The 288358-nt window shown below is 38.1% G+C and overlaps 4 protein-coding genes across 4 annotated transcripts; 2 read left to right on the top strand and 2 right to left on the bottom strand.

Annotated features, from left to right (window-relative positions):
- Window positions 1-5063: 5063 nt before the first annotated feature.
- RpL18 (ribosomal protein L18) lies at window positions 5064-60801 on the bottom strand. Its single transcript, XM_083136324.1, has 5 exons — window positions 60729-60801; window positions 60514-60600; window positions 51700-51900; window positions 17387-17510; window positions 5064-5274 (listed from the first exon to the last, which is right to left on the bottom strand). Exons 1-5 carry the CDS (start codon window positions 60729-60731, stop codon window positions 5129-5131), a joined length of 561 nt encoding a protein of 186 aa, XP_082992450.1. The 5' UTR covers window positions 60732-60801; the 3' UTR covers window positions 5064-5128.
- Window positions 60802-83268: 22467 nt separating this feature from the next.
- Window positions 83269-227931, top strand: LOC145999544 (sphingosine kinase 1-like). The gene is made up of 8 exons (XM_083136541.1): window positions 83269-83835; window positions 205844-206091; window positions 208102-208217; window positions 210638-210737; window positions 213096-213216; window positions 215092-215631; window positions 221656-221795; window positions 222639-227931. The coding sequence occupies exons 1-8, from the start codon at window positions 83322-83324 to the stop codon at window positions 222822-222824; spliced, it is 1965 nt and encodes a 654-aa protein (XP_082992667.1). The 5' UTR covers window positions 83269-83321; the 3' UTR covers window positions 222825-227931.
- Window positions 227932-233736: 5805 nt separating this feature from the next.
- On the bottom strand, window positions 233737-267705 carry LOC145999378 (ankyrin repeat domain-containing protein 54). The gene is made up of 7 exons (XM_083136323.1): window positions 267092-267705; window positions 264727-264850; window positions 261118-261240; window positions 251946-252096; window positions 251240-251355; window positions 250156-250280; window positions 233737-234409 (listed from the first exon to the last, which is right to left on the bottom strand). The coding sequence occupies exons 1-7, from the start codon at window positions 267362-267364 to the stop codon at window positions 234233-234235; spliced, it is 1089 nt and encodes a 362-aa protein (XP_082992449.1). The 5' UTR covers window positions 267365-267705; the 3' UTR covers window positions 233737-234232.
- An 836-nt stretch (window positions 267706-268541) lies between these two features.
- Alg1 (ALG1, chitobiosyldiphosphodolichol beta-mannosyltransferase) lies at window positions 268542-287179 on the top strand. Its single transcript, XM_083136322.1, has 6 exons — window positions 268542-268908; window positions 272862-273204; window positions 273821-274071; window positions 280346-280519; window positions 286120-286234; window positions 286771-287179. Exons 1-6 carry the CDS (start codon window positions 268698-268700, stop codon window positions 286979-286981), a joined length of 1305 nt encoding a protein of 434 aa, XP_082992448.1. The 5' UTR covers window positions 268542-268697; the 3' UTR covers window positions 286982-287179.
- Window positions 287180-288358: the final 1179 nt, after the last annotated feature.

The following is a 288358-nucleotide window of genomic DNA, read 5'->3' as shown; positions in this document are numbered from 1 at the left end:
TTAAATGGGAAGGGGGTGATATGATATATCAAATCAGGCTAGAATTTCACGAGAAATGCAATGGTGAAGGTTTTTTTGACGTATCTTTAACCAGTAAAACGTTATGACTGATTTCTTGTACCAATTTGCTCCTTTTCGAGGTGATGAAAAAATGCCCTTAAAATTTGTTTAGCGCATCGGTAACACATCGAGATCAAAGTGACGTCTAGGGAGAGAAGTTTGCATGCCATTGCACACGATTTTAATTGGATACATCCTTGAAGAGTTGCGCATTATGAATGGTTGTTGTGAACAATTACCAGTGTGACGCTTCCATTAAATGAAAAGTCCTTCATAAGGAAGTTCATAAACAGAATAGAATATTCGATGCTTTTTATCTGATAACTCATTTTCGACAGATCAAAGCTGAATGGTTAGTGCTGGTAAGTTAATGGTATGGCGTGTTGTGTGGAACACGATTGGTTAGTCAATTTTACATCAACGGAACCTTAAATGCTTAGGGCTAATTGGATTTGTTAAATAAACAGGTTTTTCATCCTTGCTTATGGAAGAAGGTACTTATTACAGAGTTTTTTCAATAGGGAGGAACACGAGAACACTATGGGAACGTTGTGAAGCAGTTTCTGTCCAAAGTTAGTTATCAGATGACAAAGTTCTGTTTATGAACTTTCTTATGAACATAAACATTAGCCTTGTCACTGTGAAGGACTTTTAATTCAATGGAAGCGTCACACTGTAAATTGTTCTCGACAACCATTCATAATGCGCAGCTCTTTGTGTATGTATCCGATTAAAATCGTGTGCAATGGCATGCGAACTTCTCTCCATAGACATCACTTTCATCTAGATGCATTACCGATGCGCTAAACAAATTTTAAGGCGTTTTTCTAACACCTCGTAAAAGGGGCAAATTGGTACAAGAATTCAGTCATAACGTTTTACTGGTTAAAGATACGTCGAAAAAACCTTCACCATCGCATTTCTCGTGAAATTCTAGCCTGATTTGATATATCATATCACCGCCTTCCCATTTAAAATTCTGAAGTTGAATTCAATATGGCGGACATCAAGATAGCCGCCGACAGCGCGGGTGGCGTCAATGTGGTTCCCCCTTGGCCTGGCAACGATTGGTCATCACCATTTCCACGTTGCGCGCTGCAGTGACCTTGTACCGAGGGTGTTAAGTGACTTTTTGAGCCACCCTGTATAACCTACAGAGAGGGAAATTTATGGATTGGACACCAGCATTTCTGGCAAATCCAGTTAAGATTTCTACACCATTCAAGACTGATGTTGCCATGTTACATATATACATGTGGTAAATCATATCATATATATATATATATATATATATATTGATATTATTGTGGAACTGTTCTAATCACATACAAAACAATGTAATTTTCTTGCAATAAAATAAATTTGATGACTGTGCAAATACATTTGTGTTTTAAGTGAACCAAATTCTTGAGACTTTTCCACATGTAATTCTGTAAATCCACATTACCTTCCTAGGTCAGTATTTTCCAACTTTTATTTACTTGAAAAGATTATCGATGTAGGACTTGCAAGGGGTCAGCTTCTGACCAACATGCAGGTACAGTGGGATACACAGTATTGTTCAGCAAACTGTCCACGAGTATTTTCATTAACTTTTCTCTTGTATCATGTTTGTTATTAAGGACTGGATTTTTGCATATGCTGGTACAGTCAACAACAAAGATAATGGTAGGCAAATCGTCCACCGCTATTTTCATTACTTCTTTATTCTACATCCTGTGTTCTTTTAAGGAAGGAAACTATGTTGGTTCAAAGCAGGCATTGTTCTTATTGACGTCATTATTACAATTCATTGTCATCACATTGTGTAATTCAGACCCAATGAAAATGGTGGTGGACAATTCCCCTACTGTTTCTTTCGCCATTGGGTGTACAAAAGCAGTCAGCAGCTTTTTTTTTTTTTTTTTTTTTTTTGTTCACTTCATAAAGCTCTCATTCCATAAATCTGAAGAAACATGGTGATGGACATTTTGCTAGGTAATACTCATCCCACTGTCCAATTTCAAGAATGATCCAAGACACCCCAAGTTTACCATATCTGGTAAATCCTGCAAATTTTCTGAATATTAGTGACAATGGTTCTACACTTGCATACAATGTTATAATTGAACATTATCCATTATTTAGTGCTTTTACAAGGGAAATTTCAAAAGAAAGGGTCAATGAATATAAAATAAATTAAATGTAGCAACACTGTATTAGTGGTTACAAACTCATACATCTCTACTTTACTTTTCACCAGTAATAATTGTTTTCCAAGCACTTTTGGTGCCATGGAACAAGGTTTTTTTTTATACATTCTGTATGTAAGTTTGCAATTTTCAGCACCTTACATTGTTCAAATCCTTGAGACACAAGCCCTTTTCTGAGGTGCAGGAAGTGTTAACTAGTGAGAAGCAACAAAAAGTTCCCATCCGAACCTCTGGAGAGTGAGGGCAACAATGAGTGGTCTAGCATTGTCATGGATAAGAACGGATCCCGAGTGCAGCATTTCACGTAGTTGGTTTTGTATGGCATGTCTAGTTTTGATAGTATCAGAGTAAGTTTGCGATAAGATTGTTTTCTCTGCCTCCATTAAATCCACCAAAGCACAGCTTCTTTATCCCAGGAAACAGTTGCCATAACTTTTCATGCAGATTGAGTTTGCTTGAAAGTTTTCGCCTTTTTTTGGGTGTGAACGCACACTGTTGCCATACTTTTCCTTCACTCATTACATCGGACACTACCCTTCACCTGATTCTCCGTAAATTGTAAATTTTGGCAGCATTATGGCCTTTGGCATTAAGAAATCTAATCACAAAACTTACTTCTCAACTGGCAGGATTGTGTAATGATGCAATCATTGTAACATGCTCTAACTCTTAGATAACCAATAGCTGACTGGTGAAAATATGATCACTGGGTCACCAATAGACTAGTTTATGTTACTGTAGAGGCACGATTCGATCATTGTTGTCAGTCATTTTTTATAAAAAATCTGCCCCTTTTTTGGGGAAGCGAATGGCAAAAAAATCCAATTTTCACCAGATGGAAGTGTAGCATTGAAATCTTGTGGTGTTTTTTTTTAGCAGCATTAGCTTCACCTTGGTCTCTATAACCTCTATATCTAAATTCACTGCAATCCAATGCTTCGGACTCCAGGTGCTTCTCAGTAGAGGAAATTTAATTATGGCCATCAGGTCCGTGTAGGATAAACACAATTGTGTATTTTAAATCATCCTGAAATTGGTGAAGAACAATGGTTGATGCACAGCAGGTCAAATGCACATACATTTGGATTTCTTTTTAAACTGTATGTCCCGTGACAGTTTTTCATACGAGGGATAGCTTCCCTACTCTGCCATCTGCAGAGTTTTATTCTGGCGAAAGAACATGCCATGAGCAGAAAGAGGTATCTTTACACTATTTATCCACATAGTCCCCAGCAACATTCAGGCACTTGTACCACTTTACAAGTTAAGAAAACCTGTTCTAAAAACAGTGTCCAGTTTACGGATGAAGTTGCTTATGGCAGTTTCCACTTCTGCTGTTGTGGTGAAACGCTTCCCTTCCAGTGCCTTCTTTAGAACAGGGGGGTAAAAAAGTGGTCAGGACTGTAAAACGGTTGGTTCAGGCACCACCACTAGATTGTGGCAAGATGTTTGACCGTTGCTGCTGCTATGTGGGGTCCCATTGTCGTCCAAGAGGAAGATGCCCGATATTATATATCAGAAGGTTACGAATTTCCCCACCGAAAGTACCATGCGTCCATTCATGGCGAACAGCAGCTTACGCTTCATCCTTTGTCCACGATTGCAACACACCTGTTCTCCATACAGGCCGTGTACACACCTCTCAACTCTTTCTGTCTTCAACACAGCAGTTCTCTGCCAAACTTTGCAAGGAAAATGTACGTTAGCCAACAAAAGAAGAATGATGCCCGTATAATCAACATATTACCAAACCAAAATCTCCATGCTTTCTGGAAATACATTATATGGGAAACTTCTCTTTTCAGTAGTAACAACCAAAATCCCATTAAGGGTATACCTATAGATACCATGTCCCGCATCATGGCTGTGTGGTTTAAGGCATCAGGATTTGGCTCATGCTACGGGCTGCATGCCCGTTTGAGTCTCCTGGAGGAAGCTAACGAGATTTCTACCAGTTGTCACTCACAAGCAAATTAGGGAGCTATGAATGAGTAGCGTAACCCAGTCATGGAAACCTACACACGGTAGCACAGGGTATTATCACCTCTCACCACCCATACACATGAACATATTAACAATATGAAGGGTCTGCGTGATTCAAATGTATCCAAAAATTTTAATTCAATTCAATTAAATGGTATGTAAACTATTTAAAATATTCAATTCAAGATGTGGAGTTTACATTTGCAATTTCACAGACTCTGAGACTCAAAATACATATACAAACAAGTCTCAAATGTTACGGAATATACTAATCTACGAAAAATTGTTAATTTTATATAAAAATCAATGCTAAACTGAAAACTTGCTTCAGCACATTTGTAAATGTATGAATTCATTTGGATTAATAAAAGTTGTAATTTTTCCAGTCTAAAGAGAAAAATTCACAGACTTTATGCATAATTCTCGGAGCCGTTGATTCAAGTTTTCCTGGAATTCAAGGAATTCCCAGTGAGTAGCCACCCTGCTCCAGATTGGATAATCGCCCGTCACTACTGAGGCATGTGGGAGTGATGCCAGCAGTCTGCAGGTAGACCCTGGCCCTCAAGGGCCGTTGCACCACAGATTATTATAGATATTGAAGTTATTTCCATTTTATAAATACTCAAAGCAAAGCCATTTTATGTGCTTTTTTTGTGCTAACACAACACGAAAGCCATTTTGGTCTATACAGAGGAAAATCATCTAATTCTACAAGGCAATTTCTTCACTGCTGAAACTTAACACAGTATAAAAACAAACAAAAAAAGTTGCATCAATCAATGTTCTTGCACAGGTAGAAATTAGAATGTATTAATTAAAACAAAGAAGCATGATAACCTCCAAGTGTTTTATTAATTTTCCATCTTACATACATTCTGTTCAACACAAAGACGTTAATTCTTATAGCCACATCCGCTTCTGCGACCTCTGGCACGTTCAAATTTACGTCCCTTAGACCTCACGTATGGTTTAGTGTGGCTGTGGGGAACACCTGGAGGTGGGCCGAAGTGCTTGCAGGCCTCGCGGTTATTTCTTGAACCTAGAAGAGATGGTAATACAAATAAGACCCAAAAACTTCTAATTTGCAAATATATACAAAACAGCTTAGAAGCAATGCTCTGCAAAAACAAAGTGCACATATACTCTTTATAAAAGTAACGTACAATTTCAGTCTCAAACACAGGGCACATTTAAGGTTCTGGGCCTACAAACTTAGGAGGGAATATGTATATAGTGAAGAAGTGACAAATCTGCTTTCAGTTGAATTTTGTAAAGGGTACCGATGCAATTAAGGAACACTTTTCTGTTCATACGAAGTTTACTGGTGTTAAGGAGTGGCTTATTCCTCTTCCTACAGACGCCACAGTATGTGCTTGGTAGACTTTATAGTGAAAAGCCTGGGGGGGGGGGGTCCAGCTCTAGTGGCAACAAGCAAACTCCTCCCTACAACCTGTCCTGTCAGTGGCTTATGAACTGCATCGTTAGGGTACTTAAAAACGAAATGTTAGAGAAAATGCAAGCTCACTGACACTCGCAAAGGGATTCAAATCTGGGACCCCTGGTGTAATAGCAGTCTGTGCTAACCACTCCACCATGGGGGCTAGCAATTAGGTGGAAGTGACAAGAACCTCTCACAAGGGAATACACATGACCATATCAGGATTCAAACCTGGGACTATTAGTAGCAAAATTGTCTGGCACTCAATGTGTTCTGCCAACTGAGCTACCAAAACATTGCAAATTTAAGGGTTTTTAACTAAATACATATTTCATATGCACGTGCACATTTGTAAGAAAATAAGTTGATGATGTGCATATTTATGTACCCACATCCAACACCGAGCATATATTGTATTTATTTTTCTTCTCGCTTCTCTTGGATCTTGCCTACACCCAAGCTAATTTCTCTTGCCTGAAAGATTCCACTCGTCGATTAGAAAACAGTGTTAACACAAGCATCAAAATAGAAGACATTAAAGAGTCTCTCGCCCAGGTAGAAGATCCTGTGTATGCAACAATGGTGCAAGTTTGTAAAATTCTGCATACAAATGGACGTGTGGATTATCTGGAACTTTATGTGTCCGACTTTGTTGCCCTAAAATACAGTCCTTGTATCTTGCAAAATGGAACGTGTGTTTTCTGAATAGAAGACTATTCTAGCTGAAAACAGGAGTTTCAAGTTCGAAAATTTGAGACATCATATTATCAAATGCAATCATCATCTTGATAATGTATTGTTTCATTTAACGCAAATAATGCATATTCATTGCCTGGCATGTAATCTTTCATAGTTTGTAATATACAGCATTTATAAATTAAATGTTTTAAAGTGCATATTTTACAATTTTTAGTGCATATTTCGAGTTTTTTAAGTGCATAACTTTCCAAGCCCTAGTCATCACATTAGTTTCCAGACCCAAAACATGGGATGTCATGGTGTTAGTTTAATAACAACGTTTGAAAATTTAGCCAATTTTCTACTCAAATTATGTAACTGATACAACCAATTTACTTTCAAATATAAAAATAAACTTTAAATTAATCCAAACAAAAGGGAAGAATAGCATAACTGAATCTGATAAAAGTTTCTCATCTCATGATTGCTACTCAATGTGGTGTTCTATGCAATAATAAAAAAAACTCCAAGGATAGTACAATAAAAAAAACTTTGTTTTTAAGTATATGTACATCTATCACTGACTATTCTCCCTAACGCTGCATTAACTCAGGTTGCATAGACTACTATCATGTTTTCAGAAGAGTTTGTCATCAGGTATCAGACCCGAAACATGGACATCATTAAACATAACTAGGGGGCAGATTTATATGCACTAAGAAAAGCCCAAAATATGCATGCAAATATGCACTAAAAATGCCAAAATATTAACTTAAAATATGCACTAAAAATTTTCAAAACAACCCATTTTAAGGTTCTGTACACCTTACATGGGAAATAAATGTATCAGTAAATCACTGAATGCAATTATAGAAATGAAAGTGTGATAAATTGTGCTATTTAGCATCACCAAAACATACTAATTTACAGAAGTTTTTAGTTTCATGTAACATAATGAATATGTTACATGCATTTCTTTGTCTGGAGGCTTGCTCTAAAAACTGCAATATTGAAATTATAATAATATACATATCTTGTTGGAAGCACTATGCTCTTTTCGTTGCATTAAACAATATCTTATTGTTTTACATTAGCATTTCAATATACTAGACGTTATTTATCAATGTTTTCAGGTAGCAGACTATTGCGATTGTCAGAAACTAAGTCTTTGCATATTGAAAATTTTCTTTCCATTTCACAAGATGCCACTGGACAGTATTTGTTAGTTTCATTTCTTGTGTTGATATCCTGATGTAAAATGGATTTTTCTGTATTCAGAATTTTCAAATGAATAAATTTCAGTTGTGAAATACCCAGGCAAATCCTCGACAGGTTCCCCCTGCAGGAACTGCAAACCTGGGTTTCTGGAAGCTATTGCTAACTCTTCCTCCAATTCAGTTTTCTCCTGGTAATATTTTCTTTTGAGTAATATCAAAAAGAGACTGTATGGTCAAAGTAAAAATCTACGAAATTTTACCATATTTTTACTACTAACGCAATCAAACATTGCACATGGTACGACTACAGACTTACAACAAGGATCTGGATGAACTAATGCGGTGAGTCAACACTCCGAATGTGAATCCATCACCTTAACCGTCAATTCAAATGAAGCAATGCTGGATTGCTCCATTTAACGTGCGGTTCTGGTGGCGATAGAATTTGCACAGACATAAATGTATTATAGGCATGTAATTAACTCTGGCAGCAAACCATCTGCACTATGAATCTGTGGTTCGCACCTACCATAACATGAGAGTCGAACAAACGCTATTTGTCGCTCGAGATTTAATAGAAAATAATGCACAACGATAGACCACAGAATAATAAAAGCATTTTTTAAAAAAAACAAATTGTGTTGCAGTTTATAAGAGAGATATAATTGTGACCATTTTACTTATCAAAACCAGGGACTGTACTCATACTATACGCTGATAAAAACACCATTAAATATATTAATAAGTACACACATCCCACGGACGCTATCTCAGTTTCTATAGGACGGTCATCTTTCTCCTAGTAAAATTAGCATTTCAAATCACTACTACTTTTGTGGAGAAAATCACCCAAAAATCATGTTTAATCTGAACCAGTATGTTGTTTGAATATTTAGCTGCCATCCATCGACAGACATAAATAATCACAAAAAGTTATTGTATTTTTATTGTATTTAATATCGTCATCTGACCATCATTCCCTTAGTTTCTACAATCTTCTTATTTTGTACTAAATAACAGAATGATCCTCCACTAGATTATACAGCAGCATTGTCCGAAAAAATTTTACCACTTTATAAAAATCACAGTGTCCAGACCTACGCAGCCAACAAATGTTTTCTGTTGCCAAAAATGAAAGTTCTGTTTGAGCATGGTAAATTTGCATCTTGGTAATTTTCCATTTAGTACATGTTTATAGCTGTTACTACTTAAATCAATTGAGAGCATATGAATTTTCCGTAAGGAAAAAACATGCAAATATGCAAAAATCCGCCCCCTAAACATGACATTACTTCTGCTCTCTTTCTCCTTGGTGGCAGTGCAGTCTAAGGTGCTGTGCTTTGGGCTCAGACTGTGGGACAGCATGGGTTCGATGTGCTGACCCCACTCACCCCCCCCCCCCCCCCATTACCAATTGAAGATCTCCACACCTCTAGGTACGAATATGGGACGGAGATCGGCCTAGGCCCTTCACGGGCTGATTTGCTACAGGTTATTTATAATTAGTTCTGCTCTCAGTACAATTTTCCATGAAAAAGTAACATTTCTCTGTCTTCACATGAAGGTTTAAAAAATGGGAACATTAGTATGGGAACATTATTTGTCACCAGCAAAGATTAGGGGGTAAATCCACTTGGACAACAAAACTGTTTAACTCTTTCGCTGCGGAATTCTCTGGCACACAATATCCCTTGGCTGCGTAATTAAATTTGAAAAAATATTTTTTTATAAACAAATAGTTTTCACAATTACATTGCGTTATATATGAGAGAGAACTTACAAAATTCATTCCTTGCACTCGAAAACCATTCTGTAGTCCCTGATGGTATGATATTTTGAAAAATTTTGAAATTTTGAAAAAATTTTTTTTAGAAAGAATAATTTTAAAAAATTACATTGCAAAATATGTTCTACAGAAATTACAAAAGTCATTCCTTGCACTGGCAAACCATTCTGTAGTCCCTGATGGTATGGTATTTCTCAAAACACAGGATGACGCAGAGTGGTGGAGCAGCGTGGAAATTCGTAAGTAGTATCAAGATACTGGGTGGTGAAAACTTCAGTTTGTTCTGCTGTGTGTTCAAATACTGAGCGGGGGAAATATTTGATAAAACAAGAAAATGGTGTGCTAAATACTGTATTGTCAACAAGTAACTTAGCACTTGCCTGTGTCGAACTTCCCGCACCTAGATCAATGCTGCTTTGCACTCTGCTCCATGATGAAGTACAAATTCTTCATCAGACACTACACAATCACTGTCACCAATTGAAGTCTCATAAAAACTGTCGCTATTATCGTCACAATTTAATTCACCTTCTGATTCAACAGTTGAGTAACATCATTATCAGACAAGTGTTGACGACTTGACGAAGCCATGTTGTTTACATTCGAACATGCCTTTGAAACTGACATGTCAGAGCACTCAACGCTCGTATTCTAAACGGAGGCGTAATTAGCGACATCATACGGATATAAACAAAACTACAAGTTCAAATAGTTCAAAATACTATCAACAGATGTCTGAAGGCTACTAAAAGCGACGTACTGTGGAAATGCGACATCCGCAGCGAGTGGAAGTATGAACTCGCAATAATGCGACTTCCGCGGAGCAAGGCACCTGGCGTGCTGTGCATAAATGCGACGACCGCAGCGAAAGAGTTAAGGGACTTAATATTCACAAAATCCACCTCTACATGCCTTCTCTAAACATTACTGAATATGATGAAATTGTCAAGTTTCATTGCAGGTGTACTTTTGCTTCTGACTGAAAGTTTAAAGTAAAATGGGTGTTCTTCCTGCACATTTCCAGATCCAAGGGTATTTATTCTAATTTCACGGTACCATGCTTTTCAGAATAGAATTTGTCATCATTCAGTCAGACGAAAGATGGTTATTTTAAGGTCATCATCAAGCATGGTTCCCTAATGACGGGAATATGGTTACTGGATTAATATGAACCAAATAAAAATCCTCATCCTTATTATAAACCACAACTAGATATTAACCAGTGTTTTTCAAACTTACCCCCAACTACGAAAAAAATTATAGTTCAAGAACTAATTACATGAAAAAGTTCAAGTATAATTCCCGGTTTTCAAAGCGAATTGTCCAAAAATTCAAGCCTACAAGAACATGTTTTCTCTATTTAAACTTGTGTATTACAACCACCACACATATACAAATATATTAACCTTTAAACAGCAGGTGTCACCTTACAGTGATCTTGTCTGCCGTTGTCACCTGGTGACAAGAATAATTAGGTAAAATTCCCATGCTATTTGTACCTTGATACTTTTATATTGTGTTGGAAACACTAACAGGTTTCCTGGGAAAAGCATTTATCATGGTTGGAGAACTCCCCCCCCCCCCCACCTTTTCAACATGCCCTGGTCACATGTTCCGAGTCCTTGTTAACTTTGTTTTTCGAGCTGTGCATGCAGACTTCAACATATTGGCTCATATTACATTTTGTGTGCCAGGTAGGAACATGAAACAACTTTTATTTCATTACGAAAGGTCCATACTATGAAAAGAAAGCTAAAGTTTGCATCCTTTTCCCATAGGAGTGCGGAAAGATGGGGCCAAGTCCAGACTTTTATTCTTTTTCATTAAAATTTGGGGGGCACGGCCCACCCCACCCCGTCTTTTCACTTTGGCATTCTGAATTGTACACAGTTGCATGCCCTGGTATCTTTGCTTCAAAACAAAACTTACCCGAAGCAGATTGGTCCAATAGTCTTAAGAGTTATAACGTTTTTCCGAAATACGGTAAGTGTAAAAAATTTAAATATCGCACGGAAAAGCCTCAGCGAATCAGGGATTACATTCGGCAAACCTACCTGGCAGTTTAAAGGTTAACAATATAAAGTATGTGTGCGATTCCAACGTATTCAAGAATTCTAGTTCAATTAAATTAAATGGTACAATATTTTTAAAATATTTAATTTAAGATGTGCGTTTACATTTGCCATTTCACATACTCTGACTCTAAATAGTCACAAATGTTATGGTTTATATTCTAATCTATGAAAAATTGTTAATTGTACATGAATTTACCTAATCATCTTCAAGATATCTTATATTCCATCTGTCAAATATTGTTCTGCAAAGGACACCAAAGAAATAAACGTGTTGAGAGAATTGTTCCTTCCTCGATAAAAATAAAAGATGAACTTTGAAAAACTTGCCTCAGGTAATTTAAAATATGGATAAATTCAATGGGATTTGGATTAATAGAAATTGCAATTTTTCACATGTACGGAGAAAAACTCTCGCAGAAATTCCCGGCAAGTAGGCACCCTGTAAGTACCATAGAAATGTTTTTTTTTTTTTTTTTTTGGAACGAGACTACTTTTAGCAGAGATGAAGTTCATACACTGTACCTTACAATAATGAAAGTTAAATTGCATTAAAAATAGGCTGAAACTTCTTGGGGGGAAAAATAACAATGTACACAGAAAGCAATGTTGCCAGTTTACGGGGCGAAAAACATTGAGATCATCAAATCTACCATCGGTCCTATGGATGCTGGGTGGACTAAATTTGCAGAGGACAAACAAAAGACTGCTCTCTGAGGACATGTATTGTCCGTCCTACAATCTGGGATTAATGTTAATTTTTGGGAAATCATTAAAATTTGATGTTTCCTGCTGGACCCCTAATTGTTGCACATTGTGAATTATGTTATTTTGTCTTCATTACTTCATATAGGAGTAAAATTATCTGCAAAAAGCAGTGGTTGAACAGCAATAGTACATTTATAAATTATATCCCATAATACTAAAGAGGGGGCAAATTGACACTTTTAAACTATCGAGTGATCCATTTGAGATGTCAGAAAAGTTAACGTTTATACACAAGAGGTTATTGTACATATCTCCGAGCAGCTTGTTGTAATATAAGCAGAAAGAATGCAAGTTTCGAATGAGTGGAGGTTTGCAGACTTCAGCCACATGGCGGCGCTAATGTGCATGGTAACAAAAGGTGGTGCTCACGGCACAACAGCATGTCGTATGGTATTCAAATTTTTTGACTATTACATGCATGCTACTGCCCCATGCAGCTGAAGTCAGTAAAACTCCACTCATTCGAACTTGCATCATTTGGGCTTATATTACAAGAAACTGCTCACAGATATGTATATTAACCTCTTTTGTATAAAGGTTTACTTTTCTGACATCTCAAACGGATCACCCGGTACATATGTTAATAGTAGTAGCAATGGATATATTGGTTTGTTATTAAAGTATGTCAACTGGCTTAATTTTGCACTAACTTACATTATATTTATATAAATTGAAACAAAAAGGCTGCAAAATATGTTTTCAGCATGGAGGGTCATCAGTATTCAGACACGGAAATATGGAACATCAATAACCTTTAGAAGCCAAAGGCCATTTTCACCCCCTTGATATTGAGCAAAATGCAGCATTTCAATTAAATGAGAGTAGATCGGAGGCTAATTAATTGCCCTAGAGAAATAAGTGATATACCGTTGTACGTGGAATGAACCAGAGATTCAGACGATATAAAATATATGCAAATTTGGCGTATATGTGGTGGGAGGAGGGGTGAACCCCCAAAATTCCAAAATTTCAGGAAAAATGGGGATTCTCCCCACCCCAGGGAAAAAGTACATGACAGTGTCGACAAGCACATGGAAATTATCACTGGCATGTAAGGGACACAAAAATATTTACATTATTATTGTATGACCAATGTAACGAGAGTTGTACCCCCAAAAGGAATGGTCAGCACGACACTGATTCAAGCTTCACAATGCAGAGGTACCTTCAAATGACTGTAGCTCAGAGGCTAATTGCCCTAGAGATGAATGATATACCGTTGTACGCGGAATGAATCACAGGTTCAGACGATATAAAATTTATGCACATTCGGCGTATATATGGAGGGGGGAGGGAGGATCCCCAAAAAATCTTTTTTTTAAAAAAAAATCAGTGCCTTTATTCAACGGTAAACTGCAGTTTATATTATTGGACACTGAAATTAATAAAATAAACATTTAAACCCATGTTTTCAGTAGACAGAGTCATCAGTATTCAGACCCGAAAGATGGAACATCATTAAACATGGTATTGGTTCAAAAAAATTGCTTGTATCCATAGATACGCAATTATTTTTAACCTTGGCAAAATAGCCAGTGAGGGCCAAGCTTGCTGCCTGCCTCCGCAGGGGAGGGGTCACCAGTTACAGGGTGACATGTGGTTTCATAATTCATTGCACAGAAACTAAGAAAACTGTTAGTTACTTTTGTGTCAAGAATGTGTGTCTCACCCAGGATACTGGGATAGCTCATCACCAGAATCAATTTCATGTGTTTTAACTGAACGAACCTTCATAACTCCAAGAACTTGAACTTGAAATATGTAATTCACAGCGCAAAATGGGATTTCACACACTTTTAAAGTTGTATTTTTTAATGTATGTATTCAATCAAAACAATCTTGCATGCTCTTTTCAGAAGTGAAAAAATAAAGTAGTACAATGTTTCAAACACTGACATGTTAACTAAGTTATTCCAAAAATACTTTTTCAAATTATCAAAGTAGCATAGCATAACATGAAAGTAAGAGAAGAGAACAATGTAAATGCATCCTGCAAACTGCACTTTCTCTTCTGCAAATTTAAGCATTAAAATTAAAACCACTAGCAGCACAGGAAAATGCTGTGAACCAAGTTTTCAGATTTTATATTTCTCATCATGGTTTTCAGCCGAAAGATGGTTTAAAAGCACATCATGAAACATGGTTCACAAATACTAAAACATGAAATATATATTTATTTATGAACATACTGACTGTTTCACCAAAGAGGAGGCAATGTATGAAACCATTTTTGAATGACTTGCCCATTCTTGTTAAGAGTGATTTTAAAATTATTTTAGACAATGCAATATATTGTTTTAACTCCTGCGCTGAACAAACTTCAAAGAAAACTCAGTACCACATAAAATACACAATTATATAAAAAAAACACAAGGACAACTTGTGAAGTTATTTACAATTCTTCTGAAACAGTATTTATTATTCTATTTCTCTAAACTGTAAGCCTTAAAACTAAAAACCTGATATATCCACCTACCACCTTCCTCTATTACTATCCCCCATTCTACTTTGCTCAAGGTCACACACATCCAAGACGAGAAATTGTGCCGGAGCTCGAAAATTGCAAACTGCTGTTTTTTGTATACAACACATTTTCAGGCTTTGCAGTCAATTTTTCAAATTTACGAACTTGAAAAGCTTGAAGCAGTGAATTTGTAGGAAAAAAATATTAAAAAATTTAAATCAAATCTCCCGTTTGTTCGTTCAATGGACTCGCATAAAGTTTGCGATTATTAAAATGCCCAGGGTTAAAACAAAATCTCATGCAGCCTGAGACCTCAATTGCAGGGGTAAAAAAAAAACCTGGGATCTCATGAAAAATATATTAATCTGGTCTCGATCACACCAGATAGTTTTCATACATTTTTTATTGAAAAAGTACAATTAGTTTCATTGTACAAAAATATTTAATGTAAAAAAAATCCACTTTAAAAATAATTACAAAAAATACTGGAAGGTAAAACTTGTCTTGACTGCTCTTTGTGAATAAAAATAGTTAACAAAATCTAGTTTTTTAATAGTTTGAGTTGGTTGATTTCAAATGTCCATTCATAAATTTCATCCTATTATTCATCCCCATTGTCACTATGAGAGAGAGCAAAGCAACGTCAGCATTAATTATTCCAGTTTCTCTCAACATCTCCTCAGCATACGTACCGAGACACTAAGTGAACTATGTTTTCAGAAATTACATTTCTCATCCCAGATTTTCAGCCGAAAGATGGTGAAAACACATCATTAAACATGAGTCACTAGTGCTACCCAATTTTTAAAAATCGTCAATTATTAAATACCACCACCACAGGGTGGCCACTCTAGGGCCATGATGAAATTCAAGCATAATCCCCCGTTTTCAAAGTGAACTTTCCAAAAATTCAAGGCTACAAGCAGATGTTTTCTCTATTTCAACCTTACACATTACTGCCTCTCACCACTCACACACAAATATATTAACAATGTAAAGGTTCTGTGTGATTCCAATGTATCCAAAAATTCAACTACATTTCAATTAAACAGCATATCTACATATTGAAAATATTAAATTTCAGGTGCAGATTTTGCATTTGGCATTTCACATACTCAGATGAGAAATACATCTGAAAACACAAGTCACAAATGTTATAGGATGTACTAATCTATGAAGAAATGCTTTTGTACAAGAATTTAAAACTCAAATTTACCTAATCAACTTCAAGATATTTTGCAATAATATTCCGTCTGTCATATAGATTGTTCTGAAAAGTAACTAAATAACTAAGTTAACGGACTGAGAGAATCCGGTTTTATTTTCCACGCATCTTTCTTTTTCTTCCTCAATAAAAATAAAATCTAAACTGTGAGAAACTTGCCTCAGGGCATTTATAAATATGTATAAATTCAATGAGATTTGGGTTAATAAAAGTTGCAACTTTTCATGTCTACGGAGAAAAATTCGCACAGAATTCATGCATAATTCCCAGTGAGTAGTCAACCTGTACCAATTCAATCACATTTTCATAACATCAGCTTCTCTAGGAGAAATACTTCAAATGTTACATTACACACAACAGCATTTTTAAAAGTAAGATTATATGTAGATGGTGCTTGGTAAATATGCATATTGCTCATTTATAAACATCAAAAATTATATAGTACTTACAGTAAGAAGCTTCTTAATGGTCAACGTTTCAAAAATTCACATGCTTTCTATTTCATGGTCTTAAGTGTCTAAAAGAGGTTGATTTCAAATTGTGAAGGCTTTAGCTGTACATTTATCAGTTTCAACATAGCATACGCTGGTTTGAAATGAATCTCATTTATCTATATATTTGTTTTCGTTTTATGCTTTATTACAGTACTGTAATTTGACAAGTAACAAGTGTTAAAATGACACTAATAAAAATTAACATTAACCCTACGTACTATGGACGTTGTAAATCACACCGCTACTATAGAGGGGTTTGACAGACCAACTTTTGATTTTGAACTGAACTAGTTGTTTTGCTATTTTCAATTATTATTGTTAAAATAAACAATGCAATGTAGGTTGTAGGGGTGCGAGAAATAAATTAAGAGAAAGACATGGTGGTCTGTACTAGTTAAGCATTAAATACATTCAATAAGAAGGGTTGTGTGTGTGTGTGTAAGAGAGATAGAATGTAGAAAGATATACACTGATCCCATTCTTATAGGAAATAACAGTGTCTAAAAATCTACAAATTTCGCTTCAGCCTTGCACCACTGTAATGAAATTCTGCAAACCTCCCCAAAAAGGTCCTTCATATACTTCCCTCCCTACAACAACTCAATAAATGTTGACGAACTATGAAGAAGAGTACACAAACCAGATTCATGGTCACATGTCTCTTGCAGATGTTGAAAACAAAAACTTTCTGATGTGGCCACAAACCATGAACATCTCAAGCATAACATTTGATACGTAGCTAGTATACCAGCCAATGTGACCACGAGATCACAGTGGAACCACACACAAAAAGAACATGTGCATACCTGGCCCTGAGCACCATAATCCCACATGGAAGGGAAGGCAGAGTGGAGCATGTTCTTTATGGCCAGAGTTGAACAGATGAAGGGGAGGGAGTGCGAAGGATTTTGGTAAAAGGTTCATTTGTTTGTGGTTGCTCTGTGGAATGCATTTGGTACACCCAAGCAGGAAATATACACACACTGTACGAACAAGAAATTGTTCCTACCTTGCACAAGAATGGTGTTTTTCCCTGTGGGAGCTCGGAACACCAACTGGTCCAAAGTCAGGATCTCCCCCCCAGCTCTCAATATCCTTTCACGAGCCCTCTTGGTCACACGCAGAGCGCACACCTGAAAATACATATCTTTTAGAACATTTCAGCCATAAACTAGAAAACGTGACACTGATTATTTCACAAATTAAGAAAAAAAATGATTGTAACCATTAAAAAAATTAATCCATATCAACTTGTTCAATGGATATTTCAGGTGACACCATACATTAAACATTACAAGATGAAGTCACCTTTGACAGCTCCATACACCAATTAGTTTACATGTGCCATTCACATACTCACACAAAATACATCTACGAGGGCTGCTGGAAAAGTTTCTGCAATCAATATGAAAAAAGACATGTGAAATTCTGCGAATGGCTTTATTCTTTTTCAAAGTATTCACCCTCAAGATCGATACACTTTTGCATATGCTCAAAACAATTTTCAAAGCATTATTTCCACTCTGAAGCTGATACCTAAGAAACCGCTGTTCGGAATGCATCAACAGCTGCTTCAGGCGACACAAATCGCTCACCACGCATTTTATTTTTTCATGTGTGGGAACAAAAAGAAGTCGTTAGGTGATAAATCAGGTGAGTACGAACAATGAATCATTAATCTGACATTTTTACTGGACAAAAAATTAACAGTTTGGTGTACTGAGTGGAAGCTGGCATTGTCGTGGAGAAGAATAATGCAACGATTGGGTTTGTTTTATGCAATTCATTGATGGCCTCTGGCAAACAAATTGTTGTATACCACTCGGCATTTATAGTACTTCGATCTTCTAAAGCTTTTGTTGCCACATGTCCAGTATAACAGAGAAACAAGCAATCATTTGCTTGGCAGCACTCCTCGAACAAACAACTTTTGTTGGTGTCTGCTCACTTTGTAGGGATGGGACCGATTAATCGGTACTCTATCGGTATTGGCTGATGTAGGCATATCGGTTTATCGGTAAAATTACTAATTATTTTACCAATCCGATATATCGATTATTATCTGATAATTTAGTGCAAAATTCTGCCATTTTGTTGTAATTTCTATGGATAGTATCCATGCCCTACTTTCTAAAGAGTAAATGACTAAAGATGCAACTTCTTTTGCACTGCAGTCACCTTGAAACACACATTTCTTAAAGAGGTCAGTGAACCTTTCAGGTTTTTCAAGGACCATTTCTTATTTTATATCGGATCGGTAGAATATCGGTTATTGGTATAGGTCAAAATTTCATATCGGCCCATCCCTATCACTTTGAAACACCCAAACAGTGGATTGCTGTTTAGTTTTGGGTTTGTATGAATAGATCCAAGTTTCGTCCCCTGTAACGATGTAGTACACCAAATTTGATTGCCTTGGTTGAATTTTTTGAGCATTTCTTTACACCAATTTACACGAGCCTGTTTTTGAGCTTCGGTCAAGCTGTGTGGGATCCAACAGCTTGAAAGTTTCCGTACGTTCAGATGAACATGCAAAATCGTATGTATTGCTTTCATGGCAATGTTCAAGAATGCCTGAATCTCACGGTATGTCACATGCCGATCTCTCTCAATCATTTCACTCGCAGCATCAACATACTGGCAACAACAGACATGGATGGACGACCTTCATGAAATTCTTCACTGAGAAAGGTGCAACCACGCTGGAATTCAGACAACAAATTGTACACAGTCCTATTGAATGGTGCTTCATCCCCCAAAAGCCAAATGAGGTCGCTCGATGCATTGTTCGGTATTAAACTACATTTGAAATCATAAAAAATCATTGCGCAAAAGTGTTAGAGAAATTTCTATTTCTCACACAAAACTACTACTTCAAACTGCTGTGCAAAATAAACTAATAGGCTTAAACAAATAATCAAAGATCATTTAAACATAACAAAAGGTCTATTCTTCAGATTTTTATAATAGCGGAACACTAGCGCTACTGTTGGTGGTAGTTTGCAGAAACTTTTCCAGCAGCCCTCATACAAGCACAAGTTGCAAATTTTACAGGATATACTAATCTATGAATAATCGCTAATTGTGTATCAAACTCACATTTACCTAATGAACTTCAAGATATCTTGCAATAATCTTCCGTCTGCAAGATAGATTGTACTGCAAAGTGCACTAACATAGTAAATGGATTGAGACAATTCTGTTTCATTTTTCATGCAACTGTTTTCCTTCCTCGATAAAAAAAATAAAGGCTAAACTGTGGAAAAAGTGACAGAGCATTTATAAATATGCATAAATTCAATTCAAATGAAAGTCGCAATTTTTCACGTCTATGGAGAAAAATTAACGTAGAATTCCTGGTTGAGTAGCCACCCTAATGTCAACCTCAATATAAGGGATGGGCAGATATGAAATTTTGGCCGATACAGATAAAGTACCAATATAAAATTTACCGATACCGATATAAAATTAGAAATAGTCCATGAAGAACCTGAAATGTTCATTGATCTCCTAAATAAATGTGTGTTTTGAGGTGACTGCACTGCAAAAGAAGTTGAATAATTAGACAATTACTTTGTTAAAAAGTAGGACATCGAGATTATCCATAAAAATTACACAAAATGGCAGAATTTTGCACTAAATTATGAGATATTTTTCGATATATCGGATCGGTAAAATAATCTGTAAATGTACCGATAAACTGATACACCGATATACCTATATCGTCCGATACCGATAGAGTATCGATTAATCGGTCTCATCCCTATAATATATACACTGGACTTCCATTGTTGCAGACTAACGAGGCCTGCCTGCCAGTATATTACTCTGTAGGAATTGCATTGCGTCGTCCGTCCATATGCGTTCTTGCTTGTCACTTCATCTTATCACTCATATTAATCTTCGTAATTAGCCAAAGTGGCAAAAAAGGAAGGTAAATAATCAATTAAATTAAACCTGATCCCAGGCAGAAATAATTCTGAAATATCCCACCAAAGGACCTTCAGAGTTTATATCTGTCCAACCGCGTCTCAGTGTCAGCTACCTGGAAGTCACCATGGTACTTCCGTGTGCGTACAACAAAATTTCTTTCTCAATTGCAGATTGCTTTATCAAAGCAACATGAGATTCAAGATATACAAAGTGAAACAATGATGACAAACCCCAAGCAGACAAATAAATCAAGTCTCTACATTGTTCAGTGCAAAGTGGAAGTTCTGTGGGAGAACAGCCACGAGCTGACCCTCTCGCTTTAATAAAGATAATTTGAATTTGAAAATATGTGGAAATAAAACTGGAGGTTCCACTGTCGTCCTGTGCTCTTATTTACACACACATTGCTCTCATGTAGAATAAATGTTACTTTATGAAAATTACAAACTATTTACCCAGTTTCATAACAAAGAACCATGCTTTCAGTATTGACTTTGTCATCCTTTCGCTCAGACGAAAGATGGTGATATAGAGGTCATCATAAAGCATGGTTCGAATGTCCAACTACACAATGGTTATTACAAGCACAAATGGAAAAGTTACACGAAAATCACAATACAACTACAAAATTATATTACTTTACAATTGGTCTCTTGATTATACAAAAAATATATCATGTATGTAAAGTGAAAAAAAAATTACGTACGTTGTTCCCATAATCAACACAATCCTGGAATATAATATTCAGGCCTCTGAATGTTTATTAAAATTTCTGAGCTTCCTCATGCTCATCCTATTAGTGCATATATGATAGCTCCTACTGACTATTAAGAAATTCGACAAAAATGTGTACAGAACAAGAAAACATTGTGTTATTTTATTCTAAAACAAGCATTACATACTTTGCCTGATTGGAGGTTCACACGTACAATTGGGCAAGGTTGTTGGCAATTGTTCAATAAAAAAAATAATCAAAATATACATCAAAAAGTCTGTTGTGGTATCAAACATTGGTTCCAGCAATGAAGCTTCTAAGCTAGATACCTGAATATCAGTACTACAAAACACCCTCCTTGGAAAAGTATTTTTTTGCTGCAATTACTGAAAAAAATTCTTTATTGTTGGAATGGTAATTAGTAGGGGCGTGAAGTTTTAGTATTATTTTCCTCTAAATTTCAATGTTATTTTTTATTGCAATTCAGTATTATTTTTCGCGGTTTAGGGCAAAATTCGGTGTTATTAATTTAAAAATCTGTGTTATTTTTACATGCATTTTTACTGTTTCCTTCAAGCTTAATATTTTCATATTGTTTTAGTTCTGGAAAATTTAGGCAAATTTTAGTTTTAATGACTAAGAGAATAAATTTATGACTTACTTTTGTAGGAAATGGCCAAATTCCTTCCATTTGGAAAACTATTTCAACTCGTCAGCCACTACATATGAGAAGTTTATTGAATGATATCGTCCAAATCTTTGAACCCAGTCATACATATCACATCTCCATAACAATGCTAAAAAAATCCTCTGTGACCTCAAAATACAGTCTTCTGTTCACACACATATACGCCCCCTAACATCCTCTCCTGCAACACAACAGATGCTTCTCCCTGAAAAATTTCACGTTCCTACGGAACTTCTCTCGTGGGAAGATACGCCATCGAATTCTCTTGAATCGAACTTTCACCAGCTAGACTAGAAATGCAGTTCTAATAGTGCTTAGGTAGTTCTTTTTCAATGGAGGAATGTTATTCCCCCAGTTCATATTGCATATTTCGCATTGTTTTTCGCATTGAAGTGGAAAATTTGGTATTATTCTGAAATATTGCCAAATTCCCGTTATTTTGCAATTTGAAACCAAAAAAACTTGTTTCCTTAACCTACCCAAATACATTTTAAACCCTTTATTTTGCTTTCCTCAACTTTTCGGTGTTATCGTTAAAACCAAAACTTCATGTCCCTACTTATTAGTCTACAAAATTTATACCAGTGCATGTAAGTTCATTCGGATCCAAAATAAGATAATACGAGGCGCATCCAGAAAGTAAGTTTCCCTATTTTTTTCCCGTGAAAGTAAACATAATGAGCCGTGTAAATTGCGCATGCGCAGCAGAGCTAAAACGTATCAATCATATGCCAGGCGGACAGATCCCACCCGGCACCAGTAGCGAGGCAGCAGTGATCCGAAGTGGATGATCATATTCCTTCTCCCGCCGCATGCGAGGTTCGGTTGGTGATAAAGTTCCTGAATGCACAAAGCATTGCGCCAATTGACATTCATCGTCAGCTCTGTGAGGTCTATGGGCCGAACATTATGAGTAAGCAGATGGTGCGTCGCTGGTGTCGGCAGTTTTCGGAAGGTCGTCAAAGTGTCCATGATGAAGAGCGCAGTGGGCGTCCGTCCCTCATCACCGATGATCTGGTTGAGCTGGTGCGGCAGCGCATCGTAGAGAACCGTCGCTTCACGATTACGGAGTTGAGTAGCCTTTTCCCGCAGATATCGCGATCCGTGTTGCATGAGATTGTCACGCAGCGCCTGCTGTTCAAAAAATTGTGTGCCAGGTGGGTGCCGAAAAACCTGACACCCGAACACAAAATGAAACGTTCAGGAGCAGCACTGACATTCCTGCAACGGTACCATGACGACGGCGATGATTTCCTCGACAGGATCGTCACTGGCGATGAGATGTGGATTTCGCACTTCACCCCGGAAACCAAGCAGCAGTCAATGCATTGGCGGCATAGTGGATCTCCGGTCAAGAAGAAATTCAAACAGACGCTGTCGGTACAGAAAGTGATGTGCACCGTGTTTTGGGACAGGAAGGGCATTTTGCTCATTGACTTCCTCCCCAGAGCTGAAACGGTGAACGCTGACCATTACTGTGAAACACTAAGGAAATTGCGACGTTCCATTCAAAACAAGAGGCGTGGCATGCTTCCTGCAGGTGTTGTGCTCCTCCATGACAATGCTCGTCCACATACAGCTCGGCGCACAGCAGCTGTTTTGACGGAATTTGACTGGGAGTTGTTTGATCATCCACCTTACAGTTCTGATCTGGCTCCCAGCGATTTTCACGTTTTCTTGCACCTCAAGAAATTCCTGTCCTCCGGTGAGCATTTTGGCAACGACGAAGAGCTGAAGACGTCTGTCACACGGTGGTTCCATTCACAGGCGGCAGAGTTCTACGACAGTGGGGTCCAAAAGTTGATACGACAAGTGTCTCAATTCTGGTGGTTGCTGTTGCTATGTTGAAAAATAGCTGAACCTTTGCTGTACCTGTTGCCAATAAATGGTTTCCTGAAACTGTGTTTGTTTTTTTTAAAAAAATAGGGAAACTTACTTTCTAGATGCGCCTCGTACTTTATGGAAGGCGTTCAACAAGTACCCCTGGAATCTCAAGATTTCCCACTTCACTAATCACAATACTAGACTCAAGAAAAAAGATCTACCTACATTATACCCAATATAAAAGGTAATTTCAAAATAAAATGAAAAAAATACAACTTGAATAAAATAATTGTGGTTTCAAGACTTTTCAGAACAAAAAAAAAAGTTCACACAAAAGTTGTAGAAAATTACCTAAGCACTACAATGATAGTAATAGTAATATGTAATCTTTATTGTAGCCTCTGTGTATGAGTATATTGAATCTTAGACACATTATCACAGTATTTGTAGACAATGGAGCCAAGTAAATTTCAGTTATTGGAAAAAATGCACCACTCTCATGGAATTTTATATTTTCCAACTTACAAAAACACAATAATATGCAGAATTATTTAAATTCAATTAGAACATACCATTAGCTGTGAACAATATAAAGAATATAAACCATGTTTTCAGTGTTGAACATCTCATCCTTACTTTCAGGTGGAGAAGGGTTAAAACAATCATCATTAGACATGGTTTTAAGGCATCAATTACAGCTACAATGAAACTTAATTCTAGGTTTCCCTACAAATTGGTCAATTGGTATCATGTAGAAATGATTCATTAATGTAAAGGGTTGGATATTCAATCCAATAATGCGGAAATTAGAAGAGTTCATTAGCTATGAAAAATGAATTTCAATCATGTTCTCAGTATTGAATATAGCATCCTCATTTTCAGATAGAAGGCTTAAGCCATCGTTAAACACAGTCCAGATACATGAATTATAGGTAGAGCCATATATTTTTGGTAAATAAGAAAGCAAAATATAGTTACAAAATCGGAGCAAATTTTGATTTCAAAAGTGGTGAATAAAATAAAATTTCAGTGTTATAGGCTTGAAAAATCAGATAAAAAGTGGTATATAAAATGACATTTTGGTTTCAAAATTGTGAATATAATCCTAAATTTGATTTAAAAACTTTACTTATTACACACAACAAACATATTCCTTCTAACAGTACATTTATGTAGTTACCAGACTTAAGTTTATTCCTGTATAAAGGAATCCATTTGTGCTTCTCAAATATTTACAGCAGAATGAATCAATTTTCCGTGAATTGCATAACACTCAGGATAAATCAAACATCAGAAAGTGTCGCGTCTAATAAACTCTACATTTAGTGGTTAAAAGTCTACTTGGCATTTTGAAGTTCATTTTGCAGTTTCGTGACAAAACAGGGTAGCAAAATACACCCCACACCTTTCAGAAACATCTAAAATTAACATTACAATGTGTTATTTCACATTTAGCATTTAGTGTTTTCATCAAAAGCAAAATATGCATGCCTTTAATTATGGGACAATGAAATCATGATTCTGCTTTTTCATGGAACCTCAATAATTCATACCATAGAAATTGTAAAACATGGTAACCATTCGTAATAGGTAGGTATAGCGAAACCTCGATTTTTAAGTTTTTGAGGGGACAAATCTGAAAAAACTGAAATACAGGAAAATGTAAAACCGAGGAAAATTTTGCAACAATTTGCTGTGTATAAAACCATCAAGACGTATGTATAATGTGGAAAATTAAAAATTCGGAACAAAATCAGGGTTCCACAGTATTTAACCTTTTGGTGCCCAAGGCCATTTTCAAATGTAACCCCCCCTTGATGCCCAAGCCGATTTTGAGCAAAATGCAGAGTTTCAATTAAAGGAGTAGATCGGAGGCTAATTGCCCTAGAGAGATGAGTGATATACCGTTGTATGCGGAATGAACCAGAGATTCAGACTATATAAAATTTGAGCAAATTCGGCGTATATGTGGTGGGGGGGAGGGGGCTAACTCTCAAAATTCCAAAATTTCGTGAAAAAAAAATTGGTTCCCCCACCCTCCCCTCAAGAAAAAAGGACACTGTCGACATGCACATGGAAATGATCGCTGACATGTAAGGAACACAAAAATATTTGCATTATAATCATATGACCAATGTAACTTGAGTTGTACCCCCAAAAGGAATGGTCGGCATGCCACTGATTCAAGCTTCAAAATGCGCACAGAAATTATCGGTAGCATGTAAGAAATAGAAAAATATTTTCATCATTGCTGTATGACCAATGTAACGCGAGTTGTACCCCTGAAACGAAAGGCTTGTACGCCACTGTCTCAAGCTTCGGAATTGAGCGAGTTACTTTGAATTGACTACAGCTCAGAAACTAAATGCCCTAGAGATATGAAAGATATACCATTGTACGCAGAATGAATCACAGAGTCAGACGATATATAAGTTATGCACATTCGGCGTACATATGGAGGGGGAAAGGGGGGAAATCCCATCAAAAATACTTTTCTTAAAAAAATGGTTTCCCCCCCCCAAAGAAGTCAAAATGCACAAAATGCAAAATTTATGCAAATTTGGCATATATATGGAGGGGGAAGGGAGAAAAATCCCAATTTTTTTTTTAAAAATTGTCACTTCACCCAAAAAATGTCCTCGCACTTGGGCACAAAACAACACCTACGCACAACATTCATGGACGAAAAGCTAGAACACAGTGACAAATGAGCGCCGATTCTTGCATCTGCTTGAAATTCTATTTTTAGACAATGCAGGGTAACCCATGTTGCAACTTGTGCTAAAAAAACAAAGGCTTCCTTCAGCGCGCTTCGAAATTCCATATTCACAATGCAGATTCAACAACCAGTCTTCCCCTCCACCCACCCCCTGCTTGCGCCCTCACGGAAAACTTTCATTTTGACATCGGATACTGATAAACAAGTTTCCTTCGAATGCAGTTAACAGGAGGGAGTGAAAAGCATTGCTTTAGAACAACAAAGCCGGTCTTCCTTTGTCGGCAAAAATTTGACCTTCAAAAGAGACTCAAAAGAGAAGTCCCCCTCCCCTTCATTTCATGAAGACAAAAAAAAATTTTAAAAAAACATTTGTTAAATACAGGTCTTAGGAACAATATATAAAAAAAATCGAAATTCTAGCCAAAAATAGAAAAGTTATAACGTAAAAACTACGACCTTGACACAGCGTCTCGATCGAGACTCTTTGTACCGGGGGGGTTACATTTGGGTATCCCGATTGAGATGCTTGGGTCCCAAAAGGTTAAACTAAAAATATTTTTAAAATAAATTTGCATAGAAAACTAATAGCTGGCTGACCCATAGATGGTTGGTGTCCTCACTCCCATGAGGTCTAAACATCACTAGGGAATGTTTCATATATTGAAATGGTTATTTGGTGAAATGAAAGTGGTACACTCACTCAAACACCTGGGAAACTCAGTGCAGGAAAAATCTAATTCCAGGGAAATAAACCAACCATAATTAATGCAAGAAAACTTCAAATCCATACAGGGATTCTACTTTAACCCTATTAACATTGCATTTCAACAAGCCAGTTTTCAGTAACATGAAAAAGAGTCATCAATATTCAGACCCGAAAGATGGTACATAACACATCATTAAACTGGCTCATTATGCACAAATCACTATACATAGCAACCTATTTTTAAAAATCTTTGGAATGTCAGGTAACCAATAAATTTAGGAGCATGTAGAAATTTAACCAGACAAAAAAAAAAACCTTATGGGATGTCTTAGTCAAGTCTCCTATGTTAATTTGACAGTATCTACTGCGTAGTGTTCTTTTTATACTTGCACCTACTCGCATATCAGGTGAACAATTTCATCTTTTCACTGGTGGGGATCAAAACTATGAAACATATGATTCCCATCACATCTACATGCATTAACCGAGATGTGAAATTTAGGTAAAGTTTGTGTCACTTTTAGCAAACTAAATATACAGTGTACTGTGAACCATGTTTTCAGTATTGGATATCTCATCCTTTTTTTCAGGTGGAGAAGGGTTAAAACAATCATCATTAGACATGGTTCTAATACATCACTTACAGCTACAATGAAATCTTAATTCTAGGTTTCCATAGAAATTGGTTAACTGATACCAGACTACTGTACCATTTAGAAATGATTCATTAATGTAAAGGCTAGGATATTACACCAATAATGAACTAATTCAATTAGAACAGTTCATTAGTTATAAAAAATGAATTCAAACCATGTTCTCAGTATTGAATATAGCATCTTCATTTTCAGAAAAGACAGACAAGTCATCATTAAACAAGATCCAAATACATGAATTATTATAGGACAATGAAATCTTAATTCTGCTTTTCCATGGAAACTCCATAACATATCGTAGAAATTGTAAAACTTGGTAAAAGTTCATTTACATAATATGTAGGTAAGCTATGTGGGAATACAGTAAAAACTCAATTTTTAAGGTTTTCAGGGAACAAAGCTGAAAAAAATTAAAATGAAGGAAAATGTTATAACATTTTGGTAGGTCTGTTGAGACCATCAAGATTGAATGTATAATGTGAGAAAATGTAAAATTCGTGTTCTACTGTATTCTCAACTAAAACATTAAAAAAACAAAAACAAGTTAACATGGAAAACTTTGGACCCATAGATGGTTGGTGTCCTCACTCCCATGAGGTCTAAACACACCAAGGAATGTTTCATTCATTCAAAGGGTTTAGTCACTCACTAAATAAACACCAGGGAAAATATAATTCCAGGAAATTATACTAACGTTTTTCCTTTAGGAAAATAAAGTTTGACCATAATGAAACAAAACTTACAAATCCATACAGGGATTCTACTGTAACCCTATTAACATTACATTTCAACAGAATGAAGCCAGTTTTCAGTAATATGAAAAAGTGTCATCAATATTCAGACCCGAAAGATGGTACATAACTCATCATTAAACTGGCTCATTATGCACAAATCACTTTACATAGCAAACATATTTTTCTAAATCTTTGGAATGCCTGGTAACCAACCAATTTAGTCCAGGGCATGTAGAATTTAAACCAGACAAAAAAACAATGTCTTAGTCAAGTCTTCCTGAACATTAACATGCAATGTTAATTGGGCTGTATCCACTGTAGAAATTATTTTTACTTAACACTTATTCTCATACATCATTTTGAGATTGGGACTACTCTCATCAGGTGAACAATTTTATTTTTTGCCTATGGTGGGGTTCAAAACTATAACACACGTGTGATTTCTTGAGTATATCCTTAAAATTCAAACTTAATCAGAAATCTTGAAAACTGTAACGTTATGTTGAATTTTATGTGTCACTAAGCTCTCTACTGTACCTCAATACACAAATCAAACAGTAACTAAGAAAAATTTCAAAAATTATATACAAAAATTATTGGAAATTTTATAAACACGATAGCCACTTTGACCAGATGCATGTACCATAAGAGTTCTGGGCAAAATTATTTCCTTCTTCAGGACTTTACAACTTTGCAACATGGCATACACAAAAGAATATCTAGCTCATCCCACTAATGTCAAATCAAATTAGAACATCAATTAGGTATGTAAATCACAAGAATGGAACATGTTTTCAGTACTGGATATCTCATCCTTATATTCAGGTGGAGAAGGGTTAAAATAATCAAAGAAAATATTTCTCCCCTAGCACCATATTGACTTGCAATAGAGAATTGTAACACTTAGAAAAAAAAATTTAAATGTGAAGAGTTTTATCGGATACGTAGAAATAATATTAAGTGAAAACCCAATATGGGTTGTTATTCTCATTCCCATCACATCTAGATGCATCAACACAGATGTCATTCCTTCACATGGTTAGGTAGTGAAATTTAGATAAAGCAAGTGTCAATTTTAGCGAATTAAAGAAAAGCAATTTAAACAGGTGAACCAAGTTTTCAGTATTGGATATCTCATCCTTAATTTCAGGTGGAGAAGGGTTAAAACGTTCATCATTAGACATCGTTCAAATGCATAATTCATAGTTACAATAATTATTTAATCATAGTTTTCCCTACAACCTGAATGAATCTGGCAACGTATATAAAAAGTATTCTCAAGCCTGTTAAACAAAACAGAGCATTCGAGTCTTCAAAAATATTAGGTGTAATATAATGCCCTAACACCTTACAGTTGGGAGGAGCGATCTCTGATCTCCCTCCCCGTAGATCCGCGCCTGACAGGAAACCTTTATTCTAGGATTTCCCTAGAATTTGACAAATTTGTACTAGAGAACTGCATTGTATACAAACAATTTATCAACGTATAGTATAACCACTCCACTGAAGTATTTTAGCACACTTACATACAGTGAAGTGTGAAAATCATCTAATCCTTTAAACCATGTTTTCAGTATTCAATATCTCATCCTTATGTTCAGGTGGAGAAGGGTTAAAATCATCATCATTACACATGGTTTAAATGCATCAAGTAGGGCTAAAATGAAATTTTATTCTAGGGTTTCCCCAAAACTAGACAAATCTCTACTTGAGAACACTACGGATTAAAACAATTTTGTAAACTTAATAGTAGTGTATTCACTCCAGTAATGAATTTTTGCAAACTTAATATGCAGTGAAGTGTGAAAAATGATCCCAACAGATAGAAATGTTTCCAGTATTAAGATACCTTATACTTATTTTCAGGTAGACGAGGATTAATGTAATCACCATTACACATGGTTCAAATGCCTCTAGCACAGTACAGCCATTCCGGGTAAAGAGGGAATTATACCAAAAAAAAATAATAATCAAAAATATGTTCTATTTGCATGCAATGAGTAGATAAAACTTCTCATTTAAGCATTCTGCCGAGATATTTTGAAAAATAATATATTTGATATGTTTTATTGTTACAAGAAATAGCTGCTTTTAGTTGGCAATACATGGCCAGTAGCATTCACTAAGTTGGCAGCTCCCTTATAGACATGCAGTTCAACTGTTAACTCCATTCTCAGGAAGTTTACTGCTGAGTTTATGTTTTGAGAGTCTACACACTGAATTTCAGAGACCAAGGTGAGTAAATTTATGAATTAAATGTAAAACAGTAATCAGATGTACATGGTGTAACATCCGTGACAAAAAAGAAGATAATTTTTAAAAATACAGAATTGAACTAAATTTGTTTTTGTCAAAAGTAGATAATGTTGACATTCTAGTAAAATACTTGCATCCTACCATCTTAAAGATATTATCTGAGTTTAAATAAGAATAAAATAGATGTCACGGATGTTACATTTCTATCACCACTGATACTTCTAGGTTTGGGTTGTCTAACTTTATGAACTATAGTCTATGTTACATAACCTATTACTGGTATAATTCAGAGAGATTTAAAATATATTATTGATGAGTAGAACTTGATTTTATTAAGTCATAGAGTAAAATGAAATTATTTTTCTTTGTTCCATCTAGAATTTATTTTTTATGTTATAATGAAATGTCCTTAAAATCAGTGGTAGCTAACAGAAACATAAAATAACCTATAATTTGGTCCAAGTTTATGTTTTCTCTTGTTGCAGATAATGCCACCTGCAAAGTCTGCTCCTAGAATGGCAAAAATGAGAGCTAAAATGAAATCTGAAAATCCAGAGAGATGGGCTGCATATTTGGAAAAGGATAGAGAAAGAAATAGGTTAAAAAGGCAAGAAGAAAAGGAAAATTGTGCAAAAGACAAAAACCTTTTGAATTTGAGGAGAGAAAAGACTAGGTTGAGGGTACAGGAGTGGAGGAGGAAAAAAGCGGAAGCGATGAAGACCAATACACCTCCAAACCCTTCAGCTTTGGGCTCATATTCTTCAATAGCAGTAAAATCACTACTTTGTACTGTTCAAAATGCTGAAGAATTCTTCAAAGTCACTGAAGCTCAATGTAAGTCAACTGAGGTTCTTTTTGTAACCAAGAGACAGAAGAAACTTCAGTATTTTTGAACAAACGATGGGAGTACGTGCGAACTGCACCAGGAATACAAGAAATACGTCAAATCAAGAAAATTGATCTGAATCATATTCTGATGACTGTGATGATGATGCATCTGTTGAAAACAACCTAAATGAACTTGGACATAACTCGAAAACCGAAGAATTAGACCTATGTGAACTCAATGTGAATATTGTACCTGAGTATACGTTGAAGTCTGCATCACTGGTCATGGAAAGACTCAGGTTAGCCATAACTATGTTGCAGTGTGTCAGACAAGTGTTTTGCGAAACAGTGGTGATTTACGTGTGATCATCTTAAAGCAGTATGGAAAAACTGGCAATTTATTCGTACCTAATAAAGAGGATGAAAAATAAATAAGCATTAAGCAGGTGGTCCGCATTCTATCTAATCCAACTATAACGGAAAATGGAAGTAGAGTTATCTATGATTTCAAAAGCAAAATCTGCTTGTAGGATTTTTATTTCTAAGAAAAGTCTTTAAAATCCTATTTGTGTTATAAAAATTACAAATTGGATAATGACCACACAAGACTTTTCTTCAATCCATGGTTTCTTCCAATAAATAAAATTATTTGCTCTGATTTCTAATTAGAGACTTAATTATGTGTGACTGCATAATTGTGTTAATTATACCATGTAATCTTATTAATTTAAGAAAGGTAGAACAGTACAAATCTTAACTGTCTGTCATATATTATGTCAGATGTAACATCCGTGACGAATTCCATGTAACATCCGTGACATGAATAAAGCAATTATAAAATCAATTCCTTTTTGTTTTTGTGAATTAATAGATCAGAACTAGAACCTGTAAAGCTTGCAGATCAACACAATGAGTATAAAATGAATTTTGTCTCAGGCAGTAACCTGGATTTTTAAATTTTAGATCACAGCTTGTAATGTGAGTTCACAAATTCTGTGACATCCGTGACTGAACATTTTTTTCAGTTTCCGGAATAGTAATACATTTTACTCAACATAGTTTTTTCTGTAGGGAGGTCATCACCATTTACTGTGTTTCATGTTTAAAAAAGTTCACAAAATACATTTAATTTTAATGTTAAGAGCTTTAAATTAGTAAAACTAACGTCCGTGACAACTGGAATGGCTGTATAACATTTTGCTATGTTGAGACCATCAAGATTGAATGTATAATGCCTTAACAATTCCATAGCACCTTATTGACTTGCAATGGAGAATTTGTTACACTTAGAAACAAATTTTAAATGTGAAGAGTTTATCAGATACGTAGAAATAATATTAAGTGAAAACCCAATATGGGTTGTTATTCTCATTCCCATCACATCTAGATGCATCAACACAGATGTCATTCCTTCACATGGTTAGGTAGTGAAATTTAGATAAAGCAAGTGTCAATTTTAGCGAATTAAAGAAAAGCAATTTAAACAGGTGAACCAAGTTTTCAGTATTGGATATCTCATCCTTAATTTCAGGTGGAGAAGGGTTAAAACGTTCATCATTAGACATCGTTCAAATGCATAATTCATAGTTACAATAATTATTTAATCATAGTTTTCCCTACAACCTGAATGAATCTGGCAACGTATATAAAAAGTATTCTCAAGCCTGTTAAACAAAACAGAGCATTCGAGTCTTCAAAAATATTAGGTGTAATATAATGCCCTAACACCTTACAGTTGGGAGGAGCGATCTCTGATCTCCCTCCCCGTAGATCCGCGCCTGACAGGAAACCTTTATTCTAGGATTTCCCTAGAATTTGACAAATTTGTACTAGAGAACTGCATTGTATACAAACAATTTATCAACGTATAGTATAACCACTCCACTGAAGTATTTTAGCACACTTACATACAGTGAAGTGTGAAAATCATCTAATCCTTTAAACCATGTTTTCAGTATTCAATATCTCATCCTTATGTTCAGGTGGAGAAGGGTTAAAATCATCATCATTACACATGGTTTAAATGCATCAAGTAGGGCTAAAATGAAATTTTATTCTAGGGTTTCCCCAAAACTAGACAAATCTCTACTAGAGAACACTACGGATTAAAACAATTTTGTAAACTTAATAGTAGTGTATTCACTCCAGTAATGAATTTTTGCAAACTTAATATGCAGTGAAGTGTGAAAAATGATCCCAACAGATAGAAATGTTTCCAGTATTAAGATACCTTATACTTATTTTCAGGTAGACGAGGATTAATGTAATCACCATTACACATGGTTCAAATGCCTCTAGCACAGTACAGCCATTCCGGGTAAAGAGGGAATTATACCAAAAAAAAATAATAATCAAAAATATGTTCTATTTGCATGCAATGAGTAGATAAAACTTCTCATTTAAGCATTCTGCCGAGATATTTTGAAAAATAATATATTTGATATGTTTTATTGTTACAAGAAATAGCTGCTTTTAGTTGGCAATACATGGCCAGTAGCATTCACTAAGTTGGCAGCTCCCTTATAGACATGCAGTTCAACTGTTAACTCCATTCTCAGGAAGTTTACTGCTGAGTTTATGTTTTGAGAGTCTACACACTGAATTTCAGAGACCAAGGTGAGTAAATTTATGAATTAAATGTAAAACAGTAATCAGATGTACATGGTGTAACATCCGTGACAAAAAAGAAGATAATTTTTAAAAATACAGAATTGAACTAAATTTGTTTTTGTCAAAAGTAGATAATGTTGACATTCTAGTAAAATACTTGCATCCTACCATCTTAAAGATATTATCTGAGTTTAAATAAGAATAAAATAGATGTCACGGATGTTACATTTCTATCACCACTGATACTTCTAGGTTTGGGTTGTCTAACTTTATGAACTATAGTCTATGTTACATAACCTATTACTGGTATAATTCAGAGAGATTTAAAATATATTATTGATGAGTAGAACTTGATTTTATTAAGTCATAGAGTAAAATGAAATTATTTTTCTTTGTTCCATCTAGAATTTATTTTTTATGTTATAATGAAATGTCCTTAAAATCAGTGGTAGCTAACAGAAACATAAAATAACCTATAATTTGGTCCAAGTTTATGTTTTCTCTTGTTGCAGATAATGCCACCTGCAAAGTCTGCTCCTAGAATGGCAAAAATGAGAGCTAAAATGAAATCTGAAAATCCAGAGAGATGGGCTGCATATTTGGAAAAGGATAGAGAAAGAAATAGGTTAAAAAGGCAAGAAGAAAAGGAAAATTGTGCAAAAGACAAAAACCTTTTGAATTTGAGGAGAGAAAAGACTAGGTTGAGGGTACAGGAGTGGAGGAGGAAAAAAGCGGAAGCGATGAAGACCAATACACCTCCAAACCCTTCAGCTTTGGGCTCATATTCTTCAATAGCAGTAAAATCACTACTTTGTACTGTTCAAAATGCTGAAGAATTCTTCAAAGTCACTGAAGCTCAATGTAAGTCAACTGAGGTTCTTTTTGTAACCAAGAGACAGAAGAAACTTCAGTATTTTTGAACAAACGATGGGAGTACGTGCGAACTGCACCAGGAATACAAGAAATACGTCAAATCAAGAAAATTGATCTGAATCATATTCTGATGACTGTGATGATGATGCATCTGTTGAAAACAACCTAAATGAACTTGGACATAACTCGAAAACCGAAGAATTAGACCTATGTGAACTCAATGTGAATATTGTACCTGAGTATACGTTGAAGTCTGCATCACTGGTCATGGAAAGACTCAGGTTAGCCATAACTATGTTGCAGTGTGTCAGACAAGTGTTTTGCGAAACAGTGGTGATTTACGTGTGATCATCTTAAAGCAGTATGGAAAAACTGGCAATTTATTCGTACCTAATAAAGAGGATGAAAAATAAATAAGCATTAAGCAGGTGGTCCGCATTCTATCTAATCCAACTATAACGGAAAATGGAAGTAGAGTTATCTATGATTTCAAAAGCAAAATCTGCTTGTAGGATTTTTATTTCTAAGAAAAGTCTTTAAAATCCTATTTGTGTTATAAAAATTACAAATTGGATAATGACCACACAAGACTTTTCTTCAATCCATGGTTTCTTCCAATAAATAAAATTATTTGCTCTGATTTCTAATTAGAGACTTAATTATGTGTGACTGCATAATTGTGTTAATTATACCATGTAATCTTATTAATTTAAGAAAGGTAGAACAGTACAAATCTTAACTGTCTGTCATATATTATGTCAGATGTAACATCCGTGACGAATTCCATGTAACATCCGTGACATGAATAAAGCAATTATAAAATCAATTCCTTTTTGTTTTTGTGAATTAATAGATCAGAACTAGAACCTGTAAAGCTTGCAGATCAACACAATGAGTATAAAATGAATTTTGTCTCAGGCAGTAACCTGGATTTTTAAATTTTAGATCACAGCTTGTAATGTGAGTTCACAAATTCTGTGACATCCGTGACTGAACATTTTTTTCAGTTTCCGGAATAGTAATACATTTTACTCAACATAGTTTTTTCTGTAGGGAGGTCATCACCATTTACTGTGTTTCATGTTTAAAAAAGTTCACAAAATACATTTAATTTTAATGTTAAGAGCTTTAAATTAGTAAAACTAACGTCCGTGACAACTGGAATGGCTGTATAACATTTTGCTATGTTGAGACCATCAAGATTGAATGTATAATGCCTTAACAATTCCATAGCACCTTATTGACTTGCAATGGAGAATTTGTTACACTTAGAAACAAATTTTAAATGTGAAGAGTTTATCAGATACGTAGAAATAATATTAAGTGAAAACCCAATATGGGTTGTTATTCTCATTCCCATCACATCTAGATGCATCAACACAGATGTCATTCCTTCACATGGTTAGGTAGTGAAATTTAGATAAAGCAAGTGTCAATTTTAGCGAATTAAAGAAAAGCAATTTAAACAGGTGAACCAAGTTTTCAGTATTGGATATCTCATCCTTAATTTCAGGTGGAGAAGGGTTAAAACGTTCATCATTAGACATCGTTCAAATGCATAATTCATAGTTACAATAATTATTTAATCATAGTTTTCCCTACAACCTGAATGAATCTGGCAACGTATATAAAAAGTATTCTCAAGCCTGTTAAACAAAACAGAGCATTCGAGTCTTCAAAAATATTAGGTGTAATATAATGCCCTAACACCTTACAGTTGGGAGGAGCGATCTCTGATCTCCCTCCCCGTAGATCCGCGCCTGACAGGAAACCTTTATTCTAGGATTTCCCTAGAATTTGACAAATTTGTACTAGAGAACTGCATTGTATACAAACAATTTATCAACGTATAGTATAACCACTCCACTGAAGTATTTTAGCACACTTACATACAGTGAAGTGTGAAAATCATCTAATCCTTTAAACCATGTTTTCAGTATTCAATATCTCATCCTTATGTTCAGGTGGAGAAGGGTTAAAATCATCATCATTACACATGGTTTAAATGCATCAAGTAGGGCTAAAATGAAATTTTATTCTAGGGTTTCCCCAAAACTAGACAAATCTCTACTAGAGAACACTACGGATTAAAACAATTTTGTAAACTTAATAGTAGTGTATTCACTCCAGTAATGAATTTTTGCAAACTTAATATGCAGTGAAGTGTGAAAAATGATCCCAACAGATAGAAATGTTTCCAGTATTAAGATACCTTATACTTATTTTCAGGTAGACGAGGATTAATGTAATCACCATTACACATGGTTCAAATGCCTCTAGCACAGTACAGCCATTCCGGGTAAAGAGGGAATTATACCAAAAAAAAATAATAATCAAAAATATGTTCTATTTGCATGCAATGAGTAGATAAAACTTCTCATTTAAGCATTCTGCCGAGATATTTTGAAAAATAATATATTTGATATGTTTTATTGTTACAAGAAATAGCTGCTTTTAGTTGGCAATACATGGCCAGTAGCATTCACTAAGTTGGCAGCTCCCTTATAGACATGCAGTTCAACTGTTAACTCCATTCTCAGGAAGTTTACTGCTGAGTTTATGTTTTGAGAGTCTACACACTGAATTTCAGAGACCAAGGTGAGTAAATTTATGAATTAAATGTAAAACAGTAATCAGATGTACATGGTGTAACATCCGTGACAAAAAAGAAGATAATTTTTAAAAATACAGAATTGAACTAAATTTGTTTTTGTCAAAAGTAGATAATGTTGACATTCTAGTAAAATACTTGCATCCTACCATCTTAAAGATATTATCTGAGTTTAAATAAGAATAAAATAGATGTCACGGATGTTACATTTCTATCACCACTGATACTTCTAGGTTTGGGTTGTCTAACTTTATGAACTATAGTCTATGTTACATAACCTATTACTGGTATAATTCAGAGAGATTTAAAATATATTATTGATGAGTAGAACTTGATTTTATTAAGTCATAGAGTAAAATGAAATTATTTTTCTTTGTTCCATCTAGAATTTATTTTTTATGTTATAATGAAATGTCCTTAAAATCAGTGGTAGCTAACAGAAACATAAAATAACCTATAATTTGGTCCAAGTTTATGTTTTCTCTTGTTGCAGATAATGCCACCTGCAAAGTCTGCTCCTAGAATGGCAAAAATGAGAGCTAAAATGAAATCTGAAAATCCAGAGAGATGGGCTGCATATTTGGAAAAGGATAGAGAAAGAAATAGGTTAAAAAGGCAAGAAGAAAAGGAAAATTGTGCAAAAGACAAAAACCTTTTGAATTTGAGGAGAGAAAAGACTAGGTTGAGGGTACAGGAGTGGAGGAGGAAAAAAGCGGAAGCGATGAAGACCAATACACCTCCAAACCCTTCAGCTTTGGGCTCATATTCTTCAATAGCAGTAAAATCACTACTTTGTACTGTTCAAAATGCTGAAGAATTCTTCAAAGTCACTGAAGCTCAATGTAAGTCAACTGAGGTTCTTTTTGTAACCAAGAGACAGAAGAAACTTCAGTATTTTTGAACAAACGATGGGAGTACGTGCGAACTGCACCAGGAATACAAGAAATACGTCAAATCAAGAAAATTGATCTGAATCATATTCTGATGACTGTGATGATGATGCATCTGTTGAAAACAACCTAAATGAACTTGGACATAACTCGAAAACCGAAGAATTAGACCTATGTGAACTCAATGTGAATATTGTACCTGAGTATACGTTGAAGTCTGCATCACTGGTCATGGAAAGACTCAGGTTAGCCATAACTATGTTGCAGTGTGTCAGACAAGTGTTTTGCGAAACAGTGGTGATTTACGTGTGATCATCTTAAAGCAGTATGGAAAAACTGGCAATTTATTCGTACCTAATAAAGAGGATGAAAAATAAATAAGCATTAAGCAGGTGGTCCGCATTCTATCTAATCCAACTATAACGGAAAATGGAAGTAGAGTTATCTATGATTTCAAAAGCAAAATCTGCTTGTAGGATTTTTATTTCTAAGAAAAGTCTTTAAAATCCTATTTGTGTTATAAAAATTACAAATTGGATAATGACCACACAAGACTTTTCTTCAATCCATGGTTTCTTCCAATAAATAAAATTATTTGCTCTGATTTCTAATTAGAGACTTAATTATGTGTGACTGCATAATTGTGTTAATTATACCATGTAATCTTATTAATTTAAGAAAGGTAGAACAGTACAAATCTTAACTGTCTGTCATATATTATGTCAGATGTAACATCCGTGACGAATTCCATGTAACATCCGTGACATGAATAAAGCAATTATAAAATCAATTCCTTTTTGTTTTTGTGAATTAATAGATCAGAACTAGAACCTGTAAAGCTTGCAGATCAACACAATGAGTATAAAATGAATTTTGTCTCAGGCAGTAACCTGGATTTTTAAATTTTAGATCACAGCTTGTAATGTGAGTTCACAAATTCTGTGACATCCGTGACTGAACATTTTTTTCAGTTTCCGGAATAGTAATACATTTTACTCAACATAGTTTTTTCTGTAGGGAGGTCATCACCATTTACTGTGTTTCATGTTTAAAAAAGTTCACAAAATACATTTAATTTTAATGTTAAGAGCTTTAAATTAGTAAAACTAACGTCCGTGACAACTGGAATGGCTGTATAACATTTTGCTATGTTGAGACCATCAAGATTGAATGTATAATGCCTTAACAATTCCATAGCACCTTATTGACTTGCAATGGAGAATTTGTTACACTTAGAAACAAATTTTAAATGTGAAGAGTTTATCAGATACGTAGAAATAATATTAAGTGAAAACCCAATATGGGTTGTTATTCTCATTCCCATCACATCTAGATGCATCAACACAGATGTCATTCCTTCACATGGTTAGGTAGTGAAATTTAGATAAAGCAAGTGTCAATTTTAGCGAATTAAAGAAAAGCAATTTAAACAGGTGAACCAAGTTTTCAGTATTGGATATCTCATCCTTAATTTCAGGTGGAGAAGGGTTAAAACGTTCATCATTAGACATCGTTCAAATGCATAATTCATAGTTACAATAATTATTTAATCATAGTTTTCCCTACAACCTGAATGAATCTGGCAACGTATATAAAAAGTATTCTCAAGCCTGTTAAACAAAACAGAGCATTCGAGTCTTCAAAAATATTAGGTGTAATATAATGCCCTAACACCTTACAGTTGGGAGGAGCGATCTCTGATCTCCCTCCCCGTAGATCCGCGCCTGACAGGAAACCTTTATTCTAGGATTTCCCTAGAATTTGACAAATTTGTACTAGAGAACTGCATTGTATACAAACAATTTATCAACGTATAGTATAACCACTCCACTGAAGTATTTTAGCACACTTACATACAGTGAAGTGTGAAAATCATCTAATCCTTTAAACCATGTTTTCAGTATTCAATATCTCATCCTTATGTTCAGGTGGAGAAGGGTTAAAATCATCATCATTACACATGGTTTAAATGCATCAAGTAGGGCTAAAATGAAATTTTATTCTAGGGTTTCCCCAAAACTAGACAAATCTCTACTAGAGAACACTACGGATTAAAACAATTTTGTAAACTTAATAGTAGTGTATTCACTCCAGTAATGAATTTTTGCAAACTTAATATGCAGTGAAGTGTGAAAAATGATCCCAACAGATAGAAATGTTTCCAGTATTAAGATACCTTATACTTATTTTCAGGTAGACGAGGATTAATGTAATCACCATTACACATGGTTCAAATGCCTCTAGCACAGTACAGCCATTCCGGGTAAAGAGGGAATTATACCAAAAAAAAATAATAATCAAAAATATGTTCTATTTGCATGCAATGAGTAGATAAAACTTCTCATTTAAGCATTCTGCCGAGATATTTTGAAAAATAATATATTTGATATGTTTTATTGTTACAAGAAATAGCTGCTTTTAGTTGGCAATACATGGCCAGTAGCATTCACTAAGTTGGCAGCTCCCTTATAGACATGCAGTTCAACTGTTAACTCCATTCTCAGGAAGTTTACTGCTGAGTTTATGTTTTGAGAGTCTACACACTGAATTTCAGAGACCAAGGTGAGTAAATTTATGAATTAAATGTAAAACAGTAATCAGATGTACATGGTGTAACATCCGTGACAAAAAAGAAGATAATTTTTAAAAATACAGAATTGAACTAAATTTGTTTTTGTCAAAAGTAGATAATGTTGACATTCTAGTAAAATACTTGCATCCTACCATCTTAAAGATATTATCTGAGTTTAAATAAGAATAAAATAGATGTCACGGATGTTACATTTCTATCACCACTGATACTTCTAGGTTTGGGTTGTCTAACTTTATGAACTATAGTCTATGTTACATAACCTATTACTGGTATAATTCAGAGAGATTTAAAATATATTATTGATGAGTAGAACTTGATTTTATTAAGTCATAGAGTAAAATGAAATTATTTTTCTTTGTTCCATCTAGAATTTATTTTTTATGTTATAATGAAATGTCCTTAAAATCAGTGGTAGCTAACAGAAACATAAAATAACCTATAATTTGGTCCAAGTTTATGTTTTCTCTTGTTGCAGATAATGCCACCTGCAAAGTCTGCTCCTAGAATGGCAAAAATGAGAGCTAAAATGAAATCTGAAAATCCAGAGAGATGGGCTGCATATTTGGAAAAGGATAGAGAAAGAAATAGGTTAAAAAGGCAAGAAGAAAAGGAAAATTGTGCAAAAGACAAAAACCTTTTGAATTTGAGGAGAGAAAAGACTAGGTTGAGGGTACAGGAGTGGAGGAGGAAAAAAGCGGAAGCGATGAAGACCAATACACCTCCAAACCCTTCAGCTTTGGGCTCATATTCTTCAATAGCAGTAAAATCACTACTTTGTACTGTTCAAAATGCTGAAGAATTCTTCAAAGTCACTGAAGCTCAATGTAAGTCAACTGAGGTTCTTTTTGTAACCAAGAGACAGAAGAAACTTCAGTATTTTTGAACAAACGATGGGAGTACGTGCGAACTGCACCAGGAATACAAGAAATACGTCAAATCAAGAAAATTGATCTGAATCATATTCTGATGACTGTGATGATGATGCATCTGTTGAAAACAACCTAAATGAACTTGGACATAACTCGAAAACCGAAGAATTAGACCTATGTGAACTCAATGTGAATATTGTACCTGAGTATACGTTGAAGTCTGCATCACTGGTCATGGAAAGACTCAGGTTAGCCATAACTATGTTGCAGTGTGTCAGACAAGTGTTTTGCGAAACAGTGGTGATTTACGTGTGATCATCTTAAAGCAGTATGGAAAAACTGGCAATTTATTCGTACCTAATAAAGAGGATGAAAAATAAATAAGCATTAAGCAGGTGGTCCGCATTCTATCTAATCCAACTATAACGGAAAATGGAAGTAGAGTTATCTATGATTTCAAAAGCAAAATCTGCTTGTAGGATTTTTATTTCTAAGAAAAGTCTTTAAAATCCTATTTGTGTTATAAAAATTACAAATTGGATAATGACCACACAAGACTTTTCTTCAATCCATGGTTTCTTCCAATAAATAAAATTATTTGCTCTGATTTCTAATTAGAGACTTAATTATGTGTGACTGCATAATTGTGTTAATTATACCATGTAATCTTATTAATTTAAGAAAGGTAGAACAGTACAAATCTTAACTGTCTGTCATATATTATGTCAGATGTAACATCCGTGACGAATTCCATGTAACATCCGTGACATGAATAAAGCAATTATAAAATCAATTCCTTTTTGTTTTTGTGAATTAATAGATCAGAACTAGAACCTGTAAAGCTTGCAGATCAACACAATGAGTATAAAATGAATTTTGTCTCAGGCAGTAACCTGGATTTTTAAATTTTAGATCACAGCTTGTAATGTGAGTTCACAAATTCTGTGACATCCGTGACTGAACATTTTTTTCAGTTTCCGGAATAGTAATACATTTTACTCAACATAGTTTTTTCTGTAGGGAGGTCATCACCATTTACTGTGTTTCATGTTTAAAAAAGTTCACAAAATACATTTAATTTTAATGTTAAGAGCTTTAAATTAGTAAAACTAACGTCCGTGACAACTGGAATGGCTGTATAACATTTTGCTATGTTGAGACCATCAAGATTGAATGTATAATGCCTTAACAATTCCATAGCACCTTATTGACTTGCAATGGAGAATTTGTTACACTTAGAAACAAATTTTAAATGTGAAGAGTTTATCAGATACGTAGAAATAATATTAAGTGAAAACCCAATATGGGTTGTTATTCTCATTCCCATCACATCTAGATGCATCAACACAGATGTCATTCCTTCACATGGTTAGGTAGTGAAATTTAGATAAAGCAAGTGTCAATTTTAGCGAATTAAAGAAAAGCAATTTAAACAGGTGAACCAAGTTTTCAGTATTGGATATCTCATCCTTAATTTCAGGTGGAGAAGGGTTAAAACGTTCATCATTAGACATCGTTCAAATGCATAATTCATAGTTACAATAATTATTTAATCATAGTTTTCCCTACAACCTGAATGAATCTGGCAACGTATATAAAAAGTATTCTCAAGCCTGTTAAACAAAACAGAGCATTCGAGTCTTCAAAAATATTAGGTGTAATATAATGCCCTAACACCTTACAGTTGGGAGGAGCGATCTCTGATCTCCCTCCCCGTAGATCCGCGCCTGACAGGAAACCTTTATTCTAGGATTTCCCTAGAATTTGACAAATTTGTACTAGAGAACTGCATTGTATACAAACAATTTATCAACGTATAGTATAACCACTCCACTGAAGTATTTTAGCACACTTACATACAGTGAAGTGTGAAAATCATCTAATCCTTTAAACCATGTTTTCAGTATTCAATATCTCATCCTTATGTTCAGGTGGAGAAGGGTTAAAATCATCATCATTACACATGGTTTAAATGCATCAAGTAGGGCTAAAATGAAATTTTATTCTAGGGTTTCCCCAAAACTAGACAAATCTCTACTAGAGAACACTACGGATTAAAACAATTTTGTAAACTTAATAGTAGTGTATTCACTCCAGTAATGAATTTTTGCAAACTTAATATGCAGTGAAGTGTGAAAAATGATCCCAACAGATAGAAATGTTTCCAGTATTAAGATACCTTATACTTATTTTCAGGTAGACGAGGATTAATGTAATCACCATTACACATGGTTCAAATGCCTCTAGCACAGTACAGCCATTCCGGGTAAAGAGGGAATTATACCAAAAAAAAATAATAATCAAAAATATGTTCTATTTGCATGCAATGAGTAGATAAAACTTCTCATTTAAGCATTCTGCCGAGATATTTTGAAAAATAATATATTTGATATGTTTTATTGTTACAAGAAATAGCTGCTTTTAGTTGGCAATACATGGCCAGTAGCATTCACTAAGTTGGCAGCTCCCTTATAGACATGCAGTTCAACTGTTAACTCCATTCTCAGGAAGTTTACTGCTGAGTTTATGTTTTGAGAGTCTACACACTGAATTTCAGAGACCAAGGTGAGTAAATTTATGAATTAAATGTAAAACAGTAATCAGATGTACATGGTGTAACATCCGTGACAAAAAAGAAGATAATTTTTAAAAATACAGAATTGAACTAAATTTGTTTTTGTCAAAAGTAGATAATGTTGACATTCTAGTAAAATACTTGCATCCTACCATCTTAAAGATATTATCTGAGTTTAAATAAGAATAAAATAGATGTCACGGATGTTACATTTCTATCACCACTGATACTTCTAGGTTTGGGTTGTCTAACTTTATGAACTATAGTCTATGTTACATAACCTATTACTGGTATAATTCAGAGAGATTTAAAATATATTATTGATGAGTAGAACTTGATTTTATTAAGTCATAGAGTAAAATGAAATTATTTTTCTTTGTTCCATCTAGAATTTATTTTTTATGTTATAATGAAATGTCCTTAAAATCAGTGGTAGCTAACAGAAACATAAAATAACCTATAATTTGGTCCAAGTTTATGTTTTCTCTTGTTGCAGATAATGCCACCTGCAAAGTCTGCTCCTAGAATGGCAAAAATGAGAGCTAAAATGAAATCTGAAAATCCAGAGAGATGGGCTGCATATTTGGAAAAGGATAGAGAAAGAAATAGGTTAAAAAGGCAAGAAGAAAAGGAAAATTGTGCAAAAGACAAAAACCTTTTGAATTTGAGGAGAGAAAAGACTAGGTTGAGGGTACAGGAGTGGAGGAGGAAAAAAGCGGAAGCGATGAAGACCAATACACCTCCAAACCCTTCAGCTTTGGGCTCATATTCTTCAATAGCAGTAAAATCACTACTTTGTACTGTTCAAAATGCTGAAGAATTCTTCAAAGTCACTGAAGCTCAATGTAAGTCAACTGAGGTTCTTTTTGTAACCAAGAGACAGAAGAAACTTCAGTATTTTTGAACAAACGATGGGAGTACGTGCGAACTGCACCAGGAATACAAGAAATACGTCAAATCAAGAAAATTGATCTGAATCATATTCTGATGACTGTGATGATGATGCATCTGTTGAAAACAACCTAAATGAACTTGGACATAACTCGAAAACCGAAGAATTAGACCTATGTGAACTCAATGTGAATATTGTACCTGAGTATACGTTGAAGTCTGCATCACTGGTCATGGAAAGACTCAGGTTAGCCATAACTATGTTGCAGTGTGTCAGACAAGTGTTTTGCGAAACAGTGGTGATTTACGTGTGATCATCTTAAAGCAGTATGGAAAAACTGGCAATTTATTCGTACCTAATAAAGAGGATGAAAAATAAATAAGCATTAAGCAGGTGGTCCGCATTCTATCTAATCCAACTATAACGGAAAATGGAAGTAGAGTTATCTATGATTTCAAAAGCAAAATCTGCTTGTAGGATTTTTATTTCTAAGAAAAGTCTTTAAAATCCTATTTGTGTTATAAAAATTACAAATTGGATAATGACCACACAAGACTTTTCTTCAATCCATGGTTTCTTCCAATAAATAAAATTATTTGCTCTGATTTCTAATTAGAGACTTAATTATGTGTGACTGCATAATTGTGTTAATTATACCATGTAATCTTATTAATTTAAGAAAGGTAGAACAGTACAAATCTTAACTGTCTGTCATATATTATGTCAGATGTAACATCCGTGACGAATTCCATGTAACATCCGTGACATGAATAAAGCAATTATAAAATCAATTCCTTTTTGTTTTTGTGAATTAATAGATCAGAACTAGAACCTGTAAAGCTTGCAGATCAACACAATGAGTATAAAATGAATTTTGTCTCAGGCAGTAACCTGGATTTTTAAATTTTAGATCACAGCTTGTAATGTGAGTTCACAAATTCTGTGACATCCGTGACTGAACATTTTTTTCAGTTTCCGGAATAGTAATACATTTTACTCAACATAGTTTTTTCTGTAGGGAGGTCATCACCATTTACTGTGTTTCATGTTTAAAAAAGTTCACAAAATACATTTAATTTTAATGTTAAGAGCTTTAAATTAGTAAAACTAACGTCCGTGACAACTGGAATGGCTGTATAACATTTTGCTATGTTGAGACCATCAAGATTGAATGTATAATGCCTTAACAATTCCATAGCACCTTATTGACTTGCAATGGAGAATTTGTTACACTTAGAAACAAATTTTAAATGTGAAGAGTTTATCAGATACGTAGAAATAATATTAAGTGAAAACCCAATATGGGTTGTTATTCTCATTCCCATCACATCTAGATGCATCAACACAGATGTCATTCCTTCACATGGTTAGGTAGTGAAATTTAGATAAAGCAAGTGTCAATTTTAGCAAACTAAAGAAAAGAAATCTAAACAGTTGAACCAAGTTTTCAGTATTGGATATCTCATCCTACCTTTCAGTTGGAGAAGGGTTAAAACGTTCATCATTCGACATGGTTCAAATGCATCATTCATAGTTACAATGGTTATTTAATCATAGATTTCCCTAGAATCTGAATGAAATTCTATCAACGTATATGTCAATCTTATCAAAATAAATATATACTGCACAGTTTAACCAGGCATTAAAAATAAACCATGTTTTCAGTATTGGATATCTCATCCTTATTTTCAGGTGAAGGGTAAAATTAATCATTAAACACTGTTCAAATGCATTAAGCACAGCTACAAGGAACGGTGGCAGATTTAGGAGTTACAGTTGGGAGGGGCAATTTTCAGTCACGTACCTCACCTCACCAAGAAACAATTCTAACCTGCACGCAATGTTTTACGTAAACAATATATGCTACTGTGAACAATGAGAAAGCTAATTTCCATATCCTAGAGATTACTGTTTTGCAAATATAGGGGTACAGGGCTCTGGAATAGATGGGATATTGCATGTTGTTATCATAATTCCTTCCATTGCTATGGTAAACTGAATGATCTGGAGAAAAGTCAATAAAAAAACCTATTATCAAAGGTTCTCAGGCTCTATCACCTTTGGAGAAATCCTGCATAGTGGTTCGGATCCAAACTTAAACTAAGTTCATTTCAGATTAACCTATCAAGCGCATAAAGTGAAATTATATAAAATATTAAAAAGTATTCTCAAGCCTGTTAAACAAAACACACAGCATTTGAGTCTTCAAAAATATTAGGCATAATATAATGCCCTAACACCTGACAGTTGGGAGGCGCTATCGACGATCGCCCTCCCCGTAGATCCGCACCTGACAGGAAACCTATATTCTACGATTTTCCTAGAATTTGACAAATTTGTGCTAGAGACTGTACTGTATACAAACAATTTATTAACATCAAGTATAATATATTCACTCCACTAACGTATTTTAGGAAACTTATATACAGTAAAGTGTGAAAATCATCTAATCATTTAAACCATGTCTTCAGTATTCAATATCTCATCCTTATCTTCAGGTGGAGAAGGGTTAAAATAATCATCACACATGGTTTAAATGCATCAAGTAGGGATAAAATGAAATTTTATTCTAGGGTTTCCCCAAAACTAGACAAATCTCTGCTAGAGAACTCGACTGTTTAGAATCAAATTTTGTAAACTTAAGGGCAGTAACTTCAAATGTAGTGTATCCACTCCATTAATGTATTTTAGCAAACTTAATATGTGAAAAATTATAAAAAATGTTTCCAGTATTAAGATACCTTATACTTATTTTCAGGTAGAGCATGATTAATGTAATCATCATTACACATGGTTCAAATGCCTCTAGCACAGTAACAAAATCATACTAATAGACTTCCCCAGAACCTGACAGCTAGATCATCTTCATATACAGTACAAATGCATGGATATAGATACAATGAGATTCCATTTTCCTCAAACCTTACAGACTTGGAACAGAAAATTGCAACACTAGGGAAGAACAAGATTGGATAAGTAGGAATAATTTTAACTGAACACCCCATGTAGGTTGTCGCTATAATTCCCATCAGATCTAAATGCATCAACACAGATGTCATTCATTCAAATGGTTACTTACTGAAATTTATGTAACGTATGTGTCAATTTTAGCAAACTAAATATAAATTGAACTAGAAAAACCCACCTAAACAGTCAACCATGTTTTCAGAATTTGAGATCTCATCCTTAGGGAGACAAATTTATGGTAAATAAAAACTGAGGAGAGCGGTAAATAAAATGTTAGATCAGCGGTATATACCTGCGGTGGAAAAAAAAAATTGGCACACACTTTTCATTATGACAGGAAACAACATACAAAAGAGCTATAAATTGATAAACTACTTCATGTTTATATACTGTACACATACACAAGTACTTAGCTGTCCAACCAAAAAGTAAACATCAACACAAAATCACTTCATTTCTAAAGTGATCTCAAGTGATTTATTCATTGTATGTATTTAAAGGATATCCCTGCTGTCCAACAAATAAAATAATCACTACTGCACATACACAAACACATGTTGAATATCACATGATGATAAACAAAATTCATTCACGACTGAACACAACTGAACTCATTGTTTCCCTTGATGTGGGGGAACAGACTAATCTTATCACTGCTACAGCTAGCAAGTTCAATGAAACTGGAAGTTGAGAAGACATTCGGGGAAGAAAGGAATGCAGCTTGACAGGGAGCCAAGTTTTCAAACTGAGATTATGTGCATGGGAAATCCAATTTGCAGCATCTTCCTGATGTGATCGAAGATAAAACGTTCTTCAGCTGCAAGTGGTAGGAAACTTTAGGCAAACGTTTTCTTACAAATCAACAGTTTGCGCACAACTTCGATTGCCGGATTTTGCATGTTTTCTACTTAATTTGATGATATTTCACGAAAAAGCATTCATTTCGTGGAAAAGCACACATTTCGCATTACTTCGCGAAGAAAACCCATTCATATTTCATCATTGGGGGTGTAGTTACGTGCAGAATGTTCAAAATTGCATCTTTTTTCACATTTCGTGAATCACGGAAATTCAATGTCCCTACTCATCCTTATCTTCAGGTGGAGAAGGGTTAAAATAATCATTAAACATGGTTCAAAATTAACCAATTACAGTTACAATGGAAATATAATCTTAGGTTTCCCTAGGGCCAGACTAACACTACAGAAATGTAACATTTAGAAACTATTTAGAAAAATACAGATTGGGCACGTGGTAATATTTTAAAATTCATAAAATGTACACACATCCTAGGTTTGCATTTCCATTCACACTAGGGACAGAAAATCTCAATAATTTAAGTCATTATTTAATGAAATTCTGGCTGGATACATGTCAATCTTCACAAACTAAATATCCAGTGCACAATAAAAGAAAGTCTACAAATAAACCATGTTCTCAGTATGCAATCTCATCCTTATGTTCAGGTGGAGAAGGGTTAAAACAATCATCATTAAACATGGTTCAAATGTGTCAAGTACAGCTACAATGAAATATTATTTAAGGTTTCCCTAGAACTTTACTAACTTATCAAACTAAATACTGTATATAGTGCATGGACTAAATGCATCTTCAGGGAATGTGACAGATTCTAGTTAACTTGGGTGGTTCAATCACTCACTGACTATACAGTGAAACTCAACAGTGAAAAACTTATAAAAGTTTGAAGTTTGACTATGTAACGCAAGAAAATTGTAAAACAGGGGTACTACTTTAACCTCATTAACATTGCATTTCAACAGAAAGAAGCCATGTTTTCAGTAAGAAAAGGGTCATCAATATTCAGCCCCGAAAGATGGTACGTAACATCACTAAACTGGCTCATTAACCATGCAAGAAATCACTTGCAAAATATTATTTTCTAAACTTTTAAGAACACCCAGTAAACTACAAATTTAATCTAGTATTCAGAATTTAACATGGACAAAGTCAGTAAAAAGTCAAACACTTATGGGATGTGTTAGTAGTCTCCCTGACAGGACAAATTTTAGAAATTTTCATGACTTTTTCTTAACCTTTATTTGTACGACCCCCTACATAGGTGAATTTGGAAAATATTTATAATGAAAAACCCATACTAAAAGGCGAGTTAAGATGAAAACTGTAACTATATTTAACAATAGAATTAGACTTGCTATATCTATTAATGCATTCTGGACTGCACCTGCGAGGCTCTGGCATCTCAACTCTCAACCATTATAACCTTATGTGGGACCGCCTATTTCTCCTCACACTGATGATGCTATGAAATTAGCGAAAATTTTGAATTTTTCTACTGTCCGGTGAGCGTTTCCTTTTACCTTTTTTGATTTTTACTTAGCCCTTTTGGCCCTCCTTGCTTTTATCCATTATATATACACACGCGCACACACACACACAGTATTTACGCCTGTATAATGCGCACCCTGGTTTTTTATGGGGAAAAGTGACAATTATATATCTTGTGTCGCAGAACATTACAAAGTGAAAAATCGTGGGAACCACTTTTATACGTGGTTTTGCTCATTCCTTCTTTACTTTTTCTGAAAAAAAAGTTCAAAATATATACTCTTTTCCGTGACTAACGTAACATTTATTCGAGGCACATTCAAGACTCTCAAACTAGCAGTTAGCAGCACAACATTAAGGCATTGACACAATACATATATATAATATTATTTGGCGTAATACATTTTAATTATATTTTATTTTTCCTTATCTTTTTTTTCATTCGAAATACCATAAAAATCAGAACGTACCTTAATTTTGTGATGAAATTACATCAACCGCATTTCATTAGTGTCACTATTTTGAATGTAATGCTGTTGCCATATTCACAAACTGCAGGATTTAGCTTTACAACGGTATATAACATGATAGGGTTCAGTAAACATGAAAAATCAATGCAAGTGTCACAAAATCATGGAATGACCCGCTACGGTTTCACGTTGGCTGTCTAAAAGCACAAAAACGAAGTAAATCAATCAATCTATAAGAAGCTGAGCATCACTGTATTCAAAACATCGCTACATCATTTGAGAAAGTCTGAAATGGAGGAGTTGGGATACAAAGAGTAAGAAATTGTTAGATTGTTGGGATGTACACAACGTTGATAAAAAAAAAAAAATTGCTAACTTACGCTGTACTGCAATTTTGAACTTTGAACCTTCAAAATTTTGTACATGCAAACTTAGAAAACTGCAATATTACAGCACAAGGTCAGTTGCCAGGTTGAAATTTTTAGTCGTCATGGCAACCTGGTGACCAGGAATTTTGGAGCCCTGGCTACACTCTCTCCCATGCTGTCGAGAAAGCCTCAGGAACTAGCAAGATGCTAATAATTATATCAGAAATTTTAGTGCACTTACTGTTAACTTCGGGATTTCTAGAAGTCTGTTGTCATCTGTTACGGTTCCCACTACTACTACAATGTGGCCATCTCGCCCCTTCATCAACCGGTTGATTTGTGAAAGAGAAGCAGCTGGTCGGTTGATCCTGGACATATACAACCTCTTCAAAATTACTTTGTTGAACTTTAGTTGTGATCTCCTGGCCAAGAATCTGTAAAGCTGAAAAACAAAGCAATGTGTTATGTCTAGAAAAAATTTGCACACAAACAAAAAAAAAAAGGGTAAAGTGCTCCCCTGTGCATAGTAGTGGGTGTGGGGGTAATGCCCAAAACTTTCTTGATCCGGTCGTGAGTGGGGTGATGTGATCAGCATCATGCCCCTCACCGCATTTACCCCCCCCCCCTGGGGTTTCCCCCAGGTACCCATGTTATTCAACGCACACAAACCACAAATACACAATTATCAGAACACAATATTACTGGAATAAAGTACAGTAGACTCGCGATTATCTGAGCTAATTGGGACCGAGATTACCTCGGATACGGAAAAACTGATAATACGGAGATAATGTGCAAATAGGTCACAAATGACAAAACAACACTTAAAACTGTATAGTAATTATTTATTACTAGTACAACATAAATGAGAAGATTACTTTTTCCACTTAGAATAGGCCTACACAGACTTAATCGGATACACCGACAATGTAACGAACACGTGCAGCACGGACGGTGACTTGACTCCATAAAAAAAGAAAAACAGGGGGTGTGAGTTATGAAGCACAATGTTTTCCAACCATTCCCTCGGTTAATCGGGACTCTTGTTAATCGCGACTCTACTGTATACAAGTGTATTGACATTACGCATGCAACAAGCATTACAGCTGGCTAGTTGACAGAGCATGAAGTCAACTCAACATCACTACCTAGGGTTCCACGTTAAGTCTTAAATAAGTACTTTTATGAGCATCCTATCATCAATTTCATACAATCATCATCGTTGCGGTTAGCCACCTGAAGTGGAAACAGTGATGTATAAATACAAATGCCACGATATGTGAAAAGATCATTGAGGTTCCATCCTCAGACCCTTCAAAACTAGAATGGCGGAAGGGGGTTTCTACCTTCACTGTTTAATAACTATCCTGTTTTTCTTATTTTTTCCTCGAAATTTCGTGACTTTACATAATTATGTCCTTTTTAAGATTGCATATTGAAATTACAAAATACTTCCTTCTGTGAAATTTCATGTTATACCACTAGAACAGCAGGAGGGGTCAAATTGACCCTGTAAAGTTTCATTTATGCATGCTGCAATATCAGCGTTAGGTCCTGTGTCATCCTGTCTTTAGCACGTTCCCAATTGTCACAGTTTACATGTTGTCATGTAGGTAGTGTTCTTCGACTGGGAAGAACGTCTCCGAACATGTCGTATCAAGTAGCAGTTTCTCGTGGTGAAATGTTGCGTATTCTTGGGAGTGTTCAGTTGATTTATTTTAAAATTTTTATTTGTGATTAAAAGGTATCACAAAACCACCTAAATACTTTGATTATAATACATAAAGCACAGAAAATAATATAAATTAAAAATATCATCACATTCTAAAATAATTAGAATTTTTAAATGCATTTCTTATGAGGGGTCAAAATGACCCCTTTCCGCTATTCTAGTGTTAAAGACATCATTCAGTTTCAATTCCATACGCTTGACGGTTATGACAAGGGGCACATTGCTAAAGTCAGAAGTTTAACATGATAACAAGCTCTGGCCACTTTACAAGCCGTGTCGTCAAGCTTGTTATGTTCCTTACGTGAAGTTTCATACAATCCATGAAGTTCGTTCTCGCACAGACAGGGAGGCAAGTTTGTTCAGTTAAAATCAACTGGTACTTGCAGACAATGCATGTGCATGACAACTTCAAATTGCACTAGTTCGGAAAATACAACTTAATCTAAACAGAGAGATATGAAGCACCATGCACAAGATGAGTGTGCCTCAACGGTTTTTCAAATGTGATTAAAATGAGTAACAATGGCCGCGGAAGACCTTATTTCTGCCAGAACATGCATTCCGCTGGATGCCATGTGGAAACTTTCTATAAACAAAATGCTTCACCTGTGCTTTTGCTTAGAGCATTCCTTAAGCCTATAAAATAACTGGCTTCACCAGGTACACGAGCCCAGTTATCTTACTTCAATATGTTTAAGACTCAAGGAACGCAAATAAGAATTACCTGCAGACCTAAAAGATCTCAATAATGAATGCCTAGCCAAAGGTAAATTCTCCAAGGCATAGAAACAAGTAAATTTATGAACTATCTGCACAAACAAGGACAATAAGCCGGTACTTACAAAATCACACAGGACAATATGTCTGCGGAACATAATGGGTATTTTGTTTTTATAAAATACTAAGAGAACTTAGAAATGTAACAGGACTTATGGGAAATCAATATGGATTCACCAAGGGAAAAAAGCACCGGGGATGCTACCAAACAGACTAATAGGTGACAAAAGAGGAACGGTACAAGCCACGTTAGTTTAGGGATTGAGATGATGTGGGTTCGAGTTACGAGATGAACGCCAAACACTTACGTCCATGTAGCCATGCACACTGAATCGGTTGATTTTGCTAAATTTGGTGGAAAACATGGGGACAACATGCGATAAAAATGTGAGAGAAACATTGCAGAAATGCGAGATTGTTAAAGAAAGTAAAATTTAAACAATGCTGGAAATCTGAAACTATCTACAACAATGGAAAAGCTCTCTCTCATTGATGAAAAACGACAGATGAAGGCAGACACTTCTTGTGATCAAAATGTGATAAAAGTATTACAGGCCAGCGAGTTATTTTCAAAGAAAATTAAATTTAGAAAAGACTAGATATCCTTTTCTTCAAAACGAGTTCAACAATGGACGATAGGTCCCATTTCTGCTCTGAAAGGAGAGATAAATTCACAATTTCTTTTATCAAAATGTGATAAAAGAATAGTTTCTTTTCAAATAAAATTAAATTTAGAAAGATAGGCTCGATATCCTTATTCAAAATGATTTCACAACGGAAGTAAGGTTCCAATTGTTCCCAGTAAATGGAATCTTGTTTCATTACAGAAGAATATTAAACGTGGATCAACTACACCACCACTAACATTCCCCATAATTCATTTACAGAAATTTAACCGACTCTCGTTCTCAATTTGTTCACAAGGTTTCGTACGGTATTTCTGTGTGAAACCACACCTGGGAATTCTGTTGAAAATAGTCTACAAACATCCCTTCAAGAATTTGTAATCAGATACAAATCGTACATAAAAATGTTTCTTTGTGTTGATTGAGTTGGTGTTTTAAGTCCACTTAAAGGCTAATCAGGACTGGACCTACAGCTTAAAGTGGTATCCGAACCAGTATGCACCTCCACCAGCAATCGAAGCCAGGATCACTTGATTACAAGGTGCCATCGAGGAGGCCCTACGTTTTCTTGTAATGTGTGCGTTTATTAAAACTATAGCAGAACACAAACAACACTTGTAACACGTACCCACTTTCAAAATACGACTGAACTGAGATTGCAACAACATTTTCAACATCCCCCATGACAATTAACGTGTTTATTTCGAATGTAATTGTAAATATAATTCTGAGAACTTTTCGAAGCTAGCGGCTTTCATAGCGGAGATATTGCATGGGATTTGATGCCTGGGCAGCCGTTAAGCATGCCAGCACCCAAGGCTGAACGGAGGACCCTGTACTTCAAATCATTCATTTCCCTAATAATAGAATACTGCTCTCCTGTCTGGTCCATTGCGTGTTCCACTCAACTTTCTAGAATCGATTCAGTTTTTCACTTCTTCCTAGCTGTAGTTCGATACAGGGTTCACTCATTATGCAATTTTTCATCTCCGCATCTTTTGTCTTTTCTAAACCTACAAACTGCTTATCAGCATGATGCAAAGTCCGCTGCAATACACTCCTTGAGGAATTCCACTTTCAAGTACCTATGTGCACAACACAAGATTATTTTATACAAGGAAACCTAGACTACAAATTCAAAAAAAGGATCCATCTTTTACAGAATTGCACACAATACAATGACCTCCCATCAAGAATCGATATATTTTCCTCAGAGTTTGTCTTTCAGTCTTCTATTAGAAGAAACGTTTGTAAATAATATCAAATAGTGACATCTTTTGCTTTTTTTTGTCAATTTGCTATTCTCTTTGTGTTATTTTGTTACTTTATTTTTAATATCTTTTTGTTTTTTATTATTATTATTATTATTGAGTTTTCATTGTTGACAATTTCAGTGTAAAATTGCCACCTGTGCTGTATCTGGAATTTTCTCAATAAATAAATTTAACTTTTTAGTGAATCACATCTTGTTTAACCTTTTGGTGCCCAAGCATCTCGAACGAGACACCCAAAAATAACCCTCAGGACACCAAGCGTCTCGATCGAGACGCTGTGTCAAGGTCGTAGTTTTTACGTTATAACTTTTCTATTTTTGGCTAGAATTTCGATTTTATTTTTTTATATTGTTCCTAACATGTATTTAACAGAAATGGTTTTTTGCATTTTTTTCTTGTCTTCATGAAAATGGGGGGAAAAGGGACTTCTCTTTTGAGTCTCTTTTCAAGGTCAATTTTTTGCCGACAAAGGAAGACCAGCTTTGTTGTTCTAAAGCAATGCTTTTCACTCCTTCTTGCTAAGTGCATTCGAAGGAAGCTTGTTTATCAGTATCCGATGTCAAAATGAAAGTTTTCAGTGAGGGCGCAAGCAGGGTTGGGAGGGGGAAGACTGGTTGTTGAATCTGCGTTGTGAGGATGGAATTTCGAAGCGCGCTGAAGGAAACCTTTGTTTTTTTAGCACAAGTGGCAACTGGGGTTACCCAGCATTGTCTAAAAATAGAATTTCAAGCAGCTGCAAGAATTGGCGCTCATTTGTCACGTTCTAGCTTTTCGTCCGTGAAAAATGTGCGTAGGCGTCGTTTTGTGTCCAAGTGCGAGAACATTTTTTGGGTGGTGACAATTTTTTAAAATAATTTTTGGGGGTTTTCTCCCTTCCCCCTCCATATATACACCAAATTTGCATAAATTTTGCATTTTTTTTTCGGGGCAGGGGAAAACACCATTTTTTTAAGAAAAGTATTTTTGAGGGGATTTCCCCCCTTTCCCCCTCCATAAGAAAGCTGAATGTGCATAAATTATATATATCTGTGATTCATTCTGCGTACAACGGTATATCTTGCATATCTCTAGGGCATTTAGTTTCTGAGCTATAGTAATTTCAAGGTACCGCTGCATTTTGAAGCTTGAATCAGTGGCATGCCGACCATTCCTTTTGGGGGTACAACTGTTACATTGGTCATATGATCATAATGCAAATATTTTTGTGTTCCTTACATGTCAGCGATCATTTCCATGTGCATGTCGACGCTGTCATGTACTTTTTTCTTGGGGGGAGGGTGGGGGAACCAAATTTTTTTTTCCGAAATTTTGGAATTTTGAGAGTTAGCCCCCTTCCCCAACCACCACATATACGGCGAATTTCCAAAAATTTCATATAGTCTGAATCTCTGGTTCATTCCGCGTACAACGGTATATCACTCATCTCTCTAGGGCAATAGAGGCTTACTTGTGAAAAAGGCCTTGGGCGGCAAAAGGTTAATCTGACGAAATTGTAGAGCGTGAAACCTACATCTCCATGAGGCAGCCATGTTGCTTCGTAACTTCCAGTTAGGCTAGTAACTGCAGGAAGTAGCAGTAAAGATAATTGCCACCACACTTCCTGTTACAAGCTAACTGTACATTGAAAGAACTTAATTTTTACAACGATCCAGTTATATGCTAACATGAACCTTAACCGTACATTGAAAAAGCGGGCCTAACAAAAATAAGTGATTGATTTGGTGTTTTAAGTCCACTTTATGCACAGTAAGGCTAGTTCGGACTAGACCTACAGTTTTAAAGTGGGATCCAAACCACCATGTGCCTCCACTAGGTATCAAACAAAGGACCCCCTAACAAAAATAAGTATATTTTAAGAATTTAGTCGAGCATGTACTTTATAACTAGGAACATAGTCCTTCCTTGGATTATTAACAATTCTTTATTAAACATTATTCTTTGAAAATAAAGTCTTTGTGGCATTATGTTTTAAATGTTTCTGTTCTTGTTTAAAACGTTAAAAACATGTTTCAAACAAAAAAAAAAAAAAAACCATTTGAAAGCAATTGAAGATACTTCCAGTATTGTAAATTCGCTCCCTACTTTTCCCCAATTGTTACCACACATGACAAAGTACTCATAATTCTATGAAAACAGTTCATTATATTTTAATCCAATCTCACATCTAGATGTGAAAATTGTCACAAGTAACGCCTCAATGTTCCATATTCGATCACCTACGAAGCTGGACACAACTGAAACGAATATACCACTTTATCTGAATTGAAGTGACAAGCTTTACACAAGCAGGTGTTTTCATATCATCGGAATTCATTAACCCACAGGTGAGCGCTGCCCTCACTTTAAATTTTAATGAAGTGCCATCTTAACAGTAATTAAAATATTGGGCTGTGGTGCTCTCTAGCTGACTAGTTTCATAAGCAAAATGATCACATTTTCATGAGATGACAAACGGCATAATTACACACACCATTGTTGTGGAAATAGTGTTGTCAGTGCGAGTACAGACCTTGCACGCGACCGATTAAGTTATATACTTTTTATTTGCATTTCTGCATTATTTAGTAAATAAGTTTATCCTGTTTCTAGTAAGTTTTTGTACCTGTATGTTCTTGTCGTGAATAGAAAATTCGAAAAGTGTAGCAGTGATTTTACATCATATTAGATTTCTGGAGATCAGATGGAAGTACCTCAGAGGAACATGTGCCTTTTGTTAACGGTGAGGCTTCTTGGCTCTGACCAGGGGGGTGAAACTCTAATGCCGCGAGCTGTGGTCTTCGTGACGTCAGCGATGTTAGCGACATCTATTGGCAGTGCACCCAAGTTATGCGCTTCTCAGTCGCGAAGTATTTCATAGTTCTACGCTAGATGTCACTCCATCGCCAACTAACAGTGAAACCAAACACAATATACATTTGCTGATCCTGGTTACATTGAACGTTTTTAGGACATCTACTTGAAACTTCTCGCAGGAATATCTCCAGAAGTAGTCTTGGATTTTAAGTTTGTTTTATGCACAGATAGGCTAGTTGGGACTGGCCCAGCAGGTTAAAATGGGATCACACCATTAAATGCTTGAAATGGACAACGATGTGCGGGGTATCTCCAAAGGTAGAAATATCTACGCAAAGCATCCCCATCTGTCCTATTTTATAATTTATTATTTGAAAATATAGGAGCATTCAACAACTGAACTCACGGCTCGAGCTAGGATTCCCTCATCTAAAAACTTCCATTTCGAACACACTCTCCAGTCTCCACCAGTGTGATATCGAACCCGACACACCTTGATTACATGGCAACGAAGTTACCATTACGCCATCCGGGATGCGACATGGTCTTATTCATCATGTGCATTATGTAATATAGTGTTGAACTTCTTTCCTTGAATAAGAAACTCGAAATTGGCCCTGAGTTCCCAAAGAATACTGTAGACATCTTAGAACTAATTATTTATTAATTAGTATTAATTATGAATTATATCTAATCCTTGGTATTTGCTGCTTGTAATATGAAGCTTATATTACACAGCGCTTCACATTGATATTTATTTCCACAAAACATTTTTTTCTGTCATCCAGTGCTCAGCTCATTTTCTGCGGGTAGAGTTAGCAACACTTATTCAACGTTCGCCAGCCCCCGCGAGCTCAGCTTTGAATTTGAAACGGCTGTCACCGCCAGTTGGACACTAGACGTGGATAGACAAGGGTCAAAGGTGCAGCGTGATGTATGGAGGATGCTTTGTTTTGGACTTGTTAGCAACGGCAGTGGGTGGATGCAGTTTAATGCGCTGTTATTGTAACATATAGCTGCAAAATTAGTTATTTCGCTCATGCTTTCATTGAAGAGTAGATGATATTAACAGTAGGATATTTAAAAGGTAAAAAGGAGAAACTTAGAAAAATATTTGAAATATATTTGTTGGTACAACCCCCTCCCCTCCCTCTCCTCTACACAGCCTGCCATCTAGCGTGCCCACAGAGAAGCAAATCGGCAACGTAGTTGGGTGCACTGCCAATAGGTGTAGCTAGTTTTGCCCGTGACGTATTAAGGCCACAGATTTTAACATTGAGTTAACAAGTCTCTCCTAGTAGTTTGTCTATGGCTCTGACTACGCTGTTTGAAAACAAATAAAACATTTTCAAACAAAAATGTAATTAATAAGAAGGATTATAATATAATAAGAACGATTATAATAAACAGATTATTACAAGTACAAATTTTTTTTTTAAAAAAGCAAGGTTGACAGATGGCGTGACTCAAGCGATCGCGGGTTAAACCAGTACAATTTTCAACTTCCGAAAATTTGTTGATCTTCCCAGACATAAAGAGCACGACTTAAGACTACCACGTGAATCATGTTTGATTGTTAAGTATGTGCAAATTCGCGCATATCCACTCATTACTTATCCGGTAATTATACAAAATACAAAGAACACATCGATGTAATCAACATCTGTTTTCTTTTAAATCCAAATATTACATGTGCTAACGTTCGCTTTCACTGAAAAAGTAGGAAAGAAGAAAATTATGAATTTACTGAACTTTGAAATATTAAGTTTCAGATATGTATACACCTACATTTCTGAAGCATACGTGTTACCCTGGAAAATATTATTAAAACAATATACCAAAAGTCGACATACCTTTACCAGGAGCCTCAGGTATATGTCCTGGGATTTTGGTTCCCTCCTGACGACCTTTCGGTCAAACCTATGATCAATGTCTATACCCTAGAAAAGGCAAAATAACTATATTAATGAACATGTATAACACACCGTGCAACAAATTTATATTATAAATGAAGTATTTACATGGATGAAAACCGATTATAAATCGCACGTTGAGGTTTCAAACTTACCATTTTTCAACGCCACATATCAATTAAACACAAGACACGAAGAAGAAAATGAAGAATCAGAGTTGCCAGTCACAATTAGGTGGGGCGTTCTCTTTAACTAGTACTTTTACCAGTTTTAGAACAAGGCAATTGATATTTCCATAACTACGAACAACGATACATAAATGGGCTATGTAAAATACCTCTGCGATATTTGTTTTGGTTTTAAAAAATACGCCTTCAAATGTCCGACACCATTCAAATGAAAACGTCCTCTGCAGTGGCGTAGCGCAGTTTTCTGTGATGTCAACGGTAGTTAAATTCTGAGGCATGTGTGATTGAGGCCTCCTTGACCAAAAAGTAGGTTTGTACGGGATCCTGAAAGGTCGGTACTGGGATCGGAAAAATAATACCCGTCCCAATCCGGACTTTTCGGGATCCCGAACAGTCGGAAAATTCCAAATGATCATGTATAAAAGCACTTAATTCTCGATGTTTTCTGCATTTTAGGTGTATGAAACTTCTCTGAAATTGAAGACTAAAATTGGTAAACGCTGTAAGTGCCACAATAATTCAAACACCGTTTTCCACGTTAAACTGTGAAATGTGCCATGCTTTATAATGTGGTAAACGTGAAATGTGGCTGGTAGGGCTCTAAGCAGGGTTGGCATGTTTAAAACAAAAGTGTTTAAAACACTTTGTTTTAAACGTTTAAAACACAGGGCTTTGTTTTTTTTACAATTGTTTTAAACGTTTAAAACAATGTGTTTTAAACATGTTTTTTTTAGAAGTGTTTAAAACACATTTTGGTACTTGATATTTCATAGTCTGTGTTAATTTTTTTGTTTGGCAACCCTGTATTTTCATTGAATCTGTGTCAATTAAACCGTGCTTTACGGGTTTCACTTATCGCACAACACTTGAGCAACCTTATGTTCTGACGTCGCAGGAGATCGCTATAAGGGAAATGTAGGACATGCTGTCCCAAAATGTAGGACACAAAATATTTTCAATAAATAATACATATGTCTATAGAACATGTTACAAAATAATTGAAAAATGACACTTCAGTTTTAAAAAATGAATTCTTAAAAGCAAATTTTCAAAACTTGCAATCATACTAAACAATGCACCTCTTACTACAAAATTTAAATAATACTTCTCAGAGGAGCCAATTTTTCTCAAAATTTCAGGTTTAGTCAAAATCATGGTCAAAATATATTTAGGTTAGAGTGGACAGTCAAACTCTTGAAATTATAGAGACCAGTACCAAACATTTTACAGACTTTATGAAAGAAAGCATTTCTCTTGTGAGTCTGTTGTGCTGATGGTAATGAAAGCACACTCTCAACATTTGCACTATGACCTGTAATGGCAAAAAAATATTCATCCAATTACCGTAATTTGAAATGGTTCCAAAAGTTTCATCTTGGATAGTTTTTAGTTCAATAACAGGGTGTCTACCAAAATAACACATCCAGAATTCTTGACATTTTCTGGACTTTTCTAGACTTTTCCCGTTTTTCTTAACATTTATTTATTCGACCCCTACTTAGGTAAAGTTGGAAATTCGTAATTAAGAAAATAAATATTTATTTAATGAAACCCCCTAGATGAAAACTGAAGCTGTAACTATTTAAGAAGAGAATTAGATCTGCTTTATCTATAAATGCATCCTGGACTGTTTTTGGCAGACTAGCGATGCTTTGGCATCTGGATTGATTGATCGAGTTGGTGTTTTAAGTCCACTTTGTGCACAGTAAGGCTAATCGGGACTGGACCTACAGTTTCAAGTGGGATCCGAACCATTATGATTCTCCACCGGGTATAATCTTATGTGGGGTTTGTGTCTGTTGTCCCTATATGTTTGTGACTGTCCCTTCATCCATCTTATCTTAACACCGTTCATCCTCATCTTCGCGATTAACCAAAGGGGTAGAAAAAGTGAAGTAAAATAAACTAAATCAGTCATTGTGATAAAATTCTTCACCACAAGAATAATTTATTGCCGTTTTATTGATTTCTTTACTTTTTCTTGACTTCCATTACTCTCTTGACTGGCAGGCACCCTGAATAACTTTGTTCTCTATACCCCTGCTTTACAATCAAAATATTGAATAAGAATGGGAAGCACCTTATTTCATCAGTATATACCCAAGGACAAGAAATTCCGCTTAGGCATTGAATAGTAACATCATCAGAAAGTGGTCCGAAAACTTTGTTCATTAATTGCTTCCATTTTATCGTTTGTTTTCTAGCAGGACAAACTTTTATTTTCTTTTTGGGCAATGACTGAATCAAAATAAATTTCACTAATGAGTTTGGAAGCGCAGTCCATAGACTTGTAACTTGCATGATTTTTTTTGTTATGTATTTCCCTAATTTAATTAATATTATATGATGCTCAAAATGTAGGACATTTATGATATTTTTCAAATTCCTCCCGGACACCGGACATAAGGCTACAATGTAGGACATGTCCGGGAAAAACCGGAAGTCTGGTAACCCTAGGTTAGGCAGGCTAGCTATGTATGCACAAGGTAGCAAAACTGTTGCGCGACAAGAAAGACCCGTGCTTTACTGTAGAATTCGAAACTTCTCAGTTCTTTGTTTCGTACCGTCCTATAAATTTGAGACTGGTGGAAGCTGGAAACTAATATCTGAATACACAATGCGTGATTTTGATCATGACGTGAATTTTTTTCTCTTGGGATACGATTCATTGGTTTGTATAACTGAATGAAGCGCAGATGCTTACTTTTGGTAACATAATTTTGTACTTGGAAAGATAAATTGATCTGGAGAATCTATTATCACTAGGGAACGGAACTTTATGTGCTAAAAAACTCAGAAATATTTATTTTTTATGTGTCATAAATGTTGAAAATATGTGATAAAAACAGAAAAATATGTGACAAAAATAAAAACATTTTGTAACAAAAACAAACTATAACATGTATTTTAAACACCTGAAATTAGTTTCTAAATGATTACCTCTTAGCGAGATATTTTTTGGAAGAGTTGCAGTGGATCACCATAGTTTTCTCCAAATTCTCCGTTGTAAATCTGTGACGATTATCTCTAAAAAGCATCTTATATTGTGAGAAAGATCGCTCCACGTCACAAGAAACAATTCTTGCATATTTGAAGCACGAAATGTCACTAACGCTGAAGTTTTACAAAGCTTCCACTTCCTCTACTTCACCTCCTTCCAAAACACATGCAATTTGGCACAATGTTTGAAAACCTTGGTTTTTCCCAAAAATTTCTGTACATTTAGATCCAGTGAGTTCTTTCAGTTTCGTTTCTACTATGCGGACTTCACCAATGGAAGCTGCCAAAGTGTTCGCGGACGATTCAAGCTTTCATATGGAATTAGAAAGAATGGACAGGTTTGTTGAGATGTATTTATTTATTTATTTATTTATTTCCTTCAACAGAGAAATTTTCTCCTTTTACAGAAGGTAGCCAATAAAAATACAAATAAAAATAGAAATACATAAACAAGAGAAACACATAATATAATACAGTGAGACATAAGACAGGTAGAACACATACGCAAATATAATGTAATATAAATTACTAAACTATATTATAGAATCATATAACACTCAATAACACTCAATTAGCAATTTAGAAGCGCTTCACCCAATATAATTTATGTTATAAACACTTGTCTTAATATTTTTTTGTACTCATTGATTGAGATACTAAAATCAAGATTGGATTGCAATATAGATATTTTGTTGTATGCAAAGGACATTCTAAATAATGGCGAATTCTTGAATCTTTCTGTTTTAGGAATATCATAAGACATCAATTGCCGCAGCCTTAAGCCACATTTCTTTCCATTGAAACATATCTTTTGGAGAAAAGTAGGGTTATCTATTATGCCAGTCATTGTTTTGTACAGAAATATTTGTTGTGTTATTTCCCTTCTATTAATAAGACTTTCATAATTAAACTCATTAAGTAGGTCATTGTATGATAAGTTATTATAGTATGATGGTACATTATACTTTTTGTAATACAAATATCTTAAAAATCGTTTTTGAATTCTTTCAATTACCAACTCCTGGAATTTATAATATGTAAACCAAACATTAGAACCATATTCAAGCTTACTTCTAACTAATGCATTATACAAGAGAGAAATACTGTCTACATTAGTTAGATTCCTCGTATTTCTTATAAGAAAACCTAATGATCTAAATGCATTGTTTACCATGTATGATACATGTTTGTTAAACATCATATTACGATCCATAATAATGCCTAGATCCTTAATAAAATTTACTCTTTCCAGCTCTTCTCCACACATAAAATAGGAGATTTTAGAGGTATTTATTTTACTTGATAACTCCATAGAAGAACACTTCTTGATATTAAAATTAAGGTCATTGTTTATACTCCACTCATACACCATATCTAAATCTCTCTGAAGTTTCCTAATGTCTCCATCATTATTAATTTGTTTATAAATCTTTATGTCATCAGCATACATGAGACATTTAGAATATTCAATTTGTAATGGTAGGTCATTTATAAACAATACAAAAAGTAGTGGACCAAGATTCGATCCTTGTGGTACACCTGACTTCACAATATATTCAAACGACTTCGATTGTCTATAGGTTACATATTGTTTTCGACCATTAAGATATGAGGCCATGAGAGCCAGAAAATCACTAGTCAACCCGAAACCTGAAAGTTTGCGTAATAAGATATTGTGATTAATTGAATCAAAAGCCTTAGCAAAATCAAGATAGATCGTATGTATAGGTAATCGATTTTGAAATGCTGCATGAACATCTTGAACAAAATTAATTAAATTTGTTGTTGTTGACCTTCCAGGAATGAAACCATGTTGATTTTCATTTATGTAACATTTACTGTGATTCCAGATTCTTGTGTACAATACTTGCTCTAATATCTTGGCGGGCGCACAGAGAATTACTACAGGTCTATAATTTTCTATTTTACAGTCGTCTCCTGATTTAAAAATTGGGCAAACTCGAGTTGTTTTCCAGATATTCGGAAAAGTTTGATATTTTAGAACTAAATTGTATATAAAACAGAGTGGCTTCTTTAGTATCTCTGCACATGCCTTTAATAAATAGGGTGGAATTTTATCAGGACCACTAGCTCTCTTAGGTTTCAATTTCTTTACAGCATCAAAATATTCTTTATCAGTAATTATATGATTTGATATAGAATATGATACATTCATTTTAACATCATCATGAATATCATATGAGCTTATACCTTTCGCATATACAGATTTGAAAAAAGACGCAAAACTATTTGCTACACTTTGACTTGTTTCCAATTTTCTATTTTCAAAAACCATAGTCTGTTTAGTACAGTTATATCTCCCTCTTTTATTTTGTATAAAGTTCCAGAAAGATCTTGTATTATTTTTAATATTTTCTTCGGTTTCTTTAACATACCTAGAATAAGCCCTTCGTACCATTGTTTTAACTATTTTTCTTGTTTCTTTATATAACATGTTATTTTCTTCAATGCATTTCATGGATTTCCCAGTGTCTTTCATACATTTCCTATAATACTCTTTTAATTTTAATGTTTCTATAATCTCTTTTGTAAACCAACAGGGATATTTATTGTTCCTGTAAAATTTTCTTTTTGGTATGGTTGAGTCAAATACAAAATTTATTCTATCATAAAATAAATTAATAGCTGTTTCCACATCCTTTAATTTATATAGAGAATTCCAATCTGTATCGCGCAGCATTTCATACAATTTTGGGAAATTAGCCTTACAAAAATTATAATCCAATACCACTTCATTTTTTGTATTATTTCCTCTTTTTCTTAGATTTAATTTCATAATTAGAGCTGGATGGTGTAGATCTTCTTTAACAAGGGGTAGATCCTCTTTATTTACTACCATAGTACTATCATCATTAGTTAGTACTAAGTCTAATGTTCTATTGTTAACATTTCGAACATCATTAATAGAGTGTAAGGAGTACAAATTCAAAAAAATTTCTAATGCTCTATAACAAGGCCCCCCTTTTTGAAGTTCGTATGAAGAATCAATTATTAATGGGAGATTGAAATCCCCAGCAATTATTACATTACTACCTTGCAATTCTTCGTTATTTTCAAAGAAATCGTAAAATGCTGTGTATTGATCAATACCACTGTTTGGTGTGAAATATACGGCAACTATATAATAAACTACATTTTTTAGATTTACTTTGACACATAAAGAATCAAAATTATCGTGCATAATAATATTCTTAGACATAATATTTTGCTTAATTGCTATAAGTACTCCACCACCTCTATTCCTATCTAATCTATCATGACGATAAATTCTATAATTATCAGTAAATAACTCATTGCTATATACACCTTTATGTAGCCAAGTTTCAGTAATAATAATTATATCATATTCATTTGCAATGTTATTTACATAGAATTGTTGTATCTTTGTGTTGAGCCCCCTTACATTTTGATAGTAAATTGTGACATTCTCAGAGTTCTCCATTACATTAACTTCTCCACGTCTTCAATTGTTTTCAGTAATATTATATTTTGATCATCTTGACTTTTCTTTAGTTTGATATTTCCTGAATAATCGACCCATAAATAAGCATAATTCTTAACATTTCTAATTTGTCTGGCCTGACTGAATATACGCTTTCTATAGGGAGTTAAAGATTGATTAATATATACCATGTCATTACTTGAGTAACCCAAGTGAGAAGTATTTAAATTTCTTTTTACTTTTCTCTTCTGAATAAACATATCTTTGTCATTACGACGAACAAATTTGACAATTATCCCACTTGACTTTTGATGTGGGAATTTTTTTAGCCTGTGACAAACATCTATCATGTCCTTTGTAATATTTAGATCTAAGGCTGTCCCTACATTTGCTACAACATCAAAGGTATTTTCATTTGGTTGTTCAGGAACACCTTGAATTTCTATGGTATTTCGCCGTCCATACTGGTCCAGTTCATCCAGATCCATCTTGGTTTCTTGAAGTTGTTTCCTTAATGTGATATTTTCTTGTGTTAATTGTTCAATTAATGTATGCCAATTCGACTTTTAAGGAGGGCTCCATCAACAGTTCTTGCAGAATTCTTCTTTGTCGTGATCATTTACAACAGATACAATTTTTCCAAAGTTCTGGGCATAACATCTGCATCGCGCAACTACAGGTGTAGGGGGAAGGGGAACCTCGGGACATTTTTGTTTAAAAATGTCTATTCTTCTAGGCGACTTAAAAACTTTCTTCCCATTTGAAACCAGTTTATCGACATTGGGATAAAGAGCTCTTATCTTTTCACATATTCTATGCAATGCATAAGCCACACATGTAACGTGCACCATTTTGGGGTAGCTAACGGCAAGACCACTGCATGTAAGCTGCAGCATCTGCCAAGAGAAGAACATTGTCAAATTTTATGCCTTCCGGCCACAATAGCTGCATTGCTTCATTAAAAAGCCTTGCTATCGTTACGTGTAGCCAGCCACAGCTACTTACAGCTATTTTCTCCCAATAGGATCATAGGCGAGGTGCCAGAAGTCTGCCAGCGAGAGTGTTCAAAGACAAAACAAACCTAGCACTCTCGATATGAAAGAGGTGCGGAGAATAAACATTTTTCCTTCCAGGATTTCGAGGTAGATGAAGTCAATGAGCGATTTTATGTATTTAAAATGAAAATTCGCAAAATATGTATTTACATACGTAAAACTGGAAAATATGTGTTTTTATGTAAAATAAAATTTGCTGTGTTGACATATAAGGCTATGATCAGAATTTTGGCAAAAATGAGGGTCTCTATCTTACCGCAGAAAAAACATTTATTTACCTAAAGTTCCTTTCCCTAATTATCACATTGCAGGTTGTTTTCTGCTATATAAACTGTTCAGGCAGAGAGAAATATTTCACTCTGATTTTTCCAGGACGAGGATAGTAATTCTATAATATTTAGTTTCTTGAAATTTAGATGAATATGAATCCTAACCTACTTCAGCAGTGGCGGAAAAAAGGGGGGCTATTACCCACAACTTTTGTCCCTGCAGTAGAGGTGTGCGGGATCTCGAAAAGTCGGGATCGGAAAAAAAAATGACTTCCCGATTTTTCGGGATCCCAAGCAGTCGGAGAAATGCGAATGGTCATTTTAAAAAGTCGTCAATTCTCGATGTTTTCTGGATTGTAAATGTCTGGAACTTATCGGAAATTGTTAGTATTTGTACCAGAAGTGCAAAAACAAGCACTTAAGATGGAAATTACGTGTAGAATTCGAGATTTCAAGAGCGTTGGGAAATTTCGAACATATCCCGTTCCGAGAATTTCCCGACTTTGTCGTGAAATTGAGAATTATCCCCGTCCCGAATGTCGGGATTTAAAGAATTTCCCACCCCGACCCAAAAAATTCTGCCCCGCAGTATGGTAAACCTTATCTCCAAAGGGAAATAAACTGTCCTTGCCGCCACTGTACTCATAAAAATGAGTATTTTATCTTTAACGACTTTAACTATAATTTACTGGGAAAAGGTTGACTTTCTTTTGTTTAAAACGTGTTTAAAACATGTTTTTTTAAACTCCTGTTTAAAACTATGTTTAAAACAAAAAAAACATGTTTTAAACAAAAAAACAGTTTGTTTTGTTCTTTTTAAAAAAAACACAAATTTTGCCAACCCTGGCTCTAAGTAGTTCAAAGGGCTTGTAAAGAGGTCACTAGTGTGAACGTTCTTACGGGCTGATGTGCGGAACGATGCGATGTAGAGTGCCACCAGGGACGTCGTTAGGGGGGGGCACGGGGGGGCACTGGCCCCCCGAAACGTTCACGTGGCCCCGGCAAACTGTTCTACATTTGCTGAAAATTTTACTTTCATGACAAATATTGCAAAATAGTTTTTCAGTATTTTTTTCTTTCAGTTAGAAACACTGTTCTTAATTTGAGTGGCACGAACCCAAAACCACATTTCTTTCTCGTTTTCCTGGTTCTAGCTATAGGGGATGTCACTGTAGGAACCTAGAACTTCGTTGTTTCTTGAAATTTTGAGGGAGCGGTCTTTCCACCCCTAGCAGTCGCAGGTCAACAACAGGCAGGGTTGGGCGTTTAGTGTTGCCGTTGCGTCCAAACAATGTTTTGAGCTTGGTAGATTGAAGAACGACCGCTTGTGCAGCGGTAAACCACATATATGCAAACAGTTACAACTGGTCTTGAATCAGAGCGCAATACACGCTAAATAAGTATGTACGAACGACGCATGGTTTATTGAAACTTTCATTTGTGGTTTAAACCTGAAACAACATAATTTGTTCAACACCAGGAAGGACAGCAACCTGGATTATGTTCTGTCCACCCTAAACGATATTAGTATCACGCCACGTAAGAACCTCCTGACCTCCGACCACGACAGTTTGGATGTTTCTATTCTCATCCCCCCACCCCCTAGAAGAGGTCATCGCCCCTCCATCCAGAACAAACGCTACCTGTGGAACCGAGCGCCGTGGGAGGAGATAAGACTTTCCCTCGACTTCTTCCCCTGGAGCATCTTGGAAGACGGGACGGGACGGTCGCCGAGGCAGCTGACCTATTTACAGGTGTCATTCAAGCAGCAGTGACGGACCACGTGCCTACAGGGAAAATATCTTCTCGTAGATTTCCGTGTTGGTTCGACTCCGAAGTGCGGGATGTACTGGCCAACAAGACACGAGCATGGCAACTTTGGAAGGGCTTCCCGAGTGAACACACGCACAATACCTTTGCTGCTCTGCGACGACACTCAAAGTATCTCCTTCGAAAAAAATATAAGGAACATATAGACAATATCACTGCAACAATCCCGGAAAACCCAAAAAACTTTTTTAATCTAATAAACTCAAGGAAAAATAACAGTAGGATTCCAGCTGAAATTACGCATGATAGTGAAAGTGCGATAGGGGACCGAAGGGCAGAACTCTTCAACGCTTATTTTCATGGTAACTTCTGCCCCCCGTCTTCCCATGCAGCGTTGCCAAATGTAAGACCAGTCTGTTCCTCCTCCCTAACAACGCTTGTCACTACACCTGATGAGGTGAAGGATCTATTGTCGTCTCTTTCAGTTCACCGTGCCCTAGGACCGGACGATATCAACACCATGTTCCTCAGGAAAACTGTGCAATCCCTGTGCTATCCCCTCTCCATTCTCTTGAACAGATGTTTTTCGGAAGGCATCTTTCCTCATGCTTGGAAACAAGCTAACATCACACCGATTCACAAAAGTGGTATCAAAAATTTTGTTTCATCTTACAGACCAATCTCCTTACTCTCTCCTCTGTCCATCATCTGTGAAAAAGTAATCAAAGACAGACTGTACAAATTTGTTTCTCCGTACTTAAGCTCTAAGCAACATGGTTTTCTTCCTGGTAGCTCCTGTCTTACAAACCTGTCTGTTTTACTCTCACATGCTATGAAATGCATTTCAAATAATTCACAATTAGATGTAATATACTTTGATCTGGCCAAAGCCTTTGATACTGTTAGTCATCGTCTTCTGATTCACAAATTATGCAATAGATTCAACATTCATGGCAAATTTCTCACCCTTCTCACAGATTACCTTAGCGATCGCCAACAACGTGTCGTTCTTCCTGGAACTGTTTCTAACTTTCTTCCTGTCCTCTCTGGAGTTCCACAGGGTAGTGTTCTAGGACCTCTCTTGTTCATATTATTCGTCGATGACCTTGCCGACCATCTCACAGCTCCCTCTAGCAATTACCTTCTTTTCGCAGATGACTGTAAAATTTTCAGGGAAATCTCCACTTCCGACGATACTCTTCTTCTTCAGAATGACATAGCAACATTTACTTCCTGGTGCCTGACATGGGATCTTACATTACATCCTGACAAGTGTTCTACTCTCACTATCTCTCTCAAGAAGAATCTGTTAAAGTCATCTTACTCCATCTCTGGCAATAACATCAAAGCAGTATCCTCTCATAAGGACCTAGGTATTGTTTTCGACCAAAAGCTCACATTTGAGGAACATATTTTATGCACCACAAAAAAGGCCATGCGTCTCTTAGGTTTACTCTACCGTTTCACTGAAATCAGTGACATCTCAGCCCTCACTTTGTACTTCAAATCATTCATCTCCCCAATAATAGAATACTGCTCTCCCGTCTGGTCCATGGCATGTCCCACTCACCTCTCCAGAATCGATTCAGTCTTTAACTTCTTCCTAGCTATAGTCCGTCACAGGGTTCCCTCATTACGCAATTTTTCATCTCCGCATCTCTTGTCTTTTCTAAACTTACAAACTGCTTATCAGCGACGTTTGCAGAATGATTTCAGTTACTTATACAAAATTGTGAATGGCAAAATCCGCTGCAACACACTCCTTGAGGAATTCCACTTTAGAGTACCTATGCGCACAACTCGCAATACAAGGTTATTTTATACAAAAAAACCTAGACTGGAAATTCAAAAAAGATCTCTCTTTAATAGACTTGCCACACAATACAATGATCTGCCCTCAAATATTGATATATTTTCCTCCGAGTTTGCCTTTCGGTCTTCTATCAGAAGAAATACTTGTAATTAATATCACATAGTGCCATCTCTTACTTATTTGTTTGTTCATTTGCTATTCATTTTTATGTTGTTTTGTTACTCTTAATTATTTCTTATTTATTTTTATTTATTTATTTTATTTTATTTTTTATCTTTATGCTTATTATAATTATTGCTTTCTCATTGTTGACAATTTCAGTGTAAAATGGCCACCTGTGCTGTATCTGAAATTTTCTCAAATAAATAAATAAATAAATAAATAATGGTGGCAGGATGCCTCATATCTCCGGGTAAGTAGTATTATTCGCACCAAATATCTATTCTACTATTGAAACAGTCTAAAACACGCAACGGGCCTCCCCCATGGCGCAGTGGTAGCGTCATCGCCTTGTAATCAAGGGGTCCCGGGTTCGATACCCGGTGGAGGCACAAGTGGTTCGGATCCCACTTTAAGCTGTAGGTCCAGTCCTGATTAGCCTTACTGTGCATAAAGTGGACTTAAAACACCAACTCAACTAAAACACGCAACGTGTTAAAAGTAATTATCTTCACAAACTGTACGATTTCTCGAGTCGCATATTTTTCTCGATATCGTGAAGACCGATTTTGAGAATCCTCCTTAACTAACGATACCTCCCCGATTGCGCAGTGATAGCGTTGTTGCCTTGTAATCGAGGGGTCCCGGGTTCGATACATGAGTGGAGGTACACAGAGGTCCGGATCTTACTTTAAGCTGTAGGTCCAGTCCCGATTTGCCTTACTGTGCATAAAGTGGACTTAAAATCACCAATTCAACTCCTTAACAAACTTTTTGAAGAATCGAAAATTTAAACAAGAACAAGTAAATACATTTTTTTGTAATTTTGAAGTAAATTATTATTATTATTATTATTATTTTGGGTATTTTTGGTTCATATGAATCTGCCTCACACAGTAAGCTTATTTTCTTGAGTCAAGTACAATAACAAACCCTTGCAATAAGTCACTGGAAACACATGTGAGGTTGCACATATATTTAAGCATCTATAAATATATAATAACCCGTGGTTCGACAGCCCTGGAAGAGGCTTGGTCTATCTCCCGACTGCCAGTCCCTCCCACAATCCTACCTAGAGGTGTGGAGATCTTTAACCAGTAACGGGGTGACGTGGGGTCAGCACGTCGAACCCCCAACCGTTACAGGGGATATCCGTAAAGAATAATTATATTCTTGTGGTAAGGAGTCGTTGTCATTTAACAAACTTTATTGATTTATTCCATCAGCATTATTTAAAATGTAGTGCCATACTGAACTTACCAACTTAACAAAGGCACATTGATTGCTAAATGAGGCATTTTCCTTGTGTTGCAGAGCAGGTTCAGTTTTTGGAGTATTGCAATATTTTACACAGTCCGTTCGAAGAATTTTGAGAATATTGATGTTTTGTCAAAGGGACCACCCCCGAATAAATATCTGTGGATGTTTTACAGGTTTCATCGTATTTAAGAAGGTAATTTTTCCGGTGCAACTTTCCTCCGTACAACATTTCTTTTGCCACTCAAGCTGAAGAGCCGATTCATAGGTGCAACCAAGGTCCGTTGACATGTGTTTGCCGCTTGGGGAAAGTGGGCTTCGACGGACCTTGGGTGCAACGACCTTGGCAGAAAGAAACTCTGATTGGCACCATGTTGACAAAGGACTGAAGAAGTCCCGCAACCGACACTTTGGTTGAACACAAACGGATGCATTGGTAGGAAACGCAGTGATTTTATGTGTCGTCCCTTTCTGGGAAGTCGGGGACCTTTTGAAAACACGCTTTCCCTTCATGCACACCAGGGGGCCTAAGCCAGGTCACCCCTTCCCACAAAATCTTCTCTTCATCTGGCTCTGGTTATCGGCCGCGCCGAGACGCACAGCAGGTAGCTAGGACTTTCTGGGTTAATTACTTTATGGTTCAGCATGGACATAGGCTTTTCAAATTGCAAGAGACAAAATTCTACTGTTTGTCCCTTTTCTGGCGGGAGATGAATGACAAAGATGTCGCGGTTCCTTCAGGTTCCCACACTCAACCCTTGTGCTCATAACCTGCAATGAAGGGAAAGGGTATAAAAAGCCTTTGTAATGTACCAATTTTATATCCTTCCTTGGTAACTTTCCACTCATTTTCAAGAAACATCTGCTTCTTTTTGCCCTACTGTGTTGATTGGTCGACAATTGATGACTGTCAGCTAGTTCGAAGAACAGTTTGATCCAAGCAGTTGTTTCGTAGTTAGCTTCTGTAAACGTGAGATTCCGGTAGGATCACAGAGTGTTTGAGATCTCATTTTTATGCTTTGCGAGTGAAATTTCGATTGATTTGGTTCATTTTACTTCGCTCTTCTGCCACATTTGGCTAATTGCGAAGATGGGGATGAGTGATGATATGATTAAATTCATCAATGGACACAACAAACACCCATGCTCAGTCCGGAATTCGAACCCGGCACACCTGGCATCGTAGCATAATGTGCTAACCACTCCGCCACGGGGGTAGGCGAAGTGAAATTTCGAGTGTGAAGCTGCCAGATTGTTTTCCTCTCGAAAAAGGTGAAGTAGGATGGACTGATCAACCAAATGTCCAACACATTAACTTTTTAATTGGTGTCCGACTACCACACAGGAGACCGCGTTTGTTCCCAGGGCGGTTGATCTCATAAGTCACATTTCAATTAAGGAAGGTAATGAGGTATGTAGTCAACATTTTATAGTAGTGTGCATGCTCTAGAAATAATACGTTTCAAAATTCTGCATATTTTGTGATTTTTCTTTATTTAGCCTCCACCAGGGTTGTCAAAGGTCCATCTACCCATAAGTTCTATGGGTTTTATTGGGATCCGTTGCAGGACCGGAACCTTTCTTCTCGCACAATTTAAATTCGGTCCTAGTAGTGTATTGTTCCATTAAAAAAAGTTACTGGATCGTATTTAAATTGATCCGGAAAAAAATCCTGCACCGAATTTTAATTGATCCTCGAAAAAAGGTTCTTGGACAGTGTTTAAATTCAGCCGCAAAACAAGGTTTCTGGACCGTATTTAAATTCATACGGAAAAAAGGTTCCTGGACCGAATTGACGCCTAGAACCCATTTACACTTGCTGATTTTCTCTCCCGGATGTGAAATGAATTTATTTACAATACCTGGACCATTAACAACCCTGGGATTGTAAAAGATTAGGGAACGCATACATTATAATCCCATTGCAGGACCGGAACCTATTCTCTCGCACAATCTAAATTAGTACCAAGTTGCGAATTGTTTCATTTCAATACGGAACTTTGACCCTATTTAAAGTGATCCGGAAAAAATGTTCCTTGACCGTATTTAAATTCATCAAGAAATAAGGTTCCTGGACCGAATTGAAATTCATCTGGGAAGAATATTCCTGGACCGAATTGAAAACTTTACAAATGAAAAGGTTCATTACGGTCCAGAACCCATTTACGCTTGCTGATTTTCTCTCCTGGACCGGAATTGAATTTATTTAAAATTCCTGGACCTTTAACAACCCAGGCCTCCACCCGCAAATGCAGACGATGTGGCTGCTGCTTAGGCGGAAAAGTTGACTAGACATACAAATAGAATTAATCCGAAGTTATATAGCGAATAATAGTTGCTTACATAATAATATCATGAAATACGGAGAGCCAAATTACTTATCAAGCATTTTCTGTTATTTGCCTATCCTAGTGGGAGCGAAAATCATTTGCCCTTGCTGGTGAACTCTGTTCCTGCAAATTCAAGACGGCATTTTCTAATTTACATTTCTATTTGGGCCAACAACTCCGTGCTGGAGTGGTTAGCAGGTTACGCTACGAAGCAGAATGTCCCGTGTTCGAATCCCGGCCTGGGAATGTGTCTTCTTTGTGATGGTCCTTTCATCAAGTTAATCTAAACTCATTCTCATCTTCACGATTAGCCAAAAAGTGTCAGAAAAGTGAAGTAAAATGAACCAAGTCAATCAATAATTTCTATTTCGTTATTTTACGCCGCTTTTCTACCTCTTGTGTTAAATGCGACGATGAGACTGAATGATGATCCGAAGGAATAGCGATGCGAGACATGATGCATCCACACCTGTCCAAGGTCCGAACCTTGGACCTCTGGTTTCGTAGTGTGTCATGCTCATGCTTCGGGAGTAGAATCCTTTGAATTAAAAACTATAAAAGTAGGGTGAAAGAAAACAACATTGTACTGTGCAAAAAAGCCATGTTTAGGTCCTCTAAAGAAAAGTGCAGTTATTCAGTAAAATTAATTTTGAAGGACAAAGCCTCCGAAGTGTTTTTCCATTCGGTGACGCGTGGTCATCACATCGAGTCCCATCTAGCTTTGAGAGTGGAATTCGCTTACATATTGATTTCAAGTAGCTTCTCAATTGTCCTCACGATGTTAGGACATCACAGAAATTTTGGAGTTTCTACCAGGGATCGAACCTTGAAAGACTAGAGCGCAATAATTTGAGCGTGCGAGAATTTTGTTGTTTCTATTGCCATCATATATTCAGTTTTGCACGCGCAAAGAAAATTACTTTTAAGAAACTAGATGTGAGCATAAAATTTCGTATATATCGTCATCATTCTCCAATGTGAACAGTACGGCGCCACAAAAGACTCGTGCATGTCCCATAGAATAGTAGTTAAGGGTGTCGCCTTGCAATAAAGGCCGCCGGATTCGATTCTGGTATAAACAATATACATGGGATGCCTATCTTGAACTCATTACACAAACATTTCATTTTCGCACCGTTGTCATACTTGTGCACCTGATTCCAGCACCCTTTTATATCTAAACCCACGGAAGAGAGTTTTCTCTACTTCTCAATTTTCTTCGAGCAAATTTATAAATCTAAGGAGTAAGAACTAATGACATTGTTCTTGGTGTCTCAAAAATCTAACATAAGAGAAAATGCATGGATTTTAAAGACTGTCTAGATGCCATGAAGTTAATGCGTTCATTGTGCATTTAGATTCCCGAATAATGGCCGTGGATTTCGCGAGTCTATATTCGTAAATTTTAGGGGCTACAGGAGAATATAATGTTCTCTTTCAACAATATATATATATATAAAGCACACACACATACTGTACATATATGTAAGCCTATATGGTATATTAATAGTTTGTTAGTTTTTAATGGTTTGATAGAAAAAAATCTTAAGTTTTGGGCCCCCCCGAACTGATGAACCTAGCTACGTCCCTGAGTGCCACACACGTAAATTTGCCGTTGCGTAGAAACGAATTTTCGTTTCGTCTCCCTCTCTCTTAGCATCATGTGTTCTACCCTGCTCGAAAACCTTCGCTATTGTTGCCACATTGTCATTCCATTCCTGGACACACTCGCGCAAACATCATTGAAAACAATTGAATAGCGCTCCAGCTAGCGGTTCCCACCGCTCGGTAGGGACGCTAATGTGGCAATATAGCACGGCGTAGTGCTTGCTTCTTTTATGCAGTGCATGTTCATTGGCTAGCTAGTAACTAGTGTTGCCAACTGTAATAATGAAGCACTATTTATGTCACGGAAGGGGAAAAGGCAGGTAAAGTGGCGGTGAGTTTTGTTGGATTGGAAGCACCATATTTTTATTTTATACTAAGTATTTGACCGGTTTGACGTTGTGTGCGTGTATTGCGTGTGTTTATGTAAAAGTGTGTGTTTGCTAATGAACGTTAAATTCCATAATGCCTCCAGTTATGTCGAAGTTGAAATCAAAAACCTTGCATAGCCAAGCTCGGGAAATTCTAAGCAACGTGCACGAGTTCATGAAGGAGGAAGCCAGTCATGGTGTTAGCATCCCAATAAAGCATTTTGACAAGAGAGCAGCGAACAGCAGCAACAAATTGTTCATATTTCATAATTTTGGAATTATTCAAAATAAATAAATTATGTGGCTCCAACATCATTTCAACTCTGGCTCCGGCACGTGTTCTTGTAGAAATTGCATAGAGGAGGCTGTCATTTTTGCTGCTTAATGCGATACATATTGTTTTCTGTGTTAAAATTGCCATGCTTTGATGGGTGACCAAGTTCATAGCAGGGCCGGCGGAAGGGGAGGGCGAACCGTCCCATCGCCCAGAGCGGCAAAATTTGAAGAGAAGAAAAAAATAAGCCTATTGAAAACTGTGATCGAGCGAGATATTCTTTTGCGCTGAATAGTATTGAAATAGCATAAGAAGTCTCATTATTTATTTTATATTTTGATGTTTTAGTTAGGAATATATTGATTTTCAATTTTCCGTTGCTGCGTAATGACCGGGGGGGGGGGGGGTCGAAATAGAGCGGCATCTGCCGCCACCTCCCAGGGAGGCAAAATGACTAGCGCCGGCCCTGGTTCATAACAAAAGAAAAAGCCGCGCAGCTTATCGTCTAGTGGCAGTATATGTACTTGTTATTGTTGTGGAAGCCGGCATCCTTTGTAAATGTACAACAAAGGCAACCGACTGTCGCCGATCTCAGAGAGGAAATAATAATACTGCTTCAGGAGGAGTGTTATGGTGCAATTGTAGCGGTTTAACACGTTGGCATGTTATTATCTGCCGTTGCAGTTCCATACCAGTGTATACGGGTTTTGGGAGTGAAAAGTTAGAACGCCACCAGTGCATTAATGCAATGAAAAATAATATATATATTTTTTTATTTTGTTTGAAATCACTCAAATAAGGAATCGTATGAAGAAGTCTTCTTTGCAGCATTTTTGGTAATTTTACTTATGTGTTAGTTCATATTTTGCGAATTTTTAGTCCATATGTATGTAGCTACATACATAGTCACTTGTTAGTACATATTAATCCTAGTCCTGGTATAATGCATGACGTTTAAAACTCAACGTTAGATAGACCTGAATTCTCTAATTTTATTGTTGTACGTAACAGCTGTGCATCGGCGCACCGCAGCGATTTTTCTATCTGCTCCATTAGCAACACTGCTTCTTTAGTTCTGTCGCGCATTGCACGGCAGAATTATCTGCGCTGGACTCTACCAACACTTTCGCTTTTGGCACTTGCACTTCAATTGTTAGTTTTAATTCCAGAAATGAGTGCCTCCCCGATGACGGAGTGGTAGCATCGTCGCCTTGTAATCAAGGGGTCGCGGGTTCGATACCTGGTGGAAGCACATAGTCACAGACTCACATAATGGTTCGGATCCCACTTTAAACGTCATATGCCATATCTTTAAGAAAAATGGCGTGCAATATTCGAGATTTTCACAGTGTCGGGAAATTTCGAGCATTTTCCGTCCCGAACGTTGGGATTGCAAAAATATTCCATCCCGTCCGAACCAAAAAATCTCTGTCGCGCACATCCCTCCCGAAAAGTATTATTGAGAATACTATACCGCATATACCATTGAGAATGGCAGGGGATGAACGGAGCTATAATTCGCGATTAAAATTATCCGATATGCCATCTGGTGGGATTTTCCGGAACTGCTCTATGTAGGATACGGTGTTGTGTTGATGTCTCAAAGCATGGGAAAAGAGTTTTGTGGGTCAGGACAAGTGAAAAGTTTACGTGTGTTTCTACCCCGTGGAATCAACCAAATGAAATTTGTAAATAAATCAGGGAAAACAGAATTGTTTGACAGAAGATTGGCATGGACTGATAACATTAAAATGCGGTAAGGAAATTACGAAGAATGCACGAGTCCGTTCACTATATTTTCCGAAAGATGATTGTATTTGTATTACCATGACAGTAAAGTTTGAAATTGCTCTTAATGAATACATTTTTTTCGAAAACAATATTTTATCCCAGACCTTGTCGGTGGTATTATCCAGCCGCGTATATTCTAGGCTACCTAAGTAGAGTAATTTAAAGTTTAAACTGTAATTTCCATGAGTGCCTATGTAAAGCTCTAGTTTCCGTCCAACAGCAGGCCGATAGTTATTACTAGAGAAAGGATTTTAAGGTGTAAAATTATGATCGGGAGAGGAGAAAAAAGGTTCTAAAAATGTTTTCGAAAAGGTGCAAATAAAGATGCTGACAAAATACCTTTATTCAGGTCTTAAACAGTTATATTAACATTCTTTATTCAATACAGCAAATAACATAATTAGATCAAGAAACCAGTATTTAGAAAGTAAACGTGGCATTTACTGGGTTTCAAACAACTTGTTATTCTGGATTAGCTCAACATTTCTATGTTTTCGAATGTAAGTTGATGACGCTTTGAGCTCAGGAGATCTTTATATGTGGAGAAACTACATTATGTTGGGAACTGTTGGGACTGCAATGATTATACTATTACAACATTTTATAGCTCTGCAAAATGAGACTGGATTTAGAAGAGTGAAAATGAATTATTTTTAACAAAACTTGAAAGAAAAGGAAGGAATACGGTGCCGAAGCACAGGGTTCGAAATCATTTACGACTGGGCGGGGAGGGGGGAGAAATCTTAATCTACAAACCCCCTCTCCACAAACATACATATAAATTATACGATATACATATTTATGTTATTAAAAGTAAATATAAATTACTAAATTAAAAATATATTATTATTATTAATTATCCAAAAATATATAAATTTGTTACTCATAAATATATCAGATATAATAAAGTAGGAAACTACATCCTTTACTAACTGGTAAAAGATGTTAATAAATTACGAATTGGTTTTATTATGTGTAAGTTTTTGTTTGCTTTATGTTAATATCAATCAATTAGATTTCATTGTTATTATTGTTTTACTTTTATTGTGGGCATTGATATAGATGTGTTAATGATCTCTTGAGAGAGAACAAGCATCGAACACTCACAACTACACTAATTTGTGTATGTATTCATGCGCGTCCGGAAGGGGGGGCAAGGGGGGCCCGTGGCCCCCCATGGAAAATTAAAGTCAATCAAAAATTATGTATTTCACACTTATAATTTCATTTTAGCCACAATAATATGTGTTAGTTATTGCATGAACACCATAAATTCAAATTTAAGCAATGTTTCTTTAGGGAACAACACTATTTTTGGGGAAAATGGGCCTTTTTGCTCCCCCTGGAAAAAAAATACCTTGCTTGCCCCTAGCTGGAAAAAATCCTGTGGACGTCCATGTATGTATTCGATATTATTCTTATTACAGTATATTTTAAATTAAAAGTAATTGTTTATCTTCTATTTGTTGTAACAAAAACTCTCCCCCCGAAAATGTTTGGCCAAGATTGTTTGTGGGGGAAATCCCCGTGCCCCCAGGATTTGCACCCTGCCGAAGCATCAAAGAAAGGGTAAAAATGGGATAAATGTGCTAATCTCACGAAACAGCGCAAAAAGTTGCAAGAAAATGTGTCCATTTCACTTGATTTCATGTCTCCTAAAATACATATCTCAGTATGAAAATAGCTATATTTTTGAAAAGGTGCTGCACCTTAAAATCCGTTCCCTAGAGTCGTTTTCACGTTCAGAAGACACAACGGCGCTTATGGAGAAACCGCACAGTGTTGCCAATACAGCGCTAGCTCATGTCGCCGGGAAATGATGACCTTCCTTCACAATGAAGATGTTACATATTTTGTATATATAATGATAATTATATGTAATTATTAATATTATACTGTGAACGTTACAGTTACCCTTTTTACTATGATCCATTGCGATCACCACACACGCGAGTGTAATGCACGAATATGACACTTCAGAAATCACTTAAAAAAGTAAAAATCACTGAGAGCTCACACAACTGAAAACACTTTTTCGGGAGAGGGAAAAAGTCTAAACAGACCAAAGCAGATCTCTCACTCAAGTAAGGGGAACCTGGCACATTGGTTAGATTAAGTTGCAACCCAAACAAACAAATGAGTTATGGCCCACGTGAACTGATAAGACGTGAATGACTCAAGCAAGGCATGTCATATTTCTATCTTGAAGCCCCATATTTTGTCACGTGTTGGAAAGCCTTTCAAGGGTTAATATGGTGTCTATGAATTGATGTGTACGTTGGAAACTGAAAGGTGATCTTCATTTCAGTATTAATGTCGACAGTAATGTAAACGAAAACAACGTGTATTTGCGACAGCACTAATGTTGATCACAACAGCAGCATTGGAAATAATTGTCAATTATTAAATTTAAGTAATTTCAATTCTATTATAACAAACAGCATGAAGTTAATATTTTTACTGAATGGAAATAAAATTACTCGAAAACTTGGTGGTGATTAGCCGGAATGCTGCGGTGAGTCAGCTCAAGATGGCCAGACAACGTCTCCTTACTTCGCGCGCGGTTCGGGTTAAAAAGAAACTCCAAATGCATGGAAGTAATATTTCTGGGAACCTTGGAGTGGTTATAAAAAATAATTTCATTATTTTCTCCACAACTTCATCGCTGGAAGTTTTTACTTGGAATTACAGAACAAAAAATGGCCAGCGACGACATTTTCTACTGCACGAATATAAAAAATCTCCACATACTTTATTTGAATATTTTTTAATGCAAATATGCTTTAAAGTATTGATAAATTCTGAGTACCACCGTCACCTATGACAATTAAAAAACAGTGTGAATTTTTTTCATAATGAAAGCTTCAATTTTATGGCATGTTTCAACGGTAGGAATGAAAACAATGTAAAAATTGTGTTTTCACAGAAAATTTGCGTTTTTAATTTATCTAAAATTATGTAAGCAAGTTACCAGTTTTTTGTGTTCACCATCGTATTCTCTACAAAATTTCCTGCAAAACTGCAGGTACCGATTTTACTTAAGCTAAATTTGTAAATCCAGAAATTTCACAACAGCGCGCTCGTATCTCCCATAAGAAAAGCATTGGCCATAAGAGCCCATCGAGAGCCCATTGTGTCTTCTGAAAGTGAAAACGACTCTAGTTATTACATTACGCTTGTTCCTTTTCCCTTGGTCCAAGAGAAAAAAAAAAACGATTTCATCTAATTAGCCCTTCCCCTGCTACGCGGCGCTAGTGCGAAAGAGGAATGTCATGCGTTGCTTCCATCTAGCAGCATTTCGGCGAACTACGTGAGATTGCCACTCGACGCAAACCGGAAGCCAGCTGCAGACTTCATTCTCGCAGAGACAGAACAGTTTGCAGACGGGCATCGTGTTGTAGAGATGGAGGAACGACGAGGTGGCCCTGTGCTGGAAGAAACCTTCTACATATTCTCAAAGAAGAAGACTATTTACAGAGTGAAGTTGACAGAGAAGGGACTTAGCTTACAAAAGGAAAACAATGGAAACACGAAAACAGAAACAATCCTACTCAACGATATAGTAGGTTGTAGGTGCATGCGTAGCAAAAGACGTTCCGACTCATGTGCTTGCCGACCAAGTGTCAATGGGCGAAGTGGTCTACGAGTGGTGGAGGAAAATTCTACCGATCAGGACGAAAATGACATCAGTGCTTACTTGTATATATACGCGTACGTTCTGAAGAAGTACCGGGTGAAATCTGGACATAAACGTGAAAGAATGACTATCACGCTTAGGTTCCGTTCGTTTGACAGATACGAGCATAATATGAAAGAAGCTCAACGGTGGAGACTAGCTATCAAGTGCCTAATTCGAAACAAGCCAATCCCAAGATTCATTCTGGCGAGTGACGAGAGTATGAATATGCAATTGACAGGTGAGTACTTGTCTGTGTATCGCGTAGGTGATGTCATTGATTTCTGTGTTTCTGTGCTAAAGGAGAGCGGCAGTGTTACGTAACGCAGGAATGATGTTTGTTTGCAATGTGTCTAATTCCCTGACCAGCTGACGTCAGTGTCGTGTGTACCTGGTGAACGCGACACCACACCACTCCAGCATTTTGTTTTGATGTCTGAAAGCTTTTGTAGCTACGTGAAAGCAAAACAAAATTAGTTTCAAAGTCCTCTTATGCGTGACCCCGCAGTTGAAAGTGGGACACTGCCGATCCACTGCGTGCCAGCACCGCGAATCGAACTCGGGCCCCCTTGATTACAAGGAGCTTGTGTGAGGTGAGAGACGAGAACAGAAGAATGAGCAGGTTGATTAAAAATGGGTCGGGTGTCTGTGTTAAATACTATAGGGCCAACCCATATGAAGTGGTCCAATCCAGGCTTTTATTAACAAACCCCCCAACCAGAGCCGACCTGGGACCGGTATACGCGGGGCCTATAGCCGAACATTTTCAGAGGCCTGAGAATATGAGTTTTATGTCTTTCAGTCCGAACAGATGTCATATATAGCCTAATCCCAATATAAACATGGACGTCCGCAGGATTTTGCAAGGGAGGGCCAAGCGAGGTATCTTTTCCAGTGGGGGCAATCGAGGCACATTTCCCCCATAATAATAATGTCCTCTCAAAAAGCATGTATTCGGTTTAAAGTTACCATGTCCCTGAAATGAAATTGTGTGAAATATGTAAAATTTTGGTTGACTAGATTCCCCAGGGGGGCGTGGCCTCCCTTGCTCCCCCTTCATGACGTCCATGAACAACAGCATATGTGTAACTTGGGGGACAAGAGAGCCACTTGCCCCGTCCCCAAAATTTTCAGCTTTATTAAACTTTACAAGTTAAAGTGGACTTTCGTCAACCTCCTGGAACCTGAGGAACGAAGAACTAAATAGTATACTCTTATGATTTCGCAAATGTAACAGCTATTTTGTAAAATACCCCTGGAGGTTCTTTGCATCGGATGGAAAAAGTTGTCGATCATGCCCCCCCCCTCAAAGAGGTAAGCCCGAAGTTCGATTGCCCCCCTAAAAAAGAGACTCCCAAAGTTGGATTGTGCACCCAAAGACAAGCCCCAAGTTCGATTCTGCCCCCCACCCCCAAAGACAAGTCCAAAGTTCAAGAGTACAACATGGTGACATTTTAGTCATAACCGAGTTACAAAGTAAAAAAAAAGCCATCCTTTAATTTTCTCGTGGGAACGACTTGAGATAACCGGACCCCTCTCAGATTTTCTTCATATTTGGCATACTCACTAATTGAGGCCTCCTAATCACGAATCTGAAGTTAAAATTTGTCTGAAACGTCTAGAAATTGCAAAATAAGGTGTTAGTTTTCGGAATGGAAACTGTCGATTTTCGCGAATTTTTCTGTTTCACAACTAAATATATATATATATATATTCCTGATACTACTACGACACCAAATTTTAACTAAGTTTGCCTAACCTAACCTAACTATGCGCCAATGGTTCGTGAGGCTAGCGCCAATGGTTCGCAATTTAACTTCAGATTCGTGATTAGGAGGCCTCAATTAGTGAGTATGCTAAATATGAAGAAAATCGGAGAGGGCTCCGGTCATCTCAAGTCATACCTTCTCGTGTAATTGTCATGTCATGCAATTTGCGGTAACGGTTCAGATTGTTTTATGATTTTTTTCAAATTCTCCTAGCAGGAAGACTAATTATCGTAGAATATTGGTAATCATTGTCACACGAAATTTGAACCTTCCTTAAAGTAATGAGCATTGTTTGTATTTCGAAAAAGTTATTAATCTTGAAAACAAACAAACGAAGAAAACGTAAAAATTACCTTAGGGCTACGCAAACATGCGCGCTTCCAATGGACAATGTATTTTCCATTGACAAACGACTGTAAGTGTCGTAGACTAGTAGGAATTAATGTAGAAGTAAATCGGAATCTAAGTAGAATGCATTTAGGGACTTTATTTTAATGTTAAGAGAACCAAACATGGTCTGCCTAACCTAACTACGAAAGCATATATTGAACAAAATCTTAAATAATCTCTAAAACTCTGCAGTATGTGTTAACAGAAGTAAATCGAAATCGAACCATGTTAAAATTGCATTCGTAGCAGCGGCGATTGGATACCAAAATGGGGGGAAAAGGTGCCAAATCTAGGGGGGCAAAGACAGTATATTTTCCTTTGTAGATAACATTTAGCATAGTGCAAGGGCACTGGGGGGAAATTGCTCCCCGTAAATTGCCACTGCGGTAGCATGATGAAATCGCAATAAAACAAAGGAAACTTGGACCAAATTTGCCTTGGACTCATTTGAACTGTGCTGAAATTGGTAAACACAACACGAAAACAATTTATCTACAACTCAATAATGACCACAATATCACTTCCCATGTTTTACTCCAAAGTCCTTGAATTAGTATAAACAACAATAAACAGCATGTGTTGAAGGTTGAAATCAACTATCGAAGTGGTAATTTTTTTTATCACGTTCAATACCATTCTACATCATCTCTTAGAGAAGCATTTCTTTCCTTTTAATTGAATTTTGACGCTGTGGTGAATTAACATTATTTCATACAATATTTTCACTTCATGATTTCATTGTATAGTTGAAAATGCAGTGCGTATTTGTTATTTTATATTGAAACATTTGAACACTATTTTTATGTAGCGCTTTGTTTAGAATATAATTTCAGCAATATTGTTTGTATATTTTTAAGTGTCAAAACAATCCATAAAGTCAGAGAAAATCAGATTCGTTGCTTAATTGGAAGCACCAGCATCTGACAAACTCATATTAAACAATTCACAATTATTTATATCTGGCGTGGGGCCTCGGACGAGTTGCCCCTCCCTATGACCGGCCCTGTCCCCAACATGCTCCAGATTTGTTCAGCAAAGTTCAATTTATTCCCATTTTGGTGTTAACCCTTTCCGATGGCAAATTCAGGATAGTCCGATTTTGAACTAATAGGTCGATCGAGTTCGTCTACTGTCTGTATTTATAAATAACATCAAAGTAAACCAAGATTTGAAAATCGAAAACTATCATTTCTAGAGACTTCTCACCCAATATAATGCAAATGCCCTCCCATCAAGTGTGGGCAGTGGCAGCAATTGGGTGCCAAAACTTGGGGGTCAAGAACAGTTTTCTCATGGTAGGTAGAGGCCATAGTGCGGGGGCAAAAGTTGCTAAAAGTTTGGGGCAACTGCTTCCCTAATGTCCGCCACTTAGTGAATGCCTTTAGGGTATCCATCAGAACAAATAGTTTAATTTATGCTATTTTGAACTTATTTTTGTTATACTTTTTTCTGTTTTCAGTGATTATTTCCGTGCAAGATTACCGCCGGCCCCGTTCTGGAGTGGTTAGCACATCGCGCTACGACGCCAGGGGTCCCGGGTTCGAATCCCGGTTTGGGCATGGATATTTATCAGTGTCCATTCATCAATTTCATCATATCATCACTCATCCCTATCTTCGTAAATTAGCCAAAAGCGGCACAAAAAGCGACGTAAAACAAATCAATCAATCACTCAAACCATGCAAAATTACCATTACACACACACACACACACACACACACACACACACACACACACACACACACACACACACACACACACACACACACACAGAAAATCGAGGCGGAGACCAAAGTTCGATTCCCGGGGTGGGTGATCTGTCAGAATTTTTACGGCCTTGTCCTCGCATAAAGCGGCTCTTAGACACCCGGCCTCAATGGGTACCTGGAGGGCAACCCTGGCGGTCGGAGCTTGGTGCTGTTCACATCACCTCCAAAATGGCCTAACTCGAGAATGCGTGGGACTCGACTCCCACATCCCCATTGCCTTCTTGGCACGGTGCTGTATGCAAGGGGCACTTTTCTTTTTTTTTTACCTAATCAGACTGGATTTGAAGTCCAGTTCCATGTGATTCGGCCTCAACCCTGCACCCTCAGACGGAAGACCATGCCACCGTGTATGATCTTTATTGAAACAAAAAATATAATTTTGAAAATCTCATTTCTACTGCACAGTTCCGAAAAACCACATGAGCTTCTATGTGTATCTTAGGTGTCGTCCTAATTGCGAACAGTCCTCATTGCGAACACTTGCTGCGTAAACAGGATTAACCTCGAAGGGCAGTGTCCTAGTTGCAAACACAATTTCTGCCTTTTGATCTACAACTTTCTCTTCCACTTCTAGTGCCTTTTTAACGATTTTTTGAAGGGACTTTGAGACTGGTCTGTGCCTAGTTGGAACATAGATAATTCGACATGATTAAAGTCGAAGCATAAATAATTTAATAATAAAAGTATGGCGTATTTTCTATATACGACTACATACTGCACACTTCTTAACTGAAAAGAGCTTCGTCATTTAATAATATAATTATTAATTTAAAATTCAAATTTCAAAACGTATGACACTGTACTTACACCTTCGAGCAGTTGCACATCTCTTTTGGCACTGAGGGGTTTTCTAGAAATTTAAACACGGAAGTTAGATTGAAAGGGTGAATTGACTATAGAAGGCTTTACAAAGTAGAGGACCATGATAAGTCGATCAGATTGGCTATTGTTGCTAGTCAAACCAGCTGTCTCTCTGGGTCACTACCCTTATTAGTTTTTGAAAACAGGTTTTTCTGTTACATGTGTTCGGAATTAGGACATGAAAGTATTTCCTCACTTTTGTGTGTTCGCAAATAGGACTGTTCGCAATTAGGACACAACCGTATCTTATCACGTTCTCTACATGGTGGAGTTGTCCCCAGGCCCGTAGCTAGAATTGATCTCTAGGGGGGGCTCAGGGTTTATCAGGGGGGCTCACGGTTTATCAGGTGACTTTTTAAAAAAACGTTTCACATTAAATAAAGGTAAGCTATTTTGTGTGTGTTCAGGGGGTCATTAAGTTAATATAAAGCATTAAAGAAATATAATACAAATAATACCCTCTTTTTCAATATCTTCTAAAACACGGTCATCTCTCGAAGTGTTAATTGAATGCTGCTGACCTCATTCCTTACTAAAGACTTCATACACTTTTGATTACACAAATATTTGTATCCCATATGAAAAAAGCATGTTACTTCTCTCTTCATAAACTTTTGTCTTCTCGTTTAATATCTAAGAAACTAAAAGTTAAAATATACAAAACAGTAATTTTGCCTGTAGTATTATATGGATGTGAAACTTGGTCCCTTACATTGAAAGAGGAACATAAATTGAGAGTATTTGAAAATAAGATCCTTAGGAAAATCTTTGGACCTAAAAGGGATGAGGAGACAGGTGAGTGGAGAAGGTTACATAATTTAGAACTACATAATTTGTATTCATGTCCAGATATTATTAGAATAATCAAATCAAGAAGACTTAGGTGGGCAGGCCATGTGGCACGAATGGGAGAGGAAAGAGGAGTTTACAGGATTCTTGTTGGGAAACCTGATGGTAAGAGACCTGTAGGAAGGCCAAGACGAAGATGGAGGGACAACGTTGAGATGGATTTAAAGGAAATCGGTAGGGATGGAAAAGAGTATATACTGTAGAACTTGCTCAAGATAGGGACAGATGGAAGGCCTGTGTTGCTGCAGCCATGAACCTTCGGGTTTAAGAAGGCTAGAGAGTTAGTTAGTTAGTTAGTTAGTTAGCATATGAAAAATGCACAATATTCAATAATAGTGACTACAGTACATACCTCTGCCTTAAAAAAGTTGGAGTCGGCGATTCTTCATGTTGTTGAACCTGTGAAGCAGTCTCGACATATCTATGTTCGATGCTCGTTTCTTCTCAAATGCCAGAAAAACAAGATTTGCGAGGCGCTTGCTGCACATTGACAGTCTCTGAGGGCTATTGATGCGGGTTAACACAGAGAAAGTGGATTCACACAACGCTGTACTGCATGCAAAAGTTCTTATGCCAGCAAGTAGAGCATAAGTGTCTTCGTAGGCCATTCTAGTTTTGTACAGTTCTTTAAAAGTATCAGGGGAATCCAGTTTCTTGAGATATGCATTGGCAACAGTTAGTTCCTCTTTTGACGGAATGGTGATTCCAAAGGCTGATAAATATTCAATGTTGCTAAATTGAAGGGACTCAGCCGATGATATAGCCTCCAATAAGTCGTCGTTATTGGTAAAACGTCTATTTATTTCTGTTAGCACAAGATCTAAACATTCGTAGAATATTTGTGTGAGAGATGTGAGCTTTTCCTCTCCTAGGACGTCAGTGATAACGAAGTCTTGCAACCGTGTATTTCGTTTTCTCTTTCTTGTGGGGTGCTCAACAATCTCGTCATTAATTCCATCCTCTTCTAGCAGTACATTACTTTCTTGCAGAATGCCTTCGTACACATCTTCCTGACGCATGCCCCTTAATGTTTCTGTGGCAGCTTCAATCATCTTTCTACCAGCATCCAAATGAACATTACGTGCTTGAAGCATTTTATCAACTGGGCTTAATATTTCAAGGATCTTTTTCATGAACACTAAGCAAAACCGAAACTGAGGTTTGCTAATGACTACAAGCAAACCAACACTTGCTGCTACGTCATCCCCGTTAAAATTTCCATTTTTCACCAACTGCAAAACATGAATTATATCTCTGTAGTTTTCAAATATTGTTCTCGTCATTTTTAAATGTCCTGACCAACGTTGTTCTAAAAGTCGCGAAAGACTTCTCCCCTCGTATAACATGGCAACTTTTCCCTTTTTTAGAAAATTGTGCAACATGGAACTCTGTTCGAAAAAGTGTTTAATTGGAGAAATTTCATCCACACATTTAACAATTACCAGATGTAACCGATGGTTAAAACAATGAACGTAAGGAATTAGACGCCCAAGCCGTTGCTGGATTAAAGCTTGCACACCCCCTTTCTTTCCACTCATAACTGAAGCCCCGTCAAAACACTGGCTGAGCAATTTCGCACTATCCAAACCATATTTCTGAAAAATATTTAGTGTTAGATCTGCAAAAGACTCTGCATCAAAAGCTGACAGTGTTTCTATGCACAGAATTGATTCCATGACTGTCCCATTCTTTACATAGCGGATTCCTATGGCTACGTTTTCTCTGTTGTTTTTATCTCGTGTACCGTCTTCAAGCAAAGTATACAAAGGAACATCTGCACTGTTAATGTCACTAACAATGTTTTCACGTACGATGTCAGCCATTATTTCAATAATGTCATTTTGAATTTCAGGGGACAAGTAAGATGCGTTTTTAGGCACCTGCTTAAAACAGTCTGCCAGTTTCTCATCTTTTCGAAGCGTGAACTCGAAAAGATTTCGAAACAGGCTTTGTTCCTCATGTTCTTCTAAGTGGTGCGTTCCCCTAAGAGGCAATTCGTTTATTGCAAGGAACTGAATAACTTCAGAAATGCTCTTGATTTAATATTGATTCTTTTCAAGAACATTCTGATTGACTAGTGTAGAAATAGATTTTCCCACCAACGAACGGTTTTGCTTTTCTGCCCACCTTGACATTGCTTCTATGTGTGTAAGTGTCGCATCATGTTTCACTAGCCCTGCTTTGGTTTTATCGAGAGCTGCCTTCCAGTTCTTAAAACCTTTAGATGTAAAGGCCACTTCTTTGCATCCGAAAGGCCGATATTGTCTACAAGCATAGCAGGATGCTGCATCTAAAAATTGTGAATACTCTAACCATTTGAACCTTTTAAACCAGTCACTTTGAAAACACCGTCCATCAGCATTTCGGGGGTAATGTTTGAGTTTTAGCTGTTTAATTTCCTCACCTGGTTTGGAAATGTCCTTTACTTCTGTAGGCAAGAAATCCTCTTCTTGATTGGAGGCAGCCGTATTTGGGGAAAGAGTACGTACGGTGGTCGCCGTGGTCAAAGATTCAGATGTTTTTTTACGAATTATAAATTTATCCATGGTGCTGGGGAATCGTTAAAATATCACAACACTACACACCAAGGACAAAACATGGTTATATTATTCGTCACTAAAAACACTCACTATCACACGAATCAGTTTTACGAAGATACGAAACACAATAACACCCGCGCAAACGCGAAACCTTCTTTACACGAATTAAGAACTCTACAAAGAGTCTTTGTCAATGTTTTTCCCCGACAGGGCATGGGCAAGCCCTTATATTCCACCCCCGACCGGGCAATAAAACTTCCCTTCGCAAAACTTGGGAGCCGATGACCTTTGATGCAGATGGAAAGGACCTGTTACAAGGGAAAGCCGAAAGAGGGGGAGCGAAGGTGCATAGATCCCCTGTGGAAGAAATTTGGAGAACCTTCTAAATACTTCCCGTTACTTAAACTTCGGTTTATAAACAAGATGAACAAATGTGATAGCTGCTCTTCATGTACTGTGAATTTATCATTCTATCAAGTTATGAGCAAATAATATCCACACTCTACATTTTCACTTGTCACGGCAAACAAATTATGCAATAGTTTTACCTAATACCAGGGGGCTGACAACAACGCCAGGGGGGGCTGACGACAATGCCAGGGGGGGCTCAGCCCCCCCCCCCTGGCCCCTGCCTAGCTACGGGCCTGGTTGTCCCACAGGCCATCCGATGCTCGCTTTTCACACCGTACCCTCGTTGGCGCTGGCGTGTTCCTGCATGCCAATTAGGGATTAAAGGGGAAGCCTCCCTCGGGATTTGTGCGCAGTTTTCCAATATAATTTCAATTATTCCGGGATTCGTCATTTGCCACGTGATGCGCAGCCAATCACCAACGTTCTTTGGCATTTGAGGGTATGACGTTCTGTGTATCAGTGTTTTTAGAATAGCTGTTAAATTACACGTGGTACTCGATATTGTTCAAATTAGTGCATCAATTGAGTTACACTGTCTCGGGAGTATGTGTAGCAAGGCCGTGCATAGCGGTACAGGGGAGAGAGAGAGAGCAAGTGGTTTGAGCGTTGCTGCAAACTGCTGGTAGCTGCAGCCGCGTTTTCTCCTCTCGCGTTCATTGGTCGAGCAACTCGAGACCCCTGGCGTCGTAGCGCGCTCTAGCCACCCCTCCACGGAGCTCTGCTACAAATAATTAAACGTTTGAAAGGATTTTTAAATATTTGATTTAGCAGGTAACTCCCTTGGATATATTTTCAATTCCAGCAGTTGTGCCCGACCCTGTGGCCGAGTGGTTAGCACATCGCGCTTCGACGCCAAGGGTCCCGGGTTCGAATCCCGGTCGTGCTTGGTTGTTTGTGAATGTCCATTCATCAATTTCATCATTTCATCACTCATCCCCATCTTCGCAAATTAGCCAAGAGGCACAAAACGCGAAGTAAAATAAACTAAATCAATCAATTCCAGCAGTTGTGTTGCATATATCTAAGTTATAAATAAATTGTGGAGGTGAATGAAATCATTAATCGGACCTTATTTTTAAATCTGAAACATTGAACATAGTCTAAGGAATGTCTCAACTGCAAGGTGCTTGGAATTTAGCATCCTTGGGGCGAGTCAGCCCCAGGAATTTTACTTTTCATCAACTGGATCTAACATCCTTTTTTGTTATTCAATAAACATTCAATTCTTTATCTTTTTGACATTAATTCCTGTGTTTTTACAAATTTGGCGATCTTATCAACACGTAAGCTAGATAATGAATACGTCCTGTTAATCTATATTCTTATACCGTTTTTCTACCTATTGGAGACCATTTCTGATATCGGCACACGAGAGTTGGCAGGGAACACATTTCGTTACCTATACAAGTACGTGGAAGATTGATGAAATAATACAGTATTAATTTACATATTATGAATAAACCTATAAATGATATTAACGTATTAATTTAAACATTTATATTATTTTATTTCTGAGACACTTAGTTCGGGACCATCTTGAAATATATTTCTACATATGTACAGTGGGATCCATGAGTATTACCGTGCAAATTGTCCATCACCATGTTCGTACACTTTATTTGACCCAATAAGATCTTCAAGAATTAATAGAAAACTCAAAACAAGCTGTTGACAACTTCTGCACCAGCATACATAAAAAATAATCGCTTAAAAACACACAGGATCTAAGAGAAAAATTAATGAAAATAGTCATGGACAATTTGCCGAGCAATACTAGTGGATCCCACTGTACATGCCTGATCACATTACGTCATCGTTGGAACGAGTTTTGATCACGATTTGTCTATTGGGGACAGTAGTTGTATTTACGGTGGGGACAGGACGAGAAAGTACGAACCCCTCTCCAGCAGATTTGCTACACTTAAAACTTGCTCAACATGCCCATATGAGTTTTTTGAGCAAGTGTGGAATCTTGTCTAATTCAAGATTTTTGTAAAAAATGCCCTCGGGAATTTTTCAGAAAGTACGAGCTCTTCAGATTGATTTGTGCATACTTACAAAAAGTTGCATCAGCCAGATTTTTGTCCATAAGCTTGTCAATTTTTGGCCATACCAGAAATTAAGCTTATAGTATGTTTTTTCTGTCAAAATCCCAGGAATCTTGAATTGATATCTATTGGGTTCTGAGACTGAGTGGAGTGTGGTGCATTGCCTTGTAATCAAAAGGTTCGGGTTTGAGTCCTCATAAAATCTGATGGCAAAATGTTAATATTGTTGTTTTGTAAACAAGGGACTTTGGGTTCGAGTCCTGAGAGATGTGGCATTCCATACGCGAGATTTTGAGCTAGTTGATAGCTCCCAGATCTTAAATTTGGTAAAAATGTTATACAACAGAGCGAAATTATTCTCTATTAAGAATCACCAGAGTTTTGTTATCTGGGTGAAATATCGGCTCAACAATACGGCCGAAACTGCCTGATCGATACAATACAATAGAATGGAGGTCAGGTAAATATTGCATGTTCTTTCCAATCTTTTGATCAGTCCCATGTTTCGGCCAACAATAAATTATTGCATGCCCGTGAGTTGTATGCCAACAGATATAATCTATATTGCGTCTTTTCAGAGAGAAATAACATCATCAAATAGTAATTGCCTTCTTTCTGTATGCCTGAGTGATTATATCTGTTGATATTACCTCTACTGTGCCTTTTCCGAGGGAAATTACATGTCATTTGTCATGGAACTCAAAGAGAAATTCTTATCTACACTATGCACCCTTTTAGGGACCATCCATCATATTGAGGAAATTCCTTTATGGATATTGTCATTGCAAACTGAATTGCATTTAGGCTTGGTCTTATTGTACATAAGTCTGTAACTTACAGAATAATTATTGCAATATTTCCGTATTTCAACTTTTGGCATGGGTAGGTATCTGCTATGAGCAGAGGTAATATATTTTCTGACGGTAAAGTATTGTTTTATATCCAAAGGGCCTTTGTGTTTGAATTGTGTTTCTAGTTCGAGTTGCTGTTTTAAGTCCATTTTATGCACAGTAAGGCTAATCGGGACTGGCCCTACAGTTTTAAAGTGGGATCCGAACCACTTGTGCCTCCACCGGGTATCGAACCCGGGACCCCTTGATTACAAGGCAATGATGCTACTACTGCGCCATGGGGGAAGCCCTGAATCGTGCTTCTAGAACTGCTCCGTGACTCTTTCATTTCTTACATCATAAATATATGATTTTTCACCTATGAGAATGACGCTACAAATGGTGTTTTCAGGTAATGCCTCGTGGAATTCACAGATAATTTTAATGTTTGTCCTGTCATTAACCACAACTTGTTTTCTTTTTGAAGTGTTGATGACAAACATGGGTCTCCGTGCTTTGAATTCATCTGGTGCATAATACAGGTCAGTACTGCCAGTAGTGACGCGCTTGAAAGCCGAAAAAGCTTCATATAATTTAAGAAAATCATCCTTGGACATGTCTAAATTGTAATTTTCTCTAGGAAAAACCTCATTTCTACCATTTTTAAGATATATGTTCTTGATGTTGCAGTTATCAAATCTACTTGAATTTTTTTCCTGATTATTGTGTCTCCCAGTCTGAAACAGTACTACCACAAAATCGGGCATGTCAAATTGAATACTGGAGAATGAATTTGTGGCATCAAATTCATAATAAGTACCAGAGGCAACCTTCTGTACGCATTGATATGTGTAAAATTGCAGAGGAACCTGTGGATTTTTTAGGATATCAGCTTTGTATTTAAGAGCGTAACTGGCTTCATATTCAACAACTGGAATTCTTAGCTCCATAGTCTGAATAATGCACTTGCCCTCATCAGGTAGGGTATTGGGCAGAGCTTCCCCTGTAGGGTTTAATGTGCTGTACCTCATCAAAGCATTATTATCATTTGCAGCTCTTCTAAATGTAATTCTTAAACCGCCCTTCCACATAATTTCCTTGTAATCCGAGAAGAATCCTGGCAACAGGCGCATGGGAAACAGCACTGTGTGGCTCTTGGTTAATATTTTATCACCAGCCTCAAATCCACCTATTTGGTAGTATGAAGCCTCGGTTTTGGATAATTTTAGTGTGGCCAAAGCTGTGGAGGTAATGCCGGGATAATCTATTCTGTTTATAACAACGCCATGCTTTCTGATCTCAATTTCAGAGAACAGATGCGGCACAAAATTGTCTACCAGTCTTATATTTGAATTTGCAGGGTAATCTGTACCATCGAGCTTTACAACATCAAATTTGATGTAGAGATCTGCTCTGTGAGGGTGTATAAAGCCGTCCCCTACATCAAGATCCACCTCTATCTCTGTGTTGGGTTGATTTAAATTTGCAAATGTCCTCCTGTTTGGGGGGAATGATTGTAGCTCATAACTCTCAATATTTTCCATCGTATGTATTTTTATTTAAATGTTAATCTCTATGATAGCAGTTGTTGTGGCTCCAGCAAAATCAACTAATTCTTCTTTTTCATTAGTGACCATCAACTCGATGTAATCTATTCTATTATGGCACACAGGAAAATATAATGTTGGGGATGGATTGTAGATGATGGGCTCCATGAATTCGGAATTAGGTTTGAATGTTGCAATGATGCCGGTTTGTTTGTGAGTGCCCATGCCATTTGATTTGGTGATCATACCCTCGGCCACATTACAGTGAATATTTAGAGTCTCTATGGCTAAGAATTTAGGTATATTCATAGCAGTGTGTTTGATGGCCGCTTCAAGTTTTGTGTTGTTCTCAAAGCCTAACAGCTCTCCTATAGTACCCAGATCCACTGTTTCTGTAGCAGATACAATCTCTACTCTGTGAGTGACAGAATTTTGACTTAACACTACACCTCTGGGTAATTGAGCATTTAGAGTGGACAGATTATATTGCCCTGGAGTGATGACAATTTTTTGATCCCCTACTGCAATTTTGTTGTTGTGGTGTGTAATATTGGGGATTAGGTACATGCCGTAAAATGCTCTGAGGGCTATTGTTTTGGGATACACTATGTCATCATGCAATTTGAGTTTCAATATTGAATTTTGGCTGGTGAGATGAAATACCCCCATGATGTTTCAGATACCACAAGGCCTTTTGAAAATCTTCAATTGATTGTTTATTTATTTGAGACATATATCTGAGAACTGATAAACACAAATGTCCACAATTAACATCTTTGAAATTTTGAACACGGGCATTATTGTAATAAAGATTAGGTGATTTTAGATATTTTACTAAATTTTCAGGTGGAACACCTCCAAATGAGTCAAACACAAATGCCTCATTTTTTAAATATTTAAGATAACAAATCCAGTGAGTGCCCTGATTTTTGTACTTATCCAAATTAACAATGCCACACTCTTTGTTGAGTGGTTGCTCCGGTAAAGAATCAGACATGTACACACCTCTAAAATGTTTGATGCCCAGTGGCTTGATTAAAGCTTCAATATCTTGGTTTGTAAGCGGCTCTTGTTTTTTTTAAACTTACTCATGGCTCTCTTAACACCTTTGCCTTTTTTCTCCATGGCCAGGTTATGGCGCCTCTGCTCATCTAATTCTGCCCTATTTTTCTTGGCATCTATTACTGTTTTTGCTATGGCAGCTGATCCCCCAGCCAAGCTCCCAACAGCCCCGAGAGCAGCTAAGATGGCAGGGATGGTAAATATGAAACCCCCCACATGTGATTTTTTTCTAGATTGTTGTAATTTTTTTAATTGGGGGGTACTAAGCAACAATTTCATACCATGTCCCTTTGCAAGACAAGAGCTTTTTTTCTTGCGCTGCTTTTTGGTTAAAAGACTATCAATAGTTTTAAGAGATTTGAGACCTGCATAAGGTATTTGATACATAACACCCTTGGCCTTCATTGTAGGTTTATTATATACATGTTCACAACCCCCACCCCAGTTTTTGTTTGGTGCTCATAGCTATGGTGGTCCCCAATGCTGATATTCTCTCACTTAAAGAAGCATCTTTGCTTACAAATCTACCAAATGCAGCCTCTTCTAATTTCTTGTCTGCAACATGTCTCTTGTCAAGATCAGAATGTGTGTTGTATGCAATGTCATGGTCTCTGCAAGCAGCATCTAGGGGATTAACACCAGGATCCCCTCTGTTTAATCTATGGTCCAATTTTGTGCCTGGACCACAATACTGATAGCCTGGAATGTGTAGTTCAAATGGCAGCTTGTTTATAATGTCATTAACCAACCCCCGACCCTCAGAAATATTCCAAAATTTAGGTGGTAGAGTATTAATAATTTTTATCAGATATCCAATCCCCTTAGGGTCATTCACTATAAAATTAGACAATTTTGTGCTTATCATGTCCATAATTCCAACCTTTTCATTGTAAAAATTGTGGTTCCCAGCATTTTCCTCCCCAGCTATGACCAGCAACCTATCTACAAGTTTCCTGACATCATCAACCCACACAAATTCTTTAGGCAGGGTGTTGTAATGTTTGATTCCACTACCTGTCTTGATCTGTGACCATATGGGCTTGATTAAGTTGTTGTATTTTGCCCCACTGCTAGACTTGACTCTTTTTTGTGTGGGATCATTGTTCTGGTATAGAGCATCTGATTTTATTAATATTTCTTTGTAATGCTCATAATCTTGATCTGTATAGCTGCCAGGTCTCTTCCTAGTCATCAGTTCCCACAACCCAGGTGTTCCGGGGTACTTAACAAAAGCACCTTTTTCTCCGAGACGAGATTCTGAATAAACAATCAGATCATCTCCCATAAATGTTACTCTGAAGTTGCCAATTCTATGTATGATGCTCCCATCAAGCTCTGTGTCAGCATATAAGCCAAACACCTCATCTTTGTTGTCTTTAGGTGTGGTTAAATATTTTTGAGCAAGAAGACCCAATTCAATAGGATCCTGAGTAGCTTCGATTCTTCTAGGAGCAATAGGACTAGGTGTATGAATACTGGAAAGTGGTGTGAATGGATAATCTAATATGTTCCTTGCAGCTACAGGTACAAGCTCCGTGATCAAATCTTGATTCTGCTCTGTAACAGTTTTGATATTCTTACCTAAATTATTAATAGCATCAATTACAGGCTGTTCTGTTTGTTTGTGTTTTTCATATATTCCTCGGTTCTCTGATTTCCATCCCTTAAATCTTTTTACAAGATAATCTCTTAACTTAAGATCATCAATGACTGGTCGTTTCATGGTTATTTATATACGTCTCAACGTCTAGAAAATTGTTGATTTTATTTCTGTATTTGCCACTACTGGGTGTTCTTGTCATATCAATTGTGACAAACCCATAACTGTCTTGATTCCAGCACCTGCTGCAAAACTTGGAAAAATCATTGTAGCTCAAGTCCCCACCTACATATTCATCATGTATGTGTTTGAGGTTGGTATGATCTTGATGAAACACGCATATAAAATTGCTGTTGTCTCGGATCAGTTGCTTCGGTATTTTAGAAAAAGTCTGTGCCAGGTAGAAGCAATCAATGTTTTTGTGTCGGCCCTGTGTAAAGAAATTTCTAACCTTGTTTTGATTATCCAGTATAATGTCATCAAACACAACAACAGAATTATCGAGACATTCATGGAGTGGCTTAACATCTGGTTCAAAAGTGGCTATATCCAATCCATCATATAGCTCCATCAGCTGCTGATATTTTAATTGTTCCAAGCTCTTAGAGAAGACATACAAGTGCCTGTTTTTCCAGTCTAACCAGTTGGGTGCCAATAAAAAATTATCAACTACTAGTGTAGTTTTACCACAAGCAGATGGCCCAACAATAAGACACCTAATATTATCAGGCAGCAAGTTGCCATTTCTCTTATTCTGTTGTTCAGGTTCTGGCAGCCTTTTTATAACATCCCAGGTGCTCATATTATTATTTTGTCTGCATCGATCCAGCTGTTTTCCGGATGACCCAACCATTTGACAAATAACTTGTTGCCTTTTCTGCGGATGACTTTTTCTATGAGATATGTGTCAGGCTGTTTAGTTTTGCTGAGTTCTTGTTCATAGAATCTGCCTTTGAGAATTTCTCCTCGATGATCTTTTATTATATATGTGTTAAGGGTCCCGGGTTTAATTTGAACCACTGTAAATAATTCTGTGCTCCAGTTTCTTGTAAAGCCTCTTTTGAATAAGTGCTTATATTTGCTGATTCTTACTTGATCACCCACCCTGTATTTGGCCTTTCTTGTTGTTGGCTGGTATCTAGGATAATAAACAGTCCTGATCAATTTTTGCTCATCAGATGAAGTTACTTCAGAGGGTTTCATGTTGATTGTGGAATGGACCGAGTTGTTATATTTATGTAGAAGTTCTGGAAGAATATTAATCCATTTATAATTACCTTGGAGGGTGAATTGTTTATACATAAGATTTTTTAAGGTTCTGTTGAATCTCTCTACAATTGAGGCCTTGAGATCACTGTAACTCGAGTAATGTTTTATTGCCTGGCTTTTAATAAATTGTTGGAACACAGAATTATAAAATTCTTTGCCATTATCTGTTTGCAAATAGCGCGGTGATCTTCCACTCTGATTGATGATTGTCCTGATGGCTTCTGTAACACATACCCCAGTCTTGGATTTGAGTGGCACAGCCCAGGCAAATTTTGAAAATGTATCTATTACAGTGAGTAGATACTTGTAGCCCTTGTTGATTTTGTCTAAGTTTTTCAACTGTCCACTTGACAACTCAATCAAGTCCCCTTGCCATAAATCATCTATGCCCTTTGTGACTACTGGCAGTCTCTTATAATTATGTCGGGCCTGTCTGTGTAATTCATCAACAATAATTTGTCTAGACATAATATGTAAACAAGAATATTGCAACTATGGGGTGTTCAGCAGCTGATACTGCAGGATTTTCTAAATATAATTTGTCCCCTATTTGTATTTTAAATTCCAAAGTGCCATCATCTTCAGTATAGGCTGTTTCTAATGTATTGGGGTCTGTAAAATCCTCTAACTCTACACTGGTGATTTTCACTTTGTTCTCAGCATTTGTTATTGATAAGGTGGGGTAGTGGTGTGCCTGTGGCTGATGCCAATATTTGATCTTGATTGGTCTCAGTGTGCCCCCAACAAAAAACTGGTAATAAAATTGAGCAGGGGACAGCATATATATTTTGCCGCCTGGTGTAAATGGTGAATCATATTCTTTGTTGGGGATGCTGTACAATTCAAGAATTACTGTATGTTTTGGATTCTCGATTATGCCTGTTATTTCCTTTTCTGCTGTAAGCAATCTGCTTGTTACAGATTCAAGGTGCTCATTGATGGTCCTAACAACATCATCGTGGCCTGGCTTGATTTTTATGTCCACAATAAGTTTCTTGTATTGTTGCACAATCTCTTGAAGCTGGGTGGCAAAAACAGACAGAGCATTTGCTTGATTGGATTCCATGGTCCCTAGCTGTTGGTTGATATTAGCTACAATTTGTTGCAAATTTTCAACAACTGCCAATTTTGAATTTTGAGCAGTAAGATCATGGACCTGTCTTCTGATATCCTCAAACAGGGCATGCAGTTCATTAATATGTTGATTGGTTGGTAGAGTGGCCACTGTCTGAGTGAGTTGTTTGATCTCTGCCTGGATATTCTTGATATCTTCTGATTTCAATATGCGATTCACTGCCCTCTTAATATTTTTAAGTTCCTGTGATGTAGGAAGATTTGATACTGTATTTTGCAAAGATTCAAGTGCCAATTTCACATTATTTAATTCAGATGCATCAGCCACATTTTGCATAGCATTTTGGAGCAGGGCTATATCTGCCTGAGTGGGTGTGGATTGTTGTAAAATTTCAAGTTTTGTTTGGATATCATCTATCAAGTGATGAAAATGAGATAGCTCAGATTCAGTGTTGAGGTTTTCAAGCTTTGTGATTTGTTGCTGGACACTGACAAGTGTATCTACAATCCCGGGCAGGCGGGATTCTAGTACATTTGCCAAATCACTTTGCACTGCTGCTATTGTACCTTCAAGATGGGTTATGGTACTTTGAATTTTTCCAAAATCTTCATATGTTTCGAGTTGCAGCTTGATGTTGGCAACACTCCGAGTTATTGCACTCAAAGCATCAGAAGATGGCAAATTGTTCATAAAATTTTCAAGTGTCTCAATTTTTTCTTTAACCTCGGCTATGGCATTGTTCAGAGGATCCAGATTAGGTATCTGGAGTGACTGAATCTGTTCTTTTAGAGTGGAAATGACTAGATCAAAATCTTCCTGTGATTTTATGCTTTTGACAATTGTTTGGAGCTGTGTCTGGACATTATTTATCTGCTCTTCCAATTGCTGTTTCAATTGCTCGGAGTTGGTGGCCTGGGTCTTAAATTTGGCTTGAAGAGCTGCTACAGCTTCTTCTAAACTTTGAAAATTATCTAATGTGGCCAAATCAGTATATTTCTGAAGCAGCACTTTGAGTTCGGAATCAATTTTAAGAAGAGGGTCCATGCATTGTGATTGTAAATTTGTAATTTCTAATTGAAGACTGGCATTGAGTGTGGTTTGTAAAGCTTGTAAATCACTTCTTAATTTCTTGACTCTGACATCAAGCATCAGAATCTCATCACTGTGATCTTCATGTCTTGTATGGCCAAATATATCATTAGGCATTTTCTTTTAATGGTTATTTATTATAGAGTATCTGATTCTTAATTCTATAAAAAAGGGTATAAGCTTGTCATATGACCCAGGGACCTCAATATATAAGCAGTCACCAGCAGAAACAGTATAAACAGTGCCAGAAACCATGTTTGAGTGCTTAATTCTGTAAATATTTCTCCCTACTGAAATCTTGACATCACCCTCGGGGGTTGTAATAAATTGCAATTGCCCACCTACAGGTAATTGGTAATGATTTAAATTATTGTTAAATATGTACAATGTTTTGCCTGTTTCATCATCATCATCTGTAAATATGCTGTTCAGATGAATAATTAACAAGCCACTCAGTTTAGACAGCATATCAGAAGAGGGTTGTGGTGTCGGCAGGTCCATAATAGCTTGTTTCTTGAACCCAAATAAGTTCATAGGCATGTTTATTTACTTCAAATCATGCTCTGTAATTGGGCATTGAATCCCATTTTTCAAATCACAATGCCCCCAAGGTAAAGTATGTATGCCACATGATAAAATGCATCTCTTATCATCATGTGGGTCCAGGGCCACTTTTCTTACAACATTTGAAGTCAACAAGTGATCCTCACTCTGAATTCTATTTTCTGATGTTCTAATTGAACTCTGTGATTTGATGCAATTTTTATAATCTTCAAATACAAGCTCTTTTTCAACAGTTACTCTGCCAACGCCCTTGGCTTTTTTGACAACAGCACTACATGTTTTAAAACTGTACATCTTGGCACTTAACCCAGCAAATTCCACAATAACATCACCAAGTGTCTCATCTTTTAACTTGCCAGGCACCTTTTTGTTGTGGTGGTGTTGAATCTTTGTATGTTCACTGGTATCAAAGTATTGAAACAATTCAGGCTGTAACATATCTTGATAAACATCTTCTGTTTGAATATCAAGAATAAAACTATCCGTGTCCATGTACAATAATTTTACACGATCACCATAAAAAGGTTTCAGCACATCATAATATAATATTAACATATGTAATTTGGACAATTCCAATATCACAGCCCCTACATAAATAGGTTTATCAAACTTGATCTTTGTTTTCATCATGTTGAAAAGTGCCATGTACTCATCATAAATTCTTCTATAATTGAAGTTGGGCTTTGCAACCAATTTTTTGCTCCGGCTGGGGTCAGTAATTATTTTAACATCGGTATGTTTCCTGACATTTTCAATTGTTTTGCCATACACTGAATTTACCATCAATTTAAACAAGCCCTTATCAAATTGGCTCTTTGCAGATGTTCGAAGCTCCGTGTTTGTATCAATGTATGGTTTCAACCATTCTGAGTGCCTGAACCTCAAAACTTTTCTAACTTTGGGTACTTGAACACCATGTTTCATCAGGAACTGGAGGTTTTTGTAATATATAACATATCCCTGTTTCGGCTCCTGAGTCATCATGAGCTTCTTCTGTTTAGAGCCAGGTGAGCACTTAACCTCGGGAATTGGGGACAGATCAGAAAATTTATTGTGCGAATTATCTGGAATTGTCAGATCAACCTCTAAGATGAGGCCACTGTCACTGTCATCAAAGTCCTTAAGATCCTCAATATTGAAATCTTCAACCCATTCAAGCTCTGCATATGGCAGTTTTTGCATCATGGCGTGACCATAGAGGTTGTTTGCATCTACATACACTATATAATTTGATGGCCGTGCTGGATCATAATCAGGCATATATTTGTTATTTGCTCTGGCATATCTCTGGGAACATTGCACCATCCCTCCTCTTATACCTTTCTCCATAAACAGATACATATCTTGATCGTGGATCAGATCCAATTGCATTTTGGTATTCAAAAACGTTGCGGCCCATGCTAGGCCCGGGGCACTGTAAAAATACACTGGGTCCAGTCCATAATTTTGCATGGAAGATTTTCTGAATGCTTGCAGTATATCAGCTAAGAGGGTGACATCAAGTTTCAAATAAGCCATGTGGTAATCACCAAATGTCTGGCATTTTAAATTGTTCCACATCAATTTGGCATGGTGATAATCTTCATCAGTGATTCCAGATCCTCTGATTCTGCTGTAAAACTCTTCTTGTGGTGGCAGGGAACACTCATCAAATTTAGAAAAATCTGTAACATAGTCATATGGATATACACCCTTCCGCCTAATTAATTTCAGGTCCTGATTTGGAAACAATGCACGTGTGATTTTCAAGTCATCATCAGATAATTGAGAGGCCAGTGTAGCCAGGCTAGCAGATAAAAATCTGTAAGAATCAAGAAATCTTAATTGAATAGAAACACCATTAACTTTAATTATCTTGCTAATAGATATATATTTCTCATCATTTTCAGCTAAAATATTTAAATTCTGCTTGTCAAACCCCTCGTACCTGATCAGATGATGGAAATCATAATTGGATGCTCCATGACAAAATATGGGGACAAATCTTGGTCTCTTGATCTTAATATTACAGCTATTACACAGGGCCATTAAGAATTTACCATCTGTATGAGAATGGTGATGAACCTTGATATTTGTATCTGAAAATTCAGAATCACATACCGGGCATTTTTCTGCATTGTTGAAATCTTCAATCTGTTCCTCTGTTAAAGGCAACATGGGTTTTGATTTTAATAAGATGTTAGATGCTATGTCACGGCACACATTTTCTATTCTATGTGCAAATATTTTGATGGCATTTGGTCCCTTGTATGAATATTCTTTAATAACAACACCATCCTGTACAACCATACAACAAAAGCTGGAAGGTTCATGTTGCTGGTACGGTGTAATTGAAGATTCTTCTGGATCTGGGCTACAGAATGCAAGAGGTTTGAGGTTCGATTCGAAATCACAGACAATATGTGCTGGGTGTTCCAACAAGGCTTCATACTTTTTGAATTTGCAATTTTCACTTGGATTGGGCATCACCATATGAACAGGTTTATGGTTGCCACAGTATTTCAGATGCTCAATTAACTTGTTTTTAGCAATTTCTGCACTCTCTTCCCGAACCCCTTTCACCATTTTTTGACCATCAAATACAGTTAAACATCTTCTGCACAACTTAAATATTTTTTTATATTTGTCTAGTTGTGTTCTCACCAAAGCTTCAAGATTATGTATCAGAGTGTAATGATATGTGCCATCCCCTTCAATTAAGAGCAGATCAATCGGAATAGCAGATTCATCATCAAATGTACTGATTCTGAGAGGTGCTATCGGACAATTGCCAGTGGAACAAATAAATACATTAATAGATAATTGTTTGCCATTGATGTGCCTGGCCCTTTTTTCAAATTTATCAATATTCTGAACTGACATTGGATATTCTAAACCCTCCATTACATCGTCAAAAATATGTTCATGCTGTTTGTAATAACTTATTCTCTCAGGATGCCTTGAAACTGGATACAAAGCAGCTAATATACACCACAAAAAGCATTTCTGGTCGGTGTTTTTTATATTGACCACGGCTCTTTTGTTTTTGATATTGGCAGGTAATGGCACATATGTAGATCCTTGTAATGGGCTGAATTCAGAAATATTAACATATAACTTGTGTGATGAACCGCATAGGCTCCATCCTGACTCTTTTGCAGCAAATTCAGAGTGTTTAATATTCAGTTGATTTATCAAGCTGCTTATTATTGTGTCTGAATTTGCATTTGAATATACAGGTACAGTTTCTGTTATGTGGGGCTGTGTAAATTTTGTACCGTTTGGTTTCTTATATTGTACAAACAATTTAAGGGAGAGCTTATAAGAGCCATTTTGTACATTTAGAATTGCCTGCAGATCAGGATTTACACTGTTCAAAAATTCTCAATGCCACATCTTGGCTCTGATACAAACCGGTGATCTCTTAATTGGCCGTTAAAACTGCTACGGATAGGTTCATAGCGTGGCTGCTTTGCTGCTCTGGCATTAAGAGGTGCTTCGTGCTTTCTTTTCAGACCAGATGTAGATGGTTGTGTTGCTGACTGTACAGAGCAAGTATCTTTATGTTTATATGTGAAATATTCCATGTTATATTTTCTATTGCATTTGGGGCAAATTTTTGTGGGAGTTTTGTATTTGTCTGGATTACAAATTTTTTGATGCTTGGCCCAATTAGAGCTGGATATATTTTTATTGCACTGATTACAATATTTTTGATTCGGCATTTTTGCTGTTGTTTATTATATACAATTTCCTGGGCTTCAATTCAAAACTTTATACTGAATAAAAAATATCAGTTGGGTTCAGCTGTGTGATTTGTATGTGTATATGTGTGTATGTGTGTATACACTTAATATTTTTGGTTTTGGTATTTATATAAAATTTCCTGGGATTCAAATCTAATCTTATGACAGGTTGTAAAGCCAATAGCCCACAAGTGGAAAATCATTCACACTGACCCGGCGCAAATGCCTGCACAAACATGCATATCTTGAATAGCAATAACCTTGTTATGTATAACAGGCTGGGACAAATATAAGCTTGACTCTAAATATGAATGGATTACAACAAATATCAGATTTTATATTGTTCAATATGAATTTAAACCTGTAAGTATGAGAAGCACTGTATCAACACATCTGTTCCCCTCAGTTACTCTCGCATAACTGGCTGATGCAATAATCGGGAATTTCTGTAAATACTGGCGCTGAGGAAAAAAATCAATACTACCGTCTCGGGAATTGCGCACACTGCCACAGAGGGGAAACATGCAAATACGGAGCAATTCTAGAGGTAGGCTCTACATATTACATTGTTTTAATATTAGATATGCAAATTGAGGTTGGGGTCCAATTAAACTTAAACTGGAAGTAAATATGTATGTATATGTATGGGTTTTTGCTTAATTTCTGGTATGGCCAAAAATTGACAAGCTTATGGACAAAAATCTGGCTGATGCAACTTTTTGTAAGTATGCACAAATCAATCTGAAGAGCTCGTACTTTCTGAAAAATTCCCGAGGGCATTTTTTACAAAAATCTTGAATTAGACAAGATTCCACACTTGCTCAAAAAACTCATATGGGCATGTTGAGCAAGTTTTAAGTGTAGCAAATCTGCTGGAGAGGGGTTCGTACTTTCTCGTCCTGTCCCCACCGTAAATACAACTACTGGGGACAGATTTCCATCTTTGTAAATCCAACGGCGAAAGAAACAGTAGGCGAATTGTCCACCACCATTTTCATTCGGTCTGTCTTACACATTGTGATGACAATGAATCGAAATAATGACGTCAATAAGCAGAGAACAATGCCTGCTTCTAACCAACATAGTTTCATTCCTTAAAACAACACGTAGGATACAAATGTAGTTAAAATAGCGGTGGACAATTTGCCTACCATTATCTTTGCCGTTGACTGTAGTAGGCTTGCCAACCTTTCGGTAATCGAACTCACACTCCTGGTCTTCCGGACAGAAGAGATTTCGTATTATATATTTTTTAAATTTTTCTTTTAGTATGCATTTGCCTAGTGAAGAAATTTGTTATTGCAAACCAAACAATTAAACCTCGAAATAATATTGAAGACCTGACATGATAATGAGGAATAAGGAGAAATAGAAAGTTTAAACACATTGTTGCGGCAAGAGCTGCAGAAAACAAAACAATTGTTACGTCAAAGTCTAGAGACTTCTTTATTTCCCTCCGCCCAATTTTGCTTCGTTATACAGATTTAGTTCGTAGCACATTTAAGTGCGTTCCAGTGTTCGTGTTGTTGTCATGGCCAGTTCGAACTCTTTGAGTCGCAGGAAAACAAAAGTAAGTATTGCTTACTTCCAAATTGTGGTTGCTCTGTTGTTTTGATCAAGTTGATTCAATTTTATATTCACTGTAGCAAGACCACAAACAACTAACAGCTGATCTTCAGGAAAGAAGCCTTCCAGAACATTTTAATCTAAAGGTTTTGAAGGCTGTAAAGAAGTCTCCCGGAATTCGCAAGCCTACTTGGGTATAGAGGAGCTATTTCGGTCGCGAAATTGCACTTAATGCATGGCATTTCATTCCGAAATGAGCCAGTTTGTTACGGCTGTGTGAGCACATCAATGCATGTTGCGTACATCATGTGTTGTGAACACGAGCCAGGAGTAAGTTGTTATTCTCAAGGCCATTCTCGACGCAGACCATCAGATGCTTCATGGATAGCTACCTTGCCCTGAACTGAAGGGAGTAAGTCGTTGCCATTGGCAGGACTGCCATCCCCTCTCCCGGTGACGTCAAAAATTAACAACTCGCCAATTGACATTGCTGCGACGTTTGAAAGGCCAATTAACGTGGGGATGCAGGGGCAATACACCTAGGTGTCCCTGAGATTATGATTTTGTGTATTTGATATACAGTTGAACCTGAGTTACACGTATAACTGAAAATTACTTACAAATCAGATCTAGATACCATGTCATACCATGATTAAAATACTGTAATTGTATCTATTTTGAGGAACAAGATATACGGAATACAGGTTATTTCTGTCATAAAGTGGTAAATTAACGAATCTAAAAGTTTGATTCCTAAATACATTACATTTACCACTTTATTAGTGAACATTTGATACTGAAATACTACCGTAGACATTGTAATTTTACTACCCAGTTTTTAAGAAATCGTTTAGAAGTGTGGTGTAAGCGATGCCTAAATCTGCAGCTATTTCAGTTGTTTTTTTTAAGTATGTGGATTAGCGTCCACTTCCCGTATAAATTTTACTTTCTGGTCGTGCGTGTAACTTTTTCCTCTTTCTGTTCTCCATGGCCGACCAGTAGCAACTGAAAACTCATTTCTGCGACATTGTTGTGGCTTATTTACGTACAAATAAACTGCCTTTTATGAAAATTATTACGTGAAACAGTGAATTACGTATAAATTCGTTCCGTACAAATAAGGTTTCATTAACACGTTTTTCAATTATATTTTGGAGGGACCTACAGTAATTTACATATAAAACAGGATTACGCAGAACTGAGTTGCCTATAAAGCAGTCTCAACTGCATGTACTGATGCATTTTGGGGGCTTCAGAATACACGCAGTCGACCTACGTGGCTCCCGGGTTTAAATCCCAACATGAGTGTTGTTTGGGAGTGTCTATTCATCACTTTCATCATATCACATCAACGTTGCGATTATCGAACAGGGGCAGAAAAGCGACGCTAAATAACAAAAAACAAATCAAAAATACACATCGACGGGTGGATTTGCCGCTATACTCTCTCCCGCCAGTGATGTGCGTCTACGCGTAAAAAACGATTGTCTACATTCTACGTGTAGACAATGTAGACTATGTAAACTATGTAATCAACGTAGACAACATGGCGCTCGGCGTTCTCGGTGCAAGGCACGCTCACTCATCGTTCTAGAAGCAGCAACCAGCATCAGCAGGTGGACATAGAAAGCGTGCAGTATTCCACTATCGAGAAATGTGTTTTAAGTATTTATTTACGTTCAATCAATTCACTAGGTATTAATTGAACTGCAAAATGAAGTCATTATATAACTTACGAAAAGTAAATACTTTTTTTTTCATCTTTGTACACAATTCTTGTTTTCATTAATGCATAAACACGAGCTACCTTCATGTGCAATTTTGTGTTAATCTAAGCTTTACTTTTCCATTTTTGTTGATTTTACCATCGCGTGCTTAACTTTTGGAAACTTGTTTAGTGAACTTAGGTTAGTAAACTTCGCAGTTGTAAGCAGGGTTGTTTAAGGTCTAGGAACTCTTAATTTCTATTTTCCTAGACCTTAAACAACCCTGCTTACAACTGCGAAGTTTACTAACCTAAGTTCACTAAACAAGTTTCTATCTGCTGGACAGGAACCTTTTTTCTCGCACAATTTAAATTCGGTCCAAGTTGCGTATTGTTACATTGAAAAAAGGTTCCTAGACCGAATTTAAATTGATGTGGGAAAAAAGGTTCCTGGACCGAATTGAAATTCTTCCGGAAAAAGTTCCTGGACCGAATTGAAATTCATTCTGGAAAAAAGATTCCCGGACCGAATTTAAACTGTCTGAAAAAAGGCTCCTGGACCGAATTGAAATACTTTACAGATAAAAAGTTTCTTTACGGTCCAGAACCCATTTCCGCTTCCTGATTTTCTCTCCAGGACCGGAATTGAATTTATTTAAAATTCCTGGACCTTTAACAGCCCTGCACTCAACCGGCCCTCGCTTACCTATCCATCTCCCCCAGAAACTGGTCATCCAGCCACTGACGTACGATGAATCCATTAGTCCTATGGTTCCTACTTTTGACCCTGTAGAACTTCAGATGCGAAGTAGGATGCAATTGTATTAAAGGTTAAATAACTATTTTCCCGAATGATATTTCAATGGTGTTTGTTCCTCAGTTAAGAATGGTAAATGCTTTAATTTCCATGTTCTTTGGGAGGGATAACAACATACAAGATGGGATGAATTTTGTTTTTCTTCTGTGGGGGAAATCCCCTGCATCCCCGCCATTAATTCGCACGCTGGCTTTGTTTGAATCAATCTCCAAGACGTGTTGAAACGTGTTCGTTTTGTTGCTATTTTAAAACCGTCAACTAATTGTGCTCGTCCTTGTATATCAAATCAAGACTTTTCGCTCACAGTGTAGACAGATAATAAATCTCAAGTGCAGGAAAAACCTAACCACGCTATAATCGTGAGAGCTCTCCAAACCGGTTCAGCGTGTTTGCAACACTGAACAGTTGCGTCACCATTGCTGCAGGCGTTTCATTGTTGGGGCGTCCCCGCACTATAATTGCTTTGGCGTGAGCGATTTTTTTGGGTGTGAATGTGCAACTTAGGAAGGCATATTTTTGACGTGATTGCTTCCCACCATCGTACTTCAGAAGGTTATTTCCTTGATATTCAGGTATTTCCAAGGTCACTATGACCTGTAGAACTATGGTGTAACGTGCTGTCTGGCCTTTTTTATATTGTTTAATATTCGATAGTCCACGTGTGCAAGTTATTTGAGAGCAGCCTCCGCTGTAGATATTGTAATGAAGGACCTCCCCGATGGCGTGGTAGTAAAGTCGAAACATTACCATGCGTAGTTTGATATAGGTTAGTTCGTTGAACTCTCCGACCTAACTATATCCTATTTTTGGAAGAACAGTAAAATGCTTATGAAGTCCTTGCCTCGACTCATTCTCACCAACAGGTTGCCCAGTTGATACCTTCCTGGAGATGAGGCCTGATCAAATATATATATATATATATATATATATATATATATATATATATATATATATATATATTAGTATAGCAGCAGCGATTACGTCGCCGTCTAATGTGAAATAATATCACTGTAATGTAACTGAAATATCACAAAACCTTACGGAAATATGTCTGTAATGTTCTCCTGACATGTTTCTGCAAATGTTACATTGACACGTTTCTGTAATGTTGCACTGCCATGTTTCTGTAACATTACGAATGTTATGTTAGATTCGCGGACATTTTTTACATTGCTGAAACATACCTGAAACATCACAGTAATGTTTCGCAATGCTGCTGCAATGTTTCACGAGTTACGTATCCGTAACATATCTGAAACCATGTTGTGCTGTATGGGTTGTAATCAAGGAGTTCCGGTATCGATACTTGGTGGAAGCCCGTTGCACAGTGGTTCAGATCCCACTTTAAACTGTAGGTCCAGTCCCGATTAGCCTTACTGTGCATAAAGTGGACTTAACACAACAAAACCAATCATCAATTTCATCATGTCATTTCTCATTCTCATCTTCGGGATTACCCAAAAGTGGCACAAAAGCAGTTGGCAGTTGATAAAAATAGTCTTTCGAAACTGTTGGAAGTTAACAATATTCCACTGTTAGATTTTTAAATCCGCCTGTTCCTCTTCCAGGTCTGGGCAACCAAAGCTACTCCTGCGACTCCACAAATGGATCATTCCGTCGTCGATATGATCTTTCTAAATTTATTTTCCCTTTGGGCTTGTAATATAATCATTTTCGAAGCAAACGTCTATTTGGCATCCTCAGAACATGTTGATCCCACTTTAACTGATATTTTATTATTTTCTCCCTCCAGTACTTTGACCTTCCACTTATTTAGGATTTCTTCACTACTAATTTTGTCTCGTAAGGCTACTCCACTTAAAGACCCCAAAAATCTCATTTGTGAACAATTTATTCTGTGGGTACTACTATACTATACCGGAGACACCTATCAATGATTTATTTCGCAATTTTTTACATTGCTAACGTACTCTTCTGCTTTGCGGAATATTTCTTTATGTGAAATAATGAATTTTTAACGAAAATAATGTCTATTTCATACATTAACGAGTACTTACTGTTGTTCCTTATTTCCCACAAATCATCCACGGGTAGCCCCAAAAACCATTGACGTTAGCTCAAAAATTCACGATAGCCCCACGAACCATCACGGGGACGAGGTATGCCTACTAGGTTAGGTTAGGCCTGTTAGGTTAGGTTCCATTGGCACTCCTTTCGTTCAATTTAGCATATATGGACAACATCGTGGCGGCAGCAGCAATAGCACATCGGAAATAGATTTTCGTAGAAAACCACATGCATTAGCATTAAAATGGATCAAAACTATATTCCCGAACATCAACAACGCTACAGAAAATGATTTGCGTAAGTACTTTCTCCTGTAAATTTGAAGAAATCAGTCTCCGGTATAGTAAAGTGTTACCATTCTGTGTTTCATCATGTTGACGAAGAGTCCAACATTCGCTACCATATAGAAGAACCGGTTTTGAAATTGTCGTGGTATCATATTTCAATTTTTTTTTTTCTAGTTTTCTAAAAATTTTCATTAATTTCTCTCAGCATCTTTTTGCAGTTCAAACCAGAGGTGGGAGACCATTCAACCAGTGACGTGTGGTCAGCACGACGAACCACCGGACGTTGTAGGTTTTCATGATATGGTTACACTACTCCTTCGTAGCTCCCAAATTTGCTCGCATTGCAACCATACAAAATCGAAACCTTATACAGTAAAACCTCGTTAATCCGGACTAATGGGGAGGATAAGTTGACCGGTTTAACGAAAGTCCGGATTAACTGAAATAACCTAAAAGAACAGTAGAAAGTGCATTACAACTCGTTTATAGCAACAAAACACGTTTATTATGGTGTATTTAAAGGGCATAGGCCTAAATACACTATACAGTACAGTACAAAGTCTGCGGGAAACAGAATTTCATCCGTGGTTGACTGTCTTTTCTTTGGGAAGTTCTCTTGTTGACTTCTAGCCACATTTGAAACCTTGCATTTTTTGCGTTAACTTGTCCGGATTAAGCGAAGTCCGGCTTATCGGGTTATCGGGGTCCGAATTAACGAGGTTTTACTGTACTCTGTTCCGGGAATCTCTGGAGGAAGCGAGAGCAAGTCTCTGTGCAAGTAGTGACTGCGGCTCGACTAGTGAGCACGTGCGAGTGAACGTGATTGCGGTGGATACTAGGCCAAAAGGGTGTGTGTGTGTGTTATAACCCACCCCCCTTGGGCACGCCACTGGTTGCGCCTTGAATCTAATGGCCACGGTGCGAGATTACAATACATTAAAAGTACCTCGATATTCTTGTTCACTGTTTCAAATATTTTAGAGGTGACTTTCAAAGATCTTTCATATCAATGATACTTTTTTCAACTCTCTCTCTCTCGAAAAAAAAAATCTGAATATGTTGGTGGCAAGGGTTAAAACATCTTTCAGATACCCTCAAAGGCTCTGTTTAGAAAAACGTGAGGGAGGTTATTGTTGAAGATAACTATTAACTCTTTCCTTCTGTTGCGTTCCCGGATGTACCCCGAGATGACCTGGGGAGAAGGTGGTGATTGTCGCCTCAAGGTCAATGCCAAGTTTCATCATCAGGACACAAAAAAGGACCGTCGAGGAGACACGACATGCCCTGAGGCAAAACGGCTTGTTTCGTAATCATTTGAGAAACCGAGAGTTAACTCTAATTTGGTTGTCTTTCGTTTAGCCAATAGATGCGTTTGTTCTTCGGAGGTCCCTTAGAGGCTTTTAAACTTCCTTCCACTCCCAATCAGTAACCTAATCTAATAACTCTTGTATCAATCCCATTTCATGCACTTTATACCAGTATTAACCTTGCGATTACTAACCTGTTCTTTCTAACTTTAAGATCTTAAATTTAACAATTGTAGATCGAACACAATAATATTTTAAGCCTACTATTATACGAGGGCGTGCTGAAAAGTAATGCCTCCTATTTTTTTGTGACTGTGTAGACATATTTTGCATTTTGAGCAACCATGCATTGTACTCTTAAGACTTTCTCCCTTCTCCATTCCAAGTTTCAAACTTCTATCACCAGGGGTTGCTGAACTAGAGTGAGGAAAATGGCAGCATGTTACCATACTATGTCGGTGCACCTGAAACTGCGTGTGGTGACCGAGTTTCTAACTGCAGAAAATGTGTCCCCCAATTGACATTCATTGGGCTGTTCATGCTCACAATGAAAACCACTGCCGAGGAACTCGAAACTCTCAAGAAGTTCTTTGTCACACAAGTTGAGCTAACTATTCAATGACCGTAACGCATTGCTAGTGTAAAATATTGTTTAATCAGTTATGAACACATGCCAATCAACGTAATAATGGGCGTATACTGTTAAGGAAAGTCCAATTTTGAAAGGTCTATCAATAAGTTATTACTGTTACCGCTTTGCACTCCAGTGTTCTTGCACACTAGCCAAGATAACACTTTATAACTACCATTTAATCATATAGAAACAGCGTTCTGTTAGAGGTAATAGTTTAATCTTGAAGTAAAAGATTGATAGTTACTGGCTTTCCATTTGAAGAAGGGATTTTTAGATAAAGAAGGTGATACCAGGGTCTACTTGACGCAAACGGTTACAGAATATTCTTCTAATTCTTTCGTCGACTTGCGTCATTGGCTTATGAGCAGTAATATTACATTCGATCCAAAAGTGAAAATAATATCATCACGTTCTGTGTATCTTGCACTGGTCAACGAAGGAATCTTATTGTCTTCCTCTACATCTGTCCACATCGTTCGTGACTATCTGTTCATTTGATTCCTTGGTTTTCCAGTAGGTCTTCTTGCATTTAGTCTACCATTCTTTCTTCATTCACTTCATAAACTTATGCAGTATTTTAATATGTACATTTCTATTATCAGATACTCAACTTGTGTTATTTCCATTGCTTTCTTTGCTTCTAACAAAACAATTCAACTGTCTTGAAGTTGAACTTAAGGAGTGCAAAGTAACTGCAAGGCGTGATAAGCCTGTTATCACACAAAGATAACATTCTTCTTTGCGAAATCCCCAACATGTGTTTATGTATTGTTTCTTATCGACGAGTGCCATAATCAGTTAAATAATTTGAACTTGCTGCAGAACTGGTCTCAACGATGTTGCTTGGACGTGTTCTATACCTTCACCCTGATAATCTTCTAGTTAAATATTGTCTTGTTGATCGGGTAATCGTTGATGCTAATATGACCGGAATTTCTTTGAAAGTTTCTAAAAAAAGTGGAATTACTTTTAATTGAAGCTTACAAAAATTGAATATATTAACTCTCGATTTCAAAATAAATATAATGAAGTAGTGTTTGAAATTTAACTTGTAAATAAATAAAAGTAACACTTTCATTTCCACTAGCGAATTGGTTAATGAGTCACCTACAATGAAATATTGCTGGGTTCTATTACACTTCAAACTAGATCCACACCCGATTAGCTTTTATGCGCGCGTTTACACAGTCCAGTCGACAAAATTGGCAATTTGAGAATTCACATAGGCGCAAAACCTATGAACATTGTGCGACGTTAATTTTCAATACTGATATGTAGTCTGTTTGTGTGTGTGTGGGGGGGGGGGTTAACTTTGACACTCTAGAACCATGGCATACGGAGGGAGAGCTTATGGGGCTAGAGCCCTTTCCGAAATTTTGAGAGAATCAAAATGTTCAAGTGAAAGCAGTAAAGAACTCGGGTGAAGCCGAGGTAAATATAAACCCCCTTAAAATGAACCCCCGATTGCAATTTTTGTCTTAGAACAACTTTCAAAAGGAAGGTTAAAATGGTAATTACGAACTATTTTGTGTACACTCCATCCCTTCCCCAACCTTAGAACGCAGCTATTTTATATCCACTTTTAAAATTCCAGCTTCCTTGAAAAAAATATTATGTACGCTAGTGCTTTTATGTTTTAAAATACACGTTGGTTTTGAAATCTAATTTCACATCGAGGAGTTAGCTATAATATTCAACATTTGAATCAATTGCATATTCTCAATTTCACTAACTAATTAACCATGAATCACAACTTAAAGTATAGTCAAACGAAATTTGAAAATATTCTTTTTTATTTCTCAATAAAAGAGAATTCTAAGCAATGTATATTTCAAATAACAAATTCTTTCACTGTTCTGTTTGGACTGTACTATCAACGACAAGGATAAATGGTCAACCACTAGTAGATAAACTGAAGTTTAAGTTATTTTAGAATATCGACAGTAGAGGCTGTCAACAGTGAGACAAATGGTTGTCTTGTGGCTGAAGTTGTATTAACAGTTTGGCTAACTGTAGTGTCATATTTAGCATATTTATCTCTCACCTGTCGGAGGAGAAGTGAATTGTAGACTTAATATTCTTCAGTCAGTGTTTGTAGTCCACGGGAGGTTTCAAGCCTGATAATGTTTTCCTTTTCTTTACCACTCGTGCGTAATGACTGAAGTACGTCAAACGTCACGCATTCGAACAGTGTTGCCGGATTTCATTTTGCACCGTATTTGTTCCATGTTTACAAATAGACTGGGGATTTATATGCAGTCAAATCTAGCAAGATATGCATGCAAGTATGCCACAAAAACTTTTTAAAATAAACAAAATAAAATCTAACGTGAAAGCAGTTACGAAAACAATTCTGCTCGTATTTTACAGAGATATCCATTTTTACTTTAATATTAGCTCAGATCTATTTGTAATGATTCATGTTGCAATAGTCAACAAAAATTTTAGAAAGTTTTTAGTTTTAATGCTAAGATTGAGATCATGTCACATACGTTTAAATCACCATTTATATAAAATTAATTTAGTCAATTCACCTATGTGCAAGTGCAATCTAGATCAGGAAGATGCTCATCATGTTATATATAAATGTCCGCGTTTTGCCACTCAAAGGGAGATCTTATTCAAGAATTTAATAAAAAAAGGAATACCTCTCCCAACATCTTTATTCTCTTTAATATCGTCACCAGATGTAACAGTTGTATTTTATCATTTTTAGATTTTTTCATAATATTAATATTGACATATGAAAATTGTAAATATGTAAAATATTTAACTTGATATAGTCACCAGATATAACAATTGTATTTATTATCAATTTTAGATTTTGCATGATATTGATGTAGATATATAATGTATATGAAAACTGTATATATATTCAAAATTAGTAATTTTATGTAATAGTATCGTGTTACATGCATGACGTATGTTTAGGACACTTCGTGCAGAGCTGGTATACGGTTAAAACCAATAAAGTATGAATGAATGAATCATTTAACTATAATGTTTGTGCACAGACTTAATTCATATCTAAAACAAAGATTAATTATTGTTGGTTGTGAAGGTTAAACGTGACGATGATAATACGATAACGAAAACAAGTAAAATTACCGCCTTGATATTGAATTCGAGAATACAATAGTTAATTGATTATAAATCTTTTTACGATAAGCAGTTGGAGGGATGGGACATTACCACATGGAATTGTTGATTTCAGATGGAACTTTCAACAGTTCATAACATAGACATACTACTACAAGATGTTACAGCTTCGGGTTAAAAATGGTTGACAGTAGTATGGCGGCACTGGAAGGTCGTTTCCTCGCGACCACCGACGGCAGCACCGTCGGGGAGAAAAACAGAAGACGAACGCTATGCGCAAGGACTCGCGGATTGCTCGAAAAGACAAAACACTATCGTGTTCCGTACCATTCGCGTTCCGATACTTTCTAACCGCGTTCAGCCGATTTGCGCGTTTAATAAATTATACGCGCAAATTGACTAAACGTAGTTAGAAGTGGCGGAAATTAATTATATGCAATGCTTTCGTTTAAGTACAAACTTTTCGCATTAAAATTGATTTCTATCACAAAAATAAAAGTATACGAAAAGTATATGGAAAACGTACTATTACCAAAACTTCCTGAAATTGCACTCTTACTTTAAGCGGAAATATATAATTTCCTCTAAAGGCATTTTTAAAAACATTCTTCATCATACGAAAATGACAGTCTTAAAATAGGTGACTTTTTTTTTTCTTGGGTGGAGAAATGGAATGAAATAAGTATACAATAATTCAGAACGATTTATGTCATGCTAATCCATATTTGCAAAAAAAAAAAAAAAACTGACATCCTTCCGCTATACAGGATTGTATTGCAAGATATTACACCGATCAATAAAACATTTTGTTTACCACATATTAAAACGAAAAAAATAACTGCCTACAGCAACTACGCTCCATTCGATAATAAAAATTTCAATACTGTCAGGGATCAGTTCACATACCTTATGGCCATGGACGTCCGAAAGGGGGGAGGGGCACGCCCTTCCCCCTGGATAATGAATGTCTGACAAAAGGTATATATTTCACACATAATTTCATTTGTCAGTAATTTATGTTAATTATTAAAAGGGGGCGTTGAAGAACATGATAATTTCAGACTGAAGCAGTGTTTTTTGAAGGGACATCACTATTATGGGGGAAAATATGACTCCTTTGCCCCCTGGAAAAAAAAAATTGCCTTACTTGCCCCTCCCTGGAAAAAATCCTGTGGACGCCCATGCTTATGGCACTGATTAGAAATAGGTTAGTCTGCACAGAAACAATATAATAATTACCAAGAGAATGCTCGGAAGTTTTCTCAAAAAATCAAATAAATAAAAAGTACTAGGTTGAATGCTACGAAAAGGTTCAGCCTTTTAACACAAATTTACTGTCATGACACTGACCATTAAGTTGAAGTGAAATTTCATACCTTATTGTAGCAAGTGCAGCAGCACCTACTATACATACATGCTTTTTACACTGAAAGAAAAGTATGAAAATATACTTTGGAAAATTAATAGTTGTTCCTTGAAGACTTCTTTCAGCATTTAAAACAATTGAAAAAATGAAAACCCCTAATATTGAAAATTAATATTTCTACTTTAAAAAAACAGAAAGTATTAACAAAAATAATATCTACACACACACATATATATATATATAAAATGATATCTACAATATCTCTCACATAAAACAGCTTATTTAAAAACCAAATACTCATCATTTACTAAATAGCTGAACATGAATGAAGAAATGTTGATTTATTTCCCTCCACGATGAACTTTGTGCCAGCTGATACGAGACTTAAACAGAGAAGTGCCATATTTATTACACTTCCCACGTCCAAGTCCCATACCGGACTTTGCATTTGTATCTCTTCTATCTTGATGTGTGCATAAAACACGCACACAGGTGGATAATTCCTAGAAATTAAATAAATGCTCTACAGTGCCGTACAGTAGGATTCATTTTCTTGCATTTTCATCTTCAAATACTATGTACTGGGAATTGCCCAATGGGTAACATAGTTTCCCTGGTGACACTAACATTTCAGTAGCCAACATGCTAGAATGCTCACCACATAAATGAGAGTACACTTTGAAAAAATAAAGTTGACCGACGCTATGGCAAACAAACAAAAATAATGTACTTAATGTACTCACTTTAAGAAATGCATGACTTAATTATCAACTTTGGCTGCTTTTTCCTAAGGAGCACCATTACAAGAATGAAAAATTCATATTGGACCTTGCTACTCCATACCTCCTTTCTGTAGTTATTACGCATAGTTTTATAACATGAGCAACTAGTATTTAATGAAGTACAGCATAAACAGTGTGCAGCAGAGACTACTTACTTTCATACATCTCACTGGACTTGATTATCTGTTATATCAGTAACTACTGTACTGCGTGTATCATGATACATGCATGTTACTGAACACAAAAATGTTCATCAAAATAGATAAATTGTGGAAATGATCACACTCTGAAGTGTTGTTTTTTTTCCCACAGAAAGGTTTCACCGAACTGCAAAGTTATTCCCACAGTTGTTTGCAGTACTGAAAGCACCTTTTCATTCTCTTGTATAGCTTCTAAAAAATAAAAAAATCACACAATGGGAACCATGATTTTCAGTAATTATTCTCAAAAATAAAAAAAAAGTGCAACTACATTCATGAGGTGTTGAGACTAGCAGAACAAGTTATTTTCACCATTTTTTTTTATTATGGTAACAGTTTCATACATCGGAGACACATTTCTTCATTTTTACAGAAGAAACTACTTATGGAAATGAGTTTCTCTAAGGTTTCCAACGTTAGTAGAGGTATTTTCTTTTATCGTGGTATCTATTTGACCGGGAAATCATGTCAGTGTTTCCAACCCACCCTTTTTTTAACTATTCTTGCCTAACCTAACCAAACCTAACCTTATCGGAATGGTTCGTGGGTCTGTCCGTCAGCTACCAGTGCATAATGTACAATTTGCACACGTGACGAACACAATAGTAGGTATTTTTCGGTGAAGGTTGGAAAACACTGATATTCGAAAACAAAAGAAGCGATATCATTCACAAAGTAAGCGATATAGCACCGTTACGTGCAATCAGTAGCACTTAGATAAATTAGTAGAAAAAGTGTTTGTTTTCGTGTAAAAAGCATATTGGCACCTTGAACTATGTTCCACAATACACAATTGGTAAGTACGAACCATGCAAAACACAAAATATCTGATTTTAATGTGTCTCGGATCTATGAAACTGGTACCTTTATTATTAAGTACAGATGCTATTATATTCCACACATTGTCAATTTTTGCAAGTTAAATCACTCAACTAACCACAGAGCTTAACACAAATTAAAAATGATGATTATTGATTATTATTACCACTTTTTAGAGAGAGCAGTGATATCACATGGTATAGATGATTATTTTTTGAGACATAGAACCTAACAAGCAATGCAAAACAAAATCTTACAAGAGAACGTGACTGTTTTATAAAATAATTCCCACATTGTGAGGAATCATGAGTTTAGGTGAAAATTGCACAAAAACGAGGTTGACCACTTGGTGAAAATAGTAACTGAAAATATGTTGCTTTCAATACAAAGTTGCATTTACCTCAAATGATCCTTAAGCATTAGCTACATACAAATAGAAAAGGCTGCGACTATTTTCAAATAATTACCAGAATCATAACATAAGTAGGATAGGATCATTAGGTTTAATTATCTGATTATTTCCGCGCGTGTGTATAATTATAAAAGTAAGAGAACCAAACCTGGTCCACCTAAACCATTCAAGCAAGAAAATACGAGAGGAATTAAAAAATAAGTTATTGTAGAAGCATAACATCACAGAATAAGTTATACACGTGGAACTTGGCCCTTACAGAACAGTATATAATATTATTACCATTTCATTAAAATTCCTGAGTTTTTATTTTAAACAACAAATGATACACAATTACAATCAGAAAGTTCGATTTCGATACTGAATGCAAGCCTGTACCACAGAGATGAAATGAACGGAATTTGGTTCGCGTTTGGCGATACTTCTTTATCACTTTTTGAAAAAAGCTTTGATACGTATTACGCAGTGATTTCATACAATGTTGAATTACGATTTCATTAACTACATTAGGCAACACTTATCGCATCCCCAAAATAATATTCTAATGACAAGAATCAGACAACACAATTTCAAAATGTAAACAGACTGGTCGGCCGGATGAAGCTACTTATCCAAATTAGAAACTAAATATTGTGTAAATGAAAGAGTTGTAGAATACGTACATTCCTGGTACTATTTGTAAATATTACACGTATTCTACTCTTATTCTCGCAATAAAATTTAGTAGAAGAAAAGGTTCGTGAATATGGACACGAATTTGACTTCAGCCGGTTCGCGAGGAACAGTAGAAACACAGAATACTAACTACGGTCAACCAATCTCCCATAAGACTGAAACAGCCCTGGTTCATAAGCTTGAAATGCTAAAGACAAATAACAAATAAGGGTTGATCTTCCACATAATACACCAAACTGTCAATCTCACTTCCACGTAGTACACCCTGGACTGCATTTTGCAGACAATCGAGGCTCTGGCGACTGGCCCTATGGCCAGTATAATTCTGTATGTTGTCCTGTTTTTGTTTTTTTTTGTCCTTATGTGTGTTGAGTGTCAGTTTACAGCCTCAGCTTTTAACGGAAGTCAGAATATTTTAAGATTTTAGTTATGCAACGTTAGAGTTGTTATTTGTAACGGTAAGGGGCTGGACCCCGTGACGATTGCAAAATAGCCTAAGTGCTGACGCACCCAAAATTTTAAAATCAAATCAAATCAAAATAACACATAAGGTGTAGTTCGCATTGAATGCTGTTGAATAAGGAGAATTCTTACACGAAGCTTTGCTCTGTCTTGAGTACATGTACAAACAGCACACATTGGCACACTGTATCGTGTTGCAGATCACATCACGCCATCTCCACTGAGGCGGATATCCACAACATTCCACACGTTCTCTGTACAGTCACCTGTAATAAAAATGGGACATCTAGGTCCTGAAATGCTCTTCCTCAAGGTGTTAGGTGCCTAACTACGGCAATGGTAGAAGTTGCCATTGAAAGTTTACTATTAAATCCACTTATCGCTGTTAGGCAACCCACATAACGCCTAGCAGATAAGCGAGCATTTCAGGAGGCGTATCATTTTTATTGCCTGTGACTGTACCTCCGTGGCATAGTGCAATGCGTAGGAGACATCTTTATCTTATTTTACAAGCGAAATAGGACACTACAAGCGTGTAAAAATGTAGTTTTGTTGCAATTTTGTTTGGAGCTGCCTGCAGTCATTTGTGATAAAACATGAGAGGTTGCTCACAGTTAATAACAAACATCCGAGATGTTATTGGGGTATATTTAAAGCTACCATATTTTCAGAACGTGAAATCGGGACGTTTTTAGTACTCTATTCCTATGTCGCAATGCATGACCGCGTGCGCGTACACATAAATGATACATATGTTATTAATTAATCAAAATAAACAAATGTTATTACGCACAATATGCAATAGAACAAGAACAAAAGCATATTACTGGAAATGAAGAAAACAGATTAGTATGCCGAAATTAGAATATGGAAATGTAAATGAAAAATTTAGAGCAATATTCTTACAAACTGTTCGTGTAGTTTAATTCCAGATTTTATTCGATATGTTTGAACAAATTTTACTAGATGTAAAATGATTGTTAGTAATGAATACATGTTTGCATGTTACCTTTTTCTTTATCTTTCGCAATCAACAATGTTTTGTGGAAAATGTGCGTTTGTATGTTTATTATGGCTGAGTAAACACTAGAAAATTAAAAATTGACGTACCGAATGAGGTCAGAAAAAAGTCGGGACACGGACTGAAAAAAAGGGACAGTCCTGACTGAATCGGGAGGTCTGGTAGCCTTAGGAATATTATACAGGGCGTTCACAAATTACTTGACGCTTTTCAGCGTGAATAGTAAAAGAACCGAAGAATCCAAGATATCAAAACATGGATTAACTCAAATCGTATCATTGACCTATTGATCTAACTTCTACAACAGTTCAGAACTCTTCCGATTTCAAAGTAACTCAACATGCACTCCAGTTGTGCATGTGCAATATCCAATTAGTATTCAGTTCCTCGGTATTTTGGGCGTTATTGTTCCAATGACTTCCGTTGTTCATTGTTGAAAATCAACAATGTCGCGCATTTTGGTTGCGTTTGCAGGCGATAATTACAGTTCTTGAAAAGAAGGAAACTATTATCTGTATTATTCTTGAAAAAAGAACAACTTTATCTGTATCACCAAACCTGATAGCGAATTCCCCAAACCTCATCTAACCGGATAGGAGATTACGTGCGTGAGTATGGGAAGTTTCACCTAGTATTTTTCCGAGAAAAGGGGGGAGGAATAAAGTTTTTCCAGTGGTGGGCCAGCAAGGCATTTCCCCTTTGAAACACTGCCCCCCTTTGAAGTTATCGAGTTTCTACAACGATCGGTACCGCTCTTCCTTGTAAATAATAACAAACACAAATTACTGCGATTGAAATGAAATACGTATGTGTGTTTGTATATTTCGCTACTGTCGTCATCCGTGACCGTGCGGTCTAAGGCGCTGTGCTTTGTGCTCCGACTGCGGGACTGCATGGGTTCCAGTCCGCCTGGGTTCTCAGCCTGTGTATAGGACCGGTGGCAACCCACCATCGCGAGGAAATTGGGGAGCTACGAATGAGTAGGCGTAACTCGGTATCGGATATCTCCTCTAACGGCTGAGGGTTCGACGTGCTGACACCACGTCAGCCCATTACTGGTTGAAGATCTCCGCACTTCTATGTAGGATTGTGGGAGGGAGACTTGCAGTTGGTAGATAGGCCAAGGCCCTTCGAGGGCTGTCGCGCCATGGGTTATACATATGTAATGTTAGGCGAACATTAATTTTCCCGGGGAGCAACGATTCCCCCTCCCCTCCCCTCCTCCTCCGACGCACATGTTTCACAGATATTCAAAACAACTTGAAGCAAGTCTGAACAAAATAAATATTAACGTTCAAACTACTAGATTTGCAATTACTTCGATTTGAAACATTCCTCAGGGTGTGTAGACATCCACATGTCAACCTCCCTTCTCCGAAGTACACCCTGGACTACATTTTGCAGACTAACGAGTCTCTGGCGTCTGGAATCAAGGCCAGTGGGGCTCGTGTTGTGTCGTACATGTTTGTGATTGTCCCTTCATGCATTTTATCTCATCACCATGCATCCTCATCATCGCGATTAGCCAGAAGTGGCAGGAAAGCGAAGAAAATTAAAGCGGTCAATCAATTCTCGCGCACATATAGAAACCATCCAAGCATTTTGCTTAGAGAAGAAAGTTAGTAATTACGCTAGTAACCGATGGAATCGACGTAACTGAAGCCATTAGCCCAGAGCGCTACGACGCCAGGAGCAGTGGCGCAACCACAGGCGGGGCAGGGGCATTGCCCCCAACCTTGTACAGAAATGAGTTCTAAGGGGGCAAGGGGGGGGGGCAAAAATTGACGGACAAGTGTACCTGCGGAAGCAATTACCGCCAACAACTTCAAATTTTATGCGAGTAAAAATACTTTTCGTATTTTTTTTTCTTTTGCTCGCTTCGCTTGCAATACCTGCTTTTCGTAGTCTAAGCAAGTTCGGTACCTTAGCTAAGAGGCGGCGGGAGTCGGCCTTGGGCGCCGAACGATCTAAATGAAAAAAAAAGTTGTAAAATTGATTGTTTGATTGATTGAATTGTGGTTTTAAGTCCACTTTATGCACAGATAGGCTAATCGGGACTGGACCTACAGTTTAAAGTGGGATCCGAACCACTGTGTCATGTGCCTCCACCGGTATCGAACCCGGGACCCCTTGATCACAAGGCGACGATGTTACCACTACAAAGTTGTAAAAGAGAGAATGCATTGGCGTCCTGTGAATTTATTTGTGCCCTATTAAATCAATATTGATATCAGTCTGCAAAAAAATTGGATATAAAAACTTTCTTGCTCGCCAGGTGGTTTTCCGTAATGCATTGTAAATTACCAGAGAGAGAAGGAACACGTGTATTAATTGATTTTGTTTTAAATGTATGAACAATTGTTTTGAGGAAAGGGAGCGGGCACAATTTATGTAATTCTTGCTGTTGATTTATTGTGAGATGGGTAAATTTATTGTGTAATGTATTTAAATAATATATATTGTTTATAATATGTATTAAATAAACTTTGAATATGTACACAATTTTGTGTCCACGTCGCTCCATGTTGCATATCTGCGAAACGTATATAGTGCATGAAAGTTATACATGTTAATGTAAAAAAGAATTTTATTTGGAATGCATTTATCAAGTATTTTCTAGCTTTCAAAAGTAGTTTGTGTGCTTGTTTTCCATTATTAATTCCATTATTAATGTGAAATTGAATGTGTTGAATAAATAAATCAATAATAATGATGTTATAATAATAATATTATTATTAACATAATTATTAAAATTATGATTATTGGTACGTTTATCCTGCTACTTGCCCCCCTCCCTCCCCTCCCAGACAAATATTCGTGGTTGCGCCTCTGGCCAGGGGTTCGGGATTCGAATCCCGACCTGGAAATGAGTGTTCTTTGTAAATGTCGTTTCTTCAGTTTCGTCATATCCTTAACTTCACGATTAGCCAAAAGGGGCAGAAAAACGAAGCAAAATAAACCAAATCGATCAACTGAAGCAACTCAGTGACGTGTCAGTACTCCTCACGCTTCAGTACAATCGTTCCTGCTATAGAAATGAATGCGAATAGTGTTTATTGTCGATGCTTAATTATTGGCGGCGGTCTGTTCGTAGCTGCTTGTTATCCAGAGTTTATGCCGTCCGCATCACAGGTCAGTGCGAACGGGTTGCATAAGCATCAGGCCGCAGGGAATAAGCCTTGTTGGCCGTTTTTTGACACTTGTTACCCCCAGCGGGATTGTTCGTCAGTTTCATATTTCACGCGGCCATTGTTGGCCCCCCTCCCCCGCCACCACCATTCTAGCGGAATTGTTTTTCATGAATCGCGTTGGTTACACCCTCGGCTTGACGTGAAAGGGGTTGGCGGTCCTATCGGTGAAATGCGAGGGCAGCGATCATCCTTGTGTGTGGCCTTTGTTTGTATGATAGCGCCGATTTACAAAGTGTAATCGTACGTACAGCAGTGGGGTATTCTGAAAATTTGACATGGTTTTTCGCAACAATTCTTATTTATTCTATACATTCATTATACACTCCATCTAGTTGTAATAGAAATAATACACCATAGCAAGCATGGAAGTAAATAAAAAAAAAGACTTTCGACGACGAAATTTTAAGGCAATTTCATAAAATTTCCCTTTTTTGCTTATAATTGGGCCTAGATGTCCCTGCACCAAACAAAATTTCCCTTCATGTAGCAACACTGCCTCTGCCAAGTGCGCCTAGAGACCTGCACAAGACCCGGAACAAACCCGTCTGCGAGGAGGCGCGCCTACAATAATATGCAACACGCACGTCAAGCCCAGGTGTTCGACATCGCGCAAGCGAGCTTCACGTCACAGTTGTGCACAGGCATCGATGCCTGCCAGGCTTTTCTATTACCCGGGTCTTAACAAGACCCGTGAGACTCGATGTAGTTCTTGCAAGTAGAAGCGAGCACTCCTGTCAGTGTTGCCAACGGCCATTATATTTCACTACGCATGGAAATATTTGAATTTCTGATAGGCGCAGGTGCCTTGAGGTTGTATAACCATTGGCGTAGCAAGGGATGGGTGAAGTGGGCGACCACCCTGGGCCTCGCGCATGTAGGGGCCTCGCCTCCCATGAGGTTGATACGAAAAACGTAATAAATGGAAGTGAGAAAGAAAAGGCTAATTTTTGTGGGCAATAAAATTAAAACATTTTTTTATCTGGCTTTATATTCTAGTTTAACGTTATAATTTGCATGAATACGTCAAATAAGAGGCGGGCGGGAGCTCTAAGCCTAAGGGGCCCCAAAAAGTCAAAACAATTCTCATTTCTCATGTGAAACATTAACGCAAAAATTGCTTGGACAATTTTATGGAATTACTACTTTCTTGAATAGAAAGCGCTTTGTCTAGGCTTTTCTTCTGTCTCGTGACCTTGCATAGCCTACACGATTTTAATATGTTAATGATAAAGCACCTCAAACTGCCACGGAGCAAAGTATGGGGCATTTAAATGCTTCCGGTGTTTTAAACTGAAGAAGGGTATGGATAATATTAGCAGTTCTTCCTTCGTTCCTACAACTTCAGATGCGGCTATTGCCCTCTGTAACGGGCACGAGGATGATTTATCTTCAGAATATCCTGATAAAGTTTTACGTTTTAGGAATGTGATTAAATCTGAAATCAAGTGGTTTGGCAAAGTTTCTACTCCTTGATAGCTCTACACTAGCTTCCAGTGTTCTCTGTATCCTGTACCGCCTTCTGTTTGTTTCCTACTCTTCAAGTAACAACCACGAAGAAAGAACTATCTTTCTCAAAATTGAAACTTAGCAAAAACTTCTGGAAGGTAGTGTCGAATGGCATGATTCAGTCCAAATTTACCGGACTCAGTAATCTCACTCTTGAACGAGAAAGGGCAAGATCTAATGTAAAAGTGTCATTCGCTGTCCAGAAGCCAGCTTTCTGTTAAGCAAGGTGGTTTGATTTAAATCAAAATTTAAATTGGGGAATTCTATTTTAAAAAATCACTTATTGAAATCACTTTAAATAAAATTACAGAATAATGTACACAAGAAATTTGTAGATATCAGAATCACTTTTTGTGAAAGCATATTAATCTCGTATTCATTTAATGGTGTTTATTATGCTCTAAGAAAGGAAATAAAGGAAACAAAATATATGTCCTGATGGGGTGAAGCTCATACGAAAATAAATGTAATATGTCATCTGAAAAAAAAAACAGCTAAATTTCCCTTGATTTAAAATTCAATAACTATCATTAAAACCTCAAAATTCGGCTACAAAGACTGTAAATATTATTTTAAGTTAAAGTATAAAGTACATCCAGAATTTATATTTGCACTGTAAGAAACGTTACTGAAATTATAATAGTTTCATTAACAAACATTTTCATATTACGTTCATTATGTTCAGTTCCAGAAACAGAGAAATGCATATTTACATGTAATTTGTTATTTGCTTTAATCAAACTGTTCAAATATTTTACAGGGCCATTTATCAGAAAAAGCCTTTCTATTTGAAAAATATGTCTATGTGTACGATGCCAAAGAAAAGATCGATTTAAATAAAAAAATAAAAAAATAATAAAAAAAAAACATTATTTTTATCCACCCAGCTGTTAAGAGGGGCGGGGAAGGGGATAAGTAAGTATTTGTATTTTCCTCTTTTGAATACATAAATGTCAAAGAAAGATATGTTGTAATATGTGAAAATTCAGAGGTAGAGCATCGATTTGTATAATTATTAATGTAAGTGTAGCCACAACCAGCCATTCTAAGTAATTACATACATTTCCTGGAAGAATCTGACTGTACTTGAGGGACCCAAATTTGTTTCTTGCGGACGCGTACTTTACGATTTTGTTACACCACTGCGTCAAATATTTAATATTACAAGAACATTAAGACGTAAAAACAAAATGAGATTCACAATTATTATTATCATCTAAGCCCTAAAATTCAAAGTAAACTGGTACAATTAATGTGCAAGAAAGGCAAAATTGCTAATTAAAAAAGTCAAATTAGCTGTATTAATTGATTACCTCAAAGATTTCACACTTATGGTGCAAATGACTGTCGTTTTAAGATTTGTTGATGTTGAAACCGATTGTGTCGAAGACCTTGAAGGTAGATACTTTAGTCCCCTAGACAGGATTGTGGTTTACCGCAGCCCCTTCCCCCCGCTCTATCAAGCACAGACATTTTATGTGCGTCCATCGATATTTTCTACTTAAGCCACGGTTTGTGACATTTACATCCTACAAATTTTGAAATGAGGAAACAAAGAACGATTCTTTAAATAATATATAGGTTATATTTAAAGGTTCTTATTTAAGGATATTTCAGTTGTCTTACTGTCTAAAGAACATCTTAAAAACGTACTATTACTACTGCCTTGGTTAATGAAAATTCCAGCAGTGTGTTAATGTAGCTCTGCCAAGTGTAAATTTCTCTGTCGCGTACTATTAAATATAATTTTCGACAGAAATTAATTATTATTATAGGCTATTATATAAATATAATAATTTCCTGACGTTTCCTTGATGACTGTATATCGATTCACATTGATATTCCAAACTTGAAGAACGGATGGAGCCTTGCATTCTAATCTCGCCCAGGGCCTCGCGATATGTTGCTACGCCAATGTACCTAAGTTTTTTGTAACTTCTCAAATTAGTTTCATTATTATGTCAAACCAACTACCACACATTTTCCAAATTTGTTTCGAAGGTCTTCAGATTGGTTTGTGGGTCTTGTTCATTTTATGTCACTTTTCTGGTCTTGAAATCGTAAATCTAATCTCGGTCTCATTTTTACGTTGTTCGTTTGTTGGAATGTGTAAGTAGCATTGCCTGCTATTTGCACTCCTTTGAAGATACAAGCTAACAATAATTATATTTTGCATCGTATTAATATCAATGCGGTCTGTAGAACTACATAACTAGCAACAACTTTTTTTTTTGTACTGGGTACAGAGTCTGAAGAAAACCTTGCTAGAAGGGTGAAACGTTACGTTTAGTTTATGTTTTAAAATAAAATAAATTTCTGCGTTGGTCAGCATATTGAGTTTTTCATATCATGGAAACAAGGCTAACTGGTGTTACAACAACATGAGCGAACGACGATTTGTTGAAAGAGATGACAATATTCAAAAACCTTTTACAATGCAAATTCTGATTTCATGTTCCATTTTATGGACCATCGTGCCTTAGTGTTCAAGGGGGGGGGGGATCTTGAGCAACTAATTCGGATATTGAATTGGCAAAATTACACCAGAGAGAAAATCTGTTTGATTGACTGATTCATTTATTTGGTCAATTTATGCACAATAAGGCTAATCGGGACTGGACTATAGCTTAAAGTGGGATCCGAACCACCATGTGCTTCCACCGGGTATCGAACCCGGTACTACTTGATTACAAGGCGACGACACTACCACTGCGCCATAGGGGAGCACCCCCCCCCAAAAAAAAGTATAATATAGAACAACCACCAGTCACACAAAGTTTCAAAATATTTACGATGGCACTTTTTGCGAAACTTAGTTCGTACTCCTTTACAGGTGTCAGCAGTGGCGGTAATTAGGGGCGGGGCCGAGAAAGTGCAGTTGACCCTCCCCCCGACTTTTTGAAACTTTTGCACCACGCTAACCTCATGTATGAAGGTTTGAGTTGGTGTTTTAAGTCCACTTTATGCACAGTTACGCTAATCGGGACTGGATCTACAGTTTAAAGTGGGATCCGAACCACTTGTGCTTCCACCGGGTATCGAACCCGGGACCCCTTGATTACAAGGCAATGACGCTACCACTGCGCCATGGGGGAGGCCTTCATCATGTATGAAGGGAAATTAAACTGTCCTTGCCCCCCTCCCCCACTTTTGCACCTTGGCCCGTTAGTTTTGGAACCCACTGGGTTTGAGTGGTACAAATGTTTTCTACCGAGGAATAAATGTCTGCTATTTCAAATTGATAAAAGTGATGAACATTTTAAGTGCTCCTAGACCAGTTTAGAATCTAAAAGTTGGCAACGGTGACTGCGTGACTCATGTATCTGGAGACGGTGCAAAACCGGAATGAGCGTTCGCTGAAGATAAGCGAGCTTCGTTTTGCAAGTCCTTCCAGGTACCCGTGGGCTTTCGATGCTTGACGGGTCAAAACCAAGGTATATAGTTTTACTCGCCCGCCCGACCAGCCAGGCGGGCCTAGTAAGCGATTCTGGCCGCAGTGCAGCCCTCTGAGTGCGCCACAGGAAACTGGAAGGAACAAGCAGTTTTCTCCCGCCAACGCTGTTTCCACACGCTTCGGCTCCCTGGTCCTCCACTTGTCCAATCGGGGAGGAAACCGGTTGTCAGAAGGGTGCAATGGAGAACGACCAGTGGCGTACATGAACCACTCTTTAAGTTCTTGAAATAATGTTCTTAAAAACCTTGTTTAGAAGTTTGTTTTAATAGTTCGCATGATTATAATCAGCAGTTACCGATATGTTAAAGCTAAATGTGTTAACTTGTATGTGAACAAAGTTAGTTTACCTGCGGTAAACGCAGCCTCGTGGAGAATACGCCACTGACGTACAGAGAGTGACGCAAACTAATAAATTTCGATTATGATTGATAATTGTGTAAGTAACGAGTACAGCCACACGTTCTTCACAAACTATTGACTAAATACAAGTGAGTATTTGTAGAGCTGCTGAAACTTTATACTATTCAGCACCATATAAGCCTCGGGGAACTGGTCCGTAGACCCCCGCTAGAAATGGACATGGATTCATTTTAAGTCATGCCGACCACTGTGGCGGAGTTTTTAGCACAGCGCTCTACGACGCCAGGGAGTTCCGTGTTCGAATCCCGGCATGGATGTTCTTTGTGAGTGTCCCTTCACCAGTTTCATCATATAACTCATCCTTGTCGTCGTGATTAGCCAAAAGTTGTAGAAATAACAAATCAAACCATTTGAAGTTATAAAAGGTTTTTTCCGGAACTATACCTTGTTATTTATTTCCTTCAACAGAGAAATTATCTCCTTTTACAGAAGGTTGCTAAAAAAAAGAAACAAAAACAAAGTAAAGACATAATATAATACAGTGAGACATAACACAGGTATAACACATACATAAATATAATGCAATATAAATTACTAAACTATACTATAGAATAGTTATATATACTATATAACACCCAATTAGCAATTTAGAAGCGCTTCACCCAAAACAATACAAAACAAGACGAAAAAAAAACAGATGTCATTTTTATTCATATGCAGTGATATATTGCTAAGTATAACACTAAATCTGATAATTTATGTTGTAAACACTTGTCTTAATATTATTTTGTACTCATTGATTGAGATACTAAAATCAAGATTAGATTGCAATATAGATATTTTGTTGTACGCAAAGTAATGGTGAATTCTTGACTCTTTCTGTTTTAGAAATATCATATGACGTCAATTGTCGCAGCCTTAAGCCACATTTCCTTGCTTTGAAACTTATATATATTAATGTTATCTCTATTAATAACAGAAATATAGTTGTTAGTTAATATTCGAAAAAAGTAAACTTTATTTGATCGAAAAAATAGTGTAAAATACAGAAACCAGACAATACTTTCATATTCTACCATTTAAATGGTTCCACAGTTTTTAAATTCCCAAACCACAGTTTTAAGTAAGATGTCAAAACAACATAACTTTGACTCAACTTGTCCCTAACTTTTAGGTGTCTTCTTGGACATGGTATGTGAAAGTTAATTACAGAGCAGAATAACTATTCATTTCAGTACACAGCTGTATAAAATGTAAATAAAAAAAATTAAAAACGGTTGTGCTGGATTTTAACTCATCTGGTGGATGGAGTAAAAAAGTCTCCACAAGGATATAATACAAGTTTGGAATAAAATTACTTTATTGTTATTAGCTTAGAAGTTATTATTGTATAATAGTCGTAAGCATGATAATTGTTTCTGCTATTCAAGTTTTATCAATGGCCTGTCACCCCCTACAAACAAGGACGTATTTAGGCGGGTTCGGACCCCCCCGAAAGACAACCAAGTACTAAAATTAAGCAATGAAAATATTTATCATTCGTACTATATTTATTGTTTTTATTTAATATGTATTCCAGCCGAACTTATTGGAAGATAAAGATTATATTTTGATCATACGGCTTTGAATGACAGTATCAAAGAAGATTTATGCACGCTACTACTCTTGATAATATGCATAAAATATTAATCAAGAACTTTACCTTTCGTCAATTGTAATAGCCAATTAAAAGTTATAATCGTGCAATTATTCTTGCCTATATCAATTACATCTAACTCTTTTTTTTGTTATTCAATAAATATTCAATTTTGTGTCTATTTGACATTAATTTCCTTGCCAGGGCAATTATTTTATGCAAAATTTGGCGATCTTAACTATGCGTAAGCTAGATAATGAATATATGCTGTTTTCATTTATTCTTTTACCATCTCTTTACCTATTCGTGTAATAATAGTGCAATATTAATTAATTTTAATATTTAATATTTTAATTTAATTATTCTAATATTATAGACACTTGGCCGGACCCCCCCCCCGAAATATTATTCTAGATACGTGCCTGACTACAAATTATTTTGGCGATGCGTATGCTTAGCACTATGAAACTATCATACGGTAAATAATATACAGTTAAAATTACCACCTTTGTGCTTTCTATCCTCAAGGGGCCTTCCTTACACCAATCCAATTGCTAACCTCAAATCTCTCGTTTAAAGATGTCCCTTGTTCCCTTGTCCACGCAATACTCACGAGAAATGTTGCCAACTCGCAGATAAGAAAAGAGGCAGAGACTGCGGTTGATAACATTATCCCGAAAAATGTTTATTTAGGACAGTTACATTTGTTTTTGCATCACCTACTTCCTGTAAAACTGATTCATCCATGTGTTTTTCCACCTTCCGTTTCTTGTAGAATATTTTCCAATGTTAGACCCGATTTAGACGAAAGAAATTTCCTTATCATTTTTACTAACGTTTATGCCATGACCAGAATGCTATCGTATAAAGTGAAAAATCTTATGGAATCAGCATTTCTCAAGGATAGGATTCGTCGAATTTTCGTAGCACTTTTCGTATCATAACCAATCGGAAGCGACCTCATGGTCACGAGTGCAGACGTAATGGCGGCCGAGTGAGATGTAAACAACGTCTCACTTCACATTTTTAAAAGCCGATAACTATTCAACCGAGAAGAATATCGCTTCGTATTGAATGGTTTTAGGTAGAGAAGAATGGCGTTGATTGAATACATACTTTACAACGTTTACTGTACACGCATGGAAGAACATTTTAGCTTTTTCAATTGCACTCACCATAGATGGCGCAACTCGACGTGCCTTCCGTGCTGTATATATACATTGTAATCGCAAAAGCTAGCCGAAATATTACATGAAATGTACTATTTGCTACAAGATTTTTGGAAGCATTTGCATAGGATATATGCTAGCAAAAAAGTTAAAGGAAATGCTTCCCTCTTAAGCGGGCCTTGGACAGTTCAGAGATGAGATACTGCACTTTCTTTGTAGAAATCCACACCTGTCTCCGTAAAGCGGAGGTGTTCAACATCCGGAGAACAAGGCAGAGCTCACCCTCAGCAAGACTTGTGAGGGCTTGGACGAGTCGAGAGGGAGTTTGTGTAAGGGTGACCTCGAGGGCGGGCCGTGAACGTTAGGGCGAGGGTAAGTCTTAAGGGTGAGGGAGGTGGATTCAAAATGAACACTTCTGCCGTACTAAGGCCGTTTCCCAAATGCACAGGACCGTACTTGAGAATGGTCGCGCAGTTCCGTCTTTGAAGCCTTGGACTGGAAGCAAGGATCTTTCGAATTGCACTTCGACTGCAGCGCCAAATACGGCCAGTAGATAAAACTAAGAACGCATTGTTTTTTCCCGCGTTATAAACTCTTGCTTTTCACTATAGAAATTACTGCATTTTAAAAAAGTTCCTACATTTACATTTACACACATTACAAGAACTACAACGAACATCTGGCTCGCTCGCAACTTTCACGTTTTCAAACAAATATACTAAAAATACAATTTCAAACTTCAATAGGTGACGTCATTTCCGACAAAACCGTACTTCGAGACTGCTTTTTTGGGCCTTACGTACAGAGCCTAAAAACCTGAAATCGCTTGTGTTTTGTTCAAGTAAATCGAAAGTAAAATTTCGTCTAGTCTGTGCCAGGATTCTGTGGAGCAACGCCGCACATAACGGTAGAGACGTGGAGAAATCGAGTGGGCGGAGCGAAGTAGTACGCGCTTCTGCAAACGGATGGTATCAGCAGTCGCGTTTCCCCCTCCACGCACTCACTTCCCCTCTCACGCATTAATTGCGCGAGCCCTCGCGAGTCGCCACTTGCGCAGAGCACTTGTTTTCGTTCGCTTCCTCCACAGATTCCCGCGACAGAGTATAGCAGTTTCACAGCAGCAAGTGACGAGGGCACCGTTTTAGCATCACCGGCTCACGTTTGGAAGCACCCAATGAGATAGGCTGCCTCCAACTTGGGTGGGATTTCTCCACGCCTGCATAAGCGGCTCTGACGTTCACCCAGCCTCTCGCGAATTTTTGACTGAAGTTGCCGGAGCATGGTGTTGATCACATAACATTCACTGGCAATTACAGAAAAACGTTTAGCACTTCTGTAACGCACAGGTGTGAGCTTTATTATTTAACTTTCTTTCTGATATCCCTTTTTCGGTTCCTTTAAAAGCCAATTGTCAGAAAGCTATATCGTTGCGATTACCCAAAAAGGAAGAAAAACGACGTAAAATAACAATTCAATCAAAAAGCGGCAATTTGATATCATTGGTAACTATATGGCAAGGTTGGCAACACTGAGGAGACCTGACCTGCATTTGGGTTAGATGTTTCATCAATTTTAGACAAGAAGGGGGCGGAACCAGAACTGTATTGACATTTGGGCGGTCGCCACAACGACCTGGCAATGTGACAGAACTGTCGTCGTGAAGTTGCAATGAAGTTACAGCATCGAGATGAGTGCTTCGTGAACAGACACTGAGGCGGAGAATTGCAGGCATTTTGGCGAATCGAACAGCACCAGACCATCATGCACTGCGCAGACGGAAACTGGAATGGACAATTTGACTTTTTCCTAATTAAAAATTGTTCCCTTTTTGTGCGTTTTTACTGTGGTCCCTCGAACGGGACGATTATGACAGGGGCTCACAGTTTCAATTAGAACTCGCGCTTATTTTTTGTTTCGTTTTCGTAATTGTCAAATAAGTTTTTCGATTGGAAATTGCTGTTATCGCGTTGACTTAATTGTCTCAAATTAAAGTGAATATTTCTCCAATTTTCTTCAAGGTGCATTTATGCAGTTCGTACAGTGTGATCCATGAGTATTACCGTGCAAATTGTCCATGACTATTTTCATTAATTTTTCTCTTACATCCTATGTGCTTTTAGGCGATGGATTTTTATGCTGGTGCAGAAGTTGTCAACAGCTTGTTTTGAGTTTTCTTTTAATTCTTGAAACTCTTATTGGGTCAAATAAAGTGCACGAACATGGTGATGGACAATTTGCACGGTAATACTCTTGGATCCCACTGTACAATCTTTGTGGTTGGCAATTTTCGTGCGATGTGTGTTTAAAACTATCCAATTTACAGTTCTGTACTGTAGTCTGAAGAAAACAAGATATATATAGTAATTTATTACAAAATATGGTTACATGGAAAGATTATTATTTTATGTATACGGATGGATCAAAAAGTAGTCAAACTACTTTCGGAGGTATGCGCTTATGCCCTGGTACCTGAAAATTAACCCAGGGCGTCAGTTCCGCGAATTTTTACGGATTCACCCGCTTTTCTTTGATTCATCCTTTACTTTCCATTTTTTTTATTACAATAATTCACTGCGACATTGGCATGCATGCCCCAGTGTGAAGAACCAAATTTGTTCGGTTCTCCTGAACAAAGTTGGTTTTACATCATTCTACGAGGTAAGAAGATTAAGATAAAGGTTAGTGATAGTAGGAAGTAAATATATGTTAGTGTTTAACATTAATATTGTTTATGAATACTGCCGTCTCAAAATGTTCAAAATTAAATTATTCAGAATTTCGAAATCCACCACGTAACGTCAGCCAACAATTTTTCGTTCTGTCCGGACCAACGCCTTCTTATATGCAAGGCCTGCGCAGTCTATTTACTTGCGTCAGCCTCTTTTCCAGTAGGACTGAATATACCCTGGACTGCATTGTTTTGCAGACTAACGATGCTCTGGCGTCTTTACTCAGCCAGTATAATCGCATGTGGGAATTGTGCGCTGTCCCTGCATGTTTGTGATTGTCCATCAGTTTCATGTTTTCAGAGGTGTAACCCTTTCCGAAGACACGCAAATATTAACCTCCCTTCCACGTATTAAACCCTGGACTGCATTTTACAAACTAACTGGCGTCTGGACTCACAACCAGTATAATCTGTGGGGCTCGTGTTGTCCTTCATATACAGGGTGTATCTAAATTCCCATTATAGACTTGGGGGCTTGTAGTGGGAACCAAAACGGTTAAGTTTCGCATAGGAACTTATGTCCGGAAACGGTACAAGCAAGACACCACCACAACACACGTTGAACTCTCCCACTTCTGCTGATTACTGTACATTGTGTTTGCATAGCTACAGCGTCCACTTACAAGAATGACTCGATGTGGCGACCATTGACTTAAACACAAACACCGTACCTACGTATCATGTTCTGGTACACACGATCACCAACACCTGCTAGTCCAACATTCGCCGCTGCCACAACCCGCGCCAGCAGGTCTTCCTCTGATTCCACCGGGGTCTCGTAAATCAGGCTCTTCATGTGGCCCCACAGGAAATAATCGAGCGGAGTCAAGTCCGGCGAACGTGCAGGCCAAGGACTTGGGCCACCGCGACCTATCCACTTGCGCCCAAATCGTTGATCCAGATGACCTCGGATGGTGACGAAGAAGGTCAAATTGGAAACTTTTAACAAAACCTGCAGTGTAGCGGACACGTGGCATGAGGTGATCGATCATCGAATGACGTACGTATACCCTGGTCATTGGCGTCGAAAACGCGGGAGACTTCAACGTGTGTTGTGGTGCTGTTTTGCTTGTAGCGGGAAAACTGTACGTTTCAGGACATGAGTTCCCATGCAAAACGTAACCGTTTTGGTCCCCACTACAAGCCCTCAAAGTCTGTAATAGGAATTTAGATACACCCTGTATGTTTGTCCTTTCATCCATCTCACCTTATCACCATTTATTCTCATCTCCGCGATTAGCCAATGTGGCAGAAAAGCGAAGTAAAATAAACTACATGAATCAATCTAAATCGTCGTGTCAGCCTTATGTTTGCGATTAGCCAAAAATGGAAATTATACTAAGTAAATCAATCCATTTTTGTTTACTTGCGACATCATTACAGTTGCAATTGTGCGTATTTTACACTATCTGTGCGCGCACACACACCCACACTAGAAAGACCATGTTCACATTCAAAACTTTTCGCTTATTTAACACACACTGCAACCGTAATACAGGGTGTTTCATAAAGGACTTTACAACTTTGTAATTATATATAAAATTATTCACACGCCTCACAGATCTGGTTTTGGTGTCCTTTTGTAGCAAAATACATCAAGTTTTGACTCGCGCAGTAGCTTAGTTCCGAATCACACCACCACTAGTGCTAGCGACAGTTGTACCAAAATTGCAGCCTTCACTGGTTTCCAGTGAGTGTTTGCAGAGTTTGCAAATTCACTTCCAGCAAGATGACGCACCGCCGCACTACCTCAACGACGTCCGGGATTTCCTCAGTAACCGCTTTCCAAATCAGTGGATAGGTCGAGGTGGACAGATTGCATGGCCACCTCGTTCACCAGACCTAAAACCTCTTGATTTTTACTGCTGGGGATTTATCAAGGACAGTTTTCAGATGACCTGCTACACTCGCTGATCTCAAAGCAAGAATCTACGCTGCAGTTGAGGAAGTTACGCCTGACATGCTGTAGCGGGTTTGGCAAGAAATCTACTTCAGATGGAATGTCTGCCAAAGTAGCAATGGAAGTCACATTGAACGTTACTGACTTATAGGGTAAAAACTTGATGTATTTTGGTACAAAAATGACACCAAAATCAGCTGTGTAAGTTGTGTGAATAAATGTATATATCATTGCAAAGTTGTTAAGTCCTTTATGAAACACAAACTTGATGTATTTTGCTACAAAATGACACCGAAACCAGATCTGTGAGGCGTGTGAATAATTTTATATATAATTACAGTGTTGTAAATTTCCTTTATGAAACACCCTGTATTAAGGTTGCAGTGTGTGTTAAATAAGCGGAAAGTTTTGAATGTAAACACATAATTGTGTTCTGATCCATCACCTACCAATGATGACGTCTCACGTAAACATTCTTCGCTCAGGCGTTGTATGGAAGACGTTGAAAGGATCCACCTGTATAAATTTCAATTTGTTGTTAAGAACGTCGGGCACAAGTGGTGAAACAGGAAGTTTTCTTATCTGAAAACAAATATTTTAAAGATGGCGTCCTTTGCAACAGGGACCTGCTGTTTCATGTTCCAACTATAAATATATACCGTTAAGTGGCTATAGTGTGTTTAGGCATAAATGCATTTAAAAATAGTTTGAAAAGTCGGAAAATTTGTTTCGAAGATTTGAAACGGTTCAATTGAAATAATGGACACAATGACACGCGTCTGTCACCCAGGATTCGGACCCAGGGATTACATGAGTTTCATCATAATTTTGTATTTTAAAAGAATCGACTCACTCTCACAATGCTAAAATACCTTCCCGAACTGACCCCTCCCCACCCAGGGTGCGAAATCTTGGGAAGAAACGGGTGAATTTCCCCCCACCAATAATTTTGACCTAAAAATCCCCCACCAAAGATTTCCGGGGAGATTTTTTGTTACATTAACAAAGATAAGCAATTAGTTTTGACCTGAATATACTTTTCTAAGGATAATATCAAGAAAACACAAAACAACGAAGGATAATATATATCTGTGTGAGTGTTGCGTGCTGTCTCCTTCTCTCTCAAGACACCAATAACACTCTCAAGATACCAATAACAATCTACACCAATAACAAAATATGCACAATAAAAGTAAAACAAGAGTGCAAGAAAATAATAACTAGTGCTCGCAAGTTGAGGAAAAATCCTTTTTTTCCCTAGTGTGCGAAGACTAGACCCAACATAATATATGTTCTTTTTGGGTCAATGTAGGCCACAAAAAGGTGGGTTTTATTTGTCCTTTTTTTGCCTTTTTCGGCGTTTTTTGGCTTATTGGTCCTTTTTTAACCTTTTTTTAGGTCTTAACGGCCTTTTTTTTGCAACTTCACCTTCTTTCGACTACGTTTTTACTGCCCATTATCTCGAATCATCATCAGTTCATCACCTCTTAAACATCCTTTCTGTTGTAAAGAAATAAAAAGGAAAGAAATATATTTGAACCATCCCTGAAACGAAAGAAAGACATTCTTGACTGAAAGAAGATGCATTTCATTCATATAGTTTTTTCGCACTGTGTGTTCCATACCACCAGAATTTTGTAATATTTTTTATTCATTAAATATGTAATTAAAACTGAAGTTATTAATTAATTCGGATCACATTTATACGTCCTTTTTTCAGTTTTAGGTCATTTTTTGATATTTTGAGGTCTTTCTATAGGTCTTTTTTTTTTTTTTTTGGCAATTTATAGGTCTTCAACTTCAGAGCCTTATAATAACTATGAAATCCAATTGATGTATGTGAACAGAAAGCAAATTCGAAACAAAAACTTGTACATAACAAAACTATATCAACTATTTTGTAATTGGCATTTTTAACCGGTTGTTAAAGGAGTTTGCTACATGATATGGTACATAATAGTAACAAATTAATCCCACCTGATATATTTAGTAATGTAGTCCTCCTCCGGTCTAAGGCACATATTTTTGGTAAATAGAAAAGCAAAATTTCAGGCTCAAAAGCGGTAAATAAAATAAAATGTCAATGTTATAGCGGTGAAAAAGCGATATATATATATAATAATATTTTGGTTTTAAAATTGTGAATATAATCCTTAATTTTGATTTAAAAACTGCTCTTACTACACAAAATAAACATATTCCTTCTGATAGCACATTTATGTCGTTACCAGAGTATTAACTTTATTCCTGTATAAAGGGTTCCATTTTTGCTTCTCAAATATTTACAGCAGAATTAATCAATTTTCCGTAAATTGCATAACTCTCAGCATAATTCTGACTTCAGAAAGTGTCGCATCGGTAAACGAACTCTAAATTTCGTGTTCAAGAGTCTATTTCGCATTTTGCAGGTCATTTCGCATTATTTCGTGACAAAACTGGGTAGGAAAATGCACCTCACACCTTTCACAAACATGAAAAATTAACATTACAATGTGTGATTTCACATTTCGTGTTTTCGTCAAAAACAAAATATGCATGTCTCTACGAAATGGGTTCGAGTCCGCCTGGGTTCAGTCTCTTGGTTCTCGGCTCGTATAGGACCGTCGACAACCCACCATGGTGAGGTAATTGGGGAGCTACGAGTGAGTAGCGTAATCCGATCTCGGAAATCTCCTATAATGGTTGGGGGTTGGACGTGCTGACCACACGTTACCCCATTACTGGTTGAAGATCTCCACACCTCTAGGTAGGATTTTGGGAGGGAGCCTGGAGATAGGCCAAGGCCCTTCAACGGCTGTCGAGTCACAGATTATTATTATATTTAGTCATGTATATACATTTAAATATTTCGTAATTTACTTTCATGTGGAACAACATAAGCTTGTAGCATATAATAATTCATGTATATACAGGGTGTATCATAAGTAATATCGCAAACTGGCAAAGGTGAAAGTACACGATAATAGAAGCAAAAAAGTCTCAGTAAACATGGGTCTGCAAACGAGCCGTTTTCGAGATAATCGCGAATATGTGGTTACAAGCCGCCACTGACTTCATTGTTTGTAAACGTCGTCCTAGTTGGTAAAATGCTAATAATGTGTGCGAATGTGTGGTTCGAAACAGTCACGGATTGCTTTTTGTAAACACAGTGCTTTACTCCTTGCGCGTTCCGAGGTTTGCTCTTGGTTTACAAAACAGAACAGATTTGTAATCAAGCAGGATAACAGGATGGATACAATCAGTACACGGTCTAATCGTACTGTTGGAGTCACGTCAGTTCAGGGAGTCGTAACGTAACGAAATGGAACGGTATTTTCAATTACGGTTTCCGTTACGTTACAACCAGAAACTGAATAACTTTTTTCGTGAACAGAAACGTTACCTCAGGTATATGAACATTACGTTACAGGTGTGCATAACGGTACCGAACCATAACTGATCTGTAAATCAGTAGGTCGTTAGGTGACGCTTTAACGTTCCATCCATTGCCGGCAACCAGTAACGTTACAGGGTAAGAAACAAGTTCGTCACGATTGACTAGTAACTTTAGTGTGTGTGGAAAGTGATAGTAACGTTACAATTAACCAGTAACTTAATTGAGGTCACGACTGTAAAAACGTTACACTCTTTGCTTCAAAGCAACAACGTTATTTATAGCTGGTATCATACAGACGTTCCGATGTGCAATAACGTGTCCGATGCCGTGTTCCGGAGAGAATAACATAGGTCTCTCGTATAATTGTGCTCGTTACTTTTGTAACGTTACAGTTCTTTCCCTTCACAAAAGTCTGTTTCAAAAAAGTGATACACATATCCGTTACGAATAGTAAATACCGTTATCGAAGGCGTTTTCGAAGAAGCCTCACAATTATGATCGGCAGCATACTAACATTACAGCATTTGACATTTTGAAAGTCATTAAATTATAATACGTATTTTCGTTTTGGATGTCAGTGAAAAAATGAAATTGTAAAACAAAACGTTTGAAAACATCCGTAAACAAGATTCAGCGTGACAGAAGTTCTGGTTATTGGAATTTACTGATTAACTATGTATTTATCACAAATATATTTATTTTCTGCATACTAAATCACTTTACGTGGATTTGTTCTAATTTGATTATGTATGCAAGATGAATTTTAACATGTGCGTTCACTTTATACGATAGAAAACAAACGTTTGTTGTAAGAAAACGTTTATGTATATCTTTCTCTCTCTCTCTCTCTCTCTCTCTGTCTCTCTCTTTCAGTTTACATGTGTTACATCAATTAAAAAATACAGTATGTTTGGCGATGAGAATGATTCATGCTTAGATTAAATTGCTGAAGGACGAAACACAAAGGACCAACCAAGGAATCATCTGTGCTACGCGTTCATCCACGTAAGCGAGAGGCAAGCTTTTTCCTATCGGAAGACGAAAAATAATTATTTGCTGCACGACCTTGATAAGACGAACTGAACCACAAGGAAAGAAACCTGTGCAGACCCGCAACTCCTGTGCACTGTACTACCACGTGGAGGGGAGGGGGAGAGTTGACCGTTCTTCCTTATGGGCCGAGCTGAAGAGTAGAAGAGCTGTGCGCGGACTTTTCGTCCAAGGTTTTTTCACTTGTGTTCGCTCGTAGCAGCAGCAGCACCACGCAAAATCGGAAAATGTGAATCCTCAAACTTTGTACACGTGACCTTCGGTCACGAAGCAGCCGAGTAGACAACGCCCTGGGGCGATATGAAAGGCACTTTTAGCAAGTAGAAACTACGTAGAAACGAAACGTTAGATGGAATTGTTGTACGAAACAAACGAAACCGCGTTTGTGCAACTAGTTTGTGGCTAGACAGGGCCATTGGACTCTCAAGAAGGCAAGAATTGTATGGGAAGTGATTCTCAAAACTAAGCGAATAAAAGGACAGTATATTTTATCATTTACAAGGGCCCTCATCCGCTTACAATTTTGAAAATTACTTTCAGTAATTCTTGTCTTCTTGGACAGGAGGTTCATTAAACTTTTTTGGTGTAGAAACAGACAGAGCGCCCACCTACCACGTTTGAAAGAAGAGCATAGGCAGACATGAAAGTAATTTTCAAGTACGTAAGGACGACAGTCGACGTGAACATTGAGCAACGTGTGACTGAGAAATACAATCGTAACAAAGGACAGGATTCTTCAAGAAACAGTAATTTCATAAAACTTCCTATCATTAACTCAGTTCATCCTTTTATCCTCTTTTGTTTGTTATACTTTTGTATTATTCTTGTTTTATATCGCTTTTCTGCCACTTGTAGATAATCGCGACGATGAAGATGAATGATGATCATATTAAATCTATGAAGGGATGCTTACAAAAAAAAACAGCCATGCCCAGGTGTCTACTCGAACTTGGAATGTTTGGTACCGAGTGTATGAGTGGACCACTCAACGACTTCGGTCTTCGAGGCTACGGTTTCAGTTGCAACATGCAGTATAATTAAGTTTCTACTACTACTACTTATAAAGCCCCCTTGACACATGAGATACTACAAATAATTTCAGGCATACCCTCGAATTTTGATTGCCTGGCACTTTTTTAAACTAAGTAATGAAGTCACGTTTATATTCATATTAGGCCTACGACTAGCTCGAACTAAAAACGCTTGTGAAATACTGTGTATATGTTATCCATCTGAAGTGAGAAACTTCATATTCTGCTAAGAAAATATGCATGAAAAATTATATTTGTAGCTACTACTTGAAGAATTCAAATTATTATGATGGAATTTCAACTTACGTATACTCTGCATATAATGTGTTATCGGAGAGGAGTTTTTGTCTCGCAGTCAATTTATTTTTAGTTGAGGAACTCGAGAGTAAGTTGGAAATATTTAATGACCCACGTTGTGGTGTGCTGTTCGATTAATCAGAATTGGAGTGAGAGAAATCTGTAGTTAAGGTCATTCAACACGTCAATTTGTAACTGTGAATGCAAGTTTTCTTTGATTTAGCGGGAAATCAGTTTGCTATTGTTGTAAGTAATAAATTGAAACATATATATTTTCTGCTCGAGTAGGAATCCACAGCCCTTATCCAATCAATCACTTTCTGTGTTTGAAACTTCTGTCTAGGAAAGCTACACACAATTTGCTTTTAATAACAGAAGCTTCAAAATAACCTATCCATTCTTGTCTTGCAAGTAATGTTTGATTTGATTTGTTATATTTAACTTTGGTTTTCTGCCACTTTTGGCTAATCGCGAAGACGAGGATGGGTGATGCAATGACAAAATTGATGAAAGGACATCACGAAGAAAATAATGAAAACAATACACAGGCTGGGATCTGAACTCGGGACCTGTGGTGTCGCATTGTTCATGAAATAAAAACATAACATGTATAGTGGCTCAAATTAGTAATCGAATATGTAGCATTTTGCTGCATTTCTTCACAATATTTCGAAATTAACAACATGTACATAAATATAAACGATAGTGAAATATTTATAGGCATTTATTAAAGCTATATTCCCTGTTACATTTTTTTTCTTTTTTAATTTTGGGTGCGTCAGCACTTAGGCTATTTTGCAACCGCCACGTTATACGGGGTCCAGCCCCTTACCATAACAAATAACGTAACTGTAATATCGAATAACTGAAATATTAAAATATTCTGACTTAGGTAAAAAGCTGAGGCTCTAAAGGGGCACTCAGCACACATGACAAAAAACAGAACACACAGAATTATACTGGCCATAGGGTCAGTCGCCAGAGCCTCGTTAGTCTGCAAAGAGCAGTCCAGGGTGTACTACGTGGAATGAAGTTGACGATTGGGTGTAATACGTGGAAGGTCACCCCTTACACCCCTGTTACGTTTTCAAATCTGAGAATAGTTATTTATGTTTTGGTGTGAAAGAAGAGATCACTTTAATATTCAGACAAATCGTGAAAGCCTTCTGTTTCTGTTAAGCTACGTTTCCATTCAGACAAGTTCCAGACTCATGACGTGCAACATGTGCCGGCGCATGTTGCGCGTCATTTAGTGTACTCGTACTGCTTCCAATTCAAAACTACTTCTTCAAAATACGTCCGCAACAACACTGGAGTGCAGGATCGCAGTGTAGCGTTGTGCAGTGCTTTAGAGTAGTCAGTGTTCCTTCTCTTGTATTGTAATAATTTGGTGGTGATTTAACTTGGGTAAAGATGAACAATAAAGCTATGGCGGGTTTTGTGGTTATGGCAGGCGCGTATCATGAATTTCTAAAAAAAGAGGCGAAAACAACGTAGATGGTGGATTAGAAGTTTTCTAGCAAAAAATTAACTCGTTGATGAGAGACTTACGTCTTCAAAGTGGATACGAAAACTTTGTAAGAATGACTGCAAGTGATTTTGCATTGTTATTAAATTTTGTTGGACCACAGATTGTAGTCGCGTCGTCTGTTCCTACTCTAGTTCGTATGCCCCAGGAACTTGCTGCAGGCTGTTTCCATTGTCCGCCGCGCACGTTGTGCGTCTTAATCGTTTGGGGCAATTTTGTCCCCGGCACTTGCGCCGCGGCATGTTGCAGACAGTTTCCATTTCAACAAATGCTTGGCACATGCAGCGTCGCATGCCGCGTGTCATGTTGCGCGGTAAAATTTGTGGTAATAGAAACGAGACTTTACATAGTTCTTTTATCGGTCAACTACAGTGCGGGGAAGAAACAATTCATGCTATTTCCTAACTACGTCTGTTACCAGTAGCTCCATTGCCCCTGACTGAAGTACGAGAAAAATGGGTAACAAAAACAAAAATACAACATTTGACGAACTGCAGCTATTTATTTTTACCTAACCAAAGGGTGCAGGTACAGGGAAATTAAAAATGTTAAGTACATGTAAGAGTACCGTGGGTGACGCAATAAAACAAAATGAAAAGGAAAATGAGGTAGATTCCGTATCTCAGAAAATTCAACCAAGAGAAATAGGAGAACGAAATGAACGAGCTTCAGTATGAAAAATAAAGACCCTTTCCTCACCCCCATCCCCTTCCAAAACCAAGGGCTCCGAAAGCAGCTGTGCAACTTGGAGCAGGCACTGGGACTGCTGTACGTTCAGTAGCGTTTGGTCCGAAAGCGAAATTCCTAGAAAAATGCCACAGTTCGTCCGCGACGGTTTAATGAGTTGCATTTCGCCCGAGCCTGGCTGATGATGAGTCATACCTTGACTAACCGGTGGCACGGTGGAATTAGTGACTAGGATACCTCAGTTAACAACTTTTAAAACTACATTGCATAGACAGCGGAGTGTAGCGCAGGAGTGCAGACTCAGTCAAATCGTCGAGAGAGGGGTCCCGGGTTCGATACCCGGTGGAGGCACAAGTGGTTCGGATCCCACTTTAAATTGTAGGTCCAGTCCCGATTAGCCTTACTGTGCATAAAGGGGACTTAAAACAACAAATAAAATCGTTGAGAGGAAGTGAACTTGGATCCAGAAATTTTAGTCATGGCAGTCAACACTACTACTTCTAAGCAGCTCCCATAAGTGACTGAGGTTAGAATGAAAGTTTGTCTTGTTTTAAGTTCACTTGTATGCACAGATAGGCTAATTGGGAGTGGGCCTACAGTTTAAAGTGGAATTCGAATCACAGGAATCGAACCCGGCTAGAATGCAAGTGTTTTCTCATACTCACATGGGAAGTTGTTTATGTTATTGTTTCACATAATTTGTAGGTAGTCACACGTGGTCTGAGAAACAGAAAAGTCACACATAGCCTACGCATAATTCTCTCGAGGCAGTTTGTTGCAAGAACTTTGCTTGCAGGCCACGGACAATAACTTTCATGGGTAAAAAAGTGTCCCATCATAAGGTAGAGAGCATCCTGCTTAGAGCAATGTATGCGCTCCAAACGTTGGACGCTGACGCCGATATAACCTGGCTCGGAAGCCGAGAACACTGTTCGAATCTCCACAGGCATATAACAAAAATGCATCATACCCAATGACACATCTGGCGTAATACCTAACGTGCCAAATTTTGGAAAATAGGGGCTGATAGCGTGTGTGAGAACCAGAGCGACTTAACTCTAATTTATCAAATTAATAGGAGAGGAAATAATGTATTCTTAGGAATATGACTCTTAAACGTGACTCCGCCTTACAGATAAGAATTAGAAGTGGAAAATGTCGATTTTCTCCAAATACTCTTCAGAGGATTTTTTTTTTAACGAAACTGAAGACAGAATTTTTGTAGTTACGTTCCTCTGATTCCCGTAGGACGATAGGTGAAATACATTTCATGAGCGATGTTTCAAAGAAGTTGTGTTAAGATGTCAAACATGTAGCCGACAGCCATGTTGTATGAAGAGAGCATATAGGATAAGCTCCAATCACACTTAATCTAGGCTCACAACAAAGATAGCGGCTGAGTGACCTAGCGTAATGAAAGGCAAAGAAAACAGTCAATCATTGGAAAAAACAATTAGTTTCATGTTTAAGATCATTCTATCAATTAATGCAGTTGCTTATAAAAATAAAAAATGGTCCAAAATGCTTCAAAGTAATTGAAAATATGAGGCATTGCGGATACGAAGGGCGAACTCAACAAAGTGCATTGTGATGGAAATGCGTTTCAAGTTGCCAGGCACAGTGCAAACTCCATAAAATCTTTGAAAATCACGCATGAAACATTCCGATCTACAGTTACCAAGTTTTTGTGGAGCTCGAATTGTGCCTGACAACTTGAAACGCATTTCCCTCACAATGCACTTTGTTGAGTTCGCCCTTCGTATCCGCAGTGCTTCATATCGTCTCTAGGAAAAACCCAGAAAATTAATACGCCCATTCAAATTTAAAACCTTTATTTGCATACTAAATAGAAAGAATTTTCACCAGATACTTGAAATTAGTTTGAGAAAATCTAAAATAAGAGGAATTCCTATCCCTGTTCTCGTGTTGATATTTCCTGGCAAATACTCTGTAAGAGGCTGTCGCGGTATATTGCCGCTCTATACATTGAAGAATCAATGCTTTATACTCCGAAGTCGATACTAAAGGTTCATGAACGTCTGCAGGATTTTTTTCCAAAGAGGCGCAAGCAAGGTAGTTTTTCCGGGGGGAGGGAGGCAAACAAGGTGCATAACAGTGTTGTCTCCTCAAAAAACATTGCTTTAATTTGAAGTTATCATATTCATCTTATTTGAAAATAAGATCCTTAGGAAAATATTTGGACCTAAAAGGGATGAGGAGATAATTAGAATAATTAAATCAAGAAGACTTAGGTGGGTAGGCCATGTGGCACGAATGGGAGAGGAAAGAGGAGTTTATAGGATTCTTGTTGGGAAACCTGATGGTAAGAGACCTTTAGGAAGGTTAAGACGAAGATGGAGGGACAACGTTGAGATAGACCTAAAGGAAATCGGTAGGGATGGAAAAGAGTATATAGATCTTGCTCAGGATAGGGACAGATGGAAGGCCTGTGTTCTGCAGCCATGAACCTTCGGGTTTAAGAAGGCTAGAGAGTTAGTTAGTTAGCTAGTTATGTTCATGCAATAATTAACATATATTATTGCAGCTGAAATGGAATTGTGTGAGATATATATATAATTTTTGGTTGACTTTCATTTTCCAGGTGGGTCGTGCACCCCCCCCCCCTTGCCTCTCTTTCGGACTTCCATGCAAAGGTTCTATTTTTATTTCGCGTCTACCACTTTCGGTTAATCGCGATGATAAAGGATGTGATAGGTGATGAAAGTGGTATAAAGACAATGACCCAACCCATCCATATTTTCTAGTCCAGGCTCTAATCCGACATCTCCCGGGTTCGAATCCCGGTCGGGCTTGGTTGTTTGTGAATGTCCATTCATCAATTTCATCATTTCATCACTCATCCCCATCTTCGCAAATTAGCCTAGAGGCACAAAACGCGAAGTAAAATAAACTAAATCAATCAATCTAATCCGACATTAGACTTCGCAGTTTATTACGCTAACCAATTTGCCACGGGATCGGCTTCTTCGTGTTTGTCTGCTTATGAAATGATTAATTAGTTATTCAAACTATATAGGTAGGAAAGCTATATAAAATAACGAAACAGAAAAATAAATCCACTTGACGTCTTGTAGTACTATCATTAACCTACAATTTCATGCTCGCAAATCCACACAGAAAACTTCTTGTGGCATTAGTTTTACAGAATGGCCTTGGGGAATAAACATCGCCCATTTCCTGGTTCAGCTCGAAACAATTCAGGTGCCTTATCGAAGCTGCTCTTGAGCACGCAGGGTTTCTAACCTACTTCGCCGTAATTCAGTTGTTGTATCTTGATTAATATGCTGTATTGTAGAGTCAACCGCAGATTAAATAGGAGAAAAAAGATTTTCCCGACGGAAAATAAGTTGGTAATGCTGCAAACACCGAGGCATTCTTGATAAGACGCTTGAGGAGCGTCGAGCAAACTTTCCTGAAAAAGCACAACCCCAGTATCGAAGGTCATGCCACACGTGGATTGGCAACTTTCGGGAGCATGCTGTCTGTCTACACAATTCTACCCAAATACCTGTTTGAAAATGAATCTTCTGTCCGCATTTTATTTTTCAAACGTACTTCTGACATTGTAATCATTTTGCAATTATTTTTATTTGTTCTTATTTTGCTTCGCTTTTATGTGACTTTTATAATTAATCGAAACTATGAAGATGGATGATAATTAGATTAAATTAATGAAGAGACACCTAAAAAAGATATTTACAGACCAGGACTCGAACCCGGAACCTAAAGCGGATAGGTTGTGGGGAAAACCGTCAATGACTCCCGCCACGAACTTACTTATAATTTTTGTAATTTCTCACGAGTATATTTTGTTCTGTCCATGCATAATACCTGCTTTCGGAAACTTAATTTATAAGTGACACACTTATAGGGACAAGCCACGTATTGTTTGAATGGAGGGACACATCTCGTTCATATACTACTAGATACAATCATGGACTATACTTGAAATGGCCTCCCCGATGGCGCAAGGTAGCGTCATCGCCTTGTAATGAAGGGGTCCCGGGTTCGATACCCGGTGGAGGCACAAGTGATTGGGATTTCACTTTAAACTGTAGGTCCAGTCCTGATTAGCCTAACTGTGCATAAAGTGGACTCAAATCAATCAATCATATATGATGGAAGTTAAGAAAAAGATAAAAATTTTAGAAGAGATACTGTGAACAAGTCGAATTGGAGAGAGATTGTATTTTGTCTTTTGTCTTTGTTAAATGTATTTCATGTAGTTTATATAACATGAAGTTATAAGTTAAATAAATGTTGTTTTGTTCGTTAACGTTTGGCCTAATTGAAGATTATTACAATATACTTGAAATGTGACGTGCTAAACACTACTTTCGGAGATCAGTTGGACATGGCAATTTTGATATACAAGTTGCATTTTCTCTACTTAGATTCATTATGTCCAAATTTTATCCTAATATATAATCTCCCAACAACGCAAAATGTTTTAATTGACTCGAATTCACAATGACTCATATACAGTGTGTTTATAAATGAACGGTGGGGTTTCAAAAATTAATAATACATCTATTTATTACCTTACACGGGCAAAACGTACACCGTAAGCAGCAGCAACTGTCCAAGTTTATATAACTTTATTTATATTTGTATAAAGATAGAAATCAAGAGGGGGCAATTGCCCCTCTGTGCCTCCTTGCAGGTGCTCTTGACCGTCTTGAAGAAATAGTGCACGACAGACGTGAAAACTAAATCCATCTTCAGTATCCCTTTGTCTTGCTACTCTTAGATTCTGCAACCTTTCTTTCTATAGTCCAATGTTTGCCTTCCTTACCTCCTAGAATTGATTTCCGTACAAGTTTGAGGGCTAATCTCCCCTGCCCCCTGTGGTTGCGCCACTGCACCTTCTTCCGCCGTTGTTGCTTTGTGAACTTTCATCGGCTTCGTAATACTTCATTTTCTTCAAGAGCATAATATCGTTTAATCCGGCGATAAGATTCCTCAAGAGTAGTCTATGACTACTCATTTCTACTCTAGTTGGAAGCTTTATTCAATTTCGAGCCAAAAATGTAATTTTCAAATCAGGATTGTTAAACGTCCACGAACCCATAAATTCTAATGGGTTCTATTGGGTTCCGCAACAAGACCGGAACCTGTTCTATCACAGTGTAAATTCGGTCCAAGTTGCGTATTGTTTCATTTCAAATATGGAACTTAGACCGTCTTTAAATTGATCCGGAACGAAGGACCCTGTGCCGTATTTCAATTGATCCAGAAAAAAGGTTCCTGGAACTTATTTAAATACCTTAAACATAAAAAGGCTCTTTACGGTCCAGATCCATTTATGCTTGCTAATATTCCCTGCTGAACCTGAATTGAATTGATTTAAAATTCCTGATCCTTTAACAACCCTGGTGGAAATTCATTAATTTACAAACAACCATATTTTTAACGAAACATTAATCCCACACAATATACTGAGTTATTTTTCGCAATGTTCCAATGAATGGCAAGAGATTTGGGCTATTCCTTTTTCTTCCTTGATGTTTAATAGATTATATTTGTCACGCACCTATAACGTTACTAGCAAACATTTGTGAATTGTTCTTTCCTTGTAACGTTAACATCTACCATACTGAATTTATTTACGTTCCTTATGCAGATGGTATGTACCCAACTGCATTTTGTTCCGTTCCGCTACAGTGGTTTACATTTTGTTACATTCCTATGTAACGTTAATTAACCATATTGCCTTTCACTTCGTTCCGTTACGGAGGATTGCATTCATTACGTTCCTATGTACCGTTATTTACTACCATGTTGCATTTCGTTACGTTTTTTTGTAACGCTAGTATATACCACAATGCATTTCGTTACTACGTTCCTTGTATCCTTGTAACGGTAGTATATACCATATTGCATATTACGTTATGTTCCAATGTGCTCATTTCGTTCCGTTCCTTTATAACGTTAATATCTACCATAATACATTTTGTTACGTTCCTTGTAACGTCACTCTATAAGATATTGCATTTCGTTACGTTACATGGGTACCAGCAGTTGAACCATACTCTTCCTCCTACAAAATGGAACGTACCGTGTAACGCAAATTGGGTACGTTACGACTCCCTGCGTCAGTTGTGCTGTACTGCGTAGGCAAAACGGAACCTTACAGCAACGAAGAGTACATTTTACCAACTAGGACGACGTTTACAAGCGGCTGGTAACCACACGTTTGCAATTATCTCGAAAACTGCTTGTTTACGGACCCATGTTTACAAAGACTTTTTTGCTTCTATTATCGTGTACTTTCAACTGTGTCAGTTTGCGCTATTACTTATGATACACCCTGTATATATTTGTGTGTGTAAAGTAAGATCTCCCCACCAGTGATTTCGCACCTTGAACCCACCTTTATTACCCCTAACTGCCACAGAGAGAACAATAATTAATGCACATCAGTGAAGACTTTTCCCCACCATCTTAGCTCATACTAGGAGCATAATCATTCAAGCAACGTATCCACTTATACCGCTTATGTAACGCTCACGAGAAACGAAGGTGGAGTGAAGGTTGTACTACTGGGCTCGCGGCATCTCCCCCCCTACAACTGCAGGTATCGATTCTTGAAGCATCTGCCGCTCTCAGCTTGCCCCCTCCCTCCCCATCTGAGAAGAGACTATCTGCGAGCTTAATCGCTGCCACATCCTCGGGTTTCTCACATAATGTGGCCGTCATAATCATCACACAAAGGTGGCGCACTGCCAACGTTTCTACTGCAAGGGAACTGTCGTTATCACTGCGGATTGGCGCAGTGAACCCCATGCTTCTGTGTAATTGGCGATCTTGATTTGTTTTTGTTGTTGACAGGGGCGGATATTTAACATAAATGCATGCCTTTTTTTCATTCGTGAAGAATCAGAGTGGCTATTCACCGGGAATTCCTTGAATTCCATGAATTATGCGTGAATTTTTCTCAGTAGACGTGAAAATTGGCAAATTTTATTAATCCAAATCCCATTGAATTTATACATATTTATTAATGCCCTTAGGCAGGTTTCTCAGGTTTTTTTTACCGAGGAAGGAAAAGAAATGAAAGCTGCATAGAAAATAAAACAGAATTCTCACAATTCCTTTACTTTGTTAGTCTCCTTTGTAGAACAATCTATCTCACAGACGGAATATTATTGCAAGATATCTTGAAGTTGACAGCTAAATTTGAGTTTGAAATTCTTATACAATTAACAATTTTTCATAGATTTGTACATCCCGTAACATCTGTGACTTGTGTTTGTAGATGTATTTCGAGTCTGAGGCTCTGTCCGAAAAGTGCAAAGTACATACTTGAAGTGTGGTTTTGACACGTCACCTAATACAGTTCTAAAGCGCCAAGAACAGAAGCACGCAAGTACGCAGCTCTCAGCACAGATGCTTGGTGACTACTAAGTCACGTGATATCCACACTCGTTGCTCATTTGTTTTGAATCGCGGAGATAGAAAGCCAGCAACACAGGTTAAATATACGTTATGGGTCAGCAAGTTGTTGGTTAAAGTGCTTCTAACGTGTGGAAATGTATGTGTACGAACATTTGAAAATGCTGTGTGATTTCTATGGTTATAAACAAGTGTTTAAAACGCGAAGAAAACATCGAGTTCTCAGTTTTATCTACTGATCGTATTTGGCGCTGCAGTCGAAGTGCAATTCGATAGACGAGTACTTCCAGTCCACGACTTGAAGACCGCACTCCAAGACCATACTCGGAGGATGCTCGCTTCAAGTACGGTCTTGCACCTTTCGGACACGGCCTGAGTATGTGAAATGGCAAATTTAAAATCCGCACCTTAAATTAAATATTTTAAATATATGTACCTTTTAATTGAATTTGAATTTTTGGATATATTGGAATCACACAGACCCCTTATATTGCTAATATATTTGGGTGTGTGACTGTGTGTACGGGTCATTTTGTGTCAAGTGAACCAATGAAAACCACCTGAAAATAAAATTGACCAAAATTTGGTTCACTTGACATGCAATGACCCTTACGTGGGGGATGAGAGGAGGCAATACGTAAGGTTGAAATAGAGAAAACATCTGCTTGAATTTTTGGAAAGTTCGCCTTGAAAACCGGGAATTATACTAGAGTAGCCACCCTGAGAATGCAAAATGGTTGATTGATTTGTTTTAAGTCCACTTTATGCACAGTAAGGCTAATCGGGACTGGACCTACATTTTAAAGTGGGATCCGAACAACTTGTGCCTCCATCGGGTATCGAACCCGGGACCCCTTGATTACAAGCCGACGACGCTACCACTGCACCATCCGGGGTGACCGTGGTGTATTTGGGATTGGCTATTGCCGTTGCTTTGGTTTATTTTGCACTGCTTTTCTGCCACTTTTGGCTAATCGTGACGATGAGTATCATTGATATATGATAAAGGGACACTCGAAAGGAACACCCATGGGATTCGAACCCGGGACCTCAGGCATCGTAGCGCGCTGTGCTAACCATTCCGCCACGGGGATTGGCTATTGCAGTTGAAATGTCATACTTGGATTTCTGAAAAATGTACAATTTGGGGATGGTGGCGAGACGGGACGATACTTGGCAGTGTGTGTCTCGAGTTGTGTAGACAACCATCTCGTCTCGGTCAAATGGGGGTGTAAGGCAGTGGCGTGCCCCCTTTGGCCTAGTATTTATTTATTTATTTATTTATTTATTTGAAAAGTCCTGAATACAGAAAAATCCATTTTACATCAGGATATCAACCGGAAAAGAAATAAACAAAATAATAAGATGGACACATACACACACATATACATATATAACAAGAATAATAACAACTAGATCAAGAATAATATTATTTATACTTCAGCTGCTTTATGCACGCCGTTCTGTAAGTCTGCTTTGATAAATGGAAGCCCGGAGCGTCTTTTAATGAGTTGTAAATGGTTTGTAGCCTGTAGAGAAGTGATCTTTGTTCTAAGGATAGCCGTGAAGATTTAATGTAAAAGAAGTTGTTGCATTTACTGTTGGGACGTGGGATTCTGATATTAAGAAGTGGCAAGAGTTCGCTGGTGAAAAGTTGTCCATTAATGATTCTGAAGAGTAGTGTTAAATCTGAGAGTTGACGGCGAAGAGAAAGGTCATGAATTTGTAGAGTGGATAGAATTTCTTGTTTGGAGAAGTTTGCAAGGGCTGGGCATCTGTGTTTGACTATTCTGACGAAGAAACTTACTACTTTGTTTGTTTTCTTTAAATTGCTTTCACATGCCATTGACCAAATACAGGAGCCATATTCAAGAATAGGAACAACACACATTGTAAAGTAGGTTTTGAGGGCAGAAACGTGAGTTATGTCTGTAAATCTGTAAATTAGTCCAAGTGTTTCTGAAAATAGAACTTCAAAGGCAGGAAAAGATAGCCAAGTGAGGGCTGACTACTAAAAAAATATGTATACGTAACCCCTTCCCCCCAAAATCGAAAATCCTGGGCACGCCACTGGCGGAAAGAGTGGCCTTTAGGGAAGGCACCCAAATTCGCCAAAAGTCCTCCCTTGCAGAGTAACGAGGCTCTGGCGTCTAAAGCCAGTATAATCTTCTGTGTGCCGTCCATATGTGCTTGTGAAGTCCGAAGAAGATCCTGTTAGAGGGTGGAATCGTTACGTTTTTATGTATATTTTAATATTATAAAAGTTTGCCTTGGTCAGCATTTTAATGTTTTATTAACATTGAAACAAGACTTAAGAGTGTTACTGTAGTTATATAATTTAGTACAAAAAACATAATGTAAACTAGAAACATAATGAATGTTTATCACTATTCTCACGCCAGCTATTAACGTATTTATGTAAAAACTAAACAGTATTATTAAGAAATGTTACTAGTAGGGCTCGAAAGTTGATGACTTAAAAAATGTCAAAAAATAACTTTAAAATTATTTAAAACATTGACCTATTTTTTTTAAAAAGATGACGCTCTTAAAATCAAAGCTTCATTTTTACATAATTACAAGAGTAGCTGAATAATTTTTACCTTAAAACCACATATGAAAGCGATAATAGTGGCCAGCAAGTTGGCTTCACACAAAGTATTTTATATGATTAGGCACGCACAGGAGATGGGGTGGCTCAGTCGGTAACGCGTCTGACTACCATGCTCAAGGTCCCGGGTTCGATCCCCGGCCGGTTCAAATCCGGGAACTTTTCTAACGGTGGAAGCGGCCCCGGCGCCTACATGGTACCTGGGGGAAACCCTGGGGGGTAAAGGCGGTCAGGGGCGTGATGCTGATCACATCACCCCCACTCACGACCGGATCAAGAAAGTGTGGGGCGTTACCCTCACACCCCCTATACGCCTTCATGGCGTGGTGCTATGCACAGGGGAACACTTTACCTTTTTACCAGGAGATGTGCTACGTAGAACTTTCAGCGAAAGTTCAGCGAGCCTGCATTTTTAAGTTTGGCGGAAGAAAAAATGAATTTACCAAATTGACCATATTTTGTCGATTATTGGCGAACTTGCTAAAAGGACTGTCAGGAAATTTAAATGTGTAAGTTATTCCAGGAAATGCATTTAAACAGTGGAAGAGAAAAATGAACCTCAAAAATGATGAAAAATGCAACAAAATCGTCAAAAAATACTGAAAATTACCTGAAAGCCAAAATAGGCCGAATAATGCAAAATAAAATCAATAATTTATTGTTCTAACTGAAGGGAAACACTGATATTTGGATTAGCATGGTTTTCAAGGCTAACAAAAAAATATATTTTTCATCATCGTAGGGGGAGGGGGCAGTTGCCCGCCACTTTTGCCCCCGCACTATGCTAAACCTTATCTACAAAGAAAAATATACTGTATTCGCGCCCCCGGTTTTGGAACCCAATCGCCGCCACTGACTATATATTGATATCATGTATATTTATTGCAACTTGAGGGTCCATTTGAAATACATTTCTAGATACTTGCTTTATATTCTAAAATATGTATATTTTAAGTAAATTAATTATAGCACGGGGTGCTGAAACTTCAAGACCTCTCATTCGTGTAAACGCGTGACGTTTCGTGTAAGCAGTCCACGCCTCCAAAGCCGTCTTTGTTCCGCATCCAGAAGGCCTGCTGTTCGTTTCCTCTCCTTGGCTGTTTCTCCTGCCGACGGCGCTTTGGCCAAAATTCTGGCGATTCCCGGGTTTTAGCCCCGACTATCGATCTCCCACCACAGCACGCCCTTCCTCAGGCAGGGGCACGTTGCGGATGGGGGCGGCCAAGTCTCGTGGGGGACGAGACTTCAACAGCCTCGTTCTCGTCTCTGGTTGCTAGTGCTGGGCTGTCTCGGTCTCGAAATGGAAGTTGGAAATTCACTTATAGAAGAGCGCTTAAAATGCATCAGTTTATATCAGACACGATCATTTCAAAATTACACATTCAACTGATGCAACAATCTAATAATGTATTTTTTCAGCGAGCTATCTCTGTATGTAATATTTCTTTGTGTTGGGTACAGACGATATATCGCGATATCTACTAGACGATATATCGTCACGATATTTTAGCGATATATATCGTGTCGGCGATATATCGTCACGATATTTGGCGATATGATGGAGAAATATATCGTGGTGACGATATATCCCAAATATCAAGATATTGAAAAATGTATCGTCTGTGACATCGTCCATCCCTACTGCTGTCCCATCTAACCCTTGTCACTGTACAGGGTGATTCAAAAGTCGCCATACATATATACAGTATGTAACATTCTTATTCGTACACACGGATTTTCAAAGAAAATGCTTTAATATCTGAAATAGTGTTGCCCACGAGACGAGACGAGACTTTGGTCTGTCTCGTCTCGTGGAAATGCTCTCTCGTCTCGTATCTCGTCTCGAAGGGTTCTGTCTCGTCTCGTCCCGTCTTGTTTTGTCTCGTCTCGTAAAAGTAATGCAGGATATTATGCCAACAAAAGTTATAACTGGGAGACATCACAAAATATTTTTCTCGAAAATGGGTTAAACCTGTAATCACTTTGCTCACTGTAGTTATAGTGAGAATAAATATGATTCCTTAATCATAAGAACATGAGTATTTAAAAAAAAAGTTTGTTGATTGTCAATAGCTAGATAGTGTATAGAATCTGCCTTGCTTTTCTGACTCCCATCCACTCTTTATCCATCGTACACGTAAGGCGCTTTCAGACAGAAGGAACACGCGACAGGCGACAAGTCACACGGGGGTTTACACAGAAGTTCCGTTCCGTCTATGATAAAAGTATTCACTGCACGGGCAGTATTAACAGATCGAGGCGATTCTACGCTCGATATTAAGAAAACGACACAATTTGAGCGACACGCAAGCGACAAGAGACACGTGGTGCTTCGGTTCGGAAGGTTACGTTTACCGAGGGTTCGTATCCAAGCGAAACATGTTGCTTGTCGCTTCTCTCCTGTGGCTTGTTCAATGTGACAAGCGACACAGAAGTATCACAATGAAGCAACGAACGACTGGGACACTTCAGTTTATAAGCAAGCATGCATCGCGCATGCGCGGATAACAATCCTCGCGACTATACACGGTATCCAGAAAACGGCCTAAGCAGAACAACAAGCAAGCGACAAGCGAGACGTGCAGCTTCGGTTCGAAGAGTTTCCTGTGAGGAAGATTTCTTCAAACCAAAGTTACAGGCGAACTTTCAGTAGTCAATGCAATCTTTCGAACAGAATGCACACGAAAAGCTGCACGTGTCTCTTGTCGTTTCGGTCCGTTGTTCACGGATGCGGGGTGAATGCCTTCCTTCAGACTGAAGGGAATTGTGTCGCTTGTCGTTTCGGTGTGAATTATACGTGTCGCTTGTCGCTTCGGTGTGAAATTTCTACAAGATAGCTTTCAGGTTGAAGCGACAGGCGACAAGCGACTCAGGGTTTTCGCACCAAAGCAACAAGCGACACGTATAATTCACACCGAAGGCAATTTTATGTTCGTTATGTCAAAGCAGAGTATCTAATTGCACTAGCTTTTTTATAGGTTTTTAGAGCCGCGGTGGTGTAGTCGTTAGGGCGTCTGACTGCCAGGCGGGAGACCCGGGTTCGATTCCCGGAGTGGCTGAATAAAGGTCGGAATTATTCCGTATTGTCCACGCATAAAGCAGCTCCGGGGCTCAACAGCCTCATATCAATGGGGACAATGCTGGAGGGCAAAAGAAGCCAGAGTGTGATGCTGATCACTTCGCCTTTAAAATGACCTTTCCCCCGCATCCCGTAAATGTGCCTTCATGGTACTGTGGTGTGTTATATGCATTTGGAACTTTACCTTTACCTAGGTTTTTAGTGCGAAATCTTTGGAGTTTGCAACCAGCACTCGAGGCTGCTGTGGATTTTGAGAAGACGGTCGCAAAATGAAAGAAGGGTCTGTTTGGGAGAGAAATTTTATGACGATTGTCGCCAGTATGGCTGGAACAGGGCCGTAGTAAACAATGGCAGTGACTACCTACGGATCGTTGTGCGCAAGGATGAATGGAAGAGAGCTCTTGGGGTAGCAGATAGTTACCAGATTTAAGGTATTCTGAGGAAATGTCAATAGAAAGATACAGGGATTTTGCAAGTTAAGATAGCTCGGACACGAGGCTAAAGTCTCGGCAAATTCGTTACGGACAACGTGTGACGAATTAGGATTTTTCGAAGGGGAATCTTACAGATCTTTATTCATGTAATATAAGATGTTTTGGGTTTCCAAAGAAAATACTTTATTCCGAATAAATAAATATTTGGAATTGATTAGTTATTTTGTTTATGTTTTTTCGAGACGAGACGAGACTTTTCAGGAGCCGTCTCGTCCCGTCTCGTGTCTCGTCTCGAAAACGAGACGAGACAGGTGGTCAGTCTCGTCCCGTCTCGAATTTTAAAAAGCCTGTCCCGTCTCGAAAACGAGACGAGACACGAGACGAGACGGGACATGTCTCGTGGGCAACACTAATCTAAAAGGAAATACACTATTTTGAATTTGAAATTTTTTATTTATAATACAATAACTAATATCATTAGCAACATAAAATCTTACCCAAATTCTGTATAACCAATGACACTAATAAATTAAATGAAACTGAAAGAGAAACATGCCATTTTTTGTACAACTTTTCTATTCGTATACTTAATAATATAAAAGAAAAAAGTATATTCAGAGCAAATTGACTGACAGTTCTAATACTTTGAAGCGTATCCTTTGGCTTTAATTACTGCTTGACACCTGTTCTTCATAACCAGTGTCCGACATGTTTCAGAGCTTATTTTATTCCACTCTGCTTGCACAACAGTTTTCAACTCTTGTTTGGACTTGACGGACTTTGAACTGGTGTTTGTAGTAGTTTGGGCACATTCCATATTAGCCAATTCATGTTAACTCGCGCCTTATGCTTACTGTCATTGTCTTGTTGGAATCTATAGATAGGCGGCATGTCATTTTGGGCACTCTGCTTTACGTTGTTCTTCAATATGTCCAAATAGACATATGCACCCATGTTACCATCAATAAACTAGATGGTACCAACACCTTTGGACGACATACAGCCCCAAATCGTTAATGACCCACCACCGTGTTTAACTGTTGGAACTGTGTTAATGTGATCTTGTCTTTATTTGATTTTCTTCAGACCCTATTTTTCCCATCTGACCCGTATATATTAATCTTGGACTCGTCTGACCATATGACACTATCACAAAATTCCTGGTCCTTGTGGGTGATCTTTCGCGAATGAAAGTCTATTCCTGCGATTCACATTATTTACATACGGCCTCTTTCGTGGTATTCTGCCATGATATCCATGCTTCCAGAAGGCACGTCGGACAGTTTGATCGAACATCATCTTGCCAGCAACATTTTCTACTAACGGTCGTAACTGAGGAACACTTAGTCAGGGTTTTCTCGCACTCTTTTTAAAATAAAGCGTTCATCATGTTTATTCAACCGTCTCTCTTTTGGTTTTCTCGGCCAATTCTGTGTTGAACCTTCCTCTCTAAATTTGTTTACTATGTATTGACTGTTTGTCTAATTTTTATTAACGAATAACCTCTAAGGGCCAAATTTATAATAACATCCTTCAGATCGGAACTAAGTTCCTTCACCTTGCCCATTTCGAACACGCTGATAGATAGATGATAAGCCTACAACAATACCTATGCCAACATACCGCTTGACGGGGAGCACGCCTGCATGTTCAAACTTGTTACGAAGTTGCAAACTGCAGGAAATCGCCCGAGTAGCGGTGGCGCTGTATGCGAGAAAGATTGAAATTGAAACTCTTGCCTGTACGAATAACAATGTTGCATGAAACAGCGTGTTCTTCTCTTTTCACACAAATTATATTCTCTGTTTATACACTTTGAACATACATTTTTATTGACATTTGTTGGTCAAACCTTCATTAACATCAATTTCCAGGTACATATGAAAATGATTATATTTACTAGTAGATATGACATTTTTTCCTCGTAAATTCTATGTGTACGAATAACAATGTTACATACTGTAGCACACTCATTGGACCCTTGTTCATCGACGGCAACTTAAACGCAGAGATACATTGGTATGCTCCAGGATACAGTCTGAACGAAGATGGTGCATTTCCCATCTTTCAACAAGACTGCACTCCCCCACTACGGCAAGTGTGTACACCAGTGTCTGGATGTCGAGTTCCACAATCACTGGATTGGCCGCAATGCTCCCCGGACTTGAAACCACTGGATTTTAATCTGTGGGAGACACTTGAAGGCGATTGTGTATCAGAAGATTGGAGATGTTGGCCATTTGCAACGCTGCATTCTTGCATGTTCTAAGATCTCTGTCAAGAGACCGCACACAGCGCAAGACGAGTGGGTCAAATGCATTGACACGTGTATTCACAACAACGGGGGTCATATGGAACATACTGTGTAACCACAAAACTGCTTTGTATGCTGTGTGTTCAGTAATTTCTACAATTGGAGCCAAGATGGCCGCCAGAATACTCGCATGACACTGGTGCGTACTATAAAGCGAATGAGTAGTCTGTGAGATCGTGGAGCAGCGACGCTACGAGATTTCTCTCGCAGCTGCCTGTAAATAATGTATAAGCAGATAAATACATTGTAATATGTATGTTAGTGTTTCCATCATGTGTACCTTGTCTACAACATCACAACCATTCCTGAGAAAGCTACAGACTGCGTCCCGAAACTAGAAGAAGTGTTTCTGTTGATAAGCGGGCGTGAACACTATGTATGGCGACTTTTGAATCACCCTGTAGAATAATACAGACATGGAGTTATAGTCAACTCGTTTATTTCGTTAACGTCCAAGAACTGAAGAAAGCCGCCGCCACGAACGTGGGTGGGGATAAATAGTTGTTTTCGTCCTATCACACTGAACCTTCAGCCAATGGGCGCAGCTGTCATTCTGCTCGTCTACTCCACGTGGAGTCTGTCACATGACTGCGGATACGCTGTTGCCGTACTTTGCAACTTCAATGTGGAGACCGTGGGAAGGCGGAGGGACAAGGTGGCGTAGAGTAGATGTGTGGCAACACTGTACGTTCAGTGTGATCGGTGCAGCTGGTGGGCGCACTCCGTCGACTTCAATGCTCCGGTATCCCTCCTTCGATTTCAGGCACATTTCAAATATTTTCGTGAAAATATTTAGTGTTTTTTTAAATTAAAATTCCTTGCGTAACGTCAAAAAGGGTTTTCACAGCTTCTATGATGGCGGATGATGGATTCATGTCACAGGCGCAAGTCTGAAGATTTCGGATCATGGATTCATGTCACAGGCGCACGTCTGAATGTTTTCTTTTTCTTCTTATAATTGACTTATGCAATGGGAACATTTGCGATTGCGATATGCTATTTATGTGATATATTGGCGGATTGGACATTTCAGACATTGGATTTCATTTATGCAACTTCAGAAATTGGAATTAATTATTTATTTTTGGCAACTGCAGGCCGTAAAGGGGAGGGTTGTATTTTCTAAATGACTTGTTGGATGGGATAATTTGCGACTTCTTATTTTTATGATGGGAAGCGAGTGGAGGGTGGTATTGTGTGGAAAAGGACAACAAGGACTTTCAACGTAGGAGTTACTTCATTTTTGGACTTACACGTTTAACTTCGACCCGGAATTCAGTGCCTGGCCTTGGTAGGTTTAATTTTAGCCTTCATTTTTGGTATCTTCATGTGTCAATGCGGAAAACAGTGAGAAATAGTGTTGGGGGCAGGTGACTACGGCCAATTTCTAACATGCCTTTAAAAGAGACTCTATAGATAGAGGCGGGGCCGCGGTAGCGATAGGGCGGTATGTCAATTACCCCAGGGGCGGAGCCCGGAATCGGTGGGAAATTTGAACTCAACAATTTCAAACGACAATATCTCAACTTCAAACGGCTGTACATTCGTCAATACTTATTTCCGCGCTCCAAATTTTTGTTCTTCATAATTAGCATCACATAATCTTCATAAGAAATACCTCCGAAATCGAGGGTGTAGAATGGGATACCGGACCCAAGCTCCGTAGACTTCAAAGCCAGACGGTCGTCAACGTAGCTAGCGCATCGACTATATCTGTTCACCCGTTTCTATGTGAATAAGTCTCATGTGGTTTGCACACCAATTTGCTAAGTCTCTGATGAGACTATTCTTGTACCGGAAGTCTCGATTTTAGATGCCTATCTCGTCTCGAAGTGTCTGGCGTCGGTACCATATCTACATTCCATAAAATTTTATCTGGGAGCAGAGTTCCCGATGAATCTTTCCAAGTACTCTAGGTGAAGGGATGCCATCACTCTCACTACATGACCTTGGATATACTTTTCAAGGGCACTCTTTTAAATCACTTTTTGTTCTCGTTGCATGATGACGAGTCTTATTCCTAACCTCCCCAGGTTATCACATGACACCAATCACGACTCCACGGGCAACAAGAGCAAAAAAACCACCCTGTAGAGGAAGCGAGTCATTCGTCACTGCTGGCCATCCAACCTTGACCTACCGTGGGCAGCGTTCATTCGCTCGCCGGAAACCATTCATTCTTGGAGCGTTTCCAAGGCTACAGAGGGTACAAAGAACTTACAATTGTTTTCCCTTTGAAACCCAGCGCATTTGTTTCCAACTCCTGAAGCTTTAAGTCGGCTTAGACGAAAGCATTTCCTTTAACATTTTTACACCAAAGCATTTCATGGAACATTTCGGTTAGCTGTTTCAATTACAATGTACAATACATACAGCACGAGTTACCCTTCAATGCTGTGTGCACGGTGGTTACAATTGAAAAAGTTAAAATATTCTTCCATGCGTGTACAGTAAACGTTGTAAAGTATGTATTTAATCAGCGCCATTCTTCTCTACCTAAAACCATTCAATACGAAGCGATATTCCTCTCGGTTGAATAGTTATCGTCGTTTAAAAGTGTGAAGTGATATGTTTACATCTCATGCTGCCGCCATTACATTTCCACTCGTGACGTAGAGGTCGCTTCTGATTGGTCACGCTACGAAAAATGGTACGGACCGAGCCTATCCTTGAGAAAAGCCATGAAATATGGCATTTAATGCCATACCATTTCTCATTTTACACGGTAGCATTTTGGTCATGGCACAAATGTTAAGAAAAATGCTAAAGGAAATGCTCTCTTCTAAAGCCGGCGTTACGGCGTTAAATTGAATCCTTACCAATGTACTACCGAGCAGGTTAATTAATTGATTTCATTCTACTTTTGGTACATTGCGAACATGGACGTAACGTTGTCACCTTGTAATGAAGATGTCCCGGTTTCGATACCCGGTGGAGGCACACAGTGGCGGCGATTGGGTTCCAAAACCAGGGGGGGGGGAGCAAAGACAGTATATTTCCCTTACATAATAGTTCGAATTCCACTTTAAACTGTAACTCCAGTCCCGATTAGCCTATCTGTGCATAAAGTGGACTTAAACAAAAAAAATGATGTGGGAGGGGAGGGGGGGCAGAATCGAACGTGGGGATTAAATTTGGGAGGAGGTTAGAATCAAAAAGTTTTCTATCCCATAACAATACCCCCACTACTATTTTGCTAAATGACTGTTAAAATTGGGAAACCATAAAAAATACTCATTACTATCCTTCTCAGGTACGAAGGGTGTTAACAAAAGTATAATTAACTTGTAACTTGCCCCTCGATGAAATTGAAGAAAGGGCAAGCACAAACGCACATGTATGAGACACAGCACAAGCCCCACAGAGAATAATACTGGCTGAGAGTCCAGACAGCAGAGCCTCGTTAGTCTGAAAGTGCAGTCCAGGGAGTACTACTAGAGGAGAGGGTGCCATTTGAGTGTCTTCAGGAAAATTCACCCTCTTTATCAGATGTCAGATTTGAGTTGAGAGGCCACTTATATATGCAGAGGCACCTTTTCATTCTCGATAACTAGTTCAAAACCTGCTATCAAAATATATCGAATGGCGGGTTTCACGATAAATAACTACACCTATTACCTAACTACAACTCCTAAGGCTTTCTTTTCAATATCCATATATTTAGTTATATCTTTTTTTTGTGCAAAAGTATACTCTGTCCCGCGAATCTCTGGAGCGACAGAACGAGAATAAGCCTCTGCGCAAGTGGTGACTCGCAAGGGCTCGACCAATGAACTTGTGAGAGAGAAAGTGAATTCCGCTACCAGCAACAGCACACTGCTCCACCAACTCTCTTTCTCCCCTTTTAAAATGTATCGCTCTGATAACTGATTGGATTTGTAGAAGATGAGATGTGTTGAGGATAAATGGCACCGGGTTTACATTAGTGGAGTACGTAAAATATAAATGCTATGGTAAATCCTAATTGCTTGAAATTTGGAAGATGACGCACGTAGCCTATTTAGTACGAGGAGACCGAAAGCCTAGCGACAGGACGGAAGGTCGCTTCACCCCTTTTGGTCGTTGTTCAGACCATTTGCTCTGCATAGCAGGACCGGTGTGTACTTTTCTCTCCCGACGGTCTCGCGTGAGTTGTCCCAAGCGAGGCGGGTCTTCCAGCGAGGGATCGTAAATTGCACCATAAACTCGCCTGAGCCGCAGTAACCGAAAACGGCGCTTTCATTACGGCTACAAGGAAGTCCACTTTCGGCGCTGGCATTGAAAAGTTGCAGTTGCACACTCGAAGGCCAGCTGCTTGTGTACGAACACGTACGAGTGCTGCACTTAAAAAATTGCATGTCGAAAATTTTGTAGATAATCCTGTTGCGGAGAATTCGGAGTTCATATTGTAGGCAGAGATGCGTATTCATTATTTTTGTGTCGCCAACTGATTACATCAATTGTGAAGGAACGCAGGCGGACCTCCGTGGCGGAGTGTTTGCACAGCCCGTTACGACGCCAGGGGTTGTGGCGTATATATATATATACACAATAATGTCATTACATGTTGTCAATTATTAAATAATTAAATTATATTATAAAATATACAATAGATTAAATCAATTGCCCTTCATTCAAAATTCGATTGCAAATTAAGATTTTAATAATGCTATGAACAATGATTTGCGTGAGTAAGGGGGGAGAGGCAAAAATTAAGAGACATTAAGAAGATAATAGTTTCCTACATAAAATGCACATCTAAATGCTATTACGTGCTTTGTTCTATTAATATACTAGCTGATTAGCTGGCGTTGCCCGGGTGCTTAATGAATTCTAACTATAGCGTAAAATGTAACTATGTAACTAATTTTATTTACAGGTATTTAAAAGTATAAGTACAGTAAACAAATTATGAAGTAATATCTTTTACAAATTCACTATAATATAAACTTAACAACAATTTGTGCACCTCCAGGAGCAAGAAAAAATAAATTGAACGGCATTGGGAGTGTCACTCTTCATCTTAGCGACCCCGAAAACTATTGATTCCACACTAATATCGGTCGTTTTACATGTCACCCCTTCCCACCCCCAACCACTAGGGGTGCCAGGGGTGTCTAGCCGCAAAGCATTTCTTTCCAGATTGTAAGTGATATGTGTACCAAGATTGGGCATCGTTAATGTCACCAATTAGCTTAGAGACTCCGAGAACTATGGATTCGACACTGAACTTGGAGTTGAACGGCATTGGGAGTGTCACTATTTATCTTAGCGACCCCGAAAACTATTTATTCCACACTAATATCGGTCGTTTTCGATTATTTTTGCATGTCACCCCCTCCCACCCCCACCTATAGGGGTGCCAGGGGTGTCTTACCCACACAGTATTTCTTTCGAGATTGCAAGTGATACGTGTTCCAAGTTTGGTTGAAATCTCTCCAGGCGTTCAAGAAATCTCTCCATGCCGGTACAAACATACATACATCCATTTTTATATATTAGATTTATATTCTTTGCGGGAACTGACGAAATTCGATGAGAAATGGAGAAGGAATAACAAGTCAGACTAATTTCTGTGTTCTGAGGATCTGGTTTCAGTGTCCTTAGAGATAAGGCTCTTTGTTGTTCGTTCTTTGTGTGTTTTCGATATTATTCCAGTAAAGTATATTTGACTTCAAAACTAATTATTTTATGATAACAAAAACTCGCGGTAAATATGCGATAACGCCCGGACACCTTTAACTCATTTATTTCCTCAATTTTACCACTGGCACTTACCTTTTCTGCATTGCGGAACATTCTTTAAGGTGAAGTTATGCCTTTTTCCATAAAATAGTGTCAACTTTTCATATTACGATTAATTATTTGTCTTCCTTGTTCCGCTTGGGTAACAGACAATATGGCGTGCACTCGTCATGGATCATCGCGCGTCGTGCTTGTGTTTTGTCGATTTGGAGTAGGTATGCAGTGTTTCAACCTTCTTAACCGAAAAATACCTACTTTCGTGTTCATTATGTCATCGCAAACCACTGACGGATAGCCCCAAAAACCATTCACGGTAGCCCCAAAAACCATTCACGGTAGCCCCACAAACCATTGCCGGATAGCCCCAAAAACCATTCACGATAGCCCCAAAAACCATTTCTGGCAAGGTTAGGTTAGGTAAGCATAGTTAAAAAAAAGAAAAAATTCTCGTAAAAAAATGCACGTTTGGAAACACTGACGAGACCGTGTGACTTTCGACGCTCTCGCCATCTGCACGCACACAATGGAAACAACGGCATAATATGGCAGGCAATGCAAGTTTCTTACGTAAAAAGTGATTAATTCTTGTTCGGCCGCATTCAAATACGAAGTTTTTAGTTTCCCGTGAAAGAAAATACCTCCAAGAACGTCCAGAATGCTAAAGAAACTCATTTCAGTAAGTACTTTCTCCTGTAAATTAGAATACAAGGGTGGATAAAAAGTAATGGCAACACTGCTGTCCCGTGAAAGGGGTGAGTCACAGCGCCACAAGCGTTTCGTGGCTGATAAGAGAATGTCAGACGAGGAAGTATAGTGAGTGGGAGCGATTGTATGTTATTCAGTCAAAAACAGCAGTGCTCTGAAGCAGAGGACGAGAGTGCAAGCGCCCTAACAATATGTTTAGGCAAGAAGAACAACGTCTCTCAGGCAGGCGACGGCATGTTCTGGCACGGTGTCCCATCATCATGCTTGACAATGCAAGGTGTCACACTGCGAACACTGTAACGGTGCTCCTGCATAACTGGTAGTGGGAGGTACTGGAACATCCGCCGTATTCACCGGTATGAGACCGTGTGATTACGACCTTTTTGCCAAAATGAAGGAACCACTGGGCGGGAAGCACTACGACACGCGCGAAGCCATCATACGTGCTATAGGGCGGTCACTGCGGGACCGACAAAGATGGACGCGCTGACGGTGTACGACGCCTTCCATACGTGTGGCAGAAGGTCGTAGAGATGGGGGGTGATAACATTGAAGGAATATAACACATGCTCCTCTGCCAATACAGTCAAGTACCAATTATACCAGTGTTGCCATTACTTTTTATCCAACCCTAGTAAATCCGTCCGGGCGATATCGCATATTTACCAAACTCTCCACCCCGGAAAAGTTTAAGGGGGGGGGGGGATTTTAGAACAAGATCGTTGATGGGGAATTCCCCCCTGCCCCCCGGGATTTCGCACCCTGATGCTGGTGCAGAAGTTGTGAACAGCTTGTTTGAGTTTTCTTTTAATTCTTGAAGCTGTTATTGGGTCAAATAAAGTGCACGAACATGGTGATGGACAATTTGCATAGTAATACTCATGGATCCCACTTTAATTATGAATGAATGCATTTGAATTTTGTAACGTAAGTGTAAATGCTTACACAAACATCCAAATGTACAGCTTAAATTGCAATAAAAAAAAATATGATGATATGACCGAATATGCTTGGTCGTAAGCCAAGAATTCTTACTCCGGGGAAGTCCTCAACGATAATTTACGTAATCTGTTTTAAAAATGAATTTGTTTCTGAAATGTTCTTGACCTGAGAGTCGCATAGATAAACTTTCCAGGCACATGACTGAGGGGGGCATCAGCATATGTTTTATTGTGCGCACTATTCCCATGTTGTGTGTGAGCCTAAATAATTTGTTGCATATTTTTACATTTATTTCGGGAGGAGAGAAGGGATTTAGAATAATTTCATGCAGTTCTGACGGCCCCTTTAAAGCACACGGAAAGTACTGTCAGGCCCTAACTACTGAAACTAAATTACCACTATTAGAATGAGAATATGCAGCAGTATCTGCGATTAGGTGAAACAGTCCCCCCCCCCACGTTTTGCCACTTTTGCCCCCGGAGTATGGTAAACCTAATCTACCTAGGGTAAATAAACTGTCCTTGCTCCCCCCACCACAAATTTTGGATCCCGCCAGTCTAGTATAGTTATGAGAGAAAGTGTCAAACGATTGGCGCTTGCTTGTCGCATCTGGCATCTCCAAGACAAACCTAAAATTTTCTACAACCGCGGCAAGTGCATTTTCTAGGTTTGAAGTCCCGTTTTTTCAAAACACCTTGACTGAAGCCGCTATGAAAACTTTTGAGTGCAAACTATTCGCTTTGACAAAAGGCACTTCTGACCACCAACCCCCTCCCCTTCAAAGTTTCTCGATTCTTCTAAACGATGCACCATACTCAAAGTTCTTATTGGCAAATTGTAGCACAAGTTGCAATCCCAGACGTCGTGGTAGCAAATATTCAGAATAAAAATTAGTTTTTCAAGTGTTTATAGCGTCGAAAGTAGACGTCAAACGGAATAACTATTAAGAAACAATTTTTTGCCTTAACGATTTCTATACGCTGCAGAATGTGCGGCAACGCTGTATACCAGATGTTTCAGAAACAATTGAGGGCTTACAAAAATTCATTGCAAGTAAAGTATTGAAGTTACGTTAATGAAACCAGTTCAGAACGATCGAGGAAGGCAAACAGTGTATGCGTGTATGTTTTGTTAAGCTGAGAGTTCGTATCCCTGCCACTAGGCGACACTCAAATCACCCACACCACTCAATGTTTTGTTCAAGGTTTTGGTCTCAAAGATCGCCGCACTGCGAATTTTTTTTTCTTCCAGTCAACTTGTGAATGCGGTTTCATTTCTTGCTCTCTGATTGGCTGTTGGAAAGTTACGGTGCTATGATTGTGAGAATATCTTATTTTCTATTTTCAGCGCAAATTTGCTGCTTTTTAATGGCCGCGTGCACCAACGCCGATTATTTCGAAGTTCAGATGAACGAGATCAATTTTAATCCACTCTAAATGAACTTGGTTTAAAGATTTGCATTGCACCAACGAAAAACGACGTTCACGAGATTCCGTTCAACTGATCCGAGATTAATTTGTAAGGCTATGCCTGATTGGTTCGCCGAAACAAATGACAATCAAGAACCCCACAGAGTAGTGTGATGTGTTAAAGCATCGACATGTAGGAGAAGAAAGTAATTCGGGCCGCAAACTTATCTGAATTTGAGAAATGTAGTGATCAACCTTGACAACGAGTACAAGGATGTAGTAGTGTAAAGAAATAATAATATTAAAAAAGAACTGACGGCACAAGACACACCTAACCTAACGTACAGCGCAAAGAAGATATTCTCACAATCACAGCACCGTAACTTTCAAACAGCCAATCAGAGAGCAAGAAATGAAACCGCATTCACAAGTTGACTGAAAAAAAAATGCGCCACCGGACCTTACACCGTGTGAGTACTTTTTGTGGGATTTCATGAAAGACAGGGTATTCGTCCCACCGATGCCGCGTGATATCGCAGCCCTAAGGGAGCGTATCATCGAAGCGATAGACATAGTGTTGCCCACGAGACGAGACTTTGGCCTGTCTCGTCTCGTGGAAATGCTGTCTCGTCTCGAAAATATTCGTTTGTCTCGGGACACATGATCAATCTCGTCTCGTCTCGAATTTTTAAAAGCCTGTCTCGTCCCGTGGGCAACACTAGATAGACACTATCGACAGGCCCATGTTGATACGAGTATGGCAAGATCTAGACTATTGTGTCGACGTGTGCCGTGTCACCCGTGGTGCGTACATTGAACATTTCTAAGCGGAAAAAAAAAAAATCCTCATTCATTCTGGATTGGTTTCATATGCTTTACTTGCAACTTGTAAACCCTCAGTTATTTCTAAAACACCCGGATACACAAGACTACGACCAAAGCTTTACCATGTCTCTTGCCGACAAATCTCCATTTTTTTCATTGTCTGTACCATGCGTAGATTAAAGTGGAATTTATTCCAACAAAAGGCAAGCCTCGCGCTACGTTCATCCTAGCCCTGTGACGGTTTGTGTCAAGGCTGAGTCACATATTGACAGCAAACAGCTGAGGACGATTGCATTGAACGATAATGAGGACTTCTGAAGGCTATTAAATTAAACATTGCGCTTAGAGTTCTTGGGTCAAATGTATGACGTATTTTCACACAGCACTACACGCCTCTCGGTTCAAGCTTCCGATCTTCATTTGGGCGTGTGCCACGATGCGGAGCTTTAACCTTGCTCAAAGCGAACAAGTTATCTTCCATTGTTTGGATGTATGGCTTGATTATGGTAATTAATCTAAGGACTGCATTTGTAATTTAATGTTGCTAAAACTTGAGGACAATGAAAGATACGTCTGGACTAGAGGCAGGGTGCCAATTAATGGATTAGATTTTCAAATTAAAACCAGTGGCGTTCGATGATGAGATAAGCAGGGGTACAGGTCACTGGCGAAGCCAATCATATGTATACCTAATTAACCAATTCGCTCCCTAGCCTTCTTAAACCCGAAGGTTTATGACTGCAGCAACACAAGCCTTCCATCTGTCCCTATCCTGGGCAAGATCAATCCAATCTTTTCCATGCTTATAGATTTCCTTTAGGTCCCTCCATCTTCGTCTTTACCTTCCTGCACGTCTCTTACCATCAGGTTTCCTAACAAGAATCTGTAAACCGTTATCCCTCTCCCATTCGTGCCACATGGCCTGCCCACATACATGCACCAGTAGAATATTTACGATTTAATTTTCAAGAGCATAGGTTTGATCATGAAGTGATAACCATAATTTGTTTACGGTCGATCGTGAAGTTTCAGGGTTCGAAATGAAGTCTCTTCGCAAGTAGTGACTTCGAGACGGCTCAACCAATGAACGTCTGGGAGGGGAAGTGAATGTAAGAAGAGAAAATGCGGCTGCAGCAGCGCGTACTGTTTCGTTCCGCTCATTCGCTTTCTCCCCTTCTCTACCTTTATGCGCGGCTTTGCTCCACATTCCAGGAACAAAGTAAAGGATCTTTCACCAGTTAAAAGCCAGCGGGATTGTCTCTTGCGGGCCATGTTACAATTTGTTTTTGGTACTCCAGTGAACTCCACAGTCGCCAGACCTCAATCTCGCATAGCATCTTTAGGATAAGGTCGATGTCGGTCGTGGATATTGAGATTATAAAAAAATGGCAATCGAATTATCATGCAACTTTATTTTTGTAAATATATCTTTCCTAATTTTGAATTATTTAGTGGAGGTTTTAGTAGAGTAATACATAAAAATCTACACGTGAGAATGATTCATTGCACTATACGGATCACATTACGCGCTGTGAATTGTCGCTGAGGTAGGAAGAAAAAACTTGACGATTGATTTCGATCAAAATGTCACGAGCTCTTATGCACGAGCAAGAAAGTAGCCGTGGCGTCTCGACTAAACTCCAGCGCATGAATTTTTAAGCAGCATTGTGGTCTAAAAACCGCAGATCTTAATAATTCATTCACAGCCATCTTGGGACCGCAAGAAAATGGATAGCAGGAGTTCTGAAACAAAAGGCTTTTTCAAATCGCCACAGGAGCATAAATTGAGGCGACTTTAAAATCACCGGCGAATGAACACTTTAACCCATGGCCTGGCCTAGCCGCTAAATCAATGTTTATAAAGTAAGGTTCACTCATATACCGTGGTGATGATTTTATTGGCTACCACAAGACTTAATTTTCGTGCAATACTCGATACCAAGGTGGAATGTATACATGAAGGTCTGTTAATGAGTTCTAGCGAAAGCTGATTGGTTTACCAGATGTGTGAAGTGGATGAGGGCTCTTGGAAGCTAAATAAGGTGCCAATGTGCTTTTTTTAACTGCAAAATTAACTACTACGGAAGTTCAACCACAAGTTTTTTATATTTCTGGAAATGTTTCAGCTCTTTCCATTAGACCAAGTGGGATGAATAATGACTGTAGTATGAAGCGTAACAATGATTTGGGTCTAACAAAAATTGTAACAGTTACATAACAGTTCAACTAACAAATTCAAATTGTTTGCTGTTCTTTCTCGAGACTCTTGCACTCATGGTCACTCCTTTCTGACTTTTTTGAATTTCTGGCATTCTCTCTACCTGATAATACAATTCCAAATCTTCTAGCTTTCTTTCTTTTCTTTTCTTCAAGTGCATATCTTTCTTTTGTCAATCCTACTCTTTTGTGTTCTTAATCTCTTTCCCATCTCCAATTTCACCCCCGCTTACTCTGCCCCTCGTGTAAAATCTGTACTGTCAAAGCAGATTTCATTATTTTATTCACTGTTTCATATGTCTTTTTCATCATTACATTTCACTTTCCCTTTGATTCATTTTCCTCCTTGGTATAAATGAAGAGAGAATTTGTGGACCTGAATGCTTCTGGAAGTTCATAATTTCTCAAGACTTGGTTGTTTCTACAAGCTGCTCTCACGATATACTGGTGTTATTTATTTATTTGGGATTACCGTCGTTTGCTGTTTTTCCCATATCAATAATCTTACATATTCCTTTTTTGTCTTGTCTACATTATACTGTATAAACAAAACATTCCACTATTGATACATATATCACTTTTACAATACTGAAATTCCACATTTTCTAAAAAGATAAAATAGTTATCTCACTGTAAGGTTAGGTTTATAAATCAACGATTGTAGAAGAGGAATTGTACAGTTTATAAGCCTTTGTAGAATGTCTCTTTTCTGTATATACGCATTATACTCAAATATATATAATATGTATATATTCCTTATTACCACTTATACAATTAGGGTTTTGTACAATTTGAATATCTTGTAAATGTTTGTAGTTGACCCGTTGACCTGGCAACATTCCCCGTGAAGTTATCGGCTCTGGGTACCTTAGTCTGTTGCAGATGCAGTCGGTTGCCTGTCTGGCTCCATAATCTGGATCTCAATCTAAATTGGGACGCCACTCTGTATGACGTATTCCTGCTCCCTTACACTGCAGAAATTACCTGATAAACTCATTTCAAGTAAATTACTTCCAGATAGTTCATCTAATCTCGCAACTGTTGTGCAGTAGAATCGATTTAAAAGACAATCACAAACAAATGCAGCTTTGTGGTGGAACATGTCGCAGTGCAATTAAGTGTCATGTTGTCACAAGGTGACCACATACAGGTCGGTCAATCAGACGCTTTACCTGAGCAGCGTGGTTGCATACATCCAGAACAATAACACATTTCCGAGGGTTCCTAGCGTCGAAACGAGGCGTTAAACAGAAAACTAAGAAAATGTTTTTCTATTGATGACCTCTATGGAAATCTGTGCCACGACACTTGTATGAAAACTATATAGCTATTTCGAGACGAGAACGAGAGACGCCCTTCGAGACCGAAAACTACAGACATCTTCTCACCCACGAGACAAGACATATGTCGACATATATCGATCTGTATGCCGTTCTGTTTTTTATGTATTAGGCCTATTATTACTTACAAAATATTACGAATAATATGGCCATAATATCAAGAAGATTTGTTACATGTGAGGAGAACTCCAGAAATATATTTCTAAATACGTGTCTGTCCACAATTGGCCTATTTCCCCATCAACCAATACCAGTTCATTATGCCTGATTGATTTGCCTGTATGTATTATCTTTGGTTTCTACTTTTCTCTTTATTATTTTGTATACTTATTAGTTTCGTCATTTTTCTCTCCCTTAGCTCTTTTTAATTAAGGTTTTACTTTCGGTAACGTACAAGTGGAATAAGCATACATAGGTCCTTATATTTGCACATCTTATTCATGAGATAAAAACTTACACTTCGCAGTACTTGACGTACACACACAAGGATGGGGCAACAGAACAACATTTGCTTTATCGATCGAGGCAAATGCATAGTGGTCACGGAAGGAAGTTGGTAACAAGAAGGCACTCCGAGGGTTTTTGAGGGTTCGACATATCAAAGGTAGGACCTGGCAGTATTGCTTGCTTTTCCATAGACGTTCATAAAAGAACGATGAATTATTCAGGGACATTATAAGGTTGTTATTCCAAGGTTAGTTGCCCGGGGAAGGCGAGATTCCGTTGGCAAATGTGATATCGTGTTCTGACGCGTTCTCCAGGCAATTTTTGCAGAATTTGCACCTCATTAATTTTAATGCACTTTCTCCTGTGTGTTGTGCATTTTGCTTCCTTTTTGACACAGTGAAGGAATCGTTTGTCCTTGGATTGAAGAAATGCAAATGCAACGAACTTTCACGAGAACCTCTGAAATATTAAATTTTTTAGGTTTTCACAGAGCTTTATTTATCGAAATTTGTTGTCACAACTTTTCACAGTAGCTTGGGTTTCTACGGTATATGCCTTTTCGTAGGTTGCCGTTGGATGCATACAGAATGCACTTGTATATACATGACCATACGGCTTATTTGGATGGGGAGTCGCTTTTTAAGCCCATCCCTTCAGTTGTTCGTGAAACATCTATTTGTTCTGTTGTATGAAGAAACATAGCGTTTCATGAAGATCTGACACTTTCTAAAAAATCCACTACTGGATAATAACTAAAAGAGGTTGGCAACATGAAACTTTCGCCCCAAACCGCTCACATTTTTCTGTATGTACAACTGCTGTGTGTACGCTGGTCACAGCACATCCGCAGTAACAGCGGGTGCCTCGCTTGTAAGATGTCGTTGGACATCATTCTTCAGCAGGATGGAACACCATCTCATTACCAGCACGAGCTTATGTGTGGCATTTCTCCTCGGGCGTTCAGACATACGTTGGCCCACCAGATCTCCAGATATTGTGCCCGGCGATCTGTCCTTTTCAGGCCAGCGAAAGACATTGCGTCCGTGTCACCACCAACCTGTGGCTTGAATTGTCGTTATTAGATATAAAAAATAGTCATATTTCTTTCCTATGGTATATATACACAGTAAGTCCTAACAGTCACGTAACCGAGACTTTGTACACATAGCGATAGAGAAATGAAGCTTGGGTATTTTTGCCCATTTGGATATTTTTTTAAACATTAAACAAGAATATGAATCTACAGGAACGTTCAGTATGATGGAAAAATTACTAAGGCGTAAAAGAAAATTTGTACGAAGTTAAGAAAAACATAGTTAAAAGACAGATGTGGAGTCGAAATAATTTTCAATGTGTCGATGGTCTTTGTGGGGTTTTATGGAACTCATAAAAGAAGTTTTAAAATAATTTTTATGCATTACGGATGATTTATCGGGATAATTATACCATATTCATTAAAATGTGTTTTTGTTTTCGAAATTACAAGGTGTATTGCAACATTGGTCGTGTGGGAGAGCAAGCAATACCTATATCAGATGTGCCAGACATGTGCGCAGGTGAAAGAGAGTTGAAATTTATCGTACAAAAACACTACTTACCTACACCAGGTAATGTTTGTACGAGCAGGGTGCAAACCCCCCCCCCCCCACCAACCACCAACAATCTTGGCCTCAAAAATCACCCCCACCAAAAATTTCCGGGGGGAGAGAGTTTGTTATAACACAAAAGATAAGCAATTACTTTTAATTTCGAATATACTTTACTAAGAATAATGTCGGAAACATACACAAATTAGTGTAGTTTTGAGTATTGAATGCTTTCTCTCTCTCTCAAGAGATCATTAACAAATTACATCAATATGCACAATAAAAGTAAAACAAGAATGCAAAACAGTAATAACTTGAAATCTTATTGATACGTTTAAACAAAAACTTACACATAATAAAACCACTTCAACTATTTCATAATATATTTACATCTTTACCAGTTAGTAAAGGAAGTTAGCTGCTTTGCAAGATATGATATGTATAAAAGTAACAAATTAATTTCCTTTATGTAATTAATAATACGTAATAGTAATAATATTTTTTAATTGAGTAATTTATTTTTACTTTTAATAACATTACAAATATGTATCGTATAATTTACACATGTTTGTGGGGGAGGGGGTTTGTAGATGAAGAACTTCCCCCCCACCAGTTTGCAATGATTTCGCACCCTGTCAAGATTAGTCTATGGGCCATCCAAGAATACGATATAATTTAAGGGTGTAGTCTAAGTATGCCAAAAGAAAACATGATTGCTATTTCAACGTGGTAGCTAATACAAATGGCTGCCGATGTAGACTTTTGAAAAAGAAAAGACTATCTCTAAAACAAATGGTCAGATTTCAATGGTTTTTTTTTTTTAATGCAAGCTTAAGATGGATTGATTTAACGTTATTTAGCACAATTTACTCTGATGGGTAAGGGAAAGGCACTCTTTTGAGGAAAATATCCTAAAATCAGAACGAGAAGACTAATTTCTAGCGTCTAGAGGAAATTTCTAGCTCAAGAATAGTTGGCCTGAAGGGTACAAATTTTTACGCGATCTCCTCTCGCATAGGCTCATTTTTTTCTGCCGTCGTAAATCTAATTCTGAAATTGGCCCACGGCTCGAATTTCGTATCGATCTTTTCCTCGACGTTTCAGTGTTAACCCCGCTTCGTTCTACTATCCTCTGGGAAATTATGCCCTGTAACGCGGCCTCGTATGTCTGTGTAAAAATTGCACCTTTGCTCCTTCGGTAGCGTTGCTGGGACGGCTGTTACAGCGTATGCGAATCGCTTAGCCACTGGGAAACAAGTTTTTGGTTGGCGCGAACTGAAAAGCATGTTTTGATTTCAACTCTTGTTTTGTTCGCTTTGTTAGTTTTTACCGGACGTCGTGATTTTGTGTCTCAAAGTGTGGGTCTGTGACGTCCGAGCCAAGTCTTGTCTCGTCTGCCACGGAGGAATACATACTCCACAACAGTGATTCTCAAACTTCGTGACGCCTTGTAATCAAGGGGTCCCGGGCTCGATGCCCGGTGGATGCACATAGTGATTGGGATCCCACTTTAAACTGTAGGTCCAGTCCCGATTAGCTTACTGTGCATAAAGTGGACTCAAAACACAAACTTCGTGAGATTGCAGCCCGATCAATTTTACTGATAAATTAGCTTTCAATTTTTTAAGCTTTATGTATTAATTAATATGCACTCTTGAAATTTAATACGCATTAATAAATAATGGCGTAATAAGTTATAGTTGGTTTATGTCTAGGTTTTAAATGGGTACGTGGGGGTAACCCTGGGGAGTAAAGGCGGCCGGAGCGTGGTGCTGATTACATCACCTTCAACATAGCCGAGATTGATATAATGTGTGGGGCCCTGCCTCCACATTCCCCTATATACGAGAAGCTTTGTGCACAAGTAGTGTAACTCCATTTAAGACAGTTTTGAGAAAAGGGCACATTTAAGTAACTTAGTACTATGTTTAACTGTTGGAGCGCAAACATAGTGGTGTCTGCATGAGCAAGAACTTGAAACTTAGGAGATACTTCTAGCACTGAAATGTTGATGCTTCACAGTTCTAAGTTATACGTGTAACTCAATTTCCACGAAACATGGAGTTACAACACTGAACCCCTCATATGCGCCTCCCCGATTGCACAGTGGTTGCGTCGTCGCCTTGTAATTCAATGGGTCCCGGGTTCGATACCCGGTGGAGGCACAAAGTGGTTCGGATCCCATTTTAAACTGTAGATCCATTCACCTTATGTATTGGTTTGTTGATTAATATAAAATCTTCGTAGGTAAACGCGGCAACAAGGGGTCACTACCATAAAGGACAGCGACAGATGTTATGAAAATAATCTGTCTACCCGCCTCAAGTTTGTGTATCGCATCAAGCCTGTCGGCTGGGCTCGTGGTCATTACTTTCTTAGCGACGTGATAAACTATTTATTTTATTTTATTTTATTTCAGAAATTGAACGCAACAGGTATGGCGTTCATTATACAATAGTTGAGATTACATTGATTAATTGCACAGATCGATTAATATAATATAATAGGGTAAAGGTTGGTATTATCGCGATATAGGTGATATCGTGATAGTTTTGTATTGACGTATCACAAAATAACCTCGCGTGCGAGAAACTGCCTGTCGTTCGTAAGGGTTTCTTAAAGGTCCTGCGAATAAGTGAGCAAAATGGCGCCAGGCAGAAACACACGTGTATACGTCAATACAAAACTATCACGATATTACCTATACCACGATAATACCAACCTTTACCCTATATCAAATCCGGGAATTTTTCTAACGTTGAAAGCGGCCCCGGCGCCCAGCGTCGAATGATAAGGGTATCTGGGGGAAACCCTGTGGGGTAAAGGCGGTCAGGGGCATGATGCTGATCACATCGCCCCCACTCACGACCGGATCAAGAAAGTGTGGGGCGTTACCCTCCACACCCCCTATACGCCTTCATGGCGTGCTGGTATGCACAGGGGAGCACTTTACCTTTTTTTTACCCTATATAGACAGAAAAAACATTTAACAAACATACAGGTCTAATTAATCTACTAATTTTAATATTTATCTTTTCAATATTGGGGTGAGGCAAAATAGGTCAACACCGTTTTCACATTTATTGACATCATCGTTTTGCACCTGTTCCAAATTGGGGATATTGCCAGTGCGTTGGTTCTACTACGATGGAGGCTGAAGAGTTGCTTTCTTGTTCGTAATTTGCTTGAGGGGACGTAGAAATCGAGGTATGACAGGGCGAAGGGAGCTTCAATGTGATTGTTTAGGATTTTGTGGAGGAAAATGAGCTGGTGCATGATGCGTCTGTTGTCAAGAGTTGTTAAAATATCGGAGAAGCCTCTCGCGGGATTCCATTTGAGGGTAAATACCATCTAGTTTGTACGTGTCTTAAGAATTTAATTTGAATTTGTTCTACTTTGTTTGTCTTGCTGGGTTTGAGGGTGCCACACTATGCTCGCGTATTCAATCTTCGCTCTAACGTGAGCATTATAGAGCATCATTAAGCTTCCGACACTTTTGAACTCCTGCATGTACGCATTATAAATCCCAGAAGTCGTGGGCCTAGTTTGTTATGAAGTTAACGTGCGCGTGAAATGCAAGTTTAGAATCTAACAGAACTCCTAGATCTTTGATTGTTTCTACCTGTTTTAATTGTTTTTAATGCAATATTCGTATTTTATTGATAGTGTTCCCAGTATATGACATTTGGTAACACTTTTGGCTGTTTTAAGATTTGCTATCTTGCCATTAATAAAAATTGCTGTAATGGTCTCTATACGTTGCAAAAGTTGGCGCAGTGGCAGTGTGTGTTGCTACGAGACAGGAATTTCTACGTCGAAAACGAAACTAGACTTTGCAGTCACCTCCCGATCGTGTTAACGATGCATCATCGACCAGTCACAAGTGGCAGAAAGCAACCTGGGACAAACACACATCGAGTGAGGCGTTTTCCCATCGATTCCATAAGCTCTCTCCGTTGCCCATTTTTCCCGCCACCTGCGTGTGCGAGTATTCCGTTATCAGATATTGCCTTCAGCTTTTTACTACTTCCGAATCGATAGGTCGTTTCCCAGCTTCTGTAGGCGTTCCAAACCACCCACGAACACCTGACTTCGTTTTATGCACGGAATAATTTCTCCCATTCTTCGCAAGGGCCTGCTCTTGCGTTGCTTGCTCTTGAAGATCCATTCTGTGGACTATGAGCGATAATGACCCTCTCTCGTTAGCTGCCAATATATAAATTAATAGGAGTTTGATTCGTGATAATTGCAAATGGTCTCAAAGTTGTTACTGCATTGTAGAACGATAAAGTAATACTTCTATGTTGTGATCCTCACAATATGATTATATGCAGTGGCGGCGATTGAGTTCCAAAGTTGGGGGTCAAGGTGCCAAAACTACTCTTGGTAGATAAGATTTAGCATAGTGCGGGGGCAAAAGTGGCAAAAAGTTAGGCACAACTCCCCCCATGCCCCCTTCCCTAATCGCCGACACAGGCTTAGCTTATCTAAATTACTAATTTTGTTAGACAACTCACTTTCTATTAAAGGTCTAAAGATGTATATAATTACTTTGGTACAACGTTAAATATTAGAGCCACCAACTTATTTGAAACCCTGGCCAGAAACAAGTGGCGCTAGTGTCGAATGTTTAGGAGGGGAGCTCGGGAACTCTGGGGCAAGGGAAGGGATGGCAGAAACACGTGTTTTCCCCCTGTGTTGCCAAATCTAGAAGTGGGCGTGTGCCGTGAAAGGTTTGCAAGTAAACAAATATGCAGCTAGACGTGGTAATTCAAATAATATAGCATAAGAGAGAGGAGGGAGGGGGACACTAAAGTTAAAAACGCCTGCTGTCTCGCAGAAGGATATCAACAATTTAAACACATAAGATTAATATTCTAAATTATGTAAACTATAAAAAAAATTATGTAAAAAAAAAAGAAAAAGCATGAATCCAAGTTTCATCAATGTAAACAACAGGCCTCCCTTCGTTGCGGAATCTGTTGATCGCAAGAAGATATCTTGCTCTCCAAACCACAATGTTGCTTCGTTCAACCAGAGCTAAGCGAGAGTTTCTACATTTTTTTAAATTTAAAGCCGATTTGTTTCATAATTTTCCGTAATGTTTCTCGCCCCCCCCCCCCTGATAATTAATTTCTTCCTGAGCAATAGCTAAAAGTTTCAATATTGTAGGAACTTCTCTTTTCACTACGTACATTTCATGGACAATTTCTGGTCAGGGGTTTGTAAATCTTTTTTCTCTCTTTTCAGTTTTAAGCAATGACTCCAACCGTCCCGTTAGATATTTTGATTTGATTTGATTTAGTTTATTTTACTTCACGTTTTGTGCCTCTTGGCTAATTTGCGAAGATGGGGATGAGTGATGAAATGATGAAATTGATGAAAGGACATTCACAAACAACCAAGCCCGACCGGGATTCGAACCCGGGACCCTTGGCGTCGTAGCGCCCGTTAGATATACTGCTCTCTTTAGGGGTTGATCGCGAGGATAATTCCACCCTTCTCGATGATTCGTAGTAGCAAATTTCGCTCACTGCTGTGTACAACTTTCGACACTTTACACTTAGCCTACTCAAAAACACGTCTACGCACATCAACAACACTCCTCGAATTCTTGAAGAGAGTAAAATTAGCAACACTGTGTCAGCGGAAGTGGGAAAGTCCTTGCCTGATCAGCGCCAGATCAAACACCGGGGGTGAAAGAAGGGGGTGGGGGAGGCCGGTTAGTTCGCATATTTTCCGAGGTTTCAGAAAGCTTGGTGGATCTATATGTCGCGTGGTCCTAGGCTATAAATAGGAATAAGTTTGCCAACTCTCAGGAAATCGGGTTGCCAACTCTCAGGAAATCGGGTTGCCAACTCTCAGGAAATCGGGTTGCCAACTCACAGGAAATCGGGTTGCCAACTCCAACTGATATGAATAATTTTATTTACAATTTCTGATCGATTTTCCTCCTGTATTTTATTCTCTTATTTCAGGCTTCGCAGATAGCCTAGCTAGCGTAGAATATACGCTCCTGCTATTTTTTTATTACAAAACATGTAGGTATTATTCTGATGTAATTCTTGGTTATTTTGACACAAAACTATGGTAAATTGAAGCATATAATTGGAATGGAAATTCACCCACTAATATTAATCAATAATATGAATAACATTTAATTGTTACAATTTTCAAGCATCGATATAAGTAATCTGTAAGAATATCGGTATCGTCTGTGGTGTCGGCTCAGACCTATTAATTGCTTTATGTAGGTTGTTACTAGCCTGGCCCCCCACACTTTACCTCCGCACTCGAGGTTCGGTGCACTTCGTACTCGGCTCAGATTTGTCTAGAGTCGTTTTCACGTTCAGAAGACACAATGGGCTCTTATGGGCAATGCTTTTCTTATGGGAAATACGAGCGCGCTGTTGTGAAATTTCTGGATTTACAAATTTAGCTTAAGTAAAATCGGTACCTGCAGTTTTGCAGGAAATTTTGTAGAGAATACGATGGTGAACACAAAAAACTGGTAACTTGCTTACATAATTTTAGATAAATTAAAAACTCAAATTTTCCGTGAAAACACAATTTTTACATTGTTTTCATTCCTAACGTTGAAACATGCCGTAAAATTGAAGCATTCATTATTAAAAAAATTGACACTGTTTTTTAATTGTCATAGGTGATGGTGGTACTCAGAATTTATCAATACTTTAAAACATATTTGCATTAAAAAATATTCAAATAAAGTATGTGGAGATTTTTTATATTCGTGCAGTAGAAAATGTCGTCGCTGGCCATTTTTTGTTCTGTAATTCCAAGTAAAAACTTCCAGCGACAAAGTTGTGGAGAAAATAATGAAATTATTTTTTATAACCACTCAAAGGTTCCCAGAAATATTACTTCCATGCATTTGGAGTTTCTTTTTAACCCGAACCGCGCGCGAAGTAAGGAGACGTTGTCTGGCCATCTTGAGCCGACTCACCGCAGCATTCCGGCTATCACCACCAAGTTTTCGAGTTGTAATTTTATTTCCATTCAGTAAAAATATGAACTTCATGCAGTTTGTTATAATAGAATTGAAATTACTTAAATTTAATAATTGACAATTATTTCCAATGCTGCTGTTGTGAGCAACATTAGAGCTGTCGCAAATACACGTTGTTTTCGTTTACATTACTGTCGACATTAATACTGAAATGAAGATCACCTTTCAGTTTCCAACGTACACATAAATTCATAGACACCATATTAACCTTTGAAAGGCTTTCCAACACGTGACAAAATATGGGGCTTCAAGATAGAAATATGACATGCCTTGCTTGAGTCATTCACGTCTTATCAGTTCACGTGGGCCATAACTCATTTGTTTGTTTGGGTTGCAACTTGAATTTAACCCATGTGCCAGGTTCCCCTTACTTGAGTGAGAGATCTGCTTTGGTCTGTTTAGACTTTTTTCCTCTCCCGAAAAAGTGTTTTCAGTTGTGTGAGCTCTCAGTGATTTTTACTTTTTTAAGTGATTTCTGAAGTGTCATATTCGTGCATTACACTCGCGTGTGTAGTGATCGCAATGGATCATAGTAAAAAGGGTAACTGTAAGGTTCACAGTATAATATTAATATTAATAATTACATATAATTATCATTATATATACAAAATATGTAACACCTTCATTGTGAAGGAAGGTCATCATTTCCCGGCGACATGAGCTAGCGCTGTATTGGCAACACTGTGCGGTTTCTCCATAAGCGCCGTTGTGTCTTCTGAACGTGAAAACGACTCTAGGGGTATCTTTCTTTGTACGACAATGCACGTGGGTTGCTACAAGTCAACATAATTATATAATTAACTACAAGAGACAACGGATAACCTTTGCGAAACCTTATTGCTATAGGGGATAAATTACCTTGTCCAGCATGTGTGAAATTAGAAACTGAAATTTTGGATATTTTCTATAGTTTAATTAACGTAAAATTTGAAGTATATACAAGTCGTATCCGAACGTTCATTTATCTAATTATCGGGCCAAAACTCTAATTTTGATGTTGGAAAATCTCTATTGTTTGTACCTGGATGCTTTACATTTCATGAATTACATGTGGAGTACGCTTGTCACAAGGTAGACTCGCGTTACTCCAAGAAAAACGTCTTAACAGGCGCGAGGTCGCCCGACGTGTACATTTCTCAACCTCCACGGTGACAAGGCACTAGGCTGCCCGGCGCACCGTAATTACTTCAGTATAACTTCAAAATAACATCCAGTACAAACTACCTTTTTACCTGTAAACTGGACACCAAGGCACTAGCTTGCCCGGCAATCCAATCTCTTACAGCATCCGTTTCGGGAGACCTGTCCTCCGGTCCTAGCTGACCGAAGCAAAAACAGCCTCTCCCTTCCAAGTCTCAGTTCCAACAGCCGACCTCCCCTACTCTCATCTGGGAGTTTATATACGTTTTGTTGGCGTCTGTTGCCAACGACCCTTCTTTCAAAATTTTTAAGCCCGCCTTTCTCTTGAACGTTCGTAACACGAAGAAAGAACAGAGAGCTACATGGTATTTATACATGGAATAATACGAACCTAAAAATGCATAATAAATTGATTTACACTAATCACACATATACAGGGTGACTGGTAATTAGATGTATTCCCTGAAAGGGGTTAAAGTAGAGACAATTTGCAATAAATTTGACCATATGATACCCCGTCCGAAAATTAGTAGTTTTCGAGATAATCGAGTTTCTATTGTTTTTTCTAAAAATGACAATTTTCCACATAAAAAGATGAATTGAGAAAAAACTGATAATTGTAGGGAACTTATTTAAGCGTTTTCTGATAGCTAACAAACAAGTGGTTCGTTTAAAAAAAAGTTTTTTCCAAATAACAATCACATGTAAGTACCGGGTGGGTCTAAACTTACAAGTGATGATAAAAAAATGCACTCTTAGTTTACTTGGCAACGTATTAATAACAAAAATGGTATGACACGAACCGTACAAATTACTTAAATTACTTCCTTGAGTCATCAGCTATCCAACAAGGTACAAATGTTGCTAACATTTACCTTTGTGTACAAGAAATAATACTTCATTCATCTTCATGTGTATGGAATCAATGAACAATACAATTAAAGAACATTACACGTCTTGCTCAAAGTGGGCACCTCCGTTACGAATGCAGGCACGCAGGTTTTTACGGACATTTGGTCTCTTAACTCGTGAAGTGATGGTGTCCTTGATGTGTTGACCAGCTGTTTAGATCCTCTCCCTGAGCTCTTCTTGCGAGTTTACCGGTGCCTTGTCATGTGGCTCCAAATGTAAAAGTCGCAAGGCGTCAAATCGATCGGGGGATCGAGCTGGGCAGTCATCATGCTGATAAATCATGTCACGTCTTGTAGCTAGAGGCATATCCTCCACCAACATTGCCATCCCGTTCCGCAAAAAATGTTCATAAGTGATGCCATTTAAGATTTGGGGCAGGAAAAATGGCTCGATGAAATGATTGTTGATTACGCCCATCCATACTTCTGCCTGGGCGTGCGACAGTGACTGGATGAAAAGTACCCAAAGAAATGGATTGGCCGAGGCGGACCGATTCCCTGGCCGGCTCGATCCCCCGATTTGACGCCTTGCGACTTTTACATTTGGAGCCACATGACAAGGCACCGGTAAACTCGCAAGAAGAGCTCAGGGAGAGGATCTTAACAGCTGGTCAACACGTCAAGGCCACCATCACATCACGAGTTAAGAGACCAAATGACCCGTAAAAACTTACGTGCCTGCATTCGTAACGGAGGTGCCCACTTTGAGCAAGACGTGTAATGTTCTTTAATTGTATTGTTCATTGATTCCATACACATGAAGATGAATGAAGTATTATTTCTTGTACACAAAGGTAAATGTTAGCAACATTTGTACCTTGTTGGATAGCTGATGACTCAAGGAAGTAATTTAAGTAATTTGTACGGTTCGTGTCATACCATTTTTGTTATTAATACGTTGCCAAGTAAACTAAGAGTGCATTTTTTTATCATCACTTGTAAGTTTAGACCCACCCGGTACTTACATGTGATTGTTATTTGGAAAAAACTTTTTTTTAAACGAACCACTTGTTTGTTAGCTATCAGAAAACGCTTAAATAAGTTCCCTACAATTATCAGTTGTTTCTCAATTCATCTTTTTATGTGGAAAATTGTCATTTTTAGAAAAAACAATAGAAACTCGATTATCTCGAAAACTACTAATTTTCGGACGGGGTATCATATGGTCAAATTTATTGCAAATTGTATCTACTTTAACCCCTTTCAGGGAATACATCTAATTACCAGTCACCCTGTATATGTTTATACACTTGATTACCCAATTAATTAACATATTAATAAATATTTCAATAAGGAAAAGAAACACTGTTGCCCTGACACGGGGGCAGGGTAACAAGGTCTGAGCCGATACCACTTTGAACCAATGCCGATACTTGAAAATTGCAATAATTAAAATTTGTTCAAAATATTAATCAATATTGGTGTGTAAATATTCTTCTCCAATTACAGTAAAACCTCGTTAATTCGGACTAATGGGGGGGATAAGTTGACCGGTTTAACGAAAGTCCGGATTAACTGAAATAACCTAAAAGAACAGTAGAAAGTGCATTAAAAATGGTGTATTTAAAGGGCATAAGCATAAATACACTATACAGTACAGTAAAATATAAAGCAATACTGTACATACAGGGTGAGTCATAAGTCTCCATACAAATGGTGAAAACTGTGGCTATGTTTATTATTTTCGTTTTCAGGCAGGTGAACCAATAAAAAAAGAGATGCCACTAACGAAGGAAGAACGGATTGACATCATTCTGTTGGCTGGGAGTGGTACCACCCGTCATGTAGCACGTACATTCAATGCAACCCACAGAACGCAGATAACCCATGACACCGTGGCCAAACTTATCAAGAAATTCAGAAGGACAGGTTCCGTCGCCGACGAAAGCAGGCCTGGAAGACCAAAGACATAAACAGATGAAAGGAGGGTAACGCCGGTATCATGAGTTATCTGCGTTCTGTGGGTTGCATTGACGGGTGGTACCACTCCCAACCAACAGAATGATGTCAATCCGTTCTTCCTTCGTTAGTGGCATCTCTTTTTTTATTGGTTCACCTGCCTGAAAACGAAAATAATAAACATAGCCACAGTTTTCACCATTTGTATGGAGACTTATGACTCACCCTGTACAATGCAGTACGTACGACGAATGCGATTGTTGACTTCTAGCCATATTTAAAACCTTGCATTCTGTTTTTTTGTTCCTTTTGCCTGTCCAGATTAAGCGAAGTCCGGCTCATCGGGGTCCGAATTAACGAGGTTTTACTGTATACGCATCAATTTACCAATAAATTTGCTTTCAAGAGTTGCAGCAGAATATTAAAATAGATATTATGTAATCAAAAACTAGTTTTTCTTGCAAAATTGGCACAAAATAAAAATATAGTATGAATTTTGCAATAATTAGACTCCGCGGAAATATCAGAAAAAAAATTTGCAGACCCCATGAAAGACCACAATGTTGGAAAAGTATCGGCTGGTATCGGTAGATGAATTTCAACCGATACCGATAGTACGGCTCAGTCCTAGTTTTTTGTCATTAATTTTCACTGAGCGCTATATAAACGATGCAATATTGGAAATTTTGCCGTTGCTATAGCGACAAAAATCAACAGTCGTGCAATTCTGTATATGTGACGAGAACTGAAGAGTCGTGAATCGGGGTGTACCTTGTGGTAGTGGACCCAAAGTCAACCTCACTTTCCCACCCCGGTAATTGCTGCTTGCAGGCCAACGACGCTTTGGCGCCAGGATCCACTGCAAGTACCAGGTGGTTATAATTAAAGTGACGGTGTTCAAAGTGGTACAGCACGGGCTGTAATGAGAGTAGCAGTCTGAAACTTCGTAGATATGCTAATGAAGCAATGCGCTCGCGAATTATGCAAAAAAAAAAAAAAAGTTCCAATTCTCGCCAACAGGGTAAAAAATGGCGCTGTAAGCAGTCAAAACTTGGTATAGTTACAGGAAAAAACACTATAAATCGCAGAAAACAATACTCTTTGTAATAAAATATCGCTACAATTTCACTATTCGAATTACATGAACATTACTAAAGGAAAAAGGAACAAGCGTCACCAACCACAACCAGGGAGCTCACACAATGGTTAAGCAATGTCACCGACTTTGACGTCAGAGTTACGGAAAATTCCACGTTTTGACTGCTTACAGCGCCATTTTTTACCCTGGTGGCGAGAATTGGAACTTTTTTTTTTTTTTTTTTTTGCATAATTCGCGAGCGCATTGCTTCATTAGCATATCTACGAAGTTTCAGACTGCTACTCTCATTACAGCCCGTGCTGTACCACTCTGAACACCGTCACTTTAATTATAACCACCTGGTATAATCCTCTGTGGAGTTTTATTGTCCTTGTCCGTGCCGAGTGTCCCTTTTCAGCCTCGGCTTTTAAGAGATAAGGATATTTTATCCTCGGAAACAGCGTAGTTTTAGTTCATGTAATGTAAGTAAGGAATGAATGAATGAATTAGCGTTAAAAACTATGAGAAAATTTTAATATTTTAATGGATATGTTTTATTTTGTTAGGCGTTTGTCCTCAATTATGTTTTACTTAAGGGGTGTACTTTGAATGCCGCGGTAATCTAGTCGGTAGAGCGTCTGACTGCCACGCGGGAGACCTGCTTTCGATTCCCAGGGTGGGTGATCTAAAGTACGAATTGTTTCAACCTTGTCCCCGCATAAAGCGGCTCCGGGGCTCACCCAGCCTCAAATCAATGGATAGAGGCGGTCGGAGCGTGGTGTTGATCACATCACCTCCAAAATGGCCGAGATCGAGAATATGTGGGGCCCTACCCCCCACATCCCCTACAAGCCGCCTCCATTGCACCGGGAACTTTACCTTTTTAAGGCGTGTACTTTGGAAACTACGCTATTAAATGATAGTTGTAATTTTCTACTCCTGAGAGGCTTCATCGCAGCCTATGAAGTTGGCTTTGCTCCCAAGAGAAGAATGTTTTTTTCGTTGATGGTTGATATTCAGCTTGACACCATCACGTGATGCACTTTGGAAACAAACAGCACGAAGTCTGGCAAACAGATTCGCACGTGTTAAGGAATGTGCATGAGAACCATTCTTACAGCGAGAAATTTGCTATATTTTATACGAAAACCATCATATATAATCACCATAATCATACCTTGAATCACTTCGGCAAAGACCATACGCACAATGACATGTTTTCAACGCAGGGCGGGGCGTAATTTCGCGCAATGAATTGTGGGGGAAGTTGTTCGCTGAATATCATCCATTCTGACTTGACTATTGAAAAGTAACGCCACAGGAGCGAGGGAGGAAAATACATTTAAAAAGTACCTGTGTTAATATTTATTCATCCCATTGTACCACCTCTAATTGGCTGCAGATTCAAAGGCGTCTTTTACATTGTGTATACCCAAGACATTTATTCTCGCATTCTTCTGTGGGAAAGGTAAGGCAAAGAGGAAAAAGCAATCGAGATGGAAGGAAGCGCTGGCCATAAAATTGTAACCTTACATTCTGGCTACTCTTTGCAGACGGCGAGTTCCTCCTCTATGCAAATTACCATGGCTTCTTGCCAGTCTTGAGCACGGTTTCATTCACTTTCACATGAAAGGACTTTGTCGTCAGTTGACAAAGCACGGCACCGTAAATAGACGAGCAATCGATTACACGTGCTGAAAAATTCGAAACACTACCGTCAGAGCAGAACAGAATGGACCATATTAGTGGTGACGTCACGAGCAGACAACTGATCAAGATTGGGTCCAAACTAACATGAAAGGTTTCCCCATGCGATAGCATTGGATTTTCCATTGCAAGGGGCAGGTTTTTAAATTGTGACAGCACCAGTGATGTGCCGTACACTCACTATAAGTTTAAGTCTACATGCGTTGTCTACATGCGTTGTCTACACGTAATCTACGCGTAGATTACATTTGGTTGTAGTTTACATAGACTACGTTGACAATCTAAAGTGAATTAAAATTAATTTTCAAGGCTTTCATGAAGGGAAAGTGACATTTTCAACTGTGTTAGTTCCTAACGAACTGACAAGAATCCTATTTACAACTAAATGTCTCTTCTCTCCTATCATCAACTATGGAAGAAGATAAATAGTATGCAAAAAAGACAACAGATGGCAATCATGAGGCAAAATTAGACTTTTTCCCATAAAACACTAGAATATTTCCTATATTAGGTTTCTTCCTAGGTGAGAAATTGTTCGAATTTGGAAGAAAGAGTATGAAAAGTTCTCTTCACACATCAGCAACTGATACGCAGTATAATTTTCTTTTAATTCGACGGCGCCCTTTGCTAAGTTATCACCTCCCGCTATGTTGTTTACATAGATTACGTCATCTACGGGTATAAAATAGACTACGTGTAGAATGTAGACTATCGTTGTTTACGCGTAGACGCACATCACTGGACAGCAGTCATGAAACAAAATTGTGATATGTATCTTACATCAATGTGAAATTAGATCAGGAGGTGGCCTCGGCAATTAAAAAGTCCCCCCCCCCCAATTTGGCAGAGCATTCGACCAATAGCTAAGAAATTTTGCAACAATGTTCACTTTGACTTTCTTTCATTCACTTTTAACTTTTTCCTGATTTTTTTTTTTTTCGTAGTAGTAATCACTGGTTCGGTCCTCTTTATAATTAAGTCAAAATAATGAACGAATTTATTGTCCGGTTCGTTAACTGCTAAATTAAAAACAATGATAGATCAGGATATGCTTGAAGCTTGTGTGAAGTAACTACTGCCGAGGAGAGGAACCCATGGAAACTTTCATCCGTGATGTCATCCACAGATATGCTGTTGAAAGCCTAGCCGTCTTAGTTTGCTGTAAATGTAAATTTTTGCATGCTATAAATTATTTGATTGATTCTCATTTTTAAAATTATAGTTAATTAAGTCTTGTTACACTTAATTTCATTGGATTACATACTGTATTATACGTAAGTGACAATTTTAAAAATATTACTAGCTATTTTATTGGTAGTATTATTTGATGACATTCCCCCAATGAAGTTTGATCTTCCCCCGGAGGAAAGTGGCTGGATTCAACATTGGATGAGATTTCGGAGAATACATCTATATATTGCACATACCTTACCGAGAATCTTTAAAGGAAATAGGTCCAACTCTGTTCGACCCCGTGCTGGGGCTCCCAACAGTGTCACGTGACCGCAGCGGTGCAGCCTTTTGGCTGCTGTCCCCGAATCGAATGCCGGAACCCCAATTGACGGGTTTGTTTGGACTCAATGTGACGTCATACTAATATGGTCTATTGCGACATTATAAAAAGAGGAATTATTTCGATTTCTGGGTCATGCGACTCAACTTTGATTCGAACACAAATCTTCGGGGAATCCCAGCAAGTATACGATTTAGTTGTAATTCCCCTTAAATATCCATGTTCCTCCTGTCAGATTGAGGTTACTGTGAAAGTCGGTTGCGCTTGTTTTTCTTATCTTTATTCGTGCCTTGCCGACACTATCGCGATATCAGTTAACTTGAAAAACGAATGATCTGCCCCGAATTTCATATCCTGTTTGTAAACTTTTTTCCGTGTTCTGCCCGAAACACAGAGGTGATCTTTAAACTATGTTCAGGATGGGTCTTGAATTCAAGACGAGACCAAGGCGGCCTTTTCACACCAGAGACCAGAACCATTGGCGTAACTTGGGACCTAACTATGAGGGGGCAGAATCAAACTGGGCATAATTTTGAAGGGACAGAATCAAACTGGGCATAATTTTGAAGGGACAGAATCAAACTGGGCATAATTTTGAAGGGACAGAATCAAACTGGGCATAATTTTGAAGGGACAGAATCAAACTGGGCATAATTTTGAAGGGACAGAATCAAACTGGGCATAATTTTGAAGGGACAGAATCAAACTGGGCATAATTTTGAAGGGACAGAATCAAACTGGGCATAATTTTGAAGGGACAGAATCAAACTGGGCATAATTTTGAAGGGACAGAATCAAACTGGGCATAATTTTGAAGGGGCAGAATCAAACTGGGCATAATTTTGAAGGGGCAGAATCAAACTGGGCCTAATTTTGGAGGGGCAGAATCAAACTGGGCATAATTTTGGAGGGGCCAGAATCAAACGGCATAATTTTGGAGGGGCCAGAATCAAACTGGGCATAATTTTGGAGGGGCAGAATCAAACCTGGGGCTTAACTTTGGGGGAAGAGACTCGAAAAGTTGGGGTGTAAGGGGTGATCTTCCACGTAGTACACCCAAATGTCAACCTCACTTCCACGTTAGTACACCCTGGACTGAAGACAAACGAGGCTCTGGCGACTGGCCCCATGGTCAGTATAATTTTGTTTGTATTGTCCTGTTCTTTTGTCCTTTTGTGTGCTGAGTGCCGCTTTACAGCCTCAGCTTTTAGCGAAAGTCAGAACATTTTAATATTTTATGATTTTTGTTCTGCAACGATAGAGTTGTTATTCGTAACGATAAGGGGCTGGACCCCGTATAATGTGACGGGTGCAAAATAGCCTTAGTGCTGACGCACCCACAATTTTAAATTCAAATTCAAGACTCGAAAAGTTATCCATCCTATAAAAACAGCGTCCAGAATATTTGTTAAATAGTAACTGTGGCGTTTCTGAAATTACAAATATTACTCTCTATTACTTTGCCCCCTAAGTTGCAAATTTTAATAAACTCGAAAATTTGGTGGGGGGTAAGTGTTGGTCTACAATGTATTATACTGGAAGAAATGGTGATAATATCAAATGGATGAAGGGAAAATTACAAATACACATTAGCAGGGGTCCGTTCATCCACTTCATCACATCATCATTCATTCTCATCGTCGTGAATAGCCAAAAGTCGCAGAAAAGCAACATAAAATAGCCTAATTCAATGAATCAATACAAAAACGAAGACATTCTTTTCAAGACGAGGAGACAGACTTATCACTATTAATCTTTAAATGTAGGCGAACATGCGGAATTAGTACCGGGTGGCCAGAATTAAAGTTACACAACTCGGAGCCCTCTGTAGCCTGTTTGAGGCATCGTAGAACTGAAATTGGTTGAATCCACTATGCAGAACATGGGGAAGAGGATGGCGATAAAAAAATAGTTCAATTTTCCGCCACCAGGTTGAAATGTGGCGCTGTACTTCCATGATGGTTTGTACAAATAATCACGTTAAGTGATTTAGCTGAGTTATTAGTTAGAAAGACATTTTTTAGTGGCTGGAAGTTGCGAGAAAATAATCTCTCGTTTATTGCAAGATTTAAGGCAAATCCATAACCAATTGGAGCAGTTTACGTCATTATTACAACCCATCATGGCAGCACAGCGCCATATTTCAACCTGGTGGTGGAAAATTGAACTTTTTATCGCCATCCTCTTCCCCATGGTCCTCATAGTGGATTCACCAAATTTCAGAGTTCTACGATGCCTCAAACAGGCTACAGAGCGCTCTGAGTTGGGTAACTTTAATTCTGGCCACCCGGTATATTACAGTTATAAGGAAATGCTTAAAATATGAATCATGTATCCTGCGGTTTGGCATTTCATACGGAAATACACGTCATAACGAAATGAGGGTGTCAAATGAATGACAAAGCTTACTTTGTAAAGGGTAATGAACTTTGGTGGCATGGACGTCTGCAGGATTTTTCCCAGAGGGAAGGAGGTATCCCCCATAATAGTGTTGCCCCTCAAAAAACCTATGCTTCAGTTTGAAGTTATCGTGGCCCTGTAACACCCTTATAATAATTAACAAATTACTGCGACAAATGAAATTATAGTATGAAATATATAATTTTAGTTTGACAATCATTTTCCAGTGGGGGGTGTGGCCGCCTTGCCCCCTTCCGGACGCCCATGTTTGGGCGGTAGATGGGCATTAAACCACTCTTGTCCCCATAAATTATTTAAATCCCGCGGAGTGCACAAAAATTTTGAGGGGGCATTATACTACCCTGTTTTGTAGTATCATATATCCTCTCGAAATAATGTACATAGAAATCAGGTTCGTGTTTTGTTCTCGGTATTATTAATTCTTGACATTAACTGATATTGCATGTCTCAAACGGTCTGGTCATATTTTCGTCACTATCGTATTTCACTGCATAATCGTCGCTCCTTGTTTTTCATCGTCGCATCGGCGTGTTAGATATCCAAAACAATGATAGCGGCGTAGAATCTTTAGACACAGAAGATTAAATTGTGTAAGTCCGCACTTCGCAGACCGAGACGAACAAAGTCTGTAAGGATGGTACAGTAAAACGTCGTTAATCCGGAGTAATGGGGAAATAAGTTGACCGGTTTAACGAAAGTCCGGATTAACTGAATTAATCTAATAGAACAGTAGAAAGTGCCTTAAAACTCCGTTTATAGCAACAAAACACATTTATTATGGTGTATTTAAAGGGCATAGGCCTAAATAGCTATACAGTACAGTACAAAGTCTGCGGGAAACAGAATTTCATCAGTGGTTGACTGCCTTTTCTTTGGGAGGTTCTCTTGTTGACTTCTAGCCACATTTAAAACCTTGCATTCTGCTTTTTTTTCCCGGATTAAGCAAAGTCCAGCTTATCGGGGTCCGGCTTAACGAGGTTTTACTGTATTAAGTAAAGGGTAAAATGTACTGCAGAAGATAACTTAAACATGGACCGAGCTTAAAATAATAACACAATAAGAAAATAGATACAAATGGTGATAACAGATGACGAGGAAGAAAGAAATGCGGCTAAGGTCGTTGTCGCTGGAGGCGGAAGAACAAGAAAGTTTAATAAATACCATGTATGAAACAGTAAATAAGAAGTTTAGGCGTTGGAGAGATTCTACCAGAAAAATCAAGAACCCCAGACGAGTTCTATTTATGGAATCGAGATGAGTATCAACACCCTACGGATGCGTTTGTGACGTTTCGCGTCTATGAACTTACAGGGAGAAGGGGGCGAGCGAGACATATCCCCCCATTATAGTGTTTCACCTTCAAAACCACTCTTTCAGTGCCCCTTTCCGGACGTCCATGCCTACACTATTAACGTGCGGGACAGAATTTTTTGGGTCGGGACGGAAAATTTTTAAAATCCCGACATTCGGGACTGGAAGAATTCGCAATTTCCCGACAAATACGGGAAATGTTCCAAATTTCCCGAAGCTCTGGAAATCTCGAATTCTACACGTCGTTTCCACCTTATGTGATTGTTTTTGTATTTCTGGTAGAAAAACTAACAATTTCCGATAGGTTCCCGACATTTACAATGCAAAAAACGTCGAGAATTAACGACTTTTTAAAATGAACATTCGGTATTTCCCGAAACCAAACTTAGTGGTTACTTCACTGAGTACTTACGTCTTCGATGTAACTACTTAGGTGTTCAATTCACTTGGCGATAAACACGCTGAAAAACACTAACGTTGAACATTTAGGGGGAGTTGGGGGGAAAGCACAAATCTTGAGTTCGACGTCTTCAATCTTCTAATCCTCCTGTCGTTGGTTCATAATAAACATGTAGCCTCTCTTCTTTAGTAACCTTTTCTCAGGTTCTGGTAGAGATACTGCACAGGCCGATAGTTCACTCACAGTTTATTCTTTAGACACTATCTCTCTTTCTGGCTGAGATCATGCCAGCTAGTTCACTTACAGTTTCTTCTTTAGACAATATATCTCTTTCCGACTGAGATTATGCCCGTTAGTTCACTTACAGTTTTTCACAGCCCGCGAAACCAATAACCAACGTAACACGGATCCTAACCGTATCAATGCTTGACTCGGACTGTCTCTCTGCAACACACATCAACCGTTCCCCAGAAAAGACGTTAACTTCTCTTGCCGCCCTTTTTTCCCCAGCGAGGGCGGGTCAACTTTTATAAGGGGTGCGTCAAGATCGGTTACAATATCACAACGAATTTTTAATATTTTTATGTTGTAAAAGGCTTTTCGAAACGATTCATTGTACATGAAGTTACTAAACATTTACTGATTTACGCTTGCTATTATTACGAAGTCTATAAAACGAAAGGAACAAAGATTTTCTTTGTCAGAGCTAAGAAAGGAACATACAAGTAATATTGTTTTAACAGATCTTGAATTCAATATTTGATAAACAGTACTAATTCAACATTGAGTTTTGTTTTCCGTAAACAGTTGTTTATCCACACGCCAATAAGAACTTCACACACTCCAAATTTAGGACCATTTTATCCTTATACCCCTAAAAACAAACTTAGTCATCTCCCCACATGGAACTATTAGAGATTTCAAATAATTAGTTATCACTATGACCTAAAAAACACCAAAATATGCACTATAATTTGAAAAATATGCCCTTATAACTGGACTGTTTCAAACATCAATATCTAAATGCTGAGATATTTTCACATACGTACTATTTTTAGTTCACTTTATGGGCACTGAGTTCCAATGCACAATGAATACTTTCTCTAAATTTTCAAATAAGAATTAAAAAGATTTTGCTGCAGTCCAAAGGGAAAAAACTCTCGAGTAAACATAGGAGTAAGAACGAATCCACTTCGAAAATGACTGTATATTTCTTCGAAATGCAAGAATATGCTGAATATGACCTAAAATCCATGAACATATGCCATATCACGCAGAAATGGCCAAATATGCCAAAATATGCCCTTAAAAAGAACCTTAATTTTATTAGTTTCTTCATAATATGAATATCTATATGTTTTGGGAACACATCACCCTTTCCAAAAAAATATGCTAAGTCATAAAAATCCTAGTCTTAGTTATCACAATATATTGTCAAAGTAGGGCCTCCCCGATGGCGCAGTGGTAGCGTCGTCGCCTTGTAATCAAGGGGTCGTGGGTTCGATACCCGGTGGAGACACGTGTTTCGGATCCCACTTTAAACTGTGGGTCTCTTCCCGATTACCCTTATGCACAAAGTGGACTTAAAACACCAACTCAGTCAATCAGTTTGTCAAACTACTTGCTTTCTTTTAAAATTTGTAAAAAAAAAAAAAAGTAAAGTGTTCCCCTGTGCATAGCACCACGCCATGAAGGCGTATAGGGGGTGTGGGGGTAACGCCCCACACTTTGAGAACTTAATTTTTATATAAACAATTGATTTCTACGGTTTCACATGTAGAGTCGAATTTACTTTCGGAACATCTCCAGCGGACTGCGCGAGTCTGTCTAGCGAGCCTAGTGGGCGTGTAGAGCCTGAGCAGGGGGCTTAGCGATAGGTTCTGGATTGAGATGACGTCAGCGGCTCGCTTGGTTAATTGGCTGCTTCGCGAGTTGTGACTCGTTCCGAAGCTTCAAAAGCATAACTGCCAAAGATGTTACGGAAAAAATCTCCCTCTAACTGGGATCACTTGCCCTTTGCCATTCTATGGAATGTTGAGAAACACGCAGTTGGTTTGTTTGCTTATTTAACGTTGGGTCAACGACACGTAACATACGCACATCCTCAGAATGGAAATCTTGAGTGACGCGCTGTTTGGCTCCTTGGAAGAGGATTTGCTAAGCGAACATTGCTGTAGGTTGCAAGTTATAGTCTGTCCATTGCAAGAACGAACCTGGTAGAATTTGTAGTGAGGTTATGAGTGTGGGAACGCGATTAAACGAGAGACCATGCTCTTTTTAAGACTTGTCGAGCCGAGATTGGAAACTAGATTATTAATAAAAGAATTTATTATTTACGGTCAAACTGACCTCAAGACTTCAGCAAACTAGCTACAATATAAGCATGGAGGGAAAGTCAAGGGAGTAATATCCCCAATTTCTCCCGTGGAATGTGAAAAAATTGTTTCCTCGTTATTTTCTTGGTTTGTGTTCCCTTTTCCTCCTTTGGTTTTCCTGCCTATGTTCTAGAACCAAGTTGGCTTGATTTAAATCATGTGATTTTTAAAAACCGCTGGCTCCGGGACCCCCCCTGTCCCTTCGACACTCGCGCGGATCTGCTCTTTTTAACGTCGAGATTCAGCCTTGCGCTGCTCTACCACCTAACTCTGGTGATTAAAAGTTACAAACAAAAATCACTTTAAAGAAACAAACTTACATCATAATGTACATAAGTAATTTGTAGATACCAGAATCATTTCTGGTGAAAGTACATTAATCTCGTAATCATTCAATGCTGTTTATTGGGCTCTTAGATACTGTAACATTTCAAAGAAAAAACATGAACAAAATATGTGTACTGATGGAGTAAAACGCACACAAAAGGAAAATGTAATACGTAAACTGTAAGCACACTAAACAACTAAGAGCAGTTTACTTTATCTTTGTAGACAAGATTTAGCATTAAAAGAGTCCATGGTACGGGGGAAAAAGCGGCAAAAAGTGGGGGCAACTCTCCTTACGCCCCCCCTAATCGTCGCCACTGCTTGGCTCAGTACCTACCATCCGTACTGTACAGCTTTTAGGATATACACTGTCTTCCTTGCTTGCGGTGGGGCAAGAGCAATACCAGTAAGGTAGCGTTCGTTTGCTTCCAGGAGCTTTGCGTAGTAGTGTTGTTGGATTAAAGTTACGAACAATTTACATGTGAACATTCGGGGTTCACAATATCCACCCTAGAATTCGCCACTCGTTTATTAGCCTGAATTATCGATGTTTAAAATCACATCTCGTTATTGCTTGTTGCAGTTTTGTTTCACAGAATTAGAATTTTCAGTTAGAAATGATCTAAGTATTCATATCATATTCACGAGCATAGGCTTGCCTGAACGGCATTGTTTCGGCCCAGGCATTTAAGTGTTTACATGGCACTTGTCGGTAATTGATACCGTTTAAACACACCTGCAGATAATGGAAAAATCTGATATATATTGAGGATTAAAGATACATACTGAGATTAGTAGAAAGATAAGGTTTGTTGATATTTGATGTAATCGGCATATCTGTGTGTACATTATCATCAAACGTTGGAAATGAAGAGCTAAATCGAAGTGTATTAGAGCTTTCTTCTGGAACTTGGTTACGCAGTAATTTCACTTAAAGGTAAATGTTACTTCCTAACGTCAAGTGGCATCCAGTGACGATGCCAGAGGGGTGGCCAGTCCACACACCCCTCTAACCAAGAAAAACGTCGCAAATGAGTGCGCTTTTAGACCAAATACGCATTTTCATTTATTATTTAGGTGTACTATTGTTTTTATAGATGTGCTTCCCGATGGCGCATTGGTAGCGTCGTCGCCTTGTCATGAAGGGGTCCCAGGTTCGATACCCGGTGGAGGCACATAGTGGTTCGGATCCCACTTTAAACTTTAGGTCCAGTCCCGATTAGCCTTACTGTGCATAAAGTGGACTTAAAACACCAACTCAATCAATCAATCAATGATGTTTTTATAGATGTGACTGCCTGACCCGCAGCGCGAACAGAATTTCAAACGACATTAGTATATACTGTAAAGAAAAGTGTAAAGAAAGACGACAGCAGCCGGGTATAATGTATTCATTCCACCATCTCTGTATACATGGATACTAGCCATCCAATAGCTGCTAACCAACTGTAGAACAAAAATTCACACAATGTATTCAAGGTGCCAAATGTCAACCCCAAGGGTCAAATTATACAGTATTACGTAATGTTACGTTCTTATTGCCCACTAAAAGACTGCCAGTGAAGCTTTCAGCACTATAAACGTTAATTTGCACACTGTATATATGTATGTAATAGATAATATTGAAACACTTACTTTCTGGATTATGTAAACCTTCACATTTGTTTTAGATTCGATCCAAGATCAGTTTGCTGCAGATTATACATATTATAGTCATCTACGGACATCTATATACATTTTCACTTATGCACAATCCACCCCCAAGTCTCTTACACTGAAAACCTCACAAAATAATCGAGAAAATAAAACAGTAACAACCAGGTGAATAAACCCCGAACTTCCCTCCAATATTGACAATATTGTCTAGTTTCGAGACACAATCGGTGGCGTTGCATTCTTTGACAGCCGAGCACCGGAAGCCGTTTAGAGAACTACAATCCGTTATGGAAGGGAAGGGGTAGTTTCAAGAAAATATAACTTTAATTACGTAACCACTAGGGAGACAAATTTATGGTAAATAAAAACTGAGGAGAGCGGTAAATAAAATTGGCACGCACTTTTTCATCATGAGAGGAAACAACATACAAAGAGCTATAAATTAATAAACTACTTCATTTTTATATACTGTACACATACACAAGTACTTAGATTTCAACTGCAATTGACAAGGCTTAGTATTTAGAGGCCATAGTGCAGGGGCAAAGAAAGCTAGCAAGTTCAATGAAATTGGAAGTTTAGTAGATATTCGGGGGAAGAAAGGAATGCAGCTTGACAGAGAGCGAAGTTTTCGAACTGAGATTATGTGCATGGGAAATCCCAATTTGCAGCGTCTTCCTGATGTGATCGAAGATAAGACGTTCTTCAGCTGCAAGTGGTAGGAAACTTTAGGCAAACGTTTCGTTACAAATCTACAGTTTGCGCGCACAACCTCGATTGCCGGTTTTTGCTGTTTTCGACTTAATTTGATGATATTTCACGGTTATTTCGCGAAAAAGTGTTCATTTCGTAGAAAAGCACACATTACGCATTACTTCGCGAATAAAACTCATGCATATTTCATCATTGCGGGTGTAGTTACGTGCAGAATGTTCAAAATTGCATCTTTTTTTCACATTTCGCGATTTCGGGCATCGCGAAAATTCAATGTCCCTAGTAACCACCCACGGCCTGGCCACCATCCCACCAAAAAATGTTATTTGCAGAAACGCTCGAGACTATACCAAATATCATGTAGGTGACAGTGGTTACTACGATACTGTCAGATGAATATATATTCTCAGATTTCGGATGTGGGGACGAGTCAAGTCATGGGCGTCCGGAAAGGGTGGGGGCAAGGGGAACCACTATCAATGGTAATGATCAGCTTAAAATTATTTCACACATATAATTTCATTTCGCGTCAATCATTCTAAGATAATTACAAGACCTGCACAGATCGTCGCAAAACGCGATAACTTCAAATTGCAGCGGTCAACGTTGATACGGTTCAGTGTTATCAGGGGCGGCGACCAGTGAAGGTGATTATGGGGGGGCAGTTGACCCCACTTTTTTGTAGTTTTGGAACCAAATCGCCGCCACTGGGCCCCAAACCGGGACGTCCCCCTTGGGTACCGCCAAAACCTTATTTCTGATTACATAAGCGTGGCTGTTTGCTTTAAAAAGGGTTGAATTTGTGTAGACAAGAATTTATTGAAGTTACTGCTGCATGACAAGTATATTGCACAATCATGTATCAATTTAATCTAGGAGATTACTGTTATTTTGATGTCATTATGTATGTATTAAATACACCTCTACAATAAACGCTTTCTTTAAGAGGAACACTTATAGTATTTAAAAGTAAGGAGCTGGTTTGGGTGCTCATATGTTTAACATGAAGGCAACAGGTGACCTAGCGAATGTTTCCTATAAATGTTCCCATCTGGGAGAGATACCATCCCCTCTTCACTTCGAACATTGGTGCAAGGCCAAAGCTACCAATGGATTCGAGTTAGGGATCGAAGTCTATAATCAGGTCTCGAAGTGAGGGAGGGATGGTATTCCCCCGCTATCAAGATTTTCTCAAAGCACCCCCTTCTCCAGTTGTTTCATTGTCACCATGTTAAAGCATAGGACTAGGGATGTGACGAAGCTGAAAATGTACCGATGCCGATGTACTCACCGATAATTTTTGGAACAAATACCGATTCCGATAATAAGATTATTAAACAGAAATGGGATGTTATTTTCAGCATGACAAAAATAAATTTGCTATATACATTTGTATTGCATATCATATGTATATACATATATATATATTCTCAAGAGATGCGAATGTACATTTGCATCTACAAAAGGTGGTTATGTGAACCTTTAAAAACAACATGGATTCTCAAGAGATTTTACATTAGTACACAAGCAGTTCTTGGAAATGCAAAATGAATTCCTGTTCTTAATGTTGGAAATTTACTGCTGCCAGATTCAACTTCAGAAACACGAGTTTTGGATGCAGTTCAGGAAGTATCCTACTTCATCTCTTATCGCAAATCTGTTCAGCAACACCGATCACTCAATCACTGAATACTGATGCAGCAGGTATGCCCAAGTATTTTCTCAGCACTTGCTTCAAGTTTGAATACTCAATTTTGAATTTCCAATAAAACAGCAGGTCCTGGTTCAGCAATGTACTGTTTTATTTCCGATTTTGAGTTAGGTCGATCCTCTGAATGAGAGTTTGCAATAATTTTATTAGAAAAACTCTACAATAATGATGAATCAGAACCTAATTTTCAATAAATCTTACAAAATTAAAATATAAAACTTATTAGAAGGTAAACTCGAGTATAATCTGTACCGGTTTAAATATCGGATTTTTGCCGATGCCGATACCGGTGTGTCAATTTCTGCCGATTTTTATACATCTGTAATCGGCTTTGGCACATCCCTACATAGGACCATCTCCCTGCTAACCCCAAGACTAGACCAAACATCCCAAAGCTAATATTTTTCACTTCAGGTGCTGTCTATAAGTATTACTGTGTTTCGGTTTAATGTAATGTCTAAGCACTTTACCAACCTGTAGCATGTGCATTGACCATGTTATTTGTGTTTTCCCCAGAGCAATCCATCACAGAAGCAGTTGGCGAGGAAAAGAAATTGCTGATACTTCTAAGTCCAAAGAGTGGCTCTGGGAAGGCGAGGGAAGTTTTCCAGCAGCGAGTGGTTCCAGTACTTGCAGAGGCAGAATTGCCGTACGAACTTCAGGTGACGAAAAATGCAAATTATGCAAGGGACTTTGTTCGCATCAGGGACATTTACCAGTGGAGGGCCATTATTGTTGTGGCAGGGGATGGAGTACTTTTCGAAGTAAGTAGAAGTTAATTTCTATTTTTATTCAATACATTGTGTGATGGAATCTGAACATTTTGAGCTAATCTGTAAAGTGATTATGCCAGAAGGGGGACGGGAGGAATAACCTTCCTCCCCCCAACAAACAGGAAAAGAACTAAACCCCATGATGCTACAGCCCTCCAAGACTACCAAACTTGTATAACTAATGTATTTGTAATACAAATGCACATTTTTGTATGGTATTTAGCTGTGGCGGCGATTAGGGGGGCAACGGGGACAAGTGCCCCCCCCCCCTTTTCGCCAGTTTTGCCCCCGCACTATGCTAAATCTTATGTACAAAGGGAAATATACTGTCTTTGCTCCCCCCAAACCCAGTTTTGGCATCTTGCAACCCGGTTTTGGAACCCAATCGCCGCCACTGGCATTTAGAGGTAGATTAAATGTACCCCACTAGACAATATTCCTTCCTCTTTGCTTCCCCAATCAGCTTCTGGTGTCATTACTGCTTCAAAAAGAGTTCCTACATATGACAGTATTATCATTAGGGAACAAGTTTTGCCTTTTTAACATTCATGTGTATATTAAAGAAAACATAGGCTGTAATGTTTTAAAACTGTTTCATCTTTTGAGCCCGATACCTAATTTGTGGGTCCCTCCACACCCCCTATACGCCTTCATGGTGTGGTGCAAAGCACAGGGGAGAACTTTACCTTTACTTTACTTACCTATGAGGGTATAGACCCCTGAAAGGGGAAAGAGAGCCACATCAGCCTAAATTACGCATTTCACTTCCTTCACAGTAATTTGCATTAATTATTATCAGGAACTTTGTCATGGTACAATACCAGGAGTCTCAGGTTTCAAGTCCCATCCTGGGCATGGGTGTTCTTTGTAAGTGTCCATTCATAGATTTCTTCATATCATCACTCTCATCTTTGTAATTAGCCATAACTGGCAGAAAAGCGAAGTAAAATAAACCAAGTCAATCAAATATTATCAGGGACTGACAGTGGAGGGGGGGGGGGGCAAAATGCCAAAACTGGCGGGGGGGGCAAAGACAATATATTTCCCTTTGTAGATAAGGTTTAGTATAGTGCGGGGGCAAAAGTGGCGAAAAGTGGGGGCAACTGCCTCCCCCTATTCGCCGGCACTGGGGACTGATAATTACAAGCCAGTCTGCTGTGGATTCATATTGACTTTAAACCATGGGTGGAGTTTGACCTTTTGATTTGGGGGGGGGCAGACTCTGGGAGAAGCATATGATGTACCTGAGGGTTACTGAATATCCCCTAGTTTATAAGGTGTTCGGAGGCCTACCCCTGGAAATTAAAAAAAAAACTACAACATAAAAACACTTAGTTTTAGGCCTTTTAGATTTGAAAATGTTAAATTTCCTCGCTTAAGTAAACAAATATTAATTAGTATATTGGTTGTCAGTTTTAAAAAGCAAAACGGTACGATTTTTGCATTTTGCATTTCATTAAATTTTTATTCATACAATACTCGTATTACTTTTAAAAAGTTACGGTACAATAGTAAGCTTCAGAAATTTTAGAAAAATTAAATTGGAAAGTTCTTTTGATGCCTCAGCAGTAACTGTTCACTCAGCATAAATTCATTTTACGTTTTTCTTTCTTCAAGCTGTACACATCAATCAAATCGTCTAAGACCCGCTATTGCGGCGCAGTTACCACACATGCCATCATGCCAAATGTTAAGATTTGTGGTATGGCTTCATAACAAAAATGTAGTAACTGAACTTAATCATGTGTTATTTTTTAGTCTTTTTTAAGTTAGGGGGGCAGGCCCACCCTGATCCCTCCAGAACTCCGCCTATGCTTTAAACTGAAGCCGCATTTTAGTGCCGCTTTATGCAGGGACAAGGTCGGAAATATTCAGACCTTAGACCTGGGATCGAACCCACGTCTCCCATGTGGCAGTCAGACACCATCACAGATTAGTAATGATTATTAACACTGTGAATATTCTTATGTATTTGTATAATGTACTTTTTTTTTCTTTCAGGTTATTAATGGGTTACTAGAACGACCAGATTGGCATAAAGCAATTCAAATACCACTGGGTGTTATTCCACAAGGCTCAGGGAATGGCTTGGCAAAGTCCATTAGCTATGCACTAGGGTAAGAAGCTATTTTTATAAGTTCAAGGATACATGCATTTACTCAAATTGTCCATTATGATGTTCAATCAGTTTGTTGTGAGCAATGTGAGCAGTGGCAGCAATAAGAGCCTACGGTCCCAGGTGGAGGCTGCACAGTGGTTCAGATTCCATTTTAAACCTTAGGCCCAGTCCCGATTAGCCTTTCTGTGCATAAATTGGACTTAAAACAATTCAACTCTGCAGTGCAGGCAGGGGTTAACTATAATAGGATCAGATATCAGAAACATTAGAAGATATGCAAACTACAGGCTTCCCCAACACCGTTAAAGCAACAATAGTGCCATTGATTCCATGCCAGGGTTTCAAACAGTGATGGATCTGTAGAGAAGTTCACACACACACAAGTAAGCTCTTGATTGCTTAATGTGCCATTATATCACACACAATTCAAATAACTCATGATTATCATATGAATATGGTTGAGTTTCGTGTTCTTTCAGTTCTTTGATGATCCAGGAAACGGAGTTAAGAATAAGACAGAAGTTCCAACACAAACAAAAGTGTATAATTCAGGAACACAATAACAGAATTAGCACAATAACTTACATAATGGTATGAAAACAAGAAGTCTCGTCACGCAGGATGGCTATGACTTTGAGGCATACATGACAGAAGCTAATCATGGACTGATGACAAGCAACACTTAATAACCAGGTCTGGCGTTCACTGCTGATGCAGATCAAGTCCGGCATATAAGTTCAATCGGTATACGACAAATATATTTTTAAATCTGAAAGAGACTTTCTTGTACTTCCCAGTGGCATATTCTCCCATATTATGATAAACCAACTTTTTTCATATAGATAGAAATTGGTGGAAAATTTGAAGTTGTCAGACTTCTTTTTGTTTTGCATGCGTGCATGCATTTGTGTTTTATATCTTCTTCTTCTCTTCCATTCCCTTATGCCGTTAAGCGTCGGGTACCTCGTTCTGTCCATCTCATCCACTCCGTCCGGTCTCGACTCATTCTTCTCATTTCGTTCTTAGTTTTCCATATTTTAATCCTATCTTTTCTATTCTATCTTCCCATGTATTTCTTGGCCTGCCTCTTCCTACTCTACCCTCAACCCTCATCTCCATCACTTGCTTGGCTTTCCTATCTTCATTCATTCTATTTACATGTCCATACCACTTCAGCTGGCGTTCCTCTACTACTTCAGTCATTGTCTTCTTTTGTTTTACCTCTTCTCTTATTCTTTCATTTCTTATTCTGTCTCTTCGAGTTTTCCCCACTGTTCTTCCAAGATATTTCATCTCTATTGCTTGAAATTTACTTCGATGTTTATCTTGGAGTGCTAAGCTTTCTGTGCCATAGCCCATGATGGGAACTACAATTGAGTTGTAGAGTTGCATTTTTGTTTTTGTACTGATCTCTCTTTTTCCCACTAAAGTCTTACTCATTTGATAATATGCTGATGCTGCCTTCTTTGTCCCATTCATTATCTGTTGATCAATTTTCCCACTGCTACTTATGATAGTTCCTAAGTATTCATATGTTTCTACTTTCTCTAGTTGTTTCCCTTCGCATATTATATTCAGGGCTTCATTTTCCTTGTCCTCTTTAGTCACCCACGTGATCTTACTCTTTTCTATATTAATCTTCATGCCTTTCCTTTTAAGTTCTTCATACCATTCTTCCACTGCTTGCTGGAGTCTCTCAGGTGTATCTGATATCAGTACGATATCATCGGCATATAATAGTGCTTGGGTGGCCACGGTGGCTCAGTCGGTAACGCGTCTGACTACCATGCTAAAGGTCCCGGGTTCGATCCCCGGCCGGTTCAAATCCGGGAACTTTTCTAACATTGGAAGCGGCCCCGGCGCCCACCCAGCGTCGAATAACATGGGTACCTGGGGGAAACCCTGGGGGGTAAAGGCGGTCAGGGGCGTGATGCTGATCACATCACCCCCACTCACGACCGGATCAAGAAAGTGTGGGGCGTTACTCCCACACCCCCTATACGCCTTCATGGTGTGGTGCTATGTACAGGGGAACACTTTACCTTTTTTTATCTTTTATAATAGTGCTTGGATATATACTGGCCTTAATCTCCACATACCTATCTTCGTTCTGTGTGTTCGTCGTTTGCATATTTTAGCAATTTCGTCTAAAAATACGTTAAATAGGATTGGACTGAGGCTGTCTCCTTGTTTTATGTCTTTCTCAATGTCAAATTCACCTGAGTGTTCGCCATCTACTCTAATTGTTCCTACAGGATTATTATATACAATTTTTATTGCATTCAATAATCTTACTGGTGTTTTATATCTATATAATTAATATACACAATAAGAATTATTGCAGTAAACCAGGTCAAATATCCTTGTGCAGTTGTTACAGTGTAAACCATTACAATCACATTTAACATATATTTTCAGTGAACCATACGACCAGAACCCAGTGTTGATATCCACCCTTAATATAATCAAAGGAAAGATTGCTCCAATGGACTTGGTGCGGGTAGAAACACGGTCACAGGTAAGTCAGTATGCTAGTTTTTTGTTCTAACAATATGCTTAATGCTGTACACAAACAGGGACTGTTGATTACAATTTGGAGGCATTACAGTAACAATGCTATAAATCATGACCAAATGTTCATACTTTACACACACAGGAGATCTACTGTGTAGAAGTTTTAACAAGAAATGCAGGCTTGACCTGAACTCGAACCTGGATCTCTGGTGTACTGTGACATTACTATCGTTTTTATTGAGCACAGACAGCTTACTGGAAGCATGAAGCAAGCTCGCCACTGCAAGCTGTTAGCTGGATGAGAGCTTGCATCCAGCAATCTACGTAGTTACCAGAATTGGAAGTTGCAGCAAGCTTACGAAGCCGTATAAGTAGCATATGCTTACAGAATGCTTGAAGTAAGCCACATTCTGACAGCAAAGTAAAAAGCAATTTGGGGGGGGGGGTCATGCAACTATCACCCACCAATGTTCGTTATATGATTATTTTTTCTTTTTTAAAGAAATTTTTCTACTCCCCCTAAAATAGGCAATAGTCATGCTGGATAATTCAATTCAATGAACTAACCAATCTCTAACCATGCACTGGTAATGATCAGGCTGGAAAGTTCATACGAACTAACAGATTCCTGAGTAAGTGTCAGTTTTTCTTTGCCACATGTACGTACTTTTTATATAGTAATGAATCAAAAGAGTTGGTCGTGGGAGATGCACTTTAATTCTTTGCATTTCATTTTCTTCTCACCCTTGTGGCTTAACGTTCACACATCTTTCGATGAGTGTTAAAACACTATCATTATTTGTGGTACAAACTTAACTTAAGTTTACTTTACACACTTTTTGGCAGTGCCATCAGGTGGCGGCTATAGGAAACATGAACATTTATATTTCACTTTATTACACTGCATTTCGGATTTATTGCATTTTATCACTTATTTATGTTTAATGAGTATATCTATTCTTATATTAATGGGTGTCTCTATTGTTAATATTTCTTAAAAAATGTATCCACCCACGCTAAGTACCACATACTTCAAGGTTGCGTCCAGCTTGCCATATAAAGCTTTCTCTGACAAGCTACAAGAAAGCTATCGTAAGCTTGCCACAAGCTTGTGTGCTATCTGGGAAAGAACTATTGTCAAATGTTGAATGACAAGTTCTGTTCATGAATGTTGCAGAGCACTAAATGCACGGCCATGAAATTAAGCACGTGGCAGAAGTTCGCGCTGTTGCCACGTCAGAACAAAACCGTGTGTGTTCGGAGGTTTAAAAGAATGAAAAATCTTGTTCTAGAGTTGGTCTTTGTATTCCATGCGATACAAATTGACAGAATTTGCTGGAAAGGTCAGGGATTACACAAAAGTGCCCAGGAGAGAGGTCGGTCTGATGCTCGAACTAGGCAACACAGCCCGGTTGACGTTGCCAACCAGTGCATGGGAACCAGCATCTTTGGTCCCGCTCTCACTTTGCTTCTCCCATATGTGACACCAGCCACCTGTTTTCATGGCCATGCAATTAGGCAAACAAATGCCCTATGAATGTATTTTATTAACGTTCACCTTCTCCTTGGCCAAGTCAGAAATGACTTTGTTCAAAATGTCAGTGTTTTGATTAACCACACCAATATTACAAATTCTGAGACAGAAAAAAAGGTTAAAATCCCTTCTAGAGCACATGTGGAATCAGTGTTGCATTGCTTGAAGTTTTACAACATTTTTTATGGTTTTACTATAACTAAACTATTGCATACATGTACAGAATACAAGGACTGTCTTGAATGGTCAATGGCAGTGGTTCCCAAAGTGTGCACCATGGCACCCTGGGGCACCTTGGCTGATTTACAGGGGCACTGCGAAATGTTCCAATGTTCGGCGGTTACTTGATAAAGAGCCAGTATCATGCAAAAATCAATGAGGAAGAGAAAAGGAGAAGATATGCAGTGAACATCAGCTTCACCTGACCGAATAACAACAACTTCAAATTCAATCAATGATATGATTGTTCCAAATATGTGCTTATTTAGTACATTTTCCATATAAAATGTTTCTGAATTTGAAATATGTGTTTATTTTTTAACTTAAGGCAAGCAACCTAACTGCCTACCTTATGAATTGGGCACCGCAGAAAAATCTTGAAACACGAAGAGTGCCATGAAACGAAAAAGTTTGGAAACCCCTGGCGTATGACATATACAGTTTCCATGTTCCAGGATTTGCAATATCAGTTGTTCTTGAAAATAAGACTTTCAATATTGAGAACTCTTCATATCCTACCAAGGTCCAGCTCAATTTGTAAAATTTAGAAAATAACTTATTTGTGCTTCAATTAATGTAGATATGTATACTTGTTTTTTTTAATTCCAGACTGTTTTTTCATTCCTGTCTATTGGCTGGGGTCTTCTTGCTGACATCGACATTGAGAGTGAGCGCTTGAGGTCGATCGGGGGGCAGAGGTTCACCATTTGGAGTGTGGCAAGGTTGATAGGTACGTACATGTGTGATGTCTTAGAGTAAATGTTGTTAAAGATTTGGGTTGTGATTTGATATGATTCAGATTTCACTGGCCATTTTACTTTTTGGTAACAGGCTCTGTGACTGAGAACATTAAGTTAAGATTTTCGAAGTTCCCAGGTTCAAGTCCTGGGTGTTCTTTGTGAATGTCCCTTTGTCCCTTTATCTAGTTACCACACATTTTATTCCTCACAATCAGCTGAAAAGTTGCAGAAAAGCAATGCTAAATAACTAAAATGCAAAACCAAGTATGAACATATTTTTTGTAATTCAGTGAGTACTTTGCACATTTCAAAGTAAAACTGATTTCGTGATGTGATCTAAAACATTAGAGAAAATTGGAGCTAGCTTTCTTAGTTCCCTTTTGACTTCAGAAGCAGTGGCAACCATGCTTAATAAACTCTATCTGCCATGAGATAGAAAATCTCCCTGATCACCACTCCCTATGCTCCATGCACTAGTTTTGCAAAGTAAATGTCTAAATGGGCAACTTCTGTTTGCTGTCATCTGATTACTAGGGAGCGGATTTTTAGGTAAAAACATATATTTTTTGTTGCTTTGAAAGTCTGCTATAGTCAGTAGGAGTGCCAACCATATAGCTGCAATGTAATCTGTGAAGTCTTATTTCACATAAAAAATGCATAACTTTTACCTTTAACCAGGGGTGTACGGGACAGAATTTTTTGAGTCAGGATGGGATCGGGATGGGAACTTTTTTTAAATCCCGACATTTGGGACGGGAAAAATTCGCAATTTCCCGACACTGGAAATGTTCCAAATTTCCCGCAGCTCTGGAAATCTCGAATTCTACATGCCATTTTAACGTTAAGTGATTGTTTTCGCATTTCTGGAATAAAACCTTACAGTTTCCGGTAAGTTCCAGAAACTTACAATGCAGAAAACGTCTACAATTAACGACTTTTTTGAAATGACCATTCAGTATTTCTTGACTGCTCGGGATCCCGAAGAGTCGGGAAGTCATTTCCTGAAGTCTGGATTGGGACGGGAATTTTTTTCCCGATCCTGGTCCCAACTTTTCGGGATCCTGCACACCCCTACCTTTAACACACATTTCTAGGAAAGAAACAAAATGTAAATATTTTTAGACTCTGAATGCTTTGTGTAAATTCCTATTTTAGAGTTAATGCATAAAATAGACGAAACATTTTGCAATACTTAAACATTGTTTACAAAATGATTCGGGGTTCGTATCTGCAAATCTAAGCTTTTTGTGTAGCAGCAAACTTTCTCACAACTGCTTTGCGAAACAGTGAAGGACGTTAATGGAGTGGAAACAAAAATGAACTCTCTATCAGGGACACCCTTGCAGATACTTAAAGACAAATTCTGAAGTCTGTTCGAAAAAACAGAGGGTACCAAAAACTGTGTAAAGTTGCTCAGGTTCAGGAGAGTGAATGTGTAGTAGAAATTCATGGTGTAAGTGTGCATGATTTCCCACTTCAAATGTACATGTTTGACTACGTGTAATGTGGAAAAGCAGTTTTCACAATACAAGTCATTGTTCAGAGATAATCTGATTTGGAGTACATTTTCAATGGACAATTTGGAAATATGCTTTGTTGTTCATTGTAATCAAAGAATGAAATAAGCATCTTGTTGTCACTTGTCTCTATTTATTTGTTTGACAGAATTTCAAATTAAAATAGACTTTTAGCCACATAAGTATTTCCACTGTTTCGGAACATACAAAATATTTTTCAGCTTTCAGCACCTAAAAATCTGCACACTATTAATTACGTACATTCATCAGTACGTTGGCAATTTTTTATCAGATTCTTATCGGCTCGTCCCCATTGTTGTTTTGTTAATTTCATGTGTGCTCTTCCAGGACTGAGAACGTACAAAGGAAGGTTATCCTACATTCCCCTCTCAGGATACAAAGCAGCCAAAAGAGACCACGCCATGATGCAGAACAAGCAACTTAAAAGAAGCAGCACACAGGCCATCAATGGCCTCGCGCATCCCGTGAGTAACGGTACGTATCGAAGCCAGAGCTACCACGAGGACCTGAGCCTCAACCAGGACTTCAGGAACCACCGCATCGGCTCCATCTCGTCCCAGTCGATGTGTTCCGTGATCAGCAGCGGGGACGAGACGGGGTCCATTTTGGAGTGCTCAATCGGTGGCGACGTGGATGCTACGTTGTCGGATGATGAAACGGGTCGACCGCGGCTGGACAGTTTCTACTCGGCCGTTTCGAAGAAGAGCACCTACTTCTCGACGGCCGGTTCGAGCTACAGGTCTGCGGATGGCTCATCCATGGTCAGCTGGGACAATTTGGCACGGTCGAACGTGAGAATGTATGGTCCTCCTTCACAGCTTCCTGCACTGACGCAGCCCGTTCCTTCCAACTGGGATGTTATTGAGGGTAAGCCCTAACATTAAGCATGAGCTGACTGTTTTCAGATGCACAGATACTAGGGTCAGTGGTGTAGTCAGGGTTCTTTCGTAGGGAGGATTTTGTGGGGCAAAATTTTAGACACTTAAAGTCGCACATTTAAGTGCATAAAATAGAGCTAATGTTTCTCCTCTCTTTTTCTTTCTTTTCCTCTTTTTCTGAAAAGCGAAAGAGAGAGAATGAGGAAGAAAGAAGAGTCATCCATTCCTCCCTCCTCGTAGGAGAGAAGGAAAGTAGGGTGGGGGCGCATGGGGGTAACCTCATTCTTTCCCTCCCTCGCTAACTCCCTTCTTCCTAACTATCTATCTCTCTCTCTCTCTCTCTCTCTCTCTCTCTCTCTCTCTCAAGTTGGCCCAATTTTGAATTACAAATTGTGAGAGAAAGAGGAGAGAAAAGGAAAAGGTATCTCCTTTTCTCTCTCTTCTTCCCTCCCTAGGCTCATCGTGGGCCCACCATCTGCATATAATTACTGGAACAAAACACCTTCTCTACTATTACTATGAGATAGTAATATTCAGTCATTTGCATCTGACTAGCGCAGTTTATATTAGAGGTCTACACTGCTGCAGTTATGTGCCACTTTCTTCTCTGTTTACCTGGAACTAATGCCTTACTGAACTAGTCTTTTCGTACATGAATAGTTTGTGGATAAGTGACAAGAATGCTCTTTCAGTTGTTGACAAGAATAACGTGTTACGGATTTATCTCTTTATGTACGACATTTATTTACACTTCTACCCGTCGCTGTATATACATCTTTTATAAGAAGTCCAATATCAACCGCTCCCGGTTGCCTTTTGCCCCATAACACAGAGAATTGCATTTTTCAAGACTTCACTCTACGAGCACACTATTTACCATAGCGCCAACCCGCCCCTGCAGTTTATCATGCAGAGGTATCTACGCATAGCTACGGTGCTTACGCTCTGTGTGTATTGCTGCATCCGAAAAACTGTCAATCCATTAAGGGAAGGCCACTTTCTTCGATCTGTGAGCCTGAAAATCTGAGAGCATAAGAGAGAACCTAACAGGTATTTATACCTCCGACAAAAGACCCACCCCCAACAACCGGGGCAGGGTTCTATTGTTACCTTTCAAATGGGGAAGCCGTTGAGGGAACCCAACTGTTGACTTCCCCGACTACCGGGCAAAAGCAATCTAGGCCAGAACATGTACAAATAAATACAGTTTTACATACATACTTTCCAATTTCCAACTGTGTGCGTAAAAACCACACAGCACAGTATAAATTTTAAAAGCTATGTTGATTAATAAGGCAAACTTGAATCACATGTATGTAAACTTTTACAAAATGTTGTTTGAAGAAGATGTATTGAAGAAGATCCATCCATCAACAAAATATCAATGAATGACTTCAAATTCTAAAGAACCTTTTGGTTGGAGTGCAGTGCATATCCTAATTTCTTAAATGAGAATTCGGACTGAAGCGACAGGTGACATGCAACAGGTGATCAGCAACAGATGCTTAGAAGCAAACTTTCAGTAATCAATTGAACCTTTTTGAGCTGAAGTGAAACGACAAGCTGCACATGTTGCTCAGACTCGGCCGTTTTCTCAGTACTGTGCATCGTGTTGCCTTAGTTTGTGTTTCATGCATGCACAGTGAATGCTTCACCCAACAAGCTATATTTAGACTCTAGAAGAGAGTCCAACCGGCAGCCTTACAGCATTTTTGAACCTCTAATTTGTTGATATAATAAATTACCAGTGATCGGAAGTAGCATGCTACTTGTACCGGTGCTACTGTAGCTAGCTACAAAATTTGTAGCTGTAGCGGCGCTACATTTTGAAAATTGTAGCAGTAGCGAAGCTACAAAATTCCTGTAGTTGTTGTAGTGAAAATTTCACTACAGCTAAATTTCGTCGCAGCATTTTGAGGAAAATTTTCAGTGCCAAAATTGACAGTAACGCTTACTTTTGCAGGAAGTTCATAAAGACAGTCTATTACATGGAAATACAGATAATCTAGATTGTAGATGTCCACGTAATTTATTCATTAGTATCTGAATAATTCTAAACTGGAATACATGAATATATTCCGGCTAACAGCTACGTTGTTTTGAGCTGCATCGCTATTTTGGGGAAAAACATGCCTCGTTTGCGCCAGTCTGAGAACAAATCCTGTGGATATCCATGGTGTAAGAGACAGAAAATGTCATTAATTACTGTGTAAAACACAACTTGCAGTTTAAAAACAAGCGATCCATTTTCCAATAGAATGACAAAGCAATAGTACCAGCAATGAATGGTTTAGTACATTAACAACATTGACCATTGTCAGGATCTCACCTGCAAGACATTATTGTTACAAGAACGATAGACTTACACTTTCTGGAATTACAATTATTTTCGTCATAATATTTGTTCACAAATTTTCAAATTGCAATGTGTTTAGAACACTCAAATTTACACGTCAGTTTCCTCAATATATTTGTTTCACTTTTCTGTTACTTTCACTGATCATGGCAATGAGGATGAATGTTTTATTTAGTAATTATCCAGAGTCGCTTTCTACCACTTTTGGCTAATTGCAAGAATGAGGAAGAATGATGAATGACGATGAGCAGTGTGGGGAATGGAGGAGCAGGAGGATCCCATCCTCCAGGCATCTTTCCTAGTTTTTATTTTGAGTCCACTTTATGCACAGGTAAGGTAACAGAGACTGGTTCAGAATTGCTATGTGACTCTACTCAATATTTATTCTCAAGGAAAATATGTTGATATATAAATGTAAATAATCCTATCAAATTTCATATATGTATAGTTGTAATCATTAATTTGGGTATCATCCTAATTGCAATACTCGTATATCAAATTTGAATTCATATATGCTGCTTACATAGGTACGTTATTCTCAAACACTATATTAAAAATAAGTAACTAAAGTAAGACTGCTATCAAAATTATCAAATGACTGGAATCAAGTTAATAAATAACAGAATCCATATAGTTGTTTAAGTTTTTATGCAGATGTAGTGCAAAAGTAGCAAAATAGTAGCGAACAAGAGTAGCGTAGTGAGCTACTTTTTGGTAGATGTAGTTATTGCCTGTAATTTGCCTTCAACATCATGTAAAGATGCCGTGTTTTGGTAATTTAGAACGAGACTGCTTTTGTTTGAAACGGCCACCAGCACTTGGAGGCAAGTCACTCGAAACTAGATCAGTCAATGATTTACACATAGCAATGTCTCTTCTTACATTTACTTCTGGTGACTAATAAACTGATTAGTGCAATTATATCAGTATCGATGACTGCATCATGTGAACTGAGCAGAGAAACAAGTGTATTTTGCAACTTGTTGCTTCAGTGTGAAATCTCCCTAAAGGTTCACATAACCACAGCTTGCAATTGCAATTATTAAATAAATCACAAGCCACTCCTTACATGTAGCTTAACAGGTTATTTTTCTAAAGCAAGACCAGCGCTACATGGTGGTAGATAGTGACATGCATCTTTTACGCAAGACAGCTGGTGGCCATTTTTTTTATTCCACTTTTATCCTTTCAATGTGGTTTCCAGTGATCAGAACGCTACATTTTAAAAGTAGCTTCGCTACAGCTACAGCTACTCTTCCAAAATGTAGCTTCGCTACAGCTACAACTACATTTACCAAAAAGTAGCTCGCTACGCTACTCATGTGCGTTACTCACTACTTCGCTACTTTTGCATAAAAAAATTAAAAACAACCATATGGATGGATATTAAAAATCTCCTACTACTGGTAAATAAATTCTGTTATTTATTAATATGATTCCCATCATTCAATAATTTTGAAAGCATTGTCACTTCAGTTACTTATTTTTACTATAGTTTTTGAGAATACCATACCTATGCAAGTGGCATATCAATTCAAATTTGATATATGAATATTGCAAGTAGGGTGTTATCCAAATTAATGATTACAATTATACACAAATAAAATTTGGTAGGATTACGTATTCATGTTCACATCAACATATTTTTCTTCAGAATAAATATTTCATTTTTTGTAGACTGATACGAAGGCAGCATTTTGAATGAAAAGTACCTGGAGCCCTTTGATTACAAAATCAAAAAGGGCCCCAGGTTCGATACCCAGCGGAGGCACATAGTGGTTCGGATCCAGTCTCGATCAGCTTATCTATGCATAAAATGGATTCAAAACAAAAACAAGGAAACACGCCAAGTTGGGAGGATGGGATCGTCCTGCTCCTCCATTCCCCACACTGCTCATCATTCAACATTCTTCCTCGTTCTCACAATTAGCGGAAAATGGCAGAAAGCGACTAGATAAGAGAATAATTAAATAAACCATTCATACTCATTGTCATGATTGAGAGAAGTTGAAGAATAGATGAGGAGGTAAACAGAAGAGGACAAATGGGTAGTGGACTATATCAAAGCGTTCGAAGATTAATATGGAACAGGGGTGTACCTATGAAATGCAAGAAGGTAATATATAACACATACTATGTGCCAGTAATTACTGGATCAGAAACTTGGACAATGTCATAGAGAAACAAAAAGAAGATGCGGGCAGTGGAGATGAAATTTTTAAGGAGTCTTTTGAGGAAGGGATAGAATAAGGAATGAGGAGATCCGACAGGCAGTGGGTGTGGTGAAGCTTCAGGACAGACTAGATCAGGCACGCATGAGATGGTTCGGACACATGAAGAGGATGGATGCAGAAAGACTACCAGTAAGAGCTTATAATGCAAAAGGAGTGGGAATATAGCCAAGGGGGAAACCAAGATGTTGGTGAAAAAAGCAGATAGCAGAGAGTGTTAGGAGAAGAGGACAAGATTGGAACACCGTGGAACGAGAGGAGTGGTGGAAGACCAGGAAAAAAATTAATAGGCTTGACTTCTGTGCTGACCCAGCCAGAGGCAGGAAACGGCGAAGGATGATGATGATGATGATGAGAATGTCATGATTAGCAAAAGTTACAGGAAAGTAGGAAAAATACATAAATTTGAAAACAATGTATATTAACTAAAGAAAATTGTCGTTTCTGCATACTTTTTGCAATATGGTAAAATATATTTAGGAAACTGTCGTGTAAACCTGAGTGTTCTAAATGTATTGTAATTTTAAAATTTGTGAACAAAAATTATCGCGAAAATAATTGTAATTCCAGAAACTGTATATCATTCTTGTAACAATAATTTCTTGCTGGTGAGATTCAGTATACTGACGATGATCAATGCTGTTAACGTACTGAGCCATTTATTGCTGGCACTATTCCTTTGTCAGTGCAGTGGAAAATCCATCGCTCGTTTTTGCACTGCAAGTTATATTTTACACAGCAATTAATGACATTTTGATGTATCTTACACCATGGATATCCACAGGATTTGTTCCGGGGGTGAAGCAAACGAGGCACTTTTTCCAGCGGTGAAGCAAACGAGGCATGTTTTTCTAAAAATAGCGATGCAGATAAAAAAAACATAGCTGTTAGCTGGAATATATTCATATATGTCAGTTAGTTATGTGGATATCTAAATTATTCACATACTAATTAAATAAATTACGCAGATATCTATAATCTACAATCTAGATAATCTGTGTCTTCATGTAAACAGACTGTCTTAATGAACCTTCTGCAAAATTAAGGGTTATTGTCGACTTTTCTGACGCTGTTGCCACGTTAAATTCGCCTCAAAATGCTGAGAAAAAATGTAGCTGTAGCGAAATTTTCGCTACAACTACAGGAATTTTGTAGCTTCGCTACCGCTACAACTACAATTTTCAAAATGTAGCGTCGCTACAGCTACAGCTACAAATTTTGTAGCTAGCTACAGTAGCGACGCTACAAGTAGCTCGCTACTTCTGACCACTGGTGGTTTCTTTGCACTACCCTGGGGAAGGATCTGGGAACAGGTACGAAACGTCGGTTTTTAGAAAGAAAGTGTTAAACCACACACACAAGTAGAGAGTGGTTTTATTTAATGCTAGTTTTCCGTATCACACAGTTGAAATATATTTATTTCCAGGTGAATTTGTAATGGTCCATGCTTCGTACCAGTCCCACATTGGCAGCGATGCTTTCTTCGCACCCAACTCAAAGATTGACGATGGGGTTATTTGGCTCTTGGTAATAAAGGCTGGAATCAGCAGAGGCCAGCTGTTACAGGTGAGAGAGTACTGAAAGGTTTTCAGAATTAAATTTCAAAATTAAATTAAAACAATAAAATACGAGGGTTGGGGAGTAAGTCATGGCAACCCAGTAATAATTCAGGCACCCGCTTCAGGTATGGTGAAGAGGATGGTGCTGCCGATGGTATTTGACATCTTCCACATCGATGGCAGCGTGCTGTGGACAATGCGTGAGATTATTTCGAAGGTTTGTCATAATCATACAAGTTTTTGTAACATGTGTATGTCACAGGGCCAGACAGGTTTTTGTAACTTGTACATTAATACATGTGTATGTCACAGGGTTGCTTGGGTTTTCATTCATGATTCCTACCAACAAAATATCCATAATGGATACTCCTTCAGTTGTATATACAAATTTTTAATACATCCTTCGATTGTCGAATTATTACTGGGTTGCCATGACTTACTCCCCAACCCTCGTAGAACTAAATTCTAGGGCTCAGCTGATGATTTTACGGAGTTCAGTAATTTACTTGCAATAAATTTTTGTAACCCCTCCATTATTTATGAAACACTCTGTATATTTCAAGATGGGTTCAAACCAAGTGTCCCAGAAATAATAATGTAAAAGTTTATCATTAATATGTTAATATAATTTATAGGTCTATTCATAATACATAAATTAATATTATTTCTAGATACATGCCAGGACATACTTTAAAGCCCACTTAAGACAAACGTTGGAACATTACCTGAGCCACAGTATGTTCTTAAACTTAAAATAAATTTACTAGGATATAGTATATGCCACAGCATGCTGGCACAGTTCTTTGATTATAGCATACAACAAATTAAATAAAAGCATTTTTCCTGGCAGTTTCTTTTGGGCTTGTCATCCGGGACACATCTGAATTCTCCAACGGCAGAGATGATACCCGTGACTGCATTCAGATTGGAACCACAATCTGCAGGCGGTTACCTAACTGTGGATGGAGAAGTTGTGGACTACGGCCCAATCCAAGCTGAAGTGATGCCATCCTTAGCGCGGATCTTGTCTCGATGACGTTAGGAGCAACTAATGCAAGTGAACAAACATTGATGCTTACCGAGCAAATTATATTCATTAATTATTGTTAAGAGATTGTCTTTGTAGTAAATTGCGCCAGTTTTTTACATTGGCCTCGTTACCAAATGTTGAATCGGGGTTTAAAAACGTGGATTTTTTTATCAAGAAAGAAAAGTGTGATATAAGGATGAAGTTGTTTACTGTAGTTAATTATTTTTGATAGAAAGTTATATGTATGGTAATTTTGTTGCTGGGTTAGTGCTACTGGTTACTTGTTTGTTGATGAGCTGCTTATATTATTGTACATTCAATCAGATTGGTGAATGAAAATATGCACCAAATAGTGTTGAATTGATCTCAAGAATAGGGTGAAGTCATATTACACTATATAGTTGGCATTTGATATAAGGTTATCCAGAAGTTACATGTTGTCTGGGAAAAAAATATGTTTTTTTTTTGTATCGAAACTATATAGCAGCGAAATTCTGTTTTCACAGTGCATTTTCTTTGTGAAACACCCTTCAGTTTCTTACCGAAATTCCAATATTTATAAGGAACATTAGCCAGAGACATTCCTTACTGTCTCTGCAGATTTTTGCCCTCCTAAAACTGTAGCTTTAATTTTGATTATATTGCCAGTAATGTACTCCCTGATGCAAGTTCTCTTGTATAATATTATTTTGTTTCCATAGAAATGCCACTATATTTAACCTTGCAGAAAATGGTACGACATGTGCTTTAAGAAGTACGAAAGCAAATACGTGTTATGGGACTCTACTGGTGGAACATGTTTTGACTAGTATGCTTGTGCTGTGACGGGTTCTTCAGAAATGAGCACAACCAACCACCAGGCTTTGTTTCAGCTGAAACCGAGAATAAAAACGAGAATCTTAAGCCTTAGCAGTCAAGTAATTTATCTCTGTTACCAGCATAGTTTGACTAGAAAAAATAGTTTTATATTGCACAGTCGTCTCATCAAGTCAAATAACTACTTAATGCAATATTTCAAGTGAATTGTAAAGATTTTAAGACCAAAAACCCTTACCTAAATGATTTAAACCGAAAAGGTGGTACCCTTGGCAGATCACATATGTATATACCAAATTATTCATAGACATTCAATGTTTATCCCCTTTTTTTTACAATGTGTTCGCATTTTTTAAAGTGATATTATAGGGTGCAAATATTTTTTGGCTATAAATACAACAGTACTCAACATTCCACGATACTGCAAAGTATCTCGCATTTTGTATCCACAATTGCAATAAACCCTAAATGATTTTGTTTTGTCTGTAGGCAATTGTCTTCCAATATGGAGTACAAGGAAATGATCTTTCAGACATGTGCAATAAGTTGTTTTGGGGTATTTTTTTTTAGTGTTAACATGTATAAATGTGTGGCAGTTTTTGAGGACACTTTACGTTGTGGTTTCAGTTTGATGAAAAACCTTGCAGAGTTTGGATTGAATACATTATAGCAATACAACAACAAATAGTTTACAAACTTCAGGTACTATTGCATTTCCGTTTTGTACAAAATTAGACCAGGAAAATGTGTAAATATTATATATGTAGGTATCAGTTGTGTAAAAGTACTGTTGATTATTTACATAGAATTCATTTAGTTAGGAACTAGCGCTAGTGTAAATACAAATTGGAATATTTCTTTCCCGCTGAATTTTCATTCCGAAAAGCATTTAGGAACTCAGTACATGTATTTGTTTCGTCAGAAATGAATGGCAGCGTGAAAATTCTTGGATTAAAATGCCTTTTCAGGAGATAAAGTACGGGAAGAGAAGGGTGAGATGACAAGAAACAGAAATTTAGAGGAAACTAAGCTTGAGATCTTGGAGAAAAGGTTATATTCGAGATTATATAAAAATATTTACAGCCCACTCCACTAAAATGTATCTCAAAAGCATAACTGTTAGACCAGTGGGCACTATTTTTTTTATACTAATACAATTAGTGCCTAAACACAAGGAACACTCTCGTAGAATCAGATCTCCTGTAGAAACTGAACTACTGTTTATTTCAATCCATGTTTACTCCTGTAAGGTATACTTTACCAACACAACTGCTTCCTCAAATGCCAAATTTATTAGGTTAAATGTTGCTAATAGTGTTGTGTAGGATGAAAAGAAATGCAAATCCTATAATTCTTCTTTTTCTGCTAAATCTGTTAGAATTTCATGACTTGATCATACTGTAAAATCAGTTGTATGAGCAAATTTCGAAGACCTTTTCAATGCATGTCAATTTTGTCTAGTTCTTTCGTCTGTAATATGTCTACTATTAAAATTTTAAAAAAAGCAATAGTAAAAAATTCTCTTTAGATCTTGATTGTGCATGCAATACACAAGCAACAGTGATCCGGTGTTTGTTCATTTGGAGAGAGAATACTTAATCCAAGGAAAAGAAGTTTTTTACCATGTACCGAAAAAATTAAATTTTGCATGCTTTTTTCTGCAGTGTAAATTTTATTGAAAGTTAAGGTATATCAGTTGCATGCACAAAATTCCATGAACACATAGACTGATAAAATAGACAGCAGCTTAAAAGCATTAGGCCATAGTTGAGCTATATAGAAACAGTTCTATGCTCATAGATCTTTACATTCCAAAGATATGTAGTAAATATCCTAGATTTATGATGGATGCAGTAAACTTACTTACGTGAAATTTAGAAATTTCGTATTTCTGTGTTGCACAATTTAATGGTTATATCCTATTAATTTCAAAGATCCACTGTCTTCATTCATTAAGGGTACGGCATCTGGAGCGGAGATGGTACCACGTCACTGCTTTGTTTGTTTCCGGGTGGCGGTAGTTGCAATTTCTCCCATTCGGCAGCGCTGGCGCGTGTATTCTGGTTTGAGTCATCTGTTTCCTGTTGCCAGGTGGCACTACTGGGTGGTGGTTGGGGGGGCTGGGCTGTGCTGCTCGGTGCGGTGCAGTTTCTGTTCCCTGTGTGGCTTGAGGGGGGTCGAGTATGCGCACCGCATCTTTTCTTTTTTCAGGTCGGGGATCTTTTTTGAGGATGGGGTACCAAGTCGGGTGTGCCTGTCCAGGTTCAGTGATGTGTGTTTATAAGAGGTTCAAACGATCATGTGAGTGCAACATATCAATAAGTGGTCATTTGGTTCATGCTAAAGCTGTGGAATTTGTATTGTTGATTCTATGTACTTGAAAATATTTTTTTTATTATTTCTCCTTTGGTGTTAGCAAAATTAAAATCAAATCCTGTAACCCTGTTAATATTAGGAATGTAACTTATGCTCCTAATACAAAGGCTGTCGCAGAGAAGGTGAGACTAATTCCTGTATAGGAAAACAGCGACCTCCATTGGCTAGCAAATGTACTCTGGTGAAAATTCGGTTCATTAGCTGCTGATTGAGACCAAAATGAGCGCAATAGGTCAAAAAGTCGTGACTGCGTAGCAGTTAAAAGACAAGCATGTCCATGGACCCCTCCAAGAATCATTAAAATGAAACAAAAAAATTATAAACCACAAAATTTTTATTCAGAATCAGCCATATCGAGTAGAGTACATCTTTTTCAAAATAGGCACCATTGACAGCTAAGCAAGCGTCCATAGGCTCCTGCCTAAATTCGTCGTCAGGTAGCGAAGTGAAGAAAACTTACGCTGCGGTGATCACTTCTTTGTTCGTCATGAAATGACGACCACGTAAAGCGACCTTTAAAAGTGGAAATAGCCAAATGTCGCAGGGTGCAAGGTCCGGGCTGTATGCTGGATGCAGGAAATTTTCTATTTTTCTCTTCGTCGCGTAATTCTGAAAAGCCTGCGTGGTATGCAGGCGTGTGTTATCGTGGTGCAATATGATTCGCTTGATTCGTGCCCATCTTTAAACAACTTGTGCCATCGGTGCACTATGGCTCTACTCAGTCTATTGAAACATTGCATATGTTTCCGCAGCACTTTTCCCTAAACGCCAACAAAATTTTATGACTTGTCGCTGTTAATCTTGAATACTCATCGCGAAAAGCAATGTTATACACAAAAACCTGGAGGGGTAAACAAAACACGTTCCACATAAATCAACACAGCTGCTCACTAACGTGGTTTCGCAACATGTGACAACTTGCTACGGAAACAAAATGAGTCATCCTACACGACGCGACTAGTGCCGAAACAATAGGCAGTGTTGCCAAGCCAGGAAGAAATCTGTCTCACCTTCTCTGCAACGGCCTTTGTATTAAAAGGTTAACAGGATTTAATTTGAAATTTTTCTGAGAAGACTGCTATTTATCACCAAAGGAGAGAAATTGCAACTACCGCCACCTGGAAACAAACAAAGCAATGATGTGGTACCATCTCCGCTCCAGATGCCGTACCCTTAGTGAATGAAGACAGTGGATCTTTGAAATTATTACAATTTAACCATTAAATTGTGCAATGCAGAAATACGAAATTTCTAAATTTCACGTAAGTAATCCTAGATTTAGATTGAAAAAAAAAAAGACTTTCTTTAATTTGGTGCGGTTGTCATTCCTATTTCCAATTGTGATAATTGGACTGACTTCTACTTTTAAGAAATATGTAATGTATGTACACTTTTCTCAACTCTTTTAACACTATTAATATTTGTACCTGTTGTTTCTGTAGTGTACCTGTGATAGTTTTGTCAATTCTAATACATTTTTGCCAATCAAAGCAGCTTTGTAAATATTTTGACTGTATATAGTTAGCAAAATAGGCTCTCAGTATTAATAACCAAATTCATGAAATATGCGGTTATTATTTTATAAGTTTTCGATCATGTTTGAAAATAACAAATTTATACCAAAATGCTTCATTGATACTGAGTGAATTGTATACTGTTACAAGCAAAGATGTTTGTGTAAAAAAACATATATTTTTAAGGGGGAAGTTGTGTTATGTTCTGTGAACTTTATCATAACTCTTATTTCTTATCTTCTTGGGTGTGAATTGCCTAAATAAATTTCCATCTCTTTATGTAGCCATGAGACTTGTATGCGCGTGTGTGTATATATATTTTGGTACCCATGATTGCAATTTTGTGTTTTCCTTTTGGAATATTTTCTGTACTAAAGAATAAAGAATAGATTATTATTTAGTGAAAATGTACTACTTTATTTCTCAACTTTATTTTTTTATAAGTGTATCGATAAAGGATGTTTTTACTAAAAATTACCTGCAATAAGGAATATACAGTGTGATTCAAAAGTCTCTTGACATTTTCCTTACGATAACGAGTGGTTTTCAGGATGGGATAAAAGACACTGTTGTTTTCCAGCAAGATGATGCACCATCCCATTTCACCAGAATATTAGGGACTATCTCGCTGATACCTGACTCCCCTAGACTTTTTTGTCTGGGGTTTCTTTAAGTTTAGGGTGTACCGAGTAAAGATCAACACCATTCAGCAACTGGCACAGGGAGTAGCTGCAGCAACAGGGGAGATCATGCCAGCCATGTTGGAGCATGTGTTCCAGTCTAAGCAAGAGAGGTGGGTGCTATGTCTATACTTAACAGGGCCACCACATTGAAATGTACAGAGTTTGTCTTCTATCTAAGTACTTTTCAGCAGTATTGTCAGTAAAATTATTTGATTAAAATGTCAAGAGACTTTTGAATCACCCTGTACATGCACAACTAATTGCACAGAAACTACAGGGTTTCTGGGACTCAATGGGTGGCTGTTGTGATGATAGTGAATGCCATATGCTTTTAGTTTTAGTGAAGTCCATCATTTCGTGTAAGTAGACTAAAAAAAACAGCATATTACCCAACAATGATGAAGCTAGTGAAAACATGCAAGTATAAAGAGTGGGGGGGGTTTCTTTCCAGACAAAATCATGAACGTCCGCAGGATTTTTTCCAGGGAGGGGCAAGGAAGGTATTTTTTCAGGGGGGCAAACAAGGCACATTTTCTCCAAAAATAGTGTTGTTCCCTAAAAAAACATTGCTTAAATTTGAATTTATGATGTTCATGCAATAATTAACACACATTATTGTGGCTAAAATGAAATTATGTGTGAAATACATAATTTTTGGTTGACTTCCATTTTCCAGGGGGGGCCACGGCCCCCCCTTCCGGACGCCCATGGACAAATTCGAAATTTTTAACAGGCAATCATCTGTATCCCCTGTAATTTTTGTGGCTGGTGTCAAGTTGATAAAAACTTGATTATGCAGAAATAAGAATTACTGTAAGTACAAATGAACCATTTTTTGTTTCTTCACATGAGGAAACTTCTATTGCCCACATGTTATTAAACTCGTATGTCCTTGACAATGAAACATTATTATACAGGGTGTCCCAGAAGTCTTTCCCCGATTACAAACTTTATTCATATCCGCTATATGCAAGGTAGAGATGTGAAAGTGGTGCCAAAATATTGGAAAACTAACAGAGTTTATTTGTTGCAGGTTTGAGTAACGTGGCTGGAGTGTAGCAGTGTCAGTGCCCAGAAAACTGGATATGTTCACAAATCAGGAAAAAGCGCAGCATGTCCTCTGGTATCACGAGACCCGGTCACCAATAACAGTGCAGAGGAACTTTCAAATGTACAGAATTCTTTCGTCTAGAATATCTGCCATCAATAAGTTGGTATTTAAAAAATGGAATTTATATTCATTCCCAAATCCTGTTAAGTCCAAGAAACATTGTATGGAAAGATGCCACCCGATGTCAAGAGCATTAATTCCGGATTCCTTGGCACTGACACTGCTACACTACAGCCACATTACTTAAACCTGCAACAAATAAACTCTGTTAGTTTTCCAATATTTTGGCACCACTTTCACATCTCTACATTGCATATAGCGGATATGAATAAAGTTTGTAATCAGGGAAAGACTACTGGGACACCTGGTATTTTTTGGACACATGAAAAAGAACCTAATGCAAACATATTCTTTATTCAATAATACGAAGCGTATTTTTTAAGTAAGTACGGTTTTGATATGTACAAAAAACAAGTAAACTTTTTGTAACAATTTTATTGTTACATGAAAGACCACACTTTTATCTACTTTTCCACATAATTGCCACCAATATTAAGGCACTTATCATATCAAACAACAAGCTCTTGTATTCCGTCATCATAGAAGTTTGCCGCCTGAGTTGACAGCCACTGCAACACGGCCATTTTGAGGCTATCGTCGTCATCGTGGCGCTGACCTCCGAGATGCTTCTTCAGTTGCAGAAACACGTGGTAGTCACTGGGTGCTAGATCGGGGCTGTATGGAGGATGATCAAATTGTTCCCAGCCAAATGATGCGATGAGATCTTGAGTTTGATTGGCTGCATGTGGACGGGCATTGTCATGCAGCAAAATGATCCCTTTACTCAGCATGCCGCGCCTTTTGTTTTGAATGACACGGTGCAGTTTTTTAAAGTCTCACAATATGTTTCAGAATTTGTGTCACCACGAGGCAAAAAATCAACAAGCAACACCCCCTTCCTGTTCCAAAACATGGTACACATGATTTTCTGGACTGAAATTGTCTGCTTAAACTTCACTTTCTTGGGCGATGTTGAATGCCGCCATTCCATGGATTGTTGTTTTGTTTCGGGTGTAACGTAGGCCACCCATGTTTCATCGCCTTTACACTTCACAAATCTGACTGTGAATTTCAACTGCTTTCATGCCTTTAGCACTAAGAAAACTAATAACAGCACGTATTTCACAGTCGGCGGGATTCTCAATCGGCGGAGGCATTTTAAATACGCAAAAGCAAATGTATACACGATCGGTTGTTGCCGCAATGGCGTCTGTGGCTTGCCAACAGATGTAGGTACACAGTGCGCATGCACAGGACACCGACCGCAGCGATGCAGCAGCGGAATTTCAAAACGGTACTTACTTTAAAAATACGCCTCGTAATAATCAATGGTGCAACAGCCTGTGAGGGCCAGGTTCTAACTACCAACTGCTGGCCTCGCTCCCACCTGCCAAGGTGGGGATCAAAAAACCAGTTACGGGGTGACGCGTGGTCAGCACGACGAACCCTCACTGTTGTGGGTTTTCTATAACCAGGCTACGTTACTCATTCATAGCTCCCACATTTCATCACAAAGGTGGGTGGCCACCAGATGAAATCTTGGTAGAAAAGTTGTAACGCTTCCCCACGGGAAACTCAAACAATCACGTACCCTGATGCCTTAGACCACACATAGGAGAGAATGGCCACATAGTACAGTAGGCGCCCTCTAGTTCGGCTTTGGTTGGTTCGGCCCACCCTTGCTGATTTCCTTTAAGTTTGTTTTTAGTTTTGTAGGCCAATAATATATTTTTAACAGACCAGTTTTTACTTTTTTTATTGTCTCATATAAATTAGTGACAGTGTTTATACCGTTGTGTTTTGCGTTCTTAGTTTCATTTTCATACTTAATGAAGCAGCTATCAACAGTTGCATTTGAAAGTGAAGGTAAGGAAAGTAGAAAACACCTGACGAGAAAAACATCAGTGTCTGTCAGTACTAAGTAGGCCAGATGTAGTTTGTTTTTTGGACAGTAAAACACTTAAAGATGCTTTAAACTACCATATAACTAATTTTAATGTATGGCTGTACCGTGTATAGGATTCATTGGTCTTTTTTGCATTACTTCAGTTCGTTCGGCCTATGGTTCGGTATTAAGTTGTTACCATTTATTTACAGGTTATGCTGGGTACAAATGGTCATGATAGAAACAGGTTAGGCCAAGGGAAACCATATTGGTGCCTTCCAAGCGGACATCTGCCATATTGAATACAGCTCAATATTTTTAAATGGGAAGGGGGTGGCGTGATCTAACAAATCAAGCTTGAATTTCACAGGAAATGCAATGGTGGTTTTTCAATCTATCTTTAATCAGGAAATAGTTGCATGATTGTAACAAATGTGTTTTCAGGGTGCGAGAAAACAGTGCCAGAATGCTCCTAATGAGTCTGTGGAAGTTCCGAGACGTCCTGGCCTATCGTCGATTGATTCTGTATCCCGGAACTTTTGGAGTAATTGTGGAACTGTCGCATATGACACCGGATCTCACTGGGAGTGTGGTTGATTAAAATCATTTGCAATGGCACGTGAACTTCTCTCCCCAGACAGCAGTACTATCTCCTCACGCGTTACGAGACATTTGTTACAATCATGCAGTCATAACTTTTCCTGATTAAGGATACATCGAAAAAAAACTTTCACCATTGCATTTCTCGTGAAATTCTAGCCTGAAATGATATCACATCACGCCCTTCGCATTTACAAATTTTTGAGTTGAATTTAATATGGTCGATGTCCGCTTGGAATTCACAAATATGGTTCCCCCTTGGCCTAACCTGTTTCTATCATGACCATTTGTACCCAGTGTAACTCCTTTACATTTTATAAGGGGTGTTGAGTGACTTTTGATTCACTCTGTATTTTTAAGTTAACGCTTTCTGTCAGCATATTTACTGAACTAAAACAAGCAAATTTATATACTCCTGGCCCTCCTACTGGCCACATGTTTTTAACTCTATTTTATGATGCCTGGGTAGCAGCAAAACGGAACTTGTTAAAGTTTTTTCCTGCTTTCTGAGAGGTAAGATAAAAACATGCTCTGCTCAGCATATGCTATTAGAGCATATATATTTATTAATTAAAACAAATGACCAGTAAGAATTTGAAATTAAAACTGGATCATACCTTTAAGAAGAACCTAGATTATTAACGTAATTGTTGCAGAAACACATTATAGGTCTCACTAGGTATGAAATGTATCTGGTGGTCAGTTTGAGATGTCAGAAAAGTAAACCGTTGTGTGCAATAGGTTAACGTACGTATGTCTGAGCAGTTTGTTGTAATATATGCAGAAAGGATGTAAGTTTTGAGTGAATGGAGGGTTACAGACTTCTGCCACATGGCGCTAGCATTCACGGTAGATAAAGATAGTGGTCACGCCACAACAGCGCACAATGTATCGTATGGGATGTGAAATGTTCTAGTGTTATATGCACACTAGTACAGCCACATGGCTGAAGTTTGTAAACCTGCACTCGCTCAAAACTTGCATCCTTTCTGCATATATTGCAACAAACTGCTCGGAGATATGTACGTTAACCTATTGTACACAACAGTTTACTTTTCTGACATCTCAAACGGATCACCCGGTATTTCAAGAAAAATAACACGTATTCATATAAATGCTGAATCACCAATTGAGGGGCCTAGTGAGAGAAGGAGCTATGTCACAAATCTTGAAAATTTTATTTTTTGCCATTTTCAGTCTTCTCCTGCCATCTGTCATCTATCATGTGAACTACAACCATGTGGCATAGCTCCCGCTTGTTCTGCAGCAGATTTTCTGAGTTCTTGAATACGTCCTCATCAGCATTTTGAGTGAGGGAAGGAGCTATGCCACTTACTGATGGTGTCTGCAATATTAGTGGCAGAGGTTGTGTTGCAGTAACCAGTGCTAGATTTAATATCAGCCCTGAAGTTAAAAGATCTCATGGCAATAATGCCTTATATTCCTCTAGTTTTTCATGGTGTTTACCGAAAACTAAAATCCACAGAAACAATGGACAATGAAGATCCTCCAGAAGACATATGAAGTTGTCTTTATGTAGATCATATGTAACCCTGTGAACGTGATTTACACTCAGGCAAAAGTATTTAAGCCTTGTTCAAAGTATTTGATGTGCTAGATTGATTTTTCCGCATGGGTATACTACAACAATATACCATACATGTTCATAATAAATGGTATTTATATTGAAATTCATATTTTTCCTTTTGAATAATTTACCTAACAATATGTTCAGAAAAAAAAATTACCCTTTGTTATACAAATTATGACTCAATGCAATGCTTTAGAAAACTCAACTTATGTCCATTTCTTGTCAAAGTGGCATAGCTCCCTCTCTCACTAGACCCCTCAATTCTTAGAAAATGGGTTGAAATAACTATGATTTTTTTTTTTTTTTGCTTTTCTTGTTCAAAAAGGAAGTACAAATGCCTTAAAATACTTAACTCTATTACACAAAAAAATGACATTTTACAAGGGGGAAAAATGGTTGTTTCATAAAAAAAATGTACATAACCAACCTTCACTTATTCTACAGCAAAATAGACAGACCACCTCTAAACTCCCGTGAATACAGAAGCACACATATATATTCTTCACAATTGTCCTTGCGTGTACCATTCCATTAACTACCAAGATCACTTATGTACTGCAATGGGATCTTACAATCTTCCACAATCCAAAGATCACACGATGGCAATCTTTAATAGCTAACAGATACAAAAAAAAAAGTCTCGCAACTATTTAACTTCAACGAACATAAAATACCTTGGGAGTGCCGTTACGATGAACCCAACGATTATTTGAATGGATGCCCACTTTGCAGCACACTGTACATGTTTATCACATCACTGCTTCACATCGACTATTGTTCAGGAAGTGTTGTTCACGATGGTGAGGTTTGTCAGACTAGCAAGCAGGTCTTTGAGTCCGAGGTCCACTTCTTCCTTTGACTGGCTGAGCGTCAAACGTGAAGAGAACTCGTTCAGCAATTCCGCTTCGGAATCTTTTCCCTGCTTCTGGAGGTATGCCAGCATCATGTCTATCACCTACATCGTACAAGAGAAAGTCAATAATGATCAAAATGTTACAGAAAAAATGGACAAATTTTGTGTTTTTGTTTATAACAAAAACTAAATTATTTTTATTATATGAGGTATTATATATGGTAATAATAATAAAAAAAAAGAACCAAAGAAGTTAGTTGAACAAAACTTTTTACTGTGAAAGTTCATACCTTAAGCTACGTATTTTTCTACATAGGCGCCCATGGCATTGAGGTGCTTATCATACAGCGAGACAAGTTTTTGTACAGGGTGGTCACCACCACCCCCTGTTATGGTTGAATGCTTGAATGAACACATACCTGATGGTTCAATTGTCCGGAACATCGGTATGGAGACAGTCTTTTTCGTAGCACGGCCGAATTCTGCACCATATTTTGGCACACTTCGCGATGCAAGTGTGAATAAGACCTTATTCCGGGTGTTGACGTTCCCCTCAATATGTTTTGAAGTCTCCAAGAAGTCCCAGGAATGTGTTTATATCAATTAATCAGACTAATACCATCCTAGTGTCGAAAATAAAGGGGGGGTGGGGGTTTATGCCCACTTTGTGACCAACCTATATATGCTTGTATGCACTTGAAAGCAATTCTTGGCAACAAATAATATTCTTCTACTGTCATGACTGCAAAAAAAAACAAAAAAAGTACCCACAGGGCATGTGATACTGTTACACCTGTTCAGCACACCACGAAATAGTTGATTAGCATAAAAGTAAAAAAAATCACAGTCCATCCAATAAAAAGAAGAAATTTATTCACTTCAATACGTGCTCTCTCAAAAAAAATTGTTGGAAAAAGTAAAAGTTCAAAGCACTAGATAATGGACCCTGCATGTATATCGATATCATGCAAATGATCTCGATATGAGAGTCATTTGACAATAAAAGAGTAGCTTTCTTTTACTTCAATGAAAGGTAATTGCATACATTTTTCTCTATGGCAATTTAACTTTATTATCTTCTTACATGTGGTTATCTTCTCAATTTTAAAGAAAAGCCTGAATTCTGTAAAAAGATCACGATATTTTCGCCACAGTAAAACATTCAGAAACAATAAAGAAAACTGATATGAAAATACTCAAAGAGCCCAGAGCCATCTATTGTTCACCACAGCAAACCATAGCTTTACTACACAGTAGCGATTTTTTTAAAATCTATTTTACTTTCGAATTATTCACTAATATGGTAAAGTCATGCAATATTATCATAAACTATTCAATTTTGTTTATTACAAGCTTTGTAAAACAGCCTGTGTTTGACTATGGGAAGAAAAAATATCAATAAAAACGTAAGTGCAAGAAGTATCATCACGACCACTGAAAAAAGATTGCAGATAGCAAAAATTATAAGTAATTATTATTTTCCTTATCCCAGGTCTGCGTGATCCGAAGGCATAACACGTGTGATTTTTTAGATTCACATAAAGTGCACGAAAAACATGTTATACATGCTACTAATGTACATTACAGGAAGAGTAAACAGAGATTGTACATTTGAATCTTAATGTATAAAAAGAGTCTGTCCTCACCCACTGACTTATCAATGAACGGCCCAAACCCACGGACACAGAAACCTACACGTTTAAGTGTGCTTCCCTCTTATGACGTAGGCAACCAATAAGATGGGATTTAAAAAAAAAATTAACTCCCTAAGGGAGTGGGGGAGGTGGTGAACTTTACAACACTAACCACTGGACCTAGAAATACAAAAATACTTATATTCAGGGTGTTTCAAATGAAACATGCTGATAACAAAAATTCATAATTAATTTTATTTTCATCCCACAGGCAAAACAACTACAGTTCTCGAAATAGCATACTCAATTTTTTTTTAGCAAGGTTTATTTATTATATGTTTCGATCTGATGCGAAAAGAAAAAGGCAACAATGGTGGATTGTAACTTGTCTGCTGAACAGAAAAAGAATCTCATCACTAGGGCCCGGGACTTTATGTTATAACATTTTTTTTTATATGGCATCGGATCGGATACTGGGGTGAGACCTTTACATATCTGATGAAAATCAGTCGAAATAGACAAACTTGATAGGTCATATTTTGACATATTTTACCAATTTCGTGTTTTTACAACATATTTCTTCAATTTTCTCGTAATAAGACATATTTCTGTATACTTTCGTAATTGTCTTGCATATAATCTATTTTATAATTTATTTATTTTTATTTTATAATTTGTACCTTTGGCGCAACGGATAGTTCATATTATCGATGGCAGGATAAGGAAATTACGAACAAAGAAATTAAAGCAGATGTCATCTTCTTAAAAACTAGTACAGAACAAAAATACCCCCTTTTTTATAGCGAGCTGCCAATTATGCTTTACTTTCCACAAAGTTGTAAATCTGACATACTAGCAAATAACATTTTGGTTATTGCAGTGAACATCACAATATATTGTCAGTATTTTTCCACTACATTATATGGTTAAAGGGATTCTGACTTCATTTAATACCCCACCCCCATCGTAGTCGATCTTCCCTGGAAGATACTGACATCCTGTATAATGGGACATTCGAAAGTACTGTTGTGCATATTTTTGGCTTTACTGGGGATACTTCTGAATTTTTCTGACATATTTTTAATTTTTCATGACATATTTTTCCATTAAAGTTTTATAGGACATAAAGTCCCGCACCCTAGTCATCACCTGGTTTATTGAATCCAAGTCAGCAGTCACAGTCCAACAAATATTCTGACATGGAATTTATGCATGGGCACCAGATCCAAAATCATTTAGGCGATATATGAAGCAGTTTAACGAAACAGGCAATGTGCAAGCTCACCCTAAACATTGTGTCCAAACAACAGTCATAACATCAGCTCGTGTTGGAAAAATGCATCAAGCTATCGTCAACAGCCTATGAAAGACATCCATATGCCGATTATCAGTTGAAACTGACATGCCTGGGTCAACAATGTCACCTATTTTGCGACAAGATTTGAAATAAAAAAATCCAGGTGCGTCAGGCATTGAAAAATGCTGCATAACAAAAACTTTTCATAAGCGAATTTTCCAAACTTATCAAACAGCAATCCCACGCAATGGACAACCTTGGTGCAGTGACTAAATTTATTTTCACTTGATACATTTTAAAGCAGGAGGTCTTTCAAAAAGCACCACTAGGCAAACTGAGGCTGAAGATGAAACACTGTGCTGCAACCGTGAATCTCAGAATCGAGTTTTTGACAACATGTGTTTCAAACATAGGAACAGTGGCAAAGCGTCCTATGAGGGCAGGAGGCAGGGCCTACCCACACCATTACTCTTTTAAAGATGTCTTTACTTATTTCTTCAAAACATATGCAATGAAATGCAAGAGTTTGGAACTTTCATTTATGATAATTACAAAAACATTCTAACCCTGTCCAGTATACGAACTTTCCACGGAGTGAGGCACATTTGCTGGGGCCTCTTCTCTTCACATTCTGTTGTACGGTCGTATACGCGGGAAGCCTAATCCTACGAGTACTGTACGTATGCTTATAACGTTCTCGTGAGGCCGGCCTCGCGGTGTTACCCACTAGGACGAACAGAATATCAGCAACACTGCATTTCCGCCAGGGTTGGAAATTTGTGGTGCACCAGCATTTTATATAAACATTAGCCTGTGTTCGTGCAGAGAGATTTCTATTTCAATTGTACATTCTCCACATTTTGTACGAAACTTAAGTTTTCTTTCCTTTCATCGACAAAAGTAAGGCAAATTGAAAATTACGGAGTACTGTAGTTCTGACTTCGTTCTCTGGTCAGAGTGCTGATGGTCTTGTCGATTCACCCAGCACCGTAGCGTAAACAGACAGTCTAAAAACTTATATTTGCAAAGTAAGTCTTCATACCAAATTATGTAAATTAAAATGCTAGTTACACCCTATAATTATAAAGTAGCTTTACTTTCACTGGAAATAGAATTATATATTTTTATCGTGAACGGGGATTCCCTCGGTTGTTCCCTGCCTATGCTCACAACGCTACAAGGCAGGAAGGCTCGGAGTGCAAAGTTCGTGGCGGTAGAGCTTTGTTTGTGAGTCGTGTCGTGTGCAGCGATCAGATTTATGCAAGAAAGTGCTGGACTGAAATGCAAGAACAATTGAGTTCTTAATTGAGAGAAGATGTAATTATCGGTAAGGTAAGACCCACTTTTGTTCTTTCATGTTTCCTTCTTATAACAATAATTTCTAAAATGTTTTCAACTCTATTTTCCTTTGAAAGTAGCAGTGGCAAGTGACAGCAAAATATGAAAAATTAGAAAGTTGTTGAAACGCTATTTAATGCGTTAACACTGTCGTCGAATAGATATTGCAAGCAGACATTTTTTTATGCATCCGACACAAGCGAAGAGGTAGGCCGTTTCGTTTACCCTGATGAAGAGATAACAAGAGGAGAGGGGCTTTGAGAGTACAATGCAAGGGAAGACTTTTTTTGGGGTTTAGTACAAAGAGTGCTATGGGATTATTCCGGTTCAAGTCTGGCGGAACAGACCAGTGTTGCCACATTGGATTGGCAGAAAAGAGCACCTAAAAATTGGGATTCTATTCTCTCAAGAATCAACATTTATTATACCAGGGTGGCTACAAACAAGCAGAAATGAAATTCCCTGACTTTTCCAGGTTTTCCAGGACAAAATTTACATTTTTCCCTGACAATTACAAACTAAACTAAATCGATGTTTTTGCAAATAGAAATAATAAACTCATACAGATCCACGTATGGTTTTGTTAAGTACCAATATTATCTTCTATGAAATTGACTTAATTTCTCTATTCTCTATGATTTGAATTCAAACAGCAAAATAGTGAATTTGGAAAATTATTACAATTCACAAGCTAAGGAAGGATTACGGAATTTTATCATACGCAGTAAGTTTAAAATAAAATACTTGATTATTTTTAAAGTTACGACTAAATGAGATAAGAGTGAAGAGTGAATGATTTAAGAAATACAATTTGTAATTTATCAGTCTCCTTCTACATTCTCGGTATTATATGTTGATATTTCCACTGAGGTTTGGAACCCTCTGCTTGCAAAAACCATGAGTGCGGACTCATTTTTCAATGCATAAAGCTACTTCTCTCTTCTCTCTAAAGGAAACAACTTAACTCTTGCATATAATTGAAACAATTGAATTGTACAAAAGAAAGTGTCATATTTCCTTACATTATCAATGGGATTTCTGCTTCAGTACAGTATATCCAAGTGAAGTACTGTGAAACTGACAACATGCAGTTATACCATTAATGCTGACGAAAAGGGTACGTAGGTATTAGAAATTAAAAGCAAGGAATATATAGAATTGCATTGTATAGGTACCTGATTTAGCTAAACACACATTAAAACAGGAACACTCTAATAATAAAAGCTTCTGAAAGTTCTTATACGAGGGGAATCCTGAAAAAAGCTCCAATGGTGCTTATATGCAGAAATAGTGGTCGGAGAGCGACACACACACATGCAGACAGGAAGAAGTGGCATATAGCTGTAATCTGGTACAGTTGCAATGCAGCCGTTTTAGGACAGTTCTAGGTTAAAGATTGCAGCTCCCATACAGTCTCCGGGGTGTAAGGGGTGACCTTCCACGTAGTACACCCAAATGTCAACCTCACTTCCACGTTAGTACACCCTGGACTGAAGACTAACGAGGCTCTGGCGACTGGCCCATTGTATAATTTTGTTTGTGTTGTCCAGTGTTTTGTCCTTATTTGTGCTGAGTGTTCTTTGCAGCCTCGGCTTTTAACGAAAGTCAGAACATTTTAATATTTTATGATTTTAATTAAGCAACGTTAGAGTTGTTATGTGCAACGGCAAGGGGCTGGACCCCGTATAGTGTGACGGGTGCAAAATAGCCTTAGTGCTGACGCACCCAAAATTTTAAAATCAAAATCAAAATAAAAAAATCCAATACAGTCTCCCACCGACTGCGATGTAGCCTACATTGCACGCTCAGAATTTGGCACAGAGCCACCAGCAATCGTGTGAGGTGTGCAGACCGGAAGTCGTGAGTGATAGTATTGTCAGACGATGGTGGAGACAATTCACGGAAGGCCAATCGAATGTGCACAACCCCATACAGCTGAGTACACACGGGACCTTTGCATTACTTCAGGTGAGAGATCTTGGACCACTCCCTGTACAGCCCTGGCCTTGAATGTACCGACTTTCATCTCTTTGTTTAACTGAAGAGGTTTCTGGCAGGGCAAGGATTTGACAGCTACACTGCGGTAGAGATAGTTCCAGTCTTTGCTGTCAGACACATATACCATGGGCATACAAAATTTAGTGCCATGCTATGACAAATGCCAGAACAACGGTGGTGATTATGCCGAAAAGTAGGTTAGGACTCACTGTTCCTAATGCAATAAATTACAACTGATATTCTTGTTTTATTTATGTCTAATCGGTAGGGACCTTGACATTTTGTTATTTTTTTCAAATTGGTGTATTTTCTTATTTTTTATTTTTTACTATACAGTTTTACTTTTCCCAAAATTCATATTTTCATTGTAGCGCATTTTCTGGTAAATATCTGAAATTATACCTTCATGGTGTTTTTAAGCTACTGTTTCAAATTGTAAGTCACATGGCTTACGCCTCTTCGTGAGAGTTTGATATCTTGAAAGTTATTTTGGGAAAGCTATTTTCCATACCCCATTTTTAATTTTAAGGTAAGGATTTTAGATAATGGAATTTTCTCCGTATATACTGAAGGGTGCATAATTACCATAAGTGGCGACGCACACAAAAAATTGAAATCAATCATCTCACGTGACAGATACAGATATATTATGGCACCCAAAAATTGGCATTATCTTTTTTTGACTTGTTAGTGTTAATTTCCCAAAATTTGCGTTTTTGTTTTAGAACATTTATCTGCCAAATATACCGAAACGTAATACTCCATTGTGCTTTAAACTATTATTTTAAATTGTAGGTCACATGGTCTACGTATTTTCGTGACAGTTTGATATGTTGGAACAGATTTTTGAGGAAGTAAAAGTAAAGTGCTCCCCTGCACTTTTCCATGAAGGTGTATAGGGGTGTGGAGTTAGGGCCCCACACTTTCTTCATCATGGCTGAAGGTAGGGGTGATGTGATCAGCACCACGCTCCTGGCTACCTTTATCCCTCAAAGTTTCCTCAAGGTACCAGCTTCATATGATGCTGGGTGGGCGCCAGAGCAGTTTGAATAGGTGGAAAACATCCCGGTTCTCCCCCGCAGGGGATCGACACCGGGTCTCTCGCATAGTAGTCAGACGCCCTAACGACTGAGCTCCATTATTACTCGCTCGACAAATGCCGATGGTGCACACTTAGCTATGTAATTCAAAACATATTTCGTGCGACAAATCCGAAGATGTGGCTTCCGTGTGACGGTAGATACGCACTCGATCTCCTGTTAGAATCCTGCCACTTTGGTCTGTGATGCAAATGGTTTTGATAGAAGTTGAAACAATCGTGGGAAATACATGATTTAATGTGGCTGTCGGAATTATTCCATGTACGTATAACTCTATAGTTTACTCTCGAGTAAAATGTTGGAAAACTTGCATGTTCTATGTACACAAACATGGCCTAGAAAAGACAAGAATGTTGGATTTCATGGAATTTTTCGTTGTTATATGACGACATTCTTTTTAAAAAAATATCGCTAAAAACGCCAACAATTCGCATTTTATAGCAAATTCGCATTATTTCGATATTTCGAAAGGGCGAAAAATGTGTCCAGATATCACTGCACATTCCTAAACATAACTTTCGCAGCAATTACCATTTTTCACGGTTTTGGCGTTTGCTTAAAATCAATGTCCCTACTAATTGGAAATTACTTTCTGGCCACCCCGTATAAATCAGTAGATGGAAAGTGAAAATTTAGCAGGGCTAGCAGAGAAAAGTCAATTCTTGAAGAAAGTGATTTGCTTATATGATTGAATGATTCGAGTAAATATGATATTAAAATATTTACGTATTTATTGTTAGTATTTTATTTCATAATATTGGACATTACCTTTACTCAGTGAGAGATTAATGACCATTCTCACGAGTTTAAACAGACAGGACAGAGAGTGGCGTTAATTTCATTGCAATACTAGTGTTGCAGTAAATTTGAGGTTGCGAGCATGCACTTGCCAATTTTTAAAACGTTCACCAATGCAGTTTTATGTTTCACTTTTTCGTGATAGTATTCAATATATATCCCGTTCGGTTGGATTCTTCTTGATATCTAAGAATATTGCAATGTCATTGTAAACGTATGTTAACTTGTGCGAAACCAGTAATACGTCAGGATGATGAAAGAAAACCTTCGTAAGCACTGCTACATTAAATAAGGTGAAGTGAACCAGAAGAGTCATAAAATTCCAGCAGCATATTTGCAGTCTAAAGCTCTTCTTGTTTATGCATGCGATTTTTCTTGTATGTTGCAGTCCATGCAATTTCTGTCGCATGTTGTAGTGAGATACTTTGTCGGGTGGCGATTCGACAAAAATCGTATGTATCAATGGAACATATTTGTTTCCATGTTCCTTCAGTTTGCCCAACAAAATGCCTTACTACGACGTCCGACAACTATCGGACGGCGCCACCCACTCCCATCCCCTCCATCTGTTGACAAGGCCCCTTACTACTCCCATACGGACAAGAAAAAAATGATAATTCAATGCATTTTCTACGTAATATTTAGAGGCTTACCCTTTACTCCTCCGATGATACCGTATGGTATCACCAGAGTAAGGTCGTACTCGCCCGATGATACCATATGGTATCATGGTGCTGATTACGAAATGAATGTGCTTTTTGGACCTTCATACTCTTATATTTGGGTGGAAACTTGGACACAGGTCTGGACCAAACCTGGGAAATTCATATTGATGACCAACCTCCCCCCTCTCCGCAACATATCCATGCCAAATTTCCGAACAGAGTTTCACATTTTGGCTCATTATTCAACTTGTATGGCACCCAGGAACATGAAACATGTTTCAATCTCTTTCGAAACTTCCATTATTTGAAGAGAATACTAAGGTTTGCGCATTCTCCCCAAAATAGCGTGAGAAGAGGAGGTAAACTCCAGATTTTTATTTTTTTTCATTGAAATTCGGGGGTCGCACCCCCAAACTCCCCTTCCTCGGTTCGGCGTTCTGAATTGTACACGGTTGCATGCTATGAAGTTATCTTATCCGAAGTAGATTGCTCCCATAGTGCACGAGTTATAACAATTTTCCTCCAAAAATGCAAATTACCTATTTTTCGTAAAAAACAGTTTCACATTTTGGCTTATTATTCAACTTGTACGGCACCCAAGAACATGAAACATGTTTCATTCTCTTGAGAAATGTCCATTCTTTGAAAAGAATGTAGCAAACTCCAGATTTTTGTTTTTTCATTGAAATTCGAGGGTCGCACCCCCAAACCCCCCTTCTTCGGTTCGGCGTTCTGAATTGTACACGGTTGCATGCTATGATGTTTTAGCTGCAAAACAAAAGTTATCCGAAGTAGATAACTCCCATAGTGACCGAGTTATAACAATTTTCCTCCAAAAATGCAAATTACCTATTTTTCGTAAAAAAAAAAAATAATAAAGAAAATCACATTTTGACATATTATTCAACTTGTATGGCACCCAAGAACATAAAACATTTTCATTCTCTTGAGAAATATCCATTCTTTGAAAAGAATACTAAAGTTCGCGCCTTCTCCATAAAATATCGGGAGAAGAGGGTGCAAACTACAAATGTTTATGTTCTTTTCTCATTGAAATTCGGGGGTCGTGCCCCCAAGCGCCCCTTCCTAGGTCCGGCATTCTAAATTGTACACGGTTGCATGCTCTGATGTTTTAGCTGGAAAACAAAACTTATCCGAAGTAGATTACTCCCATAGTGCCCGAGTTATAACAATTTTCCTCCAAAAATGCAAATTACCTATTTTTCTTAAAAAACAGTTTCACATTTTGGCTTATTATTAAACTTGTACGGCACCCAAGAACATGAAACATGTTTCATTCTCTTGAGAAATGTCCATTCTTTGAAAAGAATGTAGCAAACTCCAGATTTTAATTTTTTCCATTGAAATTCGGGGGTCGCATCCCCAAACCCCCCTTCCTCGGTTCGGCGTTCTGAATTGTACACGGTTGCATGCTATGATGTTTTAGCTGCAAAACAAAGTTATCCGAAGTAGATTACTCCCATAGTGACCGAGTTATAACAATTTTCCTCGAAAAATGCAATTACCTATTTTTCGTAAAAAAAATAAAGAAAGAAAATCACATTTTGACTTATTATTCAACTTGTATGGCACCCAAGAACATGAAACATTTTCATTCTCTTGAGAAATATCCATTCTTTGAAAAGAATAGTAAAGTTCGCGCCTTCTCCCCAAAATAGCGGGAGAAGAGGGTGCAAACTCCAGATTTTTATGTTTTTTTTCATTGAAATTCGGGGGTCGTGCCCCCAAGCGCCCCTTCCTCGGTCCGGCGTTCTGAATTGTACACGGTTGCATGCTATGATGTTTTAGCTGCAAAACAAAGTTATCCGAAGTAGATTACTCCCATAGTGACCGAGTTATAACAATTTTCCTCGAAAAATGCAATTACCTATTTTTCGTAAAAAAAATAAAGAAAGAAAATCACATTTTGACTTATTATTCAACTTGTATGGCACCCAAGAACATGAAACATTTTCATTCTCTTTAGAAATATCCATTCTTTGAAAAGAATAGTAAATTTCGCGCCTTCTCCCCAAAATAGCGGGAGAAGAGGGTGCAAACTCCAGATTTTTATGTTTTTTTTCATTGAAATTCGGGGGTCGTGCCCCCAAGCGCCCCTTCCTCGGTCCGGCGTTCTGAATTGTACACGGTTGCATGCTATGATGTTTTAGCTGAAAAACAAAACATATCCGAAGTAGATTGCTCCCTTAGTGCCCGAGTTATAACAATTTTCCTCCAAAAATGCAAATTACCTATTTTTCGTAAAAAAAAAAAAAGAATCACATTTTCTTATTATTCAACTTGTATGGCACCCATGAACATGAAAGAGGTTTCATTCTCTTGAGAAATGTCCATTCTTTGAAAAGAATACTAAAGTTCGCGCCTTCTCCACAAAATAGCAGGAGAAGAGGGTAGCAAACTCGAGATTTTTATGTTTTTTCAATTGAAATTCGGGGGACGTGCCCCCCCAAGCCCCCTTCCTCGGTCCGGTGTTCTAAGTTGTACACGGTTGCATGCGTTGATGTTTTAGCTGCAAAACAAAAGTTATCCGAAGTAGATTGCTCCCATAGTGCCCGAGTTATAACAATTTTCGTCAAAAGAGTGTTCGAAGTCAATGAAGACGAAATTCCCTGACATTTCCCTGACTTTTTTTGACACCTCAAATTCCCTGACTTTTCCCGGTTTTCCAGGTTTTCCAGGTCTGTCGCCACCCTGTTATACATAACCTGTTTATATGTTACCTTTGTTTTCTTTAACACTCCCGCCACGTAGTGGTCATCCTAACACGTTACGAAGCCAGGTGACATGATTGTGGGCATGTCAATGTTTCTTGATCTTTAATTCATTCTCCATACATTCTCATCGTCACGATTAACAGATGAGAACAAATGAGACGAAAATATTAAAAATTTAAATTATGTATATTTACTTGCACATACAGGTGTCAGAAATTCATTTATCTGCAAAACCAAGACTGGATTTAACTACAACCATTCCTTTGGTTAGACAACAGATAACAATGGTGTTTTCCTCGGTGCGAGGAAGTCTTGCTCCAAAAAACTAAATTGGCAACAGTAGTTCGTACCAAACTAACAGTCGCTGAAAGTGCGGAATTCTGTCGTCTTCTCACGGCACAAACGTCATACTGACCTGAAAATTATAGGGTGCTTCTTCCCCTTTTCACCTCATTTGCAAAATAAATAAATTTTTTTTTTTTAAAAAAAATAGTGATGAAGAATTGACAACAGGGCTCGACCACTATTCGTTGGATTTTTGCAATGTCTCATGATTGCTAGTTCTTTCTGGAGGTGTGTGCATAAATCACTCAGGGGTTGAGAAAATACAAACAAAAAACAATTAAATGAACAAAAATCTAGAACGATGACATCTGGTGGGTCGGAAAGGATAACTTCTAACAGACATAATTATCGTACTGATGGCTGGTAACAACACTTTTGAAAATGTCCCCCACTCACAAGTAAAGAAGCAGCCTGGAGAGACATTGAACCACTCTCCATGACATGACACCCCCCCTTTATTTTTTACAGATTCAAGCAACTATTGGAAATTATCGCACTTTTGTGCCTACCCTGCTAGCAACTCTACGTTTCGCCACTGCATAGGAAGTTTTGAGCAGACATGGTGGATGCTTTGAACTGTTATGTAAACAAATTTTGAACTACGCCCCTTTCGACAACTGTAGATGTTTTACCTGTGGGATGAAAACAAAATTAATTATGCATTTTAATTATGCATTTTTGTTATTAGGGCATTTCATTTGAAAGACACTACATTAAGCAGAAATCCTCTACATATGGTGCTGTGTGTATTATACATCTCAATATGATTTTTGTGGAGATCTACTCACACTGACCAAAGAATATGCCTAACATACACATCTAAATATAATACAATAAGGACAAAGTGCAGTTGGTTTGCTGGTTAAATATAAATATGGTTCTTTTACATTCCTGTCAAGAATATTAACATATAATTCCCAGTATCAAAAATTCATGCATAATTCCCAGAATTAAATAAATACTCAAAATACGAGGGGAAGTCATTAAATAACCTGAATTTTATTCTAAACTTTATGCACAACGAAAATTTGTATTTCAGGACTCATCCTGGTTCCTTAGTGTGGAGACAATTTGTTTATGTCAGGGGAGTGTACTAAATTAAGGGCATGCGGAACAGTTTGCATGGGGCTCTTCCCCCCATAGCAATGTTGCCAACTTAGCTCTCTTAGAGCAAGATCTGGCTCTTTCGCGTACTCATTTGGCTGTGAACTGGGACGAATGGCCACATGCCGCACTATGATGCCATCACTGATTCCGGCCCACATAGACCAATTTTGACATGATACTTTATATTAACTGCATCACCCCACCCCCTCTTATATCCCCAGCTAGTTTTTTATAGTGTTGTTTTGATGCGAACTTGACATAATATTGTTATCAGGGAATCCATTATTTTCGATTTCATATGACCATCGGTGGATTATTGAGATGGGCAATGCCGCCGGATCTAGATGGTGAAAACTAAGAATAAATTGTCATCAATTTAGAATTAATGCGTCATCACCTTGTAATCAAGATGTCCTGGGTTCGATACCCGGTGGAGGCACAAGTTGTTCGGATCCCACTTTAAACTGTAGGTCCAGTCCCAATTAGCCTTGCTGTGCATAAGTGGACATAAAACACCAAATCAATCAATTTAGAGTTAATGGTAATATTAACAAGTAACATTACCATAGGAATGTAAACCTAACTCCTTGAAATTCAGTTTAACTCCATTTAAGGTGAAATTTGGCTCTCTTATGCACATCAGGTTTGGCAACACTGCCAGGATGGCCGTGGAAGGCAAGGATTTGTGATTTGATTTGCTTTATTTTACTTCGCTTTCGTGTCACTTTCGGCTAATTTGCGAAGATGGGGATGAGTAATGATATGATGAAATTGATGAATAGACACACACAAATATCCATGCCCATGCCAGGATTCGAATCCGGGACCCCTGGCATCGTAGCGCGATGTACAAACCAGTCCACCACAGGGGCCGGCGTGGGAGGCAAGGAGAAATGCATTGGGCTTATGGGAGCATTATTTGTTCTCTTGAAAATATCAAACTTCCGATGGAATAGAAAAATATATCAACGGGAAGAGGGCAGTTTGAAGATGCTTTTCACCAACGGAAAAGTCGAAACTTCCATTTGATTAGCCGTAACTTGACGTTGAAGTTGATTCCCCATAAGGAATACATGGGATTCCAAAAATTCTTAATAATCATTTCAAACATCTTGTCCAGCTTAATAACCAACATAGGAAAAAAAATGCTTTGACTTGCAACATGGAGAGAAATTCATACTCTTAGATACACCCAGGTTTATTTTTTTTAATAGCAGTGCCCATTCGGGCGATATTGAAATAAATGCACAATTGATGTGTAACTGTAACTCCTCCCCTTAATGGATTCGCTGGTCAATTTATCGTTTCACTGGCTAAGTTGCCACTCAAACCGGCCTCCCACTCCCGTGTTCATTACTGACATTTCGTCTTCCGCCTTTAAATCCTTCCACTCTCCCCTGACTTAAACAATCCCTTCCGTACTAAACTTGGTTCTGCCGTAGATTTCAGAAGGTTACACTCCTTCTGACCACAAAAAATCAATAACACTTCGTTGCTCTTCTATGGTGCAAGTCAACAGTGGAGCGGCCATGTTGTAGGAGCTACTGGGCAGGCGCATACTGCACGATCGTCACAACACCTTTATGGCATGTTGCTAAGGTACAATTTTGAGTTGTGCATAAATCTCCATGAAGTTTAGAATAAAATTTGTGTTATTCAGTGACTTCTCCTGGTAATACTGAGCAGCATCACCCGAACTTTTCTTCCTATTAAAACCAGCGGCGGCTCAAGGGGGAGAGCTGCCGTGCCATGGCACTACCCTCAGAAGAAATGCATACATAGCCCAAGTATTGTTAAATTAATACATTGATAGTTTACAGACAAGGAGATTCGAATCTTGCAATCGGTGAAGCTGACATGATGACCGCCCCAACCACAGACTAGATATGAACAGCCCCAATCTCCTCACTGTATCGCCAGCTGTTTCGTACCCTCGGCGAGGCAGCGGTCCGCGCCACTCAAGAGCTGGCCTCACCAAGTTGAAACACGTGAGAAGTCTCAGCAAGTAACATTTCCACCATGAGCCGGGAAGAAGGTGGCAGGGGGTGATGTTAGCCAATGGGGTTAGCCCATAAGACACCGCCCGTGCCTGTTTTCGCTTTGGCACAGCGAGGGAACTTTCACAGTGTTGACACAGTTGCCATCTTCAGAGATAAGTCGTTAAATACGATGGATTTGTAAGACCCGTTGGGGAAGTAATTCTTGAAAAAAGTACTATCTACATTTCTGCCAACTTTTGGAGAAACGAACCTAGTATTTTTCCAAAGTTAAATGAACATTTTGATAATAGATAGATGTGCCTAGAGGGCCATCCAGACTTTTAAAAAATATAAAAGTATGGTGATGCGAGTTTTCTTTGGCATTTCGACAATTTCTTTTTACATCAAATGTCTAGAATATTTTCAACATCCAGTTGGAATACGTGTGCATGGGGGAGGAGAAGGTGAGATTTGTTTTCCCTTCCTCTTGTAATTGTTGTGTTTTTCGGGAAGTGTCCTGTAGTGTATAAAGATAGGTTAGTGAGTGAAGATGAATCGTATTAGTGTGTTATTACTTAAACCCACACTGTTTTCCACGTTACCAAATGAGGATAAACATCTTGCCAGTGGGGCAACATCAAGGAGGGAGCGGGGGCATTGCGGTTTTTTTTTTTCGATTTCTTGATCACGTTGGCACTACCCATCATACTTGCCGCCGGCCGCCACTGATTAAAACAAAGTAAAGTGACATCTCTGCGTGTAGTTCTTAAAACATGATTATATTACCAGTGTTACTTTTGCTTGCATTTATGGTTGAAAAATTAAACAAGAGTACTAACAATGAAAACTCACCTTTCTTACTTCGTTTTTAATTTCAATGGAATCTGCTGAGGTTCCTTGCTGCAACAATCGAAGCTTCGACTGGGCCAACTGAAGGGGACTCCGCCCGTAATAATCATTAGAATTTACATTAGTACCTGCGGGAGAGCATTGTTGTGTTTTACTTCTCTGATTACACTCATTTACAAAGGAAATATGAAACCATTGGCTGCAGTCACAATATCTTACAAGTATTGCTTACTGCATAAGGAAACATGTGGACAGAAAACTGGTGTTAGAAAAAAAATAAAAAATTGTGCAAATGTTATATTCTTATATTTTTTTCACATATAAGGATTTTTAAAAAATACTGACTTACTCTACTAAATATATTTTACTCATAAACTGTGAGACTAATATATTCTCTCAATCTTTATTAAAAATTATTGCAAGATTAGGAACAACAGAAATGTATGACGATCTTTAAAAACAAAATATATTTCAGTGTCATACTTAGATATTTTTTCACATGAAATTTCTTCTGGGCACATAAAGACTTGACTAATGTACAATCATTCCTTGCAGGATTAATTATAAATAATTACAGTAATAATAAGGTAGCTGTTGTCTAGTTGGTAAGGTGTCTCACAACCACATAGGAAAAAAAGGTTAATTCCCAGGGTGGGTGAACAAGGTTGCAATTTTCTAGCCTTGTCCCCACATAAAGTGGCTCTGGTGCTCAATGGGTACCTGGGGACAACCCTAGGGGATAAAGGCAGCCGGAGCATGGTGCTATCACATCACCTCCAAAATGGCCGAGATCGAGAATGTGTGGATCCCTACCCCCACATCCCCTAAATGTGCCTTCATGTCAAGGTGCAATATACACGGGGGAACCTTAGCTTACCTATCGATAATAATAACAAACATGAGAACCATTTGGAGGAAAAACACAGTGCCACTTAGAAAACATTTCAAAACTAAAATGTTTTTATTGTTGAGAATCACCACAGAATCAGGTTAGTGGTGACATTTCCATGACTTTTCCAGAAAAGTAAATTCCCTAAATTTTTTTTAAAACTGGTAGACACCCTGCGAGAGGAGAAATGAAACTCACCAGCCTTTAAGAGAAGCGTCACAACCTCGACGTGGTTTGTGCAAGCAGCCAAATGCAAGGGGGTGTTCCCCAACAAGTCTTTCTCGTTAGGATTGGCACCTTTGCTTAACAGTAGCCTGGAAAGAAAAAAAAATATGTGCATTACAGTGGACGGACGTTCATTTGTTCATAAAATAAGGTTCCTACTGTCATACAGCTAAGAACATGTATAGTAATTTTGAAGAAAACACAAAATGAAAGACTACATACTTTAATGTTCATTGCTGTAAAATTTTGAAAATGTAAGTTATATTTCACTAGTGTATTGTGTCACAAATGATGAGAAATCAAGTGAAAGATTCAAAATAAAATAGGGATGGGACAGATTAATCGTTACTCTATTGGTATCGGTAAAATTACAGATTATTTTATCGATCTGATATATTTATAAATATCTTACATTTTAGTGCAAAATTCTGCCATTTTGTTATAATTCTTATGGATAATCTCCAACCCTACTTACTTAAAAAGTGAATGTCTAAATAAGAAAGTTAATTTGCACTGCAGTCACCTGGAAACAAACATGTATTAAGGAAGTCAATGAAGCATTCAGGTTTTTCAAGGACCATTTAGAATTTTATATCGGTACTGTATCGGTATCAGGAAAAATTTCATATCGGCCCATCCCTAAAGTATATATCTCACATAATATAACCAAAATATTTACCTGACAATCTCTGAATACCCACGGCAAGCTGCTAGGTGCAACGGTGAACGTTGGTGGAAATCTTTGGAGTTGGGATTCACTCCCTGAGAAAGCAGGTTCTGGACTTCCTCAACATTGTTCGTGGACACGGCACGTCTCAACTTCTTCTCACCTACAATAATAAATCATTCATAATGGCGACAGAACAACACAAACGAAATGCACATCCTAACAAAGAGACCAGATGCGTTTACCTACAAAATTCAGCTTAATATTGTGTCAATACGAATATGTAGTACTGTACCAGTTAACTGATATCTCTGTAGTACTGTACCAGTTAACTGATTTCTAACCTTCTTTAAATGTTGATCTGTGTAATATACGAGGATCGTTTCAAAACAAAGTGACTACATGCTACTATCTACTTATATAATCGTGGAAGGCAAGGTTACTGTATTCCTTTGTAATACTCTCAGGCTGAGAACTGCACGTTGCCAAATTTCCGGCAATACTCTCATGCAGTTGGCGGAAAAGTTATTCAGTATATCACTAAGGGACCGCCTTAAAGCCTGAAGGGATGTCCTCAAGGATCTTTTAGCTTCCGAAACAAGTCATACTCACACTAACTCACGTCCAGACTATAGTGCTTTAGCACTCCCCAATCCCACCACTCAAGCAGCTGCCCCACTGAATTTGCAACATGACAGCTTGAGTTTTGGTGCAGCACCATCAGATGTCTTGCCAGAAGCGTTGGTAGATTTTCTGAATTACTGGACGAAGGTGATTCTCCAGAAAGTTACTGTAATACTTACTGTTCATGGTAACTCCCTTCGGTGCGACAAAGGAAAACAACTTCGTAGCCGTAGGCAACAAGAAGCATCACTCGACTGTTGCTGCTTGCTTGTTGGAACTTTCGCGGTATTGGCGAACAACTTAACCACTGTTTATTTATTTATTTATTTACTTCTTCTTTTGGATGGCAAAAGTTAAGGCACAAGCCTTTTCTTACACTTAACCATCTACTTCACATTTTACAAATTTAGTTGAAATATCTAAAAGTTTGCGAAATATAAAAGATCAAAATACCAAAGAAAATAAAAAAACACAAAAAGAGAAAAAACGAAAAAGAAAGAAGAAAAAACACAAAAAAGAAAAAACACAAAAAGTCAAAACACAAAAATACAGATATATGCTGTAAGAAACGTAGAAAAATGCACGTACAGCATGAACACACACATAACAAAAATACTTAAAATACAGAAAAGTCGGTCGGTGTTTGTCCTACAAATTTAGATAAAGAAAGGTTTCATTCTATTTTCTTTCCTTGTTTTCAGTACTGGTAAGTTGCCTCCAGAAGATGCTTTCTTAATTTTGATTTGAAATTGCCGAGAGAAGAAGAGTTTCTTATGTCATTGGGGAGGTCGTTCCACGTTCTGGTGGCAGTGACAGTGAAGGAATTTCCGTAAAATGCTGTCTTGTGGGAGGGGATGGTGAGCAGGGAGTTGTTTCGTGAACGGGTAGCAAAGGTGTGTGCTGCGCTTAGGGGTTGAAATCTTGAAAATAGGTAAGGGGGTTCTCTTGAATGCACTATTTTGTAGAGTGCTGTAAGAGCGTGGAAGCGACGGCATGTTGAAAGGTCGAACCAGCCTAGGTCTTTGAAAGCTGGGGTAAGGTGGTCAAAATGTTTGGTGTTATAAATAAAACGTACACATGCATTTTGTATTCGCTGTAGACGTCTTGCTAGTTCACCGTTGAGGTCAACATACGTCAAGTCGCAGTAGTCTATTTGCGACAAAACTAGAGATTCCACAAGTGTTTTCTTTACCTCTTGTGGTAAGATGTTTTTTAGGCGGTACAGTGAGTGTAATGCTGCATAAGATTTCTTGCATATGGCCTTCACATGGTCACTCCAGGTGAGGTTTTCGTCCACAACAATTCCTAGGTCTTTGACCGAAAGTGATAGTGATATGGGTTTTCCGTCTACAAGAATGTCCGGGATGGAGGACTTCGCTGTTGTGGATATGAGGTGCCTTGAGCCAATTAAAATACATTTAGTTTTCTCAGCATTTACTCGTAGACCGTTTGCCTGAGACCACTTGCAGACGTTCATAATATCAGCGTTTAGGGCTTTGATGGCCATATTGATGTTTGTTTTAGGGAACGATAAGTAACATTGGACGTCATCAGCGTACAGATGGTAATTCGTTGATTGAAATGTTTCCGATATATCATTTATGTACATGGAGAACAGTAGCGGAGACAAAACGCTTCCTTGGGGTACACCGCAATTTATCGGCAGCCATGACGACTTATTTTCAGAAACTAATGTGCATTGCTGTCTGGCTGCTAAGAATGATCGAGTCCAGTCAACAGCGGGTTGGGAGAAGTTGAAATAAGATGACAATTTTGCCAGCAGGATATCGTGGTCGACGGTTTGGAAGGCTTTGCTGTAATCGAGGAGAACCAACATTGTCAGATATCTCTTATCCATTGCTGACCTTACGTCATCCACCACTTTAATGAGCGCTGTGCTGGTGCTGTGTTGTGGGCGAAAACCGGACTGGAAGGGGTTTAACATATTTTTCGATTTTACATAATTAAAAATTTGCTCGTGCACGATGTGTTCAAATACTTTTGACAAAGTGGGGAGAATACTGATCGGTCGAAAATCTTGAGCGCTTACTGGGTTGGTGATTTTAGCCAGGGGGCGTATGTGAGCGAGTTTCCAAATATTTGGGAACATGCCAGTATACAGGGATGTGTTGAAAACGTCTGCAATTGCAAACGAGATGTGGGAAGCGATACATTTTAACATGTTTATAGAAATTTCATCTGCTCCGGTTGCATTAGATTTGATTTTATTAATTGCAGTTTGGACCTTAGCATGAGTTATAAAAGAGAAATCAAAACAATTTTTGTTTTTGCTTTTGTGAACACTTATGGAGTCGATCGTACGTTTCTTAATTTTAGGATTTATGTCTGATGAGTTCTGAAAATGACCATTTAGTTCTTCAGTGGAAATGCCAATTATTTCATTTCTATCACGTCTTTTCCCAACGCCGAACATTTTAAATTTGTTCCACAGCGATTTCGGTTGCGATCTATAGTTTAAGAGTTGTCCGGCAAAGGAAAACTTTCTCTTTCGTATTTCCTGCGTGCACCGATTCCGAAGAATGCGGTATTCTTCGAAATAATCACGCACTGACTGCAGGTTCGATTTGAGTGCGGACTTATATTGCCTGTATGCTGCATCCCTGCGGGACATCAGCTGCAGGATCTCGGGGGTAATCCACGGGCTGGGAGGTCTCGCAACTCTCTTTCTTTTCACGGGCACGTGCTTGTCGTAAATCTGTAGGATGAGGTAGTTCAGGAAGTTCACTTTCTCATCCACCATTTGAAAAGAAGCGACCAGGTGCCATGGCATATTTTCTGCTTCGATATTCAGGGCTTGAATGTCAAGTCGTTTAAAATCTCTGAGGGAGATTACTTTTGGTTTGTATTTATATGTTTTAAGAGAATATGATATAAAAATAAGATCGTGCTTCGATATGCCTGGGACTGGGAATTGTCCTAAATTTAGAATTTTTTGTGGGTTAGTAGTTAATATGTGGTCAATAAGAGTTTCGCTTTGTTGAGAACGATGTGTAGCTTTTAACGGGCAGGCTGACAGGTTGAGAGACGATATGGTGTCTTTGTAATTCCGTACTTCTGGTTTGGAGCTCAGGAGGTCGAAGTTTAGGTCGCCTAATATAACACAATGTTCGTATAATGGTAAAAATTTGGATATTTCCTTTTCAAAATTTTCAAAAACTGTTTTTGGGGGTCGATACACTCCGCTGAGGAGGATTTTCTGGTTGTTTATATTTAGCTCAAGTATCAAATATTCCGAACTACCCGAGTATTCTCCTTGAGAACAAGAGAGGATTTTTACGGGAATGTTTTCTTTTAAATATATTGCACAGCCCCCTCCCCTTTTGTTTATCCTGTCGCAACGATAAAACCTGTATCCCTGCATTTCGACCAGGTGATCTGGGATCGCTGGAACAAGCCAGCTCTCAGAAACAAGAATGGCATCGAAGGACAGAGGCGCAAATATCGTCCGGAATTCGTCGTAGTGGGATAAAAGACTCTGCGAGTTGACGTGCGCTGCATGGAATGCCCTTGGGTGTTTGACTAGCTCCTCCTTCAGTACCGTTACAGCAGGGTGAGAAGGGCAAGGAGAAAGTGAGGGAGGGGAGACAGGGGGTTGAGCGCTGGACTCGCCTTCCATTTGGCATAGCTGCCGAAAATAGACTGTGGTTGGACTTAGTGTTGCCATATCTTCTAATTTGTTACCCAAACACGGCGCGTCTGGCCTGGGAGAGAGGGAGGGAGAGAGAAGAGAAAGGAGATATATATGTATATATTGTTGGACTTACCAGTACTGAAACCAGGATTCTCTTGCGGCATGGATAGAAGTAGACGTCCACTGGAGAACACACTCATGTTGTTGACTAACATTTGCACAGATTTAATATATATGTATATGCTATACATTTTTGGAGGGACACACACAGACTCGACACAAACACATAAACTTCTACGAAAACACATACACATACATAAACACATACACTTAGATACGAAGACACAAACTAAAATATAAAAGTAAGCAAAAACACGCGAACATAGATAAGTATCTGGCTTGGTGGCGATTATGCAGTTCATCATTGCACTTGGCTTCTTCTTCACTTTAGCGTTACAGAAGAGTTTCAAACTCGCGAGCCGTGTTGATAGTTTTTCTGCCGTTGCTGCCCTGGATGATGATCCGGCCATCGGTGGTCCAGCAGTTCCTCACCCCGAACGTCTCCTTGGCGTGGCGGAGAAGATGTTGTCTCGTCGCCGTCAGGGACTCAGTTATCAAAAGGCCGGTTCCTTTTAGTTTCTTTTTGTTTTTATACACGTGTTCCCGAGTTTGGTACCTCAGGAACTTAACGATGATGGGGCGGTGTCCCTGCTGCACAACTTCGGCCGACATCCGAGTACGTTTGGGGCCCAACCTGTGCAGGCGATCCACATCGAAGGCGTTAAGACTGATGCCGAGTTTCGATGAAAAAGTGTCCGTGACAACCCTCATCGTGTCCTCGTCTGGCGTTTCCGAGATTCCATGGAGGAGAAGGCAGTTTCTCCTGCTATACTGCTCAGCAGCGTCTGTAGCTTCCTCCTGTGATAGCATTCTGCTGTGCAAACTATCCATATCTGATCGAAGCTCCAATATCTGGTTCTTAAGATCCTTGATTTCTTCTTGGAGGCATTCGAAGATGGTGCTGTTTGAAACTGTCTCTGCGGCGGCCGTTGTTACCGTGGGCTGACACTGTGGCAGGGACTTCAAAGCCTCCGACACTTTGGAGTCCAATTTGCTGAGAGTTGCCTCCAGAAAACTGCATCTCTTGTCCAGGCTGCTGCTGTTTTTCTTTTTGGAGGCCATGCTCGTCCGTAGGTAGCAACACTGAGTCGGAGGATCGTGGTCACCGTTTGAGGACTGTGTTATTCGGGCAATCCGATATCTTGTAACTGGTAAAAAAGCTTCTTTTTATGGCCCTCGGCTTTCAGTTAGACAGAGTTTGTAGCTCACATGAGTCTGAGGGACTCTGGTTGTATTTTAACACATAGCACTGATTGAAAAGTCAATTTGTACCAGAGAAATGTGGAGGTGAAGTTCAGCACGATAATAGACACAGCCGATCCCGTCCGCCATCTTATGTTCTGTTGGATATTGAACTGCCGCAACACCACAAGCTTGCACAAGTTCTCTATGACACTTAACAGCATTTCTTTCACAGGCAGCTGGTGTTGCCCCAGTCGAATTTGTTCATGCCTCCATTTGAACTTAGGAAGTTCAACATCTGAGCGAGCTTACATTATCTGTGACTTGCACAAGATTAAGAATATTCGAGAATTAATCTGATTTTATTAAAAACAACAAAATTAACCATTATGTAAACGTTTTTGGAATTTGGAAAATGTACACTGTTCCACAAAACTTAAGGAACACCAAGGGATTGTGATAGCAGCAGAGTATTAGAGAATATTTTAAATCTTTAGAATAACATTATAATAAAGTATCCTTTTGCACATAATCGTCCCAAGTTTATTTAAGTTTTGGCACGCTATACTGGCGTATGTAGAGAGGGGTTTATGAGGCTGCAGCCCCATCCGAAATTGAGAAAAACAACATTTTGCGTTCATATGTTCGCAATTTACGTGGAGCACTTGGTTCGGAGTTGCTGTTTGTGGATGACAATGCTCGCCTGCACCGCACACATATTCTGTCGGAATTCCTGGAAACAAAAGACGTCACCCGTATTGAGTGGCCTGAATGCTCACCGGACCTCAATCCTATCGAGCATGTTTGGGATGCTCTTGATCAGGGCTTATGAACACCAATAAGGTACACAAAGTGAACCCTGTTTTTGTGTTTGTTTCCTTCTCTTCCCTTGGTGTTCCTTAAGTTTTGTGGGGCAGTGTATTATAAAGGTATGTTATTTACAACTTTAACTATTTTATGTAAATATTGTAAAAGTCTATTTTAAATGTCATAATTATGTAAATCCATAGAAACCTGTAAATATCCACCAAGTTCCTTGTTTTTTTGTAAATAACTGTAGTATAAAAGGAAGCTGGTTTTCTGTATATTGGGGCTTTCTTACCCTATTGCTGGTATCATAAGTTTACCTTGTAGGGAGAACTACCTGGTTTCCGGATGTTGCAATTTGCTTGGGCTAGTTTCTCATAACCTGCTGCTTTGGCTCTAGTTGCTTGCGATACCAAAGTAATTCTGAAAAATCTTGGAAGGGTTACCCTTCTCAGAATTGTCAACAAATCTGAGTCACTTACGTGAAATTTAGAAAATTTCGCACTTCCGCATTGCACAATTTAATGGTTAAATCCTATTAATTTCAAAGATCCACTGTCTTCATTCACAAAAGGGTACGACGTTTGAAGCGAAGATGGTACCGCGTCACTGCATTGTTTGTTCCCAGGTGGCAGTAGTTGCGATTTCTCCTGTTAGGAGGCGCTGGCGTGCGCATCTTGGTTTGTGTCATCTGCTTCCTGTTGTCAGGTGGCGTTGGTAGTTGGGGGTTGGGGTGCTGGGCCGTGCTGTTCGGCAATGTGCCGATCCTGTTCCCCGCATGGCTGGAGGGGGTCAAGTATGTGCACTGCATCTTTTCTTTTTCAGGTCGGGGATCTTTCTGAGGACAGGGTGTCAAGTTGGGTGTCCCTGTCCATTGTACAGGTTCAGTGCTGGTTTCTGTTGGATGATAGCATGGGTTTCTTTGATGGTGTTATCTGTGACAGAGCCATTTGGGTGAAGTATGGATATGGAGGAGATGGTGTGGTTAGTGGAGTGGTGTGTCGTTTTTAGCATCTTTTACGTGTTCGTTGATCCGTTCTTGGACAGTGCGGATGGTTCTGCCAATGTAGGTGTTGTGGCATTGGCATGTGGTCTTGTAGACACCAGGGGATGCAAGTTTGGGTAGGTAGTATCTCTTGAAGTTGGGTAGTGCCCTTCCAATTTGGGATATGGGTTTGTGTGCCACTCGAATGTTGAATGCTTTGAGGGCCTTGGCAAATTTGCCAGTTGTGGTGGGGTGGTATGGAAAGGCGATCCATTTGGGTTTAGGATTTTGGTACGGGTTATCTCTGTTTCTTGGGTGTCTGAGCTGGGCTTCTGTTTTGCGCACCACATGGACAGTTGGCGCTCGGTGTAACCGTTGTTTAGGCCTATTTCAGTTACGCATGCTATTTCATCATGCAGGTCATCTTATGTGAAGCTGTGTGTGAAGGCTCTTCTGTAAACAATGCAGTGACGCGGTACCATCTCCGCTTCAAACGCCGTACCCTTTTCTGAATGAACACAGTGGATCTTCGAAATTAATAGGATTTAACCATTAAATTGTGCAATGCGGAAGTGCGAAATTTTCTAAATTTCATGGAAGTAATTTTAAACCGCGTTTACTGCAACCATCATGAAATCTGAGTCAGTTAACCTAAATCTAAGATTGCCAGGGATTAAGTATCATTGTACATTATTGATAATAAACCAATCTTTATTGGAAGGAAGTTCCATACCTTTTCACTACTAAAAAACTTAAGAAAGGTATAAAATCCGACACCAGTGACCAAGTCAGGGCTGCACTTTAGTTACCCAATTAAGCCAACTGATAAGTCCGATCCAGGGTAACTTAGTAATCAGACCTAAGCCCTAGAGGACCAGTGTAGGTGCGTGTCAAGCTTGTATTATGATGAACGCAATTTGTTCTTTTCGTGAGAATGTTTTAGAGCGCACTACTCAATACGGATACAGCCAGCACAGTGCTGCCACCACAAGACAATCTGTGGAATACGACATGCCACATGTAGAGGGGGGAATAAAGTCATTACCTGAATCCAGTGAACAGTGGACACATTGTTGAGTAATAATTTTTTTAATGATCCTTGTACATTTTCTATTCCTGATTACGGCACATCCTGTGCAAATTTGGAGAGTAGAATACGTTTTCAGAATTGAAACAGTTTTAGAAACTTTCTAATATGTAAACATATAGCCAACTGTCCCTGTGACAAACTACATTGAATGTTCAACGCACAATCTCAATACTGAAGATGTCAGGTTCGAATCCTGACCTGGGCATGACTGTTCCTTTGTGAATGCCTGTTATCATAAATGCAGAGTAACATTTTCTGATTTGAAGTTACAACAGATAATTGTAAAAAAAAAAAATTGAAAATGGATAAATATATACTACCGTTCCCGTTAAATAAAAACATGAAATTACAGTAATTTATGTTATGAAAGTATTACATTTTTGATGCATCTGAGTTCTGAGGTGGAGTGATTATCACAGTGCATTACAATGTCAGGGGTTCGAATCCTGACATGGCCAAAAGTGGTAGAAAAGCAAAGTAAAATAAACCAACTCAATCAACTGTTTGGATGAGAATTTGATTCTGTGATCTTCCACTATTCACAATAATGAAAAAGAATTCCTATTTAAAATTTTCAGAGCCTATTTTCCACACTTTTATTGCCCTTTTGCCTGCCCATTTGGGCAGCATTTAGTGTCCATTAATTCAAGATCCAGTTATCACCACATGAATGGCAACTTTTCCACCACCTTACAAAATATAATTTCAATTAACTGATAATTACCTAGAGGCCCTTTCAGCTGAGCCATCGTGTCCCGTGCCGATTTGTGCAATCGGTACCTGTACATCCTGGACTTGCACTCAGCAGATTCATATTTTGTGAATATACCAAAAGGAAGAGATGAACCTGATGGATGAAAAGAGAGAATTAACTACAGTGTAATTGATTACGAAAAGCAATACTGTTAGTGAATTTTAAACCAACCAATAGCAAATATAAGTACTAGCTACTAACTTTTTCACACCTCATTCAAGAAAAAGCTCTAAAAGTTAGTCACAGTGTTTACGCTTGTGTATGTAAAAACCATAACCCGTGGCTCTACAGCCCTCGAAGGGTCTTGGCCTATCTCCCCCCCCAATTCTACCTAGAGGTGTGGAGATCTCCAACCAGTCGGAGTCCAAAGCACAGTGCCTTGGGGTAGCCTCCTTGATGGCACCCCTTTTAATCAAGGGGTCCCAGGTTCGATACCCGGAGGAGGCACATAATGGTTCGGATCCCACTATAAACTGTAGGTCCAGTCCCGATTAGCCTTGCTGTGCATAAAGTGAACATAAAACACCAAATCAAACAACCACAGCATCTTAGTGTATGTTGTGTGTTTGAAATTTTGAAAACTGTGGAACCATACATACTCAAGCATCAGTAACTTGGGACAAAACACATAAAATCCTTCTCCGATACATATTCGACACATGCATAGGTTATACTTGCATCTGTGTATTATTTAAGAGATACAGGTTACACCATGCGACATCAACTTCCTGGCATGATAATGTTTTCATAGCATTGATTTTAATATGTTGTGCGATGGAAAAATAAATGACAGTGGCAACCATGATTCTGCATTGCATGACTGATGTACAGAGTAAAAAAGGTTTCGGAGTCTAATTTCTCATGGTATCAAAAAGAGACCTCAGCGAGCAAAACGTTAACAAGAAAAGTTGTTCCCGATTTCTACTACCTAAAGTTAATTCGTTGATGTTGCAAAGCAAGTCTAGAAGGTGTATAGAGCATCTCAACCTTAAAAGTCAGTATGGGTTAAATGGAGCACGGCGTTGCCAGATCAACAGATGGAGGAGCATCAAGTCGCTGTTAATCGCTAATGATTGTGACAAATTTACTTCCTTAATATAGTATAGGAAATCTTCAAAATCTACGTATTTGATGCATTTTGAAAGAAAAAAATAGTTACCTCAAGATTTGCATGTAAATCTTTATATTTCGATGTAACTATTTACTATTTTACATTTGCATTATATGTGTAATACACACAACAATCGTTACTTCTTTCGTTGAATGTTGTATCTTTTACATAAACAGAATGAAATAAATACAAAAACAAACATTAAGATATATTTTTTTCCGGAAAATAAAGCACACTGCACTTCCTACGAACTGGGGCACATGCCTGCAACTGAATTGTAACCTTGGTGGTGCGCAATGAATTTGATACGCGAGACAGCCCACATAAACAAACTACTATTGCGGAATAAATAATGGTGCTGTGCAGAAACAATGCATTCTAAAAATAACTTCAAACAATTGTCAACACTTTTCTTGCTTGGTCTGCACGTGTATAAGTTTCTCCCTAACCAACTTTTTCGTGTTATGGTCTGATGATTTAAACAAAATATCCAATGTATATATATATACAGGGTGTCATTTTAATGGCGGCCACGGACCACAGATTCATATAGAGGACATCAAAACAAACAACTTTTCTCAGTAACATCTTTCTCGTTGGTGCGTCGATTCAACGCTACAGCTGTTCAAAAACGACCATTTTGCCGCCAGGATGATGGCAACCCAACACAACATTTGATCGTATCTGTGACGTTATTTCCTGCGGTGAAACAGCACATGGCAGGGTTGCAAGGAACACGTAAATTTTGTTAAAAATTACAAACTACCAACCACATTATTAGCTGTAAAACAAAGCGAGAAACGCGTCCAGTAGACCGACTATCATAGCCTACCAGCCAGAAGATCAGCAATCATCTCAGGAGAAGGGGAAAGTGAACCAACGATATGAGAAATGCTACAAAACCTATTGAAAATGAAGTGTCAGTATCGGATTTTGTCTCAGCCTACATGTCAAATATCAACAACAATAAATGTTATTGGACTTACAGCTTACCAGCTTACATGTGGCTGTTTACGCCCAACTACATGTCAAATATTTGCAAATCTCTGTGCAAGGTTAATATCTATAGGTTTGTGTCCAGATACCATGCGGTACTTTTGTACTGATAAGGGAAGTATCCGAGGTTCATGTTGTTACATTACGGCTAAAACACGTACAACCACAGTAACAATTTTATGATGAATCAGTAACGAATGTCCTGTTCACAGCTGCAACTACTACATGTGTATCTGATGCATGGATAAACACAGTCGTCGGAGAGCTTGTATTACTACTACATATATCCCTGTATTTTCAACGATTTTTGCCACTTGCCTCATAATGCCCTGAATATACATTATATTAGCCTATGTGTTGCTTAAATTTGGAATTTTGAGTTCTTTCATTTCTATTTTGTCATCTGTTCAGTGTGTTACAGACAACTAGTATCAGAAGGACGAAGTGGATACACTAAATTGTAGATGCCAACTTGGTAACTAGATTTGCAAATATTTGACATGTAAACTGAGGCAAAATTCGATATGACCACTTCCACTTGAGTTCTATTTTATTTCTATCATTTTTCGTATAGTTTGTTTACTTCCTGTTACGTTACAGAACGTGTTTTCTCGTTTCGTTTTACGGTACATAATGTGGCCGATTGTAGCTATATCATTTTTCACAGAACATGTGCGTTCCTGGCAACCCTGGAACGCATTGCTTCACGACGGGATATGACGTCACAAATGCAATCAAATGTTGTGTGTGGTTGCCAGCATTCAGGCGGCAAAATTGGCTTTTTTGGGCGTCTGTAGCGCCGAAACTACGCACCAACGAGAAAAATGTTACTGAGAAAAGTTGTTTGTTTTGATGCCCTCTGTACGTTTCCGTGGTCCGTGGGCACCATTAAAATGACACCCTGTGTATATATATAACTCTCCTCATACGCAAATTAATTTACTCTGGCGAAGAATATCATATCTACAAACACCATAGATCCCATAGAAAAATAAACTGGTGAAGTTGCTCAAGCGGTTTCATATTTATGGCTTTTGAAGTATTTACTAGAAAAAATTAAACGTTTTGCAAAATTGCATAATTATGGAAATTTCAGATCACGTGAATTTATGACAGGTTATATAATGCCGTCATTAAATAGAGCATAAAAAAACTCTACAGGATAACGATTTCACTGTTTGAAATTTATGACTTTTACATTACATTTGTACTCCATTTACTTCCATACTGACTATTAAGGTTGAGATACTCTATAGATAGACATAAGAGACAGCCGACCTCCCTGGTGGAGTGGTTAGCACAGCACACTACAACTCCTGGACTCCTCGCTGTTTTTTGTGAGTGTCCCTTTATCAGTTTCATCATGTCAGTCATTCACATCATCGCCATTAGCCAAAAGTGGCAGAAAAGCGACACTAAATAACAAAAATCAAAATAAAGTAAAAGACATAAGAGAAAAGAGAAAAAAATACTTTTCACTTCATATCCTTGTCCAGGTCCCATAGTTGACACAAGATTCACGTAGCTTAGGCAGGCAGGTGGCTCAATATCATTCCCCGTCTCCGGCTTTAGAAGTGGAAGCCGGAATGACAAAGACTGCATAAAAGAAAAACAGAAGGTTAGCAATACAGTCAATACCACCACTGTACTAATTATTGTTAATTGTAAACATTGCTTGAACAAAATATAATGCACTATACAAATAAAATACACCCTGATCTACAGAGTGGGCGAAAAGTCCCTACTCACTGCTACGCGGGTAAATAATGGATGGAATTATGAATGACTTTGTTGTGCATTTTGGAAGATCGTCACCGAATCGGAAAACTTTATTGAGGTGGGCAGACAAAGCTTGTAACGGGAAGTGTTCTTGATGGAACACGTAGCGGGTGGCCAAGCACTCGAGCCGAGACTTGTGCTGCCGTGGAAGAGTTCGACAATGTATTGAATATGACCTAATGGTGATGGTGATTATTACTTTGTCCCAATACACCTGTGTAGCAGTGGATAGGGACCTTTCACCCACTCTGTACAAAGCAGGCGAGAAGTCCCAGTACTCTCACTTGCATGCATCCTGTGGAAACCATGTTGAAAACTGCACGGCATTTGGTTGCTTGGGAATCATTCTATTTTCATGGTTGGTATCCCTTCTCTGAGGTTACTTGTCTGTTGTTGCACCGTGGCTGATGTTGAACAGACACAATTACAGTGCTGAGGAGCGGCTAGTGACGTGTGTGTAGGTGCATGAATAACAGTGCACAAGACAAACAATGTACTGTAACGTAATGTAAAGTTTCCAAGTATGTCATAATCAGGGAAAAAAAAAACACAAACTACATCAGGCTTTAGCCCCCTTTCCTCACGATATACTTGTTCTTTTCTCCTTTGGCAAATATGGTCTAAGAAATTAATGAAACGAACTAAGATAAAGCAAGATAAATATGATATTAAAACATTTAACTTATTAATTAACATAAGATTGGATTAATAGCATAATTAATTCTTGTGCCAGAGCGATACAACTGGGAACAGCATACATTCTAATATATGGCCCACTCTACCATATTGCCGCAGATTTTAAAATTCAGCTAGCAACAGTGACAAAAATTATAATGGTATGTTTATTATTCTGATTTAATAACACATGTGATACAGAAAGCACACAAACATTAAGACATATACATAGTGTGCTTGTTATTTTAATGAAAGGTAATGGAAATTTCCATAAGGAAACTTGAAATATTAGAAAAATATATTTTTTTAGCACTGAATTTGAGAAGTCAGGCACCGTGGTGACCAGGCACCACACACTTTGTATTTTTTTCTACCTATGGTTATAATGTAAATAAATTGATGCATATGTTATAATAAATAAGTGTCATGTATATATCTAGGGGTGACATGTACTATGTAATATAAGGAGTGAATTTACAATACCGGAAGGATCTCCAAATTTTTTCATATAAGTAAGTAATACTAAGTTATGTTGTAATTATGTTTACTTAACCTAACCGAACCTTACCGTGAATGGTTTGTGGAGCTACACATGAATAGTGTGTGGGGCACCCTAAAAAGATCTCAGTTTTGTAGCACTTGAGCGACAAATTATAACTACAAAACCGTGATCAAGTGTCCTAACTTACGAAAGAAAGAACTTTATTTCCTACCTTCAAAGTCGCCATCTTCCTCACACCACACAGATTACTAACTTCCGCCATTCTTGCGTGAATGTGAAGTGATTCGCAACAAATATGGTTTCCACGATTGTATACAGAGAACGATCGCGGTAATTGAAAAGATTATTTTACAACTTCTACACGTCAAATAACAATTTCAACACGTTACCCCCACATGTTAACCTCGGACACTTCATAGGGACTACGCATTTTGTGAGTATAAGAAGTAGGATAGAAATTACATTTCTTTTTTTTCAGTATTAGAAACAAAATCTTCTGGTAAATATCGCGCATTGTCGGTTGCAATCACGGACCCCCTTTTCTTCGAAATTCTAAACGTGACCGCCAAATATTAACTGCAGATTCGTGATTAGGAGCACAAAATCATTGAGTATGCGAAATATGGACGAAATTGGAGAAGGGTCCGGTATTGTAAAATCATACCAAAAAAACAACATAAAATATGCTGTGCAATGTTTCAATCACAATGACTGTTTACATACATTATTCATTCTTGTTGTATTATTTTCACATCCTATACCTAACACTTATGAAACGAGTGGTTGAATTTTGGTTCAGTAGTAGTATTATGGAAAACAGAATGAATCTGATACCCATGTACAAAATAATTTCGCGATTCCCCATGTCTTCTAACACTCACCATTTCCTCAGTGACATCATTCTTAGTATCTCTCACATTAGTGTCTGTATCAAATGTTGATGATGACGATGGCATTGCCCTGACAGTTACTGTTGAAGTCACTGGCCTACTGAATGCAGATGAAAATATGGAACTGGATACTGAAGAGGAATAATTTACACTTCCCTTGGTCGGTGGAGAATTGACATCCAGGGAGGCGGATTGAGAATCGTGGGTAACTGAACTATCATTGCTGTCATTGCCTGTTTCCACACCGGAATCGACGGAAGTCATCTGTAATGAATAACTGTCTTGCAAGCAAATTAAAAGCCTGTCGACTAATTAATTTCCATAGTTCTCACTAAAAACTGGCAACAAAAGTAGGTCTAGTTTCAACGCACTTGCTTTCTACTTATATGAAGGTTAACTCTCAGATATACTTAGAAATGAAGTTATCACAGATGCACAGTTCCTTTCTAATGTATGACACAACACTTTGATAGTAACAACGTGTTACAACATTTTGTTTTCAACGATGTAAACAAGACGAAAAGAGCGATCGACGCTACCAAAACAAGTGCCTGTCCCAAACATAGGTTCGCTGAGCTAGCCGGTCACAGCCAACTATCATGCGCTGGTATCCTTAGAACGAGTTTCTTACGTTTGTTATTCGCATGAGATGCGCACTGATTGGTCCGATATCAGCTGTCCTTACGATGGCGTAGAAATTCACTCACCAAATCATTAATTGATTACTGGATTCAAATACTATGCAATGAACAAAATATTTAAACATTATTTTAACTTTTCGGTAAAACTATCAAAGCCGGGAAATGTCTGTAACTCGTTTATTCTGTAATTGTTGACATTCGTACTTACCTATTCTGCATTGCGAAAGATTGTTTAACAAGGGATTTCGCTTTTTTTTTTTTACGAAATCAGTATCTATTGTCGGCATATCGAGTAATTATTGTTCGTTCTTTTCTCGGCTATGACATTTTCACCCTTAATCTTATGTTTCACATGGGGATTAATGATTTGCTTGTTATGATGCCGTTTACTATTTTTCAACTTTGAGCTTTGAGGTATCATGTGCTCGTTTATCGTGCGCCTATACTCTTTCCTGACATTGAGTGTTTCTAGGGGATGGTAAAAATGTCATAGCCAAAAAAATTGATTTATTCAAATTTACAGGTACTACTTTCGTTAAGAAAAAAAAGGCGAAATCCCTTTTTAAACAATCTTTCGCAATGCAGTTACAGACATTTCCCGGCTTTGATAGTTTTACCAGATTAAGTTGTTAACATATGTGTCTTAGACAGGATGTGAGTTTAATAATCAAAGAAGTGGTATCTGTTCAATTCCATAACATCTTTCTCGTATTTGTCGGTGCTCCCATGTTCCAACGTTGAATGCTTGTGGATGCATCCAATGTTACGCCGAGAAATGTCCGATACGAAGGACGCAAAAGAGTTTCACTAACATGTTATATTCCGGACGTAGGATCTGTGTTATATACAGCATGAGCTTACATATCACAAGTGACACTTGCTGTAATTTATAAATTATAATTTCAAGTTGTAGTTTTAGACCCTCTATATACACCTTGGTTTCAGATAACACGACGATGTCATTATCCAGTGGAAAGTGCGTCTGCATTGTAGTTCTTGGCGACATAGGACGGAGTCCAAGAATGCAATATCATTCTGTTTCATTGGCAAAAGAGGGTTTTAATGTTGATATTGTTGGTTACAAGGAATCTGAACCAATTGAAGAACTGAGGTGTAATCCGAAAGTTAAAATACGAAAATTGGTGCCATGTCCAGAATTTCGAAAATGTTAGTATTCTTTTTAGATTTACAAAATATACACAAAACAACGAGAAACTTGTTCATTTAGTATTTATATTTACACAGAAGGTACCAGTTGTATAAGCCGGAGACACATTAAACTCGTTTATATATCATATAAAAATCATTTCTACTTACCTCATATGCATACCGGAACATTTTTCAAGCTGGGGATCACTTTTTTTTTTCCATGAAAAAAGCGTTATTTTTAACATTATAATCATTTATTGGTCGTTGCTAATTCGGCGGGCAAATCTTGACTCACGTTGTATATCGTCAGCTGATGTGCAGTTTTTCCAAACTTATGAACCGATAAATGCCGCACAAACTATTCACAAAAGGTTTTTAAGCGAAAATTGAGGCTAGACTCTACTTTACGTCCTTATCTGCATGGTGATTGCTTCTTTGCGTTCGCGGTGCAGCACCCGGCATCTCTTCGGGTAAGGACCTTTTTCTTTTTACACTTTCTGTTCACGATAGCCCCACTATCCATTCACGGGGTCGAGGTATGCCTACGAGGTTAGGTTAGGTTCCATTAGCACTCATTTCACCCCTAGATATGTGCTTTATCATCTAAAAAATTCCTCAGTACGTTCACTTACGCATATCCGGACAACATCGTTTTTTTCTCGATTTACTCCTTCAGGAAATTTTTCCTCGCCTTTGGATTTACGTTGTTGAATTCCTTATAAAATAAGCTTTCCAACGATATATGACACGTATTCCTTAGGAAAAGGACGTAAACTAGAGTCTTACCTTAAATTGGAAAAAAAAAGCCACTCACACGTCATCTTGTAAAACTACCGCGTGGTTGCTACACTGACAGGAGGTTACATAATCGGGTAAGAATTTACAATATAGAGAAAATCTCCAATTTCGTTAATTTTCGGTATACTAACTAATTTTGGCCTCCTAATCATGAATCTGTTGTAAAAAACCAGGGTTCACGTCTGGGAATTGTACAAAAATTGTTCGTTAGCGCCAAAAGCCATCCATGGGTAGCCCCACAAACCATTGACATTAGCCCCAAAAACCATCCACGGGTAGCCCCACAAACCATTGACGTTAGCCCCAAAAACCATCCATGGGTAGCCCCAAAAACCATCCACGGGTAGCCCCACGAACCATTCACACGAGGTTAGGTTAGGCCTGTTAGGTTAGGTTCCATTAGCACTCATTTCACCCCTAAATTCATCGAAAAAAGTAGGGATCGTACTAGAATTGAACATCATAAATCATTTTTTGTAAAACAACAGCGTGGTTGGATACAATGACAGGAGATTACATTTTTGTTCGTAAAACTACGCATACACACCTATATATAAAAAAAATTCAATCTTTTTTTTTCAAATTTTCAGACGTGACCCCCGGTTTTTTTCAACAGATTCGTGATTAGGAGGTCAAAATTAGTTAGTATACCGAAAATTAACGAAATTGGAGACTTTCTCTATATTGTAAATTCGCTCCCATAATTGAACGCACGGAACATTTGATTCACGTAGTCGACGGTAATGGCAGCACGAGCTATCGTACAACGGAGATGTATGAATGACGAAAAATACCTTACTTACAGGCCAAATAAGTTGCACGATTCGAAATAACAATTTCCCCGGCTTCAGAAAGTCCTCAAGAGCGCAATTCCGTAAGTACTTTCTCGTCTTTTCTCCTGTAAATTTGAAGAAATCCGTCTCCAACTTATACAATTGTTACCCTTTACTATAGGGGTGACGGATTTCTTACTTTTTACAGGAGAAAGTACTTAAGCAAATCATTTTCTGTAGCATTGTGGAAGTTTGTGAATGTAGTTTTGATCCATTTTAATGCAAATGCATGTTGTTTTCTGCGAAAATCTCTGTCCGATACGCTGTTGCTGCTGCCGCCATTTGCTTTCTGCACGAGAGCACAATGTTCCTTGTGTTAGATGACGAAAACCCCATAGTCAGTGTTTCAAACTCGCCGTGTTTTCACTATAACATGACGTGTCGAGGATTGTTACTTTTCTTTAATTTTTTTTAACTATGCTTGCCTAACCTAACCTAACCTAACCTATCCTTACTGAAGATGGTTTATGAGGCTAATGTCAATGGTTTGCGAGGTAGTAGCATAATTTGAAATCCGGTCACAAGAGTAGGTATTTTCTGGTGAACAAAGTAGCAACACTGCATAAATCGACAAAACACACTCACAACGCGCAATGGACCAGTACGCAATCGCCATAATGTGTGTTACAGAATCGAAATAAAGAGTAACAGTAAGTACTCGTAAATGTAAGAAATAGACATTATTTTCGTTAGAAATTCATTATTTCACCTAAAGAAATGTTCCGCATTCCAGAATAGTATGTTAGCAATGTAAAAAAGTGCAAAATAAATGATTTATAGGTGTCACCCCTATAGTAAAGTAGTACCATGAAAGAATATACAAAGGGTAAAATTAGACAAAACAATGAATTTGAACTTTTTTTTTTTTGGCACCTGTTTCTTGGTTTCTAATTATCACTTCCATTGAAATATTTAGGTATTTGTATTGAAACAACGCTGGGTAAAATTTTCAAAGCCGGGAAACTGTTTCTTCAAATTTACAGGAGAAAGTACTTACGTAATTGAGTTTCTGTAGACTTGTGATACGTCATACAAGTGTTCTCTTTCATCGGTCAAGTTATTTCACCGTTAATTCATGTTTGTGTGTGTGTGGTAATGGAACCTAACCTAACAGGCCAAACCTAACCTTGTAGGCATATCTTGTCCCCGTGATGGTTTGTGGGGCTATCGTGAATTTTTGGGGTTACCCGTAGATGGTTTGTGGGGCTAACCGAGGATGGTTTTGGGGGCTAGCGTCAACCATCCATGGGTAGCCCCACAAACCATCGACGGTAGCCCCAAAAACCATTGACGGTAGCCCCAAAAAACATTGACGTTAGCTCCACGAACCATCATGGGGACGAGGTATGCCTACGAGGTTAGGTTAGGTTCCATTAGCACTCATTTTCACAGAAAAATACCTACGGAAGGGGAAAATAAGTTACTCGATATCTCGAAAATGGATATTATTTTCGTTAAAGATAGCTAAATCCCTTGTTAAACAATCTTTCGCAATGCAGAATAGGTAAGTATGAATGTCAACAATTACAAAATAATCGAGTTACAGACATTTCCCGGCTTTGAAAATTTTACCCAACGCTGTAATATATGCATTTGTGTGTGGACCCCAAGTGCCAAGATCACTGCAAAAGTTACTTAGTTACTTTTACATAGTAATAATGACTGAACTGGTTTACTTTTTGAGCAGAGTAATTGTACACTGTGGCCGTCCAGTCTAAGGCATCATGCTCTGTGCTCCAGCTACGGGACACATGCAGGTTCGAGTCTCCTGGGGGAAGCGTAAGTTTTCTGATGAAATTTCGATCTGTGTACGGGACCGGCGGCCGCCTGCCATCGAGGAAATTGGGAAGGTACGAATGAGTAGCAAGCGTGGGGCCCTAACTCCTCACCCCCTATATGCCTTCATGGCATGGTGTGAAGCACAGGGGGGCACTTTACTTTTTTTTCCTTTTTTTTTTTTAATGAAAGAGTAGCATAACATGGACATTGAAACTTACAACTACGACTTGGAGTTCGTCGTGCTGACCTCACGTCACTCCATGACTGGTTAGATGATCGCCCACCTTGACAGGGAATGAGTCCAGCAGTCGGTAGGTAGGCCCTAGTACTCATGGGCTGTTGCACGGGTTAATTGTAATGGTAACTCAGTTAATTTTAAAAGCAAATTTCCAAAGGCTGGTTTTCAGTTGCAGTATGAAAATTCCACCAAGGTCTATATTTTTAATGAGCTGAAAAAGCTACTGTCAAAAAAAGGGAATAGATTATAGCTAGAAGACTTATTAAGAATTGAAACAAGTGTCAGGAATTTTAATAAATGAGTGCTGTATCCTTTATTTCCAGGGCTTCCAAGACTGATTGCATACGTGCTGAAAGTTGTATGGCAGGTCATCACCTTACTCTGTGCCCTGTTTTTGAAAAGAAAATCTCATCACATTCTGGTCCAGAATCCGCCAGCTATACCAACCCTGGCAGTTTGTTGGTTCTATTCGTACATCTTTGGCTGCAACTTTGTTATCGATTGGCACAATTATGGATACACCATTCTCGCATTAACTGTAGGAAAAAGTCATCCTTTGGTCAAAATTTCAAGGTACTTTGAAGGATTCTTCGGGAAGAGAGCAAGTGCTAATCTGTGTGTAACAAAGGCATTGAAGGTGCATTTGGAAAAAGAGTGGGGCGTCAAGTGAGTAACAGCATTATTATTATTATAGTGTATAATGGTCGGAAGAATAGTTGCATAATTTGATATTTACAGAACGGAATGTTATACAGGTCTTGAAAGATGTGAGGCAGAAGCAAAAACCTTTATTTGAAAGCAAAGGCGAAGCATTTTACACAAAACAAGAGGGGAAAGTATACATTAGAACTGTTACGAAGCAAACCAAAAGAAAGGAAGTGCATATCGAGTGTCAGCAAGCGCAATGGCCATCGCTGATGCAATTGTTCCTCTTTAGTGTCACTAATTTTATTTTTGTTAATTTGTTTTTAAAAATGATGAATAAACTTTTATTCTCTTGAATAGCAAGTGCAGTTTAATACTTGAAAAATAGTTATAAGCATGTTAAAACACTAAACAATTATCTTGAAATTTATTTTCAAATTGTCTGCAAAACCTGGAATGTTTTTGTCAAAATGAATGGTGGCCTTGTAACATTCTTTGATACAAACAAAAATACACATTTTGTTTATTATTTTAAAAAAGGAAAGTAGTAATTGTGACATTCCTGATTTGGAATTTTTTGTTTTCATTGTTAAAAAGATTTACTTGTTAAAACAGACACGTGTTATTAATTTTCCAGAGCTGTAGTGCTGTACGACAGACCTCCCGAGATATTTCATCCTATCTCCCTGGAAGAGAAGCATGAGTTGTTTGTGCGGATGTCGAAGAAATATCCTGTGTTCAGCAGCGCTGTTCCAGATGTAACTGTCTTCACAGAAAGGTTTGCCGATGGAAGAGTAGTTCTACGTGAAGACAGGCCTGCTTTGCTGATATCCAGTACCAGTTGGACAGAAGATGAAGACTTTGGTACTCTACTCTTCTGCTTAGAAGGTGAACTATTGTACAGTTTGTTAATTGTTCAATGTAATTTTAATTCCCAAATGATTTTGAAATTTGCGTAAGAATTAAAAGGGTCTTATTTATATATTCACTAAAGAAATTTATCTTCAAACATCCGCATTCACTATACAATCCACCATCGAAAATAAATAATGTCTCCTCCTGTTAGTGTTTATAAAAGATATTTTGCACTGTTAAGTCCAAGTTCGAAGTATAATAACAGGCATTTGTTCTACCTGTGTATGTGTCCCGTAATTGTACAAATACATTCACTTGCATAATGTATTCTAAGAAAGTATCACTTTTTCATTTTAATTCTTAAGATTCATCATTATAATAATAAATGTGGATGCTCATAGCAAATATTAGCCTTTAATGGATGGGTCCTGTTCTACTGTAAAACCTATCAGGTTAAGATATTTTAAGAAACGCTTCATTCTTGGAAGTTCAGACTTCCACAAAATTTCAAAGGTGCAAATAGCCATGTATCAAAGATTTGAAAGTAGTGTTTGGAAAAGGAAAGGGGGGGGGGTGTTAAATGTACACCTGAAAGAATGAGCAAGTTGATTATTGGAACTACGAGGAAAATAATTGTATTCTTTCAAGGAGAATTGATTTATATCATGTGATTTTTTAAAAAAAAAATAACTTAAAGTAAGCACGAGGGAGAATCAAATGAAAACCGCAATTAATTTTTTTTCCAATATTTTAATGCAGGGATAATGTTTGATTGTACATTATTTTTCTATATAGTCCCCTCCCAGTTCAATGCACTTACGCCATCGGATAGGTAGTAATTCGATACCGCGTGAGAAAACTTCTTTCGGTTGACTGTGTAGCTACTCGGGTATTGCAGATTGGATGTCTTCATCAGACTTGAACCTCTGCCTTCCAAGGTGCTCCTTTAATGGACCAAAGATGTGGAAATCAGATGGTGCCAAATCTGGTGAGTATGGCGGATGTGGTAGGCACTTGAAGTGTAGGTCATCTATGGTTTTCATGGTTACACAAGCAGAATGAGGATGGGCATTATCATGTTGAAGCAAAACACCTACACTCAGCAATCCCCTTTGCTTTGCGTATCGCTGGCCTCAACTGGTTCTTGAGAAGTTCGGTGTAGGTGGCACTAGTCACTGTCGTACGTGGGAAATGTAGTGTTCCAGAATAGGACCTTTCTTATCCCAGAATAAAGTCAACATGACTTCCCCTGCAGAGGGCTGGCTGCGAAACTTCTTTGGTTTCGGCGAAGACGAATGTCGCCATTCTTTGCTTGCACATTTCGTCTCCGGTTGAAAATGGTGCACCCAACTTTTATCCCCGGTGACAAAGTGAGCTAGAAAATCCTCACCCTCCTCTTCATAATGCCTCAGCAGCTTTTGACATGCTTCAACCCGACGGACTTTCAGTTCCTGCATCAGCTGTTGAGGAACCAACCTGGCAGACACTTCTGTAGCGGAGTTCGTCATGCACTATGTGTTGTACTGAACCAAAACTCATATTCAGCAAGAAAGCCATTTCAGCCAGGGTGACATGCCAGGTATCCTGAATAAGCCGATCTGCTGCGGCTATGGACTCCTCTGTCACAACTTGCTAAGCCTGACCCAGAAGGGGAGCATCAGTCAATAAAGTTGTACCTTCTGCGAATTTCTTGCACCAATCGTAGACTTGCCGCTGTGACAGACAGGGGTCCCCATACTTCGTCTGCATTCTCCGGTGAATATCAACCGGTTTCACACCTTCACTCCATAAAAATCGAATAACTCCACACTATTCCTGCTTGGTGCAACTGCGTAGTGGTGCCACCATCTTGAATCAGCTGTTACTCACATCCAACCCCACCTACCAGCACTGCTTCGTACTACCAGCTCGAAAAGACGTCAATTACTGTCTGCAAATTTCCAAACACCTACTGTAGAAAGATAAAAAGATTTTTAATAGCACTTTTGTGGTTTTAATTTGATTCTCCCTCGTAATATATAGAATAATGTAAATATGGATTTTGTAGATATGAGAATCACTTTTTGTGACAGTACATTAATCTTTAAGTTGATATGTGTGTGTGTGTGTTACTGCAGGAAGAGCATTTCCCTCAATCGCCGTGATTATTGTTACATTAAAGTGATATTTGATTGTATACACTCGAGGGTGGAATACTCGAACGAGTTTGAGCGAGTGAAAGTGGTTCCGTGCAGTACTCTCGAATGTGTGTTATGTTTTTCTTTCCACATTTCAGTATTACTCAAAGCCGGCCACCATGGCAGAGTGGTTAGCACATCGTGCTATGACACCAGGGGTCGCGGATTTGAATCCCGGCCTTGGCATGGAAGGTTGTGAGTGTCCATTCATCAATTTCATCATGTCATCACTCGTCCCCATACAAAGTAAAATAAAGCAAACCAATCAGTCAATCAGTACATTAATCTCGTAATCATTTAATGGTGTTTATTAGTCTCTAAGAAAGGATATGTAAACCGTACATACACTTAAATTTCTCTTGATTTAAAATTCAATGATTTTTATAGGCAAAAGTAGCAAATATTTTGTGTAGAATAATTTACAAAATACTAATCATGTAAAACCGTCAATGGTGTCATTCTCATTAAACTGTAAATAAATGTGGCGACTGATATTTTGCAAAATATCTTTAAAAAATTGCCAAAATTCAGCCAATGTGTTGTGGGGTGAGAGGTGGTAATACGTAAGGTTGAAACAGAGAAAACATCTACTTGTACCCTTGAATTTTTTAGAAGTTCACCTTGAAAACTGGGAATTATACTTGAATTTTGACATGGTCCTAGAGTGGCCAACCTGGACTGTCAAAATAACTTACTTACTTACTTACTTTTAAAGTATTGGCTGTAACTGAGTTTACTTTTTGGATCAGTTAACTGCAATTTGGTTACTTAGGAGGGCTGGGGCATAAGTCATGGCAACTATATTTATTTCTCACAGTTTAACGGTACTATAATGCCCCAGATAACATGACACCAGTAGTATGTAGATACATCACTACTATCTGTGACAAAAATATTGAGCCCCCTGTTTACGTACTTGTAAAATTGTACTCCGTGGGAGGAAAAAAGTTAAATATACCTCATTGGAAAGCTACAAGTGTGTACTTTTAGAAAAAAGCAAGACAAATTGATTTTAGCTCTGTTCTCTATTCAAACAAAAATGTTCGTAAATGTGTAGTTTTTTCGTGTGTGTTTTATGTAAGTCGGATTCAATCGTGTGTAGCTTCTTCAAAACCAGTCGTAAAAATATGAAATTTATTGTGATTGAAGCTTGTGTAGGTGTAAATAATCTCGGCCGTATACCAGGTGTGCCGGTTAATAATTCTTAATTGATCCGAAAGAAAACAAGTGTATCTTGGGAGAAAGGTAACAAATGCTTTATTCAAAGTATGCACCATCGCTAGCTAGACATTGTGCCCATCTGTCCATCAAATTGTGGATGCCCTTCCAGAAAAATCGTTCACATTTTGAGGTGATCTTCGTAATTGTTGAAGTGTTGCTAGGAAAGTGAGTGAGACATCGATGAAAACAAATGGAAGTCCGAAGGGGCTAAGTCTGGTGAGCATGGTGGGTGGGGCAAGAATTCCCAGCCAAGTGCAGAAATGGTGTGTCTGACGCCATTCGCTGTGTGTGATGAGGCGTTGTCGTGCTGCAAAATCACTTTTCCGTGTCTTGTCGCCCAATCTGGGTGCTTTTCAATCAATACATGGTTCAAATTGATGAGTTGTTGACGGTAGCGAACAGCATTCAATGTTTCACCTGGTTTCAGAAGCTCATGGTACACCACATCCTTCTGATCCCACCAAATGCACAGCATTGTCTTCCTTCCGAAGCGATTCGGTTTTGCTGTCGATGTTGAAGGTTGTTCTGGGTCAACCCATGACTTTTTGTGTTTTGGATTCTCGAAGTAGAACCATTTTACATCCCCAGTCACTACCCGATGCAAGAACGACTTTCTTTCATGCCAAGAAAGCAACACTTCACACACAGTTTTTTGCTTTTCCATTTGTCTGTCATTCAGACGATGTTGGACCCATTTTCCTGCCTTCTGGATCTTTCCCATGGCATGAAGACGATCAGATATGGTTTGGCGACCAACATTTAACTTCTCTGCCAGTTGTTGTTGCATTTGCGTATTGTCTTCATCCAACAGAGCTTGCAATTCGGCATCTTGGAATTTTTTCGGCTGGCCCAGGTAATCATTGTCTTTCAAGTCCAAATCACCACTTTTGAATCGTCGAAACCAACGCACACACGCATCTTGCGTTAGGACATTGTCACCGGACGTTTCCACAAGGATATGATGGCTTTCACTCGCGTTTTTCTTTTGATTGAATAAGAAAAGCAGGACGTGCAGCACATGCTCCTTTTTTGGTTTGAAGGTCAACATGTTTCCCACACAAACCAAATATCACGATCACTCGCATTCGGTTGCACATCCACGGCATTTTGTCAGGTACTGTCCTGGCAACACAATGACATAACAGTTGAGACTGTGCACCAACCCTTGCTTCCAGCGACGAAATTAAGAATTATTAACCGGCACACCTGGTATAATGTTGCTATCATTTGTGGAACAGCCAATATTAATGTTTATTAACAGTGTTGCAATCTTGGTATTGGCCAGCCCAATGGCGATGCAAAGCATATCTAAATAATGAGTATGGAATAAAAATCAAATTTTTATGGCTTATCTTTTCATATTCTGCAAATTGAAAACGACAGACAGAATTGTTTCTCTTGGCAACCGGCTTACGCGTTTTTTGTCTTGTTGCTACGACGAAGTGCGCTCTGTTGGCACAAGCCGCCGGCAGCCCTTTAAACTTTGCGTTCAGCCAGCAGGTTTGACACGGATAATAAGCCGAAAGTTTTGGTTACAAAGCGAATTGTTGTGCACAGAGAAGCATTGTTCAGATGCTGTATTTGACGAATGCAGATTTTCTTTTATCACTCTTGTGTTCCTACCATATAGCCTGAACTCACACACATACATAAGATCGACGGACCCTGTGGCAGAGTGGTTAGCACATCGCGCTGCGATGCCAAGGGTCCCAGGTTCGAATCCCGCTCGGGCTTGGTTGTTTGTGAATGTCCATTCATCAATTCCATCACTCATCCCTATCTTCACAAATTAGCCAAGAGGCACAAAACGCAAAGTAAAAGAAACTAAATCAATCAGTCAACACACATAAGATCCCTTACATGCACTTTTTCTTGCTGTTTTCCTTTGTTATGAAGTTGCTGTTGCTGTACATCGCAGGCAAGTAATTTTTTTATACAGAGGAGACTGCGAAGCCAGCACGGGTTCGAATATTTGGTAAGATATTTCATTGCCTTCATCAAATCAAGCTCATCGTTGCAGTTACTATTTTTAAATGAGCGACAAAAAATGATACGGAGAAAATGACGTCCGTATAAAGATTGGATAAAAGCTATAAAATATAACAATATCTAAAGTATACAAAGAAAATGTATTTCATTCATAATATGATAAATTGTTTATTCATTATTTTCACTGCCACAATGTTTTGAATCGGACCAACAGAACGCACTTCCAGTATTCCTGCAGCGTAGACCGTGTAAATGCAGCAAAGCGTCAACACTGTACAAGTCACCTGCAGCCAGCGGAGTCGGAGATTGGCCGCATCTCGCCACACGTCATCCGCGCATTTACCATATTAGGAGTGGTCAATAATAATGTGTGGTCATACTTGAGATACACATGTTAAACTTCTGGATTTGGATCAAATGTGTCATATAAACGGCTTTTTACAATTTAATTGAATTTGAAATTACGCATTTCAAGATTGCACGTTTGCCTAAAATTTCAATTTTTGAAGCATCTAGTGAAGATCTGCAATTGACTTCTTCCACAGAGATGCAAAAACAATCCATCTTATATCAATTGTGGATTATGAACTGTATGATGTGAAGTTCCCCGTTCTTGCAAACTGGAAGAAAAAAACTACTTTTTAGTGATTTTTTCATTATAATACGAAAATGCAACGAAGAACAATTTTTAGATGCCTCTTATTAAAAAATAGATACTTGACTTTTTTCCACCCACGGAGTAGAAAAATAACTTTCAAAGCACTGTGTTTAAGAATAGAATAATTAGGAAATTCTTGCATTAAAAAGACACTTATGATCATTCCTAGTGTAAAGAAAACTATTATAATTTAAGGAAAAAGAAAAGACAAATATGATTTCTGCATGTGACTATTGTGACAGTGCGTAATGTATGTTTACAGAGTATGAAGAAGCTGTTCGAAACAACCCCACAGAGTTTCCGCAACTGATATGCGTCATCACAGGGAAAGGTCCCATGAAGGAATATTACTGTGACCTGATTTCTAAGAAGGAATGGCAGCATGTGGAAATCTGCACCCCATGGCTGGAATTCAGTGATTATCCTAAATTATTGGGTAAGTGCTTTCCTTTCTCCTTGAAGACTGTAAAATAGGAGTAGAACAGGTTTCATGATTTTAACATTATACTTGCTTACAGTGTTAGTTTAAGATTGTTCAATTTGATTATCCTGGTATTTCTGCACTTTCTTTCATCTGCTCCATGTGAATACAATTGTTTTCCATGTGCAAGGAATGTTTCAGACAATGGGCACTTACACATCCTGCTTTTCATGATGTAACTCCTTGCATCTATAAAACTCTCAAATTAGTTTCTATGTACTTAAAACTTAATTGCACAATCATTTCCAGTATTCTGAATGATCACTCATACTCATGTTGAACTTGCAAAAACCAGTACTCTGATCTTATTTTGAAATTTATTTATTTATTTAATAGAAGATTCCAAATACAGCATTAGCCATTTTACATTGGAACGATTTTATAGAACATAGGACAAAAATAATAACAATACAGAGTGTCCGAAAAGTCACGCAACCCGGTGTTTACGACCGTATAACGGAATAGCGAAACGGAATGAGAAGAAACGCTTGCTGCCTAGAAAATGCCCTGTATATTGGGAAAATTTAGAGAGACAAACATATGTAAGAACATGCATGTTTTAATAACAAATAAGCAAAGTGTTGCCAAAGGCGGAAATTTTTTTTTTGCAAATCATGTGTATTGATGCACAGAACTCACTGAGGTAAATTATTGCAACATTTCACAATACCAACGAACAATTTGGATGGCCATCTATTGAATTTGACAGAAAAATAACTTTGACGAAGTTTCAAAAACATTGCACAAGGGAATAAATGGGCTGTTCCAAAAATCGATGTTTTCACAATATTACGAGGGACACTGGCAACACTGTTGCTGTCACGTGTCACTAACAGACGTGTTTCACCTCAGGCTATCACACTAAGGCACTTTTAACGACAGAGGAGAAAGTTGGTTATTCTCGAACATATGCAATAAATTACATACACCTTGCAACCCTGAAATGTGGGTATCCCTACAAATTAAAGCAAATGTTCGAAGTGTCCACCATTTTCTTGGATACATAAGTTGGTTCGCTTGATCATGTTCTCAGATACCTTCCTGAGGGTTGCAGCACCGATATTATCAATTTCCTGTTTAATGTTTCGTTTCAGCTCCTCTAATGTTCTGGGTCTCGTTTGGTATACTTTCCCCTTTAAGTAACCCCACAGAAAAAAATCTGCAGATGTTAAATCGGGCGAGCGACTGGGCCATAAATCCTTGGATATTAGACGACCACCAAAAAATTCTCTCAGCATACGAAGAGATTCATTAGATGTATGGCAAGTTGCTCCATCTTGCTGTAGCCAAGCATCACGTTCTTCTTCTTTCAAGAGAGCAACGAATTGCATTATGAGATCCCCGTACACAGCGGTATCCACTGTTGTCTCAAAGAATAACGGTCCCACAATACAACGTCGCGATATTCCACACCATACACCGATTTTCGGAGAATGCAAGGGTAGTTCATGCAACTGATGTGGGTTTTCTGTCGCCCAATGCCTGGAATTTTGACTGTTGACATACCCATGCAATTGGAACCAGGCTTCGTCACTAAAAAAAACTTTATTCAGTACATTGACACCATTTTGTCCAACGAATTATTGAAACCAATGACAGTAACGCAACCGTGCCGGGACATCCACCGCTTTCAATTCATAAACAACACGAACTCTATACGGGTAAAATTTCAATTTCCGTATAGCCTTGTGAGCAGTTGACTTGCATAGGTCCAATTCTGAGGTGAGCTTCCGAACAGACTTTTGTGGCGACGTCACTATTCTTTGTTCAACACGCTGCAGAACATCAGCTCCTAACACAAGGTGCCCTGAACGTTGCCTGTCATGTACAAGACGAAAAATTAACGACTTATCTGGAGAGGTACTAGTCGGAAACTTGGCACTTAATGCTTCTCTTACGCCAGAATAGGACAATGTTCGGATATATTCTTCAACAATATACACTCTTTCCTGTGTAGAATATGGCATTTTGAAAACACATACACGACGTCAGTATAAGTAGGCACAATCTGGAATGCCGTTCGCGGCAAACAGCAACCACCTAAGGCACAGAAAACATAACAATTGATACATGTTCCTCGGATACCCACATTTCAGGGTTGCAAGGTGTATGTAATTTATTGCATATGTTCGAGAATAACCAACTTTCTCCTTTGTCGTTAAAAGTGCCTTAGTGTGATAGCCTGAGGTGAAACACGTCTGTTAGTGACACGTGACAGCAACAGTGTTGCCAGTGTCCCTCGTAATATTGTGAAAACATCGATTTTTGGAACAGCCCATTTATTCCCTTGTGCAATGTTTTTGAAACTTCGTCAAAGTTATTTTTCTGTCAAATTCAATAGATGGCCATCCAAATTGTTCGTTGGTATTGTGAAATGTTGCAATAATTTACATCAGTGATTTCTGTGCATCAATACACATGATTTGCAAAAAAAAAATTTCCGCCTTTGGCAACACTTTGCTTATTTGTTATTAAAACATGCATGTTCTTACATATGTTTGTCTCTCTAAATTTTCCCAATATACAGGGCATTCTCTAGGCAGCAAGCGTTTCTTCTCATTCCGTTATACGGTCGTAAACACCGGTTTGCGTGACTTTTCGGACACTCTGTACAACAAAAATAATAACATAGAAAAATTACATGTGGTTACATACTTTTAGTTAACTTTCTTCTAAAACGGTCCAGATTTTCAAAAATGTCTATTTGGCTTCCTAGATTATTATATTGACTAGGCAGTCTATGGAACAGAGAGTGCTGGATGAGGCACAATCTCGGCTTCTGAGAAGCAAAAAGTTGAGTGCTTCTTGTTGAGTGGGCAGGAACACCAAAGTGAATTTCCTGAAGAAGGCGGTCACTTCTGATGTTGCCATTCACTATTTTATATAGAAATATATGGTCATCCAGTCTTGAGGAGTTTGGATATTTAACACTTGCAGGAGGATGGACTTTTGCAAGTGTTTTGTGGATGGAATTTGGTGTCGAACAATGGCCAGGAAGAAATTTAGGATGGAATTTAGTCTCTCTGAATTTGAGGGGCATGCCATAGACCAGATCGGAGAACAGTATTCAATTTTAGGTGACACAAAAGATTTGTAAAAGGGTGCTGAGGGCAGTCAAGTTGTTTATGATAACAATAATAATATTGTTTGAAATAACAATAATACGATGACCAGACGTTTGGCAAGTTTTTTTTACCATTATTGATAGGTTTTTAATGAAATAACACTTATGTTCTTGTCTTGCACCATGGTCGTGTGGTGTAAGGTGCATGTTTTGGGCTCTGGCTACAAGATGCATGCAGATTGGAGTCTCCTGGGGGAAGCATTACTACTTTTCTCCTGATATTTTGGTCAGTGTATGGGACTGCTGGACACCCACCATCGTGAGGAAATTGGGGAGCTACAAATAAGTAGCGTAACCTGGTCACGGAAACGTACAACGACTGGGAGTTTGTTGTGCTGAGCACACGTCACCCAATAGCTGGTTGGCAGATCTCCCATGTGGGAGCAAGGCTGTTGCACTATGGATTTTTATCAGATCAGTTCTCCATTTATTGTCAGTACTTGTAAATGTCAAATCAGTTCTATATTGTCTTTATTGTTAGCTGCCAAACTGAGGACGACCTCTACGGAAAATAGACCCAAGTCCACAATTTCAAATTTTACATGAGACACAAAAAATGTTATAATGAATTTGTTATTGGAAGTATGAGTACCTTTTTTATTTCAAGTAATACAATGTTATTTCCAACATTTTGCATGAAAAAAAAAATGTGACATACATAGTCCGTCCAGTGGGAAAGGTGACTAATGAGAAATGAAAGGCAAGACGTTGTGGACTGGTAGTTTACAATAACGTTTATTCAAAATAGACACCTTGTGAGTCAATACATGCACTGAAGCGGTTCTAGAACTTTGTGAAGCAGTCTTGGTACTCCTGTTTCGGAATTGCCTCCAAAATCGCGGTCGAAGCCTTTTGGATGTCTAGAATGGTGTCGAAATGCCTTCCTTTCAACACAAATTTCAGTTTTGGAAATAGCCAGAAGTCGCATGAAGCTAAATCTAAAGAGTATGGGGGTGACCGAGCTCCACTATCCCATTTTTCGCCAAAAACTGGCGTACCAACCTGCTCTTGTGTACGGGTGCATTGTCGTGCAATAGACATCATGAGCCCTGTTCTCGATATTCAGGCCAAACTCTACGAATCCTGGCCAATAGACGATGCAAAACACATACGTAATACTCAGCATTCACAGTGCGACCCTCTGGAGTGAATTCCTTGTGGATGATGGGAATCTCCGCCACTTTTTCGACATTTTCGTCAGTCACTGATGGTCCTGGTCGAGGATCGTCTTCAATGCTCTCCCGACCATCAGGAAATCTTTCATACCACTTAAACACATTGTTACGGCTCAATGCCTCACTACTGTAAACAGTTTGAATCATTTGAAACGTCTCTGTTGCATCTTTACCAAATTTGAAACAGAATTTAATGTTGGGACGTTGCTCCATTGCTCTGTTTCCGACCGACGTTCAGCAGGTACTGTCAGTCACAAGATACGTATGTGTCAAACGTCGATGCTAGCGCTTTGCAACTTTGCCGGAAGAAAGTCTAAATGTGTCGCTACGTAGTACATATACTTCTCCATAGATGACACTGGTGGTTCCGTGGCAACAAAATTAGTCACCTTTCCCATTGGACGGACTGTGTATGTCAATACAGGTTAATAAGATATTATTTTAAATGTATAATTACAGGCACTTTTCGTGGAGACATTAATCTATTTAGTTAAAAATAAATGCTCGCTTGCTATTGGTCGGATTGGCAAAACAAAAAATACCACGTGGTAGCCCGAAAACCTCATCTTTCATATGTGACTTGATGGTTTGTTTCATCTCAAATAGGTTCAGTGTAAAAAAAATCATAGAGCGACCCATGGTTTCGACACCGGTCGAACATTGAAAAACACATTTTTTTGGCCCCTAGGTCAATTCAGGACATACCATCCAGGTCCCTTTCGATCACCGACATTTTCAACTTTTCCTCCCTACCCATTCCAGAGATACTCCTCCAGAAGAGCCCTTTTTGGCGTGACCCTGGCACCATAACCATAGCACCATCCGCGAAACCTTTCACCTCGGTTTAAATAACTTGGCCCAAAGTTTCCCTTGGTTGCATTGTTGTAAACATGTTCATATCAGTAGCAACAACCAACTACATCAACAACACCTAGGATCTTTGCAGAATATGGGTCCATATTCGTGGACACAGGAACTTTTTCGACAGTGGAAATTTTTAAAATTGTTTTTTCATTCACAAAATGAGATTTTTGTACTTAACTTTATTTCATCATGTGTACTTAAAGAGTACTTTAAACCTAAAGAGCCTTATTTCAGAATAAAGTGGACTTCGGTCCATTTTCCATAAACGTAAATTGTGGCTTTATTTCATTTTAAAATCACATTAGACACATTTTTTTAGTAATATGAATACTTAATATATGTGCGAGTCTTGCAGCATATTCAGAAATAATTGTGTTAAAATTTCATTACAGCCAGTGCAGATTTGGGTGTGTGCCTGCACACGTCCTCCAGTGGGCTCGATTTGCCGATGAAAGTTGTGGACATGTTTGGGTGTGGACTCCCTGTATGTGCTTATGAATTCCCTTGGTAAGTATCAAATAACTTAATTCTGTTAGCAAAGTTAGGTGAGCAGGTGAGGTGATATCTATTTGGCAGGTTTGTGCATAAAGATAATCTATTAGAATCAACTCATTGTACTTTTTTGTTTCACCATGTTTCTGGTGGGTGGATGAAGCTGCAACTAATTTTGCAATTAAGCCATTAAGACCTAAAAAAAAAGGACCAATAAGCCAAAGAACACAAAAAGAGACAAATAAAACCCACCTTTATCTGGCCAACAATGACCCAAAATGAACATATATTATGTTGGGCCTAGTCTTCGGACACTAGGGAAAAAAAAAAGGATTTTTCCTCAACTTCCGAGCCCTAATCATCACACTTCAAACTAAATGCCTTCCAACTCTCGCACCCCTCCTCCCCTAGTAACATCACACGCAGACTGCCATTCTCGTTATTTAGTAGCCCACCCTGTAGAGTATTTTCTGGTATTATTAAGATCCTAGCCCCAACAATTACTATCAACTCATTTATCTTTGTACTAATTAGTTCTTTCCTTTTCACAGTTTGAACGAGCTGGTCCACCATGAAGAAAACAGCCTAATCTTTCCAGATGCAGCGCAGCTTTCCTGTCAGCTTCAGAACTGGTTCTCGGGTTTCCCAAAGAGCAAGGAACAGTTCGAAATGCGGACCAAGTTCAAGAAGAACCTGGAAGTGTTTCAGAGGATTCGCTGGCACGAAAACTGGAAGTTAAATGCTTTACCGATATTCCACTAAGTCACCTCAACTACATTCCTGTGATACGAGGACCATTATATTTTTGTAACAACAAATGTGTATATATTTATTGGGTTTCTTGGTGCTAATGTACAAAATGGGGGTTGGGAGCTTTGTGATGGAATTGGGTGTTTTATTGGAAGAGACCAGAATAAAAACTATACTCTTTAAGAACATGTGCATATTATTTCATAACTTGACGAGGGTCATGCATGAGAACTGTAATGTGAATCAGTTAGTGCCTATTGCTCTTATCTTTACGTAGGTTTGTCTTCTAGGGGGAATTGTAACAACTTATCAGATTTTGGTCAGTGTATGGGACTGGTGGCCATCCAACATCCTGAGGAAATTTGGGAGCTACGAATTAGTAGCGTTACCCGGTCGTAGGAAAACCTACAACAATGACTGAGGGTTCCTCGTGCTGACCACAAGTTGCTCAGTGACTGGTTGAATGATCTCCCACCTCACAGGTGAGTGAGGCTGGCAGTCGGTAGGTAGACCCTGCCCTGATCCTCGTGGGCTGTTGCCCCATGGGTTTTTATTATATGGAGTAGGGATGGATCAATCTGAATCTTTCTTGACAAACTAAGGAATAAAAATGCAGAATTCCTCAAGTCACAGGCTATTTTAAAAGATTAACATTGATTTAAGTCTTGTGCAAAGTGTAAGGAACCCGTCTCGTCACAATTTGTATGAGTCGCACCTCTATTTTTGTGATCTTTCTGATAAAAACATGTAATTAGAAATGTATAAATTTAAAAACAGGTTACACCTCTAATTTGGTAAACTAACTCAATATTTAATGTAGGAATATAATTTTAATAGTTTATATTTCTTCCACTTGCTTACGCTAGCGTCGCCGACCCAATATAAAGACGAGAGCGGGGCTAGCATCTCAGTTTGACTCCGTCTGCGGACGAGAGAAATAGGGCTCTGCCTACGGGCAAGAGGTAAACTCCTCCTAACAGCCGAGAGAAAAAGATCTCCCACTTCACCTTCTGGTGAAAGAAATTTACTCCACTTTAGTGTGAGGACCCACTCAGCTTTCGGGCGAGAGATATTTATGTAACCAGCCCTTCTTCTTTCATAGTACCCCGTCATCTCGACATTGGGGATGGTAACAGCGAAACCCCATCTCCTCGATGCTGGGAAATTCGCTCCTTAGAATCTATTCCTTAGTTTTTGGCCTGTTACTCCTACATGTAATCAAAAAGCCGTTTCTAAGGTTACACTAATCTTTCTCTTTTAGATGCTTTGTTTTTAAACCCTTTGTGATTGTTTTTCTAACAAGAGTACTAGGTATCGTATACGAAGTTGTATGGGTTTACCAGTTCCCTGTGTAACAGATTGTTTACAGAACGTTCCGGGAAGAAAGCA

The sequence above is a fragment of the Lepisma saccharinum genome, chromosome 15 (genome assembly GCF_977018435.1).
Source record: "Lepisma saccharinum chromosome 15, izLepSacc3.1, whole genome shotgun sequence".
NCBI classification, from domain to species: domain Eukaryota; kingdom Metazoa; phylum Arthropoda; class Insecta; order Zygentoma; family Lepismatidae; genus Lepisma; species Lepisma saccharinum.
Note: the sequence above shows the minus strand (reverse complement) of the source record. Positions and strands in the feature narration are given on the sequence as shown.

Coding starts and splice junctions, on each gene's coding strand:
- RpL18 (XM_083136324.1), bottom strand. Junction 17,511..51,699: donor TAGAAATCCCGAAGTTAACA/GTAAGTGCACTA, acceptor ATGTATTTTCAG/GTGTGCGCTCTGCGTGTGAC. Junction 5,275..17,386: donor AAACACCATTCTTGTGCAAG/GTAGGAACAATT, acceptor CATCTCTTCTAG/GTTCAAGAAATAACCGCGAG.
- LOC145999544 (XM_083136541.1), top strand. CDS start 83,322: ATGGAGGAACGACGAGGTGGCCCTGTGCTGGAAGAAACCTTCTACATA. Junction 83,836..205,843: donor TATGAATATGCAATTGACAG/GTGAGTACTTGT, acceptor TGTTTTCCCCAG/AGCAATCCATCACAGAAGCA. Junction 206,092..208,101: donor GGGATGGAGTACTTTTCGAA/GTAAGTAGAAGT, acceptor TTTTTCTTTCAG/GTTATTAATGGGTTACTAGA.
- LOC145999378 (XM_083136323.1), bottom strand. CDS start 267,364: ATGACTTCCGTCGATTCCGGTGTGGAAACAGGCAATGACAGCAATGAT. Junction 252,097..261,117: donor TCAGCTGAAAGGGCCTCTAG/GTAATTATCAGT, acceptor TTATTATTGTAG/GTGAGAAGAAGTTGAGACGT. Junction 251,356..251,945: donor GGGTATTCAGAGATTGTCAG/GTAAATATTTTG, acceptor TTTTCTTTCCAG/GCTACTGTTAAGCAAAGGTG.
- Alg1 (XM_083136322.1), top strand. CDS start 268,698: ATGTCATTATCCAGTGGAAAGTGCGTCTGCATTGTAGTTCTTGGCGAC. Junction 273,205..273,820: donor GAAAAAGAGTGGGGCGTCAA/GTGAGTAACAGC, acceptor TTAATTTTCCAG/AGCTGTAGTGCTGTACGACA. Junction 286,235..286,770: donor TGTGCTTATGAATTCCCTTG/GTAAGTATCAAA, acceptor TCCTTTTCACAG/TTTGAACGAGCTGGTCCACC.